The sequence below is a fragment of the Ixodes scapularis genome, unplaced genomic scaffold (genome assembly GCF_016920785.2).
Source record: "Ixodes scapularis isolate PalLabHiFi unplaced genomic scaffold, ASM1692078v2 PGA_scaffold3__209_contigs__length_174095766, whole genome shotgun sequence".
In the NCBI taxonomy this organism is placed as follows: domain Eukaryota; kingdom Metazoa; phylum Arthropoda; class Arachnida; order Ixodida; family Ixodidae; genus Ixodes; species Ixodes scapularis.
This window is the reverse complement of record NW_024609868.1, coordinates 121326275-121614632: the sequence shown is the minus strand read 5'-3', so window position 1 is coordinate 121614632 and position 288358 is coordinate 121326275. Positions and strand designations below refer to the sequence as shown.

Sequence of the window (288358 nt, the reverse complement as noted above, 5' to 3'; positions counted from 1 at the left end):
TATATATATATATATATATATATATATATATATATATATATATATATATATATATATATATATATATATATATATATGTATATATATATATAAATTACATTATCACAAATTATATATATATATATATATATATATATAATTTGTGATAATGTAATTTTAAACTCAAGTAATATAATCAATCTTTGGAAAACCACTTAGGGTACTTCTTGGAACGGTTGGTGCACTGGGGAACAAACAAGTTCATGGCATCATTGACTAGCGCTGTGAAACTATATTCACCATGGAATCTACACCAGAGCGTTGTAAGACATCAGACCAATAATATTGTCGGAAATATTTATATAAACTAAAGTAACCGCCAGCGCTGTACGCGTACCGTAGTGCACCAGACGAAACCCTTGATCTTAAAAATATTAACACGAAACCGTAAGTGGAGGATGATAAGCATCAGGGGTAATCAGCGGATCGTCCACACGAGCCACTTCCGAAGTAGGAAAGGTGGATAAAATCAGATCAAGAATGTTACCGGAACAGTTCGCGAACGTGGGTTGTGTAAAATCGTTAGAATCTGTGAAGTTAAACAAACAAGACGCTTTTTGACGTGTGCAGGAGCTTTCACCGTTAACGCGACCATAAATCCAGACAACTTCCGGTAGATTAAAATCCCCGTATAGCTGCACGCGATATTTAGTCGCGCCTATTTTGTTTTCAAGAAAATTAAAGTGGCTCACAAAGAAAGCAGCATTTAAAGCAGGAGGGAAATAATGTGTTCCAATTAGAAAGTTTAACACGTCACCAGACAGTATCTCGAATCAGACGTATTCTTGTTAGGTTTCCAAACCATTTCGCCTATGTGCATTCAGTGATTGTTTGCAAGCTATTAATTAGTACACCACCTCCATAATTGATCCCGGAAGTATAATCACGATCCCTACGAAACACAGTAAAGGAAGGTGTAAAATACTCACTATTCGCAATGCCATCATGAAGCCATATTTTTGACAATATGACAATATCGTAATCGGCACCTTGCAGATTAGGCATATTTTCATCTGATTTTTTTCTAAGACCGCAGACATTTTGATAATAAGCGTTAAGATTCTGAGCTATGGGTACCTTTGGTTTCACTTTCCGCTGCAACCATAACAATAGCAATAATAATGATAATAATAAAAATTATTATTATTATTATTATTATTATTATTATTATTGAAACGTCCAATGGTTCTTCCTGAACTCTACAATCAACACTGGCTGATTGATTGAGTTTTACTTTTGTTTGTCATGATTTGCGACAGATGTAGCCGCCTCGGTGGCTCCGAGGTGAGAGCGCTGGCCTACGGATCCCCATGTGGCGGGTTCGAATCCCGGCCGAGGTGCTTGCAATCTAACGGAGGCTTATTGCGGAGGAGGCGCCGTGTAACCGAGCTTTCGGTTGCACGTCGAAAGATCACCAGGTGGTCCAAATTAATCCTCAGTCCTCCGCTGGGGCGTGCCAGATGCCCGTCGTTGGTTTGGCAAATAAAACCCCCAAATTTGACTTTTTTTTTTTTTTTGTGGCGACAGATGTCAATTGGTCACTTCCGCAAATAGTGAGAACAGCCGTTGCTCTTCTAAACAGAAAGCTTCGAACGTACCTCGAGAAGCCCGACGCTGCTATTGTTCCGAAAAAGACTTCAGTTCGATTACCTAGTTCTAAAAAATTTCATAACTCGTCAGTTGAAAACAAAAGAAGGCACGAGGTGGACGATTGAGGCCTGGCCATTAGTGAACGGAGCCGGACACTTGCAATGTAAATAGCGGTTTTATATACGCTGTTGTTGACCTCATCTACCAACGACCAGTCAGCCGTTCTTGCAACAGGTCCCGGGTCCCGGGTCCTGTGTCCCGGGTTTAGGCCATCAGGCATTTTCGTGCCTTTTTTTTTCAACATATTCCCCCAAAATGGCAGCATCATTTTTTTATGAGATCTCTAGAGAATACAATAGCTGCGTAGGCCTTTTCAGCGTTAAGCCACCGGGCATTTTGAGCAAACATGATCGTACCTTCCCGTCTTTTCCCGGAAACACCTTTTGTATCCTAGCAATTCTCCATTACCGAGGTCGCAGGCTGTCGCGAAGATGAACCAATTCACCCTCTTTAAGAGTTTTTCCCTGGCACTCATTTTGGCCTTCCCCTTTCCTCAGCTACGCCAGGTATTCCCGACTACATCGACGCCAGAAGGTTTGTGTTTTCCGTTGTCGGTGAGTCCAGAGCTTGCAGAGTTCTGTTGGATCCACTTGGATTGACAACAGACTGCCGAGGCTCACACCTTTCATGAGTTCAAAATCCCCGATTTCCGACGCCCTTTATAATGAGACTTCAAATCTTTGATACTGTCCGGGACATACCTCTGCTTCAGGTTCCATAGCCGGTCAAACACAGTTCTTTTGGTGCTGCTGCAGATTCGACGTTGGAAAAGTCCATACAGCTCGGAAATGTCTATGACAGGGGTCTCAAACACGCGGCCCGCGGGCCGAATGCGGCCCGCGACTCGCTTTGACGCGGCCCGCAAGCAACCGGTTATGAGTCCCGATTTTTTAATTAAGTCAAGGCTAGGTGGCGCAAGCTACCGCCCGGTAAAAAAAGAACAGCCAATATCCATCCATTCCTCCATCTATCCGATGTCTTAAGCGCTACAAATTACATGCGCCATATCTCATCTGGCCGATTCACTTTCGCTCACAAAAGAAGCTCTGCACGTTTAACGCATTCACGTTGTTTCTGCTTATGTGTTCGTATGCCCTTTGTTTCGCTTTATTTTTGGCTTCCCAGCTTTTTGTAATGTACAATTCTGCTACTAGGCTCTAAGCGCGACGTATTCGTTAAAGAATGCATCTCGGCTGCGCGAACTCTCGATCAGCAGGAACAGCTGCCAAAGCTAAAGGCAAAAACTCAAAACTCTCACCTTCAAAAAAAAACAAAAAACGTCATTAAAAGAAAAGTATTTCTTCGGGGTGTTAGAATCAAAATCGCCAAGAAAGCAAGTACTACCAAATGAATTGATTGGTTTTTTTAGGGACATATTGAGCTTGGGTAATTCCTGAATGAATTGAGCAACGGGAACTACAGTGTACTTGCTTTCTTGGTCTTTTACAAATAAATGCCAGCACGTTGGCGGGGCGGTGTCATCCTAATTCTTATCACATAAGGTCAGGGCCCATAGTATAAAATCAAATCTAAAGATGTGACTGGCAAACTGAGTTCACAAAAAGCATAGAGCACGAGGGTTCTTCTCTTAAATATTTAACCCCCCCTCCTCTAACGTTGGCCCTCGGCCTTTCCAGTGTGGGCTATCTGGCCCCCACACTCAAATGAGTTTGAGACCCCTGGTCTATGAGGTTCTTCAGGCACAAAGTGAAACTCTCGACGGTCCGCGACGTGTCGACGCAGTGGACAAAAAAAAAGGGAGCGGACATTCACGAGCGGAAAGTCCAACCGACGGAAAAAAATTGTCCCGAGTGCGACCGGGAGCATGACCCATGGAAGTGTTCGGCATACAAGAAGAAGTGCAACAAGTGCCACAGCATGAATCTTTTCATCATGTGTTGCAAAACGAAGGCGTTAGTAGATGAAATAAAAGAGAAGGACGACAGCGAGTTCGCCATTCATCAAATCAGCACATGCAAGACTCAGGAAGATGAGTGGCTGGTGAAGGCCCTAGTAGCCAACAAGGAAGTGGAACTAAAAGTTGACGCAGGGCCCCAGCAAATTGTTTGCCAAGTTCACTGTTCTGGAAGCTACACAAACCGACGAGCCTGAAGCCAAGTATTTCTATCCTAAAAAGCTACAACGTTGGTGTGACTGCACACCAAGGCAAAGCACTCCTGGACGTGAAACTCAAAGGAAAGAGCGCAAACATTTAGTTCTTCATCGTGAAAGAAGATGCCATGTTATAATAAAATAGGCAGCTAGTGAACTCCTGATGCTGGTACAGTGAGTGCACACATTGAAAGAAACTTTGTCCTAAGAAGTGGAACACAAGTTTTCTAAGTTGTTTAAAGGACTAGGGTGCGTGGGACGATAGTGTAAGATTGTCCTTAAAGAAGGAGCAGAGCCAGTGGTACAGACGACGTGAAGCTTGCACCACAAGCTCTGAAAGAACCACTCAAGATAGTACTCCAGAGAATGGAAGAGGCTGAAGTCATCACCAGTGTCAATGAACCCGCTGATTGGAGAAGTCCAGTTGTGGTAAACAAAAAGAAAGAAGATTCTCTTAGAATCTTCATGAATCCAAGGCAAGTGAATGAATGCATCAAAAAACAGCACTACCAAATGCCACGCCGTGAAGACATGGAAGCAGAACTGGCAGATGCCAAGTTCTTCTCAGGGCTGAATGCCAATAGTGAGTATTACCAAATACCATTCGATGAGAAGGCCTCTCGAGTGTGCATGTTTGGTACGCCATTTTGACGCTTCCGATTTTTGAGACTACCGTTTGGCATCTCATCGTTACCGGAAGTATTCAAACAGATCATGACTGAAGTTTTTGATGGACTTGAAGGGGTAAGACTGTACGTTGATGATGTACTCGTATGGGGTCGCTCCAAGAAAGGGCAGCACAACAGACTATGGGAAGCACTCAAAGCAGCCCAAAGAGCTGGAATGACCTTCAACAGGAAAAGTGTCAATCGGCGGTTTAAGAGATGAGCTACCTGCGTGTCTGAATCACTAAAATTGGAGTGGAGCCGAATCCGTCACTTGTAGCGTCTTTGCTTCAAATGTCTACTAGTCAAAGCAAGAAGGAAGTACAGCGGATGCTACGGGTAATCAACTATGTAGGCAAGTGTTCATGTAGGCAAGTATCATCAGCTACCTATGTAGCTAAAGAACAAATCTCAAAAACCTCATGAAGGATGATGTAATATTTCAGTGGACTGAGGCTCACAAAGCAGAATGGGACAGCCTGAAGAGAACTCTGAATAACAAGCCAGTGTAAGCATTTTTTGACCCCGAAAAAAAGACAAAAGTGACAATTGTTGCATCACAGAATGGACTGGGAGCGGCACTCTTACTGCTCAATGATACATAGTGTCGTCCAGTAGCACATGCGTCACGAATGATGATCGACTGTGTAGTGCAATATGCATAAATTGAAAAAGAGACGCACGCCATCACGTCTGCCTGTGAGACGTTCTGTGACTTTATTTGGTCGCAAGTTCACACTGGAAACCGACCATCGACCATTTATCTATCTAGCAAAGAAAAGCATTGGAGACATGCCACCTCGGCCGCAGCGATATTTTATTCGTCTGATGAAGTAGAGTTTGGCCTGTGATATCTACCTGGAAAGAACTTGATGCTAGCCGACACATTGTCTCGCGCTCCAGTCAACTAAGCCAAAATGAAAGTGGTAGAACTCGATGATGCTGAAGTACAAGATGTCAACATAGTGGTCACAACACTGAGTCAAGCGACACTTCAAGAACTGCAAGAGGCCACGGAGAGTGATGACGATTTACAGAGAGTTTTCGCACGGATCCACCAGGGTCAAGAACAACAGGGAGACCTCATGGGGTACACATCTAAGTTGTCTCTGGTCAACGGTGTTCTGTTAAAAGGCCAAGAGTAGTTGTTTTTAAGGCTTGACGTGCAGACATACTGGCAAAACTGCATGAAGGACACTTAGGCATGAGCAAATGTACAGGTTGTGCTAGAGCTTTAGTATTTTGGCTAATAATGAATGCCGACCCATTGAGTAATACATATAAAAGCTAGCAGCTCGTCGAACATTTGCGTACCAGCAACCTGCTGAACCACTCATCATGAAAGAAGTATCCAGTAGAACGTGGGAGAATGTTGCAGCCGATCTCTGCCAACATGCAGGATCGTCGTACCTCATGATTAATGATGCCTACTCCAATTACCCTGAGGTGGTGCAGCTAACAGAGACTAATTCTGGTTCACTGATCGACCATATGGCAAGTGTTTTTGTCAGGCATGTAATCCCAAAGAAGTCTGTATCGACAAAGGTCCACAATTTGCAAGCAGAGAATTTGTGGTATTTTCAAGAAAGTACGATTTGGAACATATCATTTCGAGTCCAAGATTTCCAAGAGCAAATGGACTCCCAGAAAAAGGGGTCCAAGTAGTCAAAAGGGTTTTAAAGAAAATTTAGTATATCAAAGAATATTTTTGGTTGGGTTTGCTAAACTACAGGTGCACACCACTCGAGAATGTAAGGTCACCTTGCGAGTTATCAATGGGGCGACGATCACGGTCCCGACTGCCAGATTTATCAGCAGTGCAAGTACAGAAAGTGGCAAAACACAAACAAAATGTCAGCGCTGGTGGGCATTAGGAGCCACTGGGCACTAGACAGGCGGTGCATCTGAGAGATTACGGAAATTGGAAAGTCAAAGAACAAGTGGCGCCAAGATCCTATGGGGTGCAAGCCGAGAATGCCGCTATGTACAGACGAAATAGACAGCATTTACTTCTGAATAAGAAAGCATTTGGAGAAACCATTTCTGGAGGAGATAAAGGTACACCAGAAGTGCCCAACGAGGACAATTTGCAGCACCAGAAAACTCGTGACCATGAAAGTGAAATAATTGATGACCCTACAGACCATACAGCGCCGGTGCCTGTGCAACCTCCCACTCGAGTGTCATCAAGACCAAGGATGAAGAAAGTGAAGCTTACTTACATGAACACTTCAACCAGGCCTGTTATTCAAGTTGTAGTATTTCAAGTTTTTTTTTTTCTTTAGAAAGGAAGATGTATCAGATTTGATGCTAATATCCAGTTTCAGCCAGCTGTAAGGAGCAGTGTGGCAACCTCGATTAACCGGCTTAGTTACAAAACAAACTCAATGCAAATTGCAGTGCCGTTTGTGTTTTTTTTTCTTTTATACTGCCGTAGGTAATACTGCAAACGTACGAAATTTTCTGTTTCTAACACCTTTAGAGGGTAACTGCAAAGAAATTTTTTTTTAATTTTAAACAGCCTAGTTGGGACAAGCATGTCACAAAACAAATCTTTCGCGAAAAGAAAATTTTTCTAGCAATATTTACATCACAGGACGTACTGTAGTCGGAGTCACAACCTCTCCACATTTGAGACTCCCGTTCTTTCGACCCGCGCAGAGGGGAAGCACGCACCGCCCATCAGTTTTGGATTTTCTCTTGGATTGACTTGGCTGCGGAGTACGCAGCGTCTCGACTTCCGGTGTCGAACGTCGCGAAGTGGGGGAGGAAAAGGGGGGGCGGGGGGGGGGGGGGGAGGCGGGGAGAAGGTGCCGTCGATGTACGCTGGAAGCCAGAGCCGTTTGCTTCCGTTGTATTTGTTTTGACAGAAAATCTGGCAACATCGCACGTCCAACATGGCACCGGTGTTGTTTTGGTCTGACGGACGGGACGCGAGAAGCTCCGCGGTTTGCGAGCACATGTAGCGAAGACGTGACCTGAGAAGTGCCCCTGTGGTGTTCCCGGAAGACGGAAGGTATCAGTCGTAATCATCGTATGTGCTTTGAAAGTGAAGGGAGTCACAGGGTCCACGAGTGCGCAACCACAAGCCAACGTTCACGACAGCGCTGTGTTGACTTCGGCGATCCTGTTCTATTTGTTCTGTTCGACACCTCGATGCGACAAAAAACTGAAACGTTCCTGGTGTGTGGTGTGGGGCTTGGAAGTAGAAACCCACACTAACACGGAGCACGTTTTGGTTGTTGTGGGGTTGACGTTCAACGGGTTCAGTCCCGTCGTCGTCAGCTGATCCGGTCCAGCTGGTCCAAAAGGACGCAGCGATTTGTGGCAGCGAACGTTTTTAAGAGTAAATCTTCCATCGTTTCATTTCAAAATGTCAAAAATTTCCGACGCATACCGTGAGTAAAAAAGTTGCGGGGCGTTTTCAACAAAATTACGTCGTTTTAATTGAACAATGGACTCCGGATTGTTGTCCTAAATCAGCCGTTTTTATGTTTCGTGTTTTTTTACTGCGTTTGCACAGCGACGTGTTTGCACGACTACGCACACCGCTCGAGTAGATGATTTGGCCCTGCAAACGACCGGTTATAAAGAATTTCAAGGAAACTTAAGTCAACACCTACGCTTTCCTGTAAATCTCGTGCGAGCTTTTTACGCTCATCATGCGGTGTGAATAAATTTGGGCAAGATTTCCTACCTGCTCACAAATGCATGAACTAAGACCATTTTTTACGTAGTGAACATAGTGGATATTTTGACGAGCGTGCTGGAACAGATGTAACAGTAAGAAAGCACAAAACGAGCAGCCTTTTTATTTATTTTGGGAAGAGGCGTTGGTGCATTTATTATGGTACAATCACTTGAGAGTTCGGAAACTGGGGAGGGCGACGAAGCTTTCCCAACTTTGTCTCTTTCTTCTCTGGCACTGCCCCTAGTTTCAAGTTGCAGTTTCATTAGGCATACCTACTAGCAGTTACAAACTGCTCTAAAGGAGGTGAAAGACTGGGAAGTCAGGACGGTGCAAACTCCGTGTTTCGCAAGGTGACTGGGGAAATGCATTTGCAGGGCGGAGTATGCAAACGATTTTGTTATACCCGTCGTTTGCGTCTCTCCAGCAAAACGAATAAGATGATCTACAAAGGCGTAATCACAAGCCAAAATTTATGATAACAGTACACATTCAATTCAAACTACTTTACGTAAGATGGTTCGGAAGCCGAGAAAAAAAAATATGTCATCTAAAGCAGAGTTCGGACGTCCAAAGGCATCTGCGGCCAGCTGTTACGTAATAATCTGGCTGTGCCAGGTTTTTTTACGTAACCGCTGTGTCTCAGTCGCGGGCGTTCGGTCCACCCGGTGCAAGTCTCGAAGGCCTCCGGGGCGAAATGACGAGAACATACCTGGACTCGCTTGTCGCTACGTGAACTCCCGATTGCCTGCAGCCAAGTAGCATTCAGCTTGTGGTCTTTCGGGGCGACATGGCTGCTGGAAGACTCGCTGTCGCGATCACTCATGTCGCAGCACTTTACAGAGCAACGGCGCCGCTTTAGAGGAGCTGGCATCTCCAAAAAGACGGCATTTGCACGCGCAAGCAAGAAAAAAAAAAAAAAAAAGAGCACGCTAAGAAGGCAAAGAGGAAAGCGAAAGTAACAAACCGCTCTAAAAAAGCTAAAACCCCGCGTCGCTTCCTATCACTAACAATGGCGACAGCTGCTAAACACACACTACTTAACTTAAGGAAGTCTTACTCAAGCACCTGGGTCAACACGAAACACTGATCACTTCTGTGAACCGACTAGTTAAGGTAGGCGAGACAGGCGGGAGCAGAGACTTCGCCGGCTAGAAAGAAGGGCGGCGAAGTTTTTGTTTGTTAAGCTATGAATCCAAACGGAGGTGCCCGTCTTGTAAACCTTTTGTAAAAAAAATAACAACTCTCATTACATGGACTATTCTTTAAACGTAGAAATATGCCGCTCAAAAGTAAATTACAACATATAATAAAGGTTTAACAACCAAGAACTAAGCTGTTAATCAAACTCTTAGCCAATGAGAAGTATAGCAGCCAGTTACCCTTTAAAGATTTCGTTTAGAACTCCCTTTTAACCGCATTGACTCTTCTCAAATTTATTTTGTCCTTTGGGTACGTCTTCTCCCTAACTTTCTCAATCCTACTGATTGCATTATCTACGAAAGTGACTTTCCTTCTCGGTTAACCATTCTGGCCGCAGTATGAAAGGAAGAAGACACGTCAATCTTTAAAGCCTTCAAATTCAATCCACACTTCGGTTTCTTAGCTAGAACTTCTTCCGTCCCAGGTGATAACGATTCGCCACGTGGGTTGACAACAAACTGGCGGGGCTCACATCATTCATGAGTTCTAAACCACGACTTCCGATGCCCATCACCATGGTACTTCAGATCTTTGATACTGTCCAGGACATGCCTTCGCTTCAGATTCCATAGCCGGTCGGTCAAACGAAGTTATGTTGCTCCATCGGTGGACCTCACGGTAGTGCTTGAAATGATCTCCCAGGAGATACTTCTCTACCCCCGTAATTATTTATTGGTTTTCGCGGAACAGCCAGATGAGAGTTGTGCGCAAGCCAGCATTCACCTGCGCGTGCAAGCCAACACAGGTGAGTACTTTTCTGTACGCGATGGGCAAGGGAGCCGAAGACATTTTGGCGTCATTGCAACTGACAGATGCCGAACTCGCCTACTACACAACAGTAAAAAGCAAGTTCGAGGAACACTTCATCCCCTGCACGAACATAATATTTGAGAGAGCAAAGTTTAATCGTCTTAAGCAAGAAGCGAACGAGACTGTCGACGCGTTTATCATGGATCTCCACAAGCTCGCCGACACTTGCGAATACGGCCGGCTGAAGGAAGACCTCGTCCGCGACCGGTTGGGTGTAGAACTTTTGGACGTGGGATTAAGCGAGAAGCTACAGCTAGATCCCAAGCTCACGCTACAGACCGCCACAAGGAAAGCACGTAACTCGGAAATCTTCAGAAAGCAACGGAACCAGCTGCGGGATAAAGCAGAACAAAATGCTGCGGTAGACGAGCTGCGACGGCCAAAGGGACGCCAGAACTACAGAAATGGGCCACGCAAAGCAGGCAAGGCACCCGTCGGACATCCGACGGGACAAAGCTTGCAAGTGGTGCGGTAACACTCAACAACACTCAAAAAAAGAATGCCATGTGGTAGGAAAGCCGTGCCACAACTGCGGGAAGACCGGGCATTACGCCACTATATGCTTGTCGGGACGTCAACACTCGGGAGGACAACCACAGCAGAGGCCATTCACCACAAAAAAAAGGAACCGCAAAAGCGAAGGTGGTGTTCCTCGGAGAGCTCTGTGACAAAGAAACTCGGAAACCATGGTTCATCACAGCGAAGGTGGAAGGATGTCCAGCGCACTTCAAAGTCGATACAGGAGCGGACGTCAGTGTTATTCATCCGTCCCAGCACGAAAACAACTGCATGGAGAAAACAAGGACACCAAACAAGAAACTCTTTGGGCCTGGCCGAACACCCACCAAGGCGAAGGGAATGCTTGACCCAATCATTTCATGGCAAAGTAGATCAACGCACCAACGAGTTTTCATAGTGGAAGGACTACAGACTGCACTGTTGGGACGACCAGCCATACGAGCTCTTGGCGTTTTGGCACACTTGAAGACAGCGGAGACAAAACCACAGGAAAACCCCACTCAAAAAGGCAAGTCCCCCGAGGCAAGACCACAGTTCAGCCCACTGTTCACGGGTCTGGGTGAAATGAAGACCGCCTACAGGTTGACGCTCCAAGCGAATGCTATACCTTATACAGTGGCAGCTCCCCGACGAGTGCCTGTCCCACTCCTGCCCAAAGTCAAACACCAACTCGAAAGCATAAAGAAACTGGGAGTCATCAGGCAAGTTGACTATGCAACGCCCTACAGTGCGCCTATGGTCGTTGCAAAAAAAAAAAAACGACGAGATCAGAATATGCGTCGAGTACGGGCAACTAAACCAGAAAGTTATCCGGGACAAAGTCATCATGCCAACAGTGGAGGAAAACCTGGTAAAGTTTTCAAATGTGAAGCTCTTCAGTAAGCTCGATGCCAACGCTGGCTATTGGCAGACACCCCTTGGACCAGAATCGCAGGACTTGACCACTTTCATTACGCGATTTGGAAGATTGCAACTCCTGCGGCTACCCTTCGGCATCGCAACGGCTCCGGAGTTCTTCCAAAGAGAAATGCTCCGCATCCTTGAAGGACTGCCTGGAGAAGCCTGCCACTAAGACAACATCGTCGGGTTTGGGAGAGATAGCTGATCACTATGCTAAACTTCTAGCAGTGCTCCAGCGCGTCAAGAAAGCTGGAATGACGTTAAATTCACGGAAGTCTGAATTCCGGAAGACGAAAATCAAGTTCCTTGGACACATGCTGGACAGTAACAATATTGCCGGAGACCCGAAGAAAACAGAAGCCATCAGAAAGATGTCACCACCAGAGAACACGACTGAGCTGAGATCCTTCCTGGGCATGGTTAATCAGTTGCCCAAATTTCTTCCAGGACTGGCTGAGAAGACAAAGCCGCTGCGAGAGCTGCTGCTCAAAGAAATGAGTTGGTGTTAGCACCAACCTCAGCAAAGAGCGTTCGCCGAGATCAAGGCTGACCTGACGACAGCTCCTGTCCTGTGCTACTACGACATTCAGAAGCCTCTGCCACTATCAGCAGACGCTTCATCATATGGCTTAGGAGCTGTACTCCTCGAAACCAACGACGAGGGGAAGCGACGGCCAGTGGCATACGCCTTTAGGGATATGTCATCAACAGAGCAAAAGTATGCTCAGGTGGAAAAGGAGGCTCTCGTGCAACGTGGGCGTGCGAACATTTCAGGATGTATGTGCTCGGACTGTACTTTGTGATTGAAACTGACCACAAGCCACTGGTGTCTTTGTTCTCTACGAAGAGTATTAACGAAATGACACCACGACTTCAGCGTTTTCGCATGCGTGTGCTCGAATACGACTTCACAATTGTGCACATTCCAGGAAAGGACATGCCCACTGCCGACGTGTTGTCGCGAAAGCCACTACAGTGCCTAGATGAAAACCTCGCGTCAGCGATCGAAGAGCATGAACTACTGGCGATCGAGCAACTGCCAGCCTCGACTAACATGCTAAACAGGACTACAGCCGAGCTGCAAAAAGACAAGACGACGTCACTCGTCATGTACTATTTTGCAACAAAATGGCCCAAAACGGAGACGTAAACACCAGAAGTGCGCAAGTATGCAAGTGTGTCGACGAACTGTCAGTTGTACATGGACTTTTGCTCAGGGGAATAAAGCTCGTCTTTCTCTCAAGTCTACTCCAGGAAGTGCTGGAAAGACTTCACACAGGACACTAAGATACCGTCAGGTGTCGAGCAAAAGCACGCGGGTCTACATAGTGGCCAGCGATCAGCCAAGACATTGAGGCGTTCGTGAGCAGATAGATGCCCAGCCTGCGAGAGGCACCGCCAAGCACCAACCGAGCATCTGCTTGAGACTCCTCTCCCAGAACGTCCATGGCAAGTAGTCGGCACCAATTTGTTCTACTTAAAAGGAAGGAACTACATTATAGCCGTTGACTACTACTCGAACTTTTTTCAACTTGAAGATCTACATGGGACACAGATGAAGCGCGTTGTTCATTTCTTGGACGACATGTTTGCTCACTACGGCATCCCAGATATCATTCGGTCAGACAACGTATAGCTCACACGAGTTTGCACAATTTCTGAGTGGCACGGGCGTAGAACATGTGACATCTAGCTCACATTATGCACAGAGAAATGGTGAGGCTAAGAGAGCGGTTCAGACGGCCAAAAACATTCTGCGCAAATCTGACAGGGTCATTGAAGGCCTTCTGACACACCCAGCAACGACTGGCCCTGGGGGCTACTCCCCTGCCGAACTTCTCATGGGCCGCAAGCTAAAAACAAATGTTCCTACCATGCCTGGGGTGTTGCAACCAATGTGGACGTACCGATCCACGCATCGAAAACGAAACAAGGCCATTCGAGAGAGGGAGGCGGAAAAATACAATGTACGACACAGGACGAAAGAAAAAGAGCCCCTTCATCCAGGCACGGTGGTCCACTTCAGCGGCGTCGCCCGGGCTGCAACAGCGTGAACGGTAGCGGCGATGTTTGACGTCGATACTGAAAGTCACGAGCAAAATTGAACCAAGTGAATCAGGCATAACAAGTCGGGGGCGGTTACTGGTAACAATGGTCAACATCTCCTTGTATCTACTGTTTATACCGAGCCTACTTACCCTAAGCAACCTTCAAACCTAAGTCATTTAATGCCTGCACTTACTTCTTATCGCAATTACCAGATCAACGTCTGGTGTACGGACCGCTCTCGTTTGAACGAGCAGAGTACAACAAACAGACAAGCTTAAAAGAGCAGACGACAATTCTAACAATCAGGCACCTTTTTGAGCTTGAAGACGCACTGAACGTAGTTCGCAGGTGGTCCGGACAACTTAGCCGTTTTTCCGCGTTCATGTTGGAACAAAACGAATAAATCTGACGACCACAAGCATCCGTGAATTCAACCTAAAGTGCTTCCCGGACAAGGGATCGTGGTCCGACGGCGTCTGGTTTTCGTTTTACAGCGGAGTTGTTAAGGGCTAGTTTTCCCAGTTTCGTGTCCGGTACCAAACAAATGTCGACACAGTACTAAACAAAACTCTGGACAGATATAGCCATCTTTGAGCGACGTCGGCAACGAGACAAGCAATCTGGTTGCCGCCGTCGCTCATAAATGGCGGCAACCTTTCCAGTCTTTCCGTAAAGGTGCGCGATGGTCCGGTAGTCGCCGTCGTGTACGCCCCCCCCCCCCCCCCCCCTCGTGACGCCCATGAGGGACAATGAAGCATTCATGATGGACGTCTTCGGCTGGGTCATGCACGGCGAGGACACGTCTGCCGTTGTGATGGGAGAACTTTAACGTTGACATAGCACGCCAGGAAGACCACATTAACGCCAAAACGATTTGGCGTTAATGTGGTCTTGAGCTCCGACTTCAAGTTGGGCAACCTCACCCCATTCCGAAGAGAAAAGAAGGGTGCCAAAAGGGCCATAGGTAAAAATCTCTGCTTTGTGAACTGGTGTCGTTTACGAGATACCGATGACCTGGTATATAGGTATATAGGGCAGACCTCAAGATGGTTGAACGACCGTCTAACTGAACACAAAAGAAACGTAAAGAAAAAAGCGCCTATTGTCGAAATCGCGACACATGTACAAGAGTGCAGAAACTGCACAGCCAAGTGGTCCGGTACAGCGGTAGTATGCAAAGAGGTCAATGACGTCAAAAAGGTTCTAAAAAAGAGAGTAAAAATTTGGTTGATCGGCAAGTGCATAAGTCAGGCGTCTATGCTTCTTAGTGATCCTGCGAAAGCTTTTCTGCGAGTATGAATTGAACAGGCCCTGTGTTTTTCGCGAGGGGTAGCCCCTTTGTCATGATCTTGTTCCGTTTATATGCGTACGTAGAGGGAAAAAAAGGAAAAAAAAGGTGTACAGGTCAATGCGTTTGAACTGCAGTCGGTTCCGTGTGGTTCACTTGCTTGTTTTTTGTAACGATATAAGTGGCTGCAAGGTCAAAGCATGTTTCCTTCGACCGATGTTTTAATGTTGTTGTTAATTCCGGATCTTCTTTTTTTTTTTTAAGACAAGTGTGGTTGCAAGGTCAAGGCGTGTCCCCTTGGTGCCATTGTTTGGAGTGCGTTCTTTCTGGTGACGATTTTGGGTTCAGGATGTAGAAAAGGAGGGGTCTAAGACATTTCGGTGTAGGACATTTCGGTGTAGGAACTTTCGGTGCGGACTTCTCGGTGTGCGGCCTTTTCGGTGCAAGACATTTCGGTGTAGGGACTTTTCGGTGCATGGACATTTCGGTGTATGGATATTTCGGTGCATGGTCGTTGAACACAAAAGGGACACCCAAGATTTGGTTTTCTCGCCCTTGTAGTATTTGTCTTTCGCCCCCAAGTTGATACGAAAAAGTAATTCTTCCTCTGTTCAGCTTTGTTTCCTCGAACGCTACAGAGAACGCTTCGGCATTCATAAGAAACTTTTCCCTCCTTTTGGTTCATTCTTTGTAGTTGACAGAACAATGGACCTTTCTGCGTCTCTAACTTTTTGTGTTCTGAAGACAGCCATCTTTTTTTAGAAACGGGGATAAACGCTAGTCTTATCGCCTCCGACAAAGGTTGATAACCGTGCGCCTCTTTCGGGAAGCCGGGATCGGGGAACTTGTGACGAAAAGGGTCAACAATGCCAGAAACTTGCCTTACCTTAACCTTACACTTTGAGAACTCGATGTTATATGATAAGCATCTGATATTTGCGTGTCGCCTCGTCGTATACCAACCGGTGTTGGTTAAAACGAACAAGGAGGTGACTTTGTTGGTCTGATTCGCCTTTAGCGGAAAGATGAAACTTTATACGGGCTTCAGGACAAAGCCATGGACGAAGCTCAACACGATGCTTCGAAGAACGGGGCCGCCGCCAGGAGTAGTTATAGGTAGGACTCCGTGTTTTCGGATATATCCGAAAAACTCTGAAAAGCACTCGCCGGCTAAAATTTTCGTTGATTCGGGTTTATCTGAAAAACTCCAATATCGAAGTCAAAGCACAAAAAATATTAGTTCTAATATAAAACGGTACCAAGAGCGCTCACCAGTGCCCTTCCAAAACTTGTATAATTGCCAAAAGAGGCTCATCTCGTCAATATGCGTGCCATCAGCGACAATAGCTGACGAAATATGACGGCACCTATTACAGCAAGCTCTGAGATAGAGTTCCTAACAACCGTGATTGCACCAGCTGTAAAGTTCGTGCAATAAAAGTGAATTTCGTTGTCTTCATCCGTCGAAGTGTGAATAGCTTCTTTTTATTTTGTTCACCATTTTCGGAGATCTGGAAATTGACCAGAAATAAAATTCCATAAACTCGTAATTTCTGAGAATTCAGTATTTACCGAAAATAAACGCCGGTAAATGCCAGATTTTTGAGAAAAGAAAACACAAAAAAACCTCCAAATTTGACGAAAGCTAAACTCCGAAAGCATGGAATCCTAGTTATATGCTATAAGTAGTTTTTGGTCTAAACCGAAAAACACAAATAAGGGTATGCCGATTTCTTTTTTTTTTTTTAAGATCACTATTTTAGAGCGGGAAGAGTAGGGGCAGGGGAGGGAGGAGGTAAGTCTACCCTTTGTTCGGCTGCTATGTTATGCTCCTGCGGTGTCCAACAATCAACCCAAGATAGCTTGTCCGGATATAGGCTTATCACTGGAATTGCCTTTTGTAAAGCCGTTCCATTCAACAAACTTTTTTTCTCTCCTAGAAGAATTATGGAGAAATTGACGATACGGACAAACAAGGCAGGAATTCGTTTTCTTTTGTTTCGCCTTCAGCGGGTGAGGTGCGAAAAGGGGGGCACCCCTGCATTTGGTCTTACGTCACCAGTTATTTCTGCCCTTTCCAGTTAATTTTTCGCATTCTATCATAAAGGAAGGAAGGTCCAGGAGAGGACATAACGCCGCAGATGTGAAGCGGAGGGAGGGGGGAGAACTTCCGGTTTTAGAGGACACGCCCCTATTGGTGACTCACTTGTGTGTCGCCTCGTCGTATGCCAACCAGTGTTGGTGCAAACTAACTCGTCACTTCCCTGAAATGGCTGTGTACTTGCGAAGTAACCGCGGTGGGCTGAAACTTCTGCACGAAGGCTTCGAGTATGACAAGGAACGTTGCTTCAAAGAAAAGGTGAGCCTTTCACTGAGTTTGCGATTCAAATGCGATCTTTTTTTAATAGTACGAAGATTGTTACGCCGACTCTTCCTGTCTTTAGCTAAGTTATAATTTATAAAAACGCCTATTCCTCGCAGACATACTGGCAATGTAGCCGGAAACTGGAGTGTAAAGCAAGGGCTCACACTATTCACGAAGAAGTTGTCAAGCTGATCAACGAACACAGCCATGCTCCCAGCCGACTGGACCAAGAGGCCAAGTTGGCGTACTCATCAATGAAGGAGAGAGCACGGACGACTGAGGAACCCAATCAAGCCATCGTCGGACGCCTGGTGGCCGAGATGACACCGGAAGCTTGCAGTAACTTACCGCCTCAGGACACTGTTAAGAGAACATTAAGGTAAGTGTTATACACGAATGTTACGAATTAACATCTTTGCTACCTTAGCAAAATATATGCCACCTCATATGCTATGGAGATGTCCAGTTTATCATCGGGCTAGCCTAAACATTTTTAAAATTGAAAATATAGTAAAATAATAATGAGTAACCGCCCTATAGTTGAAACGTGACAGCAATAATATTTCCAACTTTTTTGCATGCAGGAGGGCGCGGGCGATGGAGCAACGGCCGATGCCTCTCCCTTCACGCTTAGAAGACGTCGTCATCCCTGCGCAGTACGCGTCGAAGATTGACGGGTCCAGATTCCTGTTGCATGACTCCGGTGTGCAAGACCAGGACCGTTTCCTTATCTTCTGCAGCCCGCAGATGGTGGATGTTCTCCGAACATCTAAGAAGTGGTTCGCCGACGGGACGTTCAAGGTTGCGCCTGAGTTGTTTTACCAGGTTTACAGTCTACACTGCGAAGTGGGCGGCTCCATCCTGCCTGCGGCATACATTTTGCTAACGCGGAAAGACTGTGGGACGTACACGCGAGCCCTGAACACCCTTAACGCCGAGTGTGGGGGAGATTGCGAGCCAAGGACCGTCACAGTGGATTACGAACTGGCGGCTATCAACGCTTTCAGGGCGGTCTTCCCAAGCGCCGACGTGCGCGGGTGTTTTTTTCACCTGTCGCAATGTGTCTACCGCAGACTTCAGTCGGAAGGACTACAGGAGCTGTATGCTTTTGACCCCGACATAAACCTGGAAGCTCGCATGATCCCAGCTCTTGCAATTGTGCCCCAGGACGACGTGGAGGGGGCATTCACCGAGCTTGCGTCCAGCATCCGCGCAGAACTTCTCCCGGTGGTCGACTACTTCGAGGATGTGTTTATTGGGCGGCTAACGGCACGGGGCAGAAGGGATGCGCAGTTTCCAATTAAGCTATGGAACCACCACGACACCGTTCTCCAGGGCGGCTCCAAGACCACGAACTCAGTGGAAGCCTGGCACCGGAGCTTCCAAGCTCATGTTCAGTGCTCGCACCCAACTCTCTGGAGATTCTTGGAGGTGCTACAACGAGAAGACGCCCTGCAACTTCACCGGCTTGGAAGACTCGAGATGGGCCAGCGCTTCAAGCAGGCCTCGAAATACGCGAAGGCTGCAGAACGGTTAAAGACACTTGCTAGAGAATACGACGCTAGTGATGTGCGACGCTTCCTTAGGGGAGTTGCCCGCAACGTGTCGTTCTAGGTCCCGGGCCATGTGCCTTTTGTAAATAAAAGTGGTCCACATTACATTTTGTGTACTATTTTGCTTCTGAATGCATTTGGCTTCGGACTTTTGCTTGATAATGAAACCCACGACTAACCTATGATGTGTATCTTTACCTGTTTCTATAGTATTCAGAAGGCCTATAATCTCGAGCTACTTTCCAGAAAGAGCATTCCATCAGGAATAAAGTCATACAAGCGAATAAGTTTGTGTTTAGCTATACACCTGCTAGCTAGGAAAATATCCTCGTAGTGTGAAAGAGGAAAGCAATTTAACTTGTTTAAGGTATGTATGTCTTAATAACGAGCAGAATCAACCGTGTTTGAATTGGGACAAGCTTTATGTCTTAATGAATACAACTGTTTTATTTTATGCGTGAACATAAAATGTCCGAATAACTGCAAGTAAGTTCAACTTTCCGAACTTCAAATTTACACCGAAATTTCCGTGCACCGAAGCGACCGTACACCGAAAAGTCCGTACACCGAAATATCCGTGCACCGAAATTTCCGTGCACCGAAATGTCCGCACCGAAACGTCCTACACCGAAATGTCCTACACCGAAATGTCCGGATCCCGAAAAGGAGGGAGCACTAAATAAAGTGGTTAGCTGTGTTTGAGGCGTCGTCTTGTTTCTTCAAATTATGATGTATTTTTTGCAGCGACACCGTCTTGAACAATTGTACTTGATATGTTCGTTCTTTTTGTACGCGAACCGAGGTACTGACAAACTTTTGGGGACTTTAAGTTAAATCGGATTCCATTGTTTCTCGATGCACATCGCGATCTCAATTTAATAATATTTTACAATTATTCCGGCACTGCTTGAATTCAGTTTCCCATTTAAGAAAACCACTCTTCTTCAACTTTCGGAGCAGAAACTTTTTCTCTTACAGTGTCCTTAACTCAGCTGAAAACCAGTAAGGAAATTTATCTCGACGGTTTGTTCTTAATGGGATATATTTGTCCATACCCCCCTGAATTACACTAGTAAACCCGGCGACCTGATCTTTGGCGTCCTGGCATTGCAAGGTTAAACAGCAGTCGACTTTTCAGAAGTTGTGATAAAGTCCGATGTAATCTCCCTTGGGGAACCTATAATAATTATAATAATAATTTTATTGGAGACGAAATTAAGGAACTTCATTTTGCGGGATTGGACAAAGCCTGCACGGGCTTATGGGCCCAGACCCAGTATGCTAAATCGTCTATTAAAATGTTTACAATGTCATTTGATTGTAATATATTATTGCTTGCACAAAGGCACCTACACGCACATATACACGCACAAATGTAACTCTTGTTGTACCATTAAATCACAGTGAAACAGTGCCAAGTCGTTGACTCGGAAGTGATTGCGGCTTGAAGACGAGCCGAACGATACCCACACACACACACGCACACACACATACGCACAGACAAAAATGGGCCGAAGTCGACTGGAAGAAATGTCGTGGGGTATACAACTCTTCTTGAGAAGGAACAATCACATTTCCGTAAAATGACTTGTCAAAAACAAAAAGTGTCGATTACAACGAGAAGTATACAAACGTACGCAATGTTAAAATTCGTTAACATTTTTTTTTCAAATTCCTTTTCGTTGTAGCCTTGAGAATACGCCCTGGAAGATTATTTAAAATGAAAGGAACGCAATATGAGCGAGTTCTCTTACCGCAACACGTGAAGCATCGAGGGGTTTCAAAACGAGCTACGTGGCCGATAAGTTCTTGATAAATGAAGGAACGCTTAAAGTCATCGTTCCAGACGTGGAGAAGCACAACACTTTGTAAAAATATAGAATAAAAAGTTGGTAGTTGTAGAGATTCAAAGAGTTCTATGTCGGATGTGAAATTCATTTGGTATCCAACGCTTTTCAGTAACCCTTTTAGAATACGATTGGTCTTGTCTTGCCATAGTTTTGAGCAATTAGCGAACAAAGTGATGCGCCGTACCTAAGTATGATGTAGCCTTGAGCATGCGCGATTGACTTTATGATAGTAAATGGTATAAACACCTTTTAATTAAAGTGTAAACAATTAACACTTCGAAGTATGTTCCATATGTATGTGAGATGCGTGTTCCAGGACATATCAGAGTCGAAATGTATGCCCAATTACTTCACATTATTAACACACTCCGATATAGGACATGTACAGTTACGACAGTTTGATTTGTGTAGTACAACCGACCAGCGCAAATTCAATTTCTTTAGTGGATTTTTAAAGCAGACAAATTGTGTCTGAGGCATGATAATTCTAATTAGATTTGTTTTTGTTCGAGCGAGTCCCCTAACTGCGTCTCGTCCTCTGTCAATAGATGTAAGGCTTTGTCATAATTCACATGACAACATATGAAAACAATATCGTCTGCATACTTAAATATCCTGCAGTTGGACACTCTGATTGAGATGTCGTTCAGATACAAATAAAAAGTAGGGGTGACAGAACACATTCCTGGAGAACTCCCGCTTTTATTATTACGCGCGAACTTTTAAAAATTCAAACACTTACGATTTGCGATCGATCAAAAAATAAGTATTCAAGTACAGCAAAAAATTAACCCCGGAAGTCAAAGTCATAAAGTTTCTGAAGAAGCAATTTATGGCTGATTGTATCGAACGCTTTAGCAACACCTAGGAAAAGGGCACACGTGAATAGGTTATAATAAAATGCAGTGTATGAGATCGGTGAAATCCTCAAGCAGGGACTGAGTGCCACGTCCAGGTACAAAACCGTATTGGTTCTCTGATAAAATTTGAGAAGTTTCAACGAAACAAGTCACTCTATTGGACAAGTGTTTTCCAATATCTCGCCAATGCGCGGTAAGATTGAGATGGGGCGATCGCAGTCCAGCCGACTTGGTGTTCCCCCCTTGAAGAATAGTTTTACGAGTGCGTTTTTTAACGCAGCAGGAATATCGCAAGACAAGACACTATTTATCATAATAAGAATGACGCTTTTGATAGTTTAAAAAAATAATAATGATAATAATATTAATAATCATATTTGATGTAGGTGCTTCAAATACAACTATATACACTATCGGGACCGTCAAAGCCCTAAAGACTTCTAGGAATAGTTGCCTACAAATTACTTAAGGAACACTCAAAGCAAGTTAGTATAGAACTTTTAGAAAATTAGAACGCGTGACATAGAGAAATATATACAAACAGGGGAGTACTGCACAGCGCACCAAAGTCACATCAAGTAGAAAACAAAATTAAAACGAAAAATTAATCGGTGCTTTAAAAAACAATTTCTAGGCAAATACTCTTCAATTTGCGTTTCAAAGCTCCGCGAGAACTTACGTCGAGGAGCACAAAGTGGAGGTTGTTAAAAATATGGGATACATAATAAAGGCGAATGCATTTTCCAAAAGCTGTTTTTATGCGCGGCGTTTGATATGGTCTCATACCTCGAAGGGCGCGACAAGCAGTGTTGGGGGTCTTAAAGGCGTTATCCCAGTAGTGCCTTAGCACTACTGTTTCCAAAAATAGCAATCTAAAAGTTGATCGCGAGAGGTCGTTAAAGAGGTTATTAGATCTTTGGAGAAGAACCATAAGCTACACTACGCAAGATGCCGTTCAGTAAGGAGTTCACTTTAGACTATAATAGGTCCGTACACTGTCCGAATACAGTTATTCTGTAACGGAAAATATCATAAACAAGGGCATGCGTCAGAAGTCTTCTTCTTGTGACAGGAAGAAGTATGCGAGGAATATATAAGGTGAACGAAGCGGCTCGTAATTTTTTGAAAATATAGAACTGAGAGTTCCATGACAGGTCGGAATCAAAATAAAGTCCTAGATATTTCGTACAGTTCACATAGACAATTGGCGCACATTTGCAAAAACCACAGTCTGACGTGTGAAGAAAAATTGGTTTGTCTAAAAGAACCTGTTCTAGTGGACTACGAAAACACACTAGTTATGTTTTTTTCGCATTTACTCTAATGACATTGGCTGAAAACCAGTTTATGAGCCGTATTACATCTGACTGTAGTAGCTCAACATCTCATGGTAGCGTACATGACTCGACAAGAAGACAATATATTTTATTTATTTATTTTTATAATGCAATTAAATGCAAAGGTGCAAGCGAGCTGGACAAGAATGACAAGACAGTATCGTCGGCGTATTAAAATACTGTGCAGGACTTGACCGCCTGCTGAAAATTATTGACGTAGATGTTAAAAAGAAGAGGCGATAGTATCGAGCCCTGTGGAACACCAGCCTTTAGGGACATTTTTAAACTCCGATCTGCACATATTGAAACGAGTTATGTACGACTTGACAGAAAGTTTTCTAGCAGTGTGTAAAAAGGGCCTCGGAAGCCGAGGCTGAACAGCTTATTTAAAAATACCTTCTGTCAGACTGAGTCGAAAGCTTTAGGAACATTGAGAAAGAGCGCACAGGTGAAAAGATTATGGTCAAATGCATTATGAAGAGCATCGGAAAAGTCTTCAAGTAAGGGCTGGGTGCCTTTTCTCATAACGAAACCGTATTGTTGGGGAGACATAAGGTTAAATTTATCTAAAAACGCTCACATTGTTAAGAAAATGTGTTGTTTTACGAGTTTCGCCAGTGAAGGCAAGATAGATATAGGACGGTAGCTTTCGATGTTACTATGATCCCCATTTTTATATAAAGGCCTGACAATGATTGTTTCGAGCTTTTCTGGAATATTACTTGACATTATGAAGCCATTTAACATGTTTAGTATCAGATGACTTAATGGTGCGTAATTTCTACGCAAATCAACCATCCGGACGTTGTCAATTCCAGGACACAAGCCCGGCTTGAAACTCGTGGGACCTGAGAAAAATCCGGCACATGTATTTAAGATTAAAAATTATTAACTGCTTCGTCAGGCGTTAGTTTGAGCATTTCTGACTTCCTTTTACAGTGTTAGTGTGCAGATTCAGTTAAAATGGATGTCCACCCACCTGGGCAGTGGGACTTCACACTTCAAGTCAAGATAATGAACGCATATTTCATTCAACGTTTTATGAGTTAATTTTTACAAGTTAGGTTTTAGACGGAAAAATAGCAAAACTGGAATGATACCGGCAAAACATCAGGCTCATTTCTTGGTATGAAAATAAAGAAGCAGTGCCAGTCAGTTTCAATGCAGAGGACGACATTACAGGACGTGTAACGGTGCCGAGTTTTATTTGAGCAGCCAGGGTTCCTGCACCGTGCAGCATTCTTGATGTTGTCTTTCTTTGGCATGTGAAGTGCCTGCGCCGTCCGGACTGGCAAGCTTGGCAGCGGCTTGACTCTCTTGCGCGGAACTTGCGGCACCACAGACACTGTCTAAAAGGCCATCTGCCTCAGTTATTGTCAGTAATGAAAAATTTAACACAATAAAAATAAACATATTGCTTTCATTTCGCGAGTGCTTGACATTGATGATGAGCAAATCATGATCATCGCGAAATTCATGTCACAACTTTTGGGTCCCAGCGTTCACTCACATGGACGCACAGTTTGACAAGCGACTATTGCAACCCATGCTAATACTGTTGTCAATATTAAGCATTATTAACCATCTGTGAACTTTCAAGAGCACTAGATATATAAACTAACACAGCCTCAGTTTGTGTGAATTACGTGAATTGATTACATACCTTGGCGTCGCCCGTAGAACATGCGAATGCTGCAGGTCGCCATTTGGAACAGCGAGCAGCCAGTTGTTTTGAGTGCTGTTTGCTCAACACTCCTCCAGATGGCAGCACAGACTATGGTCATGAGGGTGGACAGGTATTCTTTCCTGTGTGCGGCGCCGTTTTTTTTTTTTTTTTTTTTTTTTTTTTTAACAGTTTAAAATTTAATGTTTACGCTGGCGGACGCAGGGTCTCAGGAGGATAGACCTTTCTCTGTAATCTCAGGAAGGAAGGCAGACGCTACATTCCCCGAAGCTACTTTTGAGAGACACACTTTAAATCGCGTGACACATTTGAAGTTTTCCCGAAATGTACATTAAACGCATTTGCCGTGGACTGTTTTTTACAAGGGAAATATCTGGCGATCGTCTCATCAACCGATTGTTTCGCGCTGTGGCCCCGTCGTAAATCGTTTACAACACATCAAGTTATACGGGAGTCATAACGTGAATCGATTAACTTCTGCTTAATATAGTTACGTTCAGCGGAGCGAATTAATGTAGTGACTTTGTTGCGCTCCCATTGTAATTCATTGCGCAGGTCTATGATATCGGGAAAGCGACGGCAACGCGTTCACAGTAGCTCTTTATACTTAATCGCGGCGACAATATCATTATTCAACCATATAGGCTCCGCACGCTGCTTTCTGATAGCAATTAGTTTTTTAGTCTACCTTGTAAACGTGTGCCACAGATTAATAAAGTTCGTGTATAGTTCTTGATTTGAATATGTTAGTAAATTCCCCAGTCATAAGAAGAGATTGATTTGTCGAATATTTTTCGATCGACAACTTCTGTAAGTCTTGTTTCCGATCAGGCGTGTCTTAGAGACGTATCGGAAACCAGTTGGAACTGCGGTAAAGTAGTTATCTGCCAGTTTCTGCGAAATGAAGGCAGATTTAACTGAAAGGTCCTGAGTGCGTATATTCACGTTGTCTAGACAAGCAGAAACAAGGTGTTCATTCAGAGTTTCCTCTCTGGTAGGTGCTTGAATTGTACAGTTGAGACCAAATTCTGAGAAAATATTCAAGTAGTCGCATACGGTTGCCCTTGTGGGTTTCGAAGTGTCAAGGTTCAATTCGACGACTACGCAAAGTTGTTCTTCGGCGTGAAGATCAGTCAAGCAAGACTTCAGTTCAACTAAAAAAAGACGGAGCGATTTCTGATGGGGGGCGATAGCAGGCGACTAGTGTAATAAAGCATACTGAGTTAAAAATTTTGAAAGCGACACACTCTGCATGAGCGAAAGTAACTTTTAACAGTTCTGTACCCCACGAGTTTTCAACAACAATCCCAATACCTCTACCTGTCGTCAGAACGAGTATGGAAGAATTGCTGATAACTAGGTATTGAGAACTGATCAACAGAGACAGCTGGTACGTTTATCTCCATTAAGACCCACACGTCGACAAGATCGTGCAAAGAATTAGCCATGTGACAAAATTGCTCCTAATACTTCCTAGCACTTCGAATATTAGTGTGAAAATTGGTGAACCCTCTAGTTGAGGAGTCTAAATTAGACAAAATTGAATTGAAATCATCGCAGTCCAGTAATGTGAAGGTCATGGTCGCTGGGCAATGGGCTCTAAATCACTGACACGAGCATTGCGAATGAGTGAAGCTCCCTCTGCCTTTTTCGTGTAGATCTTTGCGTTTTTAATCCAGGCATATCAATATTGTTTCACTTTGCCTTTCGTCCGGGCTTTCCAAAAGAGCTGCTTGCTCGTCTGTGTAAAGGTCTCATTAAAAGAGATTTCGGGAGCCTTCGTTCGCGGGCGAGAGTACCCAGTGGGCTACACGAGCTCAACCAGCGGTCCCTAGCACTCGCAGAGCCAAACCTGACCAACGTGATAGGAATGGTATCACACGAAGAGGGCAGGCGATGAACAGCCTCAACCTCTGAAGGATGGAAGTCGGAGATGCCGAGCTTTTCTGCTATATCATCTAGCACAACCGAAAGAGTTTCATTGTGTCTGCAGGGAAGGCCATTGATCTCGAGGCTAGATCGACGACTAAATTGCTCGGTGTTATTGAGCCCAGACCTTAGTCGTTGGATTTCCTCTGATTGGATTGACATGGAGGACTTTAAAGAATTCACCTCGGTCTGTAACTCTGTAACAGTAGCATCCTGCTCAGCCACTTGTTTGAGCGGAGTGTCATACTGAGCTGAGCAGAAGGCTACTGACTTCAGCACCTTATTAACGGACGGTTCTATGGCATCAACCGCGGATTTAACGGTGAGTAGCTCATCGACTTTTGCCGGAAGCTGAGCGAGCAAATCCACGCTAGTCTTGAGAGACCGACGGAAGTCGATTTTCTTGTTTACTTCTTCTAAATGGGCTGCAAATGACGTGGACCCTATATGCGAATCCGCTTCCAAGCTTTCTTCTGTCGACTTAGTCACAGACGTGCGGCACAGAGGACATAGCCAGTGTTCTCGCTTCGCTGAACTCATGGAGTTAAATGTGCTCGCAGCAACAGCGGCACATGACTTTCCGAGGTGATAGCTGTTTTCTCAACTCGCGAGTATCTCCCATCAACAGGTAAAAGATCGTGGCATTGGGAACAGTTAGTGGAGGTCATGACAAAACGGAAGAAGTGAAAGAAGCTATAGATATAGGAAAATGTGGATCGAAGTTTGAGAGTCATACACTAAAACAGTGAACAGCATGCCCACCTGACAAGCGCGAAACAAAGCTGATATGCGCGTGCATCGTGAAACGTAAGTTTTGTCAAGTCGGGTTGTCAAACATCTGGTTAGGACGGTGTTCCAAGCGTCCAAGCGGAATCACTCGGAGAAACCATGCAGAGGCATACGCTTTGCTGGTGCTCAAGCGGTGGTAGATGGGACGATTTAGCAGAGCAAGAGCAGATACCACGCAGCACACAGCCAGGACGACGCTGATGGTGGCGATTCCACTAAACAAGGCCGGGATATCTTACAGCGGCTAGGGGTATGCTCGCGGCCAGCTAAACAGACAGGGTACACCGGCAAAGCAGTGAGTCGACGACAGCCTTGTACGGTCACCGGGAAAAGGGGGTCTCATATTGCGTTGGTGGTCGGTTTCCGCAAAGGACTGGATGGTCGCTGTATCATCATCAAGTCTCAGACGGCCGCAGGATGTCGATGGTAAGCTGAAACGACGACCGCTGGCTGCATGATTGACGGACACCGATGGTAGTGAATGGGGCCGTAGTCGCGATCTTCAGGGTGGCGAACTCTCAGCCGTGAACGGGGGCTATAAGACGGCAAATAGACGCCGCCTTAAGCCCGTAGTTACTCCAGGGCCCGACGTGGGCCACGAACAGTCCGCCGATAGCACATCAGGTTGAAATAATATAAATAATACCTGTAAATATGAAGAGCGATCGAAAAGAGCGACCGCCTTCGGACACTTCTTCTTCCATTATTTCATTAATAATAGTCAATCAATCAATCAGTCTTTATTGCACACTGCCCAGGAACAACCCTGAGGTCTTGGCGCTGGTGCACTGCTGGATGAAATCTACATTTTACACATCTTTGCAGAAAAGAAGATAAATGTTCAAGCATAATACTAGGAAGTACAGGAGTAATTAGTAGAATAAAATAAATACGAGTCAGTAACAGTAGACACGGAACACAAAACCCTAGGACAACGAGTGCACCACCAGGATGCACGCCATGGAGATGACGAAATTCAGACTTAACAGAGCCATTCAGAAATGCTAATCCTGCACGGGCAGATTTTCGGTAGAAAGGAGAAACGTCCTGTAGCATGGCTGGAAAATATCAAGTTTTTTAAAGTAATGATTCAAACGCTGTGCCATTCTAACAATGGGGTTTACCGCACTAAACGTTCCAGAAACATTAAAAATTACAGAAAATGAGTAGGCACGCAAGGAATCCTAAGGCACAGTTCAGATAACAGGCTCGGAGAATTGATGAGTCCATGCAGCCTTTTAAACAAAAATAGTACGTCCGCGTTTTCTTGATGCCGGTGCAAGCTAAGCAAACCAACACGCTCTAACGCAGACTCATATGTTAAACAGTGAACATCCTCCTATATGCAGTGATGCTTAAAGATAGAAACAAACTTTTTTTGCACACGTTCGACCCCCAAGGAGTGAGTTTTACAGATTACATTCCAAACAACTGAGGCATATTCTAACTGCGACCTGAATAGCGAACAGTATAACGTGATAAAGGCAGTCGGGTTTTCGAACTCCCTGGTTAAACGAGAGGCAACACCTAACATTCGAAATGACCAGTTAACCAGTTTACCAACGTGATCAGAGAAACACCAGCCAGAATCAACTATGACTCTGAGCTCTTTCATTATACTTACTCGAGACAAAGTCTCCCCTTGAATGTAATAATAATAATAATAATAATAATAATAATAATAATAATAACTTTATTGCACAAATTTCAATACAATACATGAAAAAGAGTTATAATAATAATATTAATCAATGTTTATTAGAGTGTCCAGGAACAACTTCGCGGTTTTGGTACTGGCACACTTCACACTACAAACTAATAAAAACATCGGCTCGTCTGCGTATTGCAGTAGCAACGCACCGTCGCGTTGCTACTGCAATACGCAGTCGCATTCCACAGATGACTAGGAAAAGTTTGACCCGTTGACGTGGAAGGATCGCAAAGCTGGCTTCAGAGTCGGGATCCACGGGAAGAAGGAACACGTGTCCCGCAAACGCACGCCTGCAGACGCCCCGGGAAGCAGACGAGCCGACGCGCCGACGCATCACCCCCTAGCAACACGCTTGAGGGGACAAAACATAGTTCGCTGGTTTTGAAGCGATAATTGCGGACTATGTTTCCCGCACCACAATCAGTTTACGTTTTTCTCAAACTCTAATTTACAACAAGCTTAAAAAAGTGTTGCAATAATAACGTTCGGATTCACCGCGAGATGCAGCATTTCCATTGGTCAAGTTTTAGCGATGGGCAGGTAATGGGGGATTGTCTTTCAAGAGAAAATAGTCCCGATATACTTCTTCTGCCATCTGCTTAATAAACGGTTTTTTAATCTAAAACTTTCTATACATATTAACTTGCACCTCGTACGCAATATAACAACATAAACAGACGATCGCAGAACGCCGGAGGGCCCCTTTGAGCTCTTTTCAGTCGTGCTCAAGCCTGAACAGGTTTACAAAAAAAAATGATTGAAAGCCCCATAGCACGAGTCAAATATATCACGTACTTCCGAGTGACGATTCTAACAATAACATTTAGCCAAACTTAGGATTGGGACTAGTTGATTAAAGGCTGGAGAGATATAAAACGATGACTGAAGACGTGTGCGTGCGCGTGGAACTCTAAGACTCACTCACTTGAGGTATGGTGAATCAATAAGGCAGTGCATGACATTAAAAAGTAACAACAAATCTGCTTTCTCCTGACGCCGGTGCAGGCTCAGAAAGTTTTAGCGCATCTTCGTAATTCTGACTATGTATACGTCCTCCTTAAGATAGAGATGCTTCATAATATAAATAAACTTATTTTGAACTCGCTCAATCCCCAAAGAATTGGTTTGGGAGATTCCATTTCACACAACCGAGTTGTACTCCAGCTGTGACGTTGCTAGAGAACAGTACAATGTGAGAAACACAGACGAGCTTTTAATATCTCTCATTACACAACATGCGGCACCCAAAGTGCGGAGAGACGAGTTGACCACCTTGGTTACATGGCCATCGAACCTCAGGCTTGAGTCAGCTTTCATTTCATCGACACGATACAGGATTTTGTCGTGGCTATTATATAAACAAAAGCTATTATGCGTCTTACGAGACAAATTCATTACCTTTGTTTTAGCACTGTTTAAACAAAGATCGTTATCTAAGCACCACCCGAAGGAACATTCGTCTTTCCGAAGCTTAGTGCCATCCTCTGGTGTCCCTATATCCTTGTAGATTTTCATATGAGCGTATTGAAGAAACATGGAATTTGAAATAACACGGGAGGCATCATTTACAAACATTGAAAACAAAAGGGGACCTAAGATATATCCTTGAGGAACACCAGAGCACGTCTCGTGCAACGAAAAGGGCGAATTGTTGACACGTACGTATGCGTTTCTGTTGCACAAATAGCTCTTCAGCCACTGAAATAATGAACCGCACACACCGTAGGTGTGAAGCTTAGACGATAGCATCAGTTGATTAACACCATCAAAAGCCTTACTCAGGTCAAAGTAAATGACGTCGAGCTGACCCCTGCTACAGACCACCCAAGCTGCGGTCGACATAAAAGGTACAATATTAGTGGTTGTTAAACTGCTAGAGATGAAGCCGTGTTGATTAGGGATTATTACGTTGCGAAAGTTAAAAGACAGGAATTGATAAACTACCATTTCGAAAAGCTTTGAAAATTAATATTGAAGCGAAATAGGCCGGTAGTTAAGAACATCACCATTATTTCCCGACTTTAAAGCCGGAACCACCGCGGCGGTTTTCCACTTTATGGGGAATATTCCAGATCTTAAAGAGTTATTAGATATTGTGGATAGTATGGGTGCGAAAAGTTCATGAAAAGATTTGACAATTGCGGTGGGTATTCTGTCGTGACCAGAAGATAATGTGCCTTTCATGTTCTTAATGCAAAGCTCGAAACATTCTTCGTCAACATGGATGCAATTCACCAGTTCGCTCAACTCAGAGGGGCTGAGCGACGCGGTGCATGTGGATTCCGCACTATCCTTGTAAACCGACCTAAAATATTATGCAAACAACTCGGCCACGCACCTCCCATCTCGACCGAGGCCCAAAAAGTGTCAGACCTAATATTCTTTCCATATCGCGATCTAGCGTATCTCCAAAATCGCTTCGGATTTTTAACCAAATCCCATTCTACCGCATCATGGTGTGTTTTGAGATCGCGCTTTAATAGCTTCTTACACTGTTTTCTACAACTCTTAAATTCTGCTTCCTACCCAGGAAGACCGCTTTTCTTAAACTTGTTTATGAAATAAGCTTTTCTTTTTTAGTAGCATCCTTAATTCACGAGAAAATCAATTAGCTAAAGAAGATCTACTCTGAGCCCTTAGAGGGATAAAGGTATCCATGGCCTCCTGTACGATCCTCGTGAACACAAAAACTTGTTTGACATCAGTGGATTCAAAAACATAAGTCCAGTCAACAGCAGTGAGGTGGTGGTACATTCCGACGTAGCCCACTGCCGAGAGGTTACACGACGCGTGCGGCGGAGAGATATTAAAGTGACTGCGAGTTGGATAATTAAAAATAGGGATCACTACATCAAGCGCGGGGTGGTACATATCCACAGGCACTATTGACATTTCACTCCGTCCGTATTAAAAAAACACGTACACCGTCCGTATTAAAAAAAAACATAAATCTAAAGCATTACCTTGTTTATTCAGAACATTATTGAGCCGTTACAGACCAAAAAAAAAAAAGAAGTCTAGAAGATGGTTGCATTTCTGCTTACAATAAAAGTTGTCAGTCAAAACGTTAGCACACCTGAAGTGTTTCATCACAACAATCTGAACCAATAAAGAGTTGAACGATGGCAAGTATAGTAATACTAATAATAATAATATTTATTCCGCTTTCATGTTTGTTTTCAATATTTTCGGGCGCGCAAAAGCCAAAGTAGGCTTGTGGGAGATGGCCCAGTAGTGGCAGTAAATCATTATATACATAGTTAGTTAACAAACTAACACAGATAAACAATCATAGTTGTCCGGAAAGGGGGGGGGGGGGGGGAGGCGGCGGGCAGTCAGTCACTTTGTACATGGCACGGATAGAGATAGTCACTTACAGTGGACCGGAAGAAACATTATGGACATATGCACAGGTATATATAGAGATACATCCAGAGTATACATATAGAGATATATACATGCCACGGACAGAGAGAGTCAATCACAGTGAACCGGTAGAAACACTATAGAGATATATGCAGGCAAAATAGAAATGTTCCGACAGGGTTGTCAAAATAAAGGTAAGAAAACATTAACGAGTAGTTAAGTTAGAGTCCAATCAACTAGGAATTTTTTTAGTTGCTTTTTTGAGGTATGCGCAACAATGTCATCAGAAGTGAAATAAATATTTTTGGGACACAATAATAATAATAATAATAATAATAATAATAATAATAATAATAATAATAATAATAATAATAATAATAATAATAATAATAATAATAATAATAATAATAATAATAATAATAATAATAATAATAATAATAATAATAATAATATTTTATTCCAGCATTTGATTTTTTTCATTATGTTAGATTCGGGTCTGTCGAAGCCAGGGTTGGCTTGTGTGACACGACCCAGCAATGATGTTAGCCAGTGTGAGTGGTAGACGGGCGTTCTTGGTATGCTAATAGCAGTCACTTTAGAAGTTCAGAAATAGTTCACAAACGACAGTCAGTATAGATATATGAAATAGTTCACAAATGGCAGTCAGTATAGATATTTGAAATAATTCACAAATGGCAAAATAAGAAGCACAGAGAAGATTGCTATAACTACACTATACCATCCTTCATGACAAAGTAATATTTAAACACATGGATAAATCAATGTACACTGTCAAAAAGTAATAAAAAAAGTAAATGTTTGCAAAAAAAACGGATAAATAATAATAATAATAATAATAATAATAATAATAATCAATCAATCAATCAATCTTTATTATACAGTGCCCAGGAAAAACCCTGAGGTCTTGGTGCTGGTACACTGGTGGATAAAAAAAAACAAAAAACAAAAAAAACACTATACACATCTCTGCAGAAAATAAGATACATTTTTAGCATAATACTAGGCAGTGCACGAGTAATTAGTACAATGAAATAAAAACGAGGCAGTAACAGTAGAGACGGAACACAAGACCGAAGGACAACAACTGCACCACCAGAAAACACGACATGGAGATGACGACATTCAGACATAACAAAGCAATTCAGCAATGCTCATCCTGCACGGGCAAGTTTTTAATAGAAAGGACAAACGTCCTGTAGCAAGGGTTGAAAATATCAAGTTTTTCAGAGTAATGATTCAAACGCTGAGCCATTCTCACAATTGGGTTTACCGGACTAAACATTCTAGAAACATAAAAAGATGACAGAAGACGAGTAGGCACACGTGGGACCCTAAGGCACAGTTCAGATAACAGGCTCGGAGAATTGATGAGTCCATGCAGCGTTTTAAACAAAAATAGTAAGTCCGCGTTCTCCCGACGCCGGTGCAAGCTAAGCAAACCAACACGCTCTAACGCAGACTCATATGTTAAACAGTGAACATCCTCCTTTATGTAGCGATGTTTAAAGATAGAAACAAACTTTTTTTTGCACACGTTCGATCTCCAAGGAGTGACTTTTAGAAATTCCATTCCAAACAACTGAGGCATATTCTAACTGTGACCTGGATAGCGAGCAGTATAACGTGATAAAAGCCGTCGGGTTTTTGAACTCCCTGGTTAAGCGAGAGGCAACACCCAACATTCGCAAAGACGAGTTAACCAGTTTACCAACGTGATCAGAGAAACGCAACCCAGAATCAACCATGACTCCGAGATCTTTCATTACACTTACTCGAGACAAAGTCTCTCCTTGAATATTATATGCAAAAGAGATATTGTGAGTTTTCCGAGAGAGCGTCATGACCTTGGTTTTGGACGGGTTCAAGAGAAGGTCATTTTCAGAGCACCATCGGTAGAAAGAACATGCATCTTCCTGGAGCTTAGCACAATCACGTTCAGTAACTATTTCTCGATAAATTTTTATATCGTCAGCATATTGCAGGAATGAAGAATTTAAAACAGCAAAAGAGACGTCATTTACGAAAATTGTGAACAGAAGGGGTCCTAAAACAGATCCCTGAGGAACGCCAGAGCGAGTCCTGTACAACGAAGAGTTCATGTTGTTAACCCGGACATATGCCTCTCTCTCTGACAAGTAGCTTTTTAACCAGTCATGTACTGAGCCACATACTCCATAGGAGGAAAGTTTGGATAAAAGAATAATGTGATTGACTACGTCAAAAGCCTTACTTAAGTCAAAGTAGACAACGTCCAACTGACCTCTGTTACATATTACACGAGATGCAGCAGACATAAAGCTAACGAGATTGGTAGTTGTTGATCTGCCGCTCATAAAACCATTCTGATTGGGAATTGCTAAGTTTCGAAATTTGAAAGACAGGAATTGATGAACTACCATTTCAAAGAGCTTAGAAAATGGAGAGAGAAGAGAAATAGGTCTATAGTTACAAATATCACCTTTTTTTGCCGACTTTAAGACTGGAACAACAGCAGCGACTTTCCACGTTTCAGGAAAGGTTCCCAACCTTAACGAGTTGTTAAATATAGAGCACAGTACCGGCGTGAATATGTCGTGATACGTTTTGAGAATCGCAGAGGGAATGCCGTCGGGCCCTACTGATAATGTTGCTCTCATTTTCTTAATACAGGATCGTACGGACTCTTCATCAACATTAATGCAACTTAACAAGTCACCAAACCCATCTAAGTGAGGCAGCACAGGTGCAGAACGCTGCGTACTATCCCTGTAGACGGACCTAAAATGCTCAGCAAATAACTCAGGCACAGACTTCAAATCGCTCTCGTGATTATCCAGGACAATCTTCGACTCGATATGCCTCCCAGAACGTGAATTAATGTACTTCCAGAATTTCTTCGGATTATTGACAAGATCTGATTCCACTGAGCAACGATGAGCCTGGCGGTCGCGATCCAGGACCGTCTTACATTGCTTTCTGCAGTTCTTGAATTCCACCTCCCACTTTAAAAGGCCACTTTTCTTAAACTTTCTAATAATAATAATAATAATAATAATAATAATAATCAAGAATCAAGAATCAAGAATAATTTTTATTAGGTATCCAGGAACGACCATGCGGTCTTGGTGCTGGCACACCGAAACTTACACACTACAAAAAAGTAGGAAAAAACATAAAAAACTCAAAACATTGAGTAAAAGATATGATACATATAACGCATGCTGACACAAAGATACGATATACACAACAAGGAAAGAACGGAACACAGGGTCCGAACGCAGAGTAGGAAGACTACCACAACAACGAATATACCTTCTTAAAATAATATATAATAACATCACAATCACCGACAGGTTCAGAGAGACCCATACAAGAATCTGAGAGATCTGACAAATTCGGTCACACAAAAAATATCAAGATCACTTCCAATGCCATTATATGCCCGACACATACGAAACATCGGGTCCAAGATATTTAACGTTCGAGGAGAGTAAAAAAACGTTGTCAAACGGGTCGCTGTCCGAGGAACTCGCAAAGATATCTGTGAGAGCAGTTCTGAACAGTCGGCCATACCATGAAGGACTTTGAAAAGGAAAACCAGATCTGCCTTTTCTCGACGGTGATATAAGCTGTTCATTTGTAGGATGTCCAATACATTGTTACCCTTTGATAGAGATGTTTCATCTCGCAGATATCGATATCGATAAATAGATAACAAATAACAATAGATAACAAAATAATAATAATAATAATAATAAACAGTGTTTATCATAATGTCCAGGAACGATGAATCGGTCTTAGTGCTGGCACACTTAAAAAAACGGCAAAAACACACATATACAAGCAAACATACACACAAAAGCAGAAGGGGAATGTAGTTCACCAGTCTGAGAATAAAAATATTAACAAGTACGAAAGACAATTAAATCAACAAGGGAAATCAAAAGCTCAAAACAGAGACATCACCAGGTGTGAGAGCAAAAAGCAAATACTTGGATATCGTACTGAGAAACATCAACCCTTCAATTGAACAGCCGTTTTCTTGCAAGAGGAAGTTTCGAGCAGCGTTTCCGAACTTGCTCCCGCATGAGTTAAAAATATCAAGTGTATCAGAGTAGCGGTTTAACACTCAGCCTATCTTTGGATGGGGTTTAAGTGGCCAAAATGTCGAGCTATATAAAAAGATGATTGAAAGCGTGTAGGTACACGTGGAACTCTAAGGCTCACTTCGGACAAAAGGCTAGGTGAGTTTATCGAGCCGTCCAGGGTCTTAAACAAAAGCAACAGATCTGCCTTCACCCGACGCTGCTGCAGGCTCAACAAGTTGACAAGTTGCCAGTTACACACATTGTTCAGACAAGGATCACCTTTCTCAAGGTAACGATATTTAAATATAGAAGTAAATTTGTTTTAAACCCGCTCGACAGATAAGCTGTTGGTTTTTAAAATGCCGTTCCAAGCAACCGAGGCGTACTCTTGCTGGGATCTAATTAAGGAACAGTACAGCGTGAAAAAAGCGGACGGGCTTTTGAATGGACCTTTTCCAAGACGCGTTCTGCGCACGCGCGAGCGCCCGATGCCAAGCGGCGGAAGTCGGAACGAAAAATCGAGGAAATTCGGAAGGAGGCTGTATATCAGCGAGTAGAACACGTAACTGCAGCATATATATAATTGCGTTACACAAAAAAAGAACGTCGACGGAAAGGAAAACACGACGTTTGGGTGGACGCCACGGATGCCCCTCTTTAAAGTCGCGTTGGGCAGGTGCCGCTGCTCAGAGAGCGAAGAAACTGGTAGTGTAACTCCCATTATCGATTGGTAGCGCAGGTAGGTCACTTCCTCGATTTTTAGTTTGTGCAGCCACCGCCTGGTGCCTTCGGTATGTGGAAAGGTCCATTCCTTTGTTATGTGAGACGCGGCACCTAACGTGCTCAAGGCCGATTGAACCACTCTGGTGTGTCAGTCTCAAATCTCAGGGTTGAATCAAAAACAACTCCAAGGTCCCTCGGTTCACTTACACGTGACAGCAGTTCGCCATGATAACAATATGAAAAAAAAAATATATTGTGGATCTTGCGAGAATATGTCATTACTTTTGTTTTAAAATAATTCCAACGGAAGTCATTGTAACACCAATGACGGAAGGAATATGCGTCATTCTGAAGCGCGATATAATCCTCTAAGGTCGATGCTTTTTGGAAAGTTTTATATCATCAGTGTACTGCAGAAATAAAGAATTTGATATAACTTGAGAGATATCATTTACAAAAATATTAAAAAGGAGGGCGCCCAAGACAGGTCCCTGAGGCACTCCAGAGCTTGCCTTGTACAAGGACGAGATAGTATCGTTGACACGGATGTAGGCTTGCCTATCAGACAAATAGCTTTTTAACAAATTGCATGCCGAACCACATACTCTGTATGAGGAAGCCTTCTACAAGATAATGTTGTGGTTGACTACGTCGAAGGCCTTACTCAGATCGTAATAAAAAACGGCAAGCTGACCTTTATTACAAACTACTTGAGATGCAGCAGACGTAAAAGATCCGAAATAGGTAGATGTCAATCTGTCGGACATGAAGCCATGCTGATTGGGAATGATTATCGAAACTTGAAGGAGATGAATTGATGAATTACCATTTTAAAGAGTTTAGAAAAAGAAGAGAAATCGGTCTGTAATTAAGAACGTCACCACTATTTTCTAATTTCAGGACCGGAACAACCATTGCCACTTTCCTGTCATCAGGGAATATTGCTGACGTCAAGGAGTTATTAAAAATTGTGCACATTATAGGTGTATATAATTCGGGGTAACCCTTAACAATTGCAGCGGCAACGCGTAATGATCTGCAGATAATGTGGGTATCATTTTCTTAACACATACCCTAACACATTCCTCACCGGGAACTACAGAAAGTGATGAGTCACCGAACCCGTTCGAGTGAGGCAATATAGTTAAGGAGCAGTGATTAGTATTATTGTAGACTGACGGAAAGTGATCCGCAAACAACTCAGACATGCCCTTCGCGCTGTCGCTCTTCTGGTTCATGACGATTTCGGACTCAATATTCTTCCTCAAGCGCGATTTAGCGTACCTTTAAATTTTTTGAAGATTTTTAACGAGATTTGATTTTACCGAGTCACAATGCGCCTGGCGATCACGGTTTGAAATTTTCTTACATTGCTTACTGAGAATTTTGATGTCAACTTCCCACTTTGGAAGACCACTAATCTTAAACCTCCTGTGCAAAATATATTTCCGCTTTAAAAGCCTTCTGAATTCAGAAGAGAACCACTTAGGGCACTCAGGGAAGCGACATTTCTAGATATTTTCAGAGGGATATATATGTCTATGGCTTCCTGAACAACACTTGTGAGGAGATATACTTGGTCGTTGGCATCACGCGACTTCAAGATAAAAGCCCACTCAACACCCGACAGATGGTGATACATTCCCCCCCCCCCCCCCCCCCCCAAGTGTAGTCCCCCGCTGAATACTTATACGATGTGTGTGAGGAAGGACCATTAGAGGGACTGAGGACCGGAGGATCAAAAACAGAAAGAACTACATCAAGAGCAGGGTTATACCTATTCTCAGGACCCATAGAAAGTTCACTTCGAGCCACACGTATACCGTTCGTGTTTGAGAAGCATAAATCTAAAGCATTGCCTTGGTCGTTTTGAATGTTATTGTGCTCTCTAAGATCTAAAAAAGGAGTAAAGCGCATGTGGCGTTTTCCAAGGGTCGTCCTAACGGATTCTCTAAAGATCCATCAATAAATCTGCCTTTATTTTTTTCGCCGCCCATTTGTATTAGCGCAAGTACTTGCTTTACAGCCCACTTTGTAGCACAAACCAAAGCATATGCGCTCCACATACCTGCAAGTTCAGACTGGTCCCAGCATCCGCGCGCGCATTGGCTTCCGCCCAGTGACATCACCTCTCTCTCTCTCGCCTTTGCCCTTCACTACTCTCCTCCTCTCCACGCGGCTCGCTTCCGCTTCCACTGTTTTGTTCACGGACGGACGCCGTCAGCTTTTCCTGGTCATGGGGTACTAATGCTAACGCATTAATAAATCAAAAAGGTTAAAAAAGGTTCAATAGGGACGCGCGGCTGCGCCCTCCTATTGGAGGCGCCCTGGGTCTGAGTGATTTCCCAGGCCGCCCACCCCGAAAGCCGGTGCTGTTTCTACGGTTCGCTGTGATTCGTAATGCCAAGTTCGCCAGAAAAGTAAGCTGCATACCTTTCTGAGATTGTGGCAGTAGTCCACTCTGGTTTGTTATGCCACAGATTGACCGGATTACTTGCAGTAAAAGCAAGTGTGCCAGCGGGATGGTTGAGGAATAAACATTGTAAAAGCCCCCACGCACATCTGAGTTTGAGCGCGGTGCGTTCTGTAGCGGCAAGCGGACGCGTTGCGTTGCGAAGAGCGCTTCCGCCCAGCTTGTACTCAAAGTTTCTTTGACACGGAGTCGAGCGCAGTCAAGAGTCAATAAGAACGCGCTATTCTCACTAGCGGCTCACCAATAGCAAGTGAAATCCACAGTAACATGGCGGTGCCAGCGACAGCGTTGAAGCGTTCAATTTTGGGACAATCCCGCTGGCTTTCCCGACATTTAGTCGAGCTTGAACCTCTGCAGCCTTGGAAAAAGCAGTCACCACCGCTTCCAAAAACGAAAAAGCGATAGTTCTTCCACCGGAGAACCGTATACATCTCGCCGAGTGGTGCGAGCGAACACGTCACCGTCCTCTCCTTTGTCGGCTTCTGATTGGTCGAACGCACCGCAAAGCTTCGGAAAGTTGAGCGACGCTCTACTCGCTTGCGTCGCGCTACCTAGCGTTGCGGGAAGGCGCGCGTCGCACCGCAAGCGACCGCTCCTGGCCGCAAGGACGCCGCAACGCACACAAACGCGTTCAAACGCCAATGTGCGTATGAACGGTTCCTCCCCATGGTTCAGGGTTGGAATGACAGAAATACGTGCATTTTTGGATGTGAGGCATCACCTGCTAGAGTCAGAAAATCGGTACATGTCATCAAAGAACACTAAAAATGTAAACACTGTCCGAGTGCGGCATAGTACAGATTCCGAAATTGAAAGGCCCGAGAAAACATTCCGATTTCTCGACACGTAATATTGCATGATGCATCAAAGAACGCTGAAACTCCACGGAAATGTATATTTCTCACAAAGAGTGTCGGACATGGAAGCTTTCAGCACTAGATGTCACCTGAAAATCGGGGATTAAAAGGGGATTTCTCGAAAGCATAGGCCTGCCACCACCATTTTTCGTGTGCGTCAACAAAAACTCAGAGAGGGTTCGCACTGCCTTCTTCTTGTTGTCGTTCCAAGCCCCGCTTGCGTGCCTAGTTTCCTTTCCTTCCGCCGGGTGGTGGTCCCGTCGCGCGTGTCTGGTTTCCTCCGGCTCCTCGGAGCGGCGGTAGTCCTCGACATGTGTGTGCGTACCTTCCGTCACGATGACTAATGATCAAGACAATAAATCCGTTCGTACCTTTGTTCAAAATTGTGTGTCACGTCTGTGTTGTGTCCTAAACAGCTTCGCTGGTCATCCACCTTCACAAAGTGGAACGGCTCATGATTTTGCATTGTAATACCCTTGTTACATGGGCACCCTTAACCGCAGTTAAGTGTGACTGAGGTCACTGCGGTTAAGGGTGTCCGTGTATGGTATTCGACGCCATCGAACGGAAATTTAAGTAGTGATATTAACTACCTTAGCTGGCCTGCATCGACCGCAGGTGGAAGGAGGTTTCTTGTTATCAAGTCTTCAGACATTGTTTTGTCTTTTTTTTTTTATTCTGGTTTGCTTCCACACCGCTTTCACCACTGATCCTACCTTTCATTTAGGTTTCAGCGTTCTGCCATGCCCAGAGCCCTGTGTAGAAAGAGTCTTGTCAATGGGAGGAGCAGGCAGAGCAAGGGCGTGCAAAAGATTCAGAGAGAGGACTTGTGATGCTCTCTTGGCCGACCAGAAGCCGAAAAGAATCCCCTAGAGGTGGCAGCGAGAAAGTTTTAAAAAAAAACGCATGGGTTAAATGTAGGAACTCTTCATGGTAGAAAATATGGTACACGTGATGTTTCGATTATGATCTTGCAAAAAGATGTACGAAATGAATGTGTTGCTCGAACTCTGTTTTGCTTAGACAGAGTGTGACCGCTCGGACGTAAGGTTGCAGTGCCCTCGGCGCTTGGTGTACGCATTGTGTCGATCGTTCCGCTAGTCGCGCCCTTCCACCATGGCTTTCGATGACTGTGATTGGAACATCACGTGCACCATATTTTCAGTCACCGAGAGTTACTCTAGCGCACTTATTTATTTCGTTGTCGCGACCACCGCCAGGGTAGTATTTTCAGCTTCTGGTTGGACAAATTCGAATTTGTGAAGACGGCCTGGAACACGCCCAGCCCTCCTTCAGCCAATGGCGCCCTCTCACTTGCCTCCTAAACTTCCCAATAAATAGCCAAATTCTCTGTATATGCTGCTCTGGACATGAGCAGTTTAATAAAGCTCGATTCAGACTATAGTTCAGAAAGTTGCGTGAGTTAAGCCCCAGGCGATCGACACGACAGCAGCGACAAAGTTACCGGGACAACTGTTTCATGTATGGACCAACACGCGGCCCTGACGTCATGCAGCTGCGGTGGCGCTGTCGGCAGCACAGCGCATGCGCAGACGCTTCACTCCTCCCAAATTCGGTTTCTGCGCACGCGCAGTGCCCACACCTGGTGTGGGCAAAGGCGGGCTTGTTTGTAAACAGTGTGTGGGTCTATAGACCGTTTTATCATGGGTAGCGCCATTTTGAGAGCGATAGAGAAGAGTGGAAAGGGCTATCGGCGCTTTTCCCCTCGCTGGGTTGTTAGAAAGAGTTAAAAGCCCCGGATGAGAGGCTTCGCCGGTGTTGGGTATATCCAGTGCCCTAACTTCGTTCGCGCTTTCTTCTCTGTTTTAAACTCGCAAACTTAATTAGAGCCACGGGCTTCGATGGTGACGGTCCGCCGGTCATCGGGATACCATTGCTCGGTGATAGGGTGCACGAATAACGACAGAAAGCGTCGAATACTGTCCGAGGACCAATGTAGTTTGCATGGAATCCGTCAAGGCAAGTGCGGCTGCAATGTTTTTAAGCTCCATCACTTTCCGCACGACTGGAACTGATAAACCATTTATCACTTTTTGCTTGCAATGGGCCTATTTCAACGTAGCCGTTTTGATAATCAATAAGCGATACACGACAGGGGAACCTCAACTAACTTTTGTAAACACCCGTAGCTGCCACCGATCGTCTTGCTGCGCTGCTTCTATCTTGCGTGTCCAGGTTCTTATATTTCCTTGTGGATGAACGACGAAGACGTTTTAGATGTACTTATATCGAACCGCAGAAAGCCTCAAAGCAGCCACGAATTATTTTACTATTTGATGAAATATTTTGAGTGCTCACCTCCAATTTCTATCGCTGGCGCGTTTGCTGCCGCTGGTCCCCCGTCGCCGCATTAGTGGATGCCATGACTCGAAGAAGGAAACGAGCACACTGGGCTCAAAAGCGCAGATCGCAACACACGAGACGTACCCTGTAGCGAGTATCCAGCGCTTCAAAGCGCCCAATCAACGGAAACAACCCACCAGCAGCACTCCAAGTAGCGCTTTTGCCGGCTCTCTGGTATCGCGCAGGAGATCGTGATTAAGGAAAACCGATAGAACCAAACAAAATTTTCAACAATTTCCAGCCACACCCAGCGGCGGAAATGAGCCTTCAACTAAGTGTTGTAGATAATAAAATTGAGTCAATGTCACCACTGCACAATATCAATATTAAGATAAATCTTGTTATAAACTTTTACTAGCTGAAACTGCAATTTTCACGAGAAAACTCGCACGCACCTTGCGAGTGTACCCCGTGTTCATCGGCGGTATAGCGTTCGGAGCGCGCTCCATTCACAAAATGTTCCAAGCACAGTCGAGAGGGTGGCGTCGGGGAAACGTCTTATCGATTTACGGACGCAATACACTGCCGCCGGAGACCGGGGTCATGTGGAAAGCGATGGAGCTTAAACACATTGCAGCCGCTCTCGCCTTGCCGGATTTCTTGCAAGGTACATAGGTCCTCGGAGAGTATTCGACGTTTTCTGTCGTTATTCGTGCGCCCTATGACCGCGCAATGGTGTCCTGATGACCGGGGGACTGTCGCCATCGAAGCCCGTGGCTCTAATTTAGTTTGCGGGTTCAAAACAGATAAGAAAAGAAAGCGCGAACGAAGTTCGGGCACTCTATACTCGTTTTCACCTCAAGAAAAAAGGAAGTTTTGCGCATTGTTCATTCGCCGCGCGAAGTAGTTCTTACAAGATTTGGTTGTCAGAGGAAGAAGCAATACTTTTGGGGTTTGAAACGTGTACGTCTTGATAAGATAACATATATCTGATCTAAAATGCACTTACACATATCTTGATTCACTATATAAAGGGGAAAATTAGTAATGTTCCGCGAGAAGCCGAACTTTTTTTACTAAGGTTCTTGAGGTGAAAATGGGTATAGACACCCCAACACCGGCAAAGCCCCTCATCCTTTCTAACGACCCAGCGAGGCGTAAACCGCCGGGAGTCCTTTCCCCTTTTCTCTCTCGTCCTCTTTCAATAAAACGGTCTATAGAAAGTGGTGAGCAAAGCAAGAGGTCGCTTTGTGAAGCAGTCGTGACTTACCGCTCTCCCGGTGTTCCGGAGATTGTCGTATTGATCGCTGTGAACGCAGCCGACACAAATGTGTGAACTAGCCTTAACACGTTGAAAAAAATTACCACTCAGCATTTGTTTAATTGGATAGTGAATTCAGAATGTCGAATCGGAACCGAACTGAAAACCGGAAGCGAACCGTTATTTTTAGCCAAATCAGAACTGAACCAAACCTAAATCATTGCCGCCATCTTGGAACTGAGCCTGAACTGAACCGGAAAAAATGTAACGGTAACTGTTTCAAAACATTTCACGGTGATTTCTTTCTTTCTTTTTTCTTAACATCACAAACTGAACATTAGAGAATAAAAAATTCGCAGCTGTATTTCTATCCATTGATCAAATCGTCATATATAGAATTGTAATGTCTGATAAATTGTGAGTTTTCGTAGCGCTTTTGTGTAGACTCTACCGACGTTATTACATTACCTCAGATTACCCCGCGGGGTAATCTGAGGTAATGTACTTCGGGGTAATTTCGCGGCGCGCCCGCCGGGGGCACGGGGGTGGCGTCCCTGTGACCTCTTTCCATTGTATCTGTTTCGGCTCCGAAATGGCCGATTGAAGCCAAAATAGGTGTTACGTGCAGTTCCTTGAGTGACCGCTGCGGGATAAATGGCGGCGTTGTGATCGCCATTTGGCGCTTCAGCCGGGCTGTTGGAAACGAATAGTTATGAAACGAAAATGTAGATGGCACTTCGACCGACGCTTGGCGAATTGGGGTGAGTGAGGGGGGGTACCCCCCTCCGCGGGAGCTCCACAACTGAGGTAATCTAGTAACGTTGTCAGTAACGTCATATTACGTTGCGCCGTGACGTCACGCGACGTGTTCACGTGGCTCACTGCGTCAAGTCGATAATGTCACTAGAACCAATAGCGTTCTGGACATCACGTGACATCACGACTTAGCGTTGTGAGTCACGTGACACCGTGACGTGCTCGATTGTCATGAGCCCGAGTCGAGTGCTCGAGTTCATGACAATCAAAGTCTCGGCAAACATTCGGGTAGTGGCTCGTGTTCAGTGAAAGGTAAGAATAGTTGAACTCTACCAACGTCTGAATTGCAGCTCATGCACTTAGCTTTGCCATCCCCAGCGCATGATACGACGAATACTAACAGTAAGTATGCAACACCAGTTCACGTGGCCTTCTAATTGCGAGTTAAGAAGGTGAACCCTGTTCTTTTTTTTTATTTTCATTAGCGCGGAGTTGAAAACTAATGGGTGTTTGAAAGGTTATCGACGTAAGGGTTAGCTCTTGTTGGTGCTTACTGTAAGTACAAAAAATGATTGCACGACCCATTTTACACGTACTCAACGTTAAGGCACCCAAACGTGCTTTCGTTACTGCTGAACTGCTTCAGAATGTTGTATTCTAGAATGGCAGTAGTGAAAAGACTAGATGTGACTTACTAATCCGACGTTACACAAGTGTGTGTGCACGGGGAGTGGTGGGAGAGGGGAGGGGGACGGGATTACTTGAAAAAAAAAAACACATTTTTGTGGTCTCAGGGGGTCAGCTGAATGTCGCTAGCCCTTCTGATTCTCACAGGAGGGTCATTCTTTAGGCCTTCCCTACTAGAGATAGTAGTAATAACATTACTGTTATTAAATTACGGTTTTAATTTACTTTCTGTGGTAATAAGTAATGTAGTTAATTACTTTTTAGAGTGGTAATTTTGCAATGTAATTGATTACTTTAAGGCAGTAACTTCTAGAAACTTACTCATTACTTTTAAAATTACTTTTGTCCCAAATGAAAAGTTCGTTTGCAAGCTTTAAGAAAAAAGTTGAAAACTTATTTCGCATGGTGAAATGTCGTAAGAAACGTCAGAGAAAATAAACGAGGGCCATCTGAAGGGAAAGGCATGTACGAAGTCCGCACCTCACGCACAGAGACGGGCTCGAGAGGCGGAGATGGAGAAAAGGCTTCGTGTGAAGAAATCGCTGGAAGGCCACGGCTCAAGAACTCCAGGCAAGATAGATTCACGGCGTTGCGTCGTCACAACAGTGCCATATTTCGTTTATCCCTAAGTTGACAGTACGGTGGGAGTGACGAGCTCACCGGCACCAATCAACCAGCTTCCTTTCTTCCCTGACCCCTTCTTTGCGCGGAGGTATACACGAGAGCGTGGTTACGTGGCGAAAGAAGGCGCGTGACTGAACCAACGACCGCGTAGCTTCCACCACACTGTCAACCTAGGGGCGAACTACTTATAGGCGAGAATGCGAAGGGCGCGTTATCAGTCAGGTCAACATATTTTAAAACCTGCATGGACAGCTAGGACCATGCAGATCCCAGCCTTCTTACTCTTTCGTCAAGCAAGGTCAAACCGTAAGCTCCGGAATAAATAGTTCATCCGAAATGCCTTGTCAAGCCCACAGAACGTTTCGTGCGTAGCGTTGGCCTTGGTAAGTCAAGATGTATTTGGTCGGAAAAGAAGGGAAACAAGAAAAGCTGGCGCCGCACGCGGTATGCCTCTCTACCCCTCTTTCGGGAGTTTAGTCGGAAATAAAAAAAACAAGGGAGCTATCGCCACCCTTCGGTTGGGAAAACACATTTTAAAAAGCTCGCGCCATCCCTCTCCTCCAGATGGCGACTCCCGTGCCGAACAAACATCCAGCACCCTTGTGTGACATCGTGCAAGAAATGGGGCTCTTCGGCTGTCTTGAAACGATATTCCTCTAGAGGATGCGCGAGTGTGCGTCAACTAGTGCTCTTGGGAGAAAAATATTAGACTGCGGTCGAGTCGGGAAGGAAACCTGTCACGTGATGACTTCTTGTATGAACGAGTTCCCATAGCCCGAATGAAGTTACTGACACTGACTAACTTCTTCAAAATCAGAAGGACGAAACCATACCAACTTTTAACTGAGGATCTTCACCGATGAATGAAGAGCGAAACCGGTGAGTCTACTTTTTTTAGTCACACCTAAAGAGGCTATTCATCGTGTTCAACACTTCCATCGTGTGCGTCAGCGGAACGACTCTTCAGCATGATTCACTCTTTGAGGTCCAGGAAGCTGTCACGATGTAAACATTAAGATATGAATTCTATTATACTAGAACTCAGATCTTCCTGTTTACACCGTAATTCGTGGTTATTTTATTTCCAGGGTATGTGTACGTACAAGGCAATAAAATAAGCACGAACTACTGTCCTTATGTATTGAAAAGTAATGTCAAAGGGATTTTATTACTTTTGGAAAGTAATTGTAATGCAACGTCATTACTTATTGTCTGTGGTAATTTGTAATAAAATTTAATTACATTTTCGGAGTTTTGAGTAGTAATTAGTAATGTAAGTCAATTACGTTTTGAAACAAATCTTTCCTCCCTTCTTGCTTAAACTTCTTAGTTTTCGGGGTTCAAAACAAGAGCAAGAAATAATTATTCTCAGCTGTATACACAACCATAAATGCCGAATCAACACCCCGAAACGGAAGAGGGTCCGGGGTGCCTGAGGAATAAAAAAAATCCGATGAATAGCTTCTTCTTTAGATGTGATTCAAAAAAGCAGGCTCACCGGTTTCGCTCTTAATTCAACGGTGAAGATCCTTAGTTAAAGGTTGATATGATTTTCTCTTTCTTAATTTGAAGAAGTTAATCAGTGTCAGTATCTTTAGGCGAACCGGGGGGGGGAGGGGCGGGGGTTAAAAAAACAGCACCACAGGGTTGTAAATGTTCCCGTGCCCCGCATTCACAATACAGACGAGAGAGCATGTTCGCAAAAACACACTTGAAACTTTCGTCGCAAAAACAGTCTTGAAAGAAACCGAGTTTTGGCGGTACCACACGCTCGTGCCTTTCCACGTGACGCTGCACCAAGAAAAAACATTGTATTTTTCAAATAGGTTGTTTGCTCTGACCTTACATTAGCTGCTATCGAGGTAACCATGCTGCAGAGCGCATGCCTTGTGCAGTATACATTTCACACCACCAGGTTTGATTTTCTTTGCAATAACAAGTTGGAATGACTACCAGCATATAATGCGACAACATCACGTGCAAAACATATGTTAAACAGTCCGGTTTGCTCGTAAAATTCCGTGTTCCCAACACTAGCGAAAGCAGACGTCCAAGTTCTAAAGTTGTCCAGTATAGAGCAGTCTTGCTTTGGCGTATGGTAGCCTAATAATATGTAACTGATTAAGCACAGTAAATGCCCGACAAACCTGCACTTAAAACTGAATATAGCATTCTCCCGAGGCAGTATTGCGCTACGTTTTGAGTTTACGCATGCTGACCCCCAAGCGTAATCGACAGTGGGAACATAAGAATCTTTGTTTTCCGCTCTATTCATGTGTAATTCGACGTATTGAACCTTCATGCATTCTTTTTTCTGGGCACAGTGTATCGAAATGTTTAGAAAAGTAACATTCAATAATGTGTTAGAATTAGTATATACACGACAGCCAAAAGCTCGATGGCGTCCGTCTGTGGAAAAAACAGTGGAAAGGGAAGCGCGCCTCACAGAAAGAAGTGAAAGACAAAGGTGAGAAGGAGGTGACGTCACGAGGCGGAAGCCAATGCGCTCGCGGATGCTGGGCCGAGTGCGAACGTGCAGGTGTGCGGAGCGCTAATGCCTTGGTTCGTGCTACAAAATGGAGTGTGAGCCAAGCAGAAGCGTTGGTTCAAGTAAGCGGCTAGATATTGAAGGAAGGTCTAGTGATATATTTTTAGGGAATGCGAGAGCATGACTTTTGGGAAACGTTTCACTCGCCCCCCTTTGGAAAACGCCAACACTGACCCCGTAACAAAATTATAAAGAGGCAGAAAAAAATAGGGGAAGCAAGCAAGAAAGCTAAAACAGAAAAGAGAAGGAGTCAGCGTTAGCGTTTCCCAAAACGAGATGTGTGTGGTGTTTCCAAAAATCATGCTAAAGCATTCGTTCAGGGTCCATTAACGAATCTTCCTTTAATTTTATTTCACTATTTTTGCACAATTCGTGTATTTGCCAGCAGGTCTCGCGAGTAAGCATACCCTTATTTCTGGCATACCCTGCGAACTGGTGTTTCACACTGCTAAACAGCGAAAAGAAGAAAGTTTCTGTAGGACAGCAACAGCTGGCGCATTTTCGAGTTTTGCCGTTCCGTGTCGGTCTCAAGGGGTGATATGAGCTTCGTGTGGACAAATTTATTGATAACGACAAAAATATATTTATTAATCGACCGAAAATTTAACGACCCAAATGATCGGCCGATCACCTAGCTTAAAATCTACATCATAGGTAAATGCACCCCTGAATTATCTAAAAGATGCTCTGCCAATCTCATTCGGCGTTTAGTCCTCGGTAGGCACGCGTACCGGTGATTTGGAAAGCCTCGAACTAATGTCTGATTTAGAAGCTGATTTCGACTAATGAATGACAGTAAATGACGTTCCATCCATTCAGAAGTTTTTATTGCCTCTTATGTGATGGAGAGCAATTGTATGTGTTTGTGAGCTAAACACAAACAATATACGCGCGTGGCGAAACCATGATCACGCTAGCAGACTCTCATAAGCCACCAATTAAGTATTTGCCATGACGAGTAGAGCATCAAATCCTTTTTTCTTCTATTCAAGACAAATCCTCAACTAGTATGAGTGTTGCTTATTTGCGAATTAAACTGACTGCTATATTGTCAAGGACAAACCTCAACAATGGCTATGTAAGTTTATTCCTGTTTGAAACAATTTTCACTTGGCTACGCGCTATTTTAAACGAGCTTCGACCGGAGTAAAAAGCTGCGAATGAATGAGAGTAAACAATTTTGATCCCTCCTTTCCCAATGATTCTATGCCTACAACACGGTGCTGAGTGTAAATGCCGTTGGTCAGGTAAACAGTCGTTGTGATCGCCACTGAATGATTCTGCAAAAGTTAGACTGAGAAGGCTTGTCCTAAAAGATTCGCAACATTTTAAAAATATTGCTACTTTTTGCTTGCGTCGCAATCACATATATACTGCGAAATATATTTTGTAAGCTATATTTTACTATATATATTGCGACGAGGATCGCATTCCATGATTTTTCGTACTGTAATTAATGGCACCATGAGAGAATAGCACACGAAAGAACAGCACACAACAAAACAGCACGGTCAAAACAGCAAACCTCAAAACAGCACAGCGTGAAAACAGCACGGCGACAAAACAGCACGCGTCAAAATAGCACGCGACAAAACATCACAGCATCAAAACGGCACAGCGACAGAGCAGCACGTGCCAAAACAGCACAGCGTCAAAAGGGCGCAGCGACAGAAGAGAAAGGCGTCAGAACAGCACTGCGACAAAACAGCACAGCGTTAAAACAGGACATTGACAAAATAGCTAGGGTTTCGCGTTTTCGGTTTTTATTATTTCGAAAGTCGGCGTACTTTTTTCGGTTTTTATTCCAAACAGAAGTTTTCAATTCATTGCGGTGAATGTTTGTAGACTCCAAAACTTCTCGGGTTTTTTGCGGCTTATTGACGAAAATGCCATATTTAAAAGCGTTTGTTTAAAATGTATACACCAACTCGTGTTTACAAACAAACCGGAGCGCCCCTAGCGGACGCCACCGGCGCCGCGCATGCGCGGTGGATGGTGGGCAAGAAGCCCGCCGTCGCCCATAAACAAACCATTGAATTGCGTTGTTGTCGGCGTCGGTGGGAGTCCCCGTGCTTTTTTTCGCGTTGGAATTGTTGATTCTACGTCCTCCTAACAATGTCTGACTACTTGAGCGGGTTCAGCAAAATTAACGAAGCAAAACATTGCGTGAATAATGTGACGTGCGGCGATTCATTTCACGTTGACGCCGCAGAATGGGCGCTAAAGCACGACTCCCACGATGAGATTCTGCTCGCTATTTTCAGTCGCGACGTCGTGTTGTGATTCGGAGAGCCCAATAAATAAAAAAAAGAAAGGAAAAGAAGCAGCGCCGAGGCGGCCTGCTGAAAGATGTTGTCTCACATGCCGAGGTGGGGCGGCGAACACCGGCGGGTCCGAGGCGGGAACGACCCGAAAGGAAGGGACGTCTACATCGGCCGAGGTCAGAACACGCACTCCTTTATTTAGAGGGAAACAACCCGGGGGCCAACCGCCCCGGGGGAGATCCACCTGGGCGCACGGCCCAATGGGTGAAGTGTAGCGCCGCCTGGCTACAGCGATATGGTGTGGCGGTCAGTGGCGCCATCTGGTTAGTGTGGCAATTACTAAAATGGAAACATTAAAATACTACACGTCGCTCGGGCTGCAAAAGCGTGGACCGTAGCTGAGATGGTGGACGTCGATACTGAAAACCGCAAGTAGAATCGGGGATTACAATTCGGTGATCGCGACTGGTAACAATGATCAGCATCTTCTTGTATCTGTTTACACTTATCCTACTTTCCCCAACCAACCTTCAAGAGTGTTTTGAGGCCTGCACTCAGTTCTTATCGCAATTACCGGGTCAACGTTTGGTTTACGGGCCACTGTCGTTTGAACGAGCTGACGACAAAAAGCAGACTAAGTTTGAAAGAGCAGACGACAGTTCGAACGCATGCGCAATGGAGTACGGGCAAGAAGCACCGCGTTCCGCATCAACAAACCATTGGCATGTCACGTTTTCGGCGTATGTGTGAATCTGCATAGTCTTTTTCGTGTTGGAATTGTCAATTCTACGTCCTCATAGCAGTGTCTTACCACTTTAATCGCCTGAGCGAAATGATCAAGGCTCGTTACGCCGCTAAACTTTCTGTAAATAATTTGACGTGCGGCGATTCATTCGCATGAACGCCGCGGAATGGACGCCAAAACCATGATGAGATTCTTGTAGCTATTTTCGGTCGCGACGTCGCCCGTGCTGCAAAAGTGTAGAAGGTAGCGGCGATGATCGACGTCGATACTGAAAATCGGAAGCGTGTAACAAGTCGGTGATGGCCACCGGTACCAATGATAAACATCTTGTATCTACTGTTTACACCGAGCCGAGTCTTTTGAGGCCTGCAATTACTCTTTATTGCGATCACCGGGTCAAAGTTTGGTCTACGGGCCGCTTTTGTTTGAACGAGCAGACGACAAAAAGCAGAAAAGTTTGAAAGAGCAGACGAAAGTTCGAACGATCAGGCGGCCGTGTGAATTTGAAAACGCACTGAACCCGCGGGTGGTCTGGACAACTTGGCGGTTTTCACTCGTTCATGTTGGAACAAAGCAAATGCATCTGGCGACCACAAAGTGTTGCCCGCACAAGCAATCGTAGTTCAACAGCGTCTGGTTTGCCCTTGTCACGGTTACTATCCACGTTCTCGGACGAACGGAGGGGGCAGAAACACATAAAAACTGTTCTTTAAACCTTTCCGGGCTCTCTTGGTACAGCCCCCATCGCAGCATTTTGACGAGACGGCAGGTTTTTTGTCTGATTTCTTCCAAAGGAACGCAGGAATGCATGTTTCGTACGGCTACTTCTGCCCACCGCTCCAGACCGGAAGTGCGCCAGCCGCGCCACCACCGCGGCGTGACGTAGGAGAGTTTAGTTCGTGTATAGTGAGTAAACCATGTACTGTTTTTTTTTTTTTTTTTTTTTTCTGTCTGTGGCAGTTGACGCGACCTGTTCTGCAAGACGCACTGTTGCCCTATTGTGATCTGACATTACCGTCGTGTGCTCGTATTTGTACACAGGACGAACATGAGCTTCACTACCACTTCGGTCAGAGAGGCAAATATCAAAATCCAGAAATCTGCACGCACTGCACTCAGTGCGTTTTTCTCCGTGTTCACGGCTGCGAAATGAGATAACTTCGCGCCGACCACAAAAACGACAATAAAACAATCTTATTTATGCCCTCCTCTAGTAGACGGAAGCTAAAACAGTTAAAAAAATGTGCGACATTTATGGACGCTCTTGATTTTCGTTGCTCAGTTCTAGATTAAACTCTCTTCTTTGAACAAAGAATTCGGCAGGGGGGATCGGTGGCCGTGTGGGCTAGCGCACACCAGCTCGGAGCACGTGGAGAGAAAGCTCGCGTTGAAGAATACCGGGGCCCTGGGCTCAATCCCCACCCCTGCCCTGCCCGTTTGGATCTGGATGAGCCTCGTACCGGCGTGCGGTTGTGTATCACTACTGCGTTGCGCACGTTAAAGACCCCAGGCTAGCGGTTGTACTGCACTGGCTAGATTGCTCATCTACAGCGGGTGACTCGTCGCGACTTTGAAATGGCTGACCAATTACTCGCTGTATAAATATACACACAACGTCAATTATTAAGAATTCGGCACACAAACCCCTGTCAGGTAAAAAACCAAGACTTTGTCCTATCAACGACACAGAAAAATCCGAAAAACGTACCAAAAACAGCTTCGCTGTAAAAGGAGACTGAACAATTGCATGTAACTGTTTAAAGATTTCCGCCTGTCATCTTACGGGAATGCTATACGCTGGATGCCGAACGGTAACTCCTGTTGTGCTAGAAATTGTGGTTAACTACCAACTTCCGTGCCTTCCAAACTGTGGGTCCGACAGATCCAGTGGGGTTCGCAAAGTAATTGTTGCCATTAGTATTTTTTTATGGATTTCAGCATAGCTATAGCTTCTGCGTACAGTTTTATAATATGGACTGCTACTATTACTCATCATTGAAACTGACTATTGTAGCCTTGTGAAAAGCGCAAGCACGGGTCGTGACGCGATATTTTATATTTTATGGGGTATCCGGGTTGTGGAGTTGGGTAAGCACTGAAATAGGCAATAAATCCCTTTATAACCTAGCGACGATAAATAAAAGAGTCAAGGAGGTTCGAAATTATTCGCGCAGAGAGAGGTGAAGAGCGCGCTGGGAGTTGCTACATGCGTGCTGTTTTGTCGCTGTGCCATTTTGACGCTGTGCTGTTCTGTCGCGTTCCCGTAATTAATACCTTGTATCAAGAGCTCAACTGCGATTCAGCTTTTCAGAGCGACGTTAAATTGTAGCAATCACGTGTATTTAGAGTGCCTACGCTACTTTGTGACAGCCTTTCGATTTAGATAAAACATATGTGACAGATATAAATCTAGATTATCAATAAACACATCGTGTTTATAGAACTCAACGGTTTCGTTGTAAAAATACAACATTTTTTTATGTTAATCCAATCAAAATAAAAGAACGCAATTTTGCGTTTTTGTAACTTGTATAGCTGCTTGTTTCCTTGCGAAAATGAAGCTTGCTGCCAAAACAATGCTGAAACTATATTCTCACTTGAACGGTTCAAAGCGCTTCGAACCGGTTTGAACCGTTATGTTTGCATTTCGAAACCGACCCGGAACTGAACCGAGACCCGTGAAGCCGAACCCGAGCTGAATCAGAAAAATGGTCGGTTCAACTTTCTGATAGTTATAATATTAATTGATGCTTCTGAATTATTTCATTGTGCTTATCTTTTGGAACAAACGCTCGGCCAGTAAAGCGAGACATCCAGCCGCACACCCCAAGCCATAAAGTAACATGCATCCAAGGAGTAGACTGGGAACATGTTCTTCTTTATACGTCACGAATGAAGTGGGATCTTTGCGCTCGAGTTCACTGTTCGTTGCCTCGTACAGCCCGGACTCGAAAATGGCTCTCAAGAAACTGTCGTATTCGGAAATGTACGGAAACGCCTTCGACAGGAAAAATCCAGCAGAGATAATTCCCAAGTGATCTTTTCCATTAGAAATTCCCGCCGTCCTGTAGCGGCACGGCAACCTGCCGACGCTTGGTGTCAGCACCAAAAACACGTGCCTACCGCGCCTTGCTCCCTTCATGCATTTTTCGCAACTGCCGTCGCTCAAGCAGGACCGGCCGCAATCGTCCAAACGCTGCTTTAATGTGCCCAGGATTCCGCTTTTGCTTGCCAAAATCTTGCTGTGTATAAATCGGTGTTCGATCACGCAGGGATGTATATTACCGGTCTTTGAAAGCCGGTCTAAGTCTTCAGTCGTCTCTATAGCTCTCTCGAAGCTTGGCACATTCGCCACCGATGTGACTTCGGACTGGACGTATATTACAAGAAAGAACATCCCAACGAGCCACGAGGCGCAGAAGAGCCTGCTGATTGCAAGGTTAGCACTATGACCAGGAAGCGGGAAACTCTTGCCAGCAAACGATGCAAACAGAAACATCGCAAAGCGGGAGGTGTTCGTCGACTGCATTAACCATCGAGATGTTACAAAGTACGTATTGATTAAAAGGCAGGCACTTACGAGGGCAACTGGCGCAATGTAATACAGAAAAGGTGTCAGATTCAGAAATACCTTGGCCCCGCGTCCCCCGGTGCTGTAAAAATCAATCTTCGCTTCTCCAACGTAAGCACCGATGTGCACGTACCGACTTCTATTCCAGCTGATAACGCCGGCCATAAGATTGATGTCGCTTCTTTTCTCGAGGATGTCACGGGTAACCTGGTCTGGGCCTCGCGCAATGCTGACGTACTCTCGGATGCTCACGTTCAAGCGACCAAGTGAGCGGATTACTGTAAGACTATGCGGTTGGTCATAACCGGTAATGATAATGGCACCTGAGGAGCTTTTGAGATGGGTCCGTCCGACAAATGTCTTGTGCCTCAGCGCAGTCCACGACCTTTGGCGATCCTCGACGAACAACGTGTCAACCGCCAGTGTCGAGCGTTCTTTGCAATTCCAAAAGTCTGTTCTGGGGACGTCAGCCACTGTCGCGTTCAGCGAGATCAGCGCGCAACTTATGTCCGGGTAATCCCCGAGAGGAAGGACGTCGCTCGGTTCCAGAACGAAAAGCAGGCGGATGAGGGACAAGTAGATGATGTGAGGCTTGAGGAGCTCGAGGATGACTCTTCTCTGGTGTTTTGTGGAGACTGGTACCAGAACGATTACCTTTCTGTCGGACATGGTGTAGTTCTTTAGTTGTTCCACTTCCTGGCTTCCAAAGCGAGTCCACAGCTGGACGGGAAAAAGGAGCCGATGGGTCCAGGTAATCGACCTGTCAGTGTGCGGTTCGAGAACCGCCAAAATAACAGTGTACCTTTCTTGTGCTTTCAGCGACTTCATTACTTCTGCAGGGATGACGGACGAACCTCCTTGACAAATAAGAACCATTGCGGCTGCCGTTGTCGCCATTACCAGCGCGTGGCTGGCCATAGCTTTCTCCGCAGCATTCAAAACGAACCAGCTTGCGTGTCTTACCAAAATAAATGGCGTCCGCTAAGTCAATTTGTGTGTTGCCATGGCGTTTGTTTCGGCCTGACGCTTTCGTGTAACAACCATTAAGCACGTGTGGCTATTTACATCGTGACGTGTGTTTTATGCTGCCGAGTAAACAGGATCCATTAAGCTTACGAGTTTTCTGAGTCCGCTTGGAAACTATTGAGTCTAAAAGTAAATTTACTGTGACATACATCGTTGCTTTGAGTAGTGTTAAAAAAACCGCAATGGCGTGTCTCGCCCGAATGATCAATACAGTCCCGACATGTCGTTGACGCGTAAGAGGACACGCACACGTAAGGCAACAACTTTTTATGTATTGGGCTAGCCAGTGCAGCACAATTGATGTCTTTTGACCTTTAGTGTGCATCGCGCAGGACTGCTCGAATGCACTTTGTGTCTAACAAAGCCATACTTGGAATCAAACGGATAAAAAAGTATACGCGGCCGTTATAAAAGCCTATATATGTGAATTCATCTTAAAATATGGCCAAAAATAAAACGGCTATATTGTTTAAAATAAAGTTTACATGGTGTTTTTTTTTTCCCCTTTGGGATGGGTTGGGTTTACAGATTTGTTTTAAGAAAAACCTTGAAACTACACTAATGCGGTTAGTGCATGTGAGTTATACGGCTCGTGGGGACGTAATGAAGGTGCTAACTATCACGATAAATCGAATAATTAGCAAAAATGTGTCAATTACTGCTAATGTTGGCATGTTCGCCAGTTCCTAGTATGCCACCAGAACGAATTGCAGAATTGACTCTGCAAGATATCCTGACCCACGTCTACAGGACTGTCCAAGAAGGAAGCCTGCTAGGGTTGAAAGGCGTAAACTGTGGTCGGTACAAATGTATTGCGAATGAGTTGTCAAGAGTCAACAACTGTACCTGAATCGTAGGATAAGGATTGTTGCCCACCAGCGCATGCAGACCTCAAGTATTGTGGTTGTTGCACTCTGGTTATAGAGGCACCGTTTCAATTAAGAGCTCTGCACGCGGCTACGTGTGGTGGCCTGGTATGGACAATGACATCGAGCGAAAGACAAGATCCCGCGTCCCGTGTGAGGAACATCAGCGACCCCACCTCAAATACCTGCTTTATATTGGCATCGTGTATCGAAGCTATGGGAAACCATATATAGTACCGATTTTGTCGGTTCACTGGAAGGTAAAATTATATTAATCGTAGTAGTGGCATACAGTAAATGACTGTAGGTACACCAAATGAAAGCCCTTCAATCAGGATCAGTAATCGAAGAGTTTCAAAATTTGATCGAAAGTATCCGAACTGCCAGCCGGTCGTTATTGGCCGGACAAAATAAACACAAAGCATTCGCTGGTAGCCTCCCTGTCTACACGAATGCAACACTGCAGCGACAAAACCTGGTACGAACCAACGAAGCCTGGACAACCTCCGCAAGCCATGCCAACCCAAGGAACCATCGACGCCTTCATAGACAAGTCATTGGGGTCATATATCGAACTCCTAGGGTTCTTACTTCGTAGCCAATTCAATCATGAGTTTGGACAAGAAGCGAGCGTTGCTACCTACGCTTTGCGCCCCAGAGACATGTGACATCGTTCAAGCTTAAGTGGTTCCTGGGACGCCTGAAGACGTCAGCTTCGAGGAGCTTGGGTTAATCTTTGGGACCTATTTTGACCTTCAAGCTTTGGAGCTATATAGCCGCTACAAATTCCAGCGGCGCGCGGTTTCAGCTAGCAGATCAGCCATACAACACTTACGTCGCGGCTTTGAAGCAACTGGCAGCCGACTGCAGTTTCAGCATACCGCCGACTTCAGCAACAATAATTGCCACGACGACAACCACGGCAACCACGCAACCACGGCAACGACGGCACCGACGACAACGACCGCTACGACGGCTACGATTTGGACACCAGTAGCGCCTCTTAGCGACACCAAACAGCCGTTAGACACCATGCTGCATGACAGATTTGTTTGCGGAATACGCGTCGAGTTGCTGCAGCAACATTTATTTGATAAAAAAACTATTGATGTTTTCAACGTTTTTTTGACATGGCAGTCAGAGGTGACAGTGCGTCTAAGCAGCAGAAAGACGTCAAGAACACGGACAAGCCGCAGGTTCACCAGACTGAAAAGAGGAGCAAAGACCCCTCGACAGAACACGCCACGATGATGCTTTAAGTGACAGGACAACATGACCCGCAAGAGTGCCGTTTCAAGAACTCAAACTGTAGGCATTGCAACAAGTGCGGTCATATTGAAAAAGCTTGTCTGACCAAGAAATATCAACATGTTAGCAAAACGTTCAAGAAAGTCAGTCACATCAAAGCAGAAACAGATAAAGAGGGCCGGATTGCTTCTTATTTTGGGTGTTCATTTTATGAGCTTTACAAGATGAGGACAAATACAACCCTCCCCAAGTTTCACGTGACATTTTAAATTAAAGGCAAAACGCTGCGATTTTAGGTTGATTCGGGCTCCGCCTGTTTTCTGATCCGTGAGGAGGCCTAGCTACAAAACTGGCCTCGGAATCCCCCGAAGCTGACGCACGATGATGTTGAACTCCGAACGTGGAGTGGCACGTGGAGTGCACGTGGAGTGGCACGTGGAGTGGCAAAGGACTGAAGCTCCTGGTATCTCCCCTCCAAGCTACCGTACGATTTAAATCGAAAGGCTATGTGCTACCGCTTTTGGTATTGAAAGGATCTGGGCGTAACCTTGTGTAGCTCGACTGATTCCAAGCTTTATACTTCAGATTCTAAGATATCAATCAATTGCAACAGCAGAGCACGCCAGCAGAGGTACAAGCGGTTCTACAACGCCATCCCACGGTCTTCCAGGAGGACATTTCGGGATACATTGGACCTTCGGTACAGTTGGAAATAGAAGAGGGAGCAACGCCTTGGTTCTTTAAGGCTCTTCCCGTCCTTCTACGACCAACAATAACGCAAAAACTCTCGCGACTGCAAGATTAAAGCATAATTCAGCCAGTGCAACATTCAGAGTAGGCTACACGCGTAGTCCTCTTCGGTAAAAAAGAGGGGCGAAATCCGACTCCGTAGAGATTACAGAATTGCTGTCAACGCCGCATCAAAGAAGGCAGCCAACCCACTACCAACCACAGCAAACGTTCTGGCGAACCTGAGAACTGGCACCGTTTTCACATCGTTGGACAGTGTGCCAAGTCTACCAACACCTGAATGTGTTTGAACTTTGAAGCCACAGTAGCTGCCCTGACCGTCAGCAGCTAGTATAAATGGCTGGTACAAGGTGAAACGCCTGCCTTTAGAGATATCAGCGGAATCCTCAATTTTCCAGCGTCTAATGGAAACGACCTTGGCTGGAATTTAAAGCATAAAGATCTGCCTAGAGACAGCAGTGAGCAACGTGTTGCAAGTCTGGGCCAAATACTGTCCCGACTCGAAAACCCACATCTTCGACTCAAGAAAGAAAATTGTCAGTTCGCAGTTCGCGAAGCCCATTTCCTCGGGCAGAGGATTGATGCAGCAGCAGGAACGGAAGACAAAGTGCAAGCCATTCTGAACGCGCCATAAGCGAGAGGAAAAACTGGACTGATGACGTTTCTATGATCGGTGGCCTTCTACGACCGGTTTCTCAGGAACCAAGCCACAGTTAATGACATCTGACCTCTATGGTCTCCTTCAGAAGTACGTTCCGTGGGAATGGAAAACGAAGCACAGGGGAACATTCCAGAAACTAAAGGAGTTGGTTAAAGAGTCCAGAGTTTTGGCGCACTATGACAAAAATGAGCCGTTGATCCTCTCCTGCGATGCGTCACCCTACGATGTTGGGGTGGTCCTTCTCCAGGAAGGTGACCTAAACGTGAAGCGCCAGTCCCCTTCCCGTCAGGGACATCAGGATCTGCAAAGAAAAGCTATTCGCAGCTAGGCAATGAAGAGTTGCCCGTCGGGTACGCAGTGTGCAACATTCACGAGTACATCCCCGGACGACATGCTATCATATATACAGATGGGATAAACCGCTTCTTGAAATTCTTGGATCGACCAAACCGATTCAACAGGTATTATCACCAAGAATGACAAGATGGTGCGTGAAACTGAGCGCGTACAATTACACCCTGATGTATAGGTGAGGCTCATGCCACTGGAATACTGATGCGCTCAGCGGACTACTATTACCAGCTGATGTAGACGAACCGGGCATACCTGGAGATGTGCTAACGTTTGCATGTTCTCTAGTTCCTAATCTGTCGCCAGAACGAATTGCAGAATTAACTCTGCAAGACAATATCCTGACCCACGTCTAGAGTGCCGTTCCAGAGAGAAGCCTGCTGCGGTTGAAAGGCGAAGACTTTGGTCCATACAAATGTATTGCGAGTGAGTTGACAACAGTCAACAACTGTCTGACTCGTAAAATAAGGATTGTAGCCCCCAGCGCTTGCAGACCTCAAGTGCTAGGGTTGTTGCATGCTGGCTATAGAGGCATCGTTGCAATGAAGAGCGCTGCACACTGCTACGTGTGGTGGCCTGGTATGAACAAGGGCGTCGAGCGAAAGACAAAATTCTGCGTCCCTTGTCAGGAACAACAGCGATCCCCACCTCAAGTACCTGCTCCAAACTGGCATCGTGCATCCCAGCCGTGGGAAACCAACCATGCCGATTTTGCCGGTCCTCTGAAAGGTAAAATGTTATCAATCGTAGTGGACGCATACAGTGAGTGGCTGGAGGTACGCCAAAGGAAGAATACTGAAGAATATGATTCAATATTATAAAGAATTACTCAATGAAGTTCATTATCGGAGAGTTTCGAAATTATTTCACAAGAGTCCAAACTTGCGGCCGGTCGTTAATGACCGAACTACCGGGTGATTCAAGGAGACGGCAGTCTCATTAAATCGACCGGAAAATTCGGTTTTTTAACGTATCGCGCTACGACTTTGTGCAGCGTTGCCCACAGATGGTGCATTTTTTTTTTTTTTTTGTAAAAATTTGCAAAGAGCGAACTTACCTGAGGAAAAAAGTAAAGAAAGAAAAAGGCTCAGCTCCTGTGGAAACGCAGCGACGCCACCGGTCTGCAAACAACACGGCGCCGTTTCGCACGGAAGACAAGAGATGGCGCAAGCGGTTGCGACGCCAACTGCCGCCAACGAACGAGCAGACGACGCCGAGAGCCGGCGTATTTAGCAGACAAGGAACTGCAGTTCGTTGTTGTTACCAAGCCTGTTTTTGTTACTGCGACTGTCGCCGCCCGCGGAACGCGCTCCGCTTTTGAGTCGAAAAGATTGTCTGCTAAAGACGCTGGCTCTCGGCGCCGTATGCTCGTTCGTTGGCGGCGTTCGTTGCGCCATCTCTTGTCTCCCGTGCGAAATGGCGCCGTGTTGTTCGCAGACCGGTGGCGTCGCTGCGTTTCCATAGGAGCTAAGCCTTTTTCTTTCTTTACTTTTTCCTCAGGTACGTTCGCTCTTTGCAAATTTTACAAAAAAAAAATGCACCATCTGTGGGCAACGCTGCATAAAGTCGTAGCGCGATAGGTTAGGAAACCAAATTTTCCGGTCGATTTAAAGAGCCTGCCGTCTCTTTGAATTACCCGGTAGAATAAATACAAAGTATTCAGCGGTACCCTCTTTGTATACACAAATACAACAATTACATTTTTATTTAAGAAAAATGAACGTATGATTTTAATTAGAAACTGGCTGTTACCAAAATTCACTAAATGTATGCATTTTCGAAATATATGTGGCCCGTGGGAAGTGCGGTTGTGCTCTAAATTTACCGCTCGTGCGAAGGGCGCAGTGCTGGTGTTGCGAAAACACGGATCAGAGACGAAAAAACCGCGCGAAAACGTTTTCGCACCACTAGCCTTGCGTCTGTTGCATGGCGACGAATGGCAACTTCAGCGCACCAGCGCGCTTCCCACGTGCCTCAGACTTTTCTCAATTTGTGTGTGCGTGTGCATTTTGATGACGCTTCGAAAATTGCTGACTAAAACCATACCTTTATCTTCAGCAAATGAAACCAATCACAAGATGTAGTTAATCAGTGGGCTCATTGTTACGATTATCCCCCTGGCCGTATAACTTGCCTGCAGAAACCGTATTAGCGCACTTTTGCGGCATTTTTAATACAAATCTGTAAAGTCTTAAACAAGCCGTGTGTAGTCAAAGGCATATCTGAAATGAAAAGAAAAAAGAAAAGAAAAAATGCGGATATATATAAATATATATACTTTTTTTATAATAAATTATTGAAGCGGACGAGTCGGATACTGACTTATTTTTTGCTGGTCAAGAATCAAATAACCTTCTTCCCTTTTCTTCGGACTTAAGTTTCTGCCCTCGAATATTTTAAAACGCTCTCGGAATACAAAATAACGTCGTGTTTCATTAATATACACCCCGTTAATATGGACACCACCCCGGATTATGAGCGAAATTTTCGACGACCAATCTTTCGCCATCCCCGTTAATATCGAAACCCGCAGTCGGGATTATGGGTTGCTATTTTGGTGACGAATTGCGTAATATCAGGCATTTTTGTTTATTTATACGCGGCGCGAAGTAGTTCTTACGAGATTTGGTTATCGAAGGAAAAAGCAATGCTTCTGGCGTTTGGAACCTGTAGGTCTTGATAAGATAACATATATCTAATCTACAATTCACCTACATATATCTTGATTATCCACAAAAAGAGAAGAATTAGTAATGTTCTGCGAGAAGCCGGACTTGTTTTACTACGGTTCTTGACGTAAAAACGGGTATGGTCCCCTCACTGTAGAACTCGTCACTGTTTGGGGAATGGGAGGCAAGCTCTGGAGCCACAAAGCTAATTGCTACGATCCAATCAAGCCAATCAGCACGTCGGGTGGAGACACGTGACTCACTCGGTGTGCCCAGTGCTTGAAGACAGGCGTGCAGGAGAGAGAAGAATGACGCCTTTGTACTAATTTTGAGTTGACAGGCGCGGGCGGGACAAAGCGACGTCTGGGACACTCGAAAGAGGGTCCGGATGTAAAATCCTCCATCCACTTTTCTCCAACGGCTACGCCAAAGCCACCTACGCTCTCGCCTCCATACTTTTGGTAAGGGCTGTCACCTGCATATTCGATATTATGAACGACTTTTTTCGGAACGGTTGCGTCCATAGTAACGGATGACTCTATTATGAATAATGAATTTAATCGTTTAATTTAGAAATTCTGCATTTCAAAAATTTAGTACTCTTTATAAGGCCTTGGCAAGGTAAGGCAAAGGCAGTAACTATTTCTACGCCCGCTTTCACAATAATTTTTCGTGTCATTTTGACGTCCAAGGCGCCAAGATTTTCTGAAGACGTGAAAATAGTTTCAAATTCAAGTTAACGTTCCCCGTTAAAATATTTTCGTTGTTATTTGTACGTCTCATGCTTAGAATTTTGGAGCTTTGAAATCCGGAGTAGAAAGTAGTCAATAGGGGCGGTAAAGAAAAGAGCATCTTGCTTGCATTCGGCATCGCGTTTCAAAGCGTATTTTCCGAAAAGAAATGTCGTGCAGTCGATACCAGATGTCTGCTTAGTTGTGCTAAATATTACAAAATGCGGCACCGTTACTTTTCGTAATTTATTTCGCGAGTTTTATATGGACGAGGGTGCTGAATATTATGTTATAAAATTTGCAGTTGATTGGATGACATTTTCTGTCAGAAAATGCGTGTATCGTATAACCGCGGCGCGGACTGCAATCTAATAAACATTTTACTCGGGGCTTGAGAACCCTTGTTGTTCGTTCACGCCGGTCAAGGAAGGTCAAGGAGGCAATGCTTGAATTCACAACATTTATATAACATCCGGATCGTTTCGTAGCCAATCCACTCGTTATACAGGAGCCAAAAATGTATCGCAAATTTTTAGGCAATTTTGTTGCACACGTGACACGTTCCAGTATCACAAACGTTTAGCAATATTTTGAGTTTTCAAAAGTCAGGTGACTACGTTCACGGCACTTTTCATCAAGTAGTTTAATGTGTACAACGTGTATACTTGGTAGTTGTTCCTACAATGAAGCGCTACTACCGCTAATCGGGCTGATAAACCTGGCGATCTTCCAAACCTTTCCATACTCTCAAGCTCTTCTTCCTTATTCCGCACATGTGGTCGAGCTTATTCTCGCTTACCCCTCTGGTCACATGAACCCTCTGTTAACCACTCAGCGTAAAGCACCCCTCCTCCTCTCCCACCTGTCAACCAATCAGTGCAGAGCTTCGGTGTCAAGCTTTTATCTTGGCTTCACGAAATGCCAAACACCTAGCCAAAGAACGTTCCACGTTAAAAGAAAGTCTAAACTAAACAAACAACCCACGAAACCCGGTTAAATTGTTGTAGCTTTGTTCATTCGACCAAACGCGATGAAATGTGTTAGCTTTACAATAACATCGCTAGTGAAAACAATTAGGAAAGGAAATGGTATGTTGATGATATGGTTGTAATATGCCGTACACACATAATGTTTTATGTACATACATAGATACATGCAGCGTTCCTTACATGCGTACATAAATGCTCGTACTGTAAAATTGGAGGCAAGGCACAATTTTTTTTCGTCGTCGGAGACGACGTCTTAGAGGACGTCTATGGCCTCTAGGACGACGTCTTGGACGCCATCTAAGACGACGACCTAGAGGGCGACACAACCTCTTAGGACGACGTCGAGGGCGACGTCAAAAACGTCAGGTCACGTCAGCTCCACCTACCGGCACTTAAGAGCTTACGCGACTTGCGCTTACGAGCTTACGCGACCGCAGTTTACGCAACCGGCATTTACGTGATTGGAGCTTACGGGACGGACGCTTAAGAGCTTGCGCCACCAGCGCTTCAGCCAAGGGCGCTTGAGCCATGGACGCTGCAGCCACCGGCGCTTCAGCCATGAGCGCTTCAGCTACGAGCGCTTCAGTCACGGGCATTTCGTGACCTTGATTACTCGACCTTGAGCGTGGCTGGGCCTAGAGCCACTAAAAGCTACGCTTTAGAGTAACCACACTTACCCACCTTGGAGCTTAAAATCATTGTTGCCAGTTATCTCAAGCTTTATCTGAAATCACAAGAAGCGCTTTTTCGTCCTCCACAAATGTTTATACAGTTCGCGATAGAGCAAAGCAATATTGCATGAGCTTTCGAACACAAAATTTAATGCTGAGAAAGTCGCACTTTTAAATCATGACAATCGGCATTTGCGTCTGCTCTGCACAAGCACCAAGATGGCGGAGACTGCCGATACTCTAAGCGTAGCTTATTTAGTGGCTCTACGTGGAGGTACAGAAAGCTTCCCAAACTCTGCATAGCGCATGCGCAGATGGATTGTGCACACCAGGGGGGTAAAGGTGGGTGAGGAGGAGTGGCTAATCCCGCGCGCCGACGTCCTGGGTCCCGAGTGAAAGATCGCGAAAGAGAGCGACAGAACACGAGAGAAAGAAACCAATGTTGCCAGCTGAAGGACGACAGTCGCAATGGTAATCGCGAAGACTGAAAACTCTCAGCAATATAAACAGTGATAATTTAACGTTGCAAACTAAATTCTGAGCTATTCTAAGGTTTGTAAAAAGCAGCATACTCATTACGCTGCATTAACTTCCCTTCTGTCGATATCTCGAAAATCTGGTAGTTGCGCGGTTTCGTATTTCCGGGCGCGGCCACCCGCGCCCGGAAATACGAAACTAAACCAGATAACCGAAGCCGGTTATCTGGTTTAGTTTGGAGTTGACGGGAGGCCGTACGTCTGCGTGCTAGCTATGCAAAAAGAAAGCTTCGAAAGGAACGCGAATATCTTTCCACCGGTAAGTTCGAGGATTGTTGAAGTTCATGACACTGCTCTGATGATATATTTGTGAAATCGAAGGCAGCTGGTAACCATGTGGGACCCCGAGGGTCTGCCTGCATACTCCGCCGCTTGCGGCAGCCAGAATGTATGGGAAAATGGCGGACCTTTTCCTCTAGAGTTAGTATGTATGATCTCTATGGTGCACACCACTGATCTCCTCTAGAGGGGCTGGATGGCGCATTGAGCAAACAGGTATGAAGCTACCGGAAGTGAGCGGCTTGTCCCGGAAGTGAGCGCTTGGCAGGCTTTGTAACCCTTCCGAGTGCTGGTTCGAAAAGCGTCGAGGGCGCTGGATTTTCGCTTGTTCCCTCAAGAGAGCCTGCTTGTTGCGCAGTAAGAGCGCATGCGGACCCGAGAAGTATCATGGGAAGCCATGCAATTTGAGATTCTAGGACCCCAGAAGTATCATGGCAAGCCATGCATTTTGAGATTCTAGTTGATCAAGTTGTGAATATGTCGCAAGTTCAAATGCCTCATTTTCGGGATTTAATCCAGAACGGGAGTATTAAAACCCAATCAAAGACCCCAAAAAGCATGGACCAAAATATTGTCTGAATGCACTAGGAAGCCCAGCGCACGTCTGACTTCTGGGACAAGCATCGAACTTCCGGTGGCTTCACTTGCGCCAGGCTGGGAGAGCAGCTAAGTGCCATCCAGCCCCCTATAGTAGAGATCAGTGGTGCACACGCAACAAAAACTGCCCGCTCCCGGTGTGCCATTATACGCTGCTGTTTACGAGCAAGCCACGTTCGTATGTAAACAGCGCTTTGGCGGTTCATCCGCCGCATGGGAACGTCCTCACTCGGATTTTGTCCGTTGTCGTCGCAGGAAGAGCGGGCTGGCTCTTCGCTGGTCCGGTTGCCCAGCATCGAGACTTTGCGGTTGCCCCGGGTGCGCCGGTGCTCGCCGTCGGTCGCTAGACGTGCCCGCATTGCTGCGCTCGTCCCGCCCGATCAGCACGAGTCCAGTCAAGAAAAAACGGTAATTTCCTAAATGTATCCTTTTTTATATATTTTTGCATTAAAAAAAAAAAAAGAAAAGGCCGCAGCCATTTTTCGGACACCAGCAGCCCACACACAAAAAATTGATCTTGTGAAAGGCGTCGTGTTGACGCTCTACGCGCATAGAGCGTAGAGCGTTTTTTGCGGTAATGAGTTAGGGGCAACGGCGTTACCGGTAACGCCTTACTTTTTTTTTTGCAACGGAGTAACGTGTTTACTACGTACTTGCGTTACTTATTTCAACTAACGCGTAATGTAGTTACGTTGCTCGTCACATATTCTTCTCAAAACCTAAAAAAGTGCACTTCATTTTTGTTTTTCGTGTTTCTATAGACCAATTTAGCTAGCGGACGTCACGCCCCTGCGGTGGCGCTGCACTCGGTACTGCGCATGCGCAGACGCTTCGCTTCACGCGAATTCGGTTTCTGCGCAGGCGCAGTGCCCGTGCCTGGTGCGGGCAAAGCAGACTCCTTAGTAAACACTGTGTTGGTCTATACTTCGTTTAAGCTCAAGTCGAGACGCGGACAACGCTACGAGCTGGTCTAACCAATCGGACAGCGTCGAAAGGGCACCATCATGGTGTTCGTCATGTGTCTGCACGTGTTCTTACATCACTGAACCACGAATAGACAAAACAGGCCCAATGACTCGCGCTTTTGACGCTGCTTGATTCGTCCCATAAGCTCGTAGCGTCGGCCACGTCTGGACTTACGCTGAAACGAAGAATACGCGCAAAGCAGGCTTGTACGTATAGCTCAACTATTCTACTTAAGAGACTGTAGTTTAACCAATTTTCTAAGTAGTTAGTAAGTTTTAATTACATTTTCTTTTATTTAGGTAATTAGTAGTTTACTTTAATTACTTTTTTCGAGTAACTTTTACTCAGATTACAAATTACTTTCGAATTTTAGCGGTAGGTCGGCCTATCAACAAACATTCCTGCACAAGGAGAGATATTAATTTGAAAGATCAGCTGATATTTGCAAAGCGGGTGAAGCATATGACGTAGGCCGGGGGGGAGGGGGGGGGGAAGGTGGGAGTGTAGTTCGTAGGGTACAAAACCATCTAAAAGTTTCTCAAACCCCCCCTGGAACAACACCGCCACGAGGCGCGGGGAGCGGAGAGACACGTCGCAAGTGAGGCCGAGTATAACCGCGGGATTAGTGCCAGAAAACCGGTATTTTTTTGTGTCCTGAAGCTCATGGAGACTTGACGCATTTAAAGAAACGCATTAAACGCTTTTTTTTAAACGTAGTTCCTACGTTTAAAGAAACGTAAGAACTCTCGCTCACTACAGGAGGTGTACACACCGCGTCCTCACTCAAAGAAGTCAACAAAATGCCGCACCCGCTCTGAAGCTCATCTGGTGCTCCGGTAGTTTGTGCTGTACTTGAAGAATCGCGTGCTAAAGGGCAACGCAAAGGAGGCTTTTTCGTTGCCTTTCCAAATAAAACTCAGATTATGCCGTCTTCTAAGATTCGAAGACCTTTCGAGAAGCTTAGTAAAGCCCCAATGTTTTCATTAAAAAATAAAGATGAGTTGGGAAGTACCTTAAAAATATTATAATTAAAGTAATACTCACTTAAAGTACTACTTTAAGTAGGATTAGAAAACAGGTATCTTACTTGAAGTAAATTATTTGAGCATGTACTTGAACTTTTCTAAAGTATTTCTTCTGGTAATTTCCGAGGAAAGTACAATTCCCAACTTATAAGTACATTCCCTAATGCGCTGCGTGTAGGAATGCGAAAGCATTCCTACACGCAGCGCATTGCTACAAGCAGCGCGCCACGTCTTCCTTTTTCACACGGCACTCCGGCGGCGACATCACGCTTCCTCACGGCGCAGGCGCGGCACACCCGCCGGTGTGCCGCGTCACGGCTTCCGTGACGAAGCATCTGCGTTGCTGTGCTTTTCTTTGTGTTCTATTTCTGAGGTGCGTCCGCTTTGAGCTTGAACGCCCCGCCGACCTCCGTGACGAAGCATCTTACATGACGCGGCGCAACCAATGGGAACTCGTCGCAGTCACTTTAACTGCTGTTTACTTAGATGCCCGATTTTCGCGGTCATGGCCAACTTCGCGGCTGCGCTCCAGGGGGGATAGAGCGCAGTCGAAGTTGGCTGTGACCGCGAAAAATGTCCTACACACTAAAAATTTCAACACCCATGTTCGTGTTAAAAGGGTGTTTTTCCGAGCTCACACCCTTCCTACACCATTTTTACATGATTTTTGAATATTCAAGGGTGTACGGAAAGGCCTACACCCTTCGTACATCCTTTTTACACCCTACGGCTACCGAAATCGTGTTAAGAGGGTGTTGCGGTGGTACACCCATGATTTCCGAATCGTCGAACTCGGAAACCGCCGAATTGCAGACATACGCGCCGACAGCAGAAGTCAAGAAGCAGCCTGCTCAATATAGAGGATTTCGTGAAGTTCAAGTAAGCACAATGGGCAGCTGACATCCAAGCCAAGCCAACACTCAAGGTGTTTTCAAGCCAGATGAATGCCGGCGTTGTGTACAAGCTCCTTGGTTGTTTACGTGCAAGCGACCACGAAAATAGCATCGGTTACTCACGCACTTCTGCTCAGAATGGTGAGACCACATCGGTTCTATTATGATACATTCCTTCTTATCCTGAGATGTACTAAAGCGAAGGCTAGACGTGCGAGACGGTTCGGGCTCACAGCTTTACTGTGAGCCTGTACCGTAAAGGTCGGTTCCGACACTTGCGTTTGAGTGTGTTTGTCTGCGTTGCGTTTAGAACCGAAAACGAGTCACCGGCACATCTGTGCTTCGTATGAAGCGTGGATTCCAATTCAAAGAATCATCTTGGCACGCGATATAAGCAGCAGGGATGTCCTGGTTTCTCGCAGCCGCAACGCGGTCAAACGCAACTGTTTGAACCAGGCTTTACGTGGTTGTCCTGTGCTTGTCCCTCGCGCTTTATTCTTTCGATTTTAAGTATTCATTTTCAACTCGCTCGCTTTTAACAGTACTAGTAGATACTCAGGCTGCACGAGGGTTCGTGCAGTGCGACCATCTAGCGATGCTATGAGCTTGTGCTCGAGCCTTGGCTTTAATGGGCAATCATCGGGGATATATGACACACGATGATGCCAAGTCTGTTCACGGCGGACTCTCGTGCTGTTCTGATTGGAGGAGAAGGGGCGTGTAAAAAATTGGCAAATGGAACATGGTTAGCGACAGCGCAAATATATGTTGGAAAAAGTTCAGAACATTCAAATGCAGCAGCCTGAAACTTTGGAGTTAAGCAATTAGAGAATCATTTGAAGACATCTTTAGAGGTTCAGCCTTCTCTCCCCCCACACCAATATCGAAGGCTGCTAGGATATTGGTTCAGGCTAAGCCCTCTGTCTTTCATCAGCGAACTCGAGCCGTTCCACCTGACCTTGTTATTTTTATAACAGATATGTTAGAAAATGGAATGCAGATTTTCTTTACACGGCCAAAACATAAAGTGTTATCAAATAATACCTGCCATATTCATGTTCTACATTTACAGACCGGGGCTGCCCCGCCTGTGGAGGGTGAAGATGCGAGCAGCCTCGAAGCCCACCAACAGTGGTTGTGTGCTGAGAGCGAAAGCTGGTGCCTGACGAAGGCCAGATTGATCTTCGAAAGGATGCGACTGCCTGCAAATGGCTACATGTGTTGACATTGATGGGCATATAGACTGCACAGAATGCTTATCCCTACCTGATGGATGCTAGGAGGGTATGCGTTCCATATTTTTTTACTGATCTCTACGACAATTGCTAAATTGCGCTTCCCCGTTCCGTGATTGCGGCTGCCGGACGACCATCTTGGGACACGGAAAATTAACCTTTTGGAGCGTTGCAGAGGCTGGCCGGCAGCGTGCTGAAGACATGTTTTTTGCTCGTTTGTCGTCATTGGGAGCGTTAAAGTGGCCCTGCAATAACTTTTTGACTGGTTTTTAATTTGGACCGAACCTGAGCGCATTGAACGTAGTAATTTAAAGAAACTTTTCTTTTCTCAAATTTCGCTTTATTTTAAAAGTTATAGGCAAATTAGACTTACAGAAACAAGCAAAAAATAACATCCTTCATGACGTCGTAGGTCCTGGTTTGAGTGGCCGTGAAGTAGTGAGCTCATCGAGCGCTCACGGCTGCCGCACTCAGTGTCAACGGCTCGAGAGGGTGCCACTAAAGCACGTGTTGACTAGGCTGTATGAAGCGGGCGGCCAGGGCAGCTCGCATTGCATTTGCCGCGCGATTAAAGACTAATTCGGCATAACACTTCATTGGCCACAAACGACGGCAAACACGGGGTAAAGATCAGTTCAGAACGAGAGCCACTTCGCGCTGCCATACCGCCAAAGGGTCAAATCGCCAGCCAAGCCCGCGGCGAAAGCCTTGGGAACGCTCGGAACCGGTCGGATTTTCGAGCCGGTATACGACCGCAGTGCCACCGCGTACATCCGGGACCTTTCTAAGCCCATTGTTCGTCGGAGCCTCATCCCACTACGCCTTTCTAGTATGCGCCGTTTTTTTTCACCGCTTGGTGGCGGGTATGATGAGAAGTCATTTTTTGTTTCCGTACTTTATAAACTGCATTTGTTTCTTTTCTGATCTAAAATACTGAACAAAAACTACTTTCATACATAATTGAAACGGTTCGCGACACCTATATTTTGTATCGACTAAAAAAAAAGCTTTTAGCGGCTCTGACCAGTAGTAAGCCCAGGACCAAAGACGTCACATATTCCGCGCTTTCGGCAACGCGGGTCGCCCTCGTAGGTGGAGGAGGTTTCCGCGTCGTCCGGTTAAAATATGACTCACTGATATTTAGTTATTCTCTCCGTGCCCGCTGGCTTACCCGAACCCAAAGAGACGTGGAAACCGCAAAAGAGGTAGACGCTTAAGTATGATTGCAGCTCCCCTTTAAGTCCACACTCCTTTACTCCTACTCTGACGCTCCGAGTTTCATACTCCAGGCACAGCAACTAAACGGCGCATGGCGTACACACCAAATCTATTGACGAGCCGCACAAGCTCCTTCCCACCGCACGGTTATGACGAACCTGGCATCCCGTGGATACGGGTGGGAGAAGCCAAAATTATTTCGGTGGTAAATTAATTAAAGCCAGTGTAGAGCGGCAGGGTACAAAGTAAAAGAGACGGCGACGTTATGAAGTTTCTACGAACGTTTAAGTATTTCTGAGAGGTTTGGAGACTCGCTTCGAGCACGTGCGGGGAAAGGCACCTTGGCTGATCTATTTATTGACCGTGCAAGCTGTTTTCAGGCGAGATGCACGAACAAACCTTTCCCGCAATGCTAACTGATGCTTCGGCTTTCCAATCTAAGTATCTTTATTCGCTGCAGCTGGACTAAGCAGTTTAAAAAGGGCAGCCGTCCCACTGTCTTCTCGGCAACTTTTCTGTCGCCGAGCTATCAGCACGCTCGTTCGATAGATCACTTTGTTCTCAGGCAAGGCACATGAACAAACCTTTTCCGGAATGCTAATTGCTGTCTTGGCTTTCAAATCAAATTGTTTTTACCTGCTGGATTAACCACTAATGGACTGAAAAGGAGCAGCTGTCCGGCTACGCCTTTTGTTTCAACAATCTCAACAATGGCACAGCCATCTTGTTTGTGGACGTGACATCACGGAGCGCAAAGAAGTCACTTGTGCTCCAAGAAATGCTCGGAGCACGAAGAGCACGCTCGAGTGTCAGTCTCCGGCGGCGCTCCCCTCTGTTTAGTGAAAGGAGCGCCAAACGCTCGCAATGTGTAAACAATAAGAATTTCCTTTGAAAACGCATAAAATATTTTGCAACAGCGCGGCACCGCAGGAAAAAGGCACAACTTGTCGAACGTCGAGTCTCGCCGGTCTTGCGGCGTAATCAAAGCTTCCTTGGCCTGCCAAACTGCTGCGTCTCTGTGCCTTTTCACGCTTGGATACTTATCAAGAATCAATGCCATGGCAGAGCTTTGAAGGTATGTCGTACATAGGTGTCTTCTCTATCACCCAGCTGTTCCAGCGAGTTGCTATCAATAGGAAACGAAATCGGTGGTTGCTATTATGGATTAACCATGGCTATGTTCCAAATCTACTCAAATGGATCACATGACAGCACAAATAGAGCAATGCTGTGGAAGAAGGTAGGTTTTCGAAGGCAAAAGTATGAAGCCCGTCCATATAGTTGTGTGCAATCTGTCGCCGTCGCCATAGCCTCCTACCCCTCCTTTTTCGCCACTGGATCATGCCCGCTTCTGGACTGCAAGTGCCGCAAGTTACAAATACAGTCGTAAGAGTAAAGTAAAATGCTGCTCCAGAGGCACATGCATCTTCATGCTCTTTGCACTCACGAAACAAATCCACACGGCGTTAATTCTTGATCGGTATTCAAGCGTGCGAAGACAAAGATGCAGCACTTTGGCATGCCAAGGAAGCTTTGATCATGCCGCCAGAACGGTAAGATTTGCGTTAGACGAGTTGCCCCTTTTTCTTGCGGTGCTGAGCTTTCGTAAAAATTTCCACGTGTTCTCAAACGCAATTCTCACCGTTCGGGGTTTTAACAAACTTCTTCGGTAAATGACAACGAACGAGCAGAAAACATGTCTTCAGCTTACTGCCGCGCAGCCTCCACGACGCTCCAAAAGGTTGACTGATAATCTTTGTCCCAAGGTGGCCATCCGGTGGCCGCACCTGAGCTGCAACGACCAAGCGGAGACGCGCGATCCAGCAAATTGTCGTGGAGATCAATGGTATTGCTTGCACAGCGTACTATTAGTCTTCAGAGCAAACACAAGTGTCGCTGCGGTCGCCACGTCTTGATTGGGTGAGGTGTACCGTGACGTCTGGTGACGGACTCCGCTTCGCGTTCTGGCATCTAGCTGGCTTCCCTGCACCCGTTTCCTCACGATCGGAGGTTTGTGATCATGCTGACCTACTGTTCAGCGCTGCAATGCAATTTCCAAAAAGAAGCTGGTATCATATTCTACCACCCGAAAACTTCGAGATTAAAAAGAGCGTGGACAGTCAGACTAAGGATGGGAAAGGCACCGTCAACATCGGCCGTTGTGAGCTGTAAGCACGTTGAGAAGCGGGGCTTTGTTTACCCAGTGTACAAGGCGCTGGGTGAGACTTATGCCGACAGAATTTTCATAGCTTTTCCAACCGTGTTTGTCACGTTTACCCTTATAATTGGGTTATAAGTATGGAAAGCTATCGGTGGAGGCAACTCCGTCGATGAACCGCCCCCGCCCCCTCCACACGATATAAGGCGGTTGTGCAAGGGGTTGTGGAAGCGGCGGTGTAAGTGTTTCAGACACTGAAATTCTGTTCTTTGCAGATTCATGAGTTAAGCACGAGACACATGCGCGAAAAATCCATCCGATCCGACGTCCGATCCGACAGTACGACTGCCTGATCCGAAAAATTTGGTCGCTTCAGGCGTCAGATCGGCGATCCGGCATGCGTCAAACGCGCCAGATAGTTTCGCACGGCGGACGGATTGTCGGATGCGTCCAGCCAATGACAGCACAGCTAGCGCGAACGTCATGATGACATACTTGGTCTGTCGGGACGAATAAGAAAACGGGACGGGCGACGGGAAGCCGGACGCGTAGATCCCGCTGATCCATTCGAGAAAGATGGCCCCGGCAAAGAATGCACGCGCTAACAAGAACGAGCTCCTAGCTTCGCTCGTGCAAGCTAAACCATCAATCTGGGACCAGAGATCTATGAACGCGGACCTCCGCTAGAGTGCTTGGAAGTTGGATCTCCTGGGCGGAGCCGAACGGATTGTTGTGTCGCTTGCAAGGTCGGAAGCGTGTGCGTGTGTCTCAATTCGGAGCGGCGTTCGGACTGTCGGATCGGACGATTCTGCCGTCCATTTGTCTCGCGCTTTAGGAGAACATCAGACCCCGCTTTGCAAGCATAGAAATGGCATCTAAGTCAAAGGCCTTTGGGCGGTCTCACTTGTGATTTTCTCCCCATGGCCCAGAATATATTTAACATGTTGCTCGAGCAGAGTGCAGCTTTTTCGCTGAGACGTTTTTGTTTAGAAACAAAGTTGAAAAAAACCTCTTAATTTATTCAAATCATCAGCAGCGTTGATTGTGCGAGATGTAAATATACTGCAATGCTCCTGCAAGTGTGGTGGCATTTCTTCCTTTTCATATACCATCTGTGATTCATGCACTGTCTGCCCTGGAAACCATGCTCGAAATGTTGGTTGAAGTTTCGCCTGCAGCTACAGACCATACCTCAATAAGGCCGCATATAATAATTCGCATTTCCTACGTAAAATGCGCACAAAAAAACAAGAAAAAAACGAAAGTAATATGCCGACAGCTAACGCCGTCTCGGCCTTTGTAGGGCGAGTGAGGGGGTAAATTTTGTCCTCAGCAGGACGTCACCCCGGCTCGCTGTAAAAGGTCGCCTCCCAAACTTCTCGGTGCGAATACTCTCACCATACAATGCACCTGTTATTTGTTTGGCCCCTGGTCATGAAATCATTCTCAGTTTGCCATTCCATCTCACCGAGAGCCCGATTTTGGTCATTGAGGTCTCAACCGGCTTGCACTGAAGAAGTATTAGCGAGTTTGTTTCACGGCACCCGCAGCGTGGAGCGGGTTCGTTTCAGCCGGCACTCCACAAGTGGTTGCACTCTCCGAGTTCGTTTCATTGCTGACACCCCACGCGTGCATGCACTCGCTGCACCGAGAAAATCGAGATTGCGCCAAAATGCAATCCCGTCGTGCCTCGCTCCGGCTAGGCCGGCAAGGTGCTGGAGCAGATGACGAAAGTTTGTCTGCTACGATGTGTCGCAGAACTGAAAGGAAAAAAAGTAGATTTCCTGATAGAAATTGCGTCCCGCGGGCAACGGAATCAAACGCGAGCTTGAACTGTGAGCGTCTCCTATTTCATGAAGGAAGCAGTTGACAAACCGTGCTTTATTTGGAGGTTTTAAGTCGCTCTGTTGCCGTAAAAACGCTGAAATATACCAGTGTGTAAAGAAATGCTCAGAACAAATGCATCAGCGGCCCCCGAGATATTTATCACCAACTTGTGCGGGTGAAAAATTGAACATTTGTCGACAAAACTGCCCCAGCAGAAACTTTGACTGCCCAATAAGCATCAGAGAAAGCTAAATTTAGTGATCTTACCCGAGGCTTGGGCAACATCATCATGTTTAACATTTACCTACTTCAGCTAACTTGCCCCGTCATATTTTGTTCGAGAAAGCTCTCGTTCTCGACGCCCTCACCAAAGCTAATATCTGATCCACCTGTAATGACGATCGAAATCGAAAAGTTTTGCTGGGTATTCCAGCAGACTAGTTTTAAGGCGTACCCTTTTAGTGGTCCACGCATAATGCCATGCTGAAATGGATCAAGCTTCTGCTCGGACAGCATCATCCATTTTCTTCAGTGTAAACGGTTATGAGAATTGAAAGATCGCAACCAGCTGCTTTGTAGACAGCTGGTTGCGGAAATTTACGCCGTCTGTAACTATCCCTATGACAGCCGAGTTGCTTGAAGTCATCGCAACTATAAACTACAGGCTGCAGCGACCAACGTTTGTAGATAAACGTTGGTATCGACTGTACTCTCGCATTCCCACCCATCACTCCGAACAGCAAGGCGCCAGTTTCGGTTTGAGGTCGGTATTCTTTCTACAACATAGATGGCGGCAGCATCAGTCTTCCGCACTTGGTGCATTTGGCGAATTCGTTTGAGTCCAGTTCTCAGTGCAACACTCTGCGAGTGCGATGCATTCTGGGAGAGAACTCGAACGGTGCCAGTGCGTGTGAAGCGAACTCGCTATAAAATACCGCTACCAGACGCATCGTCTGCTAACATGAGGGAATAATAATGAGTTTGTTTGCTACTAGGTAGGTATCATTCTCTGACAGAAACAAAACGACGAACACACTTGTTCGTCGATTGTCCCTTTTTGGCTCTGCGAACAGAGCCAAAAAGGGACAATCGTCTGCTATGAATTGTGTGCTGCGCAGAGTGAGATCAAAAACTAATTGAAATATGGAACATCGGCTATTTTACGGATGCAATTGTCCTGTGCTTCGTTTGGCTATGCTGATTTGTTTTCTGGCTGTGTGTAACTTGACATTCACTGGTGCTAAAACAAGAGCTTGGGACAAGCACCCACCTTACCACGATACCAATCTCACTATCCGAAAGAGTATTGGATTTAATTACTGAGTGCCTTTTCCATTGACAAGAAGGCCCCAACATTTTCTAAGAACTCCAGTAGGGTTTTGTTGTTGCATCTTTATACTCGCAACTCATTCACTTTGCCAATTTCGTTTTTCTAGCCTGGCTCAGCTGGCAAGCTGAGTGGCGAGTCTGAAACTGTACCAATATTGTTTCCGGTCAGACTGTCCATTATTATTTATTGTTCTTCCCTGCTATTGTGATATGTCTGCACTGTAGTCATGACAGGGGCTTGAATGGTAGCTCCTACTTTCTACACATGGGTCCTAGGAAACATTTTGTAAGTGATGAGGTGCCCACAATCATGGGCGTCAGCAAAGTGGCGGAAAAGGGGGGGGGGGGGGGGGGGGATTATTCTGAAGGGGTGTAGCTTTCAAACCTATAACTTTGAAAGAAAACAAGGTTTGCCCCCCTCCCCCTCCTTTTCCTGCAAAACGTACTGCAGATGCCCATGCCCGCAATCTAGGCCAACGGTTCTGGAAAGAGGGTTTGTGGAACCTCCCTCTTTCTTTTGAAAAAAAAAATTATTGCCGGCAGAGTTTTGCAGACTCCTAAAATGCCTTTACGGAGGGGTTCCACAAACCCTCTTTCCAGAACCTCTCCGTAAAGGCATTTTAGGAGTCCGCAAAACTCTGCCGGCAATAATTTCTTTTTTTTATATATGATTTGGGGCATTGAGTTGAGCCCGGTCCGGCCATGGCACATTCACAGCTCCGGGAGAAAGAGGAATCTACAGAAGAATACCTCCTCTCACTCTTCCCCCTTTTTATTACTGGTAAACACGTTTGCAGTCCACCCCCTTCCCCTTTTTTTACACTGCCTGGCGTCTCCCATCACTTCTGCCAGTCCAAAAAGGGTTTGCCTGCCACGATTGGCAGTTTCCTTCTTTTCTCTATAGCATCCTTTCTGCTAAAGTGGAAAGAGTGTAGACGGAGCTTCTTCCCCTCACCGTACCGTCTTAACCTGCAACATACTATACTCTCGGGAACAAGATAATAGCCTTGTATCTTTTCTGCCGCCACAAATGCTGTGCTTAGCATGTTTTTGGCAGAGCCTTTTGCTGCCACCACATGCTACGCTATGAAGTGGAGTGCCACGGTGTGTGCGTGCCACCTGTCGCATAAAGCAGTGCACTTTCAAACTGCGTGGATGCAATGACGGCAGAAAAAACACCAGCAGAGCGGACAATACAGAGCATGTTATTAACAGCACTGGTTAATTCCCAATAAATCACTATCTGGATCATTACTGTAAAACCATTTATTTTTGCAAATCGGTCACAGAGGACATAATCGCGGCCACTAAATTTTGCGAATTCCAGACGCCTGCATTCAAACTCTTAAAGAGATTATAAAAGCAATTTTGAAATTTTATTTGATGTCTGAAATGGGCGTCGGGCTCATCTCAGACACTGTTGACCAAGTTCCAGCCCGAACAGAAGTTTGTGTGCCGCACCAATCAATTAAACAGTTGTGGTAATATTTGCGCGGGGACGATGCCTGAGACCCCCCCCCCCCCCCCCCCCCCCAAAAGACGGCGGCAGAAAGGTGAACTAAAGTGCGCCGTCAAAGCGTGACGACAACGGGCTCCTCGTCAGGCGATTGCTTCAAACGGTTTAAACGAATGATGCGCTCTTGGTTTAGAATTCGGTAGTGAGATGTCATACAAAAAAGTAATTTGAATGTTGGATAATTTTTTTAAAGCTGTAGTTCGGAATTAATAGGTTTCATAGTGTGTATAGGAATAGGTTCCATAGCATGTGTAGCGTGTGGGATGACAAGGAAGATGACTTGTGGAAATAAATGACAGCTGTATGCTGTGCTGGTTTTGAGACGGTGGTGTGTATGTTCCTTTTTGTTTTCCTTGTCTCAAGGAAACAAAATTTTGACAGCAAATTTTGAACCCTGCTAGTGTACACGTTTCTGATCCAAAACTGACTTCAAGACCCAGTAGGTTTCAAAGCCGGTTTCAAATAAGAAAACCAACGCAAAAGTCAACTTCGAAACCTGGGATGTTTTGAAGTGATTTTTGGCATTAGTTCCCGAAAAGATATGTCATCAGTTTGGTGGCCGGGAGCTAAAAGCATTTCATGCTTAAAATCATACTCATCAGTGCGGCCTTTATTATTCTCTGACTGAATCAATTCTGCTTTATTATGCAGGAGGGAACCATTTGGCTTTTCGAAGGCTTTACTGTGGTCATGGCGGCCTACTGGCTTTTCGGCTTCGCCCATGGCCAGAAGACGTACAATAGGAGCTGCCTTCTTGAGAGGCTTTGTCTTATTCTAATCTACTCACAGCTACGGCCAGTTGCAATCAAGGTGATTAATACAATCAAGAAAACACCTGTAGCCTGATTGCTGATCACATAGTGCAATCGCCAAAGTCTGTGAAACTCCTGCCAGGATTGTTCTGATTTTCGAAATCATTAAAGGCTTTGTTTGTTTTTCTTGAGATGGCAGCTGCAAGTTGTGTGGCTCACATACCTAAGTATGCTTCAATTCATGACCAGCTTTATTCATTTATATTCATCACATTTCTCTAGTCCTCCGTGTTGTTTCCTAGTCATCAAACTATTAGGCACCTGTATGGAGTAGTTACATTTTGTTTTTACGTTTTTATCAAAACGGTTTGTGTCACCCTGTCTGGAATTCATCACCCTTGCTACGAAATGTCAAATTAATCTCACGTTGAGATACTTTTTAAAAGTGGAGATGACCGGCATTAAATTTTGTGTTTCTTTATCACTCCTGTTCATATTTTGTATATTACTTCAGTCAAAAGACACCACCAGTGTTCAATACGCCCCGTCCGAGCACAAGCTTTTCAGCCTGGATAAGGTGAGCTTGAGTGAGCACGTACTAAGCAGTACCGAAGGTAATGAGCGTGCACTGCTGCATTTTCAAAGTTTCATAAATGCTCTTTTTTAGAAAAAATAAAAGCCAGGCATTGTTGTGGTATATTCATAACATTGTGGCTTTCTTGAAGAATGCGGGCATTCTGAAGGTGTTGCCGAAGACTTGCCAGGGTGACAGCGCGGTCGAAGACGACAAGTGCGAGCTAGTACACGCTCTATCGCAAGCTCTTGTTCTGCGAAAGCGCTTCTCAAAGTCGCTCTTGCATGCCTGTAGCCTTTGCTGCCCTACAGTGGTAATGGTAGGCAACTCCGGCTGACACAAGAAATCATCCAATCGCTGCCACACTCCGTTTCCCTTTAAAGGGCTGGTGAACCGAAATTTGGATTTCAGAAAACGATGCAGAAGCCGTAGGCGGGACGCTACAATCCCTAAAACACTACTCGTAGTCACAAGGCGATATCTCGAATGGACGGCCGTATTTTTGGAGAAAGAGGTTGAGATTGAACAAGGCCGATGAGGCGCGTGACGTCAAGATATCTCGTTTTCTCCTCTCTGCTTCGCCCACTCAAGGCGGCGAGGCGGAGAAGACGCGAGGTCGTTCCCTTTCCTTCTCGGAGAAACAAGACAAACAAATCTGTCAAATGCGCCTCCTATTTTTAAAAGTAAGGTCATCCATTCGAAATATCGCTGTATGAGTGATGTTTTGGTGTTTGTAGCATCTTGTTACACGCTTTTGCCGCCGTGTTTTATGGAATCCAGATTTCGGTTCAACATCCCTTTAAGTGCAAGTGAAACTGAAATGCCAAGAATGAGCACGTTGTCCTGAACGACAGTTGCACTGCACAAGCGCGCATGCTTAGCAACATTCAAAGCATGGAGCTTGCTCTTAAAGCCTCTGCATCAGGCTTCCTGTTGCAGCTCGTGGTACCGAAGCAAGCTTTTGGGCAGACACTTTTTTATAAGCAGAAACTTCACCTGGCACCGCAGAGCTCCGACCGGTACTCGGAGTACTTAGTTGCGGTACTTTAGATAAAACAGAAGGGCAACAGGTGAAGTAGAAACTTCACCTGCACCGCAGTGCTCCGACCAGTACTCGGAGTACTTAGTTGCGGTATTTTAGATAAAACAGAAGGGCATTGAGCAGTGCAAACTACGATTATTGTCAGGTAAGAAGTATTCAGTTGCAGTAATTGTTTTGCTTTACATACAAAAAGGCTGGAGTATGCTTAAATGCTGGGCTAGCAACCGATTGCTACCAGGGGCCCTATGCTACACGACGGGACCAAGCGGAATCAAGGGACCGGGAGCCATCCAGCGACCTGGATGCAAAGATGGGTTCAGCTTTCACGGGATTGGTGCCACCTGGATCTTTTCCCAAAGGGCCAGCAGCAGCTGGATAGCCTCGCATTGCGATGCGGGGATGGGGATGCCGAGCGAGCTCGGGGCATGCCGCCCACTCAGTGTGAGGGCCAGGTGCTCCCACTGACTGGCTAGGTGCATGTTGATGAGTTCCTGGAAGGTGTTGTTTACACTTAGCAGCCGGAGCTTGGCGCTCGACGCGTACGGCGGCACCCCCAGTGCCAGCTAGTACCCCTTGCGAATAATCACGTCCATCTTGCCCTTACCTCTCGACAGCAGGTCAGGTTGAGATACGGATTTGCGCAGGCGATGTGGCTCACGACGAGTGGTTGGGTCAGCCGGATCAGGTCCGACTCCTAGAGCCCGTGTCTGTGACTCGTTATCCTTCTCACCATGCGCATGACTTGCGTGGTTGTCTTGACGAGTCGGTCGACCGTGTACTTGGCTCCGCCGTGCCGCTGGAGGTGAAGGCCCCAGTATCCGAACCCGCTTCACCACCGGCACGGGGGTACCATCCTTTAACGTGAGGCGGATGTCCGCCTTCTTCTTCTTCGGGAATTGGCTTGCCCGCGCGGAGGAGCAACAGCTGAGACTTATCGGGGGCGCGCTGGAGGTTGCCGGCCTCGAGGTAGTTCTGCACCGTCTCAATGACTTCTTCGAGGAAGTCTTGCCTCCCGCTGTCCGATCCCGACGTAGCCCAAATCGTCAGGTCGTCCACATAGAGTGGCATAGAGTGTATGCTTCATCCGGGGAATCCGTTCCAGTAGAGGAGGCGGCTTGCACATCGCCAGGTAACAAGGTGGGTGACAGGACCGAGCCTTGCCGGTTGCCCTTGCTTGGTATCGGGATGGTGCTTGTGCGGATGGACTCGATTCCGATGGTGGCCATCCAGTTGCTCAGGAAGTCCCGCACATAATCATACATCCGGGGCCCGCACCCAGTTGAGGCCAAGTTCTCGAACACCAGCGTGTGACTGACGTTGTCAAAGGCGCCCTTTATATCCAGGGCCAGGACCGCCCGCGTTGTCGTACAGGAGATTCTGTCTTGATCTGAAGCAGGACATCCTGCGTGGAGGTGTGACCAGAACCCAAAAATGGTGTTCATGGTGGCATTGAGTTCAATACAGGATGGTCCCCTCAAATATCGCTGTAAACAGCTCATCAGGGCATGGGCATTTAAAAAACTGAAATGGAGTGTCCAGGTCTGTGACGCTCGGCGGTATACCTGATAACCTCTATTTCTTTTGGATCCTTTTCAAGGGAGTATATTTTCCACTTCGGGGCACTTTTCTTGTTTCTGGCACTTACTACTGCAGGAACTGTTTCACCCTCACTTTCTTCTTTGCTTTCACAGCACTCATTTGATGTTAATGTGGAAGGGAATTGGCCGGATTCCACTCTTCGTTCCTACGTAAAATGTGCTGGCGTCCAATACCTGCCACAAAAAGGGTACTTAAGATTCCAAAAATGACTAAGAGTGTGTAAACATATGATGCCAGCATTTCTTTTTTTTATTTCCAATGAGCAACATTATATTATGCCAAAACTCTCCCTAAATGCACACTGCATTTCACAGCGCGCTAAACTCTGCCGGAAAAATCGGCGCCTGCACGCAAAGGGGCGTCGTTTCCTCAGCAGTGTATTTTACCTTGTGAAATTTTAAGGCGCTCCTTTCTTTTGCAGCTAGAACATCCTTAAAAATACTAAAAATGCGTTCGCCACGGACGACCGAGTCTTCCGCTGGCAAACGCTGTCGTTTGCGTACGATACGCCTTGAAATTTTCACCCCATGGTCGATCAGGCGCCGATTTTTCCGGTTGCTTTCCCATACCTTGAGCCACCCAGAAACACCGCGCGCCCCCGTAAATAAAAAAAAAAAGAAAAAAAAAAGAATGGAACGGCATTGAGTGTTTTGTTTACTTACCGACTTTGTGCGTGGACCGCGCCACGTTGCGCTGCCTGATGCACCCGCGTTTTGGAACTAATTCAGTTGACAGATCCCTCCGAAGATCAAGCCACTGAAGCCACGGCGGTAATCGTACTGGTAGGCTGTTCCCTTTCGAACGGGCGGAAGAAGACTACGAAGAATTCGGCAGCGAACGGGCGGAAACTCGATTACGTACAGCTTCAGTAGTCGACGCTTTGTTTTTTCGATTGCGTTCGCGGCGTTCACCGTGGACTCGCGCACTCGGCCGTAGCCGAACCAGCCGAACGGCCGAACCAGCTGGACGGCTGCCGGCGCGCGTACCGACAGCGTCGCCATAGCAACCACGCCGCGAGTGTGGTGGCCAGACAGAATTCACACAATTTTTTTTTCTCGTCACTCACGTTGAGTTACTAGAAGTTAGGCGCGTATCATTATAATACATTATGCTGTAAGAAATTATTAAGGGATATGTGTACCTACCTAAGACAAATGCAGAAAAAATATTATTGAAAAATAAAATTGGCGTAATCTTTTCATATCTTGATTAAGACTAGCGTGGTCACTGGGCTAACCGATGCGCGAAATAGGAGGGCATATATACCGCTCGGGGCAGTTGTCGGTTTGTATAAGTAGGTTGTATGTACTATTTGTTGTGTGTTGTGCTATTGATCAGTGCTTGTATGCGCGTGTGTAAGTAGAGTGTTGTGTGTGTGTCGATGTCGTGAGTGAATGTAACCGCGCGGTGGGCAGCAAAAAAACTGCTGTTTTCTTTTTTCAAATGTTTATCACTTTTTGTTTTCGTCGCTAGATGGGGGTTGTCGCCGCCCAATTTGAAAAGTGTGGCGGTTGGTGATCTATAACCATTAGAGGTATTAGAGGGCTGGATGCCATTAGTCCATCCGTCGTGTTGATCGCTCCGAGTTGTTCGGTTCCGCTGGCAGCTGTGTCGCCGTGTTATGCTGCCTGATTGCAACAAAAGGAGGTTAGGCGGCTTCCCCAGCGCGTGTTCTAGGTGCTGAATGCCGCTGTTCACGCACAAACGTTCATGAGTGGATAACGCACGTAACAGAGGTGAGCACAGGCTATAGTTAATCGAGAGCCGCACGGAGCGCGAGTGCGATACCTCCTAGCCGCTGTCGACAGAGGGTGTCGGAGCGATTCGTTGTCAACTTGTCCACGGCAAGTGGGCGTTTTGTTCAATAAAGCCAGCCTGTCAGTGTTTTGTAAAGCTATCCCTTCTTTATAAGCGCTTCTGATGCGATGAAAATGCGACCGGCATTGAGCAGGCCGAGCGAGACTTCGGCGACAGTCTCGGCTGTTCAGTCTCCAGCGGTTTCGGCCTTACTCGTATTATTTGCGGTGTTGGCGCTTGGACATAGTTTGGAAAGTTTTTTGCGCCTACAGATGACACCAAACGAGCGTGCGAGCCGTATGCTCTTGCTCCGGCGAGAAGCCGCGTACGGCTCGCCAGGCTCGTATCGCCTGTCGCATACTGGCCGCCATATTGTTTTTAGGGTGTTAGCAGTTAACACGATTTTCACCACCTCCGGCGGCTAACACCCTTACACGAATAAAGGCGTTAGCCAGAGGACGAGCCATTTACACGAATAAGGGTGTAAAAATTTTAAGTGTGTATCTTCGTGTGAAAACGCGCTATCGTCTTTCGAGACGTCATCTGGTCATTTATCTGAGTGAAGTAATGGCGGCTATAATGCCATGAAAAATTAGTGCCTTATAATTGTATTTGTGTTAAATGGTTCTTCAGTGAGAGTAAAACAACTACTCTGTGGCGACTTTATTTTATCCAATATTTGCCGCCATTTCCGAAACAAACTGATATACCTCCGATTACCTCAGGAGCAATACATACCAGTTAAAATAATGTAAAAAATATAGGGTGTGAAAGGGCATCATAAAAGATTGTGTTAAAAAGTACTTCTACGTTAGTACTCTACTTCAAGTACATTACTCCCGGTGTACTTACTATACTTGAAGTGCATAACCCCTCATTGAATTTGTACCTTACTTCAAGTACTTTTTAGGTGTACTTTAGGCAGAACTGTAAACAGACAAACACTGTCTCCAAAATCGAGCTCAGGCACTGTTATACCTCAAAGTAGAAATGATAATCCGCAGTACGTCATTGACCAGGAGACAAAATGTAGAAATCAATTGAGCACGCAGTAGCAGAACCAGTTATTAAAGCATTTCTGTAAAACACAAGCCGCTTTACATTTGGCTAGCTGAATTTCGCTGATGGATAAAAACACATATATACTTTTTTTTTTTACTATAAAAATATAAAAGTAACACCAAAATAATTCGCTACTTTTTACGGTAGTTAGTAATTTACTCAATTACTTTTTATTTGAGTAACTTGTATTTTACTAAAATTACTTTTTAGACCAATACTCAGTAACTTAACTTAATTACCTTTCTTGAGTAACTTGTACATGTCTGGCGCCAAGTCATTCATTATTACTCATTTCATTTCATTTCATTTATTTTCACCTTAAGGGCCCGGTTAGGGCATTACATAAGGGGGTATATACATGTAATACAAACAAGAAAAGGAAGAAACACAAGCTAATTAACACCATCCAGGTCAAGCTCATTAATCGTACAAACTGGCAAATAATACTAATGACAGGAAAAATGAATCCGTAAGCTTGACAGAAATATTTTTGGGTCCACGATGGTGACGATGGAGGATGGTAGGCTGTTCCAGTCGGAGATGGCTTAAAAAAAATTAGTTGTGTGTGTGTGTTTATACAGCCTAGAACTTGGTCTGCCTCACAGGGGCGACGCGTCTCCCAGCTGTAGATGAGAAATTTAGCCAGTGCGGTACAGCCGCTAGCCTGGGGTCTTTAACGTGCATCACGCAGTAGTGATACACGACCGCACGCCGGTACGATACTCATCCAGATCGAAACGGGCAGGGGTGGGGCTCGAACCCAGGATCCCCGGGTTCTGCAGCGCGAGCTTTCGCTCCACGTGCTCCGAGCTGGTGTGCGCTAGACCACTCGGCCACCGATCCCCCCTCGGAGATGGCTTGTGGAAGGAAAGACTGATTGAATGCGTTTGTGGAACCGGAAACACGTTTGATTGTGCAGGAGTTGTTAAGACGAGAAGATATTCTGTCAGGAGGTGATAACAAAGAGTTCTTGAGGTCGGGGCAATGATAGTAGACTTTATGGAGAAGACAGAGGCGAGAGAGTTTTCTGCGGAGCTGCAAAGAAGACAAGGTTAGTTGACTTTTTAACGCGGATACACTGACAGAAAAATCGTCAGTGGACAAGATGAAACGAGCGGCTCAGTTTTGCACTGCTTTCAGATGGTTGATGAGGTAGGCCTGATAGGCACTCCAGATGGAAACCGCATATTCTAATTTTGGTTTGATAAACGTTCATTCCACCTACATTCAAGATTCTGCCGTCTCTTCCCTACACAAAAAGTCCCACTTTAGAAAAACCCCAACGCCCACGTCCTTTGGCCCAATAACAAAAAACTGTCGCAAAAAAAACGCGTTTGCCGTTAATTAATAAAGAAAAGTTAATGCAAGAGTTACGTGCGTTATTTCTTTTTATCGGGAGCGGTAACGTGTTCCTTTTATTTTGAGGTAACGTAGCTCGGTAACCCGTTTCTTTATTCTGCATGTAACGTATTTCATTGCTTTTTTTTTTTTTTTATGGTGACGCCTACAACGCTGGCGACGTGGCTTTGACAAGACGCCACGACAAAGCTGTGCCGAAAGTCGAAATCAGCTTTCCGACGGCAAACTTTGCGGCAACTGCCGTTTTGTGTATTCAAACGATTTTCTTTTTCCTTCTTTTTTTTTTCTCTTTTTTATGCTTAAGTCTGGTGTGACAAAAAAAAATTATTTGATGCTTTCAAAAAAATGGTACTGTCGTCTATTCAGATAAGACATATCGCAGCCTGCTTTGCTTTTACGTAAAAAAATGCATGCTGAAGCCGCCGGGGCAGCTGAGGTCGCGGTCCCTTTCGTCATTGGTCAGACCAAGCCCGTGAAATTGGACAGTCGTTTTAAAGCATGAAATATATATATATATATATATATATATATATATATATATATATATATATATATATATATCAGCTGCCTCCTGACGTCTTGTCAAGGTCACGCCGCCGAGTTACGTGTCAACACCACGACCTCCTGTCTACACGCCTCTCGCTCCAACTGCGTCGCCTGGGGCGACCGGGAATACTAGCGTCCTATATATGCTTCGCTACAGGCAAACTTTTTATTTATATTCTTTTTACATTCGCGATTTTTGAATGAAAATTTCACAGGTTATTGAGCTTGATCTTGTCTGCGTAAATGGGGTGTTAGGCTTGATATAGCCTGAATTTTCAAAATCCAAATTCAGTGCACGTGGAAAACAAATCATGTTCTTGCGTGCACGTGAGACATGGTAATAATACTTAAAAGAATCAAGTAAAATAGGTTAATTCGCTCCTTTTAAAGCGCTGGGTGCAATAAACAACAAAAGAAAAAGTGTATGAGCAGTTTTCAATTTTTAAATTGGATGAAAATCGCTGAAGCCTAATTTTTAAAGGGCTAACAAACGATAAGTTTTCATTCCTATATAAAATATACATTCTAATTAAATCTTGATAGTTATATTCTACATACCCTCAAGCTTCGTCAAGCCGGATTTGGTTGTCATGAAATACTATAAAGAAGAAAAAGAAATACTCTGCGCAAACTGTGAACTGCCTAAATATTGCAAAAAGTGAAAAACGCGTTCGATTATTAACATTGATATCTAAACGACACACTTTCGCGGCAAAAAAAAAAACAAACAAAAAAGCGTCATTTGTTTTATTATTATTATTTTGTGATAAATTAAAGCTACAAAAGATATAAATAGAGAGGAGGTGACTAGGTTTCTCCCCAAAGTAATTATGATGGCAGGCAACGTCATAATTTGTGAAGAACCGCGCACACTAGCATGGCTCATATTTGTGCGTTTCTGTTTCGCCTTAAGTCCACAAACTTTAATTTGACTAATTTCACGATCATATTTGGTACTTTTTTTATTATACATAAAATATGAAGAGTTGGGGGATAATAAAACGCACTAAAACCCGAAATCACATTTTTTGCAAAATATTGCCATTTTTTTCTACTCGCCGTTATACCGAGCTGATGCGCCCTCTCAGACAGCCTCAAAAGCGCACCATCCTCATCATGTTCGTCGTTTTTATGTACGCGTTCTACACCGCTTAACCAATCATAAAAAAAGGCCTGGTGACCTGCGCTTTTGTCGCTGCTTGATTGGCACATCGTAGCGTCGGCTGCGCCTGGACTTAAAGGGGCCCTGCAATCCTATTTAAGCGTCTACCTTTTTTGCGGTTTCCACATCTCTCTTGGTTTAGGTAACCCAGCGGGCACGGAGAGAGTAACTATATATCAGTGCGTCATATTTCAGCCGGACGGCGCGAAAACCTCCTCCTCCTACAGGGGCGCCCCATGGTGTCGAACGCGCGTGGCATGTGACGAAATCGTGACGTTGTTGGTCCTAGTCAGCTGAGGAGAGAGAGCTGCCCCGTTCCCGGGCAGCTCTCTCTCCTCGGCCTCACCTCCTTTCCCCGTTTCCCCTTCTCCCCTTCCCGACATTCCTCAATCACCCCGGTCAGCGGGCGTGGGAAGAGGGGGGACAGAGGACGAAGGACATCATGAAGGAGGCTATTTTTTATTTGTTTTTGTAATTTTAATTTGCCTATGACGTTTAAAATAAAGCGAAATTCGAGAAAAGGAAAAATTTCACTAAGTTACTCCGTTCGGTGCGCTCAGGTTCGGTGAAAATTAAAAAAAAAAAAAAAGCAGAAATTTGTTGAAGGGTTTGTTTTAAGCTGAAACAAAGTATTAGCGCCAAGATTTTTCTCTGGTGCCCTCTAGTGATTTCCGTTCGTGACGTCACGACCAAGATTTACCTTGCCGTGATTGGCAGAACTTTTCCTTGCCTCGCCGTGAACCGGCGATTGGGCGGGCATTATCAGTAAGTATTAGCCCCGAGAAGTTCGCGTGGCGCCCCTTTACGGCGAACCGGCGTGACGTCACGGCGAGGAGAGAATAGCGAGTTTTAGAATAACGTACGCAATTTTAGCGCACGCTAGCGCTTGTATTAGCGCACGCGACGCAAGAGAGTTTTAGTTACATTTGAAAACGAGCGTGTTGGTTAATAGATACAAATCTTGAAAGAATAAAACAGAGAGGACGAGGACGAGAACAGGACATCTTTCATTTGGCAACAACATAGAATGGCACAACGAAAAAACCGCCCCCCCAAGGGTCTCACCGTACTCAAAGGGGGAAAGGAGATACTAATTATAAAGGAAAGGGAATACACTAAATATAAAAGTTTAAAAAGCGCATCACTAATCTAGTTATCTCTGATTACTTAGAATTCGACCTCTGTCATTGTCAGTGATAATGCAGAATTATTCTTATTTGCAGTCCAAAAGGAAAATGTACTATAAATATAAGAGTTCAAAAAGCTGTAGCGTCACGACGAGGTGTCAATAATCTAGCCATCTCCGGTGTTAAGAATTCGACCTCTGTCTTTGTCAATGATAATGAAGGTGCAGAAATGTTGTTGTTTACAGTCCCCTTAGCAAATGATTCAATGATTTCTCTCCCAAATCTGTAGTTATGCCCGCCCAGTATTTTAGTATCAGAAAAATGAGAAGTACAGTCATCGCATGTGCGGCTGTGAACGACAATGGGGTGATACGACTCATTTGAAGCCTTTGATGCTTCCAAGTTGTCCAAGTTTTTTTTCGTTGTGCCATTCTATGTTGTTGCCAAATGAAAGATGTCCTGTTCCCGCACTCGTCCTCTCTGTTTTATTCTTTCAAGATTTGTATCTATTAACCAACACGCTCGTTTTCAAATGTAACTGACAACGCTTTTCGAGCCATGTTTCGTCCAAACCCCAACTGCGTTTCTTCGGTCTTCAATCCGGTGTCCGTTCTGGAAGCTGCCATCCTCATTTCAAAGATGACCCAACTTCGCCTCCGACTGCGTTCGCTGGGCCTCTACCTTCGCAAGGATTTGCCTCATCCCTGTGTAGAGCTGGCATTTGGGTTCCGCTTCAACAACTGGGCTTCATTCTACCGAGTAATGCAGATTACGAGAAAAGAAATTTCCCATGAACTTCACGTGATGGAAAGAGTGCTTCCCTCCCAAAATGGAGAAACTATTCGGGCAAGGATTCAGCGCCCGAATGGAGTACAAGTTCATCATGGATGCTGCTGCCAGTCTTCTTCAAGCATCGTGGAATAAACTGCTCAAGGAAGTCAACACCTCGTGTCTACAGGTAAAGACCACCAAGTTTGAACCTCCCGTGATGCTTTCTACGAGAAACCTCTCCGCTGCCACAATGGATCTGCTGTCGAGGGGACCAAATTTTGCTCCAGATCTTCCTTCGTTGAAGGTAGACCAGCTAGCCTCTGTACATCAAGTCGCGTCGTCTATACCTGAACATCAACGGCAAGACTTTCTGGGCTCGGCAGTGCGTGCAGTGTGTCACCATCCACCCTTTCGGCCAAGCAGGCTTCCACTACGTGCGGCTGTGCAAGAACTTCGCCAAGAACACCTAAAATTACTTGAATCAGACAAAACGGGTGTTTTTGTGATTTTGGAGGAAAGTGCTTTTAATCATAAGGTTCTTGATGCCTTGTCAAAGAATTTTGAGCCCTTAAAAACTAGGCCTTCGGGTAGACTGCGCTCGAGGGCAAAGGAACTTTGTTCCTCCTTGAACCTGACCTCTCTTAAGAACGTCATTGGTAGTCCTGCCAAACAGTATTTGTCTGTTTTCTTTACTGCAAAGACTCACAAGTATGGAGTTCCCTTCAGGAGCATAATTTCAGAAATTGGGTGTTGGCAAAAGCCTTTGTGTCGTCATCTACAAAAACATTTGTCTAATATCATCCTCCCTCAGCCTTTCAGAGTCCAAAACTCCCTTGAATTAATCCCCCGCTTCGATTCGCTTCATTTTTGTTCCATCCCACACTCAGTTATGTCTTTCGACATTGATGATATGTATTACAGCCTAGACCCAAAACTCATCTTAGATTCTGTGACTAATGCAATCCATGAACACGGAATTTGCGACTTTCAAAATTCCTCCGTAGTTTCGGTTGAGGGCTTCATCGACCTCATAGATACTTATTTACAGTCCACTTTGGTAGAATACGAGGGAAATATTTACAAACAAAAGAAGGGAGTTTGTATAGGCTCTTGCCTTGCACCTGTCCTTAGTGAAATATTTCTTCTTTTTGTTGACAGGGCTATCAACGATCAGTTGAAAAAGTCCTTCTAGGGTTGCCTAGTTTTTAGGTTTGTTGACGATTACTTGGTCATTTATCCAGACGCTGCGTCCGCTGACAGCATCTTTGAAGTTTTCAAAGACTGTGCGGCAGGGCTAACTTTTACCCGGGAAAATCCTTCAGTGGAAGGATTACAATTTCTGGATTTACGATTGCATCCTCATTCCTCAGGTGTTTGTTGGGCCTTCCAGCAGAGGTCGGAGAGGCCAGTCCTCCCTTTCACCAGTGCTCACTCCAAGTCTGTTAAGCGTGGCATAGTAAGGTCACTTTTCAAGTCCTCATTCTCCAAGTCGTGCACGCATTTCTCCAAAAGTAGCCTCAAGTTGCAGCATCAGAGGTTAGAAAAAGCAGGCTTTCCTACTGACCTCCTTCGTTCCACCCTTGAGAGGTTCATTATCAAACCACAACTTCCGCAAGCTGTTTCAAAAAAGAAAGGTCGGTTCGTTGTGATTCCCTACATGTACAATTCCGCTCACCGTTTAAGGTCTATCGCGTCCAAGTTCGACACGAGTGTGGTTTTTTCTTGTCGTAGGCGCCTCAAACAGATGTGCAAAAAGGTTAATGGGAGCGACAGTCCCCGAGGGTGCAATGTAAAACATGCCAAAAAGTTTGTAGAATGCGAAGAAAGAAAGGTTTATTCTATTCCACTAAGCTGTGGCAGTCAGTACATTGGACAGACTGGGGGATGCGTCAAACATCGACTCAGAGAACACAACTTGGAAGCATCAAAGGCTTCAAATGAGTCGTATCACCCCATTGTCGTTCACAGCCGCACATGCGATGACTGTGCTCCTCATTTTTCTGATACTAAAATACTGGGCGGGCACAACAACAGATTTGGGCGAGAAATCATTGAATCCTTTGCCATGGGGACTGTAAACAACAACATTTCTGCACCTTCATTATCATTGACAAAGACAGAGGTCGAACTCTTAACACCAGAGATGGCTAGATTATTGACACCTCGTCGTGACGCTACAGCTTTTTAAACTCTTATATTTATAGTACATTTTCCTTTTGGACTGCAAATAAGAATAATTCTGCATTATCGCTGACAATGACAAAGGTCGAATTCTAAGTAATCAGAGATAACTAGATTAGTGATGCACTTTTTAAACTTTTATATTTAGGGTATTCCCTTTCCTTTATAACTAGTATCTCCTTTCCCTCTTTGAGTACGGTGAAACCCTTGGAGGGCGTTTTTTTTTTTTTTTTTGTGCCATTCTATGTTGTTGCCAAATGAAAGATGTCCTGTTCCCGTCCTCGTCCTCTCTGTTTTATTCTTTCAAGATTTGTATGTAGAGAGTTTTAGAATAGCGTTTCTCCGTCCCGACGCAAAAACCCTATCGGCTCGCGCTTGCGACGCCATTAAGATACAGTCACAATTTTTATTTCACATACGAAATGCTACAACTTTAGAAAAAAAAACTAGTTTTTTGGTTCAGAGTACTAATTTAGATTTGTTTAAAGATGAGAATGCGACGTGAGCGGTTTACCGGTCGTGTCCGCTTGCGTCGCCTCGGCAAGAGAGGTGTCGCACTGATGTTCGCACATCGCACCTTCGCCGTAAAATGTTCGCGCGTCGCAAGCATCAAGTTGCCTGTGATCGTTGCCAAACCGAGTACAATGTCGTCCCGCATTGAAAATCGCAGTCACGAGGATGCCGCCGATGTCGCACTCACGACGCCGCCAAAGCAGCCGCCGACGTAATCCTGGAAGCCGCCATGTTTTTTAACTCTGCTGGTCTTGGCTTTAGCCAAGTTCTCATCACGAATCCTCCTTGGAGAAGCGCAAAGACTCTTCGCGTACGCACGCTATTTCCCAGAAATAGCGCACGCTAAAATTGCGCACGCGAAGCGCAAAACCTGGTTTGCGTTCGGAGCATATGCGCAGTGGCGACGACGCTATTCTTTGCGTACGCAAAGCTATAGCGTGCGCTATTCTAAAACTCCCTAATATTTCCCCGACTCGACCCCGCTCGCCCTGTGGAGGCTGTGACAACGCTAGCTGTCGGCGCGCTCGTTTCTATTTAATTTTTTTCGGCGTGTTTTTCGTAGCAAGTGTAAATTTTTATATGTTCCTTTATTGAGGTATGGCCTGTCGCTACAGGCGGAACTTCAACCAACATTTTAAGCGTGGTTGACAGGGCAGCCAACGCATGACTCACAGCTCGTATATGAAAATAAAGAAATATGGCCACAATTGCAGGAGCATCACTATAGATTTACGTCTCGCGCAATAAATGCTGCTGATGGTCTGAATGAATTGGCAAGTTATGTATACTATTTCTTTTGTATCTCTGTTTTTAAACAAGATAGCCGAAGCAGAAAGGCTGCATGCTGCTCGAGCATCATGCTAAATACAGTCTGGGTCACGGGGAGAGAATCACAAGTAAGACAACTCAAGTGCAGGGGCAAAGTAAAAAAAAAAAAACGAGGAACATTTATTATATACATTCGTCGCATTTGACCTTTGCTGGATTCGGATAATATTTCAATGGACTACACGGGTGGTATCTGTAGACTTGTTTATATAAACCCTCAAGTAATGTATAACAAACGTAAGCGAAGGTGTCTAGCTCGTTATTAGTCCCTTAAGCCCTAAAATTTAGATTTTACTAAAATCAAATTGTCCTGAAGCTAAAATACCAGAAGCTTTTCTCGCGCAGACTATCGCCCTTAACAGGTTTCACATTTTCTCCTACTAGTGCTGCATCTACCACTGGACAGACGTTCGAATGCTTGCTTTTACTCCTGTTTTCCTCTGTTGTCAGAGAGTCCAGCTGTAGGGAGTTTGGAGGCTGAGGAAGCTTTTGGGGACCTGCAGCAGTGTCTCTTTTAATTGGAAATGACAATTCAGACTAAACGGTGTATTTTCCGAATACGCAAGTCTGGAATAAAGAATCTAAAAAAAAATTATAAACGTTCCAAATTACAGCACTATTTGCTGTGCACATTTTGGGCAGTTCAATACATATCATACAGGCAACTGAGGGCAATTCGGCCGTTTTTGCTGCTACCATACAAACTAATTTCCAGTAATTGTGCATCTTCTAAGAAATATACCTGAATACGTGTATAAACCATATAATTAATTTACGAAGAAGCTACATTTATGTAAAACAACCCTGTTCCACGAGCACTTCAAAGATTAGACGCAGGCCCTTTAAAACATCTGCGAACCAGCGCATGCAGAGTGGCAGCGCAAGGTCGGGGTCGCGAGCTAATTTGCCGACCACGCAAAGGCCCATGACATAAAAGCCACTTCAAATGCCTTGAAAGCGGGATGTAATATCGTCCTAAATCATGAACATGCGAGGAATAGAATTCCAGCGTCTGAAACACTTGCGCCACCGCTTCACCGACCCCTCGCAAGATTGACTTGTGTCGTGTGGAAGGACGGGGAGGCTCATCGGCGGAATCGCCTCCGCCGATAGCTTTCGGGATTGGTAACCGAATTTTAAAGGTAAAAGGGACAAGCAGGCTTATAAAATGTACGGAAGCACGTCAATATCGGCCTGACTCAACGTCTTGTACACCGGGTAAACGAAGTCCAGCTCCTCGAAGAGCTTGCGGCGCACAATGCCAAACCAGGAAACCGGTGCTGGGAAGCGAGCCGATGCGAGATCGCGGAGTGGAGTCCTCCCCCTGACGTCACGGCACACCTCACCCAATGAGGGCGCGGCGACCGTTCGCGAACTTCTACCACAGCGACGCTTTTGGTCGCACGTGTCGCTAATAGCTCGGCGCACAGATGCCGTGTCGTTAGAAACGCGTGTACATACCCATTACGTGAAGTGAGACAGCGAGCGAAAAGCGGGTGATTTGGACGCATGCCCCCAGAAATAAATGGGCGCCAGATCTCACCCGTGCTGAGACATGGCTCTGACTAGGCCTTTCATACTTTCGACCAAACTTGGTTCTCGATGATTGGCTTCTCTTCAACGAGTCGGAAAAATATATAGAGTCAAATATTTCGCGCTTCTACCAAGCCGTCATTCACCACAATAGTGTCGGTCGCGGTAGAGCTGGCTTTCTTTCTTAGCCTTGGATCTAAACAGTGCTAATTAAAACGTGTGTTAGCACTCTGCTATTGAATTCATAAGACGACCGCTGTCTTCATCCATGCAGAAGAAGGGGCAGCGACTCCGTGAGGTCTTTGTGCGAATCAGCTTGGTGTTCCGGCGTGTCATACGGAATAAATCCTAATTGTTTTGATCGGAAAACGATTTCTCTTTCGGAGCTGGACAGATTCGCCGATACCGTGAACAACAGTTCTGAAGTACAAATCTCATGTCCGTCGTCTGCCGCCATCGCTTAGTCCGCTTCGTTCAGCGTGGTTCAGCCGTCCAGCCCGCGACTCCCGTGATACGACGCCATGTTGAAAATTGACCCCGTAAGTAATGACATCACAACATGGCGCTCGGCTCCAAACAAACCGTTGCTAGGGCCGTTGTCATGGACAAATGCATAGGGGCTTGGCGTAAGGTTAAAAATTGTCTCATACAAAAAAAAAAAGTAAATAATTTTTGTAAGCATTTAGTCTCGTAAGTATCAGATTATAAAAACTTCTATCTGTCGTCTTAGTACCATAAAGCGATGGCAAAAGCACGTAATAAAGTTTCATAACCTTCTTCGCCTTGCTAGCAGATGACACAGTGGCTTCGCGGGTTCAGTGGTTCTTTGTTAGGGGTACTTATTACAAAAATACGTATGGACACACCGAGGATGTGCTATAAGGCAGCGTCGTTAAGAAAAACATAAGGCATCTATACGCAGACCACGACTACTGTTGCCTTCCTGAACTCTTTCTATGACCTCCCTATAGAACAGTGGCCAACGAACATTCTATGGACATCCTATTCTAGTAACGATGTAAGGTCATCCTATACCCTATCTATACTAAGACACCCATAGAGTCCATACGGGCTCTATCCGGAGAGCAAGTCGTCTGCTTCTTGCGCAGGAATTGCGGTGACGTCAGAACGACGCCGAACTCTGATCGGCTTTGATTGAAAGGATAGTAGGTAGTCCTCAATGCTAGATATCTTGACGTCTACCCACTATATTTTTTTTAATCAGCCAATAAGAATTTGGCGTTCTGAGGTCATCGCAAACCCTGTGCAGGAAACAGACGAACCTGCACTCCGCATAGGGTGTCTACAGGATCCGTATGGTGTCCCCAAGCAGCACAGATTTTGGCCATGCGTTGGCCAATGGCTGGCAATGGCGTTTCGGCCAATGGCTAAAAAGTGGCCATTCATCGGCCAACGTTTGGCCGATGGCTCATGGCCAGTGTCCAATGTCCAATGGTCAGAAAAACTCCAGTCATCGGCCAGTGACTGGCCACTCTCTGGCCACTGGTCAAAGGACCATTGCCAGCCATTGGCCAATGATTCGCCAAATCTGTGCTGCTCGGGTCTATGGGTGCCTGCAGAGAACCCATGCAAGGTTTACAGAGAGTCCCTACCGAGTCCGCAGGGAAGCCTTACAGGTTCTACACAGGGTCCTTATGAAGTCTGCAGAGAAGCCATACAGAGTCTGCGCGGAATTCCTACGGGGTCCGTCGAGAAGCCATTCAGTCGGCAGGGGGTATAGTTATGGGGTCCGCAGGGGCCAACGTTACTAGAACAAATCAGTTGGGAAACTGCCATAGAGCCTGCTCTGAAAAAGTGGCACCGACCCGTACTCGAGAACCGAACTAATAGCGATCGCAACGTCACCATTTCTCCGCAGCGACCACTTGGCGAACTGCACGGCTGCTTGTATTGGTTCGGGAGTATGAGATTCGATAGCGTTCGCTGCGAATTTTTATTTTGGCTTTTATCGGCCATTTTGGCACCGAAACGTATACGGTGGAAGGGGTTTCAGGGATGCAAACCCCCAACTTCCAAGCGGACGCGCCGCGAATTACTGCCGAGGTTAGAATAAGCCCAGGGAGTGATGCGCTACCATAAACTACCGGTGAGACATGGTTGTATAAAATCAACATAAATTGCGGTTTAAAACCTTGTTAAGTAGAGATTTTAGAAAACATTACGAGCCGGTCATTTCGTACTAATCTCGAATAAAAGTTCCTACAAAAATACCTTTTTTTCGTTTATTTTTACGCAAAAATATGCTTTCTAAAAGCTCGTGGTTACCACAGTAAAGAAAAAAGAATGAACCGCTATCTTGGCACCTCTAGCCTGGAAGTTTCGGTACTCTGGGAACATTCAGTGACTCTAGCAATAGCCATAGAAAGGAACTTTCATGTTTCAACTCGTCACTAAAGGGAGGCGGTGTTATTGTTTGTTTGTTTTTTTAGAATAAGACAACAGAATAAGATAGCAGCACGTAAGAATTATTTCGGTACATACTGGACACTTCAACCACCACATTGAGTATGCCCTGAAGTTGGGCATGTCTCGACATCAATGTAACATATTGATGCCCGGCTTAATTAACTCTAACTCGGACACCTCCCTACACCTAACGCAAACATCTACCCGGCCATCACTGTATTAATCTACCAATCTACAGCTCACACCATAGAGAGGTACTAGGATGTCCATGGACACACCAAGGCCATAGCATGGCAATAGGAAGAAATGAAAAACGCTTTTTGTATCGGGGTTTCCCTATATTGTTATGGACGTTCTATGGCAAACTAGCTGTCCTTGAACGGTTCATTAACTGTCTACAGAATCCATAAGATGGACACGGGGGTAATAGAATGGCCTTAGTATGAACATAGGACGTCGATATCTATTTTTGTGAGGGCACGATCACGTTGAATGAGGTTGGTGACGATCGACGAAACTTCTATTCTCGGCTCAACTTTCCGTGGATTTGGGAAGCGAAAAGTGCCTGTGGACAGCTTTGATCGACACTCGAGGTGCGTGAGCGCGCGAACGCCTTCGCGTGGAGCTCGCTTCCGCATATTTGAGAAGGTGAAAACACTGTGAAGCCGAATCACGTATGACGACGACGACGTGAAGTGTATCAATGTCGAAGTGCAGGCCAGCATACGATTCAAGGATTTCTGACATCACGATTGCTTCGATGCACATCTGTGTGATCAGACGACTGGCCGTAACAGATATATATTGTCACCGATTGAAACGGATCGACGAGCTAGCAGAAAAATAAAGATGTATTTGGCAAACTTGTCCCTTGAAACAAAATAAAGAATAAGCGTCGACGGAAGCAGCTTACTGCAAAAAAAACAAAAAAAACTCTTCACTAGAATGTGGTTTCTGCTCATGCGCAGTGCCCGTTGTGGTCGAACACCGACTTGTTTGCTAACGTCGTGTTGGCTATATTTTGAAGAATTCTGCATCGTTTAGTGCCGCCGCTTTTTTGTTCTTTGAAACTCTGACTCACGATTATACACTCAATGCATTAACGTGCGGTACTTGGAAGGCTATGGGCCAGGTATCTATCTCTTTGACGACCGCAAAAGTGATATTCTTCAAGCTAACTATGGGAAATGTTTCGAACGAGGACGAGATTGTTCCAATAAAAGTTTTAAAAACAAAACGCTTCACTCTCTTGCTGAGGAATAAGAGTTTGTTCGTCGGTCAACAATTAGCAATGAATTCCTCCTTCTGGAAAGTTAACAAGTTTTCTTTATCGGCATAAGCTAAGCGGGAATTTTCATCCTTTACGGGAGAGAAAATGTTTTATATTGGGGTATATCAGTGGAGTAATTTTCTATCTTCGGAGATTAAATAGCTAACATATTTGTTTTCCCCTTCAAATAATAGTACTACATCGTTTTTTGCGAGCATTTTTCAGACTGTAAAGGCTCGTTCACACTCTTGGAACCGAGTACGACCGAGAGAGACAAGACCGGTTTTTAATCCTCTTACGACGTCTTAGGACCAGCTCCGCAGCAGCGCGCCCGGTCCTAAGACGTCGCAAGAGGCTTAAAAACCGGTTCGGTCCCTCTCGGTCGTAAAGTGAGCTGACGTAGGTATCTAGGACGTGAGGAGGAATGCATGGATGTTGAGCTCTTTGCATAGAATTGACCGTTCAAACTCTGTTTTCTACCCAGAAACCAACAACATGACTTGCGAATGGAAAAAGACGCGCTTACATTTTAATTTAACAATCGAACCAACTGACTTACACGTTTTATGAGGAACGCCGCCGACGCTCTCACGCCCCGCGTCTTTTCAAGACTTTGCCTCCGTTGTCGTCTCTTACCTCTTTATTTATTTTTTTTTTCTAACTTTCGGCAGCTGGCCAAATTTGCTACCTTCCACTGGGCCACGCCCCTTCCATGGTCACAAAATCCGAGTTGGCTTCCTTTAAAATGCAATTCTATATTAATATGATTTTATGCGAAAGATATTAACCGTGACATTTTCAAATGAAATTACCCGTGACGTGACATGCATCAGAATGTTGTCTACAACCGTGCAGCGCCAGCATCGTGGGGACGTAAACGGACGGAAGTCAGGCCACCATGTTCTTATCAGGTTTAAATGCGCAAACGGACAGGGATAATAGGAAATAACACAAACGACAGGGACGGACGCCCGTCCCTGTCGTTTGTGTTAGTTCTTATTGTCCCTGTCTGTTTGCGCTTTTGAACCTTATACCTACCATGAACCAACTAGCCCAAACCAAAGTTTTAATAAAACACCATGTTCTGTTCCGAAGGTGGGCACAATGAGGCGGTGCGCCTCGTTGAGTACCATAAAAAAGTGTATGTTCCCTGTTTCCGACGTGACGTGCGCACCAGTGCATCCGAACAGTTTCGATGCTACCCGGAGAATCGAGTTAATGTTGTGGCCATCCTCTTGTCATGCATGGCGGGCCACTCTAACAACTCAAGACTCTGCCGATTGATATTTGCTTCTCGAGACTTCCGAGGAGGCTCGACAGACAAAGAATTAATAAGATTCTCGCTTTTTGAAAATTTGGAAACTGCTTTAGGAGGGCAATCGCACATACACACATATACACAAAAAGAAAAATGAAAGAAAACACTTCATTCGTGTTCCAAACTTCCTCTCTTCCTATTCAGGTCCACCGGGTTGACGCCTTGGAGGGCGGCAGACTGAGGGTGACCGTGCAAAGGACCAAACCCCTGCTGGGAATCGCCATCGAGGGAGGACACGACACTTCCCAGCCCCTGCCGAGGATCATTTCAATTCATGTAAGCCAATACATAGCTGAAACCCTGTCCTCTCTCAAAAGTTCGCACAACTCCGTATTGCAGAAATGATTTCTCCCGGGCAAAAAAGCTAAAAACATCACCCCCGCCTCTTTCTCCCAGCGAGAGAGACGCCAATTTTCCTTTAGTCAAAGCTAGTCCGTGTGCTTAGGTGCCATTGCTGAGGCGTGCCCACGGATTCCAGACTGGCGCCCAAACAAAGCGTTTTCTATCCACGGTGGCCAGACTAGCTCTCGATGAGGAGGAAACTTTATTAGTCTTCCGGGATCAGGTATTGGGGGTGGTGGAGGCCCAGAGGGCCGCCGCGACCACCAGGGCCCGGGAGGTGGTCAGGACTTGGGCTGACTCCTCCGGGTCGCGCAACGTCTGCTCCCAGAGGTGAGGGGAGAGAATAGGGGGTATGGGTCTGGCGGGGCATTCGCAAAGGGAATGGTAGTGAGTGTCGAGTGCCCCGCAGGCAGGACAATCGGGGGTGGTAAAGAGGTGTGGGTGATCGAGTGTGTATTAGTTGTGTTCGGTTGGGGAAGGTGTGTGCTTGTAGGAGGCGCAGCATGTGTGCTGCCTTTTGGGAGAGGTGTGGTGCGGGGGTGGGTATCGGCGGCGGAGGAGGCGGTAGTGCAGAATAATATCCCTGTATTGCAGGAGGGAGGTAGACTTGCCTGCAGGGGCATCGCCTGTATACGCGCAGTTGAAATGGCGGCTCGGTCGATAAGTTCGCGAGCACGGTCGTGCATCATCTTATTAGCGCCTCCTGTGTGGGCTGGTGTCCTTAGCAGCGTCACTGTGTAGAATGGAGGGTTGTTGGTGAGAATTTGGAAGGCCATGGGGGACATATTGCCACGAATAAAGTTGCAGATGGCCGGCTGAGAGTCAGATACAGGACGAATGGGGGTGGGGCTCTGGGCGAGCGCAAGGGCAATGGCCGCTCCCTCCGCCGTGGTTGTGTTCGTAGTGAGGATGGTGGCCGCCGTGACGTTTGGTGGTGGATGTTGGCCCAGAACAGTTACACAGTGTGCAGGTTTGTTAAGGTAGGGTGTGGCATCAGTGTATAGCGTGCATGGTGATGGTGCATGGGTATAGTTTGGCGTGGATGTTGGCTCGTTCTATTCGCCGGGCTTTATGGAAAGTTGAGTGCATGCGGCGAGAGATTGGGTGGACTCGGATGCGGTTACGTATGTGCGGTGGAATGGGGAGGGGGACTGGGATGGGTGGAGGGCAGTATGTTTATAGTGTTAAGAATGTAGTGCCCTGCTGGCGAGGATGCGAGGCGGGTGAGTTGGGACATGTGGTGGGCGTCTAGGTGTTCGCATATTGTGTTGTGTTACCGAGGTCGAGCAGGCAGTGCGTTGGGGCGTGAGGGGGGAGTAGGAGTGCATGTCTGTATGCCTTTCTGAGGAACGGATCAAGGGAGTCGAGTTGGGTGGGTGTAAGGTTAAGGTAGGGTAGCTGGAATTGGACACGGTTGAGTAGAAAACTGTGGACGAGTCGGAGGCGGCCCTGTTCCTTGATGCCGTGGTGTTTAGTGGCGATCCTTCTAATGGGGTGCGTGGTTTGGGTAACATTTTTCTTTACGTATTGGAGGGTGGGTGCGGGTGATCTGTTTTGTGTGAGGGTGAGACCTAAAGGTCGAATTTGTTGTTTGTGTGTGGTATTGGGTCAGAGTGTATAAAAAGTTTGATGGGGGGTTGGGGGGGGGAGTTGTGGCGAGGGGGCGTAAAGGTGAGGAGAGCGGATTTGTTTTGGGGAGCATTGGAGCTCCAAAATTTCGATGTGATGTAGGACTTAGTTAAGGCCGTGTTGAAGTGTTGTTTCAATGTGTTGGTCGGAGCCAGAGTCGACCCAAAGGGCAATGTCATCTGCGTACAGTGTGCTGCGTAGCGTGGGGATAGTGAGGAGAGTGCGGGGCAAGTGGGATTAGGGTGAGGTTAAAGAGCGTGGGCGAGAGGACCGCTCCTTGTGGCGTTCCGCGGTCTGGCATGTGAAGAGAATCAGACTGGACGTGGCACAAACGGATGGTAGCGGTACGTTGTGCGAGAAAGTTATAGATGTAGTGGTAGAAGTGTACGTAGGCCTAGGTTTTGGGATGAAATTGCCTGAAGGATGCTATAGTGTGAGATATTGTCAAAAGATGTTTGGAGGTCCAATGAGAGTATAGAGGTGTGGTGTCGTTGCGGGTGGTGTTGGTGGAAATCATGGTGATACTGTATAAAGGCGTCTTGCGTGGATAAGTTGGCTCGAAAGCCGATCATGTTGGGTGGGTAGGTTTGTGTGTGTTCAAGGTCCGCATTGACGCGATTCTGCAGGACGTGTTCGAGAAGTTTGCCGAGACAGGAGGAAAGGGAGATGGGGCGAAGGTTGTGTATGGAGGTTTTTTTTTTTGTTTTTTTTTTCAGGTTTGGGGATGAGGGTGACGTTGGAGTGTTTCCAGGTGGAGGGAAGGGTGTTGTTAAGCTAATTTTGGTTGAAGAGTTGTACAAGGTGTTCTAGGACCTTCTCATTGAGGTGACGTAAGAGGGTGTTTGTGATGTTGTCATGTCCTGGTGTGGTGTTGCGTTTGAGGGCTTGCACCGCCGCTTGTAGTTCTGGAAAGGTTATGGGGGCGTCGAGCTGTGTGTTGGGGTTGCCAGTGTATTGTGGAGGACCAACAGGGTATGATGAGGGAGGTGGGATGTATATGGGGCGGAGGGTGTCGCATAGGGCGGTGAGTGAGAGTTGAGTGTCCGCCATAATGTGTGTGGTTTGGTGGTAAGATTGGGTTTTAGTAGTGTGCGGGTCGAGTAAGGCACGGAGGATGTGCCAAACATTCTTAGTAGAGAGCTGGCCTCGCATTTCGTCGCAAATATTGTTCCAGTTGTTCCTAGCTAGTGTGAGTGCGTGCGTCTCGACCTTTGTGCGGAGGGTTTGTAGTTTGAGACGAAGGTTGCGTCGGCGTCTGTGTTTCCGCCAGCGCTAGTCTAGGCTGGTGTAGGCCTCCCAGAGGTTACGGAGGTGGATATCTACATATTCCGCTGAGGGAAGAGGGTCGATAGTTTTGGTTGCAATCTGTTTATCTGAGAAAAGGTGGGTCTTCCCTTGTTTTAGGTCGGAGTCACAAGTGGTGGTGGGTGGTAGTGGGCATTCGGCACGGAAAAGATCCTAATCTGTGTGTGTTGGTGGTGGAAGTGGGGGGGGGGGGGGGGGGGGGGGGGGGGGGGTTGTGGAGGTGCCTTTGAGGGTAAGACGCGTGCTGATGATGTAGTAATCGCTGCCAAGTGTGTGTGGTGTTGCGGAGGTGTGAACGGTGAGTCGTCTGGTGCTAAAGGTGAGGTCGGGAGTGGTATCGCGCTGGGCACTGTTGCCAATGCGTGTGGGGGAGGACGGGTCGGTTAACAGGGTGAGGTGCAGATAATGGGTAAGTTCAGAAAGTAGGCGGCCTTTGCGAGTGGTATAAAGGCGCGTTCCCACCGGTGATACGATCTAGTCGCGCGATAACTTTCATCGCAAAAGCGACCATCGCGGGCAAAAAGCGACGCGATTTGAGCAGTCGCTACTCGACGCGACTTTTTTGCGATGCGATCTGGTTGCGGTGCGGCTGAGCCAATTAACGGCGTTCGGAGCGAGAGTTTTGGAGAAAAGACTCGCCAACGAAGGCGTTGGACTCGCTCATCGTGCACGCCGGTGTGACCATCTAACTTTTTTTGCGATGCGATCTAGTCGCATCGCGCGACTGCTTACATCGCCGGTGGGAATGCTCCTTAAGAGTAGCCCCACTCTATGTTAGGGGCGTTGAAGTCACCTACAATTAGGAGAGGGTCACGTTTAGTGAGAGCAAGTGCCTGCTGGAAGATGTATTTGAAGGATATGTGTTTGGATTTGGGGGGTTATAGATATTAAGAACGTGCAGGCGTGTGACAGGGGATTTGGGAAGGTGGAGTGTGGTGAGTATGTGCGAAATCGGTGAGGCGAAAGTTTGGTGCTGGGTGACAATATTGCGATGTAAGCGACTTCCCCCAGATAGCCACAAGGGTGGCTATCTGGGGGAAATCCAATAGGGAGTGAGATGCATAGTCTTTGAGCTTGGGTGAGTGGTATGTTTCCTGTAGTGCAATGAGGATTTGGGTGGGGGGGGGGGGGGCGGTTGGGTATGGATGCAATGTGTCCTTGGAGGTCTGCCCTTTTAGTTCGAAAACTGCGGCAGTTTCATTGCCAGATGTATTGGCGGTTAGAGGCCCGGGTCGTTTTCGGGGATTATAGGTAGGGGTGTGGTAGTTGGGGCGGCAAGATGAATCCATTGTAGGACTTGTTGATGTAGGGAGTGTACCAAATCTTGGATTGCATTGATTTGGGCAGAGGTGGGTTGGCGGTGGTTATCGAAAGCCGTTTCTATTTTGGGCACGTAGGGTGGCTATTTCTGCGTTAATTGAGGATGTGGGGTGAGGGCCAGTATGTGTGTTTGTGTGTGTGTGTGGGGGGGGGGGGGGGGAGGGAGGCCGGGGGCAGTGCTCGTTTCTTATTCGGGGGGGGGGGGGGGGGGGAGGTGGTTAGCTGATCGGGTGACGGGGCTGGAGGGTTGTGGGAGGTTTGGAGTTGCTGTTTAAGGAGACGGTTTTCCGCTTGTATGCGTTCATTGTCTGCGCGGAGGAAGGTGATAGTGTTACGCAATTGGTGCATTTCCTGGCGCATTTGGCGCATTTCGTCCTGTCATGTGGAGGGCGAGGGTGAGTGTGGGTGAATTGGGGGAGTTGGGAGCAGAGCTGCGCGCACCTGGCCCTGAGCGGCTTGGCTGTAGGTGAGTCCGAGTGTGGTGAAAGTCGTGGTGATGCGGTCAGGTCCGGTCCCGGGGGTTGTGGGGGGTACGTAGGGTAGGATTTTCGGTAGGGTGCGGCGAGGCTGGAAGCGTTTACGGCATTCCGCCGCACCTGTCAGGTGATCTTGTCCACAGAGGATGCAGCGATGCTGGCAGGGGTGATTTGGCGTGGGGCCCAATGTACCACAAATATACAGTGGGGTTTCAGTGAGGGTTTGGGGCAGACGTCTCGCCTGTGGCCAGCCGACCAACAGGCCATGCATGCTTCGGTTTTCCGCTTGTAGGGGTAGCAGCGAAGAATAACCGCATGGTACCGCACCCAGAAGGGTAAATATATGGCCCCAAAAAGAGGACTTGCACGATGCCCGTGTCTTTGATGCGACAGGCGTCGAGGACTGTTATGGTGGAGTTATGACGCGTGAGGCTAATTTCCATGATTAGTGGTTCGGAGTCTTCAGCTGGGATCTGAAATATTGCTCCTGGCGCGGTGATGCTGGTTGGGGGTATGTGGCTTTGGAAGGGGTAGTGGGTAGCGTTCCAGGTGATTGCATTGAGGTCCATGTATTGTTGGGCTCTGCGTTCATCGGGGGTACTTACTACGATGAAGTTTGAACGGACGTTTATGCGTACTTGGTCTTGAGCGAAGTCTGTTATCTTGGTTTGGTGGAAGATGCAGTCGGCTAGCTGGGCTGCTTTAGTTTTGCTAAGGTCCAGACTGCCTTGAGGACGAATGACGACCTTGAAGTCATCTGGGCCTTCTGGCGGGGTGTTAGGTTTCTTGCGATGTTATCGGTGTTTTTGTTGGGGCATGGTGGGGTCAGCAGCGGGTGTAGTGGTGGTTGAAGTAGCGGTTGTTGCTGCGGTGCGGGAGCGGATTGTCTTCCATCCAGGTTCACGCAGGGTGTCGGGGCCACTTTCGTCCCCTTCAACCATGTATTCGACACGCGTTGGCGTGATTAGAATGGAGGTGTTAGCCGGAGAAGTTGGGAGCTGCTGCGGCGGCGAGTTGGTGGCAGGCGGCGGTGGAGAGTTTGAAGTCCCCGCTTCGGCGGCCAGTTGGGAGGAGCTCATGTCGGCGCGTTGAGTGGAGCGAACCGCACATGCGCAGGTGGTTGCTGCCTCTGTCGCTAAGCGCTGATGTCGAGCCGGCGACCGCCTCGGCAGGCGAAGGCGACGTTGGGCTTAGCGAGCAGTGCCGGCGTAGCCGGTCATAATTCGGTGGTAATTCACGTACCCGGTGTCGATGGGCGAAGATGTTGGAACCTATGTGGTCCTGGTGACGTTAGTAACACCTTGGTATCAATTCGACTGGTTTGGTTGCAATGGTACAAAGCTATAACCAGGTGAAAGCGGAGCCCATGCGGAGCACGTCCAGCCGGGGCGCGAATCATATAGCTCTCGAAGTGCGGCTGCTTGCAAACGTCTATACACGTATCGCGGGCCTCATCGGAACTTTTAGCAATTCCGCGAACTGGGTCCCCTGCGCAAGTGATGGCTGATGAGCAAGGCATGTTCCAATTCACGTATGGAACTTTAATCAATATTGCTGGATACGTAGCGGAGTCGGCAGCGCACACTACAGCTATGGGAAGCCAACCCCGCTCGGTCCGATCCGTTCTCTTTTAAATTTTTTCACTTCTGGACAATTTTAGCCCGCCTTTCATGGTGCGTTTTGATTCAGAACATTTCTGAACGTATACCCCATGCATAGAAGCAACGGTAATGCGCTCCTTCGGGATAGACTTTTCTGTCGCCGATGCAAGATGTGCGGTGTATTTCCTTTAATTCCGTGGGCACCAGTTTTCTCCATTACTTTATTTCCGGTTCTGAATTTATCTTCTCTTTTTATTCTTGACAGCATAAACTTCTAGCCAGATGTTCAAAGTTTCTATACATACCTACGGATGCAGATAAACCGTGTGAAGCAACCTCGGCTGACAGCCCCAAAGGGGAGAAGACGTCTGGGCAAGAGTGATCGCTCTCCACTGAACGTATAAAATATATTGTACGTCGCTAGATCGTCAAACAAATTAAAAACAAAAATGTATGAAAGTATACGTTGGAAAGATATTTTAAGTTTAGGCCCAGTTGCTATATACAAGCCACGCTTACAAGACACTTAACATTGAACAACCTTTTTTTTTTTCTTAGTTTACAATTTTGTACCACCGATTGAGGTTCACTGGCACGATGACAACATAATTCATCTGTAAATTAAATCACACAAAAGTCAATCTCAAGTAGTTCAAATGCCCTTCCGTTAGCTGCCCAACTATAAACTACCGTTTCCGTGGGTCAAGCATGGGGTAAGGGAATGGGGTGAAGGGGGGGGGGGGGGGGGGGGGGGGGGAGGGGGAGGAGTACCTGAAAGCAAATACTGTACACGGTTTAATTTTAATTCGAACACTTCTTTTTCCTTTAAAGGAAGTGAGGGAGGGGGCTGAGAGTTAGAGAAGTGCCTTCTTCACCACGTATTCGTCAGGTTCGGCAGACATTAGATCGAAGGACAATCGTCACGGTAAGTTGACTAATTAACAGTGTTTTGTTTACTAATTAGCTAAACACTGTGATTTTTCCATAGTTATTGACAAGTGCTTGCATCGGGTCACATGATTGTGTGAACTATGTTGATCAATTATAATGATAATTCTTTTTATTTTTCGTACCACTTGTAAATGTTTCATCATTAACCTAGATTTTGTTTATTGTTATTTTTCATGTACCTCGCTCCCCCCCCCCCCTTTTTTTTTCTGTAATGCATTTCGGTCGCTGAAGGGTATATTGAATAAATAAATAAATAAATAAATAAATAAATAACTACGAGTGAGGTAGTGGTTTAGATCACGTGGTCACTTGTGTTGTCGGCGCTCCTAACAAGCACACGCTGCCCAGATAGTAACGACATTATTGAAACGACGACGTCACCCTTGCAAGCGTCATTCTGGGCAGGGCTTGCAACGCTATTTATGAGCGCGATTTTTAGATAGGTCTAAAGAACGCGAAACGTTATCATATAATATCTCAAACACTAATAGATATTCGCAAATTCCTTAAATTGGTGTGACCTCCAATAGTAACTGCCGTCAATACTGCAATTCCAACATTACCCCTAAAACAATAAATTAAAAAGTTATTAAGATATTTTAGCTCGTTGATCAACGTACCTTGACGATTATCCCCTCATTTAATGTCCGTCAAGCCCGATGAATACATGGTGAAGACGGAACTTGTCTAACTCGCAGCCCCCCCCCCCCCCCCCTTTTTTTTTATTTTTAAGAAACATATTTTCGACTTAAAATTAAGCACCCTGTATATAGACCAACTCAACTCTCTGACATCACGCCACTGCAGTGTCGCTGCTGTCGGTACTGCGCATGCGCAAATGCTCCACTCCTCCCGAGTTCGGTTTCTGCGCCCGCGCAGTGCCCACACCTGGTGTGGGCACAGTGGGCTCCTTGGAAAACACTGCGTTGATGTACAAGGCTGGGCGTCGATTAAAATTTTAACTCCATTAATCTCCACCCGTTAATCGATTAACTTGTCGATTAGTCGGTTTCGTTCATTTTCATGCATAATGGCTTTAAAAAAGGCAAACTTACTTTTTTTTTTTTTGGGGGGGGGGGGGGGGGGGCTTTGCTGAATATGTGTCAAACGGCAAAATGCGCAATTTCAGATTTTAAATTGATTTTGATGTGTAACTGAGTTTTTAACGATCAAAAGACAACCACACTCCCAAAATATCACTTTAGTTGCAGAGAGAAAAATGGTTGTCGATATTCGCCGGCAACAGCGAACTCCTTTGATTGTTCGCAATAGTCTCTGCTGGGCTAAACAGACCCTCGTACTGCGTTGAAGTGGCTAGGACAGGTATAACCTTCTCCACTTATTTGGAGCTATAAATTTCACCCCTACAGTTTAGTTTAGGTCAAAATTTTACCTACAGTTTGGTGTACTCGTCCACGTGTGCGTGGTGAAAGCGCTGACCTTTTACTTTTTTTCCCAAATTTTAATCGATTAACCGGTTAAAAGAATTGTTCGCGATTAAAGCATTCATTGATTAATCGGTAGGTTAATCGACTAAGTACCCAACCCTACTGTATATCTTATACAATGTGTTAGTAGGAAGAATGCATTCGATAATCCTGAAAAAAGAGTTAATTTTTTTTAAATCGATCAAAATGTAATAAGTGTACAAGTGGTTTAAAGTCAGACAAATAATTAGCACGTATACGCAATACTAAGAACACAAGCTTATAAAGTGGCACCAATAGGGATGGATGAAATTAGTTTATGAACTACGCGCGGACCACTAGCGGGTCAGAAACACTGCACAATGGTCGAACTGACACCATGGAACGTGCAAGTCATTCCATAAGATAGCAACCGTTGTAGCGCGGTCAACAATAGGAGACAACAAGTCTATCAAACAGCGCCGGAGGTGCAACGTCATTGCCCTCATCACCTTTTTGTGGTCGAGTTTTTGCAATCTAATCCAACCAAACGCAAAAAAAAAGAAGTGTGCCGTGACGTTGCGGTGTAAATACGCCATTGTGCAGGGATTCGAGAACTGTCAACAGAGGGCAGTATTTTGAAAGAGGTCTATGCGGAGGGCAAGTTCGTCTGCTCTTTGCGCAGGGGGTAGCGGTGACGTCAGAACGCCGAGCCCTGATTGGCTGATCGAGCCCCCCTATCTGAGCGTCGTCTGCTTCTTTGCAACGTCGTCTGCTCGCAACGTCGTCTGCGTCTGTCTTACGTTTCCTGCGACTTTCGGAAGTGCAGAGGCCAGATTCACGAAACGATCTTACGCCAAAAAAGACAAAACTTAAGAACAAATTCGTATTCACGAAACGAAATTTTCGTAAGTTTTGCGCAGGTTACGGCGAAATCCTACGACAGCTCCGAAGCTGCCTTACGCACTTCTTACGATCAAGTCAGCATGGCCGACAGCGTCGCGGTCGCGACGACCCACGGACGTTTATTTTTCTACGTGAGCTCCTCACGCGTCCTGACTTCAAGCAGCAAAAAAGAAAAGTAAAAATTACTTGAAACAGAGCACGACGAACAAGAACGATGGATCAACAGACACCGGGGAAAAGCTCCAACGGCGACGATTCCACCGAACGCGACCAAACGAGCTGGGCAGTTAGGCCTAGCAGGCACTCCGCGACTCGGCGACCGTCTGCCCACGACCGGCTGACGTGCTGAATGGAATATGCCCGCGCGACCCTCGTGAACCCTTCCCGTGTTATACTTTGATCGCTGACCTCAATTTTAGATTAAGAGGTCAATTTCTTTCTCTTGTTATCTCCTTGTTTCCCGAGGCAACGGTGACTCTCGCGGGTGAAAAAGCGGCGAATCTCCGACAGACGCAGGAAAGGTAAAGCAGCCATCGCTTTGACTTGCAGACGTAAACCGTTAAAGAGTGAGGGGTCTCGCCGCGCACGAATGGAGGTAAAAAGTATTTGGGAGGGAACTTGCGGATACTAAGCAAACAAACCTCGGCGCCCCCCGACACCTCGCCAGTGAGTCCTTTGACTTCCCTCCTTGATGCGCGTCTGCTAGTTGTTAGACGAAAACAACGTACCGCTCGAGTTATTTCGTCTGCCCTCCCTTAAAGGCCAAGTTGAGTTCGCTCCGAAAGTCGCAGGAAAGGTAAGACAGACGCAGACGATGTTGCGAGCAGACGACGTTGCAAAGGAGCAGACGACGCTCAATAGGGGGTCGCGATCAGCCAATCAGGACTCGGCGTTCTGACGTCACCGCTACTTCCTTTCTCATGCGCAGAAGACGAAAATGAGCCCACTTGCGAGGCGTATACGCCTCGCAAGTGGGCTCATTTTCGTCTTCTGCGCATGAGAAAGGAAGTAGCGGTGACGTCAGAACGCCGAGCCCTGATTGGCTGATCGCGACCCCCTATCTGAGCGTCGTCTGCTCCTTTGCAACGTCGTCTGCTCGCAACGTCGTCTGCGTCTGTCTTACCTTTCCTGCGACTTTCGGAAGTGCAGGTCTTTACGAGCGAGCTCGACTTCGTCTTTCAGAGAGGGCAGACGAAATAACTCGAGTGGTTTGTTGTTTTTGTTTAACAACTAGCAGACGCGCATCAAGAAGGGAAGTCAAAGGACTCACTCGCGAGGTGTCCCGAGGCGCCAAGGTTTGTTTGCTAAGAACCGAGAGGTGAGCGTGTTAGTGTCCGCAAGTTCCCTCCCAAATACATTTTCCTTCCTTTCGTGTGCGGCGAGACCCCTGATTCTTTAACGGCGTCGGCGGGTTGGCGCAGTTATAACGCCGTCTGCTTTACGTCTGCTAGTCAAAGCGATGGCTGCTTTACCTTTCCTGCGTCTGTCGGAGATTCACCGCTTTTTCACCGGCGAGAGTCACCGTTGCCTCGGGACAAGAGGAAGAGATTGACCTCTTAATCTAAAATTGAGGTCGGCGATCAAAGTATAATACGGGAAGTGTTCACAAGGCTCGCGCGGGCATATTCCGTTCAGCACGCCAGCCGGTCGTGGGCAGACGGTCGCCGAGTCGCGGAGTGCCTGCTAGGCCTAACTGCCGTGCTCGCTTGGTCGCGTTCGGTGGAATCGTGGCCGTCGGAGCTTTTACCGGGTGTTTGTGGATCCATCGTTCTTGTTCGTCGTGGTCTGTTTCAAGTACTTTTTACTTTTTTCTTGCTGCTTGAAGTCGGGACGCGTGAGAAGCGCACGTAGAAAAATAAACGTCCGTGGGTCGTCGCGACCTCGACGCTGTCGGCCATGCTGATTTGATCGTAAGAAGTGCGTAAGACAGCTTCGGAGCTGTCGTAGAATTTGGTCGTAACCTGCGCAAAACTTACGAAAATTTCGTTGCGTGAATACGAATTTGTTCTTAAGTTTTGTCTTACGCACATTTTTGGCGTAAGACAAGTCGCAGGAAAGGTAAGACAGACGCAGACGACGTTGCGAGCAGACGACGTTGCAAAGGAGCAGACGACGCTCAGATAGGGGGTCGCGATCAGCCAATCAGGGCTCGGCGTTCTGACGTCACCGCTACCCCCTGCGCAAGAAGCAGACGAACTTGCCCTCCGCATTAAGTTGGGCATTTTTCGGGTAGCATTAGGCCTCCTCAATGCAGGGGCTGACCCCCCCCCCCCTTCCCCCCCTTCGGAATCCCTTTCACATGCCCTTGTTTTGATGTCGTCATTCGGTTTGCCAATCACAGGCCGGTTTGGTTTACGCTCGAATTTGGGGCGTCAGATTCGTCCTCTCTGAGTTCCGGCATTTGATTTGGGTTTCTGACCTGAACTGCCGGTTATTGCGGAGGCCCAACCAAAACATCTGTGTGTCTCCGTCCGATCGTCCACAACCTGTGACCATTCAATGTGCTTCATTTTCGCACTGTCATTCTTATCAGCCAACAGGCGCAGCGAGCGAGGCAGGAGGCCTGGAGAAAGGGCAGCTAATCACGGAAGTCCAGGGCGTTCCGACGCGAAGACTGAAGCACGAAGAGGTGGCTATGATGATCGCGGACGCATTCTACGGCTGCGCAGAGCGGGTGTCCCTGCTCGTGGAACAAGGACCTCCCCCACTCATAAAAGTTGACTTGACCAGCGACGACTGAAAAAAAAAAACGGAAGTCTACCACCACAACACTGCGCTTCTTTTCAGCAGAACCAGTCTTCCGTTACAATAGGATTTATTCAGCTCATTTCATTCGAGCTTTACTAGGCATAATGCACTATATATAGCAACCACCTCTTGTATTTCCAGATCGCGGATGTCTCAGCGCAGTGAGTGAAGTGCCAGCAACACAATCAATTGATTGCGGTACTTAGAAAGGAACAGTAGGAAAATTTTTATACTGCTATAGTACAGTCGAGTTTGACTGTATTAAAAAAGTAATTTGTGTTACTGATCATTCAAATATTAACCTATCGTTAAGATTGTGAAGACGAAAAGGTGACGCGCGTGGGCGCGCATGAAAATCTCGCACCATGGCCCCACGTGCTGGCCGATCTTCATAAACCCTTTGTCTGTTCTATCATCTTGCTCTGTTCTGTGCTTCCTTCTCCCAACAGAATCATTTTAAGAGTGTAGTGGAGGTGCGGAGCCATCCTCATCCCCTACATCGAACATTATCCCCGCTATCATCATGCCATACCGCCTCGTTCTGGCAGTCATCCACAGCAGCAGAACAAACACCAGCCCATGGTTTCGTGGCCCAGCCCGTACGAAAATGTCAGATTCAGGCCGGAATGAAAAATGCCGGTTCCGCCTAGACCCAAAATTGGGGCACCAGTTTGTATCCAGCCTGGAACCGCGCAGTTCCAGCCCCAATTTTAAATCCAGGACCGTTGCACCGCCGGGATTCCCGCTGCGCTCACCACTGGACTCTACAAAAAAATTTAGTGTTATGCCCTCCGCCGTTACAACCGAGAGATCGTCGCGATTTCAGACCCAGGCAGACTGGGACTGAAATCGCGACGATCTCCCGCTTGTAACGGCTAAGGGCATCGCACGAAAGACTTTTGTAGAGTCCAGTGGTGAGCGCAGCGGTAATTATGGCAGCGCACACGGTCGTCCAGGCGTCGTCGCGTCGTCGTTAAACACAGTGCCAGTGTTGCCAGATTGGGCTATATATAGCCAAATTGGGCTACAACTTTTTCTAGTTGGCGTCAAAATTTCGTGGTCGGCTATGTGGCTATTTTTGGGCTATTCCTAAGGGTGCGGCGAACTCTTGTCGAACCTCAGGTTCGACGTCGAACTTTGAGGTTCGACTAGTTAATTTGCGAAATCCTAATCAGTTTCGAAAAAAAATTGTTTCTCTTTTGGCTAGTCGAGAGGAGAGAGAGGGAGGAAAGTGGTTTCAAACTTCTACATACTTCGGGGTTTTCACAATGCGCAGAGAAGCAGTGCAAGCAGAGTTCAAGCGGTCTCCCCACAGCGCAGTGGAACAAATCAAACAAACAGATCGCACTATTACCACAGGCCCGGTAGCGCGTCTTCTACCCGGACGTAGACTGAACTCTCCAAGCGCAGCTTTGGTGAAAATTCTTAGGCATCGCCCACTTTAAGGAAAGAAACACAATCAAAAATAGCGTGAACCGGAATGGGGGACGCTCGCAGTGTTGCCATTTTAGCGATTTTGTCGCTAGATTTAGCGATTTTCTATACATTTAGCGACGGATATTTTTAATTTAGCGGCTAGCGACTTTTTTAGTGACTTTGGTGTTCAACCGTATTCTTATTATTTTGAACAATTTTAGAGATGCTCGCGGGTTTTGCTTCTCTAGCCGAGTTTGCTTTGGGTATATGCTCAATTTTGCGGCGCAATTAAAAAATGTCAACACTGTCAACACTGCAGACCATCTCTCCCGCGCTCACGTACCCACGTGCTGTCCGCCAAACTTTGAGGAAATTGTCGAACTGTTTAGGGAGGTGTGAGGTGGACTTAATTTTACCTGGGAATTGCCTGTGAATAACTGCATTCAGTTCTTGCATCCTTTTTTCTGAAGAATATGTCTATTGGCAGTATTGTCCGCGCACCAAGAAAAGAATAGTTTTGTTTGAAAGTGCTCACTTTAAACTGGTAAAGAGGGCTATAGCCTTGACATGTCTAAGTGCGGCTCTAGAAAAAAGTTGCAATCATCAGATGAAAATCAGTCTTGAACGACAAGCAAAAGAGACTTTCGTGGTTACCGCCTATTCGTTTTTCAAATAAAACATTATAAACAAAAACTGTGCTAGTTGTTTTTCACTGTAAGTTAAACTTCTTAAAATACCTGAGATATGATTATTTGAGATTCACTTACTTTAAAAGGGTTTAATAAGCTCTTGGAATTCAGCGAATATTTTAGCGACTTCCAGGTGGATCTAGCGACTGTTTAGTGACTTATTGGTATCAATTTAGCGGCGGGCGCACAAAAAAAGATGGCAACACTGGACGCTCGTATTCTACGCAAAGAAAAATAGACGGGTGGGTTATTGGTAGGGCTCCGTGTTTTCGGAGTTTATTTTTCGTGAAATTCGGAGGGTGTTTTCCGGAGTTTATTTTTTAGCGAAAATTCGGTGTTTATCGGAGTTTATTTTTCGTTAATCCCCAATTCTCTGAAATTCGGAGATTAATTTCGCAGTGTTTCTCATTAAAAATAATAAATAATAACCGGATGTAAACGTATGCCAGATAAAAAATAAAACGTGCTTGTATCAATTAAGATTTCTTCAGTTGAATTCGGCGTTGGTGTCATTGGCAATACTAATTTGTCCCACGACAAACGTCGCACACAAGTGTGGCTTCAATAAACGTCGATACCTTAAAATCAATAAACTGCCGGAGGTAGCCGCAAGGAAGCTCGTAGTCATCCCATCAATCTATCCCGCGGCCGCGCGAGGTGGAGTGGTTAAATGTGTAATAGAGAAGTTTCAACTGCCCCTCTTCCCTATTTTATACAATCTCTATGGTCCTTAGTTTTCACTGTTACCCACAGAAACATACCCTCTCCTTTCTTTAAAACCCAAATCCCATGGCCCAAACTGGAGGCCAAAAGAGTGGCGTTTGTCGTGACACGAATGGTACGATGACCTGTTTCCCTGAACCAACCTTGACGAGACAAGCCGTAAGACCCCCTTTTGACAACGGTCCGAGGCTTGAAAGATAATTATGGTGTCTTTTTCCCAGGACCATCGATCCTGCGCTGCTCAAATTGTAAAAAAAAAAAAAAAAGAAACATTTTTTTTTCTGTTGTGGAAAAAAAAAAGGGGGGGGGGGGGTGGCATGGGCACATAACAATTCGGAGTTTATCGGATAAATCCGAATTGACAAAAATTTTACCGGCGGGTGTTTTTCCGAGTTTTTCGGATTTATCCGAAAACACGGAGCCCTAGTTATATGGGACGAAATGGTGTATGGTGATACCTTTTTTTAAAGAGTTATTTTTTGGTGGTGGGGGTCTTGACATATATATAAGAGCGTTCGTTGTTCAAATAAACTATACACCTTTTTTTCAAGAAAAACTTTCGGGCATTTATTTATTTATTAAAGTACCCTCAGGGCCCGAAGGCATTACAGCGGGGGAGAGCACATACATGAAACAAAGATGTTCGTATACGCGACGCAAAGTCTTACAAGATTTGGTTGTCGGGGAAAAAAGCGACGATTTTGGCGCTGGAACGTGTACGTCTTGATAATATATAAAATATATCCAGCTACATATATTTCAATTCTCCACATAAAGGTGGAAATTAGTAATGGTTCGCGAGGAATCGGACTCTTTTTACTAGAGTTCTTGACGTGAAAACGGGTATGAAAGCTGTGTTTAAGACTTGTTGTCTTGTCCGTTATTTTTATCGTTCCCTGTCTACCGTTACTATGGAAGTTCTTCACCAGCTCGCCTGTGTTTGTAAAGTGTTATAACGGAATAAAACGGTTTAATGAAATCTTTGTGAAATCATTTGATACAAGAGGGCTATATTCGCGTCCGTTTTCAGGCTTCTTTCAAACATGTTTTATTTTGATCCACAGGGCTGGCTTGTTCCTGTCACGTCGTGTTTCTAGGGGTCCTCCTCTCTCGTTTCCACGCCGGGATCCAGCGTCGGGGGTCCAAGTTGAGCCCCCATCCGGTCGAGTCGGGGAGGCTCTCCTAACGCGTCTTTGGCGCCAGCGTCGAAGACGCGTTAGGCTGGATAAATTCTTCCAAAAATGTTGACTTTCTTTGAAACATAAATTATCTTTCTCTTCGTTGTTTTTGCTATCTTGTCTCAGAGCACAAAAGGGTGCCTGTCTCAATGGCTTCGTTTGCCACTCGAACCCGCTATTTGCCGCCTCAGCAAGCAATGTTTCGTTTGGTTCCCTATCCCGATTCGGATGTGACGATACCGGATACAGTCTGGCAGACAAGCTGCCCGACCTCTTGGAGCTCGGGAAAACTTCTGCTGGTAGATTGCCGGTACACGCCTGAGAAGCGAAACCCGAAAAGCTTGCACCCGCCAGCCTTTGACCACGCGAACGCCCTTGCCGAAGATATGGGAAAACGTTTTTTCAGGGAAAATGACCATCCGAATTGGCCATTACAAGCAGTAACACACGACTAGCACAATGATCCATCCGCTCCAAACGACATCATAACGACATACAGAGACAGAAGAGAAATGAAGTACCGAATCTGCGCTAGCACTTTTGAAACCACGTCACCATGTGACCACGTACCTACGTCAAAAGACTCGGGGTGGCACGCAGGAATAAGGAAAATTGTTTCATGTGCTATGCAAGAGATGGTGCCGCTTCGCTTCATCTTCAACCTTCATCCTCAAATGTTTTTCCTTCTTTCTATACCTCACTACGGTGTTCAAATGAGAAAGGGTCGAAACGCGAAAGGTTAAAACGCGAAGGGTGCTTTGCGAATGGGTTCAGACGAGAAGGGTTCAAATGAGAATCGGTTCAAATGAGACGGGTATAAATAAGAAAGGGTCGAAACGCGAAAGGTTAAAACGAGAAGGGCGTTTTGCTAATGGGTTCAAACGAGAAAGGTTCAAATAAGAATGGGTTGTTTCGAGATACACCCGTCCACAAGTTTAGAACCCCGCGGGTTCGAACTGGGACCGCTCCGATCTGACATTTTCGTATGGAAGCCCCCGCCCAGACGCTATGACGAGAGGAAGTCGATCGATGATCGACGATATGTTCTAGTTTTAGACATCAGATCAGTCAGTTATATAGCAATACTATATTACAATGATTTGGGGTATAACTCGATCAATATACGTAGCTTGCAAACGTCGGCATTCATGGGTACTGGTGGTTATTTCTACTTACTGGTTCCTTCGAACCACAACTTTTGCGGTGGGAAACTAACACGGCGAACCGAAAGCTCGCGGTGCATAAAATACTGTCATTGCCACGAATGTCGTCACAGGCAAGCTATGTATACATTAGAATTTATTGAGTAATAACGTGCCACAAAATACTTTGATCACTCCAAGTCTCTGTGACTGCGGCAGTCTTCAACACCTCAGAGCCCCATAGAGAATGCATGAGGTTTTTCACCAAATTAAAAAAATTCTCACATAATAAAGGCTGCGCGGATCTTCTTGAAAATTTCGGCTTTAAAGACATTGAGTCATTATCGAGACACTAAGCGCAACAAATGTTTCATCATAAATTTAATTATATTCTTTAAAAATCATGAAAATGGTCAAAATTGGCTAATTCGGCACTCTTGCGTTCGGAGCGAGTTTACAAAATTATATAAATTCAAACTTAAGAGGTATTGCGCTTAGTGTCTTCTAAATTTATTACGGAATCGAATAATATTCAAATTATTCATGTAAGTCGATTTGTTCCGTAACTACAGCAAATATAAAGAACCAAGGTGTCGGTGCTTGTTTTCGTCGTTTTTAAGGTACCTCTCTCTCCCGTGCGGTGGCGCTCGCTGTCCACGAAATGCGAAATCGTCCGTTCGGAGATCGGCCGGATCGGCACTGTGCGAGGTGTTCTTCCGCGGCCGTATTCCGCGCCCGTATCCTGTTTCATTCTGCACGCCGAGGCGTCAGTGTGCGTGTCTTGCCTTACTGGTTCTCGCTGGGTAGGTCTCCGTGTTTTCGCAAGTGGCAAATTCACCTTGGAGCTATGGGTCGAAGACAACCGTCCTGTGGCAAGCGGACCGCGAGGTGTTCCACAACCTCGCGGTCCGTCAACGCGTTGTGCTTGTTTCTACTTTTTTTTTTTCTTTTAAAAACGGGCTTTTTTTTACGCAAAGTTTTATTTTATCGTTATCCTTCACACAAACGTCCTTCGGCCTTGGGGTCGTGGAAATCGGGGATGAAGCGTGCACAGAGTAGATCGTTGTTTTCCTCCTTTTTATTTTTCACGGACGTCCTGCGACCTCCGTACGGTTCGTGGTCACCGCAATCTAACGCGGGGAAAAACGGGTCGCCTGCTCTGTAGTCAGGGTATTCCTAAGGGAGGGTGATAACTCGCTGTTCTTCTGGAAATTCACATATCACCCAAAAAGGTGACATGGGCAATGATTACGGTATGTTTTTTCCGGTGTTTATTTTTGAGCGAAAATCGGTGCATGTTTTTCTGTGCTTATTTTTTAATCACCAGTGTATTATGGGTTGAACGTCTTGTGATGACGCTAAAAAGCGTTGATAACCAAAGAAAAATGCGATTGGACAAGAACATTTTAAATTTCCAATTCTATTCACATATCCATTACGCTCTTCTCGTGGGAGCATTTATCCTGAAGAAAAATGCCTAAGTCATTGAGCTGTGAACGCATACTCAGTGTACAATCTTTCGGCCTAGAGAGGTATTGCGCACGCTCGAACGCGCTTTACAGCCCAGTAGACGAAGTTGGTGGCACCCAGAAGGCGAGTTTTTGAATGGTCTGTAGTAGGCAAAAGAAACAAATAACAATCAACGCATATCAGCTCTTCAAGCGAAGAGGCGCGTTTCTAAGGTCAATGGTTCCGGACGGCACTAATGTTGTTGGCGTTGTCGTAAGGTGACGTCAGTTCATACGAACTGACGTCATCTTACGTGATCACGTGACACAAACACGTCATCTTACATGATCTCGTTACACGAAATGACGTGATCTTACGTGACCACGCTGCACGAAATGACGCCATCTTACGTGACCACGTAACACGTCATCTTGTAAGTCAACCTCTCCCCACAGCAGCGCGCTCCGCGCTTTCCGGGCCCGTGCAGTGCTGTAGTCGAAAGCAAGCTCCCTATGGCAAGCGAAAGCTTCTGAAGTCTCACATTGAGAATACTCGCAAGCGACCGTCTGTGGAAGCTTCGCACGTTGAGGTTTTTGTTGAGATCGAGCCATCGTGTTCCATTAACTATAGTTGAAGTTATCGTTCAATAAAGCCCTAAAAAATATGAATGTAGTTGGTGTAGACATCAAGATCTAATCAAAAATGCGGTTTGACGTTGTTTAATTAACGTGTATATACAAGTGTAGAAAAAAATGAGTTATTTGTGCATAGATGTTTAAAAAAGTGTTTATTATTCCACACAGGACTTTGGGAGAAGGATGTGTTCAGATTTTTCTTCATGAGCGCAAATATACCTGACGCAATAAATAGTGGCGATTTCATCGTCCCAGTGGTGAGCAGGTGATTTCTTGCTCGAAACAATGATGCCATTTCATAAACCAAGTTCTGTGACATATGCTTTTCCAATGCCTGGTCACTATTTTGTAAACCCTTCAGTCCAAACGAGTATACTTCTGTTTGTTTTTGTTAGCTTAGGAGGGGGTCACAGAGCCTATCTTTTTGTCTTCCTCTAGGACAGACGTAAGACCTTTTCATTTTAGTAGTTGCCTCGCCGGCGGATAGAGGGCGCTGACACACTCGGCGCCATTAGGTTGCTTCAATTTGGTTTGTTTCGGTTTCAATATGAACTACGCTATGTTGCTGTTTTACGTTGTTTTTGCTTAATTTTGTTATACTATTATTTTCTTTGTAGTACACAATCAATGAAACAGTGGTAATGAACCACTTTGAGGACTACGAGGTGTACTTTATTTTAGCCTAAACTGCCGGCTTTTTTACCATCTCCTTTGGTGTATCTGATTGTGGTCGGTTGCGAAACGCCTGACTGATGTACAGGAAAGATTACCATCGTCTGCGGCCGTGCGCGATGACCACCAGTTTCTAGAAAAACAAACTAATGAAGAGACTAAAGGTACGTTTATACTCAACGTAACGTCGACGGGTGCGGCGTAGCGCAGCGCACACTGATACTGATTGGTGGCAGATATCGAGTTCCTGCTCGCCGGCCAATGAAAGGCGCGCGTTCTGCGCTACGCTGCGTTCACTGCGCTCAACGTCGGAAAATAAACAGCCCTTAACACGTGAATGTAAGGAAGCATATCGACAGCTTAATTAGCAATGTGCTGAGTCGGCCAGAACAGATGAACTCGCGAGTTTACTACTTGCTGTTTGGTTTTCGGGGCACCTAACATTTAGTGAATTTCGCAGACTAAAAACGTATCGTGTGGTGACGCAGATAATTGATCTAACCAAGTAGTATCATCGCGGCCTTTTTTTTTTTAACTCAGTACTCGACTATGTTTTGACAGGCCGAGTAGGAAATTTTTTAATTATCAATCCTTCTAAAGTACTCATAAGCAGCATTTCACAATATTGGCCTTAGGAAATAAATTATTTTTATATGAACATTTGCTTACTCAAGATATAAGTGAGAGTCCCGTCAAATTAAATCTGGCATTTGCCTTCCGTAAAATTGGCCAAATAAAATTACATGGCGCAGGAGGAGAAATACCTCGGAAAGCTGAATTCTAGCGCCACGCACCACTTCACGGACCTGTGTGAACAAATATTTAGTTGTTTGAACAGATTCGCTTTGTAAATTTCGGCGTCGCCAGCCACCAAAATTAAACCTCTATTCGCCATCGACAATCCTGGACACTAGTGATTGTTATGCAGACGGCTCTTTTTTCTTTCTTCGGCGTCAATAATTGCGGACTCCAGATACAGGCAAAAAATAAAACAGCGTACGTCAAAAAAAAGAAAAAAATATCGTCATTATTGCGCATGCGCCGAACCCAAACAGCGTTTTGGATTTGCAAATAGAAACGACGTTATTTCTTTGTGCACGCTATTCTAAAACTCGCTACTGTTAAGTGTCTGGATAGTTTCTTACGCGGAAAGACTCAGCCTTTGTGGTAAGATTAATTAAGTAAATGCACTGGTTATCTAAACATGATCAATCAATCACTTAATGACTGTCGAAATGAGAGTGAGCACGGTATACAATTTTTTAAGCTTCATAGGTAAACCGACCAACCGAATGTTTACGTCACAAAAAAAGATTGAGAACCTCAAACACAAGTATGTGTGATATAATGAACAAACAAATCGCCTGATGTTGACGTACCATTATTTTTAGCCTCAGATAAAATACAAGTTAAACGTTTGTTGTCTATCCCCTCCGCGAGTTTCCTCCGATAATCAAAAGAAACTGTTTTCGATATATTATGAATACAAATAACTATACTTTCAGGAAATACAGATAGACTACTTGTGCTGACTATTCTTGACGCTTTCCGATCCTAAATGCGCGATATAAATATACGCGCTTCTTACTAAGAATGTTCCGTCACTTGTAGTAAACAAACCTCGGTTTCATAAGGACCTTTGAACCCTCGTGATATCTTAGTCGTCGAGTAGTTTCCGAAGTAAGACAAGAAAGCGCTGTGAAACGCGACGAAAAACACGGATGCAACGCATCCGCCAAGGCGCGGAGGGGAGAGCGGAGCAACAAGTTGAAGCAACCTAATGGCTGCCGCGTCACGTGGTTCCAAGATGGCAGCGCCCATGCGGAGGAGGATGAAAAGGTCTATACCGCAACACGCATCTGTGGAGCACACAGAGCTATCGCTCTCCTGTTGGCGGTACAGTAGCAGACGACACAACGCAGCTCCGTAGTCTATCGAGGGCACGGCTAGCCGCGGCCCGTAGCGCGACCGTTCAGACTAGGGAAATGGTTTTGAAGAACCGAGAAATGGTATCTTGTGTACAATAATCACATGTCGTTAGTATACTAGTATTCTACTTGCTAAGCCAAATAAATATTTGCAGCTTGTGAGAATATGTTTGCGTGACGATTTACCGTTCACACTCCTGACGGATGTTAGCGAATCCTTCATGTTCGTGGCTCGCAGTTATCGGTACCCCCTCGGAGTGACTTCACCATATATATTTTTTTCTTGCTTGCAGGACATCATAAAAATCACAAACACGCGAGAAAAAAAAATATTATGAGTACGCGTGATTTTGAGCTTCGCAGCTCTAAAGATGCCCGGTAAATGTCGTCCAGCTTGGGAAGAAACTAATCCTTTTTGTTGGAGTTTGACTATCGTATGCTGGCAGCTCGTTTCCGGTCTGTTTTGTCTATACTCCGTTTGACCGTAATTTGGCAACCCTCAGTCAGAGCTGCTGTGAGGGAATCACAGTCGCGGAGCAAAGCACGTGACAGCTACTTTTAGGAGCTGTACTATGGCACCTGCAATGCGTCTCCGACTGGTGTGTTTAGCGTCTTATGCTGGCCATACATCAAAAGTGGTCCCGAAGTGCAACAAATGACGTCACAGAAGACGGAGTGTCACGCTGTTGCATCTCGCGATCCTGGCAATTCATCGTAGAAACGCTAGCGAAAACCACGAGGGAACACGAGTGTCGTTGTCGTCATGGCGTCCCAACGAAAAGCAATTATACAATTTCGATGTTTTTGTAATTCGGTAATTTAAATTACTGTATACAATTTTTAAGAAAGTAAAGACATCATAACCAAATAGGAACTTCCGTGCTAAAACATGCAGTGCGAAGTGAAGACAACTACTATCTTTTTTTTTTTTTTCTTGATGTCCACAAAAAAAAAAGGCTATGCAGCATCGATCCTACCGTTTTTTTTTTTTTTTTTTCGCACATTATGTGATGTCCTCTAACACGAAAGTACCGACGTAAAAGCGCTGTAGAGACGATATAAAAACAAAAATTTAAGTGAATCGAGCTTTGTAGTGGAACGGAAAAAAATAAATAATTAACGACTTTTTACGGTAAACACTTCACCTCTAAGTAGAACTTCAAAAAAGTGACGGTTACGCGCTTTCATGCCCATTTCGACAAAGTTGGTAGAACGATGTATTGCATCTTGTGAATAGACATGTGGAGCAGCATGTTTATGTTAGAGGCATTGTGTGTAATCGCTGCGCAGTACCTGCCAAAAGAAGATATTATTTGAGCACAGTCTCAACCGTTTCCGTCTGTGTGTGCTACGAATACAGCAACTCTTTTCGTAGAAGAAGTGATGAGGAAATGGCGTGCCCTTGATGATACGATTGTGATTATGAAATAAAATTTTTAATCAGCCAATAATTGCGACCTGTCCGGTCGCCTGGAACCCCAACAACAACTATCGTCCTCTGGAAAGTTCATTCCAATATTTACACGTTTTGTGGAGTTCATCGAGCGAATAAGAATGTTCCAACAATGAGCTAAACCTACACGAGTTCCCGAATCCAACACGGCGCTTTTGAATTTTAGCGCCTTAGATAGTTCTGCGAACAGTGTATACTTCTGTGCAAATATTCGTCTAACAGTTTTGCAACGTTGGAAAGCATCGGAATGATTCAGAATCACTGCGGAGTTGATACTCGGGAAGATAAGACGGGCACTTGGGAGAAACGGACCGTGGCATTTGAGACAGGGGCACAACCGGGGGCCAAACGTGCTACAATCGCATACCCTTACAAGGTCATCGCTTGGGCGACCGCGCGCGCGCCCAAGAAACCTTTTTTTTTTTTCTTTTTAGGGGTGGTGGTGGGGCGGGGGGGGGGGGGGGGGGGGGAGGGAGGGGAGGGGAGTGGTGTAGGCGCTGATTGTCTTCCTCCTTTGTGGCTTTTGACAGACGCACAACGAGACTGGCAGAACAAGCGCATGATTCATTTCTTTCGATGGAGGCGTTCTGTCTGTGTATGCGAACATGATTTTTTTCCCCTTTTAGTAGTTAGTTGTTCTTGCCTTGACTCGGGTCCCAGTGGGTGCGTTGTCGTTGTATGCCCACTATATTTTTTTTTTTTAGTTTATGGTAGTTTTTGCGTTCATGGGGTATCAAGGTAGACAAAAAGAAAAAAAAATGAAATAGCGCCTCGACAAAAAAAAAAAAAAAAGTTGTTGCGATCAGGAACGTTTTCAAAGCGATTTTAGGAGCCTGCAGTGTTACCACAGGTGCAGGATTGAGAGCGTAACCCACGCACTTGAAAAGAAGGGGAAGCTCTCGTCTCATTGGAACTCTCTTTTATGGGTTTCCACGTCGCGATTGTCCTTCAAAATCAACTGTCATTTATTTCTCGCTCGTGGCTTCCAAGTACTGGAAGCCACGACTCGAGCCACAATAGTTTTGCGAAATCAAGGTTTCGCTGAAATGGATAACTCTCACGTACAGTTCGACGCGCAATACCTTTGCCGTATTGACTCGCGAGAGATGCCCCCAACACGGCTGAGTATGGCGGTTCTCCAGACCTAACATCTAAATTTTGTTGCCTTACCTGTTACTATTTCGCGCCCATTTTGAGCCATATCAAAATGAAAGCGCATGATAAAATAAAAATGACACTCGTTTTCCGCTCGATGGAAATTTCACGCCAGCTCGCTGTCTTTGCTGGTACCTTGAGCGTTTACCAGCAATGCGGAGAGTTAAAAAAAAAAAAAAAAACACGTACGATGGCATCCTTTGCACACTGATTACTTCTATAACACTGAGCCACCTCGTATCCTTTTGTTTTTCTTTCATGCTACTAATTTCTTTGTGGGCGGCATTACGGCTGTTACGACGCTAAGTCTGTCTGCCCTTCGAATTTGAACTTAGGCTCAGATCAGGGACGAACCAGTTTAAATCGGGAAAATATAATTAACACTGTAGCAAAGTAAATCTATCATATCGATCGGAAATACGATTTAGCACATTCCATCTGAACACATATTGTGCACAGCGAATGCAATAGCGAGTCAGCGTGCAAAACGCCACCACACTGAGCTACCATAACATGTCAGCGATTTTTGCATAGCACCGAGCACGGAAAAGAGAAAACAGTTATTCATTCACATAAACGAAGCAAATTTATTTAAAGCCCAGACACTCTGTACGTCCAATCTAGCTAAGGTTATCAATAGACACGACCATGTCATTTGTCGAAACGGATAAAAGACGTTGGCAAAAATGATTAGACTGAATAAGTGAATCTAACGCACGTATTTTACCAACCGACGGTCGCGCGCCTTCAATACTCTTTCCAATTGTCATTGCGCACCTTGGACACACTTTGGGGAGCAATGCATATTTACATCGCCGCCCGAGGTCTCCATTGAACGTGTAGTGCTGACCCAAATAAAATGCTAACCTGACTCTTAATCGCTCACCGCAAAGGACGATTTCGAACAGGCGGTACTGTAGGTCACTTGAGATAAAAAAAGAAAAACAAGCAATAGAAACGAGCGTCGTAAAAAAGGGGACCGGCATTTTTATTCCTACCTCCGAACAGAAACGAGCGCCACCCACTGCATCACACAGCGCAGAGGCCGGACTCGGCCACCGCGCGACGCGCGTACATACCAAGCGCGCGCGGGGGAAGGAGAAACTTCCTCCGCCGGGAGAACACGGCACATTTCGGGATCTATTTCACGCAGCGGATAACGCGGGCCTTTTCACACCTCGATACTGGCGCCATCTAGAAGTTGCGCGTTCAACCACGTTTCGAGCCGCGCGCCATCTGGTGGCTGAAACGGACGAATAAATAGAGGTACCGCGCCCTCTTAAAGCTATATATATATATATATATATATATATATATATATATATATATATATATATATATATTCAAATTTGTTATGGTTTTAATAATTATTGCTGCATAGCGTCAATACTTTTGTACGAAGCCATGAACTTCCGCGTCAGAGAGTCTGGTTGTCAGAGTTGATCGAGTAGATGTAGTTTACATCCCCGGCGGTGGAGTTCCCGCAGCCTGCATGCACTGCAACCACTCTACTGCAACCTTGCCGAGATCGTTCCTGCTAGGTAACCTCAAGCTCGGCCATTCCGCTGATACCACAGCTATTTTCTAGCAGCCAGAGCCACCATAACCATCATCGAGGCATTACGTAAAATCTCTGCCAGTCAGCCATCACTTCATGTATCAGGTAATATATATCCAGACAGATTCATCTGCTACAAGCTACCAGAGCACGACACGTGATCACCCCAACTTGATAATCCACGTTCAAAGAGTGAAGGATCATGGGCAGTTTGAGCGCGATACGTTCAGTTGCAGCAGGAGGACGCGTAACGTTGCGAAGAGCGTTTGCGACAAGCTTGTACATACAATTTCGTTGACACGCAGTCGACCGTAGACATGAGCCAAGACGCCTTGGAAAAACCTGCTTCCGTAGTCCCCAACGCTCCCCAAAACGAAAAACCAAGGTCCTGTATCCAAACGTCAAGCAGATGCGCCTCGCCGACGGGCGCAAGCAAGCACGTGACCCTCCCTTCCCTTTTCGCCTTCTGATTAGATCTACCGAAACGCAACGCTCTGAAAAGTTGAGCCATGGCACTGTAGCTTCTAGGAGGTGTTGACTGTAGCCATGGTCTCTACTCCCTTGCGTCGCGCTGCGGGCGTTGTGCGACGGCGCGCTTCGAAGGCAACCGCTTCCTGCCGCAAGGACGCCGTTCCGCGTTTAAACGCGTTCGAATGCGAATGTGCGTACAGGTCTTTGTAAAAGGAATGCAATCTTACAGGTTTGTCGACAACCTAAGATCCTCTTCATCCTCCGTTAAAGATGTAAAATTTCTGGAGGTTTTAAACATTGGAAAAAATAAAACGACAAACTAATCATATTTTTCCACCGGGAATTTGGGAAATATTTAAAAATCGCACTGTTAGGAGTATTCCTGCAATCAAGTGAGAAAAATACCAACGAAGGGCAAGCATCAAGTTTTTTTTTTGTTTTTTTCTTTCCTGACAGTTCTTGGAGTGTAATTATAGTAATTTATTATTTTTTTTTTTTTTAGCGAATTCTTGATCTAGATGATCTGCGCTTCGTAACGTACGTATACTCTAGAATACACTGCAATTACCAAACAGCATGTATGATCTCTATGTTACCAGAGCCGTATATGTAGAGAGTTTGGCCATTCGTTGGGAAGTATAGGAGACAAATGAAGCGGCGCCATTGGCCGAAAGCGGGCTGGGCGTGTTCCAGGGCGTCTTCAGAAATTCGAATGTGACCAACTAGAAGCCGGAAATAATACCCTGGCGGTGGTCGCAAGAAACAAACCTGATAACTGCATTGGAGTAACTCTCGATAGCTGAAAATATGGTACACGTGATGTTTCAATCACGCTCATCTAAAATGATGGTGGAAGAGTGCGACTAGCGGAAAGATCGACATAATCGTTACGCCAAACGCCGAGCGCCGGGAATCTGCCGTCAGAGCGGTCACACTTTGTCCGCGCAAAACAGAGTTGAGTGGCGCATTCGTTTCTTACATCTTTCTGCATGATCATGATGAAACAACACGTGAACCCTATTTTCAACCACAAAGAGTTACTACACTTCACTCTTACGCACTTATTAAAACCATATACGAACATAGACCTTCGATGATCAATCGGCTCAGAACTGTTTCTCGCTACCACCGCTAGGGGATCCTTTTCGGCTTCTGGTTGGTCAAGAGAGCATGCCAAGCCCTCTTTCCGAATCTGCCACACGCCCTGGCTCTGCCCGCACCTCCCATTGACCAAACTCTCTACATATACGGCTCTGTATGTTACCAAAGCAGCCATCGGGCGCGTCGAACAACGGGAAGGGGGGGGGGGGGGGGGGGGGGGGTATTGCAAGCTGGTTGGAAACCGTAGTAAAGCCCTTACAATTTGAGCGAGCCGGAGCAAAACAGTAACCGAAATTAAACATTTAATATTAAACCCAAACCGGTACGTATCCGTAATTCATGTGGCGGTTACCGGTTCACTGAAAAGCGATTCGGCGTAATTAAATGTGGGCCGCGATACAATATAACAATTCCAACCGGCAATAATTTAAGCTGATCATGTAAACAATTGGCTTTCCGATACGTTTTTTTTTGTACTCTTATATTATGAATGTTAAAGAGCTTGAAGAATTCAACTAGGAATTTTCACAAGTACAGCATGTAGGTCATCTATTTCATAACCTATTGCCTCTACGAGTTCCATTACAAAATCCCCCCAAAAAACTGGTTACCCAAAGAAAGTACAAAACTCAATTTTGTCACATGGTTTATTCGATGGTCCACATAACAGGGCATCCTCAATTAGTGGACGTGTCTCCCGACATTAAAAAAACAGCTGGCACATCATTAAGAAAACATGCAAAATTAAAGAAAGAGCAACTTAAAATCCAGTCTGTACACAGCAAACAATGACAAAACTTTCAAATGGCAACTGTACAGGAGAAGATGCCACAAAAGCACAAGTAGGTAACACCATTCATACATAATGAAGAATTTTTATGGTAATAAATAAATGTTTGCCAGGTAACACTTGGCAGTTGGGGAGTGGCACAAACGTCGGTGCAGGACAAGTGCCACCCTCCCCCAATCGTAATAAAAGAGCATGCAGACTAGAAACATTGCCATTACAAACAATGAAAGGTTCCCCCCCCATCGTCCGAGCGGGGGAGAAAAACCGAACCCTGTTGGAACGCAGCATCAAAGACTAACATGCCTGCTACAAACAACTCAAAAGAACAATGCACAGGCTGGTAGAAAATTTGTAATAAAATCGGCACACGGTAAGAAACTCGCACACACAGCCCACCCCTCAAAAAGAAATGCAGCGAGTGCATCAGAGATCTCTGCCCATATTTGCAGTTAACCAACAATGCCGGGAATGCTTTGGTTGAGTACGGTGCAGGCATTTGCAAAAGAATAACAAAAAAAAAAAAAGAAAACAAGGGCTTCTGGAGTCATTTGTTCCACACTGAAACAGTGGCCCCCACTGGCAGGCTTGGTGCAACCACCTTTGCAGATGCCTCCTCCCAAGTGGAACGTAGCACTAATTCGTCAGAAGGTTTGGTCACATCGCAAGGTGGAGCACACAAGCTGGGAAAAGGTGCGGCCACACGGCAGAACAACATCCGCTCGTGAATGTGGCAGGCTGTGCCCGTCGGAACAGGGAGCCAAAAGGAGAAGACGTAGATGGCAGTCTGTGCTTGGGAAGAATCCCTGGACTCAATGGCTGGAGGGAGAGACAGCTCAGGCACAAGTTCCCAACACCATGCAGCAACCAGAAACCTGCCCTTCTGTTGAGGCTTCCACAAACTGAATAGGCAGACTGCGTCGAGAATTGCGTACGGACACCGTGGCACGTCCGGTACTGTGAGCGGCGAGACTCGGGCCACAAACACTGGGGCAAACTGACGAGCGTTCCCAAAACAAATATTAACCGGCCAAGAGATAATACTAGCTATTTCGCAATGACAAAGTGAAAAGCATGCAAACTGCCCACAGAAAACAATGAGATCTCGAGAAGAACCAAAACACAATAAAGGAAGGGTAAACCTACAAACACTGAACTAAAGGGGCACACACGCTTTCTCCTCTCTTAACTGTAGCAATCCCAGTATCTGCATAAAAACAAATGCGCATCCGTGGGCCCCGCACACTCATTATTTGTTACTCCAAATATTTACGAAGCCGGAGCGGGGTAGTTCCTTCTCCCACTTAATGTTGAGTTGTGTCCAACTAGGCCACGGCACCTAGGCTGCACGACCCAAACTATTTCGCTTTTGGGAATTGAATGCCTCCCAAAGCACGCATATTATTAACCACACCTCCCGACAGTATAAACGAGTGGAACGCATACTGTGTCGGCCACTTACGATGGGACCGACTCCAACTTGAACCCGAGGCAAATCTCGCATCGTCAACAAGGTCGCACCGGTAAAGCCGAGGACAACACCGACCGTCCAGCCCCTCCCTCCCCCTCCCTCCCCCCAAAAAGGCACCGAAAATTGAGATTCGCCCCGACGACATGCTGGAGTTTCTTTCGCGAGGGTTCCGCAAGTTCATTGATGTCGCTGCACGTCACGACACTGCAGAGAATGCATGGCACACAGGGTTGAGCACCGCGTGGTGGTTTCGGTTTCCCTTCGGCTCCCGGCGAGCGCAAGCCCGGGGGCAAGCGGCGCGGGCCCGGGAGTGCGTCGACTTCTGTGGCGTGGTGCCGTCACCGCTCCGGGGCGCGCTCGCGGTGCGCCTTGGCCCTGGGGCGGCAGTGCCGCTTGTGGAGGGGCCAGTCCCGCTGCTGGCAAAAGAGGCCGCAGTAGCGGGCCGCCTGGCACCGACCGCAGATGCTGAACTCCCGGGGTTCCCGCTCCAGGCTGCTGCAGGGTGGGTAGTGGCACTCGTAGTAGCAGCCCCCCTCCTCTGCAAAGGACAGAGGGTGCCGTTTAAGCTTGGACTCACTCAAACTCTCAGCCAGCCGGCGTCTTTAGCAGACCATCTTTTTGACTCGAAAGCGGAGCGCGTTTCGCAGGCGGCGACAGTCGCAGAAACAAAAACAGGCACGGTAGGTAACAACAAGGAACTGCAAAGCAGACGACATCGGTGCTCTGAAAGAAACAGTAAAGATATCTTATACAATCTTGTGCGCAACAAAGACGAGGACAAAGGCAGAGAAGAGGACACTACAGGGCGCAACTTTCAACTGAATTTTATTGAAAAACGTGTTCCGGTATATATAGTCTCAACCATCGTTACAATGACAACAAAAATACAAAATTAAAGGAAAAAAAACACCATCACAGAGCATAACTGGGAACCAACACTATCTCGTGACAGAGCATAACTGGGAACCAAGATATCCCGATTAACCATTTTTCTAATTGATTATGTGTCAATTCAACATGTTTTATCAGCAAGGATGATAAAATAATGCATTGGCAACTGATATCGGAAAAGCTTGCGTCACTTTTGAGTCGAAAAGATAGTCTGCTAAAAACGCCGGCTCTCGGCGCCGTATGCTTGTTTGTTGGCGCGGTTGGCATCGCGACCACTTACGCCATCTCTTGTCTCCCGTGTGAAACGGCGTGGTATCGTCAGAAGACCTTCGGCTTCGCCGCATTTCCATAGGAGCTAGCCTTTTTGTTTCTTTACTTTTTCTTCAGGTAAGTTCGCTCTTTGCAAATTTTACTAGAAAATGGACCATCTGAGGGCAACGCTGCACAAAGTCGTAGCGCAATAGATTAAGAAACCGAATTTTGCAGTCGATTTAAATAGCCTGGCCACTCCTTGATACACCCAGAAGTTTTCCCACGGTCGTTACTTTCAGAAGCAAGTGCTTCAACTCGCAAAGTAATTCCCGCCGCGCAAAAACGGTTTCGTTTCACAGCCTGACGGCATGGCTGGTACCCGGCACGCTACCGTCGGAGCGTCTGCACACACCCGCATCTACCGTTGAAAATAATTGAAAGAAAAGACACGATACGAGACCCACGAGATAACAAGAGCGTGAAACGCGAGACAGTGGAAAAACCATGCAAGACCGGCTGGACGATTGATACAGGGTACTTTGTGTCACGCGGCCGCTTGCGCCACATAATTCACACATGCTCAATTACGGTACAGTCGCCAACCGTTTTTTCGGACTCCGATAATTCGGACCTAAAGGAGGAACCGTTACTTACCCTATAGAAATAGTGCATATTCACGACCAGTATTTCGGACAGTTTAAAGTCCGAAAGTTTGAATATTCTGACAAAATCGTACGAGCGATCAGCGGGAAACACGAGAGAGAGAGAGAGGGAGAAGGAGTTTGGAAAGGAAGAGATAGTCCTGTAGACTCAATCAGATGGGAGTGAAATTTCAGCAGAAAGAAATGAGATTAGATAGAAATCGGGAAGCAGTCTTAGGGATGCGGGAGGAGGGGCGAAGACGCAGGGTTCACGAGCACACACGGGCGGGCATGACGACAGGGGTCCAGCGCGGGGAGCACAGCGGAGGCGTGGGAAACGCTACCGAGAAAAGGCCATTTTGAATTCTATATTGCCTGCAAATGGATTGGCTTGGTTTGGCAGTGCTACTTGAGTACTTCCGAGTCCTACTGCTAGGTGACGCTATGATAGCCCTTTTTTCCATTTAGATGCACATCATCAGCATTATTATCATTTTGTTTTGTTTCCTTCCATCCCTTCGCGCCTCCGCCCAACTTTCGTGTCGCCAGTTGCCATTTTGCGCTCGTGGATTTGTGTCTCATCTCGTTTGGACAACGCTGGCTTGGACGTCATGGCCCCATCTGTTCTGCCGCCGCGATATGTGAATAAGAAGCGCTGAAAGTCCTCGACCATAATGCTAAAAAAGAAGGCAGCGATTCTCAAGCTAACAGAAAGTTGCCGAACGCAAACAGAAGCGTAACTGAAAACAAGGCACGCAGACGTAACCTGAAGCAAGGCACAATTTACGACTTTTTTAAGCCCGCCTGGAAGTAATAAAGGCAAGTTTTTCTATCTGCTGATTTTTTGGACTACTCTATTCTTCGGACGTTATTTCAGTCCCTGTAAAGTCCGAATAATCGGTCGGCGACTGTACTGAGTTTAGCTTCGGTATTGAAAGACAACCGAAATCGGCCCTTTGGCACAGGCCTGGCGCAGATTACCCATATTTTGGCAAAATGTAGCGGGATGTAGCAGGGTTAGCCCCTTGGCACAGTTTGGTGCAATTGGCGCAGCAATCACATCACTGCATACGTCACATGATCCAGACCAGGGGCTGTAGATTTTCGTGGTGTTTGGGGTTGCTGTTCTCATTTCTACAACAATGTACAAGCAGTACAGTTGATCATTCGGTTCCGAGTTACGCTCATCAAAATTAGCATCTGACTGCTTGGCCAGTAATTTGCACTCGAGGTTGTTTGACGCCGCTCCAGGTTTTGAGAGTGAAATAGGTACAAAAATCGTCAGCCCCAGACACTTCTAAAACCCACACATTACTGCTAAGGCAAGGAAAAATATTTTTCGGACAACAAGGAATTGTGGACTATGCAAAACAATAAAAAAATATTGGTATGGGAGTTGAGGAACCAACGTTCCACGTAATACTCATAGTCATTTGCTCGCTAACGTTTGCAATTCTAGACGCATAAGAAAGACCATGGATATGCTGGGCCTCTGTGCAGAACTATTGATTTCCGGTTTCTCGACATCGTCATTCTGTTCTGGGCCAGATCGCACATAGACGTTCATATTCTCCGTCTACACCAATATGACCTATTGGGACCGGACGATTTCGTGTCGTTTGCTCAAGATCATTGCTAACACATTCTGCAAAGATTTCTATTGTTGAGACTCTGTAGATATTTTTCTTGTCGAAGAGACTGAACACTTGGGGTGCATTAGTTTTGGTTTTGGGGGAGTAATTTCCTAGGCAGCTCATGCTCCTAAATTTCCTCGACCATCCCTGCCACAAAAAGTGTTTTAGTCCATCTGAGACACCCACTGATGCATAACTAAGTCATATGTGCATTTTAACCTTTGAGATCATGAGAGTTTTCCTCTAGTCAAAATTAGTTCAAGCAAAAAATATCAAATCAATGAAAAAACGCTGAAGTGTTCCAGCTCATTTGTGGGTTTAGGTTGCACTACTTGGGTACCTTGATTTTGAACCGTAAAATGGTGAGTCTCAAAATCTTGATATGTGTCCAAGGTGGATGTCCCACGTGGAGGATCAACAGCATCTGTGCCTGTCTCCTCCTCACTTTCTATACTCTCACAGCCACTCTTCGAAGATTCATCGGAGAATATCTTGGAGGCCTTCTAGTTGTCTTCATTACTGAAATCACCTTCATCACTTGAGTCACAGGCCTGTCTGTAAAACGCAGATGGAGTAAAGGCTGCCATGTTGAACTCAGAAGCATGTGCAAAATGACTGCCCGCGCTCCTAGCAAAAAAAAAGTGTCGCGGCTTTTACGGCAGTTATCGTCTATCTTGTAACCTTCTACAGGAATGGAACTGGGCAGAGCAGCTTTGGAGCAATCTTGGGAGCAGAAAGAACTACAGTTTGGAGCAGGCTGGGAGCAGCAAAAACAAGGTCTTGGAGCAAGTTGGGAGCAGCATATGAGTGTTAAGAATGTTAAAATAAAGGCTACATGTCACCTGGCTTCAAAAACTAAAGAAAGAATACGAGGAGATGTGGCGTGAGCCTCTTTTGAACTTCCCGCTTTCTATAAGCGAGGCACGCACGCGCATGCCGTGAGGCCCGTGACTTCTGCAGGGCCACGAGGGAATAAAGCTTCTTTCTCCACCTGAGCGTATCGGGTTTCAGTCGAGGTAAGGGACCTTGATGCGAAGGCCACAGCTCTTTCGCTCCCATTGGGCTGGACCTGAAGCAAGACTGCTCCTAATCCATGTGAAGACGCATCCGCCGAAAGTACTGTGGGATACGACGGATTGTAGTGAGCCATGCAACAATCTGAACACAGGAGATCCTTGACGCCTAGCAGAGCGGCTGCTTGTGGGGGACTCCAGGTCCACTCCACCGTTTTTCGAAGCAGGTCTCTGAGCGGCGCCGTAATTTGTGCCAAGTTTGGAAGAAACCTTGCCAGATGGTTCGCCATTCCAAGGATCCGACGGACGCCGGCAGGATCCTCTGGAGCCGGAAGATCTCCGATTGCCTTGACCTTTGCTGGGTCCGGTCGAACACCGTGGCGGGATAAGATACATCCGAGGAAGGTAACTTCCCTTGTGCTGAAGATACGCTTGGCTTTGTTGAGGGTGACTCCAGTTTGCTCTAGGTGCTTGAGAGTCTTGTGCAGATTCGCATCATGCTCAGCTTGGTCCTTGCCAAAGACAAGTATATCATCCATGAGGTTGAGAACTCCGGGCAGTCCGCTCAAGATCTCCGACATGCGTTTTTGGAAATATTCCGGAGCTGATGTTATTCCAAAAGGTAGTCGCGTGAAGCAAAAACGGCCAATTGGGGTGATGAATGTGGTCAGCTCTTGGCACGAAGCAGAGAGACGTATCTGATGGAACCCGGAATTAGCATCCAACTTCGAAAACACTGCCGCCGCCCCCAGCTGGCCAAGCGTTTCCCCCACAGTTGGAAGGACATAGCGCTCTCTTCGGACGGAGGTGTTGAGGTGAGTAAAGTCAATGCAGATCCTTACTTCTCTGGAAGGCTTCAGGACTGGAACAATCCCAGCACACCAGTCGGTTGGACCTTCAACTGGGTGAATGACGCCCCGATCCACCATCTCTCCGAGTTCTTGAATTACAGCATCAGAGGGATGGGCATGCGACGCTCAGCAAGTAAGGCACCGCCGCTGGGTCTAGTCGGATGGTGTACTCTCCTGGAAGTGTCCCAAGGCCGCTGAAGAGTCTAGCAAAGCGCTTCTCGAGGCGTTCGGTGCTGCAGAGAAACTTGACGAGCCCTAAGTTCTGTATGGCAGGCAATCCAAGAAGCGCAGTGCGAAGTTGTTGTACGACGTAAGCCTCTTCCCTTGTGAACTTGTCCTTCCATCTCATGACAGCGTCAAACTTCCTTAACACCTTCAGGGCATGTCCACTGGGCCCCGAAAGGACCTCTTCTGCTGAGCGCAGGCCAAAAGACGGTATTCCCGAAAATGTATCAGGGACCGCTGAGACCTCTGCACCGGTGTCGATATTTGCAGTCAGCAAAACGTTGTTCACGGTTATCGCCGTTCACGTTATCGTCTGGACGTCTACCGAACTCCCCAACGGCGCCAAGAAAAACCGTCGGTGTTGAATTCTGTTCCACTGAGGAAATGCCTTTGGTTCCTCCAGGCATCTTCTTGCGGACACGTGCGTAATGACCCTTGGTCTTGCATCGAGTGCACTTTTTGGCTCGCGCAGGGCACTCAGAACGAGCGTGACGCAATCCTTCGCAATAACCGCATATGGAGCTTGGTTGTTTTGCTTTTGAGATTCGCTTCGCATTCGAAGAAGATGGAGCACTGCGAGGCTTAGATGACGAGCTTTCGCCACTGCGTCAAAGTCGGCGTCTTCAGTCTTGACAGGCGGTTGCGCTTCAGTCTCTCTCAACAACTGCTGCTGCTTGTGAACAGACTCTTTCTGTCGAGCCTTGGCAAGTGCGAAAGTCAGAGTGAGCGCAGCGTCTAACTGAAGAGCTTCCAAAAGTGACTTGTCTCGCAGCCCAAGAACGAAGTAGTCACGCAGGCTTCCGTGGTCGCATCGGTCCGCCATGTTGTAGAGCACGGTTACGTATTGATCCACTGTTTCAGTCGGCCCCTGCTCCCATCTGTTAAAACATGCAGACTCGTATACTACGTTCCTGACTTGAATGAAGTGACCGTCGAATCTCGCTTTCACGGTGTCATACTTCTTGGCGTCGGCGTCGGATAACCCGAAGGTGTTGAAAATTTGCCTAGCCTGGCGACCCGTGACGTAGAGAAGCGTTTGTACCTGGGTTTCCTCGTTCTGTGCGACCAGTCCTGTTGCGTGACGAAAATCGTCGAACTCAGCCAGGGATGGGCAGTATTTCAAATACAAGTATTTGAAATACATATTTCAAATACTTTGTGTATTTTGCATTGGTATTTAATTACAAATTGAGTAATGTATTTGGCATGTGTATTTAAATACTAAAACGTGGGTATTTCAAATACAATTGTAATTAAATACAATTTTGTGGGCGAAAATACATCCCTCAAAACAATTGTCACTGCATGTCCAGAGCAGGAAGAAAACTATGTTCTGCACCAAATGCAGTGTCTCTCAATCAAGCACAAGTGTTTAGTGACTTTGTGATTACGGTACTAGTCCAGGGCAAGAATAGTGACAAAATCGACGTTCACAGGCAGACGGGCTAAATAAGTGAATGTGACAACTTGTGATGCTTTCCAGCCTGATTTCCATCCACAGTTTCGCCTGGAACATTCTAAACGCGCGGGTCGTCCAGATTTTCGTAACTGGTGCAAGTTGCAACAATAAAAAATTCTCTAAAAAAGCTGCATGAAGCTCTGTACTTTTTTCACCTATTAAGTCCAAGCTTATTACATTTTTTTGTAATTATATTTCTATTACGTTACTAGAGCCTCGCACACTAACTCCAGAGTGTGCAATGCAAAATTAAAATGAGATTCCCAGAAACCCGTAGCAAGTGCCCTGAAGACGCTGACGCAAATTTTGAGGAATGTATTTGGAAAAGTATTTGGAGAAGACCAAATACATTTGGTTGTATTTGTATCTTGTAATTAAATGTTTTTTTAGGAATGTAATTAGATTTGTAATTAAATACATTTTTGACGAAGTATTTTGTATTTGTATTTCGATACATATTTGCATGTATTTTGCCCATCCCTGAACTCAGCGATCCACGCCGGCCACTCCGAAGCGTTCCCAAAATGGAAGGGTTCAGGTGGCCTGAGGGCGAGTCCGGTAGCGACGCTTGCCCGATCTATGACTCGGTACGGTCCGCAACCGCAAGGAGACGCCCGAAGCTTCAGAGGCGGCAGGACCCCACTTCTGACACCATGTATCGGTGCTCGGTGGCACCCGAAAGAAATGCGACAGACTCCGTGTCACGGCAAACCAGAAAGAAGCTTTATTCCCTCGTGGCCCAGCACAAGTCATGGGCCCCACGGCACGCACGTGCATGCCTCGCTTATAGAAAGCGGGAAGTTCAAAAACTTTTTGCGGGGCTTAACAGCAACATTCCAGACCGATCATCAACTTTTGCTGACGCTCTTGGGAAAGTCTGCATTGGATGTGCTCCCTCCTTGTATCCAGCGCTTCCGCATGCGTCTGATGCGGTTCAGCTACAGAATGCAGTATGTTCCTGGCAAGAGCATCGCGACGGCTGATACTCAAGGGCTTTGGTGGGTGAGGAAGAGCCAGCGGAGACACTGACCTGCGCTGAGGTTCAGTCATTCACTGTTGGAGCAGTGATGGGACTCCGAAGCAGCTCTCTGCATCCAGTCAAAGAAGCCCAGGAGAAAGACAAAGTTTGCCAGATGCTTCGGGAGTACCGCATAAACGTATGGCCATCAAAGTCGAGACTTCCTCTCGACGTGTCGCCCTTTTGGCAGTACAAAGGAAGCCTGTCCTACTGCGAAGGCTTTCTGCTCTATGGAACCCGCCTCCTTATTCCTGGCTCCCTAAGGAAGGAGGTGCTGAAACGACTCCACGAGGGACATCAGGGAATTGGACGGTGCAGGCAGCGCACGAAAGAAGCTGCCTGGTGGCCAGGCCTGTCGTCCGAGCTGAGAAGGGTTGTCAATAACTGTGTTGTGTGCACAAAGGTACGTCAAAAAAAAGCCGGGTCTCTCATGCCAACGGTGACGCCATCTGCGTTGACTACAGGTCTCGCTTTCCCGAAATTGCCTATCTATCGTCAACGAAAGCTGAGGCTGTCATCGAACGTCTAAAGAGCATATTCGCCCGCCATGGGATACCTGCAACGGTAGTAAGCGACAATGGACCACAGTTCTCCTGTGATGCCTTCGCAGAGTTTGCCCGGAACTATGTTTTCCAGCACACTACCAGCAGCCCTCGTCATCCTCAGGCGAATGGAGAGGCCGAGCGCACCGTGCAGACCATGAAGAATCTGCTTGAGAAAGAAGAGGACCCGTACCTAGCTCTACTCGCGTACCGAGATACCCCGGGTCCGACAGGCCGGACCCTAGCCGAACTCCTCATGGGGCGACGTCTGCAGACGCGGAGGTGTACCCAGCTCTTCTGACTCCCGGCCAAGTCAACAACAATGTTGCGACTAGACGCGACAGTCAAGTCAAAGAGTGCCAACAGGCACACTTCGACCGCCGACATGCAGCTCGATGGCTCCCCAAACTGAGTCCCGGATCGACTGTGTGGTTGAAAGACCTCAAGTGCCCAGGGGAGGTCCTCCGTCAAGCGGACATGCGAAGGTTTACTGGGTCAGGACCACAAGAGAAGACGTCCGTTGCAACCGAAGAGCTCTCAACAGAATTCCGGCTCATTCTGGTCAATGCGACGAGCTGGTATTGTGGCCAGCCAACACGACTGCTCCTGATGGACCTGCTTTACCCGGGGAAGACGACATGGAGCATCCACCAACATTGCAGCAGGCTTCGCAGTCTCAGTCATCGACGCAAGACTGCAGAGTTTCCGTGGCAGTGACGAAGGCTGGAAGAAAAGTGTTTGCACCCCCAGCGGTTTGGTGAATAACTACAGACTTCTCGAAACCCTTATTTATCCCCAGAGGGAGATGTGGCGTGAGCCTCTTTTGAACTTCCCGCTTTCTATAAGCGAGGCACGCACGCGCGTGCCGTGGGGCCCGTGACTTGTGCAGGGCCACGAGGAAATAAAGCTTCTTTCTGGTTTGCCGTGGCACGGAGTCGGTCGCATTTCTTCCGGGTGCCACCGAGCACCGATACAATAATGGCATGCAGGCAGTGGCGTCACGAGGGTTACCAACACCCGGGGTGGTAGCCCGCTGCATTAGCCTCTGGTAACAGCGTTTTTTTTGTCTGACAACTAGCAGACGCGCATCAAGGAGGGAAGTCAAAGGACTCACTGGCGAGGTGTCCCGAGGCGCCGAGGTTTGTTTGCTAAGAATCGAGAGTGAGTGTGTTAGTGTCCGCAAGTTCCCCCCCAAATACTTTTTCTCTCCTTTTCTGTGCGGCGAGACCCCTCATTCCTTAACAGCGTCGGCGGGTTGGCGCAGTTAACGTCGTCTGCTTTACGTCTGCTAGTCAAAGCGATGGCTGCTTTACCTTTCCTGCGTCTGTCGGAGATTCACCGCTTTTTCACCGGCGAGAGTCACCGTTGCCTCGGGAAACAAGGAGATAACAAGAGGAAGGAATTTACCTCTTAATCTAAAATTGAGGTCAGCGATCAATGTATAGTAATACGGGAAGGGTTCACAAGGGTCGCGCGGGCATATTCCATCCAGCACGCCAGCCGGTCGTGGGCAGACGGTCGCCGAGTAGCGGATTGCCTGCTAGGCCTAACTGCAAAGCTCGCTTGGTCGCGTTCCGTGGAATCGTGGACGTTGGAGCTTTTCCCGGGTGTTTGTAGATCCAGTGTTCTTGTTCGTCGTGGTCTGTTTCAAGTACTTTTTACATATTTCTTGCTGCTTGAAGTAGGGACGCGTGAGAAGCGCACGTAGAAAAATAAACGTCCGTGGGTCGTCGCGACCGCGACGCTGTCGGTCATGCTGATTTTATCGAAAGAAGTGCGTAAGACAGCTTCGGAGCTGTCGTAGGATTTCGTCGTAACCTGCGCAAAACTTACGAAAATTTCGTTTCGTGAATACGAATATTTTGTCTTACGCACATTTTTGCCTTAAGATCGTTTCGTGAATCTAGCCTCTGCACTTCCGAAAGTCGCAGGAAAGGTAAGACAGAGGCAGCCGACGTTGTAAAGGAGCAGACGACGCTCAGATAGGGGGTCGCGATGAGCCAATCAGGGCTCAGCGTTCTGTTGTCACCGCTACCCCCTGCGCAAGAAGCAGACGAACTTGCCCTCCGCATTACGTCCAAGCTGATTACATTTTTTTTTGTGATTATATTTCTATTACGTTGCTAGAGCCTCGCAGACTAACTCCCGAGTGTGCGATGCAAAATTAAAATGAGATACCCAGAAACCCGTTGCTGGTGCCCTGAAGTCGCTGACGCAAATTTTAAGGAATGTATTTGGAAAAGTATTTGGAGGAGACCAAATACATTTGGTTGTATTTTTATCTTGTAATTAAATGCTTTTTTGGAAATGTAATTAGATTTGTAATTAAATACATTTTTGACAAAGTATTTTGTATTTGTATTTCGATACATATTTGCATGTATTTTGGCCATCCCTGAAAAGGACCTATCGGGGAAACCCCAACCATTCACCAGAACGGAAATATTTATTTGATGGGAGATGCCCGATAGATGACCCCGAGGGTTTAAAGCGATAGCTTTATGCATGACATTTTGCAGAGATTTTGGTGTCGGCATTTGTTGTCTGTAGTCGCACCGAAGGCGAAAAAATCCTCATCTCCTCACATGATGCAAGAAAAGAGAAGTCGGGTGTTCACATTGTCTGCACCCTGCGAAGAGGGGAGAGCCCTGACAACCGGCCAATAACTTTAAAACAGGTGTTTTCAAACATTACTCGTGTTATACGAAATCCCGTTTTGGTAGTATCCACTTGTTACGCGTAATGTTGGAGGGTTTTAGAAACTTCCACCACAATCTACTTTTCAAACCTAAATTGAAATGTAAAATATGTTCTGCCAAAACTAGTCACCTTCCCTCCCCGCCGCCTTTCTCTGCATACGCCCCCCTCTCTGCTTAACGTCAACGTTATCCCCTCTCTTCACCACTCAACAACACCAGGAAAACCTGCGCCTCCACTTGCGTCGTCAGTGCCACAGGTTATCTAGTGGCGCCGACATGCCAAGGCCGTACTCTGTCTCAGGAGTGAGCGCGGAGAGAATGGCTGGCTTATGCGGCTTGTGACCGGCGTCCACCCACACTGACCACTCCGTTTACAGGAAGCCAACCCATACTGGCAGATACTTGGGGTTTGATTCCCACCACCCCCGATGTCATAAAGCGTCGGTGACCTCTGCACTCTTCAGGCGCGCCTTCGCCACCTGCTCCACAAAGAAAAGCCTCCAGGAGGAAATCAAGGTCGTTACATCGGATCTCCGCAAGAACGGCTACGCTGAACGGTTTATTCTTCGGACACTCTAGAAATCAAGGCATCCACCCCTAAAGTGCAGCAGTCCCCCTTCCTATCGCGTCTGTGTCCCCTACATTAGCCGCACCAGCAAGGCCCTTTCCCGCGTCATCGGTCGCTACGGGATTGCGGTGACTCATAAGCCCGTGTCGACAATCGGTCATCGCCTCCCCCTCCCGAAGGATTGGCCCCTCAAAGAAAGGGCCCAAGGCTTGGTCTACCGCATACCATGCAAAGATTGCCCGGCCTCATACGTTGGCAAAAGTAAGAACTTCGCAGAGAGGCTTATGCGACACAAATATGATGTCCGGAAGAAGGATGTGGAGGCAAGCGCCCTCGCGGAGCACGCAGAAGCAGCCGACCACACAGTCAACTTCGAGGGAAGTACCGTGCTGGCCTTGGAGAGGAATAGGCGAAAGCGGCTCTTTGAGTCTTGGTTTATCAAGCACACAAAGGGGAACGTGAATCGTTCTTCGGGCTCCCTGCGTAGCAGCTACGTCTTGGGACTGCATGACGTGAGCAAAGCCCCCTACATCCGTATGTGCATTGAGGCGGCGCATGTTCTTTTCTTTTCGTTACAGACCCGTGAACAAGGGACCGAACTAGTCCCGAAATGTCGGGTAAATGTTTATTAAATTTTTGGTTAGTGTCCCTATTTTTCACTTGTGGGGATGGTGATCCCTCAACATTCTGTCGCGTCAGCGTTTCGGCGCGCCGTGGTGGCTGTGCTGACGTAGCGAGAGGTGGCACTGCTTACCACTGTGAGTGGCTTCCTCCTCTCCCCCTTTGAGGCGATTTTCGCTACGAACCCCCGCAGAAACGAGATCGACGTGTCGCTCCTTGATTGGCCCCTTCGTCCCCGTGGTTATCTTAAAACCAGCGGACAGGAGGACCTTCGTCTCTTCTTCCTGGGATTTCGGCGGCAGCCACAACGGGGAACCATCCAGTGCACCAGTGAGCGTTTACACCGTCCTTTGTTCTTCATGAACGACCGTTTGGGCGTGGGCGATCTCCACACCAGCGACGTCCATCAGCTTATAGCCGCTGATTTCTTGTTATTTGTTTCATCGTAAATAAACAGAGTTTATCACCGTGACCAATGTGATTGGTGTCTGATTGCGCTCAACGAGCAGCATGCCACGCAAGTACGAACCTGCTTCGCAATAGAGCGTCTCGCCGCGAACGTGGTACTCCCAAAGGCAGTGGCCCCAAGGAGAACTACACGCTTCACTAACGAGAGACCGCCCGTGCTGAGTGTACATAGCAAAGCGAGGACGGTGAGGATCCCCAGGTACGACAGTGCGAGGCGGAAGCGCATACATGGCAACGTACAGCTATCGCTTTTACTTCTTCGCACTACCGTAAAGTTCTAAGCAAGCGTCCCCCCCTGCACGCAAGTAAAAATTACCTGCAAAGTGGGGGAAGCGCTATCCCGAAACGGCACCAAAACTCAAGATGGCGACGACAAAATTTTTCTGCCAGAAGAAGAAAAAAAAGTGCAGTGCACACAGATTTAATTTTTTTATTTATCTCTGAGAACATAGACTTTATTAGACCAAAGATTTGTCACTGCTATGTTAATCACTTTCAAAACCACCACAAGACTCCTCAGAGTCTTTTGGTGGTTTCTTCAGAAAGAAGCCGGTTGCTAGTGGCTCATCCTAGACTTCTTTTGCGCTCCAGGTATTAAAAAAGTGTGTCATCCCTGTATCCACTGAACACCGGCGCGCCGTTACTTAGCTTTTGCCGAAGTTTGGCTTTCTCATAGTTTGGCTGTAGCAAATTGTCAAAATTCGTGTCCCATTCCTGTATCCGGTCGAGCTTGATGTGTCGAGACGTCTGGTGTACGTTTTTCCCCGTTTTCACAATGCCATTGGACGACCTCGACTTTCTTTGCCACTGCATAAGAATGCATAGCCGACCCGACACCTCCAAAACAAAGCGACAACAATGGCGCATGGCGACGGGGCTGATCGGGCTGCAAAGTAAGATTGGATTGGATTCTTGGACTGAATTTCGCCGGCCAGTGTTGCCTGGGCGCGGTCAGCGCGGTGCGCGATATGGGTGTGGAGCGGGGAGGGGGCGTTTTCCCGGAACGGCGCGGAAATGTGAAATTAGTGGTGAAGTTGGGAGGGGCTCTTGCTCGGTCGGGGCGCTTGCTCAGAATTTTACAACGGTATGTGGGCGAAAAAGACACCCTTTTTGTTTATACAACTGCAGGCTTCTGCACTGCTTAATTGCATTGACGCTGAGACAAGGAGGAGTTCTTCGGCCATCAATAGGCCCTCCTCAAGATTAAAAGGTTTTGAAAACACCTGCCTAGTATGTGCTATAGAATACAGTTGCCGACAGATTTTTCAGACGTCGATAATTCAGATTTGTTAGATATTTCGGACCTAAAGGAGGAACCGTAACCTACCCGATAGAGATAGTGCATACTCACGACCAATGTTTCGGACAGCTTGAAGTCCAAGAGATTGATTTTTCTGGCGAAATTGTCGCGAGCGATTGGCGGGAGCCACAACCAAGAAGCTGCCGTTTTGGATTCTATGTTGGCTGCACATGGATTGGCTAGGTTTGGCAGCGATACTTGAGTACTGCTAAGTCCTACTGTTAGGTGACACTGTACGACTTCTTTCTCTAGCTGCACGCCATTATCATCATCATTGTTGTTACCATTTTGCTTTGTTCATTTGCCATTGCAGTCGTGGACTTCTGCTCCTCATCTCGATCTCGTCTCGGTGAATTATGTTTTCGGACTACGCTGGCTTGGACGTCATTATCCTGCCCGTTCTTCCGCCGCAGCGATGTGTCGCTAAGAAGCGCAGAAACTACTCGATCATAGTGCTAAGAAAGGAGGCAGCGATTCTCAAAGTAATAGAAAGTTGCCCAACGCAAACGGAAGCATAACCTGAAACAAGGCGGGCAAGCGTAACCTGTAGCAAGGAACTATTTACGCCTCTTTTAAGCCTGCTTACACATAATAAAGCCAAGTGCTTTAATCTGATGATTTCTTCAGACTGCTCTATTATTCGGACGTCTTTTCGGTCCCTGCGACGACCAAAAAATTGGTCGGCAACTGTCAAACTAAAAAACAAAAATAGATAAATAAAAACAGTAGAACTCACCTTCTTCCTCTATCACCTCTCCATTGGCATTGAAGTATTTGGTGGCAGCGGCGTCCGATAACTAAGATAGAGCGCACCAAGGTGTAAGTACCAGGGTTGTTGTTTGCGGGTTTTATGAAGCAAGAGCTCCGACGGCCATACTGCGCCAAACTAGGCAAGCTAAAAAACAGTGCTAAAAGTACACCGACTACACTAGAACTTAGCTATAGTTTGTGTAAGATACCTGTAGTTTTGAGAAAAGCTAAAAGACGTTCAAATGATATAAGAGACTGCTCCCCTAGAACCAAGACAGGGTGAAATGGGACGTTGTACTTGAAAAACTCAGGGAAATAGGTCTTGTATTGTCGTAGAAGGCCACGGCAAAGAAAGAGAACATGCAGAACAAATAAAGTTTCTCCACAGTGCTCGCATGTTGGCGGTCCCTCACCTATAAGCAGGTATGTAAGTACCAGGGAATAGTCAGCAAGCATGAAAGATACCAGTACACTTTTGTCAAGTGCACTGCTTCTCTGGAGTACTCCATTCACGGAATGTTCAGCATTCGAAATGAATGTGCCACAAATTATGGATTCAAAGCACATTTTCAAAAAAACATGCACCAGAAAGTTTTTTTTTTTTTTATTAATATTTATTATAGTTGAATGAAAATTTCAGCTTATAATGCTTCATTTTCTTTTTCTACATCTGGTGTTAGTTTTGATGTAGCTTATTTTTATGCTATGGCTGCAATGCAGATGCAAAAAATGACCTGCTCTTGTGCACACAAAGCATGGCAAAAAATCTAACAGAGAGTCATAAAATAAGCTGATTCACTCATTTTAAAGCACCAAAGGCAATGAATAAAAAAATAAAAAAAGAAAGTGTGAGTTCTTTTTGCTTTAGCTTGAGACACCATCAGGATTACCACGCCCATCGAAGACCCATTTCAGATTCACTAGGCCAGCTTAGGCAGGGGCAATTTTTTCAAGAGTCTCGGTGCCACAACGCCAGCGACGTGAGAAGACCGTGTCCGCACGCAGTGACCGCTGAAGCTTGAATTGCTACGTTTTGAGATCATCAATAAAATTGTAACTTTCTCACACTATTTAGCCATAAAGTTACACGTTAGTAATGTGTCTTCACGTGTTTGAACGGTGCCAAGAATACTATCTCATCTCTCTTAAACCATTCTGCAGCAAAAATCATCTATTGCAAATCAAAACCAAGTACAGTGGGAACACGTGAAAATATTGTGTCTCCGATTGGCTGCGGCCGCTCCAAGCGTCTTAGACCCGTTTTTGGGCCACACCTGATCCACGCAATTCGTTCTGCAAGGCAGGAATCTATACTTCGTCTCAGCGGTTAGACTTTCCATTCTCCCAGGGGAGGGGGCAGGCTGGGAAGTTTTCCGGGGAGGGTGCTTTTCTGCACAATTTGTTTACACCGGCAATTATCAGTAGTTTATTTTAGGCAGTACCTTTTACAGCGTATGTATATCGCCCTGTGTCCGTCGCTGTGTGTCAATGTCAATCGTCGTGCAAGCGTAGCCGTGTGTGCATAGTCGGTACCACGGCGCATGCGTTGGCGAGCACAAATCTGAAAAACAAAATGCTTGTGCCAGCTGCGAAGTTGTGGGGGGATAGAACCCAGGTTCCTGTGCTTCTGAAGCAGTAATCCACTCGGCCACGAGTCTCTTCTCTTTAATACATAGAAATAAAGCCTGCAGCTGCAGAATATCAGATGCCACTACTAGAACCTTGTTACATGGCAAGTAAACAGTGTCTCGGTAAGGATCATGGCCCGGGGGGGGAAAGGGGGGGGGGGGGGGCTGCCCCTCCCTCGGATCTCAACCAGGGGGGGCACGAGCCCCGATGCCCCCCCCCACCCCCCCGTAGTCTATGCCTATGCTCCGTCTCACTTCAAGCCCAGACGCAGCTGACACTAAGAGCGGCCGAGACCAATCCAAATAGTGTCAAAAGGTGTTTGTCGCGTTTCTGCACGTGATCCGTCGTTTCTGAACCAATCATGTACACGGAAGACCCAGTGAGTAGCACTTTTGACAAAGGTCGATTGATGCAGGCCGACCCGCAAGATCGTCTTCTGCAGGGCAGAAAACCTGTTCCCAGTTTCCATCTTTCGATTCACTCTTCTCTCCTCCCCTCCTTACAGACAGGAGGGTCTCCCTCTTTCTCGAATAGAAAGAAGGAATTGAGGGAGTGTTTCCTCCTTCCCGGCCGATCGTCGGCATGTAACGTGAATAGAAGTGCAATTGCTGGATAAATTCTGCCGCTTGAAGCGAGCCTCACACGTGCTCCGCACTGGAATGACCCACCTCTTCAACGAGGTGCTCCGGGGGCAGCTGCTGGATGGCGGCCCAGTACAGAGAGTGCTCCCGCTGCTTGCAGGGCGCCTCCCCCCGCCGGGGCGCCAGGGGCCGTGCCTGCCCCAGGCACAGGTTCTCCAGCCGATTGTCCATCGTCACCCCATTGCGGTGAAACACCCCGAAGCCCGGCGCCACGCCCCCCAGGTGCCGCTCCCTGCAGGCCCGGGAGCTGCCATTTACTTATTTTGCACACCCTTGGGGCAAACGATAGTAGTACACTTATCTGCAATCAACTCTAGTTCTACAGTATTAGCTATGGAATGGTTAAACTGTTGGGAATCTTCGATTGATGATGTTGGTACTACAAGGCAATTCTACTCTTCCAATGCGCAAGAAAAAATTGTAGAAAGCATTAGCTCTACACGATGAAACTCCAACCTTACGAAGATGATCTAGTAACTGAGGTGAAACTTGGTGAGGGTAAAATATGTTTGGCATGCAGGTAAGCGTATTGCGGTAACTTGTGAAAAAGGCACAGACCAAAGGTGTTCTGGCAAGATGCTCAGGATAGTGGGTCAAGGTCCGATTTCATCGTGCTGATGTTAACAGTTTGTTTATAGTTGGACAATACGAAACAAACTTGACTGCTTTGAACCCCTAGTAGTAAGTGTGCTAAGCTTTCATGGCTCGCATCCCAAATCGAAACTGCATATAAGAGTTTTTGGGAGAATCGGGACAGTGGATAGTAGTAGACCTATCAGTGCGGGTCAACCTCCTGAGGGCGTCAAAGACTTCAGAAGGAAAGGAAACTAGGCACAGGGGCAACACTATGCAAATTGTCTTTGAAGGCTGCCTAAGATTGTGACAGAGTTTGTTGTGCCCACTCGTGAGTGCTTACGGCGAGAGGAGACACTGGCCCCGCCTATCAAATTGCCCCAAAACACTACCAATCTTTTTATAACTAGACTGGAGGTTTTGCAGTATTTGCCAGATCAAATCCACACACTATGTACAAGATATGGTAGTTTATGACTTGTCAAAACTATTTAGAGCCTACAACAAGAGAAGGATGCATCGAAAATTAACAATATGTGTATGGAGATCGGACATGCTCTAGGGCAGGGGTCTCAAACACGCGGCCCGCGACTCATTGGGACGCGGCCCGCAGGCAACCGGCTACACGTCCCGGTTCCCATGTATCGAGCGCTAGAAATGGCACGCGCTATAGTGATCTCATCCTGCCGATTCATTTTCTCTCGAAATGTCGCTCTGCTCTTTCAACATATATTCACGTAGTTTTTACTTATCGGTGTTCATTTGACCTTTCTTTCGCTTTATCTTATGGGGCCAGCTTTTTGTAACGCACAACAATTTCAGTACTTGGCTGCAAGCACGAGCTCTTTGTTGAGGAATGCATATCGGCTGTGCGAACTCTCGATCAGCAGAAGGAACTGCCAAAGATAAAGCTACAAGCTCAGGAATCTCACCTAAAAAAATATAAGAAAATATCACCATTAAAAAACAAGTATGGGTGTTGTAATAGAAATCGTCAGGAAAGCAAGAACTGCCAAATAACTTGTTCTTTTTTTTAGATAAATGTTCAGCTTGGTTAATTCTTGAGTGAATTGAGCAACAGGAACGACAGTGTACTTACTCTTTTGTTCTATTAAAAATGCGAGCACGTTGGTGGGGCGGTGTCATTTTAATTATTGTTATCCCGCCAGGTCACAGCCCAAAGTATTCATATAAAGAAATCACATCTAAAAACTTCACTGACAAAACTGAGTTTACAAAAAGCGTAGAGCACGAGGTCTGTACAATTTTAAATCGTTTGAACCGCCTCTTCCTCGGTCTAACGTTGGCCCTCGGCCTTTCCAGCGTCGGCTATCTGGCCCCCACGCTCAAATGAGTTTGAGACTACTGCTCTAGGGCTACCCGACAGATTGCGTCAGTGTGGCAGCACCATCTCCCGTCGTGAGCGGTGACACTACACACTAGGTCCCACCCAAACGCACATCTGTGAACCACCCTTTAATGTAACATTACTACGTCACTTCAGCAGAGGAACTTCCCATAGATGCCGTGCAATGGAGAGTTTGAATGTTTCTAGTCATGGCGCTGTTGACGCATTTAAAGGGATACTGAACCGAAATTTGGATTTCTCAAAGTAAGGCTGCAGAAGTGTTGAACGGGACGCTACGAACTCCAAAACATCACTCGTACATCGATATCTCAAACGGATGGCCATACTTTTGGAAAAGAAGGGCGCGATCAAGCGAGTTCTTTGATGTAACTGTCCTCCGGGAGAATTGGAGAATGAGGAGAAGCGGCCTCGCTTCTCTCCTCCTCGCCTCTGTTCCCCAGCTTGACGAGACGTAGCGAGGAGGAGAGAGAATGGGCATCGTGACGTGCATTGCGTCGTCGGCCGGATTCAATCGCGCACTTCTTTTTCAAAAAGTATGGCGATCCGTTAGCTACATCGTCGTATGAGTGATATTTTTTTGGTTTTACAACTTCCCGCCTATCCGCCCGGCCTTGTTTAGCGAGCTCGAAATTTCGGTTCAGTATCCCTTTAAGAAATTCTGACGTAACAGACTCAATGAATGTAGGCAAATCTATCGTAAATGTGTTGCATGTGCAGAGACGCTTCTTTCTGAATTTTTAGCGGGTGAGGATTTTAGAAGCGTTTTGATGTAACGCCAGTAAATGCGTTAACAAAGCGAGCGATTCCTTTTTCTCCTATAAGCATTTCATCAGAAACAAGAGACGGGTAACCTTTCAGGACATGTGCACGTTCAGAACTTTGTGGTTTTTTGTTCTTTGTATGTCTCAAATAGTTTTCTTGCTGGCTCTTCTCCATTACTGTTTGACAGATCATTGATCTGAATTTAGACTCCACTTCTCTGCTCCACAACCTGCTGCAAGTGCCGACAAGTGCCCATCCAGCCAGCAATTGAAGACTAGCCACTCACCAGAGTAAATGGTGCAAATACTGTCCACTGCTCTTGCTCTGGTTCATCTCGTAAGCATAGGCAAATATCTGGGCCCCATTGCCATCCTTGTCCACCTCCACACGGGCCTGCAACAAAACCGCCACTGCCCGATCACAAGCAGTCCCGCGTGGAGACGGTCAAACTCTGTTTCAAAGCTAAACATCATTACAAAACATCATACTTAAAAGAACGCCAATTCGTAGTTTGCAAAAGGTCCTTTCAGAACACCACATATTTAAACAAGTCATTTGGTTACCCTGCAATTAGCACCTCAATAAAGCAATAGCATCCCCTATAACAGCAACTTTGTCATTGTTTCCCACTGCCAGCTTCGTCACCTAGAAGGCAAACCGCTTTCAAGCATGAACAATCATTTCGAGGGTACACACAAACTAGGGCCTCGATGTGCAACATGAATAGATAAATGAGCACGTGAAAGCTTCCATCTTTGTGAAAGCCTATAAAAAGTACACTATTGCAGAATCAAAAGCATCTCAACTCGAAATGCGATCATATAGGACTTAGCTAGACTATTAAGTTCTATCCTGTAGTAGCACGAGCGAAGGCCAATCCAGATGCTAAACTTTCCTGTGTTGCGTTCAACCACGCCACATTACGTTGCTACGGCCACACAGAAGTTTGTGTACTGCAATGTTTACACAACCTCGTTAATTAAGACTGATGGAAGTCGGCAGATGTTTTCGAAGAAAGTGATGTTTCGTTAATATGGACACCTCCGTTCCCCCAAACGATTGTTCATAATGAGAGTTGTCCATAATAATGAGGCAAAAACTCGTGTATTTTCTAAGTTTGTCCTCGAAAATTGTGTCCATATTAACGGGACATGACTGTATGTGCCTGGGACTGCACTGCTTCCGGAAAATAATGGGGCAATGAAGTTTGGTCGGATAGGTAGCGCCATCTCATGTGGAATCTCCATAACTCTGGGACGGCCCCAACCACAATCATTGGACCCAACCTCGAGCACAAAAGTCCGAGTGCCCCGCCGGACTGTGATGCAGCGCTTGTGTCCAATCGTTAAGTGGCAAGGCCTGCTCAAAGTTGCCCCTTTTGGACATCAGTCGTGCTGACTGACAGCCGACCGAGGTGCCTCCTGTACACTGCCCTGGAGCGCTATACACACAAAATGCCACAAGAATCAAAAGGATTCAATTTGCAGCTCTTCATGCCATCGTCAAATGCGATGGGTCCTTTATCTGTTTTTCAAATTGATGATCTAGTTTAGAAAATTATCACGTGTCTGCAATGATGACCCAACAGGGTAGCGAGGGTGGAGTTATTACTTATGGAGTTAACAGAAATTAATTTTTGGAACAATGCCACCACAAAATCCTTAAGCTTGGTTGAAATAAAGTAAAATGTACCAGCGTGAGCACTTCAATACAGCAGTAGCCTCAATATAGTGGAAGGTTTTGGATTTGTAAAGATTGCAATCGTATGGAATTACCGAGGTTAATAGTTGACTAAGGCTTCTGTTAGTTTTTTTTTTTGTGTGTTATGCTACTAGTATGATTATGCACCATTGTTACTTTGGTTATGAATGACAATAATCAAGTTAGAGCCCTTTGCATTGCGATAGAGGTGCGTGCCATTGACTACACGTCCCGCATAAAACAATCATTTACATGACCCAGCAGTTAAAAAGTAGCTAAAAGGGGCCATGAAACAATATTTGGGCTGAAATATATGAATTTAGATTGGGATTTTACTAATAGCACATTGTTTAGTGGACCAAAAGAAAGGTAGAAAGTCAAAAGCCAGCTTTTTCGGCACAAAAATTTGAAAACATAGCTGACTATTTTGTACCTTCTTTTCTTCGAAAGCTCTTTGCCTTTTCACTGCGATACATCCGCAGTACCCAAAGCACGCCACCCGGCCTCACTACATTCTGTTCACCCCTAAGCTGACAGCACGTTGGGAGCTACGCATTTCCTGGACCAATCGACCGCCTCCCTTTCATCACCCGACCCCTCCTCTGCGCATGGGTATGCGCGAGGGAGCGTGATCATGGAAAAAAAGATAGAATCATGGCTGGCCCAACAAGCGCGTAACTTCCACAGCCACAAGCGGTAGGTGGGCAGGAAAGCACCTTTTATACGAATTTTGAGCAAAGGTCTAATCTTCTAGGGGGAGAATGATGATGTCTGGGTGCACAAAGAAGGGTCCGAGCAAGAGGGGAGTTCCTCCTTTCCCTCCTCTTGAAATGTTTGTTAACGCTGCATGATTTGTGAGTTGAGAAAAAATAAGAAGGAACAAGTTGAAAAATTGTTTCATGATCCCTTTGGAGGGACACCGACAGGATATTTATGCTCGCCAAGGTTTTTATTTGTACATAACATACGAGAGCCCAACCACCCAGAACACAATTCGCGGCTTGAAATTTGTTTTCTTTCCGGACGAAAACCGCCGAACAAGAACTGGCCGGTTTGAGTCTCACCCATGTGCCGTTTTTTATGGCTTAGACATGGGCATTGAAGGCACACACTGTATCATTAAATATAGACAAAAATATGATACCCATTTGTTGTGGCTTCTAGAAAGCACCTCTATACGTATTCCTTCTTCCCCAGTCCAGTTTCGATTTTGAGGAGTTGAGTTTTTGACTTCATTAAAAACATATGCGACACTGTAGCAAAATATTGATTGGCTTGTAGTCTACCAACACAATAAATCGTCTGGCAAAAAACAAAAAAAAAACTACTGGGGTGGTATTAGCATTTCTTTAAGAACTCCAACAGCATTATTACCATTAAGTCTGAGACGTGCTGCGATCTACCCGGAGGGATGATGCATTAATTCATGCATTTGCATAGCCAACATAAATTGTATGACCAGACTACCAAACAGCAATAATAAAAGCACTAGGGAACGAGACAAGAAAAGAAAAATTGCTACTATTAACTGATATACTTCGCAACAACTTTTTTTGGCATTTCAGGGGAGAGGAGGAGAGCCCCGCGCACAGCTTTATTCAGCGCTGCAAATGGGAGAGAATGCGTGCCTGTATCTTCCACTGCATTACTAAGAAAAGTTGTTGCAGAGCATAGTAATGCTTTGTTTGATAGCATCATTTGATACTGTACCTTGCTGCAGGTTAAGCTCCTTCCATGAAGCTTTCTGCTTAGCGGAGCAAATGCCATGAGAGGAGACAAGACAAGACTCGCTTCCTCTCCGGCATTCGCTCTGCAAAGCTAAAAAGGGCATGGGGGTTCGCGGGACGAGCTCGTCTTGCTTTTCTTTACCCGCAATAAGGTGTATCAACTGATATACTGATTTTATTATTGCTTCAGTGTACAAACCGATTCATCTTTCCATCTTAACCAAGAGCTTTGTTGGCTTAGTAGAACCAAAATGTAGCATGTGGATGCATGCTTCTCCAGCCTTCGAACAGATGGCACCTCCAGCCTACCAATGACGGCATGGGCAGCGCTCTTAGACGTGCCTGGAGGAATGAAGTCCACCTTATCACTGGTGTGCTGTCCGAGACAGGGCTTCGTGTTGGGGTAGACCCCAAAGATAAACGGGAGCAAGTGCTGCCGCAAAGACGTATAGGACAGTGCACCAGTGATAAGGTGGACTTCGTTCTTTCAGAACACGCCTGAAAGCGCTGTCCATAATCTTTCTTTTAAATTTCGCGGGCTTTCTTTTTAGGCTAATAAAAAGAAGCACACAAAGAGTATCACATAGGAAACACCTTAATTAAGCATTTCTCAATGCGCTCTACAACTTTCCAATTCACACCCTGGCTCTTAAACAAACTAACAGCATACTGTTAGTTTCATTCTCACAGAGCACTCCTTTTTTTTGGTAATGCTTGGTGCAAGTTATCTGGGACATTTTGTATGTTTCCTTAAAGGGACACTGACAGGGTATTTATACTTGCCAAGGTCTTTATTTGTACATGATATATAAGAGCCCAACTAGCCAGAGCACAATTTGCAGCTCGAAATAGTTTGTTTTTTTCTGCCGGAAAATTACTGATTGAGAACTGGCCGGTTTGAGTCGCGCTCACTCTCTTCTTTGTGGTCCCGTGCCGTTTTCTATGGTTTAGACACAACCACCAAATATAATCAAAATCGTCGGTCATCGAAGGCACAGACTCAATAGTAGAAATGGACAAAATCATCATACCCATTTTTTGTGGCTTCTAAAAGCCGCAAATACGTCGACTGAAGAAAAAAAAATTGCACAGCCACAAGATTATTAGTGTTTTTTTTTTTTCCTCCTTTATATTTCTTGTTCCTCCCTCCATAGTCCAGTTTCGAGCAGTTACGTTTTTTGAATATAAAAATATATGTGACACTGTAGCAAAGTATTGATAGGGTAGTCGACTGACACCATAATAAATCAACTAGCGAAAATAAAGTTTTTTTTAGGGTGTCAGTATAGTTTTATGCAAGCAAATCGCAACAGCAACTGCCACCCAGTCGCACAGGTTTCTGTGTTCTGGCTGAATCAGGCTCATGGCTGTATGGATGGCAAGACAATAAACACTTTGGACATATCAATACTGGAGAAACGTGCAAAAGAAAGTCAGTTACATCAAACAGGAGGTGGGGAAGGGTCAGACGAGAACCCAGGACAACACACAACACTAATAAAAGCCCAAAGACAAGAAAAAAAAAGAAAAAGAAACGTGTCAGTAATGACCATTCAATAGCTCGCCTCCACATTAACCCTCATTTCAACGAGGCACCAACCTCAAAGGAGTACTCATGGACGAGGCTGATGTCCCGTTCATCAAGAAGGGTGTACTTGATCTGGAAACAAAAAAAAAAGAAAAGAACACTGATTAGTACACAATATTACCTTAAATTCCTAGAATTTCTTAGTTGTAGCTGATGTTCCAGACACTTTCGTCCAGAGGACCCATATCTAGAGCACTGCACAGGGGCCTGGCCCAGCATGCAGGCCGGGCTTGTGCATTTTTAAAAATAGCTGGACAGATTACACTCCCTTTATACATGCACGCTCCAGATACTTCCAGGTCTCCCTGGCCACACTGTTGTGGAAGAAATATTAACGGAAGTGTGCTTCCAAAGAAGGCACTTGGCAAAAGAGCACCATCAAGCTGGTGTCGACCCCAACTCTGCATTCTTTCAGTGAAATTAAGTTAAGCATTGTAATGAACACTACAAAGATACTTCAACAATTATGGCAGAAATAAAGAAACACAGAAACTGAACAAAAAGAAAAAAAAGCCAAAATGTGCAAAAAAATTAACTTCAGAGAGAAAAATATAAACTCGCACTCCCAATGAAAGGGTCTTGAAAAACGGAATATCTGAAAATTTTTAAGGGACAGTTTTAAGGTTTTGGCGACATCTAGACTTTTTCTTTAAGGCTCTACAAGTCTGAATCCCATCTTATGAAGACAATGCTACGTTAGCACACAAAGATGATGACAAGGACGTTCCTTTGAAGCAGTGTACTCCCCCAAAAATCTTTTTATTCCCCAATTCTTTTTTTTTTATGTGCCTGCATAGGACAGGTGTGTCACAATTGCAGCACCAATTGAATTTCATTGTACATTTCTGTGAGCATGAGCAATTACGTTACACCTTGTAGCTCTTTCACGTGTATTAAAAAAATCAATCCAAATGAAAAAAAAAAAGAAAAAAGGAAGGTTTAACAATGTTTTTGCAATCTGGCACTTACCACCTTCATAAGGTGTAAAAATGTTTTCTTAGGTTGGAGGGCACTTGCACCACCATCAGTCAAACCCCAATTTGACAGTGAGCCTTTTGTGCAAAGTGTTTGGCGCCATCCGTCAATACATCAAAAAGCATTTTTGATGGTTCTCAAAAAAATTATGTTATTTACGTTACAATATAGATTATCTAAAACAAATATTACTTAACACAATTAATGGTTCCCTTACTACAGGAGAAATTCCTGAAGAGCCAGAAGCTGCAGTACTTAGGCCTCTTTACAAAGACGGAAATAAAAAGGATTTCGGGAGTTGCCGACCGATATCAATATTGCCAGTAATTTCGCGCATGATGGAAAAATCGGTTCAGATAAATATGAACACCTCTGAAAAATTCCCTTATTACTGATTCGCAGTATGGTTTTCGGAAAAATAAAAGCACAACAGCACTTTTGGAGGAGTTTTCGGACTGCATCAACAATGCATTAGATAACAATAAAATTGCTCTTGCCTTATTTCCAGATGCATCGAAAGCTTTCGATACCATTGATCATACATTAAGTCTAGAAAAACACGAAAGAATGGGCTTTAGAGGACCATTTTATGATCTTGTTTCCATGACTACCTCACACAGATTTCAATTGGTGAAAATAGAAAATTGTGTTTGTGGTAAAACTAAGGTTCAGTGCATGTACTTTGGGCCCGCTGCTGTTTAACATTTCCATAAATAAGTTCAGTCTTTTACTGCTACAGTCTAGAATCTTATATGCAGACGATACAGTTCTACTATTACCATATGACATATACGAAAATGCAATTTCAATTCATAATTACTTACAGCGCGACTGGGACAAGGACAGACAGAGAAGAAACACAGAAACGCAGGACAAGCGTGTTTCTGTGTTTCTCCTCTGTCTGTCCTTGTCCCAGTCACGCTGTAAGTGATTATGAACTCTTACCAACTCGCCCAATTGTCCATTTTGCAATTTCAATATTTCAAAAGTATCTGGACATGTTATTGCAGTAATTTTCTGACATTATTATTCCAGTAAATAAGAACAAAACGAAACGTGCACATTTCCGTAATCCCCATAAGCAGGTGAAGCTTACGGCAGGTTTTTATTTAAAATCGTGGAATGGCAGCGCTTGTAAAAGTATAGCACTTCCATACGAACAGTCTGTAATGTACTTACGCATATTTTTTGACAAACATATTTTATGAAACCATCACACAGAATTTATTAAGAAAAAAAATTCTTTGCGTAGTATCAGCATATCTTTACCGGTTAAAGAGCGCTTGTGGTATAAATGTTAGGAAAACTGTTTTTATGACCTTAGGAGAGCCGATCTTGCGATACGGTATTACTGTTTTCGGTCAATGTGCAGGAAATAAAAAGCTTGGAATAGATAGACTACTCAAACAGATTGCGAGTAGTGTTGCGTACGGAACCTCATTTGACAACATAATTATATAGGAAAATGAATTAACTAAATATAATGTCTTTCTAAACTGTATAAATGTGTAATATTAACATGGCATTACTACGATAAAAGCTCGAAAATTGAGGTCAAAAAGAGAAATCTGAGATGCACTGAAAGGTATACCCAAAATATTTACGAATTATGGAAAGAGAATGAAACGGCATTATATTCCTTCCCTTTTTTATGAATTGCACAATAATTCGATTAGTGCATCAGTCATGCAAATGGCAAAGTAAGCTCTTAAAAGTGGTGTCTAGAATGTAAAACCTGATTTCCCTGTTGTTTAGTGCGTTTTTTCCCCTCCAGAGTAATTCCTGTGTTATGCGATGTTGATTTTCAACTATTGTTCATTAGGGATGTCGCGAACCACCCTAGGTTCGATTTCGAAAGGTTTCGATATTTGCGAAGCGAACTGAGGTTCGATTTCGAAAAATTTCGATATTTTCGTACCGACCGAGGTTCGATTTCGAAAAATTCGCAACTTTTGACCACAGCGGAGTTTCGAATTCGAAAATTTCGAAGCTTTCACGGTTTCTAAAATTTCGAATTCGAATATTTTTTTACTTCAGGTTCGATAAATTCGAAGATTTCGAAATTCTTTGTAAAAAAGATTCAAAAACTTCGAACGCTTCGAATTTTTATAGACATGAAGTTCGAACAATTTGAATTTCTTTTTGCATAAAGTTCGAAAAGTTCGAAGGTTTCGATTCTCTTTTAACGCTAAATTAAAAAAAAAAAAAAAAACATTGAAGATTTTGAATTTCTTTCTAATCCAAGTTTTCAAAGTTCGAAGTCCGATTTTCAAGTTTTTCCACAGTTTCAGTTTCAAATAATGTTTTCACGACTCACTTGTTTTCACAAAATCAAGTTTAGAAAAGTTAGGGTGTGATATCTAGATTCTGCGAAGTTGGTCAGGCAAGTAAATGAGACGACGAGTGTCCCGGACGTGCTAGAATATTTGCCAGTGCAGAATTGTGACCGCCAGCCCGGGGGGGGGGGGTCTTTAACCTGCATCACGCAGTAGTGATTGGACGAACACACTGTTTTACGAGACTTATCCAGTTCAAAACGGCCAGGGGCGAGCAGGAGGTTGAGGCTCAGAAAAACCTTGAAGTGACCTGGCAAACTACCTCGCCACCCCTTGCACGCTGGTAGTAATCCGATCCGGTGAAGTTTATAATTGTCCTGGAGGTTTATTTTCTGAGACGGAGGAATCGCCTCGCAAAAAGCACAAAAGCCGACACAACTCGAGGTCGAGGAGCGTTCTACCATACAAGTGGCGTCGGAAGAGGAAAAACGGGGGAAAGAGGGTAGCGGGGGGGGGGGGGGGGGGGGCTTCAGCCTTCTTCTTCCCCTTGCAGGTATTTCGGACTGTTAAAGAAAACAATACGGGGAAAGAGGGCGTGGTCGAGCTTATTTTAATCTGAAATTATTTATGCATATGTATAGCATAGCTACTGTCGCTCTTCACTGCATAAAAGGTTGCGTAGATGGTCATTGTTAGAAACTCGTTGTCAGAAGGCACTGCTCGTCACATGCTTAGTGGTTCGGAAGTTCAAAGCTGTCTTTTCGACCTAAACACCTGTGCCAATAGTAACAAAAAAAAAAAAAAAGAATAAATGCGGGAATAAAAAGCAGGAGAAAAAAAAAACTATCAAGAATTCGTCGGAAGTGTTCTATTCTTGCATATTCAGAGGTTCAGAACTTCGAAACAAGTTTCTTTTACCAAAATGTGTACAGGCTAAAAGAAACACGTCCCAGGAACGTGAAGCGAAAAAAAAAAAAAAAATTTTTCTTTTAATGACGTGCTGAACTTGAACACTATTAGAAATCTTCTCCCATGAGTTAATTTATTTCTTAACGTGAAAAAACAATAAATATATTATTTTGTATTCTGCAGATGGCAACGATATGTACTGTCTGTGGTGTTAATTTAAATGCGATACCTCAAACAACTTAGACGAAAATAAATATCAAGTTTAGGACATAATTGCATGCAGATACATGTTTGGACATTTCTTTCGAAACTCACGTTGAATAACAATAATCACATCTTAAGACGGCCCTTACCTAGGCTATACATAGATCATTCTTAAAAAAAAGTATAACATATCTACCATAAATAGCTCCGGCTGCAGCGTGCTTCAAATCTGGCACAAACGATAATCGTCAAAAACCCGTCGTCCTTCCTCGCCCCTTCGGGGATTTATTTCTTTAAACCTAAGCATGCCAGAACATTGAAATAAACAACATTGTCTTTCGTAAGGAACGCAGCACCGCGTGTAAAAGTTCGAGAAAAAAAAATTACGAATGTACCCCACTACTTGAAATCAAATGAAACCGTCCGCCGGTCCTTCGAAGTTCGACGAACGTCAAACTTTTACCCTAAAAGTTCGAAGTTCGTCGAACTTCTGACTTTTCAGAATTCGAAAGTTCGAAACTTTTCGAATTCTCTTGATAAATAAGTTCGAAAGTTCGAAATTCATCGAATTTTTTGGTCAGTCAAGTTCGAAAGTTCGTCAAGCATCGAACCTTGCAGCGCAATAAGTTCGAAAGTTCGAATTTTTTAGCGTAATAAGTTTGACGGTTCGAAAAGCGTCGAACTTCTTAGCTTAACAAGTTTGAAAATTCGACCTCCGTCGAATTTTACGATATAGACAAATCGAAAAATCAAAATCTATCGAACCTTTCGAACCGCTTGATTCGATCATCGAAACTTCGATTCGAAAAAAGTTTGCGGCATCCCTATTGTTTATTATGTCATGCTTCACGTGAGGTCGTACAGTTTTTAGAGTCTGCTAGTATTTCAGTGTTCAGCGATTTTGTTTGATTTTCATGTGGAGAGTAGTTTCTTTTACATGGCGCAAATATTGCTGTGTTTTACAATTCTGTTTAATTTGTTTATCTATAGTGTTATTAGTATTACTGCATTCTACCCCTTTTATTTGTACATGTGTTTTGGTCTGCCTGGTCCCATGGAAGAGCAATCTGCTTTGCTTTTGTGGGCCAGTTACTGTAAGTGTTTTTTTAAAGGAGCAAAACATATTTTTATGCACACGAGTGTCTCTGGAAAAATAGTCCACTTCAGACAGGGTAAAGTTTCCCACAATTTCAAGGTGTCTGGTAAGTAGCTCCCTACATCCTCAAACCACAACACAAATTGCTGGGATTGGGTGAAAACTGAACAGGAAACATACTCCAGCACCTGAGAGATGCTTGAAGCAACAGCAGCCAGTCAAGGGCACTGTATTTTCACGTGACCTTCCTATGGTTTCATTTAATTTTCCTCAAATGCATCTAGTGATGCCTTGCTTTGCATTAACAATCTTAATTTATCCCATTCCTTCATTTCTGATTTTTTCTACTTTCCTTTTGGGAATATGTTCTTTCTCTTTGATCTAACCATGGTTGTCTCCTCCCTCTCCCTGATGAATGTGACACATTGGCAAACAAAACGTGGTTTGACTTTTGTTCTGGCTTGCAAGCAATCGTTTTTCTGGCTGTTGCAGGGAGCACAATTAACATTCTCAACATCATTTAAAGACAAAAGCATATTGATAATGTGCAGGTTTGGGTTTAGACAGTGCCAGATGATTAGAATTTAATGATGATAACAAAGCTAGAAAAACAAGTTGCTGTGCGAAGCACATTTAAGAACCCAGGCTAAAAGTTTTATTGCATTGGCAAAACAATGGCAGACTAACCTCACACCATCTAAATATATAGGGTGTCTAAATACTCAGACTCAATATAAAATGGGCCGTAAATCTTGGCACCTGCACGTGGAAATCTAAACTTTTCGTCGAAAGTGTATTGCATAGGTAGGTATTTTCATGTAAAATTACGAAGCGCAGCTTCCTTTTTGTAAAAAATAGGGCCAAAACCTTTCCAGGGTCAACAGCAGACGGCGATGAAAGTATTGATAGATGGCGTTGTGAGCAGCGTGGGAAGGTGTAGCCAACCAGCGAAAAAGCAGACAACACACAGACGAAATCCGTAGACAGCAAGAGTGCCGTTGGCGCCATCGTTATACAAGTGTGTTTTATTTTACTTTAATAAGCCAAACGGTCATTACAAAAGGATTACGTCAATTTTAGTAGACCACATCGTTGTAAACTGTCTCGATAAGGAAGTAGCGCTATCTGTCAATATAAGCGCCAAACACACTTTGCCACTCAACTCTGTCGTTTGCGTCGCCGTTGACCCCGACAAAATTTTTGGCCCCATTATTTACAGAAAGGAAACTAGCTATGCTTTGTAATTTTGCGTGATAAAACCAACCTGTGAAATACACCGTTGACTAAAAGTTTAGAGTGCTCCTTGCAGGCGCTGATTTTTACGGCCCATTTTAGATCGAGTCTCGGCGTTTCAGACACCCTACATAACGACAAATCAAGACTTTTGGGTGTATTGCCGACGTCAAGGCAGTGGGTAAAATTGCTCCACCTAAAAGCCAGCCGCAGACGCATTCAAGGGGATCCAGCCCGAGCCAATTCTGGCGACCCCCGAAGCCGAAAGCGTACCGAAGGGCCCCCCGAGTCGACAAAGAGCCCGGTTCGGTGGGCACCTTTAGAAGGCGGGCGTTCTCGGCGTCCCCCAAGCCGAGGAAGGTTCCCCTTCGCAGCCAAGGGTAGCCGGCGCGAGCAGAGGTCCCCCACCCGAGGAGGGAGGGAGCCGCCCTGCCGGCCTCCTCTGCGGGGCCGCCTTTTGTTCGTCGGGGGGAGAGAACGGCCCCGCCGACCTTCGGCCAGCTGATTCATTCGCGGCGGCCAGCGTCCGCTCTCGGCCGACCGTGCCCGACTGTCGCGAGGCCTTATTGATCGCCCGGCTGATTGCGAGAACGGCACGAATCCGTGGCTAGGACCCCGGGTCGCTTTCGCTGGCCATTATTTTCGGCACTGCTTGCTGCCGCGGTTCTACGGAAAGAGTTACAACACGACGTTCTTTCAGGTAGCAGACGTTTGACGGTGCAACGCAACGCGTTGGGCGAAATCCAGCGGACCAAGGCGCCAGGCGCACGGCGCTCTTGCCCCCCCCCCCCCCCCCCCCCCAAAAAAAAAAAAAATATATATATATAACAAATTTAGCGGATTGCGGAGCCAGGCGCTCTTGGCCCCACGCGAAAAAAAAGACAAAACAAAAGCAGAAAAACGGCAGCTGCCGACGAGCGTTTGCAATGCAATCTCCCGACCCCCCCTTCCAACCGCGGAAACGAGGCTGCACTTTTTCCCGAGTCCGCTTTCTCGCCGAGCTTCGTGATCCCCGCTGCGAGAGCAACTCTTCCTCGCTCGAGAAAGCTCGGATAAAAATAAAGAGAAGAAAGGTCCGCCGGACCACTCGCTCGCGCGGCGGTGGATCCCGGAAACGGCGCTCTCCGCGAAAGAAAAGACGCCCTCGGACCCCCAAAGACAAAGAGGCGGGAGGACTAGTCGGGTTTTAGAGCGGTGATAAGAGCGGTGGGGGTCCCCGTCGTCGCAGGAAACACGCGACGGAATCCCACTTTCGTCGCCCAGGGAGGGAGGTCCGTCTCACCTTGCCCGCAGCCCGTCCGAGCCGCACAATGCCCAGCTTGACCCCGGCCATCCAGGAGTCCGAGGGCCCGACTTGGTCTTTCATGGTGCTGGCATCAAGGCGACCACAACGCCTGCGCGCACACGGGGGAGACGGTGCGCCGGTGGTGGCTGGCCCTTCTCGTCGTCCGCTACTGTCTCGTCCGGCTGCCTCCCTTGGAGCAGCGATCGGAACATGTGCTGTCGTTGGCCGCGTTGCTGCCGTCGCAGCACCAAGCACGGCACTCCGGGAAGCGTATTGTGAGACCCCCCACGGCAAAGCCCCGCGAGAGAGAAAAGAAGGAGGGAGAGGAGGAAAGGGAGGAGGGATGAATACCGCGATTGGCTGGCGCAGTCACGTGGTACGCGCGCGCTACGCGCTGTTCTAAGCTGCGTGCAGCCCCCCTCCCCCCCGCTACCGCCGACACGAGCAGCCGCCCTGCCGTTTTGTTTTGGAGTACTCCACGCCCCAGTCGAAAAAGTGCATTGGTGCAGTCCTAGATATTGGAAGGTATCGTTAGTGTGAAACTGGATAACATACGCGCACAGGTCTCAATGCTGACTGGGCAGCTACGCTACGGCCGTTTTATGCTTTCTGCCGTAACGTTCGCGTACTCCAGGGCGGAAGGGTGTGTTTAGGCCTAAGGACCCGTGACCGCTGCCAGCGTTCCGAAGTCAGTTACGTCCTGGAAATAAACCCAGCTCGTTTGGCTTTCGCTAAAACGTCCAGTGTAGCTAATGTTTTATTTCATTCGAACGACGCGCCGCTGCGGTGTTGTGTAGTCTGCCCTACAGCGATGCCCAACTCGCCGCTTGGCAGCATTATTCACGGGTGTAACATCATTCGCCCGTTGCTGGCCTCAACAGGAATCGCGCCAGGTACGTATGAGACGCCAACGGAGCACAAGCGGTGATCTGGACCGCGAGTGCACGTCTGAATTGTGCTTTGCATATACACTGTCACGCCTCTGCAAGAATCAATTGCGCTCCCCGCAGCTAGTCGAAATGGAGAAGTGCATTGTCAAGCCTGTAACCCTGCGGCGAAATTGATCTATACCCGATGTCAGCTTTTTTGTGCTCCACTGGAAACGGTACTAAAGCGTGAACGCAGCTGCTTCGACCAGTGCTTTTTTTTTTTTTTTTTGCGCGATCACTCGAGGGGCTGAAGCATGTCCGCGGGCAGCGTGCACGCACTCGTACACCCACAGTGGAGTGACGCGAAGTGACGTAGCGATTGTTACAAATTTAGCGAAGGAAGCAGGCAGTGAGAAAATATTCCACAAGCCGACTGGCCATCTACTGTCATCGTCCTCACCTGCAGCGACGACTGGGCACGTGTGTGAACGAATTGGTTGATGTCAAGGGTCGTCCTCGCTGTGCTTACCAATTAGCCTCTGCAATGTGATATGCCCACTGTTATGCGTACGCATGCTGCAGACAGCAGGTGTCAGATTTGTCCTAGCTATTCTTACCTCAGAATATCTTCAAAGGATTGTATTCACACATGTCCGCAAGCCTCGGATAGTTTTGCCCGAGTGACTTGGAGCCTGTGCTCGACACAGGGGGGCTATGTTGCACGTTTTGGACTCCCAGAAGACTAGGGAGAAGGAAGTGACGTAGGTGTGAATGAACGTGTCTTGGCAACTTCTGCAGATACTGTCATCAGCGACTACACCAATCAACATCCAGCGAGCATCGTTGACGTCACTTCCTTCTCCCTAGTCTCCTGGGAGTCCAAAACGTGCAACATAGCCCCCCGGTGCGAGGGCTGGCTTTGCCTGCCTGACCTCCATCTTTCTTTGCGACTACAAAAAGCTGGCCAAACTGGCACCTGGCATTGGTGAATAGGTAGTCTAGACATAAAGGGAAACCGAGGTCAGCCAGCGTGAACTTTGCTTCAGCAACAGGGTTTCAAAATGCAGCCGCAAAAAGATGCACTACACTTTGGGCACATTGCCATTGACGTTTCTGTTTCCAGCAGCTACAAAAATAAGCACTCTCATCTCAGTTTGTCCTCTTTTCCAAACTTGGTGATGTTAACCACTTGTGAGGTTCCATCAACCCAAATTTCCACTACAGAATACTGACACTTCTGGCTGCATGACCTCCACTGGGCCATGTGCAGTCAAATCATGGAATGCCTAATTTTTCTCAAACCAGTAGGGAAAATATACGAGGCAAGACATTCTCAGATGATCAGCATGGTCGACTATATATGCAGCAGACCCGACAACAAAACTCCCTGCACACAACTTTAGAAATCCATCCATTTATTTCAGGCACATTGCACTTGCGAGCAGGCAAGCACGAAAGCAAATTTACATCACGAGCACTGGCAGTGCAACACAAGGCGCGCAAATACGCCCAACAAAAAATATGAAGCATAACGAAGAACTGTGGGCTAGTACTGTAGAAAGTTGTTAAAGATTGGTACACAACCTGTCTGCAAGGGAAGCTTGAGAAGTAGTGAGCCTATTTTTGATGGGACTGTCACATGCAAATGGCCCTTTATTATTTCTCTGCAAAGTCTCCTTTGAGTGTTATGCACTTCTAGTGGAGCCCACCCACTGAGAAAAAAGTAATTTCTCTTGGTCCTCACACCACTCACGTGCAGCGTCTATGACGGCTTCCTTGCTGGAGCGGCTGTCTTTACAGATCTTGTTTGAGCGCAGGGAATAGATGAAAGTCCGATGGTGCCAGATCCAGCGAGTAGGGTGCCAAGGCATAAGAGTTCTAAGTCACATTCATGGAACTGCGGGGCAGGTAGTGAGACAAGCTGGAATGTCTTGGAGGAAAGTCACATCGCCCAAGTTTTCTGTGATGTTTCTCGACAATGGTGGCTCACAATTTTACAACATGTCAAGCTCGATGGATTGCTGTTAAAATGATGTGGGAAAAGTAAAACTACACACTGGCATGGTTCTTTTCTAATGTGCTTGCTTATTTTTAAGCAGGCTCACTACTTGTCAAACATTGCACATATGAATCCAATGAGAGGGGTAATCATTTTTAAGTAGCCATCAAAAAAGTGAACACTATTAGTGGTCCCAGTAAACAGGAATGAAGAGGAAGGAGTAGTAAACCTTAGTTTGTAGACAGCGGTCAGAGCCCCATTCCTTCCTGTGTGTGTTTGTGTATTTTGCACAAGCCAATGCATATAACAGACACATACCAACTAGTTTAACCCATCCCCATACCTATTAGTGTAAAATAACATTGAAAGTTTAAACCATGTGTACTTGGGGTCAAGAATGATGATCGTGGTCACTGTTCTAGTGCTTAGAGCGTCTGCCCATTCCAAGTGCCCAACCCCAAATTTTATAACATTTGAAAGAAAGAAAAAAAAATGTGCACAGTACACATATATACATGTTAATATGATGACCTAACAAGCACCCATCCCCCAATGGTTTGTGACTATCTCAAAATTTTGAGCGGGCACTTGCTCGGTAGGTAGTCTGCCACATGAAATCGAATACTTCTAGCCTCTGAATTTGGGACGAAGACCATCTGTATGCTATATAGAAGCTGCCCACGAGGAAAAAGATAGCCAGGGCTGGTCAGATATACTCGAAAACCTATTCTGGAGCACAAATACTGCAATACATGTACTGCGAGGATAAAATACAAAAACAGATACAATTGTCTTCACAAGTGCAGCAAGAAAGCATTCTACAGGGTCATACAAGGAGACGCCAGGCTCTTTAAATCGACCGGAAAATTCGCTTTCTTAACCTATCGCTCTACGACTTTGTGCAGCGTTGCCCACGGATGGTGCATTTTTTTTGTAAAATTTGCAAAGAGCGATTTTACCTGAGGAAAAAGTAAAGAAAGAAAAAGGCTTAGCTCCTATGGAAACACAGCGACGCCACTGGTCTGCAAACAACAGAGCGCCGTTTCGCATGGAGGTAGGAAGCTTGTGGAGGAGACACGACGCCCCCAACGATGAGCAAAAACCAAGAGACGCTTGTGGACGAAAAGGAGAGCTGGCTCAACAGCTGTCCAATAGCATCTCTTGGTTTTTGGTTATCATTGGGGGCGTGTCCCTCCACGCTTCTGGCTTCACCCCTGGTAACCTCATGTCGCCTCCAGAAGCTTCCTACTTCCATAGACAAGAAAGGACACCTTTAGAGGCTGTTGTAAAATAAAAAGAAGAGAACTTGGAGATGCCCGAGCAGGAAAGAAAGAGTGGCAAACGACTTTGAGGACGAGCCGAGACCGAGGCACCGGCCCCTTTCTAGGAAACCGCGAAGAGGGACGGGGAGCCGCAAGGAGAGCGCGCCCCACTGTGGGGTCATAAATGACGAGCCCCCCTCTTGGACCTTGCTTTGTGCGGGCCACTTCTCCCTTCTTGTTTGACCGACGGTCGAAGGTGAACGTGCCTTCGCTCGCTTTACTTGAATCAGTTTTCACTAGAAATAAACCATGTTCTGTTACACTAAAAAACAATGAGTCCTTTCCCTAATTCCACACTGTTAAAAAGTTGGTGCCGAAACCCGGGAATGAAGGAAATTAGGACGTGACTTCCAACGCAGAACATCCAACGACAGAAAAGGGAAAAAGACGAACGAGAAGAAGGCAGGAGCCATCTTGGATTCGCCAACGGCTGAGGCAACGAGCTCCGGACCATGGAACAACTCAAGGGGAAACGAACTGCCCTGCAAACAGAGGTGACCAAACTCCTTTCTGAAATTGATTCATACATCAAAAGCAATGAGAAAAACGAAAAGAACCTCGGCATCTTTTCCGCAAGGCTTGGTGCCCTCCAAGCCCAACTGAACGAGGTGGACGCCGCCATCGAGCCACTGGTGCCGGAAGAAGCCGAGCAAAACTTTGTGCAAACAATTGAATACAATGATCAGGTCCTCACCTATATTGCAACACTTCAGGAAGAGTTGAAGGAAGTCCGAGCAAGGGCACCACAAAATTCGGATTCATCGGCGATGCACAACAACGGAAACGCGACAACGACTGCCTGTCGAGTGAAGCACCTGAAGCTCGAGCTGCACAAGTATGACGGCAAAAGCTTCTCCTGGCAAGAGTTCTGGGAGCAGTTCGAGCAAGTAATACCTTCGACAAGTTCGGGTACCACAGGGCTGCGGTGACCGGCGAGGCGTCAAGTGCCATCAGGGGTTTGCCTCTCACATCACGGTGCTACGAGGACGCGGTGCTTCTGCTGAAGAAACGCTTCAGAAATGAGGACATCCTCGTTCAGACACACATGCAGAAGCTCCTAGATCTACAGCCAGTGCGAAACGCCGACGACGTCCGGGGTCTCCGTTGACTCTACGACACCATCATCTCCCATCTCCAAAGGCTGGAGGCACTCGGACAGAAGCATCAGACCTTTGGTGCTCCTCTGTTTCCAATGGTTTACCGTGCACTGACAAAAGAAATCTTGCTGAATTTTAACAGAACGATCGTGAACGAGCAGGCATCAGACGTGTCGACGCTGGACGCTTCAGCTGGTGGGATGTCCACGAGATTTGAGGACTCTCGGGAACGGCCGATGGAGACAAGCACCATTGAACGAGGTATCGTGCCACTAATCTCACGACTGCTTGCCTTTTTGAGAGTCGAAGTCCAGAACCGCGGGAACCTAGCTACACAACAAGCTATAGGCACGAGGCAACAGCCACGTGGATTAAGGGCAGAGAAGAAAAACGAGAAGAAGGGAAGTCCTGAAGAACGCTATCAATCCTCTGCAGCATTACTGCATCAATGAACGAAACTTGATAGCTGTTTCTTCTGCAAAGAAAAAACCGTGCAACAGCTGCCTGCCCTGCTGAACCCAAAGAGCCCGTGCCACTCTGTCCGTCTTTCTTTTTAACGGGCAGACGACTGACGACGCAGCCAAGCATAGGGAGGAAAGATGTCTAAGGTGTTCACACCAACCTTCGCAGGTTTTGGACCCACCGACAGATGACAACGGAAGCCTTCTGGCGCCGATGGAGCCAAGAGTACATGGCGGAACTGAGGAATGTGCAAAGCCAGAAACAACGCCAAGAAAAACTGCTGGAAGGGGGTGATCTGGTTCTTCTTCGCAACGGCCTGCGACCCCGACAGCAGTGGGGACTCGCTAGGATCCAGCAGGTGTTTCCGGGAAGAGACGGCAAAGTATGATCATGCCTGCTCAAGATGCCCAGAGGGTCAACGCTCAAAAAACCTATAGTACAGTTATTGCACCCTCTTGAAATCGCATAACGGGACAAAAAAAAAAAAAATGACGCTGTCATTTTGGGGGGAACATGTTGTAAAATAAAAAGAAGAGAACTTGGAGATGCCCGAGCAGGGAAGAAAGGGCGGCAAACGACTAGGACGACCCGAGATTGAGGCACCGGCCCCTTTTCAGGAAACTGCGAAGAGGGACGGGGAGCCGCAGGGAGAGCGCGCCCCACCGCGGGGTCATAAATGACGAGCCCCCCTCTTTACCCACGCTTGGGGGCCACTTCTCCCTTCTTGTTCAAACGACGGTCGAAGGTGGACGTGCCTTCGCTTGCTTTACTGAAATCAGTTTTCACTCGAAATAAACCATGTTCTGTTACACTAAAAAACAATGAGTCCTTTCCCTAATTCCACAGGGGCGTTCCCACCGACCGCGAGCTCTACTTTTGGCTTCACTTGGGATTTTCTTGTTTGGCCGCCTTGAGTTGGTATGTCGCCTCCTATTTCTTGCTATTTTCATAGTTGTTACCATTACTGATATCGATGAGTATGCATTATTTAACCAGATTCTAGAGCAGATTCTGTTCCCGCAAGTGTGGGAAGCATTGTTTCATAATTTATGATAACGCACCAGTAAAGCATATCATACAACACCAAAGCAAGTCTAAATATGTTGTTCAACTTGTATTTCTATGTGATTGCGCAGCAAGGTCTTACATGCTACAGCCAGCACGCCCCGCCATTTATAAAAAGCAGACGCCCCTCAGTAGAACTTCTCAATTAAAGAAAACAGATTATACAATCCGAGTTCTAGCACAATTTGCAGTTCAGCCTTTACAACTAATAAGCTCACATGCATTTTTATTTTTGCCAATTTAAACATGCGCGCTACAAGCAGCGAACACACTCGTGCCTACCGACACGAGGGCGTGAAAATTGCAAGGTTTTGCATTACAGCAGCTGAATTCCGTTATTCGTTCTACCTGTGATGATGATGGACTTTGAGATTTTTTACGTGCGAGGTGGACAGATATGAGACACCGAGAACTGCATTGACAACATCGACGTGCTTCGCGTCACTCTCACTAGTGACCGAGATACTTACCAGTGGCTGGAAAGCTACCTCCAAGCTACGAATATGTCATGGATCATGGACTGGGAACTTCCTAACCCAACAAGGTAATGGAAAAACTTTGCCTACTTTCCCTGCTCATATGTCACAGACCATACTTTGTGTTAATATTGTATGAATGTTAATGGGTTACACGGCCACCATGAGGAACTTCTAATTGGTTCCTTTGACACATGCTGGTCGTGATGAGGCCCCTCCAGGCTCGTCTGCGGTTGCTGCACCCCCTCAAAACGGCCCTCGGATCGTATGAAAGCATGGCATAGTCGACTCATGGGATGATATTCTCTGTACATGCTAAAACTTGCACAATGTTTTTGTTCTGCAGCACCTTGGCAACTGTCAATTATCTATCTACATATCTGTTACAGTCTCTTTAACAGGCAGTAGTTGAAAAAGAGGATGGAACTTTGCAAGGAGAGGAAAGTAGTGACACATGAGGAACAAAGAAAGGATGAATATTAGCTGGTCCTGAACGGGTTGTTAGTAAAAGATACACCATGATACTTTCTTTCAAAAGATGCTGCTGACGTACTGCGGCAGATTCAATAAGAACAGTGGTGGTACCATTGCCTGGAGCAGGTGCTGTTAGAAATGAAGCGCACAAGGAGCTGCAGGCGATTCCTTTGCACCTGGTTTGGAAGCGGCCTACAGCAGTGCCAGGAAGCACGGGCGATGCATCAAGGTGCAGCCCACAGAGATTGCCAGGTGTCGACCGGACATCACTAGAGGCGCAGGTCCAGTGTCCGCCGGCAGCCCTTCCAAAGGCTCCGGCACCAAGAGGAGCAAGCAGGTACATGATCTGCACTTCCGCATCAAGAGTGGGTGCCTCACGTCAAGTACCACGGAACCGGACACTAAACAGGAGATTGGCAAGAACACTGTTGTCACCTCCGACCATAGCTGCCTCAACTTCTCACAGACACTTTTTTTTTTTTCTCTTTACCTACCGTGAAATATTAAGAATCTGCCCATGCAAAAATAACCCCCCACCCCCACTTTTTGCAACATTTGCAAAATAGGCTAAGGATATTTTTGTACAAAGTTAAAGGGGCCCTGCAAGGACTTTTTTACTGGTTTTTAATTTGCACCAAACCTGAGCACACTGAATGTAGTAACTTAGTTAAACTTTATTTTTATCAAAATGCACTTTATTTTAATAGTTATAGGAAAATTAAAATGACAAAAACAAGCAAACAATAACGTTCCTCATGATGTCCTTGGCTGCTTGAGTGGCCGTGAACTAGAGGAGGGGTAGTGAGCTCGGCGAGCGCTCACGGCTGCCGCACTCCGTGTCGACAGCGCGAGGGCGCCACCAAAGCACGTTCTGAATAGGTTGTACGCAGCAGGCAGCCAGAGCGGCTCTCATTGCATTTGCTGCGTGATTAAACACTAATTCGGCATGACACTTCATTGGCTACAAATGACAGCAACATGGGGTAAGGATCAGTTCAGAATGGGAGCCACTTCGCACTGCAATACCGCCAAACAGCCAAACCGCAAGACAGAGCTTCTCGCCGAAGGCCTTCGAAACGCTCTGAGCCGGTCGGATCCTCCTGTCCATACGACCGCAGCTCCACCTCGTACATCCGGGACCTTTCCGTGTCGGTGCCACTGCTTGGTGGCGGGTATGTCAACAGGTCATTTCTTGTTTCCGTACTTTATAAACTGCATTCGTTTCTTTTCTGACCTAAAATACTGAACAAAAACTATTTTTATAAATAATTGAAATGGTTCGCGCCACTTACATTTTGTATTTTGACTAAAAAGAAGCTTTTAGCGGCTCTGACCAGTAGTAAGCCCAGGACCAAAGACGTCACATTTTGCGCGCTTTCGGTACTGTGGGTCGCTCCCGTCGGCGAAGGAGGTTTCCGCGTCGTCCGGTTAAAATATGGCGCACTGATATTTAGTTACTCTCCCCGTGCCCGCTGGCTTGCCCGAACTCCAAGAGACTTAGAAACCGCAAAAAAGGTAGACGCTTAAATATGATTGCAGGGCCCCTTTAAGTACAAAATAAGCGATTTGATAACAGTATCCAACATAAGGAAGGTAACACAGAGAAGGGGACAGACAACAACAATGACTTCTAACTTGCAACAACATTTATTGGCCTGAAGTTACCATATATAGGAGAAGGAAAAAGAGGTAAGGGTGAAACATTACTTTTTTTTCTCTTGTCACTGTGGCAGCTTTCACTTTCCCCTTTTCCCTCCTTCACCTATATATGTGAACTTCGGGTCAGTAAATGCATTTGCCAATAGACAATATGCGAAATGCATAGTGCCATCTAGTGAGGCGCCGAAGAGCATGCTCTGTCTCACTAGTTGGTTTCGGTGCTGGCAAAGGCCAGGGTGCAAAAGCGTAGTTCTGAAAAATCCTTTACTCGCACAAACATTCGCGCAGAGAAAGCGCTTTCGAAAACCAGAAGCCCAAGCCCGTGCCCGCGCCTTTGCCGGCACTCAAAGCCAAATTTCAAGCTGAAGTTTATGTCTGCCATGTTGGTTGCGGCGAGAAACCAGCGACCGGTGTGGCAGTAAGCATGTACATGCGCAAGAAAGGCGTCAAACAATACTAACCCTTAGCTCGCAGGTGTGAATGAGGAGCGATGAGAATGAGCAGTAGGCCGCAATTGCTACCGACAACGCTATGAAAGTGACAAACAGCAGAGAAATCTCGACGCAACAAAGATGGCAGCGCACAGAGTGTTGCCAGGCGTTCAAACAATTTCGCATATTGTCTATTGGAAGTCATTGTTGTCCATCCCCTTCTTTAAGTAACCTTCCATATGTTGGACACATATTTTTTGCATATTGATGACCTACGAAGCACCCATCCCTAAATTCTGAGGAAATGTCTAGAAATTTTGAGTGGGCGCTTGCTCAGGATTTTACGGTACACGGGTTTATGTTGGCAAGTCATGCCTATATGTGGTTTTGTTTGCTGTAGTTTCTTATCAGTGTTTTACGGTAGTGTCATAGCTGGTATTGGAAGACACTTCACTCTCTGCTTCTCTACAAGCCCCTGCCTCAAGTTACGCAGCAAAGTCATAGCGCTATCCGCTTTCCTTCGCAAGGGTTTGTGTGGGGTGACAGAAGAGGTTGTCGCTTTTACCATCCAAAATGGTATGCCCCCTCCCCCCACCTCAGCCAATGTCATGAAACAGACAATGCACAGGGGCATCTCTATGAAATCATTTTTGCACCAGCGACTTTAAGCCTGTGCATAACACTTGTGGCAGAGGCATCTAATGAATTCTTCACCTATTGTAAGAGTTTGTGGTTTGTTAAAGGGGCCCGGCAATCATATTTAAGCATCTACCTTTTTTGTGGTTTCCACATCTTGACAACTGTTTCAATCACTTATGAAAGTAGCTTTTGTTCAGTATTTTAGATCAGAAAAGAAACAAATGCAGTTTATAAAGTACGGAAACAAGAAATGACCCGTCGACATACCCGCCACCAAGCAGTGGAAAAGGCTGCGCATACTAGAAAAGGGTAGTGGGATGAGGCATGAACGAGCAGTGAGTTACAAAGGTCCCGGATGTACGCGGCGGCGCTGTGGTTGTATACCGGCTCGAGGATACAACCGGTTCCGAGCGTTCTGAAGGCCTTCAAAGCAGGTTTCGCTTGCGGTTTGGCCGTTGCGCGGTATGGCAGCGCGAAGTGGCTCTTGTTCTGAACTGATCTTTACTGTATGTTTGCTGTCGTTTGTGGCCAATGAAATGTCATGCCGAATTGGTGTTTAATTGCGCAGCACATGTATTGCGAGCCACCCTGGCTGCCCGCTTCATATCCAGAACATGCTTTAGTGGCGTCCTCTTGAGCCGTCAAAACGGAGTGCGGCAGCCGTGAGCGCTCGCTGAGCTCGCTACCCCTTCTCTAGTTCACGGCCACTCAAGCGAGCAAGGACGTCATGAAGGAGGTTATTTTTTGCTTGTTTTTGTAATTTTAATTTGCCTATAACTTCTAAAATAAAGCGAAATTCGAGTTACTACGTTCAATGCGCTCAGGTTCGGTGCAAATTAAAAACCAGTAAAAAAAGTCCTTGCAGGGCCCCTTTAAGAGTGCAACTATCTTTCGTCTGGACCGGTAGGAAGTTAGCGTAAGCACACACATGCTGTGATTTCGGGTCTTAACATGGAAGGTGTTATAGGGCTTGCTTCCAAGTCTAGGGCATGATAAAAACAATAAACACGGCTGGTAAATTTAGCGGGCGGGTGGAGGTGTAAATAGTCAGTGTACATCAGTTTTGTTAGATATGATCAGAGTAATATGTTGTTCAAAATGTAACCAGCTTTTGTGTGGGCTAGCGAGGGCGTAACATTAATGAAGTGTGATTTTTTAGCAAAGAGTCCTACCATCCTCCTGCTGATGGGAGGCCAAAGAGTAAGCATATTCGGTTGTGCGATTTTTGTATTTGTTGCTAAAGGTGCAACAATCGTCTCTGCTAGGTCAGCTTGTTCAATGGGCTTTCAACACGTTGGCTGGATTCGCTCTTGTACAGGCGGCATCAAAATGAGCTGGCTTGTCGCCACACCGGCCGGAGTGGCAAAAATCTCACATGTGGTGCCACTGTCGCGATAGCACTGAGAGCGAGGCTGGAACGGACCACCGAGATTTCATGCATGGGCGAGGCTCCAAGGTTGGGAGAACTCGTTGCAGGGCCAGCTGTTGGTTTTGATGCATCATCACGCCTGTCATGTTTTCTTTGTTTACAATCAGTTGTTGTTGGCTAAATGCACAGCTTATCATTACCATTAACCTCCCCCTTGCATAAAATCACAGCAGCCTATTCCAGTCTTGCTCTACACGGCTTATCCCGTCAGGGGTAAGCTGAATCTGGCCGTCGCTCCACCTCATTTTGATGCTGACTGTACCTGGGATGTTTCTGTGGTTACGGTACACAGCTTGCATGTGACGTCATTCTCAGCCATGCCAATATTTTATGCGCCGCGAGCGTTCGGTTCGTCGTGTTAGCTTCACACCACATAAGTTGTAGTTTGAAGAAACCACTAACTGGAACAATCTGTCAGTACCCAGCAATGGCGACACTTGCGAGCTATGTGGGAGCTGCAGGTGCACAGCAGGTGCTCAAGTGCTGTCAGGTTGTTCATTACACCACACGCTTAAAACTGCAGAGGTGCTATCAACTCTTGCCTCTCCCAGTTTGAAGCCCTTAATGTCAACAAAATTATGTCACACTCTTCTTTACTGACTCATTTGTTCAACTGTTCAGATGTCTTCTCTCTCTCTCTTCTTCTTTTTTTTTTTTTTTTTCTTGTAGTAGGCAGAGCGCTAAAATTGTAAAGGAAATTCGTAGAAGCCTCAAAAAGGGATATAAGGTTCCGCTAAGAGACTTATTCCTTTTGCGTTGCTCACGCTAGCTACCATGATCCCCCACCCCTTGGCGCGAGTTCAAAGCTTTTTAGAAATTCAAACAAAACATTGTGTGCGTCCGTGCGCGCGAGCTTTATTGGGGAAGGTGTCATACGTACGTACATGAAGCTACGTCCACTGCTTTCGTTGCGCGAGCACTCGAGAAGCGGAAACACCTGCCTGGACAATGGGCACCCACTCTTACCTTCCCCAGAGCAAACTTTACGACTAGGCGATTAAACCGTATATGTAGAAGACACACTCCAAACCTTAGAGTGCAGAAGAGGAGCGCAGCTGCAGCTTAACCGTCGACGGCCGCCATTGATAATGTCGATGTGCGTGCAGTTTTCTGTGGATTGGAAGGCGCCTAAGTAGATTTCAAAATCAAATAAACGCTTGTAAACAGTGTTAGTAATTAAATTTAAATGTTTTAGTTTTTTAAATAATTAATTACGCTATGGTTACGAAACAACGAAACCAAGGCCGTATTCCAAATGAATTCGAGTTACTCTGGCGCACTAGTGCTCTGGCGGGTTGTGTCACGTGACATCACAAATTGACAAAAACCAATTAAAAACGTTGGACGCGGGTCTAGTAACGGTGGGACGTGGTCAGGTTTTAGAACGCCTAAGTAAAAAAAAACACCTAACACTAGAGTAAGATCGAGTGCATTTTGGAACACGCAAATACGACGCTAACGACACACACGACCACCACCATCATCATCATCATCACCACCATATGGACAAAATGGCGCCGTTATCTTCGAAGAATCCTCCTTGGCTCGGAGTCGGTGCTCTTCGAAGTCTTCGGGTTCGTTCTCGCGTTGTCCGTCTCTCTTAACTTCTACATGCTCTACACACAAAAAAAGAGGTACTGGTCCTGTTTTTTGTCCTTCTGGAGTTTTGGTACAGTCTGATCGCTTTTCATTGTGGTGGATATCGCGCTGATGTTTTTATTAAGAGTAAAGCTATACGCACCCCGGAGTGCGCTTCGGACGGAAATGGCTATACGCACTCCGCTTTTCTCGTATAAAAAGAGTGGACACAACGAGATTCCTAAGCGGTGCCATGGCATAGGGGTTAGGATGTCCGTTTCATACGTAAGTGGACGCGGGTTCGATCCGCGGTGGGCTAACTTTTTTTTTTTTTTTTTTTTCTCAAACATTTTGTTTTGTCGAGGCATTTGGCGATATTTACGATATTTCCTTTTTTGCGATGAACAGTAAAAAAAAAAAAAAAAAAAAATCGAATGTTGTCGAGAAACTTCGCAGAACTAAATGGTATCGGACTCCCCTTTCCGGAGGTGCGATCGGGGACAGCGGGGCTTGGATTGCCGGCTGGACGCCGCGAAGCGGCGTGTACTGGTTACGCTTTGTAATTAGCAGCCGATACTGTCGCCGCGAAGCGGCGTGAACGCAGGCGGGGGGCTGTGTTAACGAGCGCCCCAGTGATTCACGCGCCGTTCGAAAAGGGTGGCCCGAGCGGCATGATCTCTCGGAGGGGTGCGTATAGCCATTTCCGCGCGAAGCGCACTCCGGAGTGCGTATAGCTTTACTCTTTTATTAAGGTTATTCACTGTTATTCCCCTTGATAGTCTTACGTTCTGCTCAGGAATTATACATGTTAATTAGCTGCAAACCAAAAGTCAGTATGTCCTTGGTCGTTTCTAATTGTGTCGTACTACTGGAACGCCCAACAGCGATTTTTTCCTGGACACCTCACACATTGACGTATCACCACAAACTCCGATCAACGGTTGACGACGAACAAGTCCTTGTTTGTCGTGTTGTATTAATTTTAAAACCTCATAGCGCCGTGCTGTCACAAGAGAGAGAGGCAACATAAAAAGGACGGCAATTGCCTGACAGGCACAAAATAGGCCCATCTGACTTTTATTGTCGCAATCGCAGAGCGGCAGTCCCACCAAAGAACGCTGACAGCGAGGTTTGGGCACACTATTTTCGCACTCAGAACTGTGGCTGGCTTATATATGACGATAAGTTTATTTTCCCTTAACTTGTACTGAGGACCACGATGAGACTATTAATACTCTATTAAACTTTTTTTTTTTTAATATTAAATATTCATACAATGAAACGTGATATCAATTACTTCTTGTGCTGACAATGACTCCAGTCAGCTTCCATTTGTAGATACTCCAGTGTCCAGTTATGTCACAAGCCACAAAAAATGACTAGCCTCTCAACCCTTCCACAACCAGACCTGCAACGTTACTAATGGCGAATTCCACTGGGCGTTTTGGAGCGCGCCGGGATCAGTTGACCAAATCCGGACTGGAGCACACGATCCGAACGGGGTCGCCTCGATTTCGATCGCCCAGTGAAATAGGCTCACTCCAGAAAAGTCGATTCCGGCGCGCTCCAAAACGACCAGTGGAATTCGCCATAAAACACTCAGTTGGAAAACTGCCACAGAGACTAATCTGAAAAAGTGGCCCCGATCTGTCCTCAAGAACTGAGCTAATGACGAACACAACGCCGCCATTTCTCCCGCAGCGGCCACTGGAGGAACTGTACGTTACTTCTATTTTGGCTTTAATCGGCCGTTGCTGAGCCAAAACAAATACAGCGGAAGAGGTTACAGGGGTGCCACCCCCGTCTCCCCAGCGAACGCACCGCGACTTACTACCGAAGTTAAAATGCACCTAGGTCGGGACGCGCTACCTGAAAGCACCGGTGAGGCATGGTTGTATAAAAACAATATTAATTGTGCTGCAAAACCCTGCAACCTAAAGATTTTAAAAACATCACGCGCCCATCATTTGGTACTAAACTCCAATAAATTTCATACAAAAAGAGTCTTTTCCGTCTGTTTTTATGCAAAAACAGGCTTTCTAAAAGCTCAAGGTGACCACAGTACAGACAAATGATAAAGAGTGGCGCTGTTGTCGTATTTAGCTCGGTCTCGGTGGACCCCAGCGGCCCAAGTTTCGACGGCGAGTTTCCCAACTGAGTGTTCTAGTAACATTGCAGACCTGTAAGTGACAATGATCCCATTTGCTATGGTTTATCCTCTTCATCTTTCATACCATTATGTCTGCAAACACTGGCGGTAGAGATACCTTGGGGTGCGAGTAAAATAGCGTTGTGAACACACTGGTCACGCGAAGAGTCAACAACACATAAAGAAGTGGTTGATTTAAAATCCTTACTTAAGAAAACCAACTCCCTCTACCGATACTGCGTTTGTCAGTGTGCATTTCGCCCAGGGAGTTAAACACGAAAGCCGTGTCATCCGACACTGCTTGTTTGTCTATTTCATAGTCTTGTTGCCAGCTTAGGTCCCTCTAGAGAAACAAATATGCATTCAGTGTGCTCTACGTCGTGTGCGCCAGATGGGTTGGTGAGCTCCGACAAACAGGTAATCTATCCAGTGTACTCTTTTGCTTGTTTTCGTTGGTTGCTGTTTGTTGCACTAGTGGAACGGCTGCTGTTTTGTTGCACTAGTGGAACAATTGTTTATTGCCCTAGTGAAATGAGGCTATACTACTTTTGGTGCAAAACCCCAGTGCAGATGATGATTAGATGCGCTCAGTAGCGGCTCCGGGAGTCAACGAGCTTGCGCTCTTTCCCCTAGACAGCAAAAAGCGACTTTCTGTGCACGCTGCTCCAGAGTAAGAGAGTCATACTCTCGTTCACAGAGTCCTGAGATGGTGCGCAAAGAGTGAAAGGAGCGCGGCATTACGTTTTTCCGGATCGCTGACAAGTAGCACAAGAAAGACGGGACACAGAAGAAGCAGAACGCAAAACGATCGCTAACTTGCAACTAAAAGGTTTACTGAAAAATTCTGCCGAGCAAACATATCTAGTGCACACACACGTGGCACAATGCCATAGCTATCTTGATGAATAACAACAACACAGCCCATTCGGAAAAAAAATAAAAATAAACAACAACAAAGTTATCTTCGTTATTCAAGGTGACAATAGAAACAATTGTCGTGATCCATGTATGTGCACTAAATACAGCGTCATGATGTAACAGGAAGGGCGCAAAATGAGCATTAAAAAGACCAGAACAAGGAAACTGCCTGTACTCGACGCAACCAAAACAGAAAAAAGCCTAATCCCTCTTGATAAAATCACACTCTTTCCATTAAATGAACAAATGCGGCGGCTACACAACACAATTTGCGGCTCGAAATTCGTTTTCTTTCGGCTCGAAAACTGGACGGTTTGAGTCGCACTCACCCTCTTCTCCATGGTCACGTGCCGATTTCTATGGTTGAGACACAATCACCAAAGATAATCAAAGTCGTGGGTAATCGAAGGCACACACCCGATGCTAAATATAGACAAAAAATATGATGCCCATTTTTCGTGGCTTGTAAAAAGCTGCAACTATGTTGAATGAAAAAAAAAAAAGTTGCGAAACCATGTGATTTTTGGTAACTTTCTCTATATTTCTTCTTCCCCAGTCCAGTTTCGGTTTCAAGCAGTTGCATTTTTTTACTTTATAAAAAATATATGTGACGCTGTCGCAAAATATTGATAGGGCAGTCTTCCGACACCATAATGTATTGCCTGGCAAAAAATAAAAACAATTTTTGGGGGGTGTCACTGTCCCTTTCAGAACTTAAAAGCCATAATACTGTACTCAAGAAACATCACAAAAAAATTGAAGTCATGCCTTATGTACATAAAATATTGCACAGCTTGAAAAGAGTAGCAGCCAAATTCTGTGTGGTTGTCATCATTACGACCCTTTGCAAGTTCTCCAATATCTGCAATGCTCGGGACCAAAGGTTAAGTTGCTGGTTTGTGGTAAGAGGCATGGTAATCAGTGCGGCCTCACTTATCAGTGGTTATGGATCACACCTGCCAATGCACTGCAAAGCTTATGGATGTTCATCTGCATTGAACGGTGTGCAAGTGGCAAGGCGTAGGAAAGGAAGTGGAAAGGGAGATGCTAGAAGCGGCTCCGATACATGACTGACCAAGACTCGTGTATTCGCATCGCATCTGTTCTTTTGATAGAAAATAGTATTTTATTTTATTTTAAAATAGTATGATTTTATTGGTAGGAATTAGGCTTTCTTCTTTTTTTTGGTTGCATAGAGTGCAAGGTTTCCTTATTGCGATTTGTTTTTAATGCACTTTTTGTGCCCTTCCTGTTGTCACGACGCTGTTTACTGTGTAGTGCACATACATGAATCACGACAACCTTGTTTCTATTGCCGTCTTCAATAATGAGATAACCATTATTTTTTCGTTATGCTTCATATTTTTTGTTGGGCATATTTGCGCGCCTTGTGTTGCACTGCCAGTGCTCGTGATGTAAACTTGCTTTCGTGCTTGCCTGCTCGCAAGTGCAATGTGCCTGAAATAAATGGATGGATTTCTAAAGTTGTGTGCAGGGAGTTTTGTTGTCGGGTCTGCTGCATATATAGTCGACCATGCTGATCATCTGAGAATGTCTTGCCTCGTATATTTTCCCTACTGGTTTGAGAAAAATTAGGCATTCCATGATTTGACTTCACATGGCCCAGTGGAGGTCATGCAGCCAGAAGTGTCAGTATTCTGTAGTGGAAATTTGGGTTGATGGAACCTCACAAGTGGTTAACATCACCAAGTTTGGAAAAGAGGACAAACTGAGATGAGAGTGCTTATTTTTGTAGCTGCTGGAAACAGAAACGTCAATGGCAATGTGCCCAAAGTGTAGTGCATCTTTTTGCGGCTGCATTTTGAAACCCTGTTGCTGAAGCAAAGTTCACGCTGGCTGACCTCGGTTTCCCTTTATGTCTAGACTACCTATTCACCAATGCCAGGTGCCAGTTTGGCCAGCTTTTTGTAGTCGCAAAGAAAGATGGAGGTCAGGCAGGCAAAGCCAGCCCTCGCACCGGGGGGCTATGTTGCACGTTTTGGACTCCCAGGAGACTAGGGAGAAGGAAGTGACGTCAACGATGCTCGCTGGATGTTGATTGGTGTAGTCGCTGATGACAGTATCTGCAGAAGTTGCCAAGACACGTTCATTCACACCTACGTCACTTCCTTCTCCCTAGTCTTCTGGGAGTCCAAAACGTGCAACATAGCCCCCCTGTGTCGAGCACAGGCTCCAAGTCACTCGGGCAAAACTATCCGAGGCTTGCGGACATGTGTGAATACAATCCTTTGAAGATATTCTGAGGTAAGCATAGCTAGGACAAATCTGACACCTGCTGTCTGCAGCATGCGTACGCATAACAGTGGGCATATCACATTGCAGAGGCTAACTGGTAAGCACAGCGAGGACGACCCTTGACATCAACCAATTCGTTCACACACGTGCCCAGTCGTCGCTGCAGGTGAGGACGATGACAGTAGATGGCCAGTCGGCTTGTGGAATATTTTCTCACTGCCCGCTTCCTTCGCTAAATTTGTAACAATCGCTACGTCACTTCGCGTCACTCCACTGTGGGTGTACGAGTGCGTGCACGCTGCCCGCGGACATGCTTCAGCCCCTCGAGTGATCGCGCAAAAAAAAAAAAAAAGCACTGGTCGAAGCAGCTGCGTTCACGCTTTAGTACCGTTTCCAGTGGAGCACAAAAAAGCTGACATCGGGTATAGATCAATTTCGCCGCAGGGTTACAGGCTTGACAATGCACTTCTCCATTTCGACTAGCTGCGGGGAGCGCGATTGATTCTTGCAGAGGCGTGACAGTGTATATGCAAAGCACAATTCAGACGTGCACTCGCGGTTCAGATCACCGCTTGTGCTCCGTTGGCGTCTCATACGTACCTGGCGCGATTCCTGTTGAGGCCAGCAACGGGCGAATGATGTTACACCCGTGAATAATGCTGCCAAGCGGCGAGTTGGGCATCGCTGTAGGGCAGACTACACAACACCGCAGCGGCGCGTCGTTCGAATGAAATAAAACATTAGCTACACTGGACGTTTTAGCGAAAGCCAAACGAGCTGGGTTTATTTCCAGGCCGTAAATGACTTCGGAACGCTGGCAGCGGTCACGGGTCCTTAGGCCTAAACACACCCTTCCGCCCTGGAGTACGCGAACGTTACGGCAGAAAGCATAAAACGGCCGTAGCGTAGCTGCCCAGTCAGCATTGAGACCTGTGCGCGTATGTTATCCAGTTTCACACTAACGATACCTTCCAATATCTAGGACTGCACCAATGCACTTTTTCGACTGGGGCGTGGAGTACTCCAAAACAAAACGGCAGGGCGGCTGCTCGCGTCGGCGGTAGCGGGGGGGAGGGGGGCTGCACGCAGCTTAGAACAGCCCGTAGCGCGCGCGTACCACGTGACTGCGCCAGCCAATCGCGGTATTCATCCCTCCTCCCTTTCCTCCTCTCCCTCCTTCTTTTCTCTCTCGCGGGGCTTTGCCGTGGGGGGTCTCACATTACGCCTCCGGGAAGAGCGCGGAAACGCGGACCAACGCTTGCGAGAGTGCGGGGATCTCGCCGATTGCTTGGCACACATTATAGATAAAAACCATATAAGCGATCATTGCGAATCAGGCGGCTGCTTGCGCCACCTACCCAGTATTTGTTTCTTTTAATTCTTGCGCTTGAGTCATTGGGTATTCCGCGAAATAGGTCAGAAAAAGTTTGCGTGCATGTAGGTCGTCTTCAATGCCAAAGTCACACGAAACGCCTTCAGCAGGCTTGCTGTCAGCTCGTTGCTTGATGTGCATGCGAGTTCGTGAAGCGAAGCCCTGGCTCAAGACAACACGTTCGCGCTTGTAAATTTAGTTATGAAGTTCGCACTTATGGTGAAAAGAATCACAGACGTCCAGCATCATAAGCAGTAGTGGAAACTTTTATTTTTGTCTTGGAAATAACCCAGTGTTTCTGAAAGGTCTTTAGTTGGGTTATCGTCGGGAGGTAGGATTAGCAGACGACGGCCCGATTCCAGCAGGTTCCGATCCTAAACTTTTCCCTGACGGAACGAGGCTTATTTTATTTTGACTTTAAAAAGACCGAGTTTTATGAATAGAAATGTGTTTTGTAGCTATGCATTTACCGAACAGTTATTATATTAATTTTTCTTTTGCATTTCACAGGATTATTCAACTGGCGTTCCTAAACGCTACCAACCATGGGCCTTTGACGCGCGCGCGGTTTCAGTTTCGGTTCGAAGCGGAGGGCGCTTTGTCTGCAGCTTGAAGGCGTGGTCTCGATGGTACGCTGGGTCTTGTGACGTATGTTGTTGCCACTTCGGGACCACTTTCAGTACACCGGTTGAAGACGCGTACCAGGGATTGCAGTTAGGCGTGTAATTAAGAGGGTAGAAAGTTGGGAGAGAAAAAACAACTTAAACTTTGCTGAAACCGTGTTCCGAAAATCCTTCCAGGCTGAGGTTGTCGACGGAAATCCAGCCAACCTCGGCCCGATTGCTGTAGCGGCCTACTTGTAGGCGGCAAGTTCAATTCGTACAAAACAACGGAAGGACTCGCAGAAATTGTGTCAGTCAGAAGCCAATCGGGTTAGCGCTTGCCTCCTCTAGAGCAACCCCGACCTGCGAAGGGTTTTCATCCATTCCGCGGCTGTCGCCGAAGGAAAACGGCATTTGTGGCCCATCGAGTTATCGCCGATCTCAACAACGTCCAGCAAGGGCCATTGTTTTCGCTTTGGGGATGACACTGGTCTTTGACACCAAGCCTGTTTGCACTAACTGCCCTGGATTTCCCTGGATTGAACTGTAGCCTATGTTTTTACATTTAATTTCAGTTGAGCATAAATACTTTAAAAATCACTGCTGAAAATCTTTGCTAGAAGGGATGCCTATGAAAAGGAACAATTTTGTCACATACTTATTACGAAAAAGAAAAAAAAAAGGCCCCGATAAGACTCTTTAGGAAAACAAATCATAGCACGACAACCAATGCAACAATTGGCTTATCAGAATATAGCTTGATACTTTCTTGTCCGACAATCACCTTTAAAATTGGGAATCGAACTATAATTTAACGGAAGGCCGATGATCTAAGTAAAATTTCCGAAACCATCGAACTAACCGACATGCTCCGACAAGTCGGCTGCTTCTCCTAGCACACCCGTGCATGGAAGTGAAACTTGACGCGCGAACGCCGGTCGAAACAGCGAAGCTTGACGCGGGAAACCGGAGACCTCCGAAACATAACATACATAATGTCACAAAAGAAAATTTGCATTTTTTTTTTTTACCGCAAAAATAAACTAGGCATTGCCGAACGCTCATTCTTCGCCCAAAGGTAGCGCTAGAGGTCACAACAAGATGCCAAAGTTTCAGCCCGATCCGATATCTTATTCGAAAGTTATAAGTGATTTTCTGATAAGTTCAATGGGAAAATGGCGGCCGACGAAAATCTCGAATACATGGAGCTCTATGGCACCAGAAACCGAAAACGGGCAAAAATGGGCTCCATTTTCCCATTGAAATTTTCAGAGAATCACTTATAACTTTTGAATAAGGCATCGGATCGGGCTGAAACTTTGGCATCTTGTTGAGACCTCTAGCACTACCTTTGGTCAGAGCAGGGGGGTAAAGGTGGGTGAGGAGGAGTGGCAAATCCCGTGCGCCGACATCCTGGGTCCCGAGTGAACGATCGCGAAAGAGAGCGACAGAACACGAGAGAAAGAAAGCAACGTTGCCATGGTAAACGCGGTAAACACGAAGAGTGTAAACTCTCAGCAATATAAACAGTGATAATTTAACGTGTTAAACTAAATTCTGAGCTATTCTAACGCTTATAAAAAGCAATAAAGTCATTACGCTGCATTAACTTCCCTTCTGTCGAAATCTCGGAAATCTGGTAGTTGCGCAGTTTCGTATTCCTCAACCGCGCCCAGCCGGCCCAGCCGCGCCCCACCAGCGAAGCCGGGTATATGGTTTAGTTTAGCGTTAACGCGAGGCCGTACATCTGCGCGCTATGCAAAAAGAAACCTTCGAAAGGAACGCGAGTATCTTTCCACCGGTAAGTTCGTGGATTGTTGAAGTTCACGAAACTGCTCTGATGATGTAACCGTGTTTGGGACCCCGAGGGTCTGCCTGCATGGTCCGCCGCTTGCGGCAGCCAGAATGTATGGGAAAATGGCAGACCTTTTCCTCTAGATTTAGTATATGATCTCTATGGGTCAGAGAGAGGCATGGGCGAATAGAGGATTTTGGGTCCGAATCGAATTCGAAGCAAATAGTGATTTTGGCCGAATAACTTCGAATTGAATAGTTCGAACAGTACAAGCAACAAATACCACAAGGTATGTTTAAATTTTATATTTGCCCTTATTTGGTATTAGAAGTACTGTAATTGTTAATTTCAAGTGTATTGTTTGGGAGCACGAAATGGTCGAAAGCTTGCGCCACCTGGCCGGAAATCCAAGCCAGAGTAAGTCAAACTCGTTTATATCAAACTCGCAAGAAAACGTCTAACAGTTCGATATAGCGGGTAATTCGATATAAGAGTTTTAATGAATATGACTCGAAAATCTACTTTCTGCTAAATTGTCACTTAATGAAGTAGTCTTGCATCTTCTGCTGCTTTTTCTTCATGGCATCCGCGATAACGATATTTTTCTACGCTATCGACGGACTCCGAAATGCTGAGGCCGCTGCCTTCTATATTCGCGCATTAGCGCCGAACTATGCCCAGAGCACGGACCACGTCCGACCGCGAGCACCTTCCCCTGCAGATTTGCCGTTTTGCTCTGCAAGTTGGCTTTCCCCTACAACAGGGAGGCTGCGCTTGGGGGAAGCCAGATAGCAAAACAAGCTGTCATTTTTTTTTGGGGGGCGGCCGCGTCAGTTGTTTGGAAGAAAAAAAAAGTATTTCTTTTGCGGACGGAGCGGGGAGAGGAAGCACGAAGCACCCTCTCTTCGCTAGCTATATTTTCTCTTTTGGTCAACGCGGCCGCCCGAAAAAAAAAAAAAAAAAAGAAAGCCAGCGTGCTCTGCAAGTTGGCTTTCCCCCAATGTGACCGCCCGCGTTGGGGGAAAGCCAGCTTGCAGAGCAAAGCGGCGCTCTTGGCAGTTCGATATAGCGGTAGCGGCTGCTATTTGTGTTCGATGCAACCATAGTTTTTGCTATATATTATCACTAACATTACTGTGCACAAAAATTTCTCGACATAAGGAATAATTCGATGTAAACGGGTTCGATATAGTCGAGTTTGACTGTATTTAGAAAGCTCAAATAATCCTATATTGTTGAATAATTCGATTTTGTCGAATAATTCGATTTTGTCGAATAATTCGATTTTGTCGAATACTTAAATTCGATTCGAAGCGAATGCCGAATAGAACAGAATTCAACTGGCTATTCGTAATAACCGAATATTCACCCATCCCTACCGTTCGGCGATGCATAGTTTATTTTTGCGGTAAAAAAAAAACAAAAAAAAAAAACTGTAAATTTCTTTTTTTGACACATTGTAGTAAGGATAAAGACAAGCTGGTGAATGTTTACCATGTTGCATAAACCTGAGAGTGGAGCAGAAATGAACCCATAAGTCCTGTCCTTTTCTGTTCCTTCGACTTATTTGTCCATTTCTGCTCTCAGGTTTATTCAACATGGTTATAACCTCCGAAACATTCTTCATGAGTTAAAAAAAAAACAAAAAAACTTTCAGCCTTTCCACTTGGGTGACGAAGGAAGACCAGCAAAGCTGTACTATGATAAGACGGCCTCAAGGATTACTTCTTGGACGACCTCAAGGACAATGTTTAGGACAACCTTGAGGGCGACGTCTAGGACAACGGTTAGGGCGACCTACTTCTAAGACGACCTCAAGGATGAACTCTAGGACGACCTCGAGGACAACTTCTAGGACAACTTCAAGGATGACCTCATGGACGATGTCTAGGACGACCTCAGGGACGACTTCTAGGATGACCTCGAGGACGACATCTAGGACAACGCCTAGAGAAATTGAGCCTTTCTATATTCTGGTGAAAACCAGAGTGGAAAGGTTGCCGCCATCTATGAGCGAGGCCGGCAAGCCGGTTGTTTGGTTGCCGCTATCGCTCATAGAGGGCGGTAGCTGTCCAGAGTTTTGCGTCGGCATTTGTTTGGTACCAGACACAATCCTGGGGAACCTAGCCCTTAACAACTCCGTTGTAAAAAAAAAAGTAGACCAGTAAACATGTGCTGCAAATTGAATCAAATATCACAAACACTACTCACGATTCATTCTAAGTTTCGAATATTCACACGCCTCCACTATAAAAGAAAGAAATCGGTTGTTTCCTCTTAAAACAGTCCATAAGAATTATGGTTCTCGTTTTTGCAGTCTTTTCGTACAAATCGAAGGGTGTTCTTTGGAGCCTATTTTTTGCTAAACATTCAAAGATTTATCGGAGTTTATTTTTCAAGAATTTTCATAATTTTGATGTTATAAATTTTTCGAAATTTAGAGTAAGAATAAAAAAACATCAAGAAACAAACATACTCTAAATTCACCTGTATCGGATAAAAAATTCCGAGGACACCTAAGCCCTTGCGAAAACAAGAATGTCGTCCTTCCGCTCCCTCAGTTCATCTGCGGTGTACTGGCGTGGACGGCCACATTTCATTACTGCTGAGGTTGCGGCCGCCGCCGATATAGATGCCTCAGGCGCAGCCATGTTCCTCGGCGCCGAGAGGAGCAGAAGCGGTTGCAGACCCTCACCCCCTCCGGCAACGCCTGCCACGAGAGCGGCGGCCGAGTCAGGAGGTGTTGGCCGAGTGCGCGCTCTCGTGATGCGGCCGCCAATGGCATATGGCGACGTGCGCGACCGAAAGCGTCGCTGTGGTCGGCCTTCCACGATTGGCCGAACGCTGACTATGACGTCAGAAAAGGATTTAGCATCGACAAAAATAAGAGGAATGAAAGAACTTTAATTTTGACGGTGTTGGCAGTGTTCCATTGAGAGCGCAATGATTTCAAGCTTCCACCATGCTATTTACAAACACCATCGAACTTGTTTGCAAGGTACCTAATGAGGTCACAAGGGGGAACCGTAGGAGGGCGCCACTGAAACATCTCGCCGCTAATATCTAGGAGCCGTTTTGCTCAGCCAATGGGAAGGCAAATAGATTGTATATTCTTGGATTTTCGAAAAGCGTTTGACACGGTCTCACACTCGCTTCTTCTCAACAAACTAAGAATGTTAAATCTAGACTTGGCTGTGCTTAGATGGATAGAAAATTACTTGTTCCAGCGTCGTCAATGTGTAGTACTGAATGGCAAGAAATCCGATTACGTTGATGTAACATCAGGAGTTCCACAGGGCTCTGTCCTGGGTCCACTTTTGTTCTTAATTTCTATTAATGATATTTCTGTTGGAATTTCCTCTTGTATTCGACCGTTTGCTGATGATTGTGTAGTGTATAGAAAGATTAAGAGTTCAGATGATGTCGCCCAGTTGCAAGTAGACCTTGATCGTATTCACAGTTGGTGCTCTACGTGGAAAATGAATTTAAATCACAAAGTGTGTTAACCTTTGTTTTACAAAGAAAAGGAAACAAATTGAATCTCAGTATTTTATGAATAACGACCCTATAACCAAGGAACTTCCATACAAATCCTTAGGTGTCATATTGTCATCCGACTGTTCATGGAATGCCCACATAGAAGTAGTCTTAAAAGCTGACAGGGTAATGAATTTTATCCAATGAAACTTAAAATGCTCACAACCTAACTTAAAGACAACTGCTTATTTAACATGTGTTAGACCCATTTTAGAATATGCATGTGCTGTCTGGGATCCAGACCAAAAAAACGTTGATTGATAAGCTGGACAAAATACAAAACAGGGCGGCTAGGTTTGTTCTTGGACGATACGGGAGGAAAGAAAGCTGTACAGAAATGAAAAAAATGTTAAACTGGGAACCACTTTCCGTACGTCGGGAAAAACTGCGACTAAAATTTTTATACTCAATAGTTAAAAACCAAAAAGGAATAAATAGCGAGACTTACTTAAAAGAACCCTATTATGTTTCTAGTCGTAATGATCATAGTCTTAAAATTAGAGTGCCGCGCTAAGACATGCATGTTTGCAAACTCCTTTTTTGTACGAACAATTGCACAGTGGAATCGGCTGCCTGAAGAGCAAGTGTGCTGTTTCAATAAAAGTGTTCTTTTCATCCTTGTAACCCCCCTGCTGTAACGCCCTCGGACACTGCGGGGGATTCATTGAATAAAGAAAAAAAAAATATACTCAATTGCAATGTATGAAAAATTTTGGATTTTTGTGGCGCTTGATTAATCATGTGTCACATGGTCACGTCATGTCATGGTGTTAAGATATGCTGTCAAATAATGTAACGTCACGTGGCCTTGTGACGTAGTCACGTGACTCACCGCGTTGTCGGCTTAAATTGAGACGTCATTATAGTCCGTTGCAGCTCAAGAAGGTAGAGCGAAGGAAGGAAGGCCAGAGAGGAGGAAGCAGGCGGAATGCTGGAGGAGGAGGAGGTTTCCCCCTCCCTTCTCCAGCGTTCCGTCTGCTTCTTCCTCCCCGGCCTTTCTTTCCCTCGCCTTACCTGAGTTGCAGTGGACTGTAGATCTATTAGCAAAGAATGTTAAAAAAGTGAGAACAAACGGGGACAATGAAGAAACACGGACGACAGGACAGGCGGTTCACTTTCAACTTTTTTTTTTATTAACACCATTGTCACCTATATATATACACATTGCCCAAACCACATCACATTCAATCGCCACATTCAGAGCGATTCTTCCAGAAATGCCATCTCAATCTGAAGCAGATACACAGACGGACGCTGACGCAATTGCGTTGTTTACACTGTGATGTCACATGCCATCACGACTTTTCAGTGCGAGTCATGTGACATCGTGACGTACTCGACTGTCATGAGCCCCTGTGAAGTGCTCGAGTTCTTGACAACCAGCGTCACCAAACATTCGTGTTGTTTTGTGTTCAATCAAAGATGAGAAGAGCTGAACTCTAACACCGGCTGTATACAATTAGCGTCATATCACATCGCCGCTTGTTCTAATAGAGAGTTGAAGAGGAAAAAGATTTCTTTCTTTTATTTTTTTTTGCGTCTCCCATTGAGCGAAGAGAAAACTAATGGGTGTTTTTCAAGCTATCAACGTCAGGGATTAGCTCTTAGCTGCATTTACTGAAAGTACAAAAAATTGTTGCATGATCCATTTTACATGTATGCATCGTTGAGGCAGCCAAAAAGGTTTTCGTTGTTGTTGACCTGTCTCATGAAAGTTGTCCCCGAGAATAGAAGGATTGAAAGGACTATATGTGGCTTATTAATCTGACGTTAAATAAAACTCCAAGTGTGTATGGCAGGGATACCTGAAAAGAAAAAAAGTCTAGTGGCCTTAGAGGAAGCCGCTCAAATTTTCGCAGTTTTGTTTAAACTTCACAGTTTGCGGTTGAAAAATAAAATAAATGGAGGATTACTGTTAACAAATGACAGAAATATAATTGTCGAATTGGCACCCCCAAACGGAAGAAAGAATCCTTCAGAAATCAAAAGTATTCTCTGGAGGAGCATGTAAAATGAAAAGCGGAAGAGGGGAGGGGGGGGGGGGGGGGGTTAAAAACACATTGTGTTGTAAAGGTTCCTCTGCTCTACATCTTGGGCGCAAACCAGACAGCGTGACCCTGCAAGGCTGCTTCGTTTGCAAAATCACTCCTGCCAGAAAGCGCGTTTTCGGGGTGCCAGACGCTTGCGACCTTCGTCACGACGCCGCACCAAGAAATAATACATGAGTTGCACTGAGCGCGAACTTTCAGCAGCGTGCAGTGTGCACCACAAGATTCGATTTTCACAGCAAAAATAAATTTTTGACCACTAGCATATAGCGCAATTTTGTCATGTGCAAAGCATGTTAAACAGTTCAGTTTCAACACAATACTCGGTTTCATTTTTAGTGTGAGCGTAGCAGAAGCTAAAATAGCGAGCTTCGGGCTTTCAGTGTCCCTGCCAAGCACGCGCACTCCTGCAGTGCAAACACTGGGCAGGACCACAAGCTCGCGCTTGTAGCATCGGCTGTGTCTGGACTTGAAAAGGCCCTGAAAGCGTTTCTGACCATTTTTTAATTTGCATCGCGTTCACTCAAACTATACTCTATTTCACCTTACGATGTACCGTAGTAAAGGCTACAAGCGCGAGCTCCTTGCTCTGGAGCACATCTCGGCAGCACAAGCTCTTGTGCAGCAGGAGCAGCTGCCAACGCTATGAGCTCGGGCTTTTAGCCTTCGCTGCGCTACAACATAAGGTGAAACTGAGTATAGTGAGTGTGACTCTAGCAACACATTAAACATAAAATAAAGCAACAAATAGTTTAAGTGAACATAATAGTTTAAATAAGTTGAGAATTTTGAGCACATTTTTTTTTGTTGATGAAGTCCTTGGACTGAACCAATAGAGAACCCAAACGACAAAAGCATCCAATAACCATGCGCAATCTTCCTAAATGTTGGAAATTAACATCCAGTTATGAAGGTGTGAACGCCCCACCAATTTACGGGTGTTCCGAGCAAACATTTGAGTGATAGTCACGTACTTGAAGAGATGAGACAGGGTCACTTGCGCCTATTCAGCCAGTCCTTCCTCTAGAATTCTATGTCGTCATTATCTGACGCTCTAGACCAATGTCGTCCCTGAACGCTCACGTATGACACTGATAGGAACGACTTTCGAAGCAGCATTTGGTTTTCTTCGTACCTTTGCAATGCCCTTTTAAGCTGAAACGAAGTACGTGTATAGCAAAAGGGGATCTCCAAATTGTAAAGTCGTGCAGTATATATAGCAGTCTCGCGATGATACGCGGCAGCCTGATAAAATGTTAGAGTGCGCATGACTGATAAAACACAGAGTTGTAAAATGAGGCCCCAAAACAAGTGCGCGTAAAATCGAATATAACTTTAGCCTCCCAAGAATGTATTCTGCGAAGTTTCGAGCTCGTACATTCTCATGTCAAAATGTGATATAAATTAGAAATATATTGTCTGTTTTTACGATAAGGAAAGAGGGACATTTAAGACAAACAGACAAGACAACCTGTCTTGTCTGTTTGTCTTAAATGTTCCTCTTTCCTTATCGTAAATTAGAAACCAACATGCTCAATCATCTCCACCATCTGTTCTTCGCAATATTTATGTATAATTAGGAACGTCATTGCTCGCATCTCTATTAGAGAAAGACGGACGATAACTAACCAAGTCCTGAACAGTTAGGAGTCCGACGTTTCAAAACCGGTTCGGTATTTTCATCAGGGGCGACTATTTGCGCGTGGAGAGCTGCAGCTTCCTTTCCATCTACGGTGTGTCGTTTGCTTCCTTGTTTTAATGCGAGAGCATTAATTGTCCCATGGAGCAAACCGACGTCATCAGCTTTGAAGCCACGCCACACGGCACCTTCCCCCGTCCCAATGTCGCGTGTAGCAGAATGATGGATATGCTCCCACTGGCTAGCGCGTGTCATCAAGGGACGAAGCTCCCATTGGCTCTCGTGCGGCGTATACATTCCAAAAACGCTACCAGAGAAACCCTCTGCATGGCGACGCAGCGCACACAGCGGCCCGGCCGCCGGTAAGGGGTGCGGTGTTACGAGCGTGGCTGCACAGCCCGCTCGGGCAAACTCCAAAGAGGTTGCACGGCCGAGCTCAGCGCAGTGAGGCCACTTCACAAGAGCCCGCGCTCAGCCGACGGCCAACGAAACGGAGCAGAAGGACGACATTCATGATTTCGCCTTCACAACTCACAATAAGTGCTTAGGTGTCCTCAGACTTTTTGGTTCTTAAAGTGGCCTGTAGTCCGTTGACATACGCCGATGGTTAAGTGGCTATCGACCTATTTAGCTCGACCTATTGAAATGTCGGGCTCCTAAATGTTTAGGCCTTGGTTGGTAAAGGTCTGTATTTCTCAAATTTTTTACCCAACCAGACGGAGTTCCGTCAAACATGTTAACGTTTATAACCTTCATTTCTATACATTTATTTTTGGAGTAAGGTGTCCTGTATAGGATTATTTAAAATAATACCTATAAGTATCTCTTTGTGTACATTTCGTGTATTTGCCTTCAGATCTATAATGTGAGCAGTACTTTCTGGCGTAGCCCGCGACCCGGTGTTTCACACTGCCGAACAACAAACGAAAAAGCGTGTTCCGCAGACTCAACAGATGGCGTATGCTTGCGTATCATCCTCCCGTGTCGACCTCAAGCGGTTATGTGAACTTCATACAGTCAAATTAATTGATGACAATAAAAAAAATTATTGCTGCCTGAAGACTTGACAACACAAGTAAGGAGCCGATCACCCCAAAGATATACATTGTAAGTTAATGCACCTCCAAATTATCTGAAATATGCTCTGCAAATCATTTCCGACCATTTCATCTTCGATAGACACGTCTATAAGTGATTTGGGAAAACCTTAAACAAATGTTTTATTTTTAAGCTTATTTAAATAACATATGTGTTCCTGGTGCATATTTAACTTCTCAAACATATAGAAGTATCTTGCTCCTTTTATGTGATGAACAAGAACTTTGTGTCTGTGGGCAGGACGAAAACAAAGTACACAGTTGCGCGTGGCAGATCTATGACGATTGCGCACGCAGACAGTCGAAAAGTGACCAATTAAGTAGCTGTAATGTCGGGCAGAGTATGGAATACTACTTTGTTCTATTTAACAAAAAAATATAAAAAAATAGCAAGGGTGATGTTTATTTGCAAATTTAATTGACCGGCATTTTGACAAGAACAAACCTCAAATGCCAAACTATGTTTAAAACGTTCACTTCAGTACGCGCTATTTTAGGCCAGATTCGATCTGAGTACGAAGGTCAGTTTTTTCCGCACGACTATTCACCGGCATCACGGCGCCGAGTGTAAACAATATTGGTCAGGAAACCAAGCGTTGTGATTGCCACTCAGTGTTTTTATAAGAGGTAGACTGAAAGGGTTTGTCCTAAAACGTTCCTGGCTTTTTGAAAATATTATTGCTTTTAGCTCAGTTGCGTCGTCATCATATCTATCTATTGTAAAACGTATCTTGTAAACTAGATATTAGGATATATATGGTGAGGACGGGGTGCCCCTTTTATGATTTTATGCACTGTCCTTGGTTCAAGAGCACAGCAGGATACGACGTTTAATACTGCGACGCTAAGTTGTAGCATCAAGGGTATTTTAGGCGACCTGCCAAACTGATAACCTTTAAATTCAGATAAATATATGTGACGAAGGAAAAAAATATAGATGTTGAGTCATATATCATAATCTAGCTTCATTTTACTGCGTCATTGAAATTAAACAACGCAATTTATTTTTGTGCCTGAAAATAAAGGCGAAGTCTACGAATGATAAAAAGATATATAGATACTCGTTTCACTGTTGAAATAGTGCCTATTTATTGCCAAAAAAATGCGGAAAATACATTCTCACTTTTGCAGTTCAAACCGGTTTGAACCGGTTCGAACCATTCTCTTTTGCTTCCCGGAACTAAACCGAAAGCTGTGAAACCGAACCGAACCAATAAAATTTTGGTTCGACACCCTGCCCCAAGCGTGTCGTGCGGTCGGTGTTGTGCGGGGGAACATTCCCCCCTCTGTCTTGCACGTTTGCTGTTTGGTGTGGATTCAAATGCTGCGGCGTGCATCGCCTTGGGGAGATGCATTCGTCAGCCACTACACGTATTGCACAGGGTCCAAGATTAGCCTCTGCGCGGTGCAGTTGTACAGGTCGCACTTGTAGCTGCTCGGAGGTGGGATTCCTGGAATTGTATCTGCCACAGTGTAGACATTAAACATGGTGAGATAAAACAGCGCAAAAAGGTACAAAAGGAAGAGACAAACCAGACAGGACAGAGCAATGCTTTATCTCATCCGGTTTGTCTCTACCTTTTGTGCTGTTTTATCTCATCATGTTTAACAACTACCAACTAGCTCAGCTCTCAACCTTATTACAGTGTGGAGACATCCTTTTTTTTTGCACATAAGGCGCCACTTCACAAGAAGGAAGATGATGGTGGTGTAAAATATATAACCACTCAACGGACTTCTCTGTATATATGCACTACTTGAATGCTTTGCTCTTTACCGGCTGATGGCACACAGTCTGTGCAGTACACAAGCCTTTGCATACACTATCTTCAAACTCCCTCTTTAAAGTAATAATTTCAAGATATGTGCAGTGATTATTACGTGAGAATATTTCAAAAACAGTATGTGTTCTCTTCGGAGCTCCTAGGATGTGCTCCCTCTTAAAGAACATTATATTTAACCGACAATATATATTATGAGAGTTACACTGACTGTAGAAGATAACGCCCAAGGTGAGCTGCTCTTTACATTGTGTGAGCTGCAAACTGAAGCATTTCAACTCCCCAAGTACATCACAATTCCAGACATTATTTAACTGGTCTCCGAAAAATCGAGAATGGACATTGATGCCATTCTGCAGAAAAGAACAGTCAAGATCAGCGTAAAGATAGTAGACTTTCCGACCATGATCACATGCGAGTCAAGTCAATATCTGAGGTGATTCTGCCTTCAGCGTACAGTTGGTGCTAACCCCAAATATTCTAGCTACCTCGTCCACCAGATTCAACTGGCACAGCAACAACAAATAATGCAGAAACAACCGTTTCAACATAGATAGAATTAAGACAGCGTGTTGGTTAAATGCATACCAAGAAGTGTTTGAAGCCATTGTTGAGCTTTCGAGAAGATAAGAAGCTCCACGATTTTGAATAGTGAAGCCAGGCAAGTTTATGGTCAGTTGACAAATTCTGATGCCTAGATACCATTTTATAAACACGCGCGTGAGAAAAAAAAAAAAAAAAAAGTAAAGAATATGCAACTTTTTTTCACTGGAATGGCAAAGAAGTGCTACAAACTGTACCACTTCTGCAACCTACTATCTCGGTGACCTGGAAACAATGAAAAAGGATTTTTCAGTCTGCATTTAAAAAGAAAATCTGTGGAGAAGTGACATAAAGTCATATTCCATAAATTCAAAGCAGAAAACATCATAAAATATTTTTACAAAAAAATGCACTTGCTTTAGCTGACAGACTCACTCATCGGTAGTCACACTAGAGATACACGGACTTCCCAAAAAGCAGCAAACACAGATACAAGTGAAAGCGCCCAAGACAGTTGTAGTTGTGAAAAAGTGCTTTCACAAAGCAAGCATTTGCACCCTACGAGAATACGAAAGGATGCCGATCAGTGGTGCGCATCGTTGGGATGCAAGCAACGGATTTCGTGATAATAAAACATTGTTTCACGTGCGTTTCGTGAATAAAACAATAAAACTAGTTTGAGTTTTGAGTTCACCGTGTCTCCCATGCAGCCTCACTAGATCCGAACAGAAAAACAGGCATTTATTTAGTTTTTTTTCTAAACTTTTTGCGCTCACCCCCCGAGACATAGCCCATCCTGGAAGTATGCACGGGTCGATATTTAAGAGCCTGGCCCTTGCCGGCCCGCTGTTTATTGGGCTCGGGCCAGCCCACGTCCCGAGGCCATCTTCATAGACTTTTCTTTCAATTGAACCTGAGTACCAAAGAGGATGTTAAAAAAAAAGGGCAAGCAACGGTAAACAAAACCATGTCTAGAATTTAACGAGGAAAGGGAGCGTCACCGGAGGTTCGGATAAAAGACAATATTCTAAATTGCCTGCCCTGGCTGCGCAAAACAACCAAAAAGTAGATCTAAACAATACCGCCGTCTCTTGCGGTAATCCGAGAAAAATCGGTCGGGAAAAGCACACCCAAGAGAACTATACTTTGACAGAAGTGGATTCTCTTCACCCATATGGTGGCTGCAAGCACTCAAACTTGCAAATGGCTCATGTCTGCGGGGTGTGCATCTTGTAGGCGCATAAGTGTGCATGCTTGACAGGGACAAGAGACTACGATGGTGCCAACAACGAAAATGAACGCCGCCATGCTGGTGCTCTGGAAGAGCGGTTGGTGCCCACGCACGTACAAACACAGTTGCTTTTAACATTTGGGTCTCCCTCACTGCGGTGTTCCGCCCTAAGCCCCCGAGCAAACTCCAAAAATGTCTGCGCTAAAAAAAAGACACAGCAGGTTTGGCCAGTTTCGGCCCGCCTCATAGACTCGAATGCAAAGCCCGCGCCCAGCACGGGTCCTCCGTGATTGTAAGCAAAAAACCCGAGCTCAGCACGTGGGCTGGCTCCTACCCATACAGACCTCTAGCCCAGTCCACATTTTCAGAAATAAATTTCGGGTGGCAGGGGGTTGCGCAATGACTCAAAATATTACGGTAGTGTGGTTCATTTTTTAAAAACTATGGGAACCGATTTTTTGCAATCCCGATTTCGTGAGATTTCTGTCGGTTTTACGCTCGTGGGTTACAGCCTTAAATGTTGCTTTTACGGTTGAACAGTAGCGGTGCTGCTGCACCTATGACAATGCCCAGGGCTTGGCTACGGTTTAGAGCCAATACCACCTCCAAGATAAGGGCTCCATTTTTGCTCTTCTAATGTCGTCGCTGGTGGACCCACGAAGCGCCGCCAGTCTTGCTCTCGGGTCACCGTGATGGCCTCTTGCAGCATTCTACATCGAGTGCAATGCTAGCGCAAGGAGACGCCAAGATGCGTGCGTCTGCCTCCTTGCCAAATCGAGCTTCGGAGCGTTTGCCACTTGGGGTGGGTTGCGGACTCACTAAAGACGACACAATGAGCGGGCTTTATCTTCTCGGCGGTACCGCTCCAGTGCTGTGCGAGCTACGCTAGCTCTGGCACAGCTCCATATTTTTGTCTGCCCCGATCGTCAAAAACCTTTTGACCCCTGCCTTGAAGCTTCCCAGGTGTGTAAACTCGGCAAGACTTAATCGACTTGCGAAGAAAGTCGATAAAGCAATGCTTACACCCAGGAAGGAAATTGATACATGTCAGTCGACCTTGATGGCAGACAGTGGCCTCTATGGCACGTTTGGGGACACCAACTTATATCACTAACTTATATTATACAAGTTTATTCTAGGTTTGGGCGTGTAAAACTTACGTGGCTTTCAACCGTTCTATTTCACTTTTTAAATCCAGAATCTGAAAGAGCATAAAAAAAGAGATGTATGAACAAACATAACGGTTGTTGAATCTTCAAAAATTATTCAGTTTAACTCCCACAATAATAATTTTCTATGGAGACTGCGCACTCTTCTCAATTCTCTGTGACCCTCAACCTAAAACAAAATCCAGCTAATTTTTGAGGGCCTCATTTTCTTTATTCCTCTCAAAACCACTTACAATATTTTACGATGATACAAACTACACAGACTTGACATAACACAAATAACAATTTAATCGGACGTTTCGTCTCCCCTACACAAGACATCATCAGTGAAGCGAAGAGGCAGCAAAGAGAGACGCCAACCAGAAATGAAGGAGGTCCGCGTACACTTCGGGAAGGGGGGCGCAGTTGGAGTTACAAGCTGATGAATCACTCCGGATGCACCATCATTCCAAGTACCTTTGTGAGCCCCACCTTTGTTTGTGCGCCAAGGTCGAAGCGTTCTTGAAGTCAAAACTGTGACCCATTGTCAAACGATGGTCAACCAGCTCCGTCTTTGAACTAATTCATGAGTGGCTTTTGCCACGTCACACTTGTGTTCTTTCGTACGGGTGCAACGTTTTCAGCCAGTCTCCCCAATATATGATGCGTCACAATCTAGACAGTTCAATTTATACACAGCACCACACTAGGACTCTGGGGGAGTGTTGTCTTTTGGTTTCAAAACGAGGTCACCTAGTTTAAGATGAAACTTGAAAGCAGTTTGGATGTTTATAGGGGAGAGGGGACTGGAGAAATGCCCTTAATACATATGCAGAATTATTACTTGCCCTGCTCTATTGCGATTTTTATCTTGACGTCTCGCTTCTCCTATCTTCCTGCCTGTGTTTTCGATAAAACATCTAGGAGAATCCCGCTTCACCAGCAAGTCGACAATATATGTACCTTCAGATGTTCGTAGTTCCAGATTAGAAGAAATGTGTTCAGAGAGATGTAGCAGGGTTTTTACAACTGCTCTTTTGTGCTCAACTGGATGATGTGAGTTGAAGTTTAAGAAGTTACCTGTGTTGCAAGCTTTATGGTACACAGTTGTTTCTATGTGTCCGGTGTCGTTTTGGCATACATTAACATCTAGGAAAGGCAGTCTGCTGTTCTGTTCTACTCTACGTGTGAATTGGATTGACGGTTCAATGCTGTTAAAAGCTAAATGAAAGTCATTAACATGGTAGTCAATATAAGGAAGGGACAAGGGAGAGAGAACAACGACAAACGACAGCTCCAAATACTAGTTACAAACATTTATTCACCCGAAGTCTGTATATACATAGCAGGGGCGGCCGAGCTGCGGCTCGCGAGCCACATGCGGCTCTTCGCGTAATAAAGTGCGGCCTCGCGGCTCCCTCCCCTACCCTAAACCCAGCCCCCCGGCACTTTCTCGCCTCCTTCCTGGTCACATGAGCACTTCCCCAAAGAAAGGAATGAAAATTAAATCTAGACAGCTTGCGGTTTGGTAGTCTTGTGCTACTGCTACCTTACGCACAGTTGGTCTGCTTTTGACTCGGATAGATTGAAAGTAGTTTGAGTTTAGTCTATTGCTCTGCACAAAACGTTTGCCCCCCGCGGCTCTTGGACGTTTCGTGGTTTTGTTGGCGGCTCTTAGGCCGGGTCAGCCTGGCCACCCCTGATATATAGGGTACGGGGAGAGAACAGGGGAAGGGGGGAAATGGAAAGGAGGTGACCCAACCTTCTAGGACATGTCACCGTTCTGGATGCCAGGAAGAAGATCCGGACTGAGGAAGCTTATCTTCTTTGCAGATAAACCGATGGAGGGGGAACCAAAGTTGACCTTGCTGTGGTGCATTGCAAAGGCTTCTATTATTTCGCGCCCATACCGTGAACTGTGACCACCAATTCTTTCGGTCGAAGGCAAGTCGACTGAACAGGGTCTGCACTCTGAAGGGTGCCTCACGATTGGGTGAAAGGAGGACTCAGTGACATTGGTGGCAGCCTTCTTGACCTCGTTTGCATGCTCTCATAAGAGGTCATTGAGGCAGTGCCTCGTTAATCCAATGTATCTTGCAGAGCACGACGTGGGAGTCAATGCACTCAGTGATGCCACCAAAGTAACTGAGTACTCCTTTCACCTGATCGCGAGGCTGTCTTCAGAGTGCGGACCCTGTTCAGTTGGCTTTCCTTCGACCGAAAGAATCGGTGGTCACAGTTCACGGTATGGCCATGAAATATTAGAAGCCTTCGCAATTCACCACAGCAACACAGCAAGGTCAACTTCGGTTCCCCCTCTATCGTCTCATCTGCAAGGGAGACAAGCTTCCTCGGTCCAAAACTTCTCCTTGGCATCCAGAACGGTGACGTGTCCTAGAAGGCTGGGTCACCTCCTTTCCATTTCCCCCTCCCCCTGTTCTCTCCCCCTACCCTATATATACAGACCTCAGGTTAATAAATGTTCGCTGCTATTTGGAAGTTGTCATTTGTTGTTGTTGCCCGCACCTTGTCCCTTCCTCACATTCAGTACCCTTAAAGGAGCTGTGCAACAATTTCAGGGCTTTGCTTAAATAATTGTGGAAGTTGATGCCTGACACTTCTGTAGTGAACTACAGAAAACAGATTTTGCCTGGATACCCTAGTTTTTATTTTAAAAAATGAAAAAGATCCAGGTTTTTGCCGCCTCTCAACTCGTACATCGTCTTCCGGGTCACGTGCGCAGTGACGTCACTTGAGAAGGCGCGGGGTTCTGGAAAAGTTATCTCTTTAGAGCCATCAGCGAGCAGCGAGAACTCATCCGCTCGCGACCGCGTGACCACGTGCTGGCGGGCGCCCCGCGAAATATACGGTGAAAAGAGGAAAGTCTCATCCGGGTCCGGCCATACCCGTCCTTGCCCGTCCGGCGCTGTCCCCCTCCCCCTCCGGCTTCTGGCGGCTATTCGCGGTTTTGTGGACCTAGGATAGATGGCGCCACTAAAACTCCGTATAATAAAAGTTTTCTCGATGATACCAGGGTTTTGACACATTTATATATATGTTGGAACGACAAGATTTATAGAAAAGTTACCTTTTATAGAGCAGGTATTCACACAACTTGCTATCTTTTTTTACAACTACCCAAGCGACGTCACGCCGCTTGTTTCTCATGGCCGCCGCTCGTGGCTGCAGGTTGGGAAATATTCTAAGTTTTGCCTCGCTATTACGCGGCGGAATCGCAACATTTCGATGAAAGGAGGAGTGTTTTCTGCCATTTGTGACACAGTGAACAATATCGAAAGCAGAAAATGCCAATTCTTTCAACATTAAAATCGTTGCACAGCTCCTTTAACAACCCGCTCATTCTTTATGTATCAACATGGTCTTTGTTGAAACTTATGAAAGTGTCGTCCACGCAACGTTAATAACACCTTGCTGCGTGCACAGTTGGCTGTAGAGCGGTTTCCTCCACATGCTCTATGACCAGATTCACCATAGTCACAGAAACCGGACTACCCATTGGACAACCTTCTATCTGGTGATAGATTTGTTCTTCAACAAATCTATCAACAGTCAAACAACAGTTTTGAACTTCTAGGACGATGTCTAGGACGACCTCAAGGACAACTTCTAAGATAATACCTAGAGAACGACCTCCCGGGTAACTTCTATAACAACCTCGAGGAAGACTTCTAGGACGACCTGGAGGACAATGCCTAAGACGACCTTGAGGACGCCGCCTAGAGGACAACCTTTTGGACGACCTCAAGGAGGACTTCTAGGACGACCTTGAGGACGACGCTTAGAGATGATAACAAGGGACCAGGACCTCACTACCTAATAATGCCAAGGGAGGCTGACGCGGGCTGGTTGACCCCTCTTTTCGTTTTTATTAATTCCTACTTGACCCATCTTTTTGATTTTATTTATTCATACTTGCATGACCAATGGGAAGTTTTCTGTCAACATGTGAGGACACATTTTTTCACAGACCCTAGTGTATAACAGCTTCACTGTAAAAGTATTGTAAGTGGTTTTACCTAAGAAAAACACTATTTTATAACTATATTTACCCCTAAAAGACTTGCGCAGATTCTTTAAAAAAAGCCCTTACATCACATTTTTATTCATTTCGAGAATTATGAATCTTCTCAGGTTGTTTTGTTGACGTACAGAAGCTGACATCCCCCAGCATACAAAGGAGCGCTCTGAACAAGTACATCAGGAGTCACAAGACATCTTTCACCATCCATGTGTATGTGAAAAACTCCCGCCAAAATACTGCCAGCTAGTAAGCTTGCGAATGGGTGATAAATTTTTGGTCAATAACGCTCGCTACGTAGAAGGTTGCAATGCCACAACAAATCAGCAGCCAAATATTTTCTCGTTCTCGCCAAGAACTGAAAGCGAACCCCGGGCTAAGGAAGAAAGGTTGTGGCCCTCAGTTTTGCTTTGCTCCCAACTCGGGCGGTCACCCGACCTTATGGCTCACCTTTTGATGGTCTCTCTCCTGCTCCTTGACCGTTCTGGAACGCGTATACTTTGGATGGGCTCTCCGCTGTTCCATTTTATGCAGTTTCACTGTTAGCCTCTGGAGGCGTTCCTGCACCGCCTTCTGCACTACAGCAACCTGCGCATTGGAAGGACCTTCGTATAAAACAAAAATTGAAACGTTTGATCTTCAGGAGCCAAGTCTTCAAAGCTTGTGGAATTAGTTTCAAGCATGTTTGCAATTTTGACATACTTGTAATGGCTCTTGCTGCCGATTATGTTCCCACCACCACCTTTGTAGAGGCATGAAAATAATATAACACCTAAAACGCGGTCCATTCCTTTCTTTAGAGGCACTGACATGCCAAAAGTATTCTAAAGGCAAAGCAACAAATAAGTGGGAACTGAAAATACCATAAAGTTACGAGATAGCCCACTTTGAATCAAGAGCAAATTGGATGGAAATAAAGAGTGGGCTAACATATACAGTAAGACGAAAAAATAAAGATTAAGAAACATATCGCAACAGAGCTGGAAAATGAGTCCTCGAAAGAATGTGAAAGCAACTTGTTACGCACATTATCAGAATGCAAAAGATGGTTTATGGTCCGCGACAGATTTTTCGGACTTCTTTGCACGACTGTCACTGCCTATAGAGTTCATGACAAACAGTGACTAAAATTTCAGATAGCATTTAACCCTTCAAATGCCAAGTATTTTTCGCTGCACAAAAAGATTTTTTTCTGAATGCAGACACACGATTGCATGCTTTAATATGTACATTTATCGGGAAAATCGGTGGCCGAGTGGGCCAGCGCACACCAGCACAGAGCACATGGAGCGAAAGCCCGCGCTGCAGCACCCAGGATCCTGGGCTCAATCCCCACCCCTGCTCGTTTAGATCTGGATGAGCATCGTGCCGGCGTGCGTTCGTGCATCACTACTGCGTGATGCACATTAGGTTGTACTGCACTGGCTAAATTTCTCAGCTGGGAGACTTGTCGCCCGTTGAGGCAGACCAAGTTCTAAGCTGTAGAAACATGCACACCAGCCGATTTTGTATGTACATTTATTTCCCAGACTACGCTGCTTTACGCTCAAAGAGCTCTGTCATATAACTTCTCGACTGAAGTGAACATAGAGAAGAAAGTCACATGGAGTTCAGTTGGGGCCAGTATCGAGTTTTTCCTTTTTGAGTGGCCATTCAAGTGGTAACGACTCGTCATCACTTTCATCAGTATCCCAAGTACACTCAGCTTCACTGTCATCAGATTCTGAATTCATCAGCAGTTCCTGGATTACAGAATTTGTCAAGGGGTGCAAAGTTGAAGCACGTGAGTTCGCCATTCAAAAACAGTGTTGACTCAGAAATGCATACGAAGGAAGTTGCCTTCACAAAACTCTCCACCTGGCGTCAAAAGGCGAAACCACAACTAACAATTATGTTCAATAAATTGTTCACAGATTCCACCACCAACAAAAAAATTTTTGTCAGCCTTAGTTAAGCTGGAAGCGGCAGGGAATAAATTGAAAACTTGCAACGAGTACACAGTAGGCTTGCGATAACTCAAACTTGGGTATTTTGTACTTCTGGTTAACCCAAACAAATTTTTAAATTTTGGTTGTCGCGCTATGTTTTTAATGTTTAAGTTATTTAATAGACGTAAATGCCGTGGAGCTTGTGGTTGCCAACCAGATCAAAATTCGGAGTGCGCGCTCTCGTGGCGCTCGGGCTTCGGTAAGCTTGCTCATTTGTCGACAACCTCCTTTTGGGTTGTTACAGGTGCCCCCCTCCTAGAGATGTAGACGACAGAGAGGTGTAGACCATGCGACGCGACAATCTCGGTGAGGTGGTATGATGGAAGGAGTGTCATACAAAGGAAACGCTGAATTATGACAACAAGAAGAGTCACAAAGTGAAGTCTCAACGGCAGCAGCCAAATGCGCTGTCTTGAGGCGGTCGACAGATGCAGTGCCTGTTTGACCTCCTAAGTCCACCACAAAATGTTTGTCTCGTCGTTCCACAACCTAAAATGATCCATCGTACGGTTCTTGTAACGACTTTTGACCCACGTCTCGTCGAATGAAGACGTGTGTGGCCTCATGAAGATCTTGTATATTGGCGATCATTGTTCGCGCTTTGGTTGCACTGGACGTACTCAGCGGAGTTCAGTTCATTTGCATGTGTTCCAGGGTCCAATTCAGCATGAGAATCACCCTGAGAAAAAATATCACCTGGGAGACGTAGAGTGCTGCCATAAACAAGCTTCGCAGGGCTGCAATTGGGCTCCTCTTTGACTGCTGATTGGAAACCAAGCAGGACGAGAGGAAGTTGTTTGCACCACTGGTGGTGCAAACAACTTCCAACGATGGAACCGTTGGATTATGCCATTGGCGATAGGATGGTAGGAGGTCGTATGGGATGCTGTGTGTACCAAGAAGCTGCACACTGAACAAACTGAACAACTGAACAAAATAAATTTGATTTAAACTGTTGCCTGCGGTCTGTCGTTATGTTGGATGGCACACCAAATCTTGCAACCCATCCACTCACAAAAACTCGTGCTACGGTGGCGGTGGTGATGTCAGGAATCAGGTAGGCTTCTGGCCAACGAGTGAACCTATCTGTTCGTGTAAGTATATAGGTGTTTCCCTCTGATGTAGGTAAAGGGCCGACGATGTTGAGATGAACGTTATCAAAACGTGTGGTGGCCACTGGCAATGGTTGGAAATCTGTCAAGGTGTGGCGATGGACCTTTAATTTTTGGCAGCCAATACATGTTTGCATCCATTCTCATACATCCTTGTTTATGCTATGCCAAAGAAAAGGTTGTGTGATCAAATGTTGTGTTTCTTGTATCCCAGGGTGTGACAGACCATGGAGTGAGTTAAAAACTTGACGGCAAAACGCCGCAGGGAAAACAGGTTGCAGTACTCCAGTTAACACATCGCAGAGGAGAGTGTAATCTTTATGAGCTTCAGTTGGTTAGAGAACTGAGTGAGCAAACAAATGTCCTCGTCACTTTGTTGCACAGCAGCCATATCGGTGAAATCTGTGGTGGGGGACAATGCACTGCAATTGAAGGTGGATGAAATGCGTGACAGAGCATTCACTGTGTGGAGCTTAAGGTCGCCGACCAGATCAGAATTCGAAGTGCGCACGCTCGTGGTGCTCGGGCTCCAGTAAGTTTGTTCCTTTGTCATTGTCCTCTTCTGGGTTGCTAAAAATGTATTCATAAGCCGCTTAATTCGAACGTCGTTTTCATGCAATTTATTTATACTTTGTTCCCTTGAGTGCGCTTCTTTCCGAGTACCGGTGCACTGCAGAGAGGCAACACCCGCGGAGCTTACTTCTGCGGGTGTTGCTTCTCTGCAGCGCACCGGTGCTCGGTGAGAAGCGCACTCAACGGGGCTCAAGCAGAGCACACACAGCTATGAAAAAGTCCAAGGACACCTAAGCTCTTCTTATGAGTTGTGAACGCGAAAGCATGAATGTCGTTCTTCCGCTCCCTTAGTTCGTCTGCGGCGTAGTGGCATGGATGGACACGTTTCGCCGGCCGACGGCCGAGCGCGTGCTCTTGTGAAGTGGCCGCGCCGTGCTCGGCCGTACGCCCACTCTGGAGCTGCCGCCACTGCCGGCCACCGCTCCCTCTTACCGGTGGCCGGGTCGCTGCGTGCGCCTCGCTGTCATGGAGAGGGCTTCTCTGGAGGCCTTTTTTGGAACTACGCCGCATGAGAGCCAATCGAATCCTCGTTCCTTGATGACATGCGCCAGCCAATGGGAGCCTATCCATCAGATTTCTGCTACATACGACATTGGGACAGAGGAAGGTGCCGTTTGGCATGGCTTCGAAGCTGATCACGTCGGTTTGCTCCATGGGACAGTTAATGGCGCCACGCGAAAATTTACATACCAACTAGCGCGGACATTTTGACGTGGTGGCATGGCATAGGCCCACGTGACAGCGTTCTCGCAAGTTGTTATGGGAACTGCAGTGCGTTGCCTGTTTTCATCGCTTGTGGCTTCCGCTTAATACTATAGTCCATTAGACAACATTTTGGCCTGATGAAGAAACCTAATTTTATTTTGAGTTGTCATGTGCTGTCTAAACAGTCCACGATAAACAACATTTTTGGAAGATAAATAAACTTATGTCATACATTTCATAAATGTTTCATGTGTAGCACACCTGCTTATGATCAGCAGGCCCATCTGGAGGAAATCATGAAACATTTGCTTTATAATCTGTAGCCATTCATATGGCGAATCATAACTTTATCTTGCATCATATTTTGATGAATTTCTGATAATTCAAACATCTGATAATTAAAACAAAATTTGTGGCCCAGGCCTGGAGTTTGAATCAATGAGAGTTTACTGCACTCGGGCATGGCAGGGGGCTTGCATGCGCTCACAGACTTGGCTTTCTTGGCGTCTCGCACTTCAGCTTCCACATTTACCTTCCGCGTTTTGAGCATGTGATTTTGAGAGAATGGTGCCTATGGCATTGCGCATTACCGATAGTTTATTGCATTAATGCTGCAAGACCAGAACAGTTTCCTCAGCTGCCATTTGAGAGAGGTGACCATTCCTCGAGATCAAAGCGCTTGAGAACCTCCGCAATGGTATGGCGCCTGGAACGCGTCTTCGACTGGTGCGTTCACAGCGTCCAGAAGGCAGTCCCTCGATTTTTGGCCGACAACATCGTAAGAGTGTTGTGATGTTGCCGACTGTGATTCTAGCGGCAGACGCCAGTTCCGCTGCGGGTTTCCCTCCAGCACAACGGACCATGGAAGCTTCGGCAGCCAGGAGTTGGGACGCCGCGATGACGGCGACATTTGCGTCTGCTCGCACTTTTTGCCTCAACTTCCCCGACCTACCACCAGGATCGTGACGTTTGATGGCGGGTCACTCCAGCTTTTGCGACATCAATTTGTTGCCCCTTCGGGGCCACTTTCAATGCGTGGGCGGTACGGGACGCTAAACGCTCCGGTCAAAGACGCGTTCCAGGCACTGTGGCGATAGTGCATATGCAGAGTGCAAGTTCGCCTGCTTCTTGCGGGGGGGGGGGGGGGGGTTGCCGTGACGTCAGAATGCCGAGTTTCGATTGGCTCTGATTGGAAGGATAGTGGGTAGACCTCAATGCCAGCTGCCTCGAGGTCTATCCGCTATCCTTCCCATCGAAGCCGATCGAAGCTCGGCGTTCTGACGTTGACACGACCCCTGCAAAAGAAGCAGACAAACTTGCGCTCCGCATATTTTTGGTGTAGGATCCTCCATATATGCCACCGTACTGCAACCGATTAGTTTTTCCAGGGCACGAGACAAGCGAAGCATTATTATTATTCATTATTAGTATCTCAATGGGGGCTCTCGCCGCCGACACACTCACGTCGGTCTCCACGAAGACGTCGGCCCACGAGCCCACGGGTGCCGGTGTCCACCCTTCCCCGACGGGCGGTCCCGCGGTGCCCCTGTGCACCACCCTGAACTCCCGTACCCTCGCCAGCTGACGCACGATGGGGGCCAGGTCGTGCAGGAAGCCGGCATCTCTTGGTTCCACTGCCACGTGCGCTGACGAGGAGAACAAGGAATCGGGTCGCTCGTTTACAAGATGGCACAACCTCCGTGCAAGGCCCCGGCGACATAATTTGTTAGCTCGTTCGAGGCAGTCTATACGAGACAAGCATTGATTTGGGAGACACGTGGCAAAAGGCAGCGGGTGCCTGACGAGGCCACGCCACCCTTTCGGATACCCCCTTTCGGATATGGTGACAGAGCAATACGGGGGTCACACATTTCTGTTTGCGAACCATTTCCCACAGATAGTCCATAGATTTGATTTCGCAAGTACTGCAAGACCTTCAGTCTTGCTATATGCAGTTCCAGGGTCACTTGATAGATGGCACCAGTAGCATTTTCTTTCATCGTAAGCGGTTAACAAACTCGGTCACACTGAAGTGTGAATGTGTGAAGCAGCCTTGAAGGGGCACTCGAGCGAATTTCGTAAAGCTTGTTTTTGATGGCACACTGTTTGTTGGGCTTTAGTCAATAAAAGTGACCGGTTCTAGATGGCAAGACGTCCGCATAAACTCGCAGCAATAGAAATACACGGGACACTATTTTCTCTTGGGGGGACCATCCTCGGGGTCCCCAGCATTTCCGTAAAATTTGGCCAATGAAAATACCGTATTTACTCGCACAATGAACGCACTCGCGTAATGAACGCACCCCCCAAGTCGGCTCTCAAAATTTCGACTTTTTTTTTCACTCGCGCAATAAACGCACCCCCAACTCGGAGGTCAAAATTTTGACCTCCTCCTCCCACGCGCGAAATGAACGCACTTTTCTATCCTGGTGCAACGAGGTCGCGAATGCATGGGCAGCGTGGGCGAACAAAACGCCTTGCAAAAGGCGTTAAAAAAATTCGCAAAAATCCAAAGGAAGTAAGGAAAAAAAACATGGAGAGGAGCTTTTCTTTTTGCACAGCGCAGTCTGGACTTTGGGTTCGCGCGCCGCCGCGGCGCGCAAGGAGGTAAGAAAGAGAAGGGCTCTAAGCGAACGAAACAGCTTGCGAAAGGCGGCAAAAAGAAAAAAAAAAAACAGAACTGCGAAAAAACAAAAACAAAGAGCCTTTTTTTTTTTTTTTTTGCACAGCGCAGTTTGTTTACAGGGGGTCGCGCGCCGCGCGCTGGAGAAGCCCTCTAAGCAAACGAAACAGCTTGCAAAAGGCGGCAAAAGGAAAAAAAAACAAAAAAAACCCCACGGAACTGAAAAAAAAAAGAAAAAGAGGAGCTCTTTTTTTTTTTTTCTTTATTTTTGCACAGCGCAGTTTGGTTACAGGGGAGTCGTGCATCGCGCGCCGCGCACAAGGAGATAAGAAAGATAAGCGGAGAGCCCCCGCCTAAGCAACGCCTAAGCAAACAAAACAGCTTGCGAAAGGCGACAAAAAAAAAAAAAAGAATTAAAGGAATTCTTAAAAAAAAAGAAAACGGTTGTTTTTTTTTTGCACAGTTTAGTTTGGTTACGGGGTCCGGCGCCACGCGCAAAGAAATAAGAAGTTACTTTGATTTTTCAGGATAAAAGGTCCGTTCATTACGCGAGTAAATACAATACAGATGCAAAAATTTTACTTCACGTAATGAACGCCCCCCCCCCCCCCCCCCCCCCAACTTTGCATCGATTTTTCGGAAAAAAAAGTGTGTTCATTCTGCGAGTAAATACGGTAGTCAATAGACCCTTTCCGGAATTCAGTGCCATCTGGTGACTCAAATTGCAGTTTATCTTTTACTATACTAATGGCGGCAATGAACCTGTGGTCTGCAGTATTTAATAGGGCTCCGTCACTTAAAGGTCAACGATAAAGGAGAATGTGCACTTCACGACAATTATTTTTCAATTTCTTTTAGTGTCGATGGCAACACAAATGCAGCCAGTCGGAACGAAGCGCCAACCCACATCGACACCTTGATAGAGTTCTATACATCAAGTGGCTTTGAAGCCGAGTGAGTGCTACTAACAGATTGACTGGGACCGAGTTAGAAATGAACGCTTACGCAGCTCTTGCGTCCAATTCCTGCTTCACGCCGCGCTAACATCTGGAATGTATATATTAGGCCTCGAATCATCTGCTTAGGAGCATCTTCAACTTCTTCCTTCATCAGTAAACAGAAGGCCGCCATTAGTATAGCACATATGCCGTTTTCAGATGATGATGATAATGATCAAAGTGGCCAGACTGAATTCCGGAAAGGGTCTATTGCGTGAAGATTCTTAACGTTACTATTATTGTTACTTTTAGGCGTGTTGTGCATTATATATTCATATCTTTGGGTGTAGGAGATGTAATGCAGCAATTGTTGTTGGAAAACGCCGTCTGATAGTTCCCCCTGGGGTCTGCTCCAATGTGCAGAAACTGAATGGCCAACTAGTTCCCAGAGAACACTGCGTGGCACTTCGCCGCAATGGGGTGCTCCGAATTTGGGAAGAAATCTATTTGCGATACTCGCTCCCGTCATCGAGCTCGTGAGGGTTTCTGCGCTTTTGTCTGCGACCTGCGCGCGCGGTATCGGTTCCAGTGACACCCGAGTTTGTATTGGGTTCTCGCATGTTTACTGCACCGTGAAGCGCAAATCTGCTGTGTCCGCATTCTGCGGTATTTGTTCCTGTGACAGTGAAGCTTGTAGTGAATTCCCGAGTGTTTATCAAACCGGGGAACGCGGATTCACCATGCCTGCGATCTGTGATATCAGTTCCCATTTCACGTGGTTTGTGGGGTCGGGGGGGGGGGGGGGGGGGGGGGGGGGGGTTTTCCTAATTTTTTATAAAGTTTTGCTGTCGCTCTGAGGGTGGCCAAAACAGCTGTTGGCACAAAGTCAGCTCTCCTTTTCGCCCAGTAGCGTCTCTTGGTTTTGGTCATGGTCGGGGGCATGTCCCACAACACTTCTGGCTTCACCCCTGGTGGCCTCACGTCGCCTCCAGAAGCTTCCTACCGCATGAATTTGACTGTACATCGTAAGACGAAATGAGGTATAGTAGTAACCAATTGCCGATAAAAGGTGGCGAGAGGGGGGAGCAGTTAACACCCACCGGAGGGCTCCTTGATGCCACAGGAGAGTCGGACGTTCCTCAGAGTGGTCACCACTTCCAGGGCCAACCGCACCTGCCTCTCGAGGTCTTCGTTACGCCACTGGTCCCACTGAGAAAAAGGAACATAGCCATCCCACATGACACGGGTTATGCCCCATTGCAGATGTTGGTGGAGGGTCTCTGACCAGGCATGCATGCACCCCAGACAGAAACAAGATTCCTAAGTACCTGTCAACAGATTCCCTCAAGAGCTCGTTGACCTAGACTCCCTTGAAAGACACTCTGTCAGCCTGCAATCACTCATACCCAACGACGTGTGCAACATACGTATGGGTAACAGCAACTTATCCCCCTTTATTCATCTCGCTCTGCCACAAAGCACTCATGTATCCCACTCCTTTTTTAGTTTATTTTCATGTTCATGTTACATGTGTGTTATCGCAAGCTACTGATGACTTATCAAGCTGTTAAATTTATGATATTTCATTCCTTTGCCTGCACTACATTATGTTACTGTGTGCTTATGAAGCTGTTCAACTCATGATGTTTCGTTTTTGCTGTACTACCAGTACTCAATTGTTGCCTTGGCCTCTGTACAAGCAATCAACAAGTCCTTAAATAAAAAAATAAAAGAGTATATGAAACTAAAAATCCAGCTTCTTTCCATAAGAGAAACAGTTGCAAACCATCCATTTGCTGCTTCCACACACTCTTTTCCTCGGTCATGCGTGATGACAACAGAATAGTGGACATCTAACAAGTAACATCATCCAAGGCACACTTTTATTAAGAAAAGACACTGCTCTTCGGAAAAAAAAAGAAAAAAGAAAGATATATTATTTAAATTGTGTTTTTTTTTTAAGATTGTCATCTTGTCCTGAAGGATTTTCGTGAAATAAGTCTCTCTCTCTTCCTCTTGAAATATTGTTTTGGAAGCAATGTAAAATGGGTCTGTAGATGTGCTATTATTTCTGAGTGGTCTATTTACAAACTTTTTATGAAAGCCACATCTCTTGTACAGATCGGATCTTCAGCATTTTTTTTGCTCTCTGGTAGGTGTATGTGTGATGTATGCAATAAAGGGTATAAATATATTAAATATGATATCCGGCTTTTTTTAGGTGCCTTTTAGGCATCCTACAATAAATCATTTTGAAATTGGAAAATTCAAGTCCTAAAAGGCCTATAAGTCTCCCTAGAGCTTTCATTTATGTTTATTGGATTCCACAGACTTCTTAGTTACTGAAATATGTTTATTTTCTGATTTCAGCATTCAATTTGTCTTAATCCTTTTCATAATCTTTGCAAATGAAATTTTCAATATTAACGGAACTAATTAGGTTACATCAAAACCAAGTAAATATTTGTAATCAGATTGTAACAGCAGATAAGCTACTCAGATTTCAATTGAATTGAAAAACAAGTTATATGAAAAAGGTCTAGAAGCAGTGTTGCCCCTTAACCAGAATGATGCGGTTCATGGAAGATATAACAGTGCAATCTGCTTATTGCGATACCATACATAATGTGTACTTTATTATGACGACTGCTTTCTGGAGGTTACATAATGAATTTCTGCATTGCGTCTGTGTAAAAATAAACCACATATTGCAACGGAGCACTCCAGGCACCTTGGATACAATCGTAATCAAGCTGCTTGGAAAGAATTTTCTATAAAAATTGGGCAAAATATTACTTTGCAGATGAAAAAAAAACATTATTGAGCAAACTATGTCAAATCGGAGGCAGATAAAATCTACTGTGAGTAACTCCTACGAGTGGCCCGAAAGCTGACCACTATTGTCTCCATCGGCATTAGTAATAATCACACCTTAAAGATAACACCAATGAAACGTATGAAGAGACGATGCAAGCCTCTATGGTTTCAATGGAAATGAAGGAAACAGTAATGCTGTAAGATTAGCATGAACATTTGAAAAGCAATTGGCTCTCCTGGCATTTTCGATGGCGTTCTAAATGCATACTATTTATAGGGCCTTATCGTGCCCCTCCTCTACCAGGCATAGCAAGGAGGCCACTGAAGGGTACATTGCAAGAATTTTGTGAACGTTAAGAGCCATCAAAGTGTCTCATGACACTGTGACATTCCATGACATCACGGTGTCACGGGGCATTATGACATCGTCAAGGTTACATGCCATGGACACAAAATCCCCAAAATTGGCGCTATGAATGCTATGCACCTAAAAAGTTGCGAGCCTCGTCCAAACGTACGAGCTCTTTTCCTGCGCTTCCTGTGAGGCCCTGTAGCACAGACCCGATTGCTTTTATGACCGACGCTTCTATAAAAAATGAAAGCCGTTTACAATTCCCTGTAACACTGGATTAGAGCGCAGCTCTTGAGGAGGAGGATAGAAGCGTACTGAGGGATAGGTGACTCCTTGAGGTCACGTGACCTCAGGGGCGGGTCGTGTGATGTCAGGGGGGTCTTGTGACCTCGGGGGACGTGACCTCAAGGGGGGGGGTCGCGTGACCTGGGGGGGTCGCGTGACCTGGGGGGGTCGCGTGACCTGGGGGGGGTCGCGTGACCTAGAGGGGTCACATGACCTGGAAAGTCATGTGACCTTGTGGGGTCACATGACCTGGGGGTCACGTGACCTTGGGGGGGGGGGGTTCAAGTGACCTCGCGGTTACGCCGACGCCACTCAAGCCGGAAACGGGCCCCTAAGAGCTGCGCTCTAAAAAGAAGCACAAAACAGTATTTTCCTAATTCTCCTGTAATTTTAATTACAGCTGGAGACATAAGCGTGACGCCAAAGTCGTTAAAAGGCTTTGAGTTGGTTTCTCCTCGAGAGTACCACCACGAGAAGTCACGGTGCATTTCTTTGTGGCCACTCCCTTGTTGGCTGTGCTTGAAATCTTACTCGAGTGAAACTAACTCACTTCGGCGGGTCATGTCCCGCGAAAACATACCTAGGTAAAGCTACGCTGAGTGCAGCTAGGTTTTCGAACACCAAGGTACAAAACATTTCCCAGAGAGCATGGGTTCTGAAACTGTGTTTTTAAAAACCCGAGGGTTCCCCAGAGAACGCCTTATGGGTTCCCAATTTCTTCGATTATCCCTGCCCCTAAGCGAAGTGTTTTTGCTAAAGGTGAGCGAATACAGAAGAGTAATTTTCTAATCGAATACCAAATCGAATTAAGAAAAAAAAGCTGAATATCGAATCGAATATCGAATAGTGATTTTATTTGTAGCATTTTTTCAAAGAGTGCTGCAAATGAGATTATTATAATATCTGCAGAGTATGCGCCTGGTGCAAAATATGCATCTTGTACGAAACAAAAGCTCAAATGTATTTAAGTTCTAATAAAAAAAAAAAGAAGAAAAAGCAGTTGCTGCTGGACATCAGACACTAAAGGTACAATTTTATGGCGCAAACATAATCTATCTACCTTGAGCGTCACAAAAAACTAAGGTTACAGCCAGGCATGCCTTTTTTTCTCGTTAAAAGCACGACCTAATACCGCGACATGTCCTTTTTTTATATTTATGTATCTCAGAAAAGGGGCATTTTGCAATATTTGGTCTCAATTTTAGGAAGAAAAAGGGGACTCGGGATTTTATTTCACATAAACAGATGGGGGCAAAATCTGAGTAAACAGGCTTAAACATATAATCTTAAGTAAAAAAACATGTGGCTAGGTGGCACAAGTCACTGTTCAACTGACGCTATGCACCCATTTCTCCGTCCATCTGTCCTGTTTTAGAGAGCCTAGATTTAAAAGAAGGAGCAAGCGAAACTGAAACCACGGAGACGGCTCCAGCGCAGATTGGTCGTAAGTGTGCATGTGTTGTGTTCTCGCGTAGAACAAAGGCAAGCAAACGGAAGAGCGACGATGCCTGTCCTGCCTGTCCAATCCCGATCGACGCTTTCGTCTTTTCGTCACCTTCTCACAGTTCGCATAGTTCGTAATTCAAATGCGACTATCCAACAGTTGGAAACACTCTCAAACCTAGGCACACTATTTTTCCGTTCCGTTTAGGTCCAAATCAGAAATTGTGGCTTGTGGTTACAAAAGAATGGTGACAATTACTCGGCTGGTTTCATCGGTGTGGTTAACGTGGTTTCCTTTCTGTGATCATGCAGCCACTGATTTATGCGAGTGTGGCAAATGTGTTTTACATCGGCGCTTCCATTTGAAACGAGGAACTTTAGTCATGAAAAGAATTAGGCATGGCGCGGAATTCCGGCCTCCCAACATTTTCTCTCTGGAAGGGGCGCAAACGGGATGTTTCGGTTGTGATTCAAGGTTAGATTGCAGATTGTGTTAAGATCATGAGTAAATCTGCGTGCTATAAAGTTTGTGGCGTTCGTTACTTTTCTTCTTACCTGTGCATTAGATTTTTGAGGAATGCTAGGACCAAGAGGTGTTTCTCGCATGGTCTAACATCACGACACGGCGCTAACATCGGGAGAAAAAAAAGCTTTTTTGTCAGCTCTGCACCGACCGCACGTCTTTGGCTGAATATATTGAATATTCGAGTTACCAAATACTAAAAATTCAATTTGCAAATCGAATTATTCAGGCACTTTCTATTCGATTCAATTCCCATATTCCAGTATTCACACCCACCCCTAGTCTTTGCAGTTTACCATAAAATACTGCAGAAGCGCCCACCATTAACACTTCCCAAACTTTAGAATTCTGCAAATTATAAGTGCCCCATTTGACTGGACAAGCGCCCATGTCTAAATTAACCCAGTTTTCAGTGAAAGTGAGGTGGGCCCTCCCCAGACATTTTACGGTGTTATTTTAGCAGATCTGAGCCACCCATTAATGCTTAACTATAAGCCAACCACTTCCTAGTTTGTGCATTACTGTTAACAAAGTCTGTTGGCTTCTGCATTGCTTTACTGCATCAATGCTGACATCGGAAGGGTTTCTCGGCTACTGAGAAACAGATAGGCATTCCTTGAAATAGAAGAGCTCGAAGAACCCCTGCCCTAAAGTGAGACTCAGTAAATTTTAAAACACGGCCGTCGTGCGTTGCCGAACACACCGAACAGAGGACGCCAAGGGCCTCACCTGGTCCCTGGTCGGGTAAGGGGCGACGCAAATGCTGGGTGCCGCGCAGCCACCAAACCTCAATGCCAGGCGCTGGTAGAGCTCTTCGGTGAGAAAAGGGGCGGCGGGAGACAGCGTCTTCAGCGTGACGTCTAGCACGGCGTGGAGGACGCTGCACACGCGTGAGATGTCTTCGGTGCTGTTTCCCCACACTGCAGGCTTGATGCTCTCCTGCCACGCAAAAGACAACGGCAGAAATCAATCCCTAAATACCCTGGTCATTCACTCGGTGCAACTCTCATTTGACTATCGCACTTGAAATATGTTGCTTGTATGATAAACATGTATAAAAGCAATATTGAATTTTAAACCACCATTTGCATCAGTCACCGTGGCACAAATCTTTATTCAGGGTGGTGGTAGGGTACCTTCTTGAGACGTGGCACTGCAAAACTGGCCAGAATTGAGCTTATTCGGGCCTCTTTTGCCTCCACTTAATAAAGTAAAGACTTATGAGGGAAACAATGCGATAGAATACAATACTATAAACGACTTATTTTTTGTGGGCCCAATATTTCGCGATTTAGATCAAAGCTGAAGCTTTGAAATAATTCGCGGGTTCTAATTTTCGCGACGCGGTGGGATCTCAATATAGATTCCAATGTGTTTACATTTTACCGGAATTGTTTGCGGGACCCATGTTTTGCAAATTGTAGGTGATTCGCGAAATTCACGAAAATGAGGTCCTTGCGAAAATTAAGTCATTTACGTTAGTTTAATATTTGAAATATACTACTGCCAAGTAGACTTGTGCATGAAATGCAACAGTTGCTACTGCTTTTTCTTTCTACACACCAGATGCGCACTGCTCAAGGAAAAAAAAAACATTTTTTATGGCCAAAACTTGCCCCTGTGGACAAACTAGGGTTGAGAAAATATGGTACCATTTTGTCACACACTCTAGAAATAAAGGAAAATTCCAATGCACACCGTGGCAATTAACTGCTCCACTGTAACAGTGCTTGAAAGCACCTTAAACCCAAACATAGTAGCACAAGTTGACGTGCACTACAAGAATATGAACTGTTTCCTTACCACAGGAAAACTGTCCATTTTTAAAGAGACACTGACAACCCCAAAAAAAGATTTTTTTTTTTTTTTCATTTTTTGTTAGGCAAATTATTATGGTGTCAGAATACTACCCAATTAAAATTTTGCTACAGAGCCACGCATATTTTTAATAAAGCCAAAAAACGCAACTGCTCGAAACCAAAACCGAAACCCTCGCGCCGCACGGAGAAGTGGAGAGGAGAGAGTGAGTGGCGGAAGTCTCGTCCCGAGACTTTCGCCACTTTAACGAAACCCGATTTTTAAAATTGGGTTTCGTTAAATCGAGGTTCAACTGTATGAGTATCAAAAGATAACATTTTTTTTTTAACGAAAAATATTTTTTTTTGGTCAGCTGTTGGGAGAGGGGGCCAACACAACAAGAATAAAAAAGGATATGCAGACATTTCAAGAAAAAGATAACAGCTAAAAAATTTCAAAATATACAAAATATGCTAAATTTTAATAGCAAGAAAGGTTGCAAATTGCAGTGCTCTTAGATAAAAAAAACAGCATTAAAACAAACGTGTGGCATATATGCCATTCGGTGAATCAGTTTCTAGACGTGGTAAAACACAGTTAAATGTAGCAGGTACATCAGAAGATATTTGTCTTATGCTCAACTTCACACTCCTTGTAGCAGTTTGCAGCTGCACTGCTTCTCCATTTTTTGGGGGGGTTTGTGACGCAGCCATCAAGGGGTAGAAGGAGGTCGGGCACACCCTACATCAAGTCCAAAAAGCTGTTGGGTGAGCTCCGTTCGGAATGCCAGTTGATCAAAGCACGCACTTCTACAGAGGTAATGAATGCTTGGGTACTTCTAACGGTGTGCCTGAAGAAGAATGCAGCTGTGGACAGCTAGAATGTCAATGCAGGGAAAGAAGAGCCTTCACCCACCGGATACACCTCATGAGGATGTTGTATGATCTGATCAAGCATTCGGCATTGTTGTTGTTGACAAGCTGCGGCTTCTTGATGGAGATCTGTGACCATCTATTCCCTCCTTTAGCACTTTTTTTCGCAAGCACGTTCCTGTTGGCAGTATGTACAGTGCTCATCATGCGTATGACAAGTCGGTCTTTCCTTTGAAGACGATCCCGTAGCCGTCGAACATCACCTCTTTTTGCCTTCTTCCATTTGAAATCCTTCAACTTGGCTGAGAATACCCGAAAATCTTTTGTGTAGATGCCATGTTCGAACGGCGGACGCTATCTGCTTGTTTGTGTGTTTGTTTGTGATAGATTGCCATCTCATGAAAAAACCAAAACAAATGTACTATACAGATACTCAAACTAGAGTCACTGCCCAGCCCATTTTTCGGGCCAATATCGATTTCAAAACAAAACACCTTGAAATAACCCATCGCGGACTCTGCGATCTGCGAACACTCATCCTATCCAAATGACGCGGCCGCGGACCTTACAGCTGGGGGACGTCCGTGACAAAGTGAAACGAATAAGGGAAAGACACTTCTCTTTGTTTACGCATTTCCGCCACGAGTGACCCCGAAGTCATAGTGTATCCATGCGAAAAGAAAACGATAGAGATAACAAAATAAAAGTTTGTTTTCCTTACAAAACAATTAGCCCCCCCCCAAAAAAAACAACTTTCAGCCTTTTTACTTTGGTGAAGGAAGAGCAGCGGAGCTGTAGCTTCTGTTCTCGGCGGTGGCTTTCCAGGCGAGTGGTATGCTCTTTTTTCGCAAGGTAACCTGAAGTGCTCGACGCAGTGGAACTTGATAGCGGCCCTGCAGCAATTGCAAAACCATTCGCGCTGCTGTGCACATTGCCGTACAATCCGTTCCCGCTCTTCTTCCTCCAAAGAAATGTTGCCGCCACCTATGAGCGACGGCAGGAACCAGTTGTCTGGTTGCTGAGGCTGGAAAGGTTGCCGCGATCTATGAGCGACGGCGGCAAGCAGAGTGTTGTGTTGACCACGGGTGTCAACATTTGTTTGTACCGGACATGATCCTAAGGAAACTAACCCTTAACAACTCCGCTGTAAAAAAAAAAAAAAAAGTTGAAGAGATAACACAAGCAGTAACCCATTCAGGGATCCCGAGATAAGTGAACGTCCCATATACTGGAGAAGGAGCGAACCCCTTCCTACTCTGGGCACATCGCGACCGCGGTTGTGCAATGTTATAGACAAAGCCAATGGGTAAGTAAAGCTTTGCTGGAACACCCTACACTGACGTTTGTAGAGCAGTTCAAACCACCGTTGATAGCATGCCGTGCACAGACGCATGCATGTACGTACCAAAGAAGAAAGTTGCGCAAGAGCTTGCGATTGACAAGGCGCCCGACTTGGCCCAACGCCAAAGTATTTGCCAACGCGATCACTGGCTTTACTTCTCTCTCAGCATCGCTCTTCGTTGCTTCTTTGGTCCGCTCGCTCACTCGTTGCGCCTGGTTGGTTTTTATATTTTCTTATAGACTTTTACTTTTTATTTTTTTTACTAACGAGAACATGGCGGAGACGTGCTTTCCCGGAACGAACGTTGCACTGTATGCAGATCGGCAGTGTTCATAGCACATATGCAAGCAATGGACTTCGTGATAGTAAAACATTCTTTCATGCGCATTCTTTGTATAAAACAATAACACTAATTCAAGTTTTGAGTTTAATGTATCTCTTGTGCAGCCGCGCTAGATACGCAGAGAAAAATGGGCGGTTTTTTCTGCTTTTTTTAAACTTTTTGTGCTAACCCACAGACATGGCCCACCACCTCGCTTTTCTTATGAATATCAGGCGGCTGGGGGATGGGCGATGACTCGGGATATTACGGTAGTCTAACCACCAGATGCATTGACAACAAGCACAGATTGCCCGGACTTTCACACGAGATCAGCAAAGACCACGAAAATTAAAACCGAAAGCATAACAAACCTTGATAAAGTGCAGCTGTCGACGTTCTGGGCTTATATGACAAATTATTGCTGTCGGAATTAAAATCATCTTCTGACTCACTCGTGCTAGTATCAGTAACGAAATCCACTGCAGACGCCCTCAAATTGCGAGACTTCAAATGCTTCCTAAGAGGCGCACAGCACCACGAAGGCGCCATGTTCACAGCGTGGAGCACTCTTCCTCAGTTGTGTGATTGATTACATAACAAGTCATTAACTCCTGGCAAGAAAAAAAGGAGAAAACTATACGGAAACTGAAACTAGAACGTGTAATCTAACCACTGGATGCCGTAACTTGTCCAGAAACACATTGTACGCTTTGCAACGGGGCTCGCAAATCTTTGATCGGGGGTGATAGATTTTGATGGGCGCAGTATAAAAAGAATTAAAACTGCACTAGGATTACGTTAGAACTGTAACATTATGAACCCCTTAGAAAGCCAAGAAACACTGCTTTGGGAAAAGAAGTTTGGTGTCTCTCCAACCACACTGCACCTCTGAAAGTGGGCAGTGGGGTGTAAAGGCTGGTTCACACATTTGCGATTGAGTCTGCACAAGTGCGTTGCATTGCCTTGTAACCCACTCTGCCATGCAGAAGTTATCTATTGGGTAGACCTAGAGCACTTCTAACCTGCATATAAAGAGTAAAGGTTTTGCAGAATTTGCAATATCAAATGTATGCACCGTCCGCCAAAAAACTTATGTGGAAGACCATGCGACGTGATGCAAAAGGACAGCATCAGCTGGTGCGACGATTCCATGATGTTGCGTCACTACTCGCCAGAAATTACGGCGATGCTGCGTCGCGCGGTGTTCCACATAAACCACAACAGATCACACACGGAACAGCTGGCACCAAACACGCTCTCGAGGACGCACTGCGCAAATTGCCCAGTTGCACCAGCATGTCCATTCTTCACTCGGCAACATTCACTCGTACATGCACCGCTTCACGTTTGCGCATGGTACGATCTCAATGACGAATACGTTCCATCCTAACACCTGGGGCGAGGCCGTTGGCGCTTATATTCGACGATGCTCTTTCTCACTGCCGCGTTCGCGCCGTCAAGCATCCGCCGCCTGCTTCGGCGTATACATCGGCTGCCCCACTCTTGCGCGCAAAGGCTTAGAGCACCGAGAAAATGGACGACCGAACGCGAGAAAGAGCAGGTTGCGAGGAGCGCAACCACGCGGCCCCCGGCGCTATGGCAATTGGCCGGACGTGCCGTGCCTCAACTGCGGCTATCATCAGTGAAAGGGCGAGGGTATGGGTGCTGTACTTGCCCTCTCCCCGATAAACGCGCGCACACTCCTCCTGTTTTCGGCAACGCGACACTTCCTCGGTACGACGAGCCTAATACAGCCGATGCTGCAATCTGTCGCTTACAACATTGTCAGAATTACTTCGAGCCCACGCTAAAAGACCGACATGTAAAAAAATTACGAAAGTAAAATACAGGTTAGGAGTGTTGCAGGGCCACCTGACTGATGGCGCTGCTTGCCAGTGTATTAAGCAGCTCCGAGGGAAAGCCGCACGCTTGAGACTACCACTTAGAGGACAAAGCCTGCGTGTGACGTCATTGTTAGCGGATCCCCGAACTGCCCCGAGCGGCAAACGCGCCGAAGCTCGATGAGAGTCACTGAGAGGCGGCAGACGCGTCTGTCTTGGCGTCGCCATGCCGCGAGAAGCACTGGCACGAGCTAAGTGGCACTGAGTGGATCCACCAGTGATGACTTCTGGGGAGGACAGGTGCGGGGCTCGTCTTCTGGGTGGCATTGTTTGAGCACGCTCAGATGCAGACGTGTGAACCAGCCGCAATACGCGGAGTACGCACCAGGTAGACGTCGCACAGGTGCTGTACAACGAACGCCTGCACTGCAGAAGTGAACAGGTGCAGGTCCCCGTTGGACAGGTGCGCCTGGCTCGCCTCCACCAAAAACGAGAGACGGCTCAGGATCCAGCGGTCCATCAGTTCCAGCTCCACCTGCATAGCATCGGGGGCATTCTCCTCCCAATGTTTTCCAAAATAGATCTGCACCATCACATACTAATAAGTTTCTGAATTGTTTTAAAAACAAGAATGAAGAAAACTTGTCTTGATCTTTCCTATAAACCTGGGGAACACAATGTGTCGTGCGAGCATTATGCACGCGCTATGATATGTTCTGCTTGCGACATTGTGAAATTTATAACGTAGTGAGCTGTATAACGAAGGATTTTCACAGTTCCGGAGAGACGTTTGGCTCTATTGCGATTCATATTTTGATAAGTCAGTTAAGTGTACTGCAAAAAAGTTTGAATGAACGGCACAAAATTAGACTGCACGAATGAGCGCCCAATGTCCCGGTTGTAGATGAGAAATTTTTGCAGTGGCGGTACTGGCGGTACAACTGCTGGCCTGGTGTCTTTAAATTGCCTCACACAGTGGTGAGTGCACAAACGCGTGCCAGTACAATTTTCATTTAGAAAAGAGATGCCAAGATTGTGTAGCGCGAGCTTTCACCCTGCGTGCCCCAGGCTGCGATGCACCAGCTGACTTTGCCACCATTCCCCTTTTGATAAGTCAATTGTGAACGTGCAAAACCTCGTTTCTGATGTCGCTTATACTATATTTGGCGCTACACCTTTTCCTAAAACGCCAAGAATGTCGCGCAGGCACGTCAATGCATGACAGCACAAATTTGGTTCCTTACGATTGATTTCTCGCGCTCAACTACTACAACAAAGTCACCTGTACTGCGGAAAACTACACCAGTCCGGAAGACTTGATTATAAAGGCGTTTCACTGTACTGAAATATTTTTATGTTGAAAGCATAAAAAATCTGAAAAAGATTTTGGAAAGTTTTGTCAATCTAAAATATTGGTTAACCTGACGTTCGCAATACCAAGATTTAACTGTAGTAGCCGTTTCAAGAGCTGAAAACAATTCAAAACTTAACTGTCAAACAAATGAAGAGTACATCGAAAGAAAAACACAGGCACACACCATGGTTCAAATGTGGGCGAAGGCACTGAACACGGGTTTTAGACGTTTCCTCCTTGTGGTGGGAGGATCGTGGTGAGCCTCACCGAAAGGAGCGAAGCCAATTGAGGCCTCTGCCCCAGTTTGTCAGCTGCTGAGACAAAGAAGCGCGTCGCCTGCCAGAGCTTGTTGCAAAAGTGAAGCCAGCGAACAGCATCCTTCATCTGGAAACTGATGGTCTCCGCTGGAAGGCAAGCAGTCACAACCGTCCGGTTACGACCCCGAGAGGAAAAATATGCAGCACAAACATTCCTGACATCTTAGAATTCAGCGTGAAAATCAGCACCCAAACCTACCGTGAAATCACGGAAGGACGCACTCCCCACAGAGATTGCCCATCCTGTTTTTCCGGCTAAATACCCATAACATAAAAATTCCGCAACATTGCCCATCCTCCGATTCCTGTTGGACGTTAAACGATGTCTGACGGGAGTCGCATCAACTGCGCGATTTGCGGTACCGGTACATTTGTCAAGTTCACAGTGGGTTCCCGCGTTTTTGTTTGCTGTCTGTGAGATGCGAGCTCTCGGCGGGTTTCCGTGGGTCCTTCGCACTGTGAAACGCGAATGTGCTGCATCCACAACCTGCAGTATCCTTTCCTGTGATACAGGAGTTCATAGTGAGTCCCCGCGTGTTCATCGCATCGCGAAATTGCCGTGTCCGCGATTTGCAGTATCACTTCCCGCATCATGTGGTTTGTAGCGGATGCCCCGGTTTTATCTTTAATTTTACAGCGAAGCTGTTATGAGCTAGGATCTGGAAAAAAATGCGTCCGCGGATGTTGACAGAAAACTCCCCATTGGTCGTGGCAAGTATGAATAAATCAAAATAAAAAGAGGGGGAAACCAGCATGAGTCAGCCTTCTTTGGCATTATTAGAGATAGGATGGTCCTGATCCCATTGTTATCATCTTTAGGCATCGTCCTCGAGGTCATCCTAGAAATCGTCCTTGAGGTCGTCTGAGAGGTCGTCCTAGGCATCGTCCTCTAAGCCTCGTCCTCAAGGTCATCCTAGGAGTCTTCCTTGAAGTCGTCCTAGACGTCGTCCTCGAAGTTGTTCTTGAAATCATCCTAGAAGTTGTCCTTGAGGTCAACCTAGAAGTCGTCCTTGAGGTCGTTCTAGACGTCGTCCTCGAGGTTGTCCTAGAATTCATCCCTGAAGTTGTCCTAGACGTCGTCCTCTAGGCACCTTCCTGGACGTCGTAAAGGTAACAGCTTCGCTGGTCCTCCATCTTCACGTGAAGTGGAAGGGAGGAAATTTTTTGATAAAGTTTTGCTGTTGCACTTGTAAAGATAGCCTCCAGCGTTTAAAGTCATGAGGGTCTTGGGGGATCTCAGAACCCCCACATATTTTGACGGGGGGTCTCAGACCCTTTTGGGAAGTAGATCCAACCCTTCCAACCATGGCGTCCCGAAAGGTAAGGGGGATTCACATGCACAAAAGCTGCTTGTTTCTGTAAGCACAAATATAGAGGATATACCTTAATATCCTGAATCATTGCCCACCCCCCTGCCGCCTGAAATTCATTAAAAAAAAGTGGGGTGGGCCTAGTCTCAGTGGGTAAGCACAAAAAGGTTAGAAAAAGCTGAAAAAAGTGCCTATTTTTCTGCATGTATCTAGCGTGGCCACACAGGAGATACATTAAATCAGTTTATTGTTTTTTGCAAGAAATACTTATGAAAGAATGTTTTACTATCGTAAAGTCCGTTGCTTGCATATGCACAATGAACACCGCCAATCGGCATACAGCGCAAACGTTTGCTCCGTGAAAGCTTGTTTTTAACACGGCTATGTTCTCTTCTTTAGTCAAAAAAAAAAAAGTCAACAAGAAGATATATATACAAACCAGGCACAACGAGCGAGCGAGCAGACGAAAGAAGCGACGAAGAGCGGTGTGGGTGAAGCGGGAAAGCCGGCGATCGCGTTGGCAAATAGTTTGGCGTCGGGCCAAGTAGGGTGCCCTGTCCATTGCAAGAAGTAGACTCTTGCGCAACTTTCTAATTTGGTGCATACATGCGTGCGTCCGTGCGCGACATGCAATCAACGCGGGCTGAGGCTGCATTGCTACGTAGCGTGGATCACACCACTAACACGAAGCTCGAAATGGGATGCTCTACAGACGTCTGTGTGAGGCGTTCCAGCAAATCTTTATTTATCCGTCGGCTTTGTCTTAAACACTGCGCAACCTCACCAACAGAGGTTGCGACGTTACGGGAAACGGACTTTGACCTTGCACTATGCGGTCATATAGAGTGACCCTACATCTCGAGCCCCAAAGCAGGACTCGTGCCTGGGGGGAGGGTTCTGTTGTGAGATTTGAAAAGTTTAAATTTAGGTAATAACGTATCACACATTCCTTATTATTTCGTAAACACCGTGCACATTTCTCTTCCTTGCAGTTTACATACTGTTTAGCATGCACTTTTGATACGCTAGGTTGGAATATTTCTTTAGTATTCATGCATTTATTTTGGTAGATACTATGTTCATAGTACTGTTCACGTGTCATATGCAAATTAACCATCAGCATCGCTTTTAAGCATATCTTGTATGTTGATCAGCGAAGGCACCCTCTCTACTGATGCATTTTTTTGTTTAACCACATATTTTATCCATTCGCTGTTCGGGGGAGTTAAAACGGGACAAAGCACCATCTCACAAGCATGCTGGCACGGCCGGAAAAGCGAGACCTGTCTGGTCACTTTACGGTTACATTCCAGGATATGGGGTGTTTGCTAATCTTGCGATCCCTGAAAGGGTTACTGCTTCTGTTATCTTTCTGACTTCAACTATTCTTGTTTGATCAAACCTTTCGTAAGCAAAACAAAGTTTCCTTCTGTTATCTCCATCGTCTTCCTTTCGCAAGCATGTGCCACGACTTCGAAGTCGCGAAAATCTAGGAGGAAATGTTTGAAAAAAAAGAAGCGTCTCACTCCTTCGTTTTACTTTGCCCCAGACGTCCTCCAACTGTAAGGTTCGCGGCCGCGTTATTGGGGTAGGATAAATGTTCGCAAGTCGCAGAGTCCGCATTGGGGTATTTGTATAAGTAAATAATTGTTTGGTTTTCTTTTTTTTTTTTTTAAATCAATATTTGCCCAAAAAGTGGGGTGGGCGATGACTCGGGATATTACGGTACATTAAAGGGCAACTCTGCTTCATTTTTGGTTTTGAAAAAACAATGCAGTCCTCTTCACTATCGCCTAGGAAGACCACACGTGAAATCTTACGACGCAGTTCTGTCTAAATGTTTCTTAAACGGTCCGGCAAACTTTGCAACTCGCCAAGTTGCCGAAATCAGCTGACTTGAGCGGGCGAATTCAGGCGCAACCAACAGCGCAGTTAAGGCTACGGCATGGGCGGAGCCAACATTGAGCTAAACGCCATCTACATGGCCCCCTTTTGCTTGTTTTCACTTCTCCGGGCAAGCGTAGCGCATGACGTCAGCAACGTTGCCTCTCGACGCTCAGCAGTGTTCCCGTGATTGGCGTAACGCGCCTGCGCAGCGCGTTTCTTGGGAGCCGTCCGGCCGCCCGCCGTGGTCCCGCCGTTACCACCGTCTTCCGCGTCACAACCGCCGTCGTCGTCTCACCGATTGTGATTATCGTCTCTCGGAGTTTCGTCCACACTACGGACACCACGTGCGCGCACACTTATGCCGCAGTTGTGCAGACGTCGTTGAATGCCGTAGACACCAAAACGTGGCGAAGAGTGCGGTGCAGACACTCGCGCCTGCCACACGCCCGCCCCAATCCCGCCCGTCGTTGGGCCGAGGATCACGTGACATCTCGTACCACGTGATGGCCATGTACTTGGCGACCCGAGGCCAATGTTGCCGGGCGGAGCCGAAGTTTCAGTTTCGATTTCCGCTCGTGTTTAAAATCAGATTTAAAAATATATATCCCATTTTTCGCGAAGCAAACGACGTAGTGTGTTTTACTAGGGCTTTTTAATTCGAAATCAATCATTATCCCAAAATCTTCGGAATTGAGCGGAGTTGCCCTTTAATTGTAGCCCAGAAAAATTCACCACGCAAAAACCAAAGCGAATATGAACGTTGGCATATTTGCACAGGCAGAAGAGTAATGAGAACAGTACTAGGACTGGTGATGACAGTAGGCGCTATGTATGACACAGGGTACTAAGCAAAATATACGTGAGAATGCAAATTACTTTTAACGCAGTTATGCATACACAAAACAGAGGACTAAAAAGGGGGATGTCGGTGGTGACAATGTGCAAATAAATATGGCACACAACTATCTGCGGGGTAAGAATCAGCATGGATATGTAGTGTTTGGTGAGCATCGCGACGTCATTTCTTCACAAGTGCTTATTTTTGCGCCAGTAGCCTGCTGGAAACGGGACGCGGGACGGACCAGGCTTGCGGGCCGGGGTTTGGAGACCCTACTTTGAAGAATAGGATGAGTCACTCCTGAAGGCAAAGAACGAAGAAAGATTCCCACCCTGGACGTCATAAGAGAGCAAGGCCAGTCTGAGGGCATCGCTGCCGCACTTCTCGATGCCGGAGGGGAACGCCTGCCGCTGGCACCTCAGGGCCGTGGCCAGTTCCTCCGGCCCAATGTAGCCTTGCCTCTGCAGCTCCCGGGTGCTCTCCTCCAGTTCCTGAACACGATCACCAAGACATCTGCCGCTCAAACCCAAGCAACGCCCAGGATCATACCGCTGACTGCTGCTGTCAGTGTTGAGTTTCATGGCATAACATCCCAAGTAGCACAATCTGGAAGGGGAGCTGACATGGGTCCCACTTGGGCAGCCCACGTGGGTCCCATGTCACTTTTGCGAGTCAGGCCCAAGTAGAGCCCAGTTGGGCAGCCCACCTGGGCTGCCTCGGGGGACCCACACAGGGCCTAATTGGGCAGCCCACGTGGGCTCCCCTCGTGGGATTCACAGCGGGCTTTTTCGGGCAGCCCACAAGCCCCCTGTGGGGCCCACAGGGGGCTTAGGTGGGCAGCCCACATGGGCCCCCCTTTGTGGGGTCCACAGTGAGTCTATGTGGGTTAAAGTCATTGGATCTGGGAAAGTAGCGCCATTGCCCTCCCGCCTGCTAGCCAGACACAAACAAATACCCACATACAGCTAACAAAACCTCTCAAGGTGATTGGCTGATCAGGATCAGTTGCCATGGTGATCGCCATTTTTGGCCTTTCAAATCGTTGAAGCTTCAAAAGGGTCGTTCCAACCAGTCGCACCAAGATCACTATGAAGTGCCATCATACTGAAAGCGTTCCTCGACCCATACAAGCGTCTTTGGCACTGTGCATGCAATAAACTTATCCCTTGTGCTTATCTCCCCAGATCTCTTACAATTATGATGTTCTTGCGTATTTCAAGACAGGAAAATTACTTTTATGCCTCCAAGCACTGATGCCGCATGTGATGACGTACATCTTCGTACCACCACATGCAACGTCAGTGCTTAGAGGCATAAAAACTAATTTTCCTGTCTTGCTCCCGGCAAGACAGCAAACACCAGCTCCACCTCCCTTTCCCCTTTCCCCCTTCCCCCTCCCTCCTCCCCCCCCTCCCACTTCTCTGCCACTTCCTCACACAGACTCAACAACCACAGGGCAGTTTTGATTGACCTCAAATTGGGATTGTGCAGTACCCCATACTTCGAAACACGTCTTCACTTCCTTTTTAATGTGAAAGCATTAACTGTCCCCTGGAGCGAGCTGACGTCATCAGCTTTGAAGTTGCACCAAACGGCACCTTAAATCCTTTCTCCAAGTGAAGCCAGCTCCCAGCTATGAAACCACGTGAAAAGCCTAGCCAAACAGCACATAGTTTCCCCAATCCGAAAGAAGCAGAGTAAAGCTGATGGATTTTAGCTTCGGTCCATTGGCTGGCGCACGTCGACGAGGCTCCCATTGGCCGCTGCGTGTCAGTTTCAACGACTGCCACCCCATGGCGCTGCGTGTCCGCGAGGTAGCAGCTCCACCGCTCCATGCCCAAAACCAGCGTGCGCGGTCGACCGTCGACGCAAGTAAAAAAAAGAAAGGAGCACAAGAGCGGCTTGCATGCTTTCGAATTCACAACTCATAAGAAGTGCTTAGGTGTACCTCGAGCCTTTTAGAGCGCAGCTCTTAGGGGCTCGTTTCCTGCTTGAGCGTCGTCGGCGTAACCGCGAGGTCTTGTGACCCCTCCCCTAAGGTCACCCCAAAGTCACGTGACCCCCCGAGGTCACGTGACCCCTCCCAAGGTCACCTCAAGGTTATGTGACCCCCAGAGGTCACGTGACACCCCGAGGTCAGGTGACCCACCTCCCTTGAGGTCATGTGACTCCCCCTCCCCGAGGTCACGCAACCCCCCCGGAGCATATTCGAGAATGAGGGGACGAGGGGGAGAATGGGTCTACCCTCCCCCAATACCCTTCCCTCGTCCTCCCCCCTCAGTACCCTTCCCTACTCATTCCTCCTCAAGAGCTGCGCTCTAATTCGGTGTTAGAGGGAGTTGTAAGCGGCTTTGACTTTTCTGTATCTTCTTCACCTGCCATCCACCATTTTCCTCCCTCCCTCTCACGACTCCCCCTCTAGCCCCCTCCATGTTGGCTTTGAGACGGCTCTGCCCACCACTGAAAAAGGTTGCCAACCCCTGGTCTAACGCATTATACACCACTCCGAACGAATTGCCTCTGAAGTTCTGCTTGAACAGCCAGTCAGCCTCTGCATAATGGAAACCGGCTCTGTGTTACTGCTGAGCCTATTGCTCTCATTTTGCAGACGCATCTCTTCTCCTTCCTCTTCATCCTTCTGTGCCCGCCGTCATCACTCCTGCGCCGCTTTGATGGTACACAAAGCCCAAAAGCGGGAGCCTTCATGGCGCATTACTTCACTTTGCTGTTGTCGAGCGCACTCCGAGAAAAGTCGCCGTTCCAAAAGCAGTCGCCGACTGCCCACATTGTGTTGCACGCTTTGTCGAGGCCATGTCTCAGGCTCAGACATGGTGCTAAGAGCTGGCTCTATAAATGCTATGTAAAAGATGTCACAAAAAAATATTCACAGGGTTTCTTTTATTGCAAAAATAAACTAGGCATTGCCAAACGCTCATTTTTCGCCCAAAGGTAGAGCTAGAGGTCACAACCAGATGGCAAAGCTTCAGCCCGAACGGACACCTTATTCAAAAGTAATAAGTGATTTTATGAAAATTTCAATGGGACAATGGTTTCTGGTGCCATAGAGCCCCATGTATTCGAAAACTCTGTCGGCCGCCATTTTTCCATTGAATTTTTCAGAAAATCACTTCTTTTGAATAAGGTATCGGATCGGGCTGAAACTTTGGCATCTGGTTTTGACCTCTAGCGCTACCTTTGGGCGGAGAATGAGCGTTCGGTGATGCCTAGTTTATTTTTGCAGTAAAAAAACCCTACAAATTTTTTTTTTGTGTGACGCCCTGTACAGTCGAGCCTCGTTATAGCAAATTAGCATCGGGAGCAGAAATTTGTTCACCATATGCGATATTTATAACGAAAGTACACACAAAAATTGACAGAAATGTTCTGGCAATCGAGCCCTTGCAAGAACATGCACAGCACTAAGATATAAAAATGCGCTATCGCGGACTACGAGAACCTTACCTGTCACTAAGCAGCCTTAAAAGAATAGATCGGAGCACGAAGATATGGCAACACGAGAAACGACGTTAGCTGGATTTATTATTTCATTTATTTGAAGACGTGATTTTGGGCTGGTGCTTCTTTACCTGGAGCCACCGCGCTGGAGCCACCCACTGCTCGCGCTGGAATCATCATGCCCTAACAGACACACCAGACTGATTGCTTTCGTTTGAAGAAGCTGATCAGACACCGGCAAATTTTGCGACGTTACGTCCTTAAATCATGAGAACAGAGCCTCTTCCACGTCCGGGTCGAGGCAAGGCCTAAGACACTTTCGGTCAGTCTTGACGGCATTGTTTGAATAGCAAACTTCGATCTTCTTCCTTGCACTCAGGATGGTAGATATTGTGCTTGGTGCGAGCTCAAAGTCCACAGTGATGTCTTCTCTTCCGACCGCTGTCCACCGCCCCCCAAAACCTTCACTTTTGTCTCCAGAGAGACAGCTTTTTGCTTCGTCGCCATTTGCAGCTCCACTTTGAGTGGCTAGGCTGGTGGTGGGCTTCAGTCTGCACCGGCTCTTGATGCCTCGCATAAAGGCCAGCAGCGGCACAACAACCGTTATTCGCTCGGTTCATAGGTGGCACTACCTCCCGTAACGCGCATTTTTGCACATCGGGCGATCTAAACTTTCAGAATCTTTAGTTTAGAAATTACTTTTTCTTATTTTTCTACTTTTTAATAACCTTCATAGTATTTTGTGACGCAAGAAAAGCAGGAATTGCTTCACTATAACCGATAGCGCGTCAGATTTCATGGTTTCGGTTTTGTTATATAACTAGAACTCCTATCCAAATAAAGCATGACCAACCAAACTTTGTGATTAGTTTGCTATATTCAATAATTCGCTATATCAGTCTTTGTTATAAAAAGGTTCAACTAGCGCACTTCAAGGAAAGTCACCGTTCCGAAAGCAGTCGCCGATTGCCCACATTGTGCTGCATGCTCTGTCGAGGACACGTCTAAGGCTCAGACAGAGTGCTAAAAGCTGGCTCTATAAATGCTATGTATTACAAAAATGAAAGAAAGAAAATCGCCTTGACAAAAAGCGAGTGAGCGAAAGAAATAAAAAAAATAGCCTAAGCAAAACAAAAGGGTACATGCACAAACCCAAGCCAGGTGGGGCAGCCTACCTCCAGGGACTTGCCGTGGACGACGTCGAGAGGGTCGATTACGTTGCCCAGAGACTTGGACATCTTGCGGCCCTCGGAGTCTCGGATCATGCCATGGAGCATCACCTGCAGGGGACACAAAGGACCCAAACAAAACAAAGAAAATGTGCCTCATTCCAATGCATGTAAATGCAGCATTCGTTAGAGCGGAGCTCTTACCGTAAAGTCGGTTGAGAAAAAAACTAATACTTACTCTATCAGTCATCTACTCTGCCAGTACCTCAAAAGCCTGTCCCAACATTGCGAGCTTACTATAACCTTTCTGCGCCATATTTATATATTCTTACTATACAGCAGAACTTTGTTACGGTGATGTGGCTTCCTGGAATTGTTTTTCTCAATCTGTCATTTAAATTGCTTGTATGAGCACTACAAGCTTATCGGAAGTTTCACAGTGATTTTGCTTTGCGGCAAAGCAAAGTTGTTAAAAACTGGTAACGCTCGTAACAGGCACTTGATGTAAGGATGAACCAAAAGCACAAATGTGGTGTTTCTTTTCCACCGGTAAAGCTCTTTTAAACTTTTTTTCACAGCTTTGCGCTTAAAGGTGCGGTGCAACTATTTTCGCACTGCAGCCCATTCGTTGTGAGAATCAGTTTCCAACACTTGCAGAATAAAAAGAAGAAAATCATTTCCACTTACGAAACAAATTTAAGTTTGTGGTACCCCTCGAGTATTATACAGTTTAAGCTCATTACAACAGACCTGGTTACAACAGACATTTGGTTATAACATACCGATATGTGAAGTTCGATTGGTTTTCCTCTATGCGCTATTGACTCAACTTCATATCTGCATACAACATACTCCTTTTACAACAGACTGAAATCTTGGTGAAAATCAGGGTCTGTTATAACGAGCTTAGACTGTACACCATCTTCCGAGTCATGTGCGCAGTGACATGAAAATGGGTGATGGAGAGTTTCAGGTCGCGTTCTCGAACACGCTTGTCGAGCCTTCCTTCGTTCTCCGGTAGTCCGGAAGTTTTCGCCTCGAATTAAAACGTTTTTCAAGCTCTAGTTCAACCGTTCTCAGAAATTCACAACCATTTTGGCATCACCGATATTCGTGGCGGGTAGCCGATCTCGAACGGGCAAGAAAATATAACAGTGCCCGTCTGCCACGAAAGCAACGGAGAAGAGATGGTTTTGTTGACTTGGGGCACATGTCGCCGCAGTCGCTCCATGAAGTGATTCAAGACAATAATAAGAGGCATACATTCATTTAAGTCTAAATGATGAGGTTTATTAAACTTAGCTAGGGAGATCATGGCACAATTTGCTAATTCACTACGGGGTAACTCGTGATGACAACATGCAGTGGTTCCCACGGACACCACACAAGGTCGGGAAATATACTGTCGAGACCGGCTATTACGAAATAGTGGCTAAAGCGAACGATCACGATTTCCCATTCCCCTTTGCACTTGTTCAATGCATTTGTGTCTGTTTGTAGCGAAAGAAATTAAGCAACTCCCGCAGATGTAGCCAAAAAAATTTTTTGTGACAATTAAAGAAGAAAAAAAAAAGAATCTGAAACTTTACTAAGTCTTGGACTACCACACTTTGCTGGCGCAGCCGAGCAGCCACCCAGAACAGGCCACAGACAGTGCTACAAAGGCCGCCGGTGACAGCTCTGCATCATCGTCTGCTCCACGCTCCTTATCTGGGAAGCTGCTTTTCTGCATCACATGCAGAGAACCTGTTGTGGCATTCCGATAGGGGTGTTCGGAGTGCTAGCAACAACGTACCGGCGGAGATGACGAAGAGGGCCTAGATTTAAGAGGGACCTCCTCCGACCATTGAGAGCATTCGAAATTTAAGGGCAGACACCTCCTGGGCAGATTGGTGAGAGTACACCTGCATTTGATTGTCGCGTGACCAGTGTGGGGAGGGGACTAGGCAAAGAGACAGACCCATTTGCAGAAGGTGAACGCTTTTGAGTTTTAACTCCTTGCATGCTGCAGCTCGTTTTGCAAACGAGGCCCAGAAACCACGTGGCCCCGATCCAGCAGTTGACCCTTCTCTTAAATCTATACCAACAAAACCAACGAAAGACGAGCTTGAGCGTGAACACGGTGCCGTGCGCGCTTTGTTTGCTTCATGTTCCATATCAGCCTCGCTGGTCGGTGTGGTAGCTCTGGCGCAAAAGTCTAAGTTCGCTCAAGTACCCATTTGGTGAATCACTGCAACACAACGATGGAGAGTTCTGGCACCGCCGGCCCCTCGACGGGGAAGACAAAGGCAATCTTCTTGAAACAAAAGCATGCCATCTTCTACGAAATTAGCATATACTTTACGTATATGCTAATTTCGTAGAAGATGGCATGCTTTCCACCGCCGTCCACCGCAGGCGTCCTCCGTGACGGCAGTCGCAGCTGTTGACATGGTCCATACGTAGCTCACAGGATCTTTTCTCGATAAGAGCTTCTCATAGTTGGCGAAAAGCAGCTCCGATCTAGCAAAGCGTGTGGAGGGAAGCCTCGATTGCTTTCTGCAGGCACGATAAACGTGTGACCCTAACAACCCGTTCTATCTTTTTTTTTTTTTTTTTGCGTGTTACTTTTATGGGTAAAAAACAAATAAGCGGATATAGCGAAGTGATTTCCGATTCCCGTTGACTTCGTCATAACCGGTATCGACAGTAGTCAGGTTTTTGCTTTCCGATTACACAATAGGATCATGACATTCTGAGGAAATCCGAAGTGTTTCCTTTTACTTGTACTAAGATAAACAAATAAAAGTAACATGCTGCAGATTCCAGCAGCTTTAAAATAATAGTACTGCCCCTTTAACTCTGTTGATCTTCCGAGCTACCCAAACCAACAATATTTTCTTGATACCGAGGCTTTACTATTTTCGGCATGCTATTTAGTAACTCTAGAGAAAAAATGGTTACTGTGAAAAATGGAAATGAGGGCAATGCAAAAATCAATGTTTTAGATTGATTGCCCTTTTGAGTGCTACGACATCACTGGTGGGCAGGCTGGCAGGTCAGACAGGCAGTCCAGAAAACGGAGTATGCCGTGCATTTGTATCGCGGTGCTGAGCAAGTGTTGGAGAGAGCTTCTACGGCATTCATTTCACACCATCAAACTTACTGTGATGTGATAGGAATAAGTTTTACTGTCCGAACAATGAACAATGAAGCTGCCACTGATGTCACTTGTTTAGGGCTATCAGTAGGAACTTTGTTTTAAAAACTTTCAGCCTTTTTACTTTGGTGAAGGAAGACCAGCGAAGCTGTACTATGGTGGGAATGAAGTAATGGCCGGCCGCAAGTCGGCAAGCCAGAGTGGAAAGGCTGTAAAGGTTGCCGCCATCTATGAATGACGGCGGTAACCAGGCAATCGGCAAGCCGGTTGTCTGGTTGCTGCCGTTGCTCTTAGATGGCGATAACTGTCCAGAGTTTCGTGTCGTCATTTGTTTGCTGACGAACACGATACTGGGGAAATTAGCCCTTAACAGCTCCGCTGTTAATTTTGAAATTTCGGTGCAAATCAGGGACCTCTTGGAAAGATGAGAGAGTAACCCTTTACAGCTGCTAGCAACTTTGAAACTTTTATAACAAATGCAATACTGCTACTATACCTTATTTACCAGATTCCAACGATTCAAATGCACACCCAGTTTTTATACGGCAAAATAATTATTCTATCATGCCCCCAATTTCAGTTTCATATCTATCTCGTAGGCAGTTTATAGGTATATTTTTCTCAAAACAAGGTGCAGGTTAAAATTGGGTAACTATGGCATCAGCATCTTAACTCACACCCGCGCGTTTGTAAAGCTCACACACTACGACCGCAGCTTTTTTCCAACCCCAGCGTCGGACTTCGTCGAAATGGAAGTGGGCCCGCACCTTGTGGAAGGGCAGCTTCCCGGTGAGCTGTAGGGTAAGGGCCACCATGCGAGCCACCCAGAAGAACAGGATGTCGTGGCCGGTCTCCATCAGCGAGAGCGGGAACCAGCTGGGCAGGGGCTGCGCACGGCCGGATTTTGACGCCCATACTTGACTTTGGAAACATTAGTGTCAAAACAAATTCATTGATATGTTTTCCATGGGTCGGTGTTAAAAAAAAGCATGATCTGGGAAAACACAACTACTCATAACTAGGGTACATAACGTACCTTATTCATCATGTAACTAGGGTACATGACGAACAATAAATGCCAAGATCACGGAACCTACTCATAACCCTTTTAGCGGCCTACGGATCAGACAGAAGACGACTCTTGCACGGCAATTTATTATACAGCCCCCAACCCTTTCCTTGATGCTACAGGATGTACACACGCGCAGCGCGCGAACAGTGCATTCTGGGTTTGTTGCTGGTGACACGCATGATGGTCGGCTACTTGCACCAAGATGGGGTCTAGAAAGAAGGAGGAAAGCAAAATTGCAGACTCCCAGTTTTTTTTTTTTTTTCTCTCAATCTTGTAAAGAAACTAACTTGCTAGTGCAAACATACTTAGCCGCATTCTGTGAGAATGGTAATAGCCTAACAATAGGAAATACCAAAGTAGATTTCGACAAGTACTGAATGTATTCGAGACACTCTGTATTGGGCAAGTGTCGGCGCAATTTCATTTTATCCGACATTATTTGCTTTAATGTGCCACAGCAGTGGGCTAGGCCTACTCGCGGCCAAAGTTCCAACAATTGCCGTGAGCTGGCAGACAATGGCGGTGACATTCTTTTGCCTCAAAGCAACCTCAAAGTTTTTCAAGACCAAAAAACTTTGGCAATGAAAAGATTCGGGATTGCTGCGATGCGTCGAAACATGTGCTCATGAACAGAGGTTTCTTTCAATGCTGCTCTTGCGGGAAGAAGCTCGCATTCGAGTCGGCTTAACCCGCTAACGCGACATGTTGAACAAAAGCAACCTGTGCTGACACTTACCCGAGAGGCTGAGGCTTTTGATTCACGCGAGCTGGTCGCGTTCTCACAAGCCGAGAGCGACAAAACGGTTGGCTCCTTGCACTCATGTGTTCGTGCTGTTGAATTCTCCTAGTAAGCCTCGGGAGTCCCAACTGTGCGGCACGACATTCAACCACAAAAGCGGGTTCGTCGTTGCGACGCTAGCCGCCATATTTACTAGCATAACGAACACACTTTGTTTCCTGAAAAATTTTTGCATTTACACACTTAGTGCAAATGTCACATTAGGTACCAATGTGACACAGCAAGGTACTGTGGCACGTTTCCACTAATGGAGGCGCACCCATGGCTGGTCGGGGGCACGCCACAGTAACCATGCTTTATAAATTGCAAACCTTTTGAGGGCAGCGTGCCTTTTGCAGATGGAAAAGCGCCCTATGAAGCTCACTCAGCACGGAAAGCAATGTGACCGTTCTTAGGCGATATATATTGCTAGTATTTGGTGGCATACTCAGGTATATACCACGACTACGCTTATAAGAATTCGTACGAAGTCGAACCGCCGACCACCAAGGCCCCCTCGCACGGATCAAGTTTCGTTCACAGAGACGGCTGTTACCAGGGGCTACCAGACACTCTCAACCTAAGACGCAGCGTGCACCTTGCTGTACAGTCCTCTTATGGACCAAATAAACAGATTTACTTTGAGTATATGAAATTAGGCCTAACCACTTTCACGATGTCACTGTCTAAAAGCAGACCACAGACGACGGCGTGTTTGTTGACATCAATGCATCCGATAGGCGAAGAATGTCCGGGGCTGGGCAATGCAGAGCACAAGTTTGTCTGCTTTTTTTGCAGGGGTTGTGATGACGTCAGAACGCCGAGCGCTGATTGAAGGGATGGGGAAATCAAAGCAAGCTGCCTTGAGGTCTACCCAATATCCTTCAATCAAAGCCAATCAGAGATCGGTGTTCTGATGTCACCACAACCCTTGCAAAAGAAGCAGACGAACTTGCACTCCACGAACTTGCACTCCACTCCTCGACCCAAGCTTCGACAAGTGTGCGTGCCGCTCAGTTTCACGTTTGATCACTTCCGCAATTACCACAACTATGCACTTGCAGCAGCTTGCGGCCATTATGAGCGGATCGGCTTGGCTTGAATTGGCCTGACCACTTGGTGGCAAAAGAAAATTGGCTTGATGGCTAGCTAAATTGGACGTAATAGACTACTTCCATAAAGCCCTGCATGCAACACGGCGTGCGTTGCAGTCTGGGAACTAGTTGGCCAGGGAGGAGAGTGGCATGGTTTCAGTTTCGATCGACACGCCGACAAGAGATTATACACAGAGCGTGGAGCATTAACAGCCGTTATTTCATGTTTTCTGGTCCCGAGAGCGTCATTTGTGGTCTCTAAACTAACCTAAATGGCCAGACCTCGAAGCTTTAGCACAAGCCCGAGACGTATAGCTTGTCTTAACACATGCTTGTTGTATTTTTGTACTTGAGCCTTTCTGTTAGCGTTTCGAGGGATGTGGACGAGCCAGTGCTGGGAATGTCGACGCTGCGAAGCTCGGGGATCTTGCTTATGTACCAATCAACAAGCTGTGGCAACCAATAAGTATGCATACATCGAGCTCGCGCCTTTACATTATTGTTGTTGATCAGGAATTTTGTTTGTTTCATGCGTCCATAGACGAAATATAACTTTTTGCAATTACTGTTTTTTTTTAATACGCCTGAGTACCCGAGGTACAACTCGGAGGCGCCATTGAAAAGCTCCATTTGAACACACTTCTCATCACTTATCTGTACTGCCCCACAGCACTGCACAAATTCGTGAAGTCCCCGCCCGCTTGCATTTCACTAATATTCAATATCGCGTATGCGCATAACATTATCCTGCAATCGTATAGGCTCATTCGCACATACAAACCAAAGTCGAGCACTTGTGTGAAAAATGTCACACCGTTCGCCGGCAGTACGCCGGACGGGCATGAACCCCTATGCGGTGCCCCAAACGAACGAAATTATTCAAAGTGCATTTGATGGTTGCTAATGGCCATAATATGTGTTATCTGTTTGCTTTCTTCCTGCCTGAGTATGCCGAGATAATTTCAGACACACCGTTCAGGCACAGATCTTGGGCGTCAGTAAAAGCTCGTCCAAAAAGGCTTAGCGAGGTGTAGGGGACGCTTGTTAGCGCCTCCGTCGTAGCTAGCCGATCTCAGCGTTTGCGAAAACTTAATCTTCTATCAGCATAAAATTTGAGTGGGAGGTGATGATACGAGGAAGACATCATAGTAACCTTGGTGCAGACTGCAGTAGTGAGGTCGAATTTATGGCGTTTCCTTAAAACTTCATGCGTCAACGCTGGTCTCAACTTTGATACTCCTGTGAGGATGCAGCTTGCTTTTCGCCCAATGAAGTAACAAGAAGCGGACGTTTGGCAAACAAAATACGTGCAAGGCTCCAGGTGATCAAATTTCAGTTGTAGTTCACTGGTACTAGACGGGATGATTGAAATTGAACTCAAAGGTAAGGTGACCAAGCCACGTCTTACTACGTTTGCATATGCACTCATAATATCCGGTGTTTCGGAAAGCAAGAAAAGTGCCCCGGTCTTCGTTTTGTATCGCTCGAGAATGAGTGTATTGTACGTTCGTAAAAAGTTAGATAATCGAAAACGCAAGCAGCGCGTTCGGTCGCGGCGCGATAGCATGAGATGGAGCTGCTCAATCGAAACCGAAACTGAGTGGCCAACTAGTTCTCAGAGTGCACTGCATAGTATTTCGCCGCGATGGGGTGCGTCGGTTTTGGAAGAAGCCCATTTAAGAATCACGAAGCTGAAACTTGAAAGCGCGTTGATTACGCAAGGGAAAAAAAAGTAAAAATATTAGTCCCCGTTGTGGGGGTGTGATCATTATGCGAGTGCGTTCATTATGCGAGTAAATATGGCATGTTCCTGGAGCACAAGTCAAACACCAGACACGTTGATAACAGCAGCAATGTTAATTCCGACATGACAGCAATAATACCAACAGTGCTAAATGCTGGCAACCGCCGTCGAAGTTGGAAACATACATTGGTCGAACGATCGGTCAAAAAGAAGCTTGATTACGAGGTGTTCACTCACCATCACCAGATAGTCAATAGTGTCACCCCAAACAATTCTTCCAGCACGCTCCCGACTACCACGCAATGAGCCAAAGCCGCCGCTCCAGGAGTCCCCAACCAAGGTGCATTTCCCATGGTTTCCATTAGTTTTGTTGAGATACTGGGGCTAACTGGCCAATAGGAGCAAAGTCATGTGCTCCTATTGTTCGCGGGCCCGGAGATGCCCACTCGTAGGAGGAGAGCGGGGGGGGCGTCCCATCGGGATACGGTACTGCCCTCTCGCTGGTGCCCCCCCCCATGGTAGCATGGAAGCAAACAGATGCACGTGCCACGCCAAATGTTCGGAACCACGGTTCCCACAATTCTCCCTGGACTTTCAGAAAACGAGAATTCACAACTTCACTTTCCTTCCCTTTTGTTTTGACTGCATCTAGGTGCAGCAGCCGACCATCACGCACGACACCGTACTCGCCCTGCAAAGTGCAGCGTTACTTGAAACAGAGAAAGATTTGCTGCACACCCTGTAAAGATGATACTTATTGTTTAAGGCTTTAATGAAGATATGAACCTTTCTGTACTATTGTTAAATGTATGTCCCTACCCACCACAGCCCAGCAGTGTCTAAAAATGAAATAAATACATAAATAAATGAGGTTGGTACTACGGTCACTTACACAAAAAGAATGGCAGGGCATTCCCTTTCGACCCCCGGCCTCCAGCACGCTTTCGCTGTCTTCTATTGTGCTTTGGCTGCTTGTGCACACTCAAAGCACACAAGACACGGAAGCACCACCGAAGGCACTGGAGGTAGGAGAACTTAAAGACCTCCCTGCCGCTCTCATATTGTCAGTGACTAGAGTTCTTCACTTTACTTTTCAAGAAAACACCGGCGTAGCACATTGCATAAAAATAAAAATAAAGTTGACAAGCACTCAAACGACTTGAGCGCCTCGCACCAGAAACAAGGATGCCCCACCTATTGCCTGCTTTCTTTTTTCGTTTTAGTTGCTCTGTTTGTTGTTTTTTGTCTCGGGACAACCGACATCGGAGCTTTAATTTTGCCGCGCCCTGCTTCCGTTTTCGCCGCCCTGGTGTGACTGGGGTCACCTGCAAAGCGTACCTTCTCCGGCCAGCCAGAAACTGCCAGAGGAAACAAGGCCGAGGAAAACCACGTGTCCAAGACGTCCTCGTCTGTCGAGAGAGGAAAGACGTCGTCAGATCCGACGACAGCTTCCGACTCGAAAAATCCCGAACCACACCGAAATCAAGCAACGTGTCATGCAGCATTTAAACTCAACAGCTCATAAAAATATTTCCACGAGCTCGATCATGCTGACAAAGAGAGAGAAGCGCGGAATCTGTTGTCAGTGGATTGAGGAGACCAAACTCGGTGCTTATATAGGCACTTCTTCTCATATGGTTGTAAACAGTGGCAGATTCAGGGGGGCCGGGTGTCCGGATGTCCTGACCCCCCTCTTGAACTCTGCATGTGTAAAAATTTAGGGTGGGGAAAAGGGAGAGGGGGGGGGTTCTCAAACAAATGATAGGCTGAACCCCTCCCCCCTGGAAATACCTGCGTCCACCCCTGGATGTAAGGTAATATGTGGTATAACCCTCCCCTGGTAAACCTAATAGATTTTCAAGGGAGGGGGAGGGAGTCCCCCTCCCTTGAAAATACCAGCGTCCGCCCCTGGCTGCAACGTAATATGTGACATAGTTTTACGCCAGATGAGGTGATCCATCACGTGTTATGACGTAAAGCCAACTGTTAGCTGCTCCCCTATGCACCTGCTTCTGAAGAAGCTACTCTTCACGCAGCTGCACTGCATAGCTCAGTCGGCTTAGTATCTGGCTGAGAATCGATTGGCCAAAATTTCAAACCCTGACGGGAGTGTTTTCTTAAGTTCATTTTCAAATGGGCACTGTAGGCCTACATGCTTTATACGAGGTGCAATCCAAAATTACCAAGACCAGTTTTGTAGCGTGAAAAGAGAAGGCAGCGTGGTGATCCGCACGCAGCTCTCGAAGGCAGGGACCTTTATGTCCCGTTATGCCAAAGGGCGTCATTCTGTGAACATTCGAAGCTGCGCTACGCGAGTTTTTCTGACCCCGTGTGCAAGAACTATGGTGATTTCAGCATATACTGCAAACCAGATCCACAGCAAACGTCAATGCTCTGGCGAACTCAACAAATCTTTAAAAAAAAGACCCTCGAAATGATTCCGCAGAGTTCTAGCCAAAAAGCAGTGAGGCATGAAAGATATTTTGAGTGGCACTCAGGCTTCAGGAATGGCAGAGCATCGCTGAAGGAGAGGTTGGCCCCTTGGCATAACGAGACGCGAAGGTCCCTGCCTTCAACAGTTGTGCATGCATCACGGTGCTGCCCTCTCTTTTTACGCTACAAAACTAGTTCCGGAAGTTTTGGATCGCACCTTGTATATGACTTTAAAATGGTTGAGCATGTCGATCAAGGGTGTTGGACAAACCTAACGGATTTTTCAAAGAAGACGGCTTATAAAACCTATCCTGTGTTAAAAGATTGCCATTAAGAAGTAAAGCCTAGTTTGCACGAGCCGTGAAATGCCTTGGATCTAGGAGTATGTTTTGAAGAATAGAATATATGATAAGAGACGTTATGCAGCTGGAAGATAACCAGGCATTACACTTTAAAGGGTTTCTGACACCTTGAAAGTATTTTATTGTCTCAAATGCTTTGCACTGATGTCATACAACAAAAAAATATTGCAATGCAGAAAGAAAATTTCTAGCCCACAGATACTTACTTTGTTTTTTTCTGGTCACATGTGGTGACAAAAACAGCAAAGAAATTCAGATGCCTGCAAAGTTACTTTTACACTTTTAGGGGCGAAGCTCCTTAGGGTCTAGCCTTGTCCGTCTGTCCGTCCGGCCGCGTCCGTGCTCACATAAAAAGAAAAAATGTTTGCGCAGTCGACAGGATTCGAAGCAGTGCGGGGAGACCCCAATGGATTTCTAGTCCATCGCCTTAACCACTCGGCCAAGACTGCGGGACGAGTAGGGGGCTCCGAGATATGGTAGTGACTCAAGAGCTGGGGTTTCAGTCATGGATGAAACGTTGCATGTAGCCGTTCAACGTCTATACAGGAGAGGGCGCTGCGGTCAAATGCGTATATAATCGCGTTAAGCTTTGCATGCATTGGCTCAACGTTTACAGACGAAAGGGCGCTGCAGTCAAATGCTCAAATGCGTATATAACCACGTTCCATACCAGACATCCTCTTTCTGACATGGACAGTTGACTTAAGCGGTGGAGATGCATTCCCACGGCTTCTAGCGGATCCAAGCTGATCCGCTAGAAGAACCACTGGCTCTGCATTTCACCGACCATAAAGCAGTACTAATAATGAAGTCAAAACTCAACCCGGAACTCAGCACTACCTATGAGCAATAAAAAAAAATCAGCATCATCAGCACTACCTTCAGCACCACAGAGCTTTGCCCCAATCAACATCATTCACCACGTGGAGATGCGGTCATTTTTTTACTAATGATTTTCATAAGACATACCTTCTATAGCCATAGCAAATGAACTAACTATGCAGTGGGTTTTCAAATATCAAAATCCTTGCCTTGCTTTCTGCTTGCTCTCAATTCTCTTGTCAGCACCGGCCAAGTATTCAGGTACCGGTATGAAAAATAGGAACTAAAAAACACAGAGTCTGTATGACAAAATAAATCCCCTTCTTATACACCATGAAGGTTTGTCTTCCACTCACGATACTTCTCAGTACACTTTTCGTTGAGGACTGTCATTCAATCAACAAAATTCATGACTGCACAAAGTTGCAACACTCGTGGTTGCAAATATAAAGCAATGAAACCATAGTTTCCCCAAGGTTGCATACAATAGACTATTCCAGAAATATGTAGTGCCTTCCATTGTTTCTTCTACGCGCTATTGCAATTCAATGTATTGTGCATGCAGGGGTACCCATGAATAGAAGTGATTTATGTTTGTTTAGCATTTTGCGATTTCAGAATACAAAGGAAGCAGGACGATAACAATGCAGGGGTTCCATATCAACTTTAAAACGCGTTCCCACAGTTTCTTTTTTTTTTTTTTTTGGCGTTTTTAACTTGCAGCAACATGAAAGAAGCAATTTAGCCACTTTCTAAATCTACAGAGCGTACAAACGGGCCCAAGCATAGGTCAGAATGGCCACACGATTCTCCGTGCCAGGCAGTGCAAAGTGGGATTCACGAGAGGCCTCGTGAAATTTTCCGGAAAGGTCTACTAAAAGAAGCAAACTAAAGTTGCGTTGAAGCATGAAATCGCTGTGTTTCATGGGAACAACTGTTCAAAGTCCTCCTCCAGTTGTTCCACTGAACTGCAGTAATGAATATTACAAGTGAGAATACAGCACACGGGAGCAGAGGGAAAGGCCACCTTGTTTCAGGCAAACGTCCTCTCGAGAGATTCCCAACCGTGCCGCGGCCTTGCTAGCCGCCTCCTCTTCTGTCATTCCGCTGACCCAAGTCTCCTCCTGCAAGACCACTGCAAAGTCAGAAAGACTACGCAAACACTGGCGGTGCAAACATTGGTAACCCAGCCCTTACAAAGACAGAACGATCATGGTTCATAGCAGAAAAGAGCTAAAGTAGCTTATGCTCTGTTTACTGACTCAGTTGATGCTGACTGATTCGGAAGACCTTGCCTACAGCAGTGTTAATACAACACAAAGCTATTTTGGGCTCTCTTTCACCACAAAAAAATGCAGGAGAGACCCTTTTGGAAATATACAGAACCCTTTCAGTTTTCTGAAAGCATTACGGCAATCCGATGTCTGGCGTGTGAAAGAGTACTCAAGAATAGAAGGAGCTGCTTATGTAAGTTTCATATTTTACAATTTTAAAACGCAAAGATGGTATAACAATAAGAAAACAGGGTATGCAATGACTATGTAATGTGTTTGTTTTGACTCTTTTTAATTTTTTTTGCGTTCTGAACTTGCAATGTAAGACAAAAGGGATCACACTGTTTCCAGGATGTGCGGAGCAAACCTCGGAAGAGCCCCACAATGTCCCGCACAGCACGGTGCGACGTGGGGTCGTTGAGAATCCTTATGGAATGTTCCAGGAAGGTCTATTTAAATCTGACAAGAGTGTGACTGCACACCTTCTATCACTACCGTGTCTTGAAATACCTCGGATAGACTAGTACTTTACGCAAAAGTGGTTGCGCTTCGATTCTGATGAGTTTAAGAGTTCAGGATGGAGTTGGAATCAGTTCTTGCAAAGCAGGTGGTGCCCATGCAATAGACCGTTTGTAAAACAAGTGCCGTAGTGCTCTCCACCATTGTTCAAAAGGTGTTCTGGGTTGTACAAGTTCCACAGCAGAAATCTGCTGCTGTGCTCTCACAATCAAAGCAGCTACTGCGGGAACCCATAAGAATGTTTGTCACCAGCTACAAGAATGTTTGCAGCCCAGAACTCTCGGCCCATGCCAAAAGTTTCTCAGTCGTGTGGGGTATATGGGTAGCAGACGACGAAGGCAACAAAGAGGGTGGACGATAGTAGACAAGCCACTGCGCCAATCTCTCTCTTTATCCTGTGTCACATGGAAGCTCCTATGGGTGTAAGATTTGCCAGGAGCGTAGAAGACGTTCCCACAAATCGTCATGCACCTTCAACTTATTTTTTAATTTTTTTGCAAATGTTTTCGTTTGCCCATGAAAGTACTCGGCAACGTTAGTTAAGGGTCTGCACTTACAAAATACAAAGAGGTGCATCTATGTTTTCAAGTCCAGCTGTTGGGACACTCTTCTCAATGAGGGTAGGGGGCTGGGCCAGCGCATAAGCTTGACAATATCTGCCTATGGCAGTCCGACCGACAGCATCATACTTGCATCCAAGTTCTCGTGCAATTAAGAAGCACTGCGGTTGTGTCCAACAGGAAACACCCTGATGCCAGATTGTCTTGGACTCAAGGGAATGTGGTGCTTGAGCGGGAACTTTGACAATCGAAAAATCCACAATGAGTTGTGCCGATGAACAAACATACCTCTGCATTGAGAACCCTGTAGGCCGGGATACGATGACCCCACCAGAGCTGCCGCGATATGCACCAATCCCTGCGAGAACCAAGCCGGTGGCACTAGCGGTGCGTGAGAGTGTCTAGTATTGGACACACTGGGAGAGTGCTTTCTTTGTGCGTGATTTCAGACTGTTCCAGACAAAGCTTGCATGCCAAGGTCCCAAGCAGTATGTGGTCAAGTTACAAGTTTTTATTTATGAGCATCAATAATAAGATACTAAGATCGAATTTTGCCCTAGGCCCTTTTGTGTTGGCTAAAGGAAAACTAGCAATTCTCAAGGCGAAAAGAAATGTCAGTTTCTGGCTAGAGCTGCCCTTTAAGAGTAATGCCTTATACTGACAACAAAATGAAACAAAAAAAAAAAGTAAAATACTTTGAGAAGGGTTGGGAGAACTAAGGCACATCTGGAGTTTTGAGCAGAGACACTGTGGCATTGGGGCCACCAGCTGAAGGCCCGTTCACACTCTTGCGACCGAGTTAGACCGAGAAACACCAGACCGGTTTTTAAGCCTCTTGCGACTTCTTAGGACCAGCTCCGCTGCATCGCATCCGGTCCTAAGAAGTCGCAAAAGGCTTAAAAACCGGTCTGGTCTCTCTCGGTCGTACTCGGTCGCAAGAGTGTGAACGAGCCTTAAGGGTCACAAGTTTACATTTTTAGCTGCACTACACAGTGCACGTTATAATGCAACTCAGATTCCTGTAAAACGCTTAGTGTGATGAAAGGGCATTACACTAAAATTCACCAGTATAAAAACACTCCAGAAAGAGTTCCTCGGGTTCGAGTCAGATGCTCAACCAACTGCCAAATACGTGTGGTAAAAGTGAGCTTCAAATGTTGTCACAAAGCAGCAAGAGTGCTTGCATTAGTGGCGGGGGAGTGTGCAGAGGGCAAGGGAGGAATTAAAGAACAAGCACATGCTTCAAGGAAATGGGGGGAGTCCTAAAGCTTGGGCATTCGACTACAAAAGGCAAACTTCACGTTCCACCCCCGCTGCAGCACTAGCTTTGGCAGGGCTTTCCTTCAGTCACTATGCGCAACAATGTTTACACCTTCGAGGAATAAATTGCATACCAAATTCATCAGCGCAAAATCATTGTGAAGCAACACACAACACATGCTGTGTTACCACTGCCTTTGCCAATTAACAATGTGAAAAAGGGGCAAGTCTTTTTTTCTTTTTTCTTTGCAAACAAGCATTTTGTGACATTGCACAGCCAAATTTTTTAGTAAACAATCTTTAGCTCAAACTCCTGCAGACGCTCAAATTCAGAAAGCAAAGTGCACATTGGTATACATTAGTTAGACCAACATCAGTTTGCCTACATTCTTACTATAGGCAGAGAGAAATGGTCTTTGCAGGGAAGAATAAATACCAAGACAGACAGCTTTCTGTCTGTTCGTATTTTCAACCCTACGCCATCAAAGAAATGGGGACTCACTCTGGTTTCGAGAGCCACTCGCTCCAAGCCTTTCTCCAGTAGGCCGGGGTAATGCTGAGATGCCCCTCCTCCATGCACTGTGAGAAAGTGTCCATAATGAGCGTGCAGTTTAACATATCATTTCCACATATTTATATATTTATTTATTACATACTGTGGACCTTGGGATGGTTCAAGCAGGAAGGGCAGTAAACATATTAAGAAAAAATAACAGTACAGTGTAGACCGCATATAACGTATGTCAAGGGAGTCGCGAAAATCCGCACTATAAGCGGTACCGCGCTATAACCAAAACATCAATTTTTCAGGCCAAAATACATGCCATGAGACAACTTACCTTTGTAAAACAATTTATTTTATATTAGATGAAGTAGTTTGAGGAAAGTCTTTATTTCACCAGACTAGTACACTTCTCTCTCAAGTGTGTCACACATTTTGAAAGAAATGAGCGACTTTTGCCTGGCGCAGCTTTTTAGCTGCATCGCGGGTTGCGGACGGACATTGCGAGCGTTCAGGATTGCTAACCGTAATCACTTTTCTCCGCAGATGAAAACGCGTGAAAATTTGCATCCTTCATACGGTACGCGCCAGTAATACCTTGAACTTGAGCACACGCATGAAATGCGCCAAATAAGAAATCCGGGCGATGTTCAAGGACACAAATGCTTAGAAATCACCACTGTAGTCGAAGTGAACAAACACGACGACACTTTCGCCGTCTTGAGAGCGCCGCCACGACATCGCCGCACGAGTAGGTGGATCTTCCCTTCTAGTACGCGCTGGGTTATCATAGCGATACACAACGAAAATTCACAGTCAAGGATAGCGCTTTTACGCGGAACGATGAGATGAACGCCGTCTACGACGACGATTAACGCAGCGAAGGGATGCACGCACGTGATTGACACGTGCGTGCGTCCCTCCGTTGCTATGGCAACTGAAGCCTCTCTTCGCTTCTCCCCACTTCTTCGAGCAACCTCCTTGCCCCGCGAGTTCTGCTTGCGGCTAACGCTGTCAGCGCCGTTATCTAGTGTCGCACAGGGAAGCGTGCTCGCTGCTCCGGTCGTCGGCGCGATCGGCGGGCTGTGCCAGAAACCGCAACCAATATTTCCTTTCGCGTGCCTGCATTTTAAGCGGTATGTAATTACATGGAGTTCTATGGGAGGCGAACCGGTGGTTTAAAAAAACCGCGTTATACCCGGTCCTGCACTATAAGCGGTTACATTGTAAGTGGTCTATACTGTAATACAGCACCGCAACAAATCAGCAATGAACAGTTATGTGAATAAAAATATGCAAGCGAGCAAGATTTTGAAGAAATACAAACACACACACCATTACTATAATCCTAAATTGATTAAAGGGCTGAAACACGCACAGAAAAGGGAAAGAACACTTGTAGAGTACATTTTGAAGTGATGATGCAAAATTACTTAATGATATAATATTGCAGGGGAGAGCATTTCATTCATTGACAGTGAGGGAAAAAGGAAAATTTCAACATATTAGTATGAGCAAAGTATGGTGTTGAAAAGTGCTAATGATGACACTTAGTACAGTAATCCCTCGTTATAACAAAATTGCTTTTCTCTAGAGGTGTGCGAATATCAAAATCTTTCGAGGCAAATCAAATCGAATATAAAGGTTATGAATCAAATCAAATCAAATCAAATATTTTTGAATATGAATAGTAGTTTCGAATAAAAACATTTTTGAAAACAAATATTTTCAATTTGATGTGAATTAAAGAAGGATGATAAATCCAAACACAACTGGAATTTTTGTTTTCAATAAACATTAAAAAAGGTTACTTTTACTGCAACAAGAAAAATGTCACACATGTGATTGCTACAAAACAGATGAAATAAAACATCAGGCAGTAAAATGCCATTCAAGAAGTGAAGTTACAGAACGTAAGTAAAAAGCACACAAGTGGAGACGGGTCGGCAAGCCACAACATGGTCGAAGATCGCATAACGGACGAACGCAACCACGTGAGCGTAAACAAAGGTACACGAGCGGTGGCGGGTCGGCAGGCCACAATGCAGGGTCGAAGATCGTGCCACGCAGCTGCACCAACTTTGTCCAATCTCTTTTTATGCAAGTGAACGCAACCACGTAAACATAAACGGAAGTACACAAGCAAAGGCGGGTCGGCAGGCCACAGCAGAGTTGGATATCGTGCGATCGCACCACGCAGCCACTGATTATATTATTATTTTAATTTATTTGCACTATTTCTTTTCATGTGTAACAGTTTTGCCGATAGAGGGTGCCACAACGAAGCAATAAATTAAGAATATGTTTTTTGTTTTTTTTTGCGGAAGGAGCAAGTCTCATTTTTACCAGTGAAGACAGGTAGAAATAAATAACAAAAGGAATACTGGCGAATTGATGAACCGGAAAATCAAGCAGAAAATAACACAACTCAGATATCGCCAATAGCCGAGGCCAGCCGTAAGTCCACATCCGAATCCATAGAGCCTTGACTACTGTAGTGACTGTAGTAAGGACTGTAGTGGGTGTGGTCTGTCACCTTTGTACTCAGGACGATGCATGTGTGGTTGCAAACCGTAGTCCTTGATCAAATCTATTGCAGCGTTTGTGCCACGACCACTTCGCCAACTCCGCAATCCAGAAACCATGGCAAAAAAGGACAGATTGCGCTGCCACGTGCAAGTAACTTTCCAGTGCTTCGTATAAAATAAAAGACACCTAAGTTGGCTTTTTCGGTTTGCCAAGCTTGAAAGCATACTGCGCAGTCCAGAAACAAAACAGGGAACTCGAATGCGAGTTGACAGTAATTAGCAAGTTGCGCATTATTCATCGTTTTCAAAGTATTCAAATAACTAGAATACTTTGAACAGTGGAAGTGCGAAGCGAATCAAATCGAATTGAATAGCAAGCATTATTCGCAAAGTATTCAAAGTTGCGAATATTTGCACACCTCTACTTTTTTCCATGTATCCCTTTTATCGAATTTCAACGTGGTTCCGACCGAAATGCACGCATTTTGAACCAGAATATTCAAAGTGTATAGGCAGCCGACCATGCTTATTACAAAGGCCGAGGTGCCAAAAGCATGCAAGCCTACACTGAGGCGGACGGAGACCCTTGCATTCCCTCCGTGTTCTCCACGAAGAAAACTGGCAAACAGGGAAAACGGCAAACAAGAAAACAGAGCAAACGGGTGACGGAGGGCAGAGCGCACAGAGTGCCACTTCCAATGCCGCTCTGCCGTCGCAGCCAGGGAGCAGCAAGAGCAGCGTCCACATTCCGACGCCTCACGGCACTCGCAACCAACGCTGCCCAACTCTTGTCGGAATTGGATCGCGAGAGAAATAGAGCTCAGAGAAGATCATCCATTCGGGAGCCCCCGACACACACATCTGCGGCGTACTACATGCACACGTGCGTCGTGTGGGAGAGTGGGTGTGTTTACTTGTGTTTATTGAAGGTCGCATAGATCTGCGAGGTTTAGAAAAGTGGCCGGCCCAAGTCCAAAATCGTCAAAGAATTCAACATTTTGGCACTGGCTGTTCGACACTGTGAACCATTTTGCAGAACAAGCAAAGCATACTGGATGGGTTCGAGAAGTTTCTCAGGCAAAAGAAAGTGTGCCCGCGACCCGAAGATGAAAGGTCCCCAACTGCTTAGTGCACGTCTGATTTTCTCTCACGAGCATGCTTGCAAAGCTGGCATCCGATTCCCAGAGTTGCAACAACCTCTACAGGAGAAAGTGAAAACATGCTGACGAAGCCATTGAGCAACTTTGGTTCCTTCGTGCTTGTCGATGCAGACGTTCCTGTTGTTTCTCTCGCCACAGGAGCTGTGATCGTAGGCCTTGTGTGCGGCCAGGGTAAACACGAAGGGACTTCGGAGGCACCTCGGGAAACGCCGACGACAGAGAAGAGGCAAAACATTCCGCGGCTGCTTCGAAACAAAGCGGAGTGCAGCGGCGGCGCGGTGGTGGCAAGTGTTCTTGCGATGCCTGGAGCATTTCGAGAAGAACTGATACCCAGATAAAATTATCGGCAAACTCCACTGAATTCTTTTTTTACTCGGTAAAGCTGCCACATGTTGTTCATAACCAAGGTTTGTTTGATTAAATACAAAATGAGAGTGTTCCGTAGTGTTCCCAACCATCTTCAAGGTTGCTGGAGCTGTTTTTACAGCGAAGCTGTTATGTGCTAGGATCTGGAAAAAAATGTGTCCTCGGATGTCGACAGAAAATTTCCCATTGTTCATGGCAAGTATGAATAAATAAACATAAAAAGAGTAGGCAACCAGCATGAGTCAGCCTTCCTTGGCATTATTAGATAGTGAGATCCTGATCCTTTGTTACCATCTATAGGCATCATCCTCGGGATCGTCCTAGAAGTTGTCCTTGAGGTCATCCTAGAAGTTGTCCTCGAGGTCGTCCTAGACGTTGTCTTTGAGGTCGTCTGAGAAGTCGTCCTCGAGGTCGTCCTAGAAGTAGCCCTTGAGGCCGTCTTGGACGTCGTCCCAGAAGTTGTCCTTGAGGTCGTATGAGAGGTCGTCCCAGTCGTCGTCCTTGAGGTTGTCTTAGACATCATCCTCGAGGTCGTCCTTGAGGTCGTCCTAGACATCGTCCCCTAGACGTCGTCCTCGAGGTCGTCCTTGAGGTCGTCTTTGAGGTCGTCTTTGAGGTTGTCCTCGAGGTCCTCCTAGAAGCTGTCCTTGAAGTCGTCCTCTAGGCATAGTCCTAGATGTTACAAAAATAACAGCTTTGCTGGTCCTCCATCTTCACGTGAAGTGGAAGGGCTCTAGAAATTTTTTACCTCTAGTGCTTTTATCGAATTACCACTTATATTGAACTTGTTTGCCGTCCTGGTGACTTTGTTATAATTAGGGATTACTGCATGTCTTGTTGTGAGAGGTCTAAAGGGCCCATGAAACGAATTTGGGTTAGAATAAACCATTTTAGATCGGGATTTTACTAATAGCACATCGTTCAGTGGGCTAAAAGAAAAAAGCTAGAAAGTCAAAAGCCTGACTTTCAGTGCGAAAATTGGAAAACACAGCCGACTATTTCGTACCTCCTCCCCTTCGTAAGCTCTCTGCCTTTTCATAGGGATACATCCGGGGTCCCAATAGCGCGCCATCGGGTCCAAATGCATGTCACACGAAACCGGACCTCACTTAGTCCCTTCACCCCTAAGCTGACATTGCGGTGGAAGTTAAGCGCTTGCCGGACCAATCAGCCTCCTCCCTTTCATTACCTGACCCCATTCTTTGCACGCCGGTATGTGCGAAGGAGCGTGATCACGTGACAAAAGTGTGGCTGGCCCAACGAGCACGTAGCTTCCACAGTACTGTCAGCTTCGGGGTGAACGGGTTGGGGAAAGCAACTTTTGTCTGAATTTTGAGCGACGGGCTAATCTCCTATGGGGAGAATGGCTCTATCCGGGTACACAAACCAGATTCCGAGCAAGAGGGGCCTCCCTTCTTTTCGTCTTCTTGAACTGTTTTGGTGGAATGCGCGATTTATAAGTTGAGGAGGAAAGCTAAACAGGGAAAAGTTGGAAAAGCGTTTCATGACCCCTTTAAGGAAGGCATACACTGTGACTTGGACCAGCATACTTCGAATGTGTCGAAATCTGGACTTCATTGAAAGATTGTTGCATCACAAAATGGATCTCTATAGCCACTGTGTATTTTATTATCAGTTGTCTAGGAGAGGTGCTAAACTGAACAATAAATATCAATAAAAAATCCACCCAGAAAAAAAAAAAAGTGAAGCCCTTTTACTTTACAGGAAGATGGAGGACGAAACCTAGAGGACGACGTCTAGGACGACCTCAAGAATGACTTCTAGGATGACCTCAAGGACATTGCCTAGAGGACGACGTCTAGGACAACCTCAAGGACGACCTAGAGGACGACGCCTAGAGGACGATTTCAGGAACGACTTCTAGGATGACCTTGAGGACAACGCCTAGAGGATGACCTCAAGGAGGACTTCTAGGATGATCTCAAGGCGACTTCTAGGATGACCTCGAGGACGACGTCTAGGACAAACTCAAGGACGACTTCTATGACGACCTCAAGGACGATGCCTACAGATGATAACAAGGCATCAGAACCTCACTATCTAATAATGCCAAGGAAGGCTGACTCATGCTGGTTTTCCCCTCTTTTTATTTTTATTTATTCATACTTGCCACGACCAATTGGGAGTTTTCTGTCAACATCCGCAAACATATTTTTTTCCCAGACTCCAGCGCACAACAGCTTCGCTGTAAAACAAGACAAGTTAAAGGCTACATAAGGGTAGACACAGGTCTTGCACAGTTTTTTGTCATTTCTCATTCGGTTTAAAAATTCTCACAATTACTTTTAGGGTGGGGTTTTGCATTCATACATGAAAATTTTTTGCCGGGAAGGGGACACTACAGTAGAACCCCGCTACAACGAAATTGACAGTAACGAAATTGACGGTGTGCGAGAAAAAATTCATTGTAGCGAAAATTTTTTTTAATGTGAAATTCACAAAAAAATGGCATATCTGAACTGGTAGGGTACAAAAATCTGTACAAACCATGTGTACATAACCTTGTTGAGATCTTCGTGCGCCGACGGTGTTACTGTCGAGGAAGGTTATAACAAAGTCAACGGGAACCGGAAATTACTTTGCTATATCCACCATTTCGTTATAACCGACTTCAATTGTAATGAAGTACAAAAGGAAATGGGAAATCGTGATCACTTCGCTATGTCTGCCATTTCGTTATAACCGACTTCATTATAACCGGTCTCAACAGTAGTTTCTTTCACTTGGCCGATGTCCCCGATGCAAATGCTTTCTCAATTGCATCTTTCGACTTTAGGATCGTCGACAGAGAATTCGGAAAAATTCCAAACTTTACAGCGGTGACAGCTTTCTCCTGTCCAGTTGCAGCTTCGGCCAGGGTGCGAGCTTTACCTTCTAAAGATAATAACTTCTGCACTTTGCTTGGCGGTGGCATGTCCAAAAATCCCGCGTACTGTACTGAGAAAAGAACAACTGCCAAAACGAAAATGACTACTGAGCTTCGGCTATGGATAGTCTGCAGCAGAGGAATATCAAGCCAAGAACTAGGGTCCAACAGCGAAGGAAGGCTTGAAAGGCCAGCCTCATCGCCGTCGCCATCGAATAATGGCAGCCTGCATACCTGGGCTACGTTGCGCTCAGGTTTCGGTTATTTGTGGCAGTTTCTGGTGGTTCAACACGTGATTTAAACTTTCTAGTAGACATATTTTATGTGCCAAAATGCACCACAGTGCTCGAAAGTTTGTTTTTCGTGCAGAAAATTAAACTTTCAAACTTTGAATTGTACTGTAAAATTTTATTCAAGCGGAACGGCGCAAGAAACAGTGTACGCTGTAGTGAGAATTTTTATGCATCGACTCTACAGTTCCTTAAAAGGAACTGTAGAGTCATACAGAGAGCTAACGAAGCCACAGGAGTGTGCGGTCTCAAGCTACATGGGCCCATTGTGCTGGCAGGGAGAGGAACCACGCAAGCCTGGCGCCGTCTGCTTCCGAGATTAGCGGCTATCATCATCTGGCTGTCCGGTCTTGCTATGTTTAATAGTGCTGGCCTATTTTAAATCATTCACCATAGGCCATTGCTATAAAAAGCAAGGCCAGATAGTCGGATGTTGATAGCCGCTAATCTCGCAAGCGGCCGGCACCCGGCTCGCGTGGTTCCTATTGCTGCCAGCATGACGCGCGCGTGTAGCTCGAGACAGCATGCTCCTGTGGCTTTGCTGGCTCTTTCCACCACTGCACATTGTGCGAAGCCGAGAAAAGAGCGACTGACTGTGTTGCCAGTCTCAGCTTCTTTTACAGGGACTACATAATCTAGAACATTCTGCACAGGAACAAGCGATATGTTACAAGATGATACTACAATGTTCTAGAAAAGCCACGAAATGTAAAATAAAGGATTAAGCTAATGGGGTTTGAATCTTATGCCTTCCTGTAGGAGCCGCACTCGATGCCGACTCAGCCATGCACGCAGCAATATTAGCCAAAACAACGAAGGACCTACTGCTAGGGCTTGCCGAGCAAGTTTGGAGAAGTCGAGGAAGAACTGTGGCTTGAGCCGGACGTCGATGAGGTCGCCCGTTCGGCTGCAGACGGGCACCGTGGACTCGTGTCCCACCCTGCCCCTGTACAGGCCCTTCTCCTTGAGCAGGGCCAACACCGCTGCCTTGGCCTCCATCCCCGAAAGTCCCTGCGAGACAAACACAGGCAACAGCCATTGTCTGCATGTGTCCCCTGCATATCATTACCAAATCACAAGCTGATGATAGTAATGATGAAGAGCCATTGTTTGCACAAGAAGGACCCACTGGGCTATCCCCAGATAGTATTACACCTTCTTCACGTCATCATTATCATCAAATCCCCTGATGAAGAAAGACAGCCCTTATTTCCACAGGGGTTACCTGCTAGGTAAAGTGAAAAGACGTCCCGCTTTTCCGTCCGTGGTCCCGCTGTCCCGAAGCCTACTTGTGGGACGGTGTTTTGTCCTTTTTCGGCTCCCCCGAATCGCGAATAGATAAAAGACACGGCTAGACGAAAAAATTGCACCAGTGAAAAGGTGTTTTTTCTGAACAATGTACAAGGTCCACTTGGCAGAGGCGAGGCTGATACTATGGGCATGTTATTTGCAAAAATAAATACATCAATACTAAAGCAATACTCCATCCAAATGTATTAAATGTGCATGGAAAGAAATGTGTACGTTCTACATGAAATACTAAAAAGGTATGATTTGTTACCAAAATTCAAAGTTTTCAAACCCCACAACACTTACCCCCCCCCCCCCATAACGCGTCCCGCTTTGGGGCCTGAGGAATATGGTCACTTTACTGCTAGGCCATTCAGTCACCACATCATATGCACTCCATTCTTATCAAATCACCAGCTGATGGAAAGGATGGAGAGCCATTGTCTGCACAAGAGTATCCAGTGGGCTATCTCCAGACATTACACCCCCGCACATCATCATCATGAAATCACCAGATTATTACGATGATGAAAACAGAAAACCCTAGTTTCCACAAGAGTTACCTGCTGCGCCATCCCCAAGTACCACATCCTTTGCATTATATCATCATCGAGCCACCTAATGATGATCAGCCTGAGTTGTGCAGGGTTGAACTTAAGGGTGAGGAAGAGACAGTACTCACAGAGAAGGTACCGTGCCCCTCCACCACCCGGCCCTGGTCGTCAAAGCACTCCACCACGGGGAGGCCGTGCTCCTTGGCAAGCTGGTGGTCCACCCTGCTGTAGCCAGGGGTCACTTTCATGGCTCCTGCACAGGTACATGCCACCAGGCTCAGTCACTGCAAGAACCTTTCAGCGTTCCCCAGTTGCAACATTCCGTAGCTTCATCGGAGCTGTTTCTCAAGCAAAAACTGCAGGCAGAAATTAAACCACAACTATTTCAGTGTCACAGGTGTTAGCGCCAAACCCCGATCATGTGCAAATGTCTACCCACCTGTGCCGAAGGCCCTGTCCACTTGAGAGTTGGCAATGATCGGCAAAGATGTCCCCGTGATCGGGTGGCAAGCCATGCGACCGATCAGGTGCCGGTAGCGGTTGTCCTCAGGATGCACGGCTAGAGCGGTGTCAGCCAACATAGTCTCTGGCCGGGTGGTGCACACCTCCACCTCTGAGGAAAAGAAAAATGACAGCTGTCTGTCAGCCATTTTCCGTGCACTTTTACATGAAATAAGTTACTTCTATCGAGACAATTCATAATTGAGCTTGTTTATACTCTGCGGGACTATGTACTTTAGTCACTAAACAAAAATTCATTGTAGCAGGCATAATGACACATTGAACACACAAAAAATGGGTCAGGACTTCGTTCGACGGGGGTAAGTAAAAATTTATCCACACTTTTATTTTTTTTTATTTATTTACACAAATGAAGGGGTTGAACAAGTATGTATTTTTCTACATGCCATAAAATCCTGAGCAAGCACCCACACAAAATTTGGAGATAATCATGTAAAACTGAGGAATGGGTGTTCCTTAGGTCAACAATATCCTTTGCGTATTTTCTGAACATTAAAAAATTAAGTGGTGGGCGTTAGTTCGGTAGGGGCATATTGCTAAGTATTTTTCTTCTTGGTGTGTGTGCATTTAACGGCGGAGAAGGGTGTAAGTTACAGGGGCGAATGGAACGGCACACACATACTGCTCCCGGCAAGAGGCTGCATTTTGAAATGTTTATGCTTGGGGTACTGGGAACTGCCACTGTCCTGCGGGAGCAAGGAGTCAGTGTAAACATGAGCTGATACATCTCAGCTCGAGTGTCGGAAACCGCAGGAAATAGACGGCAGTGTTTCAGATTTCGTGCAGGTGGTCACGGCCGGCTCGTAAGAAGGTCATGACATCCATCTTGCCAGCGTCTGAGGAATGTATACAGTCTGCCGGGTGGAGCCTGCTGCTTTCTATACTTTATTGTTCGCCGGGTGTAGAGCACGCATTTGCATTTCAAGTTGTTTAATTATACAGCCGACAAGTTTGAAAAAGAAAAAATGGTGCCAGAGTCTCGCTGATTGGTTAGGGTGAGTGAGAGAGGGAACCGAGGTTCGGCTCTATTAGGGGATTAAACGAGTGACCCAGAGGAGGACTTTGGATTTTGGGTACGCACTAGAGGCCCGTTCACACTCTTGCGACCGAGTACGACTGAGAGAGATGAGGATCTCTTAAAACTTCTTAAATGTTTTTAGAATGAAGGAACACACTGGTATTGTGGCGCCATCTATGCGGTGACCCTGGAACTGCATTTCACAAGAGCGAAGGTTTTGCGGGATTTCCGAGGTCAAATGTGCGTAATACCCATAGAAAGGCTCGTTTATAACATTGACAAAAGTTTTTCGAGCCAAAAAAAAAAGGATAATGCGCGAGAAAAAAAAAAAAAAATATTCCGGACCGCCGAGTTTACACTGCTTCCCAATAGATGGCGCCAGTGTGTTCTCTGGTTTAAGAGGTTTTAAGGAACCTAGGTTTAAGAGGTCGCAAGAGTGTGAACGGGCCTTAAGGGGGTCAAGAGGTGGTTGACGAGAAAAGCAGAGTTTCGGGTGGGAACATTCGACCCTGCCTGACTGCTGGAATGTGCTACGCTAAATAAACCTCCTGAAGTTCCAACGAGAAGTCACTTTGCAACGTGTTTGTCACCAGGCCCGCTTGTCTCAAGCAGGCAAATATAGAACATCATCATCGAAGAAAGAAAGGAAGATCAACATTGTAACTGGCAAAGTTGACAGGATGGTGGCAACTTTCTGCAAAGCAAGCATAGGCCTGATGGCCAACCAGACCAAGCATGACTCAGTGGGTGCGATTCAGTTTGGGCCACTGAGGTGAAGAGGAAGAACGAGTGGACACCTCAATGGGAGGACTCATGCGTTTCGACCCAAAAGGTGCGAAGTGGCACTTCAGCGAAAGGCTTCTAGGGCTAAGGCCCAAATGTACTAGTCGGCACCTCAGCGGGAAGACTGGGGTGTTTCAACCTAATAGTTCTGAAGCTGCACTTCAGTGGGAGGCTTCGAGAGCTCAGGCCCGCATGTATGAGTCGGCACCTCAGCAGGAGGACTTGGGGGGGGCCCCAACACGAAAGGTATCAAGTGGCACCTAAGCAGGAAACTTCGGGGGCTCAGGCCCGAATGTATGAGTACACAACTCAGCAGGAAGCCTCGTGAAAGGGGAATCAGACCCGAAAGGTACCCCCAGCGGGAGGCTTCAGGGGCCCAGGCCCGAGTGTATGAGTAGGCACTTTAACGGGTATTTTACGATAGTCCCCTTTCTTTTCGATGCACTTGGTCCAGAGGTCCACAAGCTTGTGTTTTCCCTCTAAGAAAAAAGTTTTCGGTTGGACACCCAAACATTTATGCACCGCCTCCCGCACTGACGGGCGTCCCAATCTTTCTTCGTGCATCACACTTGCCCTATCATTTCTAAGCTTTTCAATCCACTTGTAAATTCTTCTATGTGGCACAGCACTGTCCCTGTTTTGACTGTCACACTTTTTGACCAAAGAAATCAGGTCACTGCTCTTTATTCATTAGTGCACAATGCTAGCAGAGTGGCCATGTTTACACTGCAACAGAAGCAAAAAAAATTATGCTATCAAGATCAAACTTTGATAGCATGACTACAGGGCTAGTATCAGCTCTCAGCATGCATGAGCAGAAGGCAGCGTCGAGAACCTAAAGATGTGTTATGGCGAAGGTGCAGATAATTTTTTACTTCCCCTCATACCTTGTTAAGGGGGCATTCCCATAGAAGTTCATTATCAGGAGATTTCACTGTAACTTCTTCTTCCACCTATTTTTCTGGGGAATGCTTCTTTATAGTCTTGCGTGAATAGTGGGTTTTGAGTTCGAAGCGAATACGAAGCGAATAGTGGTTTTGCCCAAATTTTTTCGACTTGAATATCGAATAGTTTTTCCACGCCTTTCACTACCATTGCATAATACTTAGACAAAAACCCAGCTAAACTTGTGAAGGTTGTCCCACTTGTTTATTTATTAACTAAGTTTAGTCTATCTATATCTATATTTATGAACTGTGACCTCAGAAGGTCTGGTGTCTTGGGATGGCAAGTAAATGACGGATTTGACATAAATTGAATCCTGTAGAGATGGCCAACTATACCCAAAGGAGTGAATTCACAAATCTTGCAATATAAAATATTCTTTCTTTAATCTCGAGTTAAAAAAAATTAATTGTGCATGATGAATGCAGGTTGTAAGGGCATCTCTGCCTAACATAGTATACCCTTGCATGACAGTTTAATTTTGAAACTTTTACTACAATGTAGATATCACACAGCCGGCACATCTGCACCATCCCGCTTTGAATGTATGTTTTACTTTCAAGCACGCAATTACGATATTCATACTTTTCCAAGTGTTTATCGCGGCAGGTTACCCTTTGAGTGCGCTTCTCACCAAGCACCAGTGCGCTGCGGAGAAGCAACACCCACGGAGCTCGCTTCCGCGTATATTGCTTCTTCGCAGCGCACCGGTGCTTGGTGAGAAGCGCACTCAACGGGGCTAACCCGCCGCAATCAGCACTTTGACAAAGGCGAATAGTGCCGTTCTTCTCGAAGTGAATATCGAATAGTGTATTATTCGGAACTACTATTCGAAATTTCGAATATTCGCACCCTACTTCTTTAAATTGGGTTACAAGTCTTCTAACTCACAAAAAACACAGAGCTCTATTAGCAACTATGATAAAATTAGAATTTGTTTGTCACATCAAAAATTTGTAAAATCATGTCTAGTAAAATTCAGTTTTATGGTCTGACAATCTTCACCATAAATTCTTCTTCCATGCTTTCCATCAAGTTGGGAACATACTTTTGGGTTGCATGTCATGCTCAGTTCTTCAAGGAGCTCAAGGACCTTTGAATTATTTTCTGTGCATAAATTTCGAGATGTTTTCATCCCCTCGAGTGTCTTTCCCTGAATTCACTTCCTGCACCTGTTCTGATTGCAAGCCGCATTTCAATGGCAAGCCCCATGAACCCAATGCTAAGTCAATTGGGGACCACAAATGTTATTAAATAATTCAGGAGCGCCCTGTACAAATTTTTGACGTAGACTAGAGTACTTTCTGCAAATCCTCCTCTCCTTTCATCACCTGGTAGGTAAAGCATCTACTTTGCCGTGCGTCTGCGCAGCTGCAGCCCATCGAGGAGCAAGCCCTACCTGTGTCTCCAACAGGAAAGGCCAGCCTGTCCAGGTAGCCAACTTCTACAGCCTCTGGACAGCCGGGCACCCTAAGCAGAGTTCCTGGGGACACTTGCACATGCTTCACCTGGGGAAAAGCCACAACCACAAGTTATTGATGTGTAGAAAAAGCACCAAAACAGACAAGGATGGGACATGTTTACACATGGCCAGGCTAGAAAGCGGCTTTCAATTTCCTTACGAGCTTTGCTCTAGTTTAGAAGCAATGGGGTTTTTTCTAGCCAGCTTGGGGGCACAACCATGTTACCCGTTTCAGTACTCCCTGAACCACCCTGGACATGTGTTCTGACCATGGTAATTGAAAAAGCGTGCCGATGTAGTACTCATCTTAAACTACTGTAATGTGCCAAAAGAAATATTTCTGGCTTGCAATAAATTAATGCTTGTTTATAAAAATTGAGCTTTTAAAAAGTGAAATCGAAGAAGTGTTTTTGTAAGTTCCTTGAGGCAGGCGGCCTCATAGCCTATAGGTCTAACTATAGTCGAATCTCATTAATTCAAACTTGCGGATAATTCAAACTAACATGCAGGTCCCATCCTATACATCTCTATGGGAGGAAACTCACGGTAATTCAAACTTTGCTTTATTCAAACAAAATTTTGGTCCCCCTTGTGTTCGAAATAACGAAATTCAACTGTAATTTGGAAATGCCTCCAATTCGACTCCAAAGCGAAAAAGGCCCACACAGCAATGTTGGGGCTCCTCCTCGGGAGGTGCTAAAATGCTGTAGAAAGGATGAGGTAGCAGCAACCCCACCAAGCTGCAGAGCCAGGAAGAAACTATTCCTATGTGAAGGCCTTTTTACTCTAGTCCGGCCATAGTTGAGCAAAACAAGCTGCATTGTTTTAGCACCTTGTCTCGTGCAACTTGTCCCCTACTTGTCACTTTCTTTGCTTTTTCTACACATCGACATGAACCAACTGGCCCAAATATCTATTCTTCTGCATTCGTTATGCTTCCTCTGCTGCTGAACCGGCATACAGCAATTCAACAGTTCCTTGAATTTTCTGAGTGTGGGGATGTGCTTAAACCTCCAGATCTGCTGAAGAGGCATGTGTCAAACAGTACAGTGCAATAAAACCTTTCTGATTCGAACTATGCCAGACCATAAAAAACATCCATATTAATGTATTGGCAATGTTCTGAAATCCATAAATGACCTTTTCCCCCTCCAAAAAGCAGGCCCCAAACTAGACAGCATGAAATCATACTAAGCAATCAGGCGGGGAGCTTTTGATATCCAAAAGCAACCTGGGTGTGTGAATAATTGGGAATTCTGCAAACATGAATAAAAACATTTTCCTATTTTAAGAAACCTGTAATATTTCTAACAGTACAAACGTACGCTGCAAAGTGAATGAATTAGCACACAGTATTTGCAGGTTACGGAAATATCTGCACTCTTCTAGCTGACAGTGGAGACACCACAGCATATAGAATTGGCAGCACTGTTTTACGTTTAGACCTTTTTCAACGGGCTTGAAGAGCTATGGCATAGCTCTTTATGACATTGGTGCAATGAAATCCAACGGCCGATCCGAAGTTGACCGACCTCACTGTCAGAGATGGCTGACTGCAGCCAGCAGCACCAGTTGACCATCCTCTTCTCCCTGTACACTAGGCCGTCGTCAAACAGGCGACAGAACGCCCACTTCACTGCGTGGCTCATCGACTGCGTTGGGAAGATAGACAACCGTCAAGTACGAAACTCTGAGTTGCCAACCGTGCTCATACAGTAGAGTAGCAACCATAAAATATTGAGCAAGCACCCACATAAAATTTGGAGATAATTGTGGAAAACTGGAGGTTGGGCACTTGTTAAAACTACTAAAAGCAAAAATGCAGAAGAGAGACACGATAGGGTAAGCTCTACTGCTTCGTGTCGGCGTGCTTGGAGAAGCGGCCAACGTGGAGGAGCATCTCGATTAGCTAGGTGGGTTCAAAAGTGTCCGGTGGGACCTTGATATGTCTTTTGCCTGGTTTTCAAACGTTTTAGAAGTGGCACTTGGGTACTTATTCTGACATGGGCACATGCTCGATATTTTACGGTAAGTACTATTAATGATTTTTAGCCCCTTCCCTTTCCTTATAAAGAACTGCTTGTGACTGCCAGTTAAAAAAAAAGTTCCGTTAGTCTAGTGTTTTAACCTCCAGCTCCAGCATACTGGCTTTGCTGCAATGTTACTTCTAATAGGCATTGTAATAAAAATGTTGAAGAAAAATTTACTGTATACCGTTTCATACTTGCTCGTATGAGACTCCTTTAATCGCCAAAATATGCCAAGAATGTGGGTGGAAGAGCAGAAAAATCGCATGTTGGAAAGTGAGCAGGCAAAAGAAAGTAACGAAACAGAACATGTGGGTTCTCAATCCCATATTCTATATGGAGGGGAGGGGAGGGAGTGAAAAAAATGAGTTAAAAAAATGAGTAAGTGCACATGATGGATGACTGTCTCACCTCATCCATGGTGAAGGTGCTTCTAGTGTAATCCAGAGAAGCCCCCAGACGCCTAAGCTGCCTCAGAATGTTGGCTTCCTTGCTGGAAAAAGATTAGGGCTGTTATTTGAAATAATTAAAAGACAACTTTGCTAAAACCCTAGAACAGAAACAGGAAGATCTAAGTTGGTTATTGTAAAGTGTAGTTCAACTCCAAATATTCTATCTTCCCAAGCATATGCATGCACTGAGCAATGTGCAAACAATGACTGCATAAGCACTTATTTTTGAGCTTCATCCTGTGCTCCATGGGCACTTGCTTTTAATTTAGAAGCCTAGAGTTCCACGAAGATACAGTCATGGTCACACTTGACTAGAGCGCAGGACACGGTATAACTAAAGCCTAATAGCCCTCGGGCGTATGTATGGGAATTGACATAGCACAGATGCGACGGGACATAAAAAAGAAATATGATTAGACACTAGCAGAAAAGCATGTACGGGCACATAATAGAAGAGCAAAACATGTCAAGATTAGGCTCAGTATTTGTTCCAGTCAAATATGATTCTAACTGTACATGGCTTCCTACAAGGTGACTCAAACCCACAATGTCCGTAATGCATATTATGCATGCTGCAGAAAGCTGAGTAATAAGGAAAAACGAGATAGCTCATCAATCATGTCAGCTGTGCCAATGCAAGGGAGGGAAAAGAGACGTAAGAAACGAGGCTTTCCTGTGTCTCACTTTATGTTCAAGGGTTGCCTTTTCCCGACCTCAAACAGATGACAGTAAATCAGAGCAGACATCGGATTCAGGCATCATAACTACGCCCAATTAGAGAAAATAATTGTGACAGTATCAAGACACTGATACGCTACATCAATTAGACCAAAGCTTAAGAGTACCAAGCACTTCCAATAAAGGGTGAGGCAAAGATTAATAAAACAGCCTTTGAAAGTGGGAGTAAAAAACCCAACTTTCTATTTTGTTTGTGAATTTTGTGCATAGTACCTATGCGGAGTGCGAGTTTGTCTGCTTCTTGCGAAGGAGTTGTGGTGACGTCAGAACGACAAGCTCGGATTGGTTGTGATTGGAAGGATAGTAAGTACCGTATTTATTTGCAGAATGAACGCATTTTTTTTTCCCGAAAAATCGAAGCAAAGTTGAGGGGAGCGTTTATTAGTTCATTACCCGAAGTAAAAATTTTTGCGTCCGTGTTTACTCGCATAGTGAACGGACCCTTTATCCTGAAAACTCGACTTAACTTCATATCTCTTTGCGCGAGGCGCCCGACCCCATAACCAAACAAGGCTATGCCAAAAAAAAAAAAAAAAAAAACATTTCTTTGTTTTCTTTTTCTCTTAGTTCCGTGTTTTTTGTTTTTTTTTGCCTTCTTTCGCAAGCTGTTTCGTTTGCTTAGACGAGGGCTTCCCCACTTCTCTTCCTTACCTCCTTGCGCGCGGCGAGCGACCCCCCCCCCCCCCCCCCCCCCCGTAACCAAACTGCGCTGTGTAAAAAAAAAAAGAAAAAAGAAGCTCCTCTTTGTTTTGTTTTCTCTTAGTTTCCCCCTTTTTTTTTCTTTTTGCCGCCTTTCGCAAGCGGTTTCGTTTGCTTAGAGGGCTTCTCCGCTTCTCTTTCTTACCTCTTTTGGTGCGGCGCTTGCGCGCGTCCCAAAATCCAGACTGCGATGTGCAAAAAAAAAAAAAAAAGCCCCTCTCCATGTTTTTTTTTTCCTTGCTTCGGTTGGATCTTTTCTAATTTTTTTAACGCCTTTTGCAAGGCGTTTTGTTCGCCCACGCTGCCCATGCATTCACTACCTCGCTACACCAGGATAGAAAAGTGCATTCATTTCGCGCGCGTGGGGGTAGGGGGTCAAAATTTTGACGTCCGAGTTGGGGGTGCGTTTAATACGCGAGTGAAAAAAAAAACAAACGAAATTTTGAGAGCCGACTTGGGGGGTGCGTTCATTACGCGAGTGCGTTCATTGTGCGAGTAAATACGGTAGACCTCAAGGCAGCTAGCACTGAGGTCTACCCACGATCCTTCCAATCAGAGTCAATTGGAGATTGGCGTTCTGAAGTCACCGCAACCCCTGCGCAAGAAGCAGACAAACTTACGCTCCTTATAGTTAATTTTTTTAACTCAAAAATCACAAATAAGAGTTCAGCTCCTTATGAAGTGTTAGTAGCTCCCTCTCTATCTGACTAAGTTTATTAAGAGAAAATACAAGGATGGTCATCTGCTTTGATCTGCTCCCCCTCTATGTAAGTTAAGATAATTACTTTTTGTCTACTTTCATCCCAACCAGACAGACTTCTGTCAACCTGTGAAACTGAGACTGCACATTCACTCTGCCCCAACGTTCTTTGCGTTTCATTGTACCACGTCCCTCTGTAATGTTGTATGACTTTGAGGGTAAATAAATGAAGAAAGAAAATGTATACAGCGCATCCAAGTCCGATGAACCACACAATTTGCTCACGATCAAGGCCTAAAGGCCGATTCAAACACTCGCGACTGCTTAAAACCATGTGCCTCAAGACTTGTTAAAACCTGTTACAACGAGAGAACACAAACTGGCCCCATCTATCGGGTAGCCGCGGAACACTTGGCATTTCCGTATATATCTCTTATTTTTGTTTCGCGTATTAGTCTTTATATTTTTTTTTTCAAAAACTTCTGACATTGTTATAACCAACCATTTCTCATATAGGCACGTGCGAAGTCGCACATATTGCAAAACCTTCACTCCGGCAAAATGCAGTTCCAGACCCACCTTGTAGATGGCAACGGTGTAACACCACATTCTATCGTCGCAAGAACTCAGCTGTAAGCAGACGCCAGTGTGCAAACTATGGTGCCCGGAACAAGTCTCTGACTCGCATGTTTAGCGTCCTTTTCCACCAGCATATCGAAAGCGGTTTCAAAGTGACAACAGACGACGTCTGAAAAGCCGGAGCGTTATGCCGTCAAATGCCGCGATCCCGGTGGTCGGTCCTAGACGTAACGGCAAAAAGTGTGAGCAAGGGCCTGCGTCGCCACTGTAACAACATCCCAACACCCGGCTGCCGAGGCTTCTGCAGACTTACGAGGTGGGGCTCTAATCTGGACACTTGGCTAAAAGGCCAGCGAAAAATCCGGCGGCCGTGATTGGCCAACGCCGCACTTGACCTTGGCGCCGGCCAATCATAGCCGCTGGATTTCTCACTGACTTTTCTGCCAAGTGTCCAGATTAGGGCCCCTGAAGAGCAGCCTGTAGTAGAACGGGAGCCCTATGCTACATGGCGGGACCGAGCGGGACGGGGAGTCCGGTGCATTGCTGCCTGCGATGTCCCGGATTCTCTGTCCCACTTGGTCCTGCCGTGTAGCATAGGATCCCAGGTGTCTGTCACGACCACTGCCACGAGGCGACAACATGACACTTCTATGACATTATCGGGAGGAACTCGAGGAACCACTTATTTGGACGCGGTAAACGCACCAGTCGGAGAGGCATCCCAGGCATTTCCGTATATATCTTCGTATATAGCACTTTTAAGGCCTGTGAACGGGCCTTAAAAGTGAGCGGCAGAAAGGGAAAGGCCCCGACCTCCTCCTCCAGGCTTGGGCCTCTTGAAGGAACGCCGTGCGCCCCATCTGGTGCCTGGTGAGCCCGCCCTGTGCCCAGGCCCTCTTCTCCAGCACCGACTGGGTGGCAATGCCCGCGTGGTCACAGCCGGGCACCCACACCACCTTCCGCTGCTGCATGCGGTGCCTGCACCAAAGAGTGGACGACGCCACTGCTGGCACCCACTGTTCCCCAACACGCTGGTTGTCAAGGCGTCATGATGCAACCACGTCCCTATATTTCTCAAACTTTCCTAGGTCCTTCCTTCCGCAATCTAAACAAGCAGATTAGAGATTTTCCATAACCGGTATCAAAAGAAAAGGATTGGTGACTGAGTGTGCTAATGTACTGCGCCTTGGAGCACGTGGATCGTAAGCTTGTGGCGCAGAACCATGGGATCCTGGGCTCAACCTCCACTCCTGCCCAATCTGAATGAGCAGTGTGCCGGTGTGTGTAATGCACATCAAAGGCCCTGGGCTAGCAGACACACTGCACTGGCTAAATGAGAAAGCTTAAGAGATTGCAGCTTTCTCTACATTTTTCCACTAAAGTAGAAGTTAAACTAATAGTTATTTCAGATTGGCTACTATAACGAATTCACACACCATGAATATTTATGTTTAATTAATTAGTAAACACATCATCCCTCAAAGTATAGACGACCGCACTAGCAAACTTTCGTGTTCTGAAGGAATAAATTTCACATGTACCCTTGTGTCACATGTTCTAGCGGCACCTACATGCACTAAACACCCATTTCAGTTTTGCAGGTCTGGTTGTTTTATCTGAAGTAGCGAAACAAAGTGACTTGTACAACAAACACTTTCATTGGTCCATTTGGATTTCAATATAAGAATGTCCGACTTTATCGGGATGACCCTGCTTTGTGAAGAGTCATGACTGTGCAGGGGCGAAAGCCTACCGGGGTTGAAAGCACGCACATGCAGTTTTGGTTCATCATTCAACGAACGGGACCGCTGGCATCTTCTTTCAAAAGTTCACCCTCAAAGCTTGCGTGGACATGCTGCACAAAACATGACAAAACTAAATTTTTGGAAACACTGGAAAAGTAAAAGGATATTACATTTTCGGTCAGTTTCATTCAATTTGTTAGGTAGGTGTTGAATCGAATTCAACCTTTTACTCAACTCAACATAGGAAAGCTTTGAGTATTTGCGCGAGCCTGCGAGAGAAAGTCACCTTGGAACTACTACAAAGCTACGCTCCGAGTACCGGCAAACCCGTTCGCCCATTCGCGTCACGTGACATTTGTTTTTGTGCCAGCGGTTTGTATGCACTGCCACTTTGGTGCTTGGACTCAGACGGACACCGCTAAAACAGTTAGCGTTCTGAAATGTGATTTTTTTTTCTCAGCAAAAAGTAATCTAGTGAGGTCATTACGGCTTTGTTTTGCTTTTATGCAAACTGATCTAGCAAGCAAGACGACAAAAAGCCCTTCTTGCATCTTCTATCAGGCACATCCGCAAAAACAGCAAGACTGATTCCACGCACCAACATGGCTCGAGCGTCGTTACCCTAAAGCAAGTGTTTTGAAACCGGGTTCCTAGAAACCCAGAGGTTCTCTTAAAGCAACCTCACATGTTCCCCCCTGAGTTCCCAAATTTCCCCTATTGTCTCTCTCCTAAGCAAAGCGATTTTTCCAAGTTAAACGCTATTTTGGCAGACCTCGGTCAACCATTGATGCTTAACCATAATCCAAAGGCTCCCTGGTTAGTGCGTTACTCTTTACAAAGTCTGTAGGCTCCTGCACTGCTTCCTTGCATTCCTGCTGAGATGCAGAGGGGCTTGTCGACTTTGAGGCAAGCCCATGGAGGCAGGAAGCTTGTGGAGGCGACATGATGCCACCAGAGGTAAAGCCAGAAGAGTGGAGGCACATGCCCCCCCCCCAAAAACAGCTGTTGGTCAGCAAACAAGCTGACCAACAGCTGTTTTGGTCATTCTCCAGGCTGGAGCGAGACCTAAACAGCTGTTCGCACCAAGTCAGCTCTCCTTTTCGTCAAATAGAGTCTCTTCATTTTCGTCATTGTTGGGGGCGTGTCCCTCCACACCTCTGGCTTGGCGGCATCATGTCGCCTCCACAAGCTTTCTACCTCCATGGTCATGCCAAAGGGGGGTTTCTCAACTTAAGAAAGGTTGAAAGCCCCTGCTCTAGAGCATAGCTGATGTAGCGACTCTAGGCCACTTCAGTCTCTTCGGACTGAAGGCGCGATGCGGGGAAGTCTCACTCTCGTCGGAGGTGCCACTTGCGTGTGACGCAAGTCAAGAGTCGAAGAGGTCCAACGCTCACCAGCGCACAAGCGTGTCCTGTATGGCCACCGTGAGGGCATGGCCCAAGTGCAGGTCCCCTGTGATGTTGGGTGGAGGGAGCACCATGCTGAAGGACCCGCTGGTTGCCTCCTGCAGCGCAAAAGAGACACAAAGCAAAAAGTAACTTTTTGGTATCTTTACGAGTGCTGTTCCTTGATTTGCGACATAATAGTTAAGATCAGAGACTTTTTGTCCGGCTTTTAAAATCACTGAAATGCGTGATCATTTGTTGCGTTGTTATTTTGTGATGATATTTTTACTTCGTGATCCACTCATGTCATCTGTCGCATTGAAAAGTCCATTTTGTTGCTGGACCCCAGACTAGCCTTCGTGGCTATAGGTATGACCACTGATTGTGTATTGTTATTGGATATAATGAAATAAAATATAATGAATAAATAAATGTTGAAAAGCAATTGTTGGCTGCCCTCGTTTTTGGCTATGCAAACAATGTTTCACAAAATGTCTCCCCCCTTGGCCATAATGCGGCTTAGGCTGGAACTGTCACATACATCAAAACAGATGAAGAAAAAGCAAGAGAAAGACTAAAAAAAGAAAAAGAAAATATAATTTTTTTATGTTTTTTTTTAGTTGTTCCCGAGTTTCAGGTTTATTTGAATCAGGTAAACTTGCGTTAGGTCATATCTATGCAAAGAGACACTGAGGATAGTTTTAAAATTTTTTACAGAAAATAGTGTTTTCACTTTATAAGGGGCTAAGTGTACATTAAAGATCCCATGCTAACAGTTGTACTATATTGAGCAAATTTCACCCCTAGAGCATTGAACCAGTGTCTACCGTTTCTCGGGAGAAAACTGACTTTTCTCTTCATCAACATTTACAACGTCCAATTATGCATCACTGTGCAAGTGATCTGTGGTAGGGGGTCATTAACATTGTGAACAGAAAGCCCTTCCTCACCTTCAGTTCACAAAATACTGGCAACAAAAAATTAATTTTATTGTGGTGTCACACATCAAAGACTTTAAGGTTATGCAAACATTCAACATTGAGAATAGTAGTTTTGAGTGATACACTATTCAATATTTGCTTTGAGAAGAACTGCACTATTCATATTTTTCTAAGTGTCGATCGCGGCGGTTTGCGCGCAAGTTAGCACCACTAAGTGTGCTTCTTACCAAGCACCGGTGCACTGCGGAAAAGCAACATCTGTGAAAGCGAGCTCCGCGGGTGGTGCGTCTCCACAATGCACCGGTGCTCGGTATGAAACGCAGTCAATGGGGTAACCCGCCGCGATCAAGCCGTGGAGAGGTAGGAATATAACAATTGCGTGCTTGGAAGAAATGCACCTTTTCAAAGCGGGGTGGTGCACGCGTGTGCCTGGAGAACTTCAAAGGAAATGGAAACTCTGTAAATGTTGATATCTACATTGCAGTAAAATGTTCAAGATTAAACCTTGACTGTTATGCAAGAGTATATGTTAGAGAGAAATGCCCTAACAAGCTGCATTCATCATGCATAACTCCTTTTTTTTTTTCTTCCGAATTTGAGATTGAAGAAAGAACATTTGCATATAGCAATATTTATAAATTCACTCAATTGGGTATCGATGGGCCTCTTTATAGGATTAATTTTAAGTCAAATTCGTTGTTTACTTGCCATCCCAAGCCATCAGATTTTCTGAGGTCACAGCCCATAAATATAGATAGATTAAAATTAACGTATAAATAGACAAGAGGTAGCTTAGGGACAACCTTCACAAGTTTAGCTGGGTTTTCATTTAAGCATGGTGCAATGGTAGTGAAAAGCGGGGAAAAACTAGTCAATATCTGATTAGAAAATATTTGGCCAAAACCACTACTATTTGCTTTGAATTCCTATTAAACTCAAAATCCCCCATTGGCACATGACTAAAAGATTTATACGTTTCACCGAATCCCACAAGGAAGACAGAAAAGAGGACAAGCCAAAGGAATGCCTCAAATTGCACAAAGAAAAGATGGAGAGTGACAACTTTACTAAAAAAAAACAACTTCTAGGGTCCGTAGTGTGGCAGCAATTTTCGTAGCAGTTTTGAGGCAACCAATGGTACATATAGGTAGGTGTTTTAAGCACAAGATCCAGGAAACAGAACAGGCCATTACAAATGTCTTGATTGATGAAGTTGGGATAAAGACATGAAGCGTGAATAAGAAAACCGGGCCCTTTAAGAACGCACGAAATAGGAGGTGCGAATGCCAGACGAACCTCACTAGTCGTCGAGTGCCAGTGGCTCAGTCTTAAGCCTCGTAATACATCTTTTCCTGTTAAAGCTGCGTTTATTTACACTATGTACACTTTAAGTCGAAAAGAAGCTAGCCATTGCTCATGGCGTTTGGAATCAGTCTGTTTCTGCTATCGCAGGTGCACGCGTGCTTTTTTTGAGCCTTGTCTTCGTCTTGCTTGACCGCGATATATGTCATATCCCCCTTCTTGATTAACATCCAGTACATAGACTTTAAAGTATGCCGGCTGCTTGACCTGGCGACCCCCTCGGGTAATCCTTGAACCGGGGTCTGCCTGGACGTCCGCGTTGTCGTCCACGGTGTCTCTGTCCTGGACGTCCGTATTATTGTCCACGGTGTCTCTGTCCTGGATGTCAGCATTATTGTCCACGGTGCCTCTGTCCTGGACGTCAGCATTATTGTCCCCGGTGCATTTGTTTTCGGGCTGTGTCATTTGCGACTCGTCTATGCCCTGCGTGGTTGGGTAGATTAAGAATGGAGAAGCTTTTTCTTTGGCCTCTAGAGTTTCCAAGTGTGATCTTCTGGGGCGAATATGATCAACGTGTCGACACTGAAGTTTTCCGTCCTCCATTCTTGTTTGAAATGATCGAATTCCTAGCGGTTTCATGATTACCGCGGTAACCCATGCTGGTCTTCCACCGAATGTGCTCACGTAGACGGTTTGACCTGCCAAATAATCTGCCATTACTCCGTCCGCCGGAGCTCCTCGGTCTTCGCTTGTCGACGAGCTTTGCTTCATGAGATCGAGAGGTGTGGCGATCCGTCGGCCGAACATTGCTTCGGCGGGTGTTTTCCCCGTGGAGGTTGAAACTGTGGTATGCTGCCTGAACAAGTCCTTCGTTAAGTTTCAGGAGGGCCTTTTTTGTTTCGCCCACCATACGCTCCGTTTGCCTGTTTTGTGGCTGGATGATATGGGGCACTGGTGTAGTGTGTGATGCCGTTTCTCGTTAAGAACTCATCCATTTCGTTCAAAACGAAATTTGGTGCGTTGTCGGAGAAAAGGATTCTCGGTACTCCAAAAGTTGCAAAGGTGGAGCGAAGGGCGTCAATGATGCGTGTAGACGCTGTGGAGTGCACCGGCTTCACCTCCAACCGCTTAGAATAAGCGTCGACGACGATGAGGTACGATATCCCGTCGATTGGTCCGGCAAAGTCGATACGAATTGTCTCCCAGGGTCGAGTGGCAGGTGACCAGTCAGGCGTTGGTACCGTAGACTTGGCCCGATGATGTTGTTGGCACGTCTCACACGCAGCTGTGGTTGCTTCAATGTCTGCGTCAAGCCTCGGCCACCAGAAATGGCTCTGAGCAGTACTTTTCATGGCAACAATACCCCAGTGGCTGGCGTGCAGCATTTTCAAAGCTTGCTCGCGTGCTGCTTTCGGTAGAACAACACGTGCCCCCCACGTCACACTGCCGTTGTGTGTTGCCAACTCGGGTTCTCTGCGCTTGTACGGTGCAAACTCGTCTCCTGTCCAGTTTGTGGTGGTTCCGTCTTGTAGCGCTTGGTAGACTTTTGACAAAACGGAGTCTTCCTTAGTTAGACGCGCGATGCGTTGATCCGTCAAGGGTGGGCACTCCATTGCTCCGAGCATAAGTACATCTCCTGGTGGTGCGGCTTCGTCCTTCATAATTGGCAGCGTTAGACGGCTGAGTGCGTCCGTGTTCTGGTGCACCTTGCCTTGTCGGTAACGCAACTCGTAGTCGTAACAGCCAAGTAGAAGGAACCATCGGGTGACAGCATTACCGGAATCTGTCGACCTTGGCTCATTATTCCCAGAAAGGCTTGTGATCGATGTACACAGTCACTTGTCGCCCGGTGAAGTACTGGTGGAAATGTTTCATGCGAAAATGATGGCTAGTCCTTCCTTATCCAGCTGAGCGTAATTACGTTCGCTTTTGCCCAGTGTTCTGGATGCGTAAGCAATTGGAGCTTCCTCTCCGGCGTTGGCCAGCTGCGACAGAACTGCCCCAACACCGTATGGTGATGCGTCGCAAGACAAAACAAGTTTCCGCTTGTCGTCATAGTGAGCGAGCAGGGGTGCTGAACTAAGCAGCACCTTCAGCTGCTTGAAAGCCTTGTGCTCTTCGTTCCCCCAGCGCCACTTGGCGTCTTTATGAAGCAGTCGATGCAGTCCTTCGGCAGAGGATGCTCTGTTCCGCAGAAAACGACTGTAGAAGCTCAGCATTCCAAGGCAGGCTTGGAGCTCCTTTTTGTTGCTCGGTTCCGGGGCTTCCATGATGGCCTTTACCCTCTCGGCTGTTGGTCGCACGCCATTAGCGTCAATGTGGTAGCCTAGGAATTCTATTGCTGGAACCCCGAATTTGCATTTGGCTTGGGAATCCCGAAGTCCGGCTTCTGCGAGCAATGAAGAACGGCTTTCAAGCGTTCTAAGTGTTCCTCTTCAGTTGCCCCTGTGACCGTTATGTCGTCAAGGTATGCTCCCGTGCCTTCGATGCCTGCCAACAGCGTGTCCATGAACTGTTGAAACAGCAAAGGCGCAACCGAAACTCCAAAAGGAACTCGTTTAACGCGAAAGAGCCCCATCGGTGTCGTTACAGTCAGTAACTCTGCTGTGGCGTCGTCCACTTGTAATTGCTGGTACGCTTGTTGCAGATCTATCTTTGAGAAGATCTTTCCTCCCCCGTACGATGGACAACAGGTCTGGTGCTGTGGGAAGGGGATATGCGTTTGCCTTGAGTGCCGGGTTGACCGTGCACCGATAGTCCCCACATAGCCGTAGTGTACCATTCTTTTTTCAGACAATGACTAAGGGTGTTGCCCAGGACGACGACTTTACCGGCTCCAAAATGTTCTGGGCCTGAAGCTTGTTCAGCTCTTCATGTACTGCTGTTCGCAGAGCGAAAGGCACTGGTCGACTATTCAGGAATTTTGGAGCTACGTCCTGCTTGAGGTCTATGTGTAGCGGTTTGCCGACATGACCATCGAGCTGTCCCTGGAACACTTGCTCATGGGTTCTCAGTAGATCTTCTATGGTTGTTGCAGACACTGAGTATACGCCGGAAACCTTGATGTTCAACGCAGGAAACCAGTTCCGACCAAGCAAACTTGCTCCCTTTCCGTTAACCACGTGGAGGTCGAGACGAGCGTCTTTGTCCTTGAATCGTACGTTGACCGGCAGCTTGCCAGCCAGTTGCATCTTGTCTCCAGCCCAGACGCACAAGGAGAGGTCGCAAGGTTCTAGCTTAGGAGGTCGTCCCTGCCAAAGACGTTTGTATGTTTCGGAGCTGATTATGGAGTGGGAAGCTCCGGAATCCACTTCCATGTCGAGGTGTCGTCTGTTCACGAATCGCTCCGTGATGACCCCTGGGTAATGCTGTTAACAGCAAAAAGATCACCATGCATCTCATGCTCTGTTGCGGCCGCGTGATGCGTGCGACACTTCGATTCCTCTTGGGACTTGCGCTAGGCCCTGCGCTTGAAGCAGGCCTCTTTCAGACGACCTTTCTTGCGGCAAAATGTGCAAGTTGCTTTGATGTGCTTGCAGACATCCGGCGAGTGCGAGCCCGTGCAGCGGAAACAAGGTTTCTTCGCCGTTTTTCCGCCCTTGGAGGTCTTGACTGTGGAGGTGCTCTGGACCTTCCCTTCGTTTTCACCTTGAATGTGACGTTGCTGGCTGGCAGCAGACTCGATAGCCAAGGCAATCACGTAAGCTCGTTTGAAGGTGATGTGACGTTCGACCAGCAAGCGTTGCTGTAGGTGCGAGTCCTTAATGCCACAGATGAAACGGTCACGGAGCATGACATCTAATGGCAGAACGGTAGAAAATTCAGCTCCTGGTGTTTGTGCAGCCTGGGCCGCTTGTGTCACCTCGCTGGACGAACTAGCGGTTGTAGCCGTAGTAGTCCTGGCCGGCACGTTAGTCACCGTTCCGAAGCTGCAATCGGCTGCGATCTTGCGGAGGGCGGCGACATACTCAGAGATGGTCTCTGCCGGTGCTTGGTTTCGCTGATGGAACTTGAAACGGCTGAGCAGTTCTGCCGGCTTCGGGTCGTAGAGTTCGTTGAGGAGTTTCACAATTTCTCCAAACTCGACTTCCGAAGGCTTTTTCGGAGCTAGTAGAGCCCGTACGGTGTCAAAGGTCGACTCACCGCATGATGTGAGCAGAACTGCTCGCTTCTTCACGGGGCTGGTGATGTCCTTGGCTTCGAAGTAGAACTCAAGGCGTTCCAACCATGAACTCCAGTTTCCTCCGGGGTTAAATGCCGGAATTTGTCCGTGAGAGCCGTAGTCTTCCATCTTCAGGGTTCGCGAAACTCCCTCGTCGCCAATTAATACATCTTTTCCTGTTAATGCTGCGTTTATTTACACTCTGTACAGTTTAAGCCGAAAAGAAGCTAGCTATTGCTCATGGCGTTTGGAATCAGTCTGTCTCTGCTATCGCGGGGGCGCGCATGCTTTTCTTGAGCCTCGTCTTCGTCTTGCTTGACAGCGATATATATCACCTCGCCAAGCCCGGCCGCCATGCTGAATTAGGTCCAGCCCTCAAATGCCGATTGTGCAGTCAGATAAGGTGCGGCTACTCTTTACGAAACAAGACGTGCCAGATTAAGAGCTGTATAGAAGGTAACGCAGCCAAGGAGTAGTAAGTCATCTCTCTCTCAGACGTGTAGAAACCAACCTGGGCGTTTTCTGGCCGGAAGAGTCCGCTCTGTTCCCACCACTCAAACCAGCCGGACTCCACCAGTTCAGAGTTGTAGATTGCCGGGAACACACCAGAGACATCTGCCGAGAGAAAATGGGTCTCAGAGTGCCAAAGAGGGCAATCAGCCGTGCAGCGCCTTACCTTTCGGCAGCTTTGTTACAGGCCGTGTTGCACAGTGGTGCTTCTGTAAGGAACAACACATCGGTCAGCTTAGTTTGCCAACTGTACTACTGCAAGACGGTGAAAGAGCCTCAAAGAAATCGGAATGCTACTGTGGAAACAATGAGGACTTTGTGCTTCTTCGAGCCGGGTTCATACATTTTGTCGGAAGTTTAACATATTTTACAGACTTTAGTTTGCACATAGTGTACAGTCTGCAGGAGCAAATTTCGACTGCAAAAGAAATTCTTTCTTGTATAGTTTACTTAGTCCGCACCCAGTACATATTCTGCACCCAAAGATATCATCCTACACAGCACACCTCGAAAAATGTCCATTTTATTAGCACGTGAAGAAGCTCATATCATACAGGAATCCTTATCAACATGATCTGTCATTCCCATAATCTATCACGTCTCCTAATAATGAACGATCGATGATACACGCGCCGTCCGACTTCCTTTCGGATGGCACTTGAACGCTCACCCTCTAGCAACCACTACCGAGACATGGGCGGCTTTAACTCTCCCTCTCTGCAAGAGTGGCGTCGGACGGCACTCAAAGCACAACCAATAAATTAAAAAAAAAAAAAAAATCATTTTACAAAATTGTGTGTTTTGTACCACCGGGACATTCGAGACCGCAGGGCGATGTGGAAATGAGCTGGTTGCCTCACTGCAGCGTTCCGCCACCAGTATTGTGATTGTTAATAATGTAAACACGACGGCGGTCAACGGGTGCCGGTAACAACAGCCATCGAGACTTCTCAGACAAAGTCGGCACAAAACATCACCTGCAAAAGCTTACGACCAGGAAACAGAAACTGCCCGCGTTTCGGACAAAATACTCACTTTTGGGGCTAGAAGAAGAGTGCATCGTTTTTGGAAAGCACACAAGCAAAGGAAATTTGAGTGGGACTTCGTCCACATGGTCCAACTCACTGATCTCTATGACAATTGCTGGATCGCGTTTGCCCGCTCCGCGAATGCGGTCACTGGCGGCCATCTTTAGGTAGAGTTATATCACCTCTAGCCAATGTAAGCTGCTGCAGCCGCTATCATCCATCCATGGCAGATAGCGTTTTGGCAGGTGAGTTGGCAGGCTGCGGTCAAATCAGCGTGGGTGATATTGCGTGCTTGATTAAAATTATTTGACGAAACATGTTTTTAAAACCCGGCGTGAACAGTAGTCTGGTTTTTGAGGACCTGGTAAAAGTTTCACGAAATCGCAGCACCGGGAGAAAAGCAGCACAGCACGTATCGAAAGTCGCATCAAAAGAAGCATCGAAAGCAGACGACGGTACAGAGTCTGCTTTTGATGCGAGCTGCACTGCTTTCCCCCGGTGCTGCGCTTTCGTAGAACTTTTGCCGGGTCCTCAAAGATGAGGCTACCGTTCACGCCGGGTTTCAAGAATCTGCTTCGTCGAACAACTTCAATCAAGCACGAAATGTCACCCACGGTACAGTGTACTAGATCTACGGCTATCTTTAGGGCAGCCTGCCGCCATGCGCTGTCCGCCATATTACTATGATGGCTAGAGATGATATAACTCTACCTAAAGATGGCCGCCAGTGACCGCATTCCGGTCCATAGGAGGAGCTGGTCAAACGCGATCCAGCAAATAGACATAGAGATCAGTGGTCCAACTCCACATGCTCTAAGAAGTAAACAGACGAAACAGTGTTGCCAATACAAAAACAAACCTCACAAAATAGGCACCAATAATAGCTAAATTTGTAGTAAAACAAATCTTGTTTGTCTGGAACAGGCAAAACTGCCTACATAATATCGAAATCGCAGGAATCAGTATTTATCTATCGAAACAAAATGTAAGAAAAAGACGGGATGTCGTGAAGTGAGGTTGGCAAACCGAAACCGAAATTGGCCAAGAGGTACACAAGATACCATCAAGATACTTTGCATACTTTGAAGTCGCCTTCTGTGTGCTGCCATCTTTGTCTACTGGGCTGTGGAAGGCGTTCTCTTCCACAAAATATAGAACCCACGCACGCGTCCACAGCCCAGTGGCTCGACATTTTTCGCCTGGATGATAAGAGCAGGTAAACGGAGCGAATATGCGGCAAAGAACCAACGAACTTCGCCCGACTGCGCAACAGCCCGTACAGCTCGTTCAACAACATAGAGATCATACATACTAACTCTAGAGGAAAAGGTCCGCCATTTTCCCATACATTCTGGCTACCGCAAGCGGCGGATCATGCAGGCAGACCCTCGGGGTCCCAAACACGGTTACATCATCAGAGCAGTTTCGTGAACTTCAACGATTCACGAACTTACCGGTGGAAAGATATTCGCGTTCCTTTCGAAGCTTTCCTTTTGCATAGCGCGCAGATGTACGGCCTCGCGTTAACGCTAAACTAAACCATATACCCGGCTTCGCCGGTGGGGCGCGGGTGGGCGCGGTTGAGAAATACGAAACTGCGCAACCGCCAGATTTCCGAGATTTCGACAGAAGGGAAGTTAATGCAGCGTAATGACTTTATTGCTTTTTATAAGCGTTAGAATAGCTCAGAATTTAGTTTACAACGTTAAATTATCACTGTTTATATTGCTGAGAGTTTTCACTCTTCGCGTTTCCCTTGGCAACGTTGCTTTCTTTCTCTCGTGTTCTGTCGCTCTCTTTTGCGATCGTTCACTCGGGACCCCGGGTGTCGGCGCACGGGATTTGCCACTCCTCCTCACCCACCTTTACCCCCCTGTTCAACAACTTGTGACGACAAACGACACGCAAAGAGCGAACGCCGCCGGTCGAAATTTGTCACTTTTTTCGCCCCATGGCAACCCCCCCCCCCTTTTTTGTTTTCTTTTTATACGATTTAATATGGTGTCAGAAAACTACCCAATCAATATTTTGTTACAACGTCACGTATATTTTTTTTTAGAAAACTCTAAAAATGCAACTGTTCGAAACCGAAACCGAAACATGAGCACAGAGTTGAGGAGGTGCCACTGGCCGAAAGCTGGCTGGGCCAACGCACGCCAACGTTACTGGAGCGGCTGTCACGAGAACTAGCAGCGCTGCAGTCGAGCCTTGCTTCTAGGGAGGCTGTAGTGAGGGTGGGCGCAACTCAAAACCTGGAGAGCGTTTGCAATTTATTGGCGGCGCCTGAGGGAGAGGATTCGAGAAAGGATATGCGCCAGTGTTGCCTGCACGAAAGCAGGCGCCCGCTCTGTTGCAACTCTGTTGCTCCATGCGCCTTTCCTCCTCTCGCCTCCCATTGCAAGCAACGAGCGCCTTGGCGCAGCCTCTCTCGCTTCCTTCTCGCTCCGAGAATTGCAAACGTCGAGCGGAGAAAGCAAAGTTGCCAGACAAGCAGCAACGTCCAAGATGGCGGAATTTACCATTTTTCGCGTTAAAAAAATACTTAACCTATCGCAACAAAACTGGTGGCTATGGAAAAGTAATCATTTATACCTTGTGTAAATTATTCAAGCACCTTAATGGGCTTTTATGACCCGAGTTAGGAAAGAAAACGACCCTTTGCCCCATAGACTCCCAGCAAAATTTAGCAATTAAATGGCGTCCATGTCCCGTGATCGCCGATCTAGCAGTTGCACCCACCCTCACTTGAGCCTCCCTACTTGCTTCTAGGGAGGCTGTAGTGAGGGTAGGCGCAACTCAAAACCTGGAGAGCGTTTAATGGCGGCGCCCGAGGGAGAGGATTCGAGAAAAGATATGCGCCGGGGTGTTGCCTGCACGAGAGCGGGCGCCCGCTCTGTTGCAACTCTGTTGCTCCATGCGCCTTTCCTCCTCTCGCCTTCCATTGCAAGCAACGAGCGCGTTGGCGCAAGTTGGCGCAGCCTCTCTCGCTTCCTTCTCGAAGCAAGGTTGCCAGACAAGCAGCAACGTCCAAGATGGCGGAATTTACCATTTTCGCGTTAAAAAAATACTTAACCTATCGCAACAAAACTGGTGGCTATGGAAAAGTAATCATTTATACCTTGTGTAAATTATTCAAGCACCTTAATGGGCTTTTATGACCTGAGTTAGGAAAGAAAACGACCCTTTGCCCCATAGACTCCCAGCAAAATTTAGCAATTAAATGGCGTCCATGTCCCGTGATCGCCGATCTAGCAGTTGCACCCACCCTCACTTGAGCCTCCCTACTTGCTTCCGGATTGTCTAGCCCGCCAAGTTTGAATAGTAATACTTGAGCTTGGGCGAGTAGTTGATTCACACCAACGTTACTAAACCACTTAGTTGGGAAACTGCCATCGAGACTGCTCTGAAAAAGTGGCACCGACCCGTCTTCCAAAACCGAGCTAATGGCGATCACAACGCCGCCATTTTTACCGCAGCGGCCACTCGAGGAACTGCACGTGACTTCTATTTTGGCTTTAATTTGCCGTTATGACGCAGATACGGTGGAAGAGGTTACAGGGTAGGGAGGCTCAAGTGAGGGTGGGTGCAACTGCTAGATCGGCGATCACGGGACATGGACGCCATTTAATTGCTAAATTTTGCTGGGAGTCTATGGGGCAAAGGGTCGTTTTCTTTCCTAACTCGGGTCGTAAAAGCCCATTAAGGTGCTTGAATAATTTACAGAAGGTATAAATGATTACGTTTCCATAGCCACCAGTTTTGTTGCGATAGGTTAAGTATTTTTTTAACGCGAAAAATGGTAAATTCCGCCATCTTGGACGTTGCTGCTTGTCTGGCAACTTTGCTTTCTCCGCTCGACGTTTGCAATTCTCGGAGCGAGAAGGAAGCGAGAGAGGCTGCGCCAAGGCGCTCGTTGCTTGCAATGGGAGGCGAGAGGAGGAAAGGCGCATGGAGCAACAGAGTTGCAACAGAGCGGGCGCCTGCTCTCGTGCAGGCAACACTGGCGCATATCCTTTCTCGAATCCTCTCCCTCAGGCGCCGCCATTAAATTGCAAACGCTCTCCAGGTTTTGAGTTGCGCCCACCCTCACTACAGCCTCCCTATTACAGGGATGCCACTCCCGTCCCCCCAACGGACGCGCCGCGCATTACTACCGAAGCTAAAATGCACCTAGGTCGGGACGCACTACCAGAAATGATCGCTGAGGCAAACTCTCCTACGTCACGCCGCGGTGGTGGCGCGCTGGACGCACTTCCGGTCTGTGGCGGTGGGCAGAAGTCGCCGTGCCAGACATGCATTCCTGTGTTCCCTTGAAAGAAACGAGACAAAAAACCTGCTTTCTCGTCAAAATGCTGCAACGGGGGTTGTACCAAGAGAGTCTGGAAAAGTTTGAAGATCAGTTTTCATGTGTTTTTGCCCCCTCCGTTCGTCCGAGAACGTGGATAGTAGCCGCGAAAAGGGCAAACCAGACGCTGTCAAACTACGATTGCGTGCGCGGGCAACACTTTGTGGTCGCCAGATGTATTTGCTTTGTTCCAACATAAACGAGAGAAAACCGCCACGTTGTCCGAACCACCCACGGGTTCAGTGCGTCTTCAAATTCACACGGCCGCTTGATTGTTCGAACTTTCGTCTGCTCTTTCAAACGTCTGCTTTTTGCCGTCTGCTCGTTCAAACAAAAGCGGCCCGTAGACCAAACTTTGACCCGGTGATTGCAATAAGAAGTAATTGCAGACCTCAAAAGACTTAAGTAGGCTCGGTGTAAAAAGTAGATACAAGCTGTTGATCATTGGTACCGGTGGTCATCACCGACTTGTTACGCTTGGTCTGTTCCCGCTTCCGATTTTCAGTATCGACGTCGATCATCGCCGCTACCTTCTACACTTTTGCAACACGAGCGACCTCGCTACCGAAAATAGCTGGAAGAATCTCATCGTGGTTTTGGCGTCCATTCTGCGGCTTTCATGCGAATGAATCGCCGCACGTCAAATTATTCAGGGAAAGTTTAGCGGCGTAACGAGCCTTGATAATTTCGCTTAAGCGATTAAAGTGGTAAGACATTGCGATGAGGACGTAGAATCGACAATTCCAACGCGAAAAAGAATAGGCAGACTCACACAGACGCCGACAACGTGACATTCGAGTGGTTTGTTGACGCGGGACGGCGGTGCTTCTTGCCCGTACCCCATTACGCATGCGTTCGAACTGTCGTCTGCTCTTTCAAACTTGGCTGCTTTTTGTCGTCAGCTCGTTCAAACGACAGCGGCCCGGAAACCAAATGTTGACCCGGTAATTGCGATAAGAACTAAGTGCAGGCCTCAAAACACTTTTGAAGGTTGCTTGGGGTAAGTAGGCTAAGTGTAAACAGATACAAGAAGATGTTTATCATTATTGTTACCAGTGGCCATCACCGACTTGTAATGCCCGATTCTACTTGCGGTTTTCAGTATCGACGCCCACCATCTCAGCTACGGTCCACGCTTTTGCAGTCCGAGCAACGTCGCGTTTGAGAACAGCGAGCAGAATCTCATCGTGGGAGTCAGGCTATAGCGCCCATTCTGCGGCGTCCACGTGAAATGAATCGGCGCACGTCACATTATTCACGCAAAGTTTTGCCTCGTTAGTTTTGCTGAAGCCGCTCAAGTAGTCAGACATTGTTAGGAGGACGTAGCATCAACAATTCCAACGCGAAAAAGAGCACGGGGATTCCCACCGACGCCGACAACAACGCAATTCAATGGTTTGTTTATGGGCGACGGCGGGCTTCTTGCCCACCATCCACCGCGCATGCGCGGCGCCGGTGGCGTCCGCTAGGGGCGCTCCGGTTTGTTTGTAAACATGAGTTGGTGTATAAAAACAATATTAATTGTGCCGCAAAACCTCGCAAACTAAAGATGTTAGAAAACATCACGCGCCCTCAATTTGTACAAAACATCACGCGCCCTCAATTTGTACTACAAAAAGAGTTTTTTCCCGTTGGTTTTTACGCAAAAACATGCGTCTGAAAGTTCAAGGTGACCACAGTAAAGACAAATGATAAAGAGTGCTTAGTAGAAGAGCGTGTTGGTTTAAGTCATGGATGAAGAAAGAATAAACAATTAAAACAGGGACAACACAACTACATCTTTCAACTAGCAACAGACGAGTAAATTTTCAACAGCGAGCAGCCGACTATACCCAGTAGGAGTAGGGGAGAGAAGGGGAGAGAAGGAAAGATAAAACACGCGAAGTGCAAGTCAGGGTGGTAGGGTTATCTCGGATTTTAAAAATTCAACCTCAGTTTTCGTCAGCAGGAGGGAAGGGTTTGACACGTTGTTTTTTGCTGTGGTCATGGCGAATGATTCTATGATTTCCCGGCCGAATCTGCTGTCATGCCCCCCGAGGATTTTTGTGCCATCAAAGAGGGGATGACAACTCAAACACGAACGGGCATGAATGACTATGGGATGATAAGAATCTGGAGAGGCCTTGGAAACTTCGTTGTGATGTTCGCGGAGTCTGTGATTGGTGCATCTGCCGGTCTGTCCTATGTATTGATGGCCACAGCTCAAGGGGGTGGAGTATACTTTCTTCTCTTTGCATGGAATGAATTTCTTTTCGTGCTTGACAGTGCATCCAATCGGAATCCGGTTGTTGTTTACCCGTTGACAGAGTTGTTTAAGACGCATGCGGCACGAGAAGACAACATTCGTGTCAAACTTTGAGGCAATGGATTTTATCCGGTGGGCCGAATTGTGTACGTAAGGAATGACGGCGAATCGGGCTTTCTTTTTTGTGGCTGGTGACTGGCGATCAGGCCCGCGAATCATCCTTTCCATTACAGATCGGAGAAGGTCGACGGGATACCTTTTATTCGTTGACAGAGCTATAAAAGCACAACTGGACATCTCCGCGCCTGGCTGCCATGTTTTCAGATTTGTAGACGATTACCTAATCATTCATCCTGCTCGAACTTCTCCAGATAGCATTACAGCTGTTTTTTCCGCTTGTTCGTCGGGCCTTACATTCACGAAGGAAGAACCATCGAATGAAGGTCTTCAGTACCTAGATTTGCGGCTTCATGTCAGTGCTACTGGACTCTGCTGGGCCTTTCAACAAAGATCTTCCAAACCTGTCCTACCGTTTTCTAGCGCCCATTCGAAGTCGGTTAAACACGGTATCATCAAATCGTTGTTTTCTTCATCCTTCACGAAGTCTTGCTGTCATCTTTCAGAAGATAGCTTCAAATTGCAGCACAGTAGGCTTGTCAGGGCAGGGTATCCCGTCGACCTTCTCCGATCTGTAATGGAAAGGATGATTCGCGGGCCTGATCGCCAGTCACCAGCCACAAAAAAGAAAGCCCGATTCGCCGTCATTCCTTACGTACACAATTCGGCCCACCGGATAAAATCCATTGCCTCAAAGTTTGACACGAATGTTGTCTTCTCGTGCCGCATGCGTCTTAAACAACTCTGTCAACGGGTAAACAACAACCGGATTCCGATTGGATGCACTGTCAAGCACGAAAAGAAATTCATTCCATGCAAAGAGAAGAAAGTTTACTCCATCCCCTTGAGCTGTGGCCATCAATACATAGGACAGACCGGCAGATGCACCAATCACAGACTCCGCGAACATCACAACGAAGTTTCCAAGGCCTCTCCAGATTCTTATCATCCCATAGTCATTCATGCCCGTTCGTGTTTGAGTTGTCATCCCCTCTTTGATGGCACAAAAATCCTCGGGGGGCATGACAGCAGATTCGGCCGGGAAATCATAGAATCATTCGCCATGACCACAGCAAAAAACAACGTGTCAAACCCTTCCCTCCTGCTGACGAAAACTGAGGTTGAATTTTTAAAATCCGAGATAACCCTACCACCCTGACTTGCACTTCGCGTGTTTTATCTTTCCTTCTCTCCCCTTCTCTCCCCTACTCCTACTGGGTATAGTCGGCTGCTCGCTGTTGAAAATTTACTCGTCTGTTGCTAGTTGAAAGATGTAGTTGTGTTGTCCCTGTTTTAATTGTTTATTCTTTCTTCATCCATGATAAAGAGTGGCGCTGTTGTCGTATTTAGCTCGGTCTTGACGGACGCCAGCGGCCCGTGTTTCAACGGTGAGTTTCCCAATTGGGGGTTCCAGTAACGTTGATTCACGCTAACACTTCACAGCGCAAGGAAACAGATGCACACAAAAATAAATTTCAAACACTCAAAGAAAGAACATTCACAGTGCGCTGACTCTGATCTCTGTGGTGTATTACACTTCATCATCTTTTTTTTTTTTTTTTTTTGCTATTATACACATGGGAGTGAAAAAAAGTAAAAAAAAGGAAGAAAAGAAAGAGAGAGGGCCGGAGCTCTCAACGCGGTGGTAGTAGACGACGCGCGAGACAGGGAAGCAAGATCCGACAGCAGCGCCGCTAGTTCTCGTGACCGACACCTGGGCCACTCGCTTCTGCAGGCGAGAATAGGGAGCTGCGAAACTGAGCTTGCTCCAATAACGTTGGCTGGGCGTGTTTCAGGACGTCTTCACAAATTTGAATGTGGCAAACCAGAAGCCAGAAACAATACCCTGGCGGTGGTCGCGAGAAACAAAATGAATAGGTGCGTCGGAGTAACTCTTGGTGACTGAAAATTTGGTGCACCTGATGTTTCAGTCACAGTCATCCGAAATCATGGTGGAAGAGTGCGACTAGCGGGACAATCGACATAATAGGGAGTTTTCGTAGATCGTTTTCGCCGTCCCGCAAGGCCCTCCGCAACCCGCTACGATAGCGGGAACTCCACAGTCAAGGCTATCGGCGCGCAGGCGCAGTAGCAACTTCGTCGTTGCGGAACGCTTAGCGGAGGGGGCAGCGCGGTCTACGAAAACTCCCTAACAGGGAGTTTCAGAATAACGCGCGCAATTTTAGCAGACGCTAGCGCTAAATTTAGCGCTTGTATTAGCGCACACAATGGAAGAGCGTTTTAGAATCACGTTTCTCCGTCGGGACGCAAAAGCCCAAGCATCTCGCGCTTGCGACGTCAACTTCTCATCACGAATCCTTCTTGGAGAAGCGCAAAGACTCTTTGCGTACGCCCGCTATTTCCGAGAAATAGCGCACGCTGAAATGGCGCACACAAAGCGCAAAACCTGGTTTGCGT

At 46.1% G+C, this 288358-nt stretch overlaps 4 protein-coding genes across 7 annotated transcripts; 2 read left to right on the top strand and 2 right to left on the bottom strand.

Moving 5' to 3' along the window:
• The first annotated feature begins 17636 nt into the window (after positions 1 to 17636).
• Positions 17637 to 18932, top strand: LOC115320347. The gene is made up of 2 exons (XM_040210525.3): positions 17637 to 17667; positions 17873 to 18932. The coding sequence occupies exon 2, from the start codon at positions 17886 to 17888 to the stop codon at positions 18900 to 18902; it is 1017 nt and encodes a 338-aa protein (XP_040066459.2). The 5' UTR covers positions 17637 to 17667; positions 17873 to 17885; the 3' UTR covers positions 18903 to 18932.
• Positions 18933 to 66855: 47923 nt separating this feature from the next.
• LOC121837283 lies at positions 66856 to 113924 on the top strand. Its single transcript, XM_042292865.1, has 3 exons — positions 66856 to 67050; positions 100815 to 100946; positions 113140 to 113924. The coding sequence occupies exons 1-3, from the start codon at positions 66856 to 66858 to the stop codon at positions 113344 to 113346; spliced, it is 534 nt and encodes a 177-aa protein (XP_042148799.1). The 3' UTR covers positions 113347 to 113924.
• Positions 113925 to 129553: 15629 nt separating this feature from the next.
• LOC8034447 (zinc finger MYND domain-containing protein 19) lies at positions 129554 to 184172 on the bottom strand. The gene is made up of 7 exons (XM_042292613.1): positions 184131 to 184172; positions 164080 to 164341; positions 156117 to 156176; positions 151375 to 151481; positions 148412 to 148616; positions 146101 to 146161; positions 129554 to 131720 (listed from the first exon to the last, which is right to left on the bottom strand). The coding sequence occupies exons 2-7, from the start codon at positions 164161 to 164163 to the stop codon at positions 131521 to 131523; spliced, it is 717 nt and encodes a 238-aa protein (XP_042148547.1). The 5' UTR covers positions 164164 to 164341; positions 184131 to 184172; the 3' UTR covers positions 129554 to 131520.
• A 7182-nt stretch (positions 184173 to 191354) lies between these two features.
• LOC8024554 (valine--tRNA ligase, mitochondrial) lies at positions 191355 to 279404 on the bottom strand. Of its 4 annotated transcripts, none has more exons than XM_042292612.1 (26): positions 279241 to 279378; positions 278372 to 278414; positions 278207 to 278310; positions 271300 to 271409; positions 268974 to 269138; positions 265404 to 265485; positions 264498 to 264617; positions 262903 to 263011; positions 258675 to 258848; positions 258364 to 258488; positions 257217 to 257402; positions 249161 to 249237; positions 247687 to 247756; positions 246073 to 246169; positions 242767 to 242837; positions 237508 to 237627; positions 233608 to 233712; positions 229308 to 229467; positions 224892 to 225028; positions 223656 to 223805; positions 217826 to 218035; positions 212777 to 212885; positions 209580 to 209761; positions 204188 to 204325; positions 199711 to 199751; positions 191355 to 192016 (listed from the first exon to the last, which is right to left on the bottom strand). In XM_042292612.1, the coding sequence occupies exons 1-26, from the start codon at positions 279316 to 279318 to the stop codon at positions 191971 to 191973; spliced, it is 3009 nt and encodes a 1002-aa protein (XP_042148546.1). In that variant the 5' UTR covers positions 279319 to 279378; the 3' UTR covers positions 191355 to 191970. The 4 variants fall into 4 exon arrangements, 3 of the variants coding, with proteins under 3 accessions (XP_042148546.1, XP_042148545.1, XP_029846433.3); XM_042292611.1 differs by lacking the exon at positions 191355 to 192016 and adding an exon at positions 196097 to 196458; XM_029990573.4 differs by lacking the exon at positions 191355 to 192016 and having other exon boundaries at positions 199653 to 199751; positions 279241 to 279404.
• Between the last annotated feature and the right edge of the window lie 8954 nt (positions 279405 to 288358).

What these genes read in the sequence shown, in the direction of transcription:
- LOC115320347 (XM_040210525.3), top strand. Translation starts at nt 17,886, where the DNA reads ATGGAGCAACGGCCGATGCCTCTCCCTTCACGCTTAGAAGACGTCGTC.
- LOC121837283 (XM_042292865.1), top strand. Translation starts at nt 66,856, where the DNA reads ATGGGAACGTCCTCACTCGGATTTTGTCCGTTGTCGTCGCAGGAAGAG. An exon ending in AGTCCAGTCAAGAAAAAACG is followed by an intron (nt 67,051 to 100,814) that starts GTAATTTCCTAA and finishes CTTCCTATTCAG; the next exon opens with GTCCACCGGGTTGACGCCTT. An exon ending in CGAGGATCATTTCAATTCAT is followed by an intron (nt 100,947 to 113,139) that starts GTAAGCCAATAC and finishes CATTCTTATCAG; the next exon opens with CCAACAGGCGCAGCGAGCGA.
- LOC8034447 (XM_042292613.1), bottom strand. Translation starts at nt 164,163, where the DNA reads ATGAAAGACCAAGTCGGGCCCTCGGACTCCTGGATGGCCGGGGTCAAG. An exon ending in TCGGACGGGCTGCGGGCAAG is followed by an intron (nt 156,177 to 164,079) that starts GTGAGACGGACC and finishes TTTTGTTTCCAG; the next exon opens with ATCAAGTACACCCTTCTTGA. An exon ending in CGGAGCACCTCGTTGAAGAG is followed by an intron (nt 146,162 to 148,411) that starts GTGGGTCATTCC and finishes GCTCTATCTTAG; the next exon opens with TTATCGGACGCCGCTGCCAC.
- LOC8024554 (XM_042292611.1), bottom strand. Translation starts at nt 279,318, where the DNA reads ATGTGGACGAAGTCCCACTCAAATTTCCTTTGCTTGTGTGCTTTCCAA. An exon ending in GGACAGGGCCTTCGGCACAG is followed by an intron (nt 258,489 to 258,674) that starts GTGGGTAGACAT and finishes GTACCTGTGCAG; the next exon opens with GAGCCATGAAAGTGACCCCT. An exon ending in ACCTGTGCGACGTCTACCTG is followed by an intron (nt 218,036 to 223,655) that starts GTGCGTACTCCG and finishes TTTGCGTGGCAG; the next exon opens with GAGAGCATCAAGCCTGCAGT.